The sequence below is a fragment of the Siphateles boraxobius genome, unplaced genomic scaffold (genome assembly GCF_051911475.1).
Source record: "Siphateles boraxobius isolate OS27281-9 unplaced genomic scaffold, OSU_SipBor_1 18, whole genome shotgun sequence".
Classification (NCBI taxonomy): domain Eukaryota; kingdom Metazoa; phylum Chordata; class Actinopteri; order Cypriniformes; family Leuciscidae; genus Siphateles; species Siphateles boraxobius.
In genome coordinates this window covers 2399852-2688209 of record NW_027508788.1, presented here as the reverse complement: position 1 = coordinate 2688209, position 288358 = coordinate 2399852, and the positions used below count along the sequence as shown (strand labels likewise).

Here is a 288358-nt window from a genome sequence, read left to right as displayed (position 1 = left end):
ACACTGTCCAAGTTGACACTTGCTGGCTTTCAAGTCAACATCAGGCTAATACAGTCAATTAGCAGGCCTTAGCAAATGCTTTGAGGTGTGGGAACAAGTTCTCATAAACTTGAACAGTCATGAGGAAAAACAGTATCCTGGTTGGCAGCACAATTGGCCATATTTGTTTGGTTGGGGGGGGGGGGGGGGGGGGGGTAGCTATTTCAAGCCTTTTAAACCCTTAACAAAGTGAGACAAACAAATCCAAACAGCAGCAAATGCACAGAGCAAAACACACTCATTAATACAGAAAGCGAGAGCAATGAGCCAAACAAAGAGGCCCTGATAAAAGTGAATACATGCATCCAGATTGACTGTACTCTAACTCTGGCAAACATACTTTTTCACAGGCTAAGAATTTGAAATTATGGCATTGCTAATGTGCTCCCAAAATGATTTGATCAGTGGTGCTTTCAAAAGAGAAAGATTAGATGTCAGTTATCAATGTTAAAAAAAACTTATTTTGAAATAAAAACGTATTATTTTGTCTGACATGTTGCTTCTTAAGCAACTAAGAAGCATAGTACTATAAATGAATAAAAATGTTACAAACCTATTATTTAAAAAATACAAGATTATTATTGCTAAATTGTGAAGTGTTTGTCTCTCTGTGAAACTGATCATGTCATAACAACATTAAGCCACTTCTTCTTTTTGTTGGCTTAATGCAAGGACTGTTCCACATACACTTCTGTTCAAAAGTTTGGTTCAATAAGATTTTTTTTTTTTAATTTAAAAATATTTTTACCTTTAAAAATGACCAATTGTAAATTTTAAATTGTAATTTTGGCCACCACTGAAATGGGTCATACTATTAACATTACCTGAGCAGTTTAATTAAATACACTATAAAACCTCATCATCAACAACAACAACAACACTGTAATAAGAGTGCAGTTTATCTGTCAATCAATGCATGTGTTCATCACTAGAATAGTTTTAAATATATATACAGTGCCTAGCATAAGTGAACACACACATGCTAAAGTTGACTAAAAAGAGGAATAAAAAATCATCTTTTGGAAATTGCACTTAATCCCTTATTTTAAAAATTTTGGAAAAATCCAACCTTTAAGGACACCAATTTTCTTTGTGAATGAATAATGTATCGTAAATAAATAAATGTTCTTCCTTAAAATACAGGGTGCATAAGTCAGGACACCTCATGTAAAATTCCCAATGAGGCAGGCAGATTTTTAGTTTTAAAAGGCCAGTTGTTTCATGGATCCAGGATACTATGCATCCTGATAAAGTTCCCTTGGCCTTTGGAATTAAAATATCCCCAATTCATCACACACCCTTCACCATATCTAGAGATTGGCATGGGGCACTTTCCATAAGATCATCTCTCAATGCAAATCAAACCAGCTATTAGCCTAACTGAAATAACACCATTAATAACATTCATTTCCAAAATACAAACTGAGTAATCGAATGTGACACAAGTAAGCAGGAAGTCCCATAAAATGTCACATTCTTTAACATTATTGTTAATTAAGAATTAACTTATGTTCCAAGCCTTAATATACCTGAACAAATTATTACTCATTCAAAAAAACATAATTTGTTTTATTCTTCCTAATCATGTCAGTGTTTCACGTGTTTACTACAACAATCTTATCTCATTATCCATGAAACAGTGGGTAGCCCTGCCCACAATGAAATCTCATTGGTCCACATTTCCACTCCACATTACCACATTAAACATAAAATATCTCCTGATTGGCTGTGATTGTTTCATGTCATTCAGCACCATCATCTTCAGTGTGGAAAGAAAAATCGTTTGTAATTCAGAGAGACCGGTGTATAACAAAAAACTTCTCTAATGATCCAACTTACATCTTTTTTATGACAAAGTAAATCTATAATATAAACTGCGTGTAAACAACTTGACTTCAAACACTGTTGGATAAATGCAGTCTTGTGATAAAGCTTGCTGACTTATCCAGAGCCGTGAAGAGAGTAGCGACTAATCTCTGTCTACTAAAGGGCACAGCTCTGGGGAAAAGTTTCCCCTTTTCCAGTTTACCATTTTGGACTTTTTACAGCAGCTTCTGCATCTTCTCAAAGACTTTGAAGTTAGTGCACTTATTTAAATTTTTGGTCTTTTGCTACTTTTATTGGCAGCGACAGCACAAATGACCATGCCACGGCTCCAACTAACACATATTTTATCATTTAACATTAGTTCAACAGTATTGTAGTATCTTAGAATTGATTAAGCAGTTATTAGAGACAGTTTACCCAAAAATTAAAATTTGGATGTTTTGGACCCCACTGTCTTTCATTGTATGGATAAAAACAGTTTAAACATTCTTCCAAAAATGTTGTTTGTGTTCCACAGAAGAAAGTAAGTCCCACAGGTTTGGAATGGCATGGAAACTATCCATTTAAGAATTAATTTAGAGATTGACATTAAGTTGTGAAATGAGAGTTTAAAAATTATGATATAATTTTTTTACAAATGACAAGTTTCTGTTGATATGAAAAATCGGGATTAGAACAATTAGCAACATAGCAGGTGAATTATGTATATTACGATGAATATTTCTTTCTCCACTGATGTACTAAGTTTCTAATGCTTATTGTTAAAAGGTAGCTTTGTGACTCAGAGTGATGGCGAACGGGAACATGGTTTGTGTAACATAAGCAACACATTATTAGCTGTTTGAAAACATAGTCATGCAAAAGGCTGCTAATCATATTAATTACCGTTATGTGTCCGACGTTGTAGAGAGCGATACATAAAACGCATTACCATTCTGATACATCGACTTGTAGACGAGCCTGAATAATTCACTCTTCCACTTCTTCTGAATCAGTTTACCAGTATTTCCACTTGCCATTGTGCAGCATTTACTAAAGTAAAGTTAAGTGAGTGGATCTGTGAGCTGGTGTGAGTGAGTGGAGATGGGGCTAATTTGCATATTCATAGGTCCACATATACTAAATGAAGCAAAGTAACAGGGTTTCATTTTTCTGAGTGTAAATATTTGATAAAGCTTTGCACAGGCATGGTCGGTAAGCAATTCTTTCACTCAGTCTAATGCTAACACTTGTAATGTGCTAAAGTACTTTGGTTACTTTCAAAACAGTATTATAGTTGCATATTTTATTTATTCGCAGTGCTGCACACTTGCCCGCTAGGCATCCATATTAAGTATTAGTGTAAACATGTTATTTGTTTGTTTGTTTTTGTCAAAATGTTCAGGGTCAATCAACAGTATGCTCCTGTCAATAGATTCTAAATTGTATGACCTAGAATAATCTGGGAAAAACAACAGTAGATTTCGGTTACCTTTTTCTCTGGCTCTCACAACCTTTGGAAAAAATTCAACAGTTTTCCTTCTTTTACCATAATGTCCTTTGCCTTTGGTGCGCATCTTAATGACAAATAATGAGTGCCTTGTTAAGCTTTCCTCTGCATTTGATAGCTCAAACCGCAAGCAGAGACAACTTTAAGCAGGCGAAAATATTGAGGAGGTTGAGAGACTGTCGACTTCCTTATCAGAATTAATTTTTAATCAGCAATAATCAATATTCAAGGAGATGGCTATTTGCCGTTAATAGTTCTATCAAGGATCATAAATACTTAACAGTTTTTTATGTCTTTGCAGATATAGTTAATCCCTTACTGCTAAAATGCAATCAGGCAAATCAGATACTATTAATTATGAATTGGACTATTTCTGCCATTCAAGCAACTCTCGAAACTCGCATTAGCAAAGTGCATGCACAACACGCTATACACAGAGATTTGCTCTCTCCTGATATTTCTACTGGGCAAACGATACAGGGGCTTGTTTCATATGCAGTGTCCGTCCCGCTCTCCGGGTTTCATTTCATCAAAAAGACTCAAATAGGCAGAAAGTCAGAGAGCTTCCAGAATACCATATTGTTTCCTCCTCACCTTTCCTTTGTGAATCCGGCCAGTTGAAGAACGTCTCATTAATGTTGATAGTCAAGACTAAGACACAAAGACAGAGGGGAAAAAAACACAAGAAATGTAGTGGGGTGGATGGTGGTAAAGCGGCAGTCTGGTATACGTGTCTTGCAGTTAACTAAAGGTACATCCCCCCACTCCCCGTCATACCTCCCTTAGAAAGCCCAGCAGTCACAGTGCATTAGTGCAGTGAGCGGAAAGTCACATAGTTGAGATTTGCACTCCAAAAATAGTCATTTAACGTTGTGGCAGTGGCACAGGGTGGCATCTGAAAACCTGGATGCCTGAGGACACCCCTAAATAAATCTTCTCTATACCTTCTACAAGCAGACGGTGGGAAGGAGAGAGGGGTGCTGCAATGGGCTATGTGAGGTATGGAGGATCCTGAAGGAGGCCCACAGGAGAGATGCGTCGCCTGTGGTCTTGCCTTGGGCAGGCCATGCACAGCACTCAGGTGGGCTGTCAACACAGGGTTGAGAGGAGGGGCTCCCAAAACCCTAAACCTTCACAAAGCAACTTCACACTCCTAAAGATGCAGCCTGGATCTGGTAAACAATCATTGAAGCTTTGAACCTTGAAGACAATGACCTAAGAGTTATTAGGCTGAAGCAATTATCTCAATAGTCTATAAATAATTATCGGTTAAATGTGTTATGTTGACGACCAGTGCCACTGTGAAATGGCTACCAAACTTTGCAATGGTTTACATACAGAAAATGTGATGCTTTTGATGACAGCTGGGCTGTCAATGTAGATTCAAAAAGACATCTTTGTTTTCAATCTCCTCTTACCAGCCAAGGGCAATCATAGTAGATGAGTTGAGACTTCCTATACTTGACCGGGCTGAAGATGGGAGCCTCTGGCAAGTCTAAAAAATGGAAAAAACATACCATCTGTTCACCCTACGATATTCAAGCATTCAGCATGCTTAGGGCCTGTATAAGACTCTTCAAAAAACCGACAACAACAGCGTTCCATCTCTCAATAAAGTACATATTTACAAGGAGAGTTGCATCTAGCAATCATCAAAGTCTCTGAGCACAGCTCAGCGGGCGATCTGGGGAACGCTGCTCCGGATTCAGCAGGGAGGTCATTATCAGCCCACGTTCACAGAGTTGTCTTCATGCGTGAGTCTTTTTAACGTTTGAAAGTTAACGCTGAAACAACAGTTTGACTGTATTGTTTTGAGTGGACTCCGGTCACCGCCAAACTTCTCAGAAAGCAGATATTACTAGGACGATGCTCAACTACTCAGATGACATGAGGTCACTGTGTGCCTGTAAAACTCAAAAACATCACGATTCAACAAGTGGAATTTCTTTTCAACATCATACTAGAAACGGGTTGAATTTCTATATGATTTAGTAGTTTGCAGTATTTGTAAACCGGAATTTTTAAATGAAATATTTCAATAGCATTTACAAATAACAATTTAGTAACCACAAAAGTTAGAATGCATAATTTCACCTGGTGCAAAAAAACATGAAGTGGTGTTCACCTGAGGAGGTAACCATACGCAACAGTATAGGGCACTTACCATTAGGATAAGTATCGAAAAACTTTCGGTTAATTAAGAACTTTCATTGTTTATCACTATATACATTTTTATTAGGTACACTTTATTAGGTATACCTTGCTAGTACTGTGTTGGACCCCTTTTGCCATCAGAACTGTCTTAACACCAATGTGCTGGAAACATTCCTCAGATTTTGGTCCATATTGACATGATAGCATCACGCGGTTGCTGCAGATTTGCCAGCTGCACATCCATTATGCGAATCTCCCGTTCCACCACATCCCAAAGGTGCTCTATTGGATTGAGATCTGGTGACTGTGTAGGTCATTTGCATATAGTGAACTTACTGTCATATTCAAGAAACCAATTTAAGATGATTTGAGCTTTGTGACATGACGCGTTATCCTGCTGGAATTAGCCATCAGAAGATGGGTACAGTGAGGTCATAGGAATGGACATGGTCAGTAACAATACTCAGGTAGGCTTTGGCATTTTTAAACGATGCTCAATTGGTACTAAGGGGCCCAAAGTGTGCCATTACACCAGAAGCAGCCTGAACCATTGATACAAGGCAGAAAAAATCCATGCTTTCATGTTGTTTACACCAAATTCTGACCCTAACTGAATGTCACAGAAGAAATTGAGACTCATCAGACCTTCATAATAGAAAATTCTATTATCCAATTTTGGTGAGCCTGTGCGAATTGAATGCTCAGTTTCCTGTTCTCAGCTGACAGGATTGGCGACCACTGTGTCTTCTGCTGCTGTAACCCATCTGCTTCCAGGTTCGACATGTTGTGCGTTCAGAGATTCTCTTCTGTAGACCTCGTTTGTAATAAATGGTTATTTGAGTTACTGTGTCCTTTCTATCAGCTTGAACCAGTCTGGCCATTCTCCTCTGACCCACAGAACTGACTCTCACTGGATATTCTCACTTTTTCATACCATTCAGAAAGTTGTGCATGAAAATCCCAGTAGATCAGCAGGTTCTGAAATACACAGACCAGCCCATCTGACACCAACAACCAGGCCATGTTCAAAGTCACTTAGATCACCTTTCTTCCCTATTCTGATGCTCAGTTTGAACTTTAGCAGATTGTCTTAATCATGTCTACATGCATAAATAATTTAAGTTGCTGCCATGTGATTGGCTGATGTGTGTGTGTAATCACATAATATAAACATATTTATAATATATAAATCAGAAGAACCTTGAATTTCTTGGCCTGTAAATTCTGACACTACATTCAATCTGTAGTTACAACAACCAAATATACAAAAAGAGCAAAAAATAGAATGCATAGCGTTCATTAGCTACAAATAAAAAAAAATCTCTCTAATAGTTCCCTAAATCCCACAGCTCCCTGCACTATAGCGCAGTGAAAGAAAGATGCGAAAGAAAGCCGTCTCCCACAAGTGCTTGTTAGGCCCAAGTTATTATTGCAATGAATAATTTTAAAAATAAACAAGTACATAAATAAATAAATAAATAAAGGAAACATTTATAGATCTAAGTATTATCAGAGGACCGAAAAGTTTCTTGCTGAGCTCCAGAGGCTTGTTTGAAATTTGCTTTTGTTTTTCACTTTGATCTTTAACAGTTTACCTCTCCTCCAGCACTTCACCTAACCTCCCAACTAATGCGGCATCCCATATTTCATACTGAAAACCTTAGCAGGTTGGACACTTATACAGGACACATCTTTAATAACAGTAATAATAAATTTCTGTATTCTTAAATCTTACCATGAGTAGAACATGCATACAAATTGTCATATTTTGGCATCTACTTTTGCTTACAAATGAGCACATATATATGTAAATATATATATATATATATATATATATATATATATATATATATATATATATATATATATGTGTGTGTGTGTGTGTGTGTGTGTGTGTGTGTTGTATGTACTGTATTTGTATGAATGTGTCACAGTATAAATACCAAATTTGTATAGTAATATAAAGTGCTTTTGCAGTGTTCGCAATGAATAATGTTGTAATGCTGATTCTGCACAATTTATTTTTTACTATACAATTGGTTCTTTCTGTAATAAAAAAAAAATACAGTGCATTTAGTGGTAATTGTTATTTAGTGGTTATCAATGTTACTATTGCTCATACTTTAAGGTGTAAACAAACTTTTGCATCGTTTGTGCAACAAAATTAAATGATATCTCAGGTCAAAAAAAAATAAAGCCCAGAAAGAAAATAAACTCTAAAGAAAATGGGGCAGATGACAAGACAGACATTGAGAGCAAAATTGGGAGAGACAGACAGAGAAAGCAACACTCGTAGTCGGCTCCAGACAACTCTCCATCCCGTCCCGTGGGTACGTGCAACAGCAGAGGGGGAACAACTCAACCCTCGGCTCTGGTTCTGAGTGATATTGTAATGAGCCAGTTTCACTGGCCCTTCAACAAACCCCCCCCCCCCCCAAAAAACACACCTCAACCAGCTCCCAAGGCCCCCGAGCGGCTCGCTCCATTCCGTTTCATCACACTTCAAACGGGCCTGGTGCGCTCTGCAAGCTTGCACCAGACCAGGGGACTGTAACATCTGCATGAGGTGGGAGGAGGGGAGGCGTGTCTCACGGGGGGACACGCAGCGTCTCGGAGCAGATGTCACACGAACCTGAACAGCAGGACGGGGGAGGGATGCCGTGAGGCACATTGCAACAGGTTGAGAGAGAGCGAGACCGTTCTTGCTGCATGGGGACCCTGTGATCCAAACTCTTCCCTGTGGTTGCCCCCTTCTTCCCCCTTTGACAATAAAATTAGGTAATTAGTTACCCTTGCTCTAATAAGCTAATCATGGACCATGTGCTTTTTCTATTATTAAAGTCGTGTCGTCCCGGGGTGCTCCCCGAGGGCTTCATGTGTAGTGCAGGAGATGGTTAGGAATGGGTCCGGCTGGGAGAAGACACGCTCCAAACCTTTGTTTCAACAGTCCCTCAGGCACAGAAAGCTATGAGTCACGGACCCGCCACAAAAGATCCCTTAAATAAAACTAATAGACCTCTTAAGGGAGAATCAAGCTGTCTGTCACATCACTTAACATTAGCACCCTTTCATCTCACCCTTGTTAGAAAGGCCTAGTACTTTTATTCCGGAGATTAACTTTTATCATCGTTTTATATCATCATGTCACCCAGCCCAAAAACTTGCTCTTTATGGTAAAACACTAAAGCATTATTGACATTACAGTACGACAAACGATTGCTTTGAAATGAAGTGATATACAAATAAATCTAATCTTTATTTTATGACAGGACTAAATAAATTTTAAAATGTGACGACAAAAAAAAAAAAACTAACAAGCTAAAACTATATAATAACCTTTGAAGACTTTCATTAATAACCTTTGAATAACCTCAGCCTACAATTGTTGTAACGTTTACCATTGCTCTGTGAAATTATGTGGGCGAAATCAAGTAATCTGCGAGAATGGGAGTTTCCCGTGAGGGAAAAAAAGTTTCCATGAGGGCAAAAAAGTTTCCCACGTGGATTTTGCTCATGTTCAAGTTAGTCACATAAATTCATTGCACTGGCTAACAGAAAGATGCTTGAACAAGATAACTTTTGACTTTTCTGCCCACAAAATTTGGCTGAAATTTTACTAATGTGACCACAGCTTAAAGTCCTAGTGCTATGGTAGTACCTTCAATCACTGTAGTAGCAAGATTTTTTTTTGGTAGCACTTTAGTTTAGGGTCCAATTTTCACTATTGAGAAGTAACAACTACCTTACTAACTATTAATAAGCAGTAATTAGGAGTTTACTGAGGCAAAAGTTGCAGTTAATTGTTAGTTAATAGTGAGAATTGGACCCTAATCTAAAGTGTGACCTATATTTTTAATATATATATAAAAAAATATGACCTTAACAATGTATAGATTTTATTTTGAACATGTTCAAAGTAAAAAAATAAACAAAGACGACATTACAAAGAGGAAAATGACTGACAGATCCTCTAAAATCAGAGTGATCCCAATGTGATCCACACAGTGTAATCAGGCAGCGCTTGCACTAATTAATGCAGCGGACCAGTTGCACTCCCAATTACCAGCAGATACGCCAAAGCCTGCGTAGAACAATCAAGCACAGCATACGCTCGACTAAACTGATTCCCCATGCTGTTGTCGGATATCTTCTGCTGCAGTGGGCCTTGATTGGAAACAAATACCTTTCGCTGACCTCCAACGCCGAATGTGGCGGCAAGCGAACAACCGCTGATTCACCCCCAACCCTTTAGCTCTGCGTCCATGTACTCAATCTGCTACTGTGGCTAAATGTAATTAGAGAGCACATTAAACTTTGCCACAGCACTTTCCAACATCGTTTCCGTTCGTTTTGTTGCCTTTATTTGTTTTGCAGAGCGAGGCGTCCTGCAGAGCGTGGAGACAAGCTGCCGTGTTCTTCTCATTACACATTCAGACTGTTTTTGTCACCCAGTCGACTGGTGCCTCCAAACAGCTGTTTTCCCAGGCAGTATAAATAAGCATTTGTTCTGACATGAAGGGAAAAAGAGGGAGAGAGATAGATGGGGTAGAAAAGCCAAGCTCTGAACAGGCAACATCGGGAAAAGGAGAGAGGATACCACGGAGGCTTTGTAGTGGGTAAAATATTCTTATTATAACCTCAATAGCCAAGCAACAGATAACATATTATGCTGTTGACTATTCAGTCAGGATGTTTAGAAGAGATTTGAATACTAACACTGAGCATAAGTGTGGTTTTAGCTATTTTCAGCTGTGATGGGTCCTTCCAACTTATTGCTTGAAGTTGAAGTTGAGCTTGGCAGCTGAAATGTCTCTACGCTTCATTTATTTATTTATTTATATGTTTTTGGATAAGAAGGAGTCAAGAGCTTCACTGAGGGGTAACAGACCTTCATCAAAGCATTGTAGGTACCAGTGGTATGGGCGTATAAATGCAATAGCACTTTTATCACATGCCAGTAATTATGGATAAACACCAAAGTAATGGCAATCCCAACAACTCCCATTCATTTTTTTATCTGCTGCAATTCATTTCTGTTGATATTTCTAATCCATTTCTGCCCTTTAACACTAAGTAATGCAACTAAAACTACGATGTACTAAAAATCTAAACGTTTTTTCCTTTTTTGCTATCCCCGTTCAAAAGGATCTGTGAAAACGACAAAGATTCTGTATTATTCATTCCAGGCCAGTAGTTGCCAATGTCCCTTTTTAAAGAAACATTACGCGCCTTGACTGAACACGTAATACACATGCACATGACGTCACTGTTTTCACAAATTCTCATTTTTGTGTTGAGACGATAACGGTAAGAGTTTTCAAAAAGTTGCACTTTGAAACTTGTTTTCAAAAGTTTCCCTTTACAAGCCCCTAAAATGCCATTGTGTAAATGAACGGCCAAAACACTTTTTTTCCCTCACGTTTCTTATTGAAAATCCTGTCATATAAACGGCCCTTAAGTGTGGGAAAGTGGTGCTTCAGTGTATTTCTAGATGGTTGTAAACGGTGATAGGTGACCGTGATTAGAAGGAGTTAAGGGATCTGTTGAGCTCGTGACAAATTTAAGAACTTTAGAAGAAAACCAATACATCTTCTTATGGTAAAGTGAAGCTGTACTTCAGTTGTGTTCATTTTTTTTCCGGAAACTTGTGTACTCGTCTGTCATTGAGCTTTGGGACTTAAAAACAGCTCTAAATAAAAAAAAAACATATTATTCATTTTGTGTGTGTGTGTGTGGGGGGGGGGGGGGGTATTATTGGTTGATGTTTTTTAAAATTGAGTTTTTACGTAAAAAGTTAAAGGAATAGTTCAAAATAAAGATTCTGTTATCATTCACTCACCTGTGTGCTATCTGCATGAATTCTTTCTAATGCAGAACACAAAAGAAGATATTTGAATAATATTTCAACAGTTTTTGTCGATATGTTGAAACCCAATGGGGTCCGAAATGATTTATTTATTTTTGGGGGGTGGTGAAATTTTTTAAATATCTCTTTTTGTGTTATGCAAAAAAGGAAAAATAAATACAAATCATGCAGATTTAGAACGGCATGAGGGTGAGTAAATGATGAATTATACTTTTAGGTGAACTATCTCAGGTAACATACAATCCCAAAGTCTAATGAAATTGTGGAGGGGGTGTTCAGAAATATCTTTTGTGATTCAACAGCAAAGTAATAGCTCTCTAATTAAACATATTCTCCACTCAGTAGCTCTGAAGTGATCTGCCAATCATCCTGCAGGAACGCATCACATCGTGTTATCTGCCAATCACTCGATGCTGAGTTCATGACAGGTGCCTGCAAAACCGCTGTATTAAAATATGGACCTGCATGCTTTGCTTAAAACCCACAGCTGGAAACGGAACAGAAAGAGCACACATGAACGTCCTGGTGGAGTTACATGCCGTTTATGTAGATTAACTGCATAATAAATAAGTAAAACTGATAGCTACTTTCAGACATTAGCCTGAGGGGATAAACATCTATTAGCAGATTAAACAAAAATAATAACCGCAAGTCACTCATCTTAAAATTCAGGAAGTTAAAAGACACCAAGCTAACCATGGGGGGGGGGGGGGAGGGGGGGGGGGTCATTTCATGTATCCTTTCAAAACAATTTGACAGAATATTCAGTCGCTGCTATTTTTTTGCAAAGAAATAATTCTTAACACTTAAAGAGAGACTTCTAACCACCCTTGATAATCTGCAGAGCACCCTTAATTGAGAGTAATTATTACATATTTATTGTAAGGACAGTCTCAGAAAAGATAACTATTAAGGAGTCCTAGCAAGCACGACAAACAGGGAGTTTAAGTGCGGTGAGCAGCTAGAAGCTGAAAGTGACAGCTGATCCTCTGGGAGCCATAACTCCGGAGAATGAGAGCCATAGAGAATACAGGTGTTCACACACAACTGGGTTGAAGCATAGCTTACTGGTGGTGAGGAACATATAATGGATTCAGGGGTCTGACAGTGCAAGTAGACATAGCGTTCACTTCTGCTTTGAAATCTAGACCAGTTGCCATCAAAGAGATGAGTCACATGCCAAGAATGAAAGTGGAGATGACCTAAAGATTTTACTGTGTAGTCCTTAGTACAGCAGCTACAACACGATACTCAGCAGCTGATGTCCAACCTCCATCCAGCAGCCAAAAATATTTGGAATCTGAGTGCAACACACATCACAAAAGTCAGTATGGTTTTTTTTTTTAACAAAGGAAAGTCTCTTATGCTCAATTTTTTTTTTTTTTTTTTTATACAACAGGTGCTCAAGAAACATTTCTTATCATCAATGTTGTAAGCAGTTGTATTGATCCCAAACTTCTGAACGGTATAGTGTATACACGCATCTAAATCAGCAACACTGTAAACAATACTGTAGTGAAATCTGCTATAAGTACCAACTCAAGGACAACAAACAGTGTTCTTCTTTTTTGTAATTATTGACAGTCTAAGTCTGGGTTGTCAGAGCTTAAACTCGACTTTCCTGATTCAATTTTACAGTATATGCATTTAAAGGCCAGCTCCCCATGAGCCATAACATCTAGCCAAGCCCCAAACATGGCGTATTGATTTTTCTAATCTGTTTACTCCTCTTCTGCACTTTTGAGTAGACTGCTGGAGAGCCTGGTTTGCCCTGGGGCCATCAGAGGGGCCCAGCATGTTTCAGCTTTGATCATCGTTCAGCCAGTGGATTAACATATGCAGACTCTCTTCCTCCCTTTGTCGTCAAGCCTACTAATAAATCTATGGCTTCCCTCTGATCAACTACAGGCCGTGAATCAATCAACCCACCTCACGTCCTAGCCGTCTCCACAAAGATGGGATCTCTTTGTCTGCTAAAAATGAAAAGAAATCCAAGATGCTGTATTCATGTAAAAAGTAAGGAACTAATATTAAGTTATGATTGTGCAGGTCTATTCTTGCATGGCTAGACATTTGACTAAACGTCATAAAGTCTGGTTTCATTTCACTGATTGGCAAGGAAATGCCATTATAACGTATATTGTATCATATTTGATAAACAAGATTCTAAGGCTTTTTAACATGATTAAAACATTGCTGAAAAACCTGTTGTACACAATCTTCTACATGCTTTCTGTCATTGGATTGACAGTTCATACTTTGTTAGTAAATAAAAGGCAAAATTCTAAAAACATCCCCTTATGGTTGTGGTACACGTCTTTTTTTTGTGAAATCTTTAATGAGTTTTCTAAACTAAAGATAAAAATAACTTTTATATTGTTAGAAATATTACAGAGCTAAGGCAGCTTAGGTTTAATTCATTATCCATACATCATGTTTTTGTGGAAAATCATGTGAAAATATAAGTATCACATAGAAAACATCAGGCTTTTAAGGAAAGTTTATTTGTACATCTCTTAATCATCATTGTACTGCATTGCATTACATGTTTTGCTCCCATAATAAAAACTTAAACGCTTTGATCATAAAACTCGGCATTTAAAGCTGCAGTCTGTAGTTTTTCCTCTTTGTCGCCATCTCTGTTCGAAATCTGCAATTCCAGTTATTTCGTGGAATTATCAACTTTACGTGGGTTGTGCCTCGGCACGGCACAGCGAGGATGAATCCAATGCTTTGAGGAGAATGTGCGGCTGTCAGTCACCGCGCCGGTGTGGATACTGTTATTCGGGTGATACATCATATCACGCCAAACCGTGCAAATTGTACTTTGTTCTCAAATTGTTAATGTTAACAACATCAGCATTGCGTGACTACATTTATCCTTGTTTTTGCATGGGCTCGGTTGCAGTCTCTTTTTTTCTGTAGCCACTCCGAAGTCTTTTGTGTTTTACACCAGGTGTATCTGCAGTTGTCACTGGTGATTGTCGTTTGAACCTTTTTGGATCCGCCATCAAATTGATACGTTTAATGATATAAAGTGCTGTGAGAAAAGGCTATAAATCTCCACCTCCAACATCCTCACACGCAATATAGCTTACTTGCCGAGACACCTTCTTTATGCGTACAGATGTGACGTAATGACGCAAAGTCATGCTCGAATTTCCCGTGGAAATCCACCAGTACCACTGGAATTAAAAACATTATTATAAGCTTACTGTTTTGAATCGAGCTAGGGCAAGTAGATAGTTTTGAACACTGGCTGGTACTATACTTGCTCAAAATTTTATTTGAATAATTTTTAACCTAAAAAAGTTACGGACTGCAGCTTAAAATTTCATCTAACCAAGACTAATATTTATATGCATTATGTAAGTAGTAAACTATGTAAGTAGTCTGCTCTACTATTAGAAATATGTCATTGATTTACATAATCTGTCAGGATTGAATCTACTTTTTTTGTTTATAAATATCAGCAACACTAAACTGCAAGTGTTTGTTCATTTTGGGCCTCTGAATAAAATGAAGTGTTTTTTCTCCTCGGGTGCGAGTTTCATATTCTTCTATCATACTATGAGCCATAGAAGCCTGATGTATGAAATATGATACTTAAAGGAATAGTTCACTTAAAAATGAAAGTTCTGTCATCATTTACTCTCCCTCAAGTAGTTTCAATGAATTTCTATCTTCTGCTGAACACAAAAGAAGACATTTTGAAGAATGTCGGTAACCAAACAGTTGATGTACCCCATTGACTTCCAAAGTATTATTTTTCTTATGGAAGTCAATAGGGTCAATCAACTGTTTGTTTTTTCTTCAAAATATCGGCATTATTCAAACTATCTTCCTTTGTGTTCAGCAGAAGAAAGAAATTCATACATGTTTGAAATACCTTAAGGTTGAGTAAATAATGACAGAATTTTTTTTATTTTTAAGTGAACTATTCCTTTAACAAAAACACATGTGCTAACTTTTTTAGATGTTATATATTTTGTCTATTTCGTAAAAAATGATATGTCAGGATTTAAAGGGTTAAACAGGAAGAGACTGTTTTACTGACATATGCAACGCAAAAAGGCAAGTCCTGACAGTACAGTGCCTTAGACTAGCTTCATTTGTCTTGAGAATGAAATAGAACAGAGCACCATTTTCTGTTTCACCAGTGGTTGTTGTGCACTACACCCTTTAAATAAAAACACAAGATTCTATGAACTCCAATATTAGTCTGCGCTGGCCAAAAACAGCATTCAGTTTAACAAAAGCAAAAGCTCATCAGGGACTGTAAAGGATGGCCTCATTGGCAGCTGATGGAAGTAGGGCACTAATGTTTCCACTGCGCATTAGCTCTGCTAAATATTTTCTGCCCTCAAAAACCCTGGTACACCTACTATTGAATTAAGTTGTCTTAATAATTACTAAGCCAATATAAACTATTACTATGATCCAAAGAGAGGTGAAAATCAAAGTAATTATCCACGTACAATACTAGATGTTAAGCTTTATTGACAGCATTGGTCGCATAAAATAATTTCAACCCATCTCTGTTTGTTAAAAATAAATCACTCATTACAAATTAACCCATATTCAGAAGCTCATCCACCTAAACAACTATTCTGACCTCAAAAAAGGATGATTTAGATTTTTTTTTTTAATAATTAATTACTGAAAACTCTAAAACAAAAATATGCAATTAATACTTTTGAATCCTTTGCCACACTGGTATGGTTTGTAAGTGCCTTACTGCAACTGGATTTATGCTTTTTAAAAACTTTTTTAAACAAATCGAAAATATTGTCTGGTAATCAGCATTATCCCAGGTGCTTTTGAAACTGCTCCATTTAATTTGTATCCAGAGTATTTGCTTTAAATTTCTGGTTCAATATTAAAACTACATCATGCGACTGTTAGATGAGACAACAGAGAAACACATCTTCCGTGAGGCTAAATAAGCAGAGATGCTACAGATTGCACATCTAATGGGCAGAAAACTGCAGTGAACTAAGTCCATAAACAATCCTGTGTGAGCAGCAAGGAGTACAGCGACCTTTGAGTTAGGAGTTGAGGCCCTATTAAAACAGAGCCCAGCTTACTGGCAGGACGTGCATCCCCTAACAGTGGAAAAGCAATCTCGCAGCAACTGCTAGGCAATCAGCGGTGCACTGCGCGGGGTTGAGACAGCAATGACCTGCTGATTCCACAACAGCAGAGGTGAACCAGCCTCAACACACTGATGAGTGCTGCACAAACATCAAACAGGCACAGAGGACCTCCCTACGACCTGGTTCGGCAGCCCCGTCTGACGCCCGTGCCTTTTATTTGGGCTGATAGTGGAGGATGGATTGGCAAATATCGACCACGGCAGTGTTCGTAAAACTCTCCCTTCAGATTTGAGAGGTGATTATGGTTGGACCCAGCTGATGCCGCTGTGTGACTGTCTGGGTGAGTGTGTGTGGTGGGTGATTGTGATCAAACTAAGAATCCAAACATAGCACAATCTCATCATTTGTGAACTGCTCTTACCCTTTAAATCAGTGTTTTCCAGTGTTTTTTGCCTTACATCCCCTCCACAGCCCCTAGGGCTCAAGTACTCACACAAAACGCTAACATTTTTAAAAGGGATAGTTCATCCAGAATTAAAATTCTGCCATCGTTTATTCTTCCCCTCATGTTGTTCCAAACCTGCTTGGCTTGCTTTCTTCAACGGAACACAAATAAATATAATACATCGAGTTTTTTTGTCCATACAACTTAAGTCAATGAGATCCAGTGTTGTTGTAGACACCAGATGACTTAAATTGTATCAACATTCTTCAAAACACCTTCTTTTGGGTTCTGCAATAGAACAAAAGTCATACAGGTTTGAAACAACATGAGGGTGAGTAAATAATATTAATCGTTTTAATTCTATGACAATATAGGAAACTCCACATCACAAATACAACAATAATGACATAGAGGAACAATTGCGTTGGAATCCCTTTTCCAGCTGATAAACAATAAACACTAACAGCCAATTAAAATCCATCCTGCTTCAAAGAGCTTGACCATTTAAAGTGCCAGATGACAAAGCTGCAATTCCCACTTATTGTATAATAAAAAGAATGTTATTATGTGTTGGTGTGAATGTTATATAGTTATCAGTTATTGTTAAATAGGCTTTACTTTAAGACAGAATTTTACATTTTTGGGGGGTGAAACTTATTTGAATTTAATTATCATAGAAGTTTAACAAGTATTAAAGATCCCCTACATGTGATACACTGCAATTTGAGTTAAACTCAAAACTTTTGAGTCTTTTAATTCTGTCCACCAACCATCAAACCCTAACAAACAGGATTCTGGAATATAATAGACAGCAAAGGCTTGTTGCAGCTGAATGAGAACATTGGATTCGGACGCATCTTGATGCCTACCTCCGTTTGCTGCATTTTTCAGCTCTCAAATTGAAAGCAACCCCTTGAACTTTCACAAATGCACGTTCCTCTGGTTGAGTCTCGATGATGGGCATACTGAGTATAAACAAAGATAAAAAAGGTGAGAAAAACACTGACATTACAGGACCACAAATGCAATGAAACACATTCTCTAAAGTCCAACAGATATTGGTGTAACAGATAACATCGCCTCCATTTCCAGCACGTCTCTTTGTCGGAATGGAGAATTCAGTAAGGAACAGTGCCAGTGGACTCCAGACGGGCACTCTCTCCCCCCTTGTGTTTGCAATAGGAAAGGAGTGTTATTAATTAAGGATACGAAGCAGATTTTGACAAGGGTTCCCGAGTGGCAAGTGGTGTGGATTCTTGGCGTTGACCTGGCCCAGCGGGGGTAGCAGGCGCGTTTGAGGAAGGGGGTTGGAGGAGGGTTGTGCTGGCTCCATGCTGGCAGCCAGGCCTTCCACGTCTGCGTTGGTGCTTTGAAGTGTCACCTTGAGAGAAGAGCCAGTGGCCGGGTAGTGAAGAGAGCAGGAGCAATGAAAGGAGTGGCACCGCTTGCGTTGCCAGACACGGCGCTTTTAATATTACATGGGCTCCCGTCCATCTCTCTACACGTGCTGGATATTGCTTCTACTTGATTTATTCAGAAAGTGGATCTTTCTCTGCTCCTTTTCATGCTGTGGTTCAAGTTAACACCTGTGCAGGTTTTAGCCAGGCTTCTGCACTTGAGTATGGTGTGTCAGATTCTCTCTAACTTTCAATGAAAAGACATAAAACGTCTGTCACAGCAATGCTTTAACAGCAAATTGAATGGTTCAATTAAGATAGGTTGGCGGGTCACAACAAGCAGTGACATATCCATATCCTACTTAAAAAATGTCACTGTATGTAAAGGATAATGCTTATTACGCAGCTACTCATCCAATACATAAACACGTGGACATTAATAATTTGAATTTGAGTTATATTATTGGCTAATCTTACCTTGATTACCTATTAAGCTTTCGTAGTACTAAAAAAAAGTCAGTGACATGTAGCCTACAAAACAGTAAGCCTAGCAACAAAATAAACACTGCTGATATTAATACTGAAGTCCTCTGAATTAATGTTCACTTAAATCGATAACAGACACAAGATTACGCCGGGAGTGTTTTTATAAACCAAGTGAGAGCGAGTAGAGTGGGGTGTAAAAGTAGCTCTGGTTACTCCATTGCAACGCTAAATGCCGCGATTGGCCAATCAAATTCGAGTATTCCAGAAAGCCGCGTAAAGGTGCACCGTCAAAAAGAGATAGAGAGAAAAAACAACAACTCCCATATACTTAATTCACAGCAGCGCCATTTTGGTTTTTAACGTGAATGAAAGCGAGGCTGGGAGGGATACACATCTCTTTAGTGGGTTAGCTGCTGTTTGATGTGTTTTTGGATTGTTTTTCTCACCAAATACTACAAAAATAGCCATATCTTTAAAAGAAATTTCAGTGGACCAAAAAAACAAAAACAAAAACAGACAATAAGCTGTGGAATATTATAAGTCATCTAGGAGCTTTATACCTATAGCTTTTTTACAACGGATGCCATTGAAAACACAGCAAGTCTATCCCTCAGCCTCTGTCATAAATGGCGCTGGTCTGAATAAGGTCTATTGTCAATAGTGTAGGCCTATGTGAAGCACCAATACATTCCAAGCAGATGTGTGTTGGTCCGCTTGAGGAAATCTTTCGCGTAGGCTAGCCTATTTGTGATTCTTATGAAAAGATATAGGATTTCGCCTACAACAAAATAACAGCCTACTTAAAATATAAAAAGTCATCTTAGAAAATCATGTCCACATTTGACATTAAAAACGGTGATTGTGGACAGTGGCTGCAAAAAAAGTATAGAATTGCTGGTGTATCTGAAACAGTTAGAACCTATATAGGCTATAATTTTTTACAGCGGTCCCAGGTCATAAATAGCAGTTTTAACTCCCCTGATTAGTTATGACATCCGCAGCCTTTTATCTCTCCCTCCATCTTGCTTTTTAAACCAGATTAACCCAAATGGGCATCCTTTAATGGCCCCTTTTTTTAGAAAACCCGAAAGAGGATGATAATTAAAATAATTAAACCACTGGGATTGGCTCGCGCATCCCTTGTTCTCTCTCTCTCTCTCTCTCTCTCTCTCTCTCTCTCTCTCTCTCTCTCTCTCTCTCTCTCTCTCCCCTTTTGCTCTTTTCCTTTCTTCTCCCCTTTTTAAGTTTTGAGTCTACTTGGCTAATAGCTTTCAGTGAGGAAAGCACAAACCACCCTCAGTTAATTGAATTTACTCTCATCTCAAGGGTCTAACTGGCAAGCTCCCCCCTCCTCCTGTGAAACCGGATGTAGAGGTGTGTGTTTGTGTGTGTCAGCTGTATAAATCTGATTGCAGGGGTTGGCTCAGGGATAAACGCTCATATTCATTCTATTTCTGTGCACTTTGCGTTTAGCTAAACAAAAAGCAAAAAGTATCCTCTTTAACGATTATTTATTCATGGACTTTAAGCTATTAATGAGGATAAATGAAGTCGTTTTTAGGAGTGTCAGTACGAAATATGCTTACCAAAATGATCTTGTTTTGCATTTCTGCTTCAGCATGTCTCCATGTGGAATAAACAAAGACATTTAAATATAACCGGGATTTTAGGATGCATGATAGGCTACAGCATTTAAATTATATATTATGATTTTTTTAATCACACGACGCATCACTTGCTGGAAAGATAACTGGGGTCGGGGGTTGCTAATATTATGCTGCAAAAATGTTAATTAATCGTGTTAATTGTAGTTAGATTTGCCTTAACTGGGCTTCTTTAGCCAAGACCTAGATACAATGCTGAAAGTATTTCACACATTTTCACAGTTGGATACCGTTATACTTTAATTAGGGTATAACTTTCAAATGCATGAAAAAAAATTAAGATGAGCCCTTGATACCAGGAATCTACATCACTTTCAAGAGAAAACGGAGAAATAATGAAATAAAAATAAGACTCTTTATAGCCCAATCATGACTGCATGGAACTGCTTTAACTCCACGGCTTTGCCTCCTCCTGTGTCCTGACAATTTCACTGGGTTGCATTTCAAGTTGGCAAAGAGCGAAGAGAAAAATCCCTTTGCTGTGAATACTTAAGATTTATACTTAAAATTTCATACAATCTTTGAAAACATTGAGGAGCAATTTCATATTTGCACTGACATCTAATTTCTCAAGTAGATTCTGAAATCACAAATTGGTATGGATTCCCTCTGCGTCCAATTATTCTGCATCAGTTTCCCTGACCCCTCAGAGTACTGCTAAATTAAACATAAGATTTTTTTTTGACTCAGTCATAAAATAGTCCTACATATGCACACGTTTGATAAACTAATATCACTTTCTCAGTTGTAGTGCTCTCGTCGTATTTCGCTCTGCCACTGAATTTAAAAAAAAGACGCCAGAGGGAATAATTGTACCATATGTTTAGGTCACTATCTACATAAAATATAAGCTGTTTGAACTCCATTTGGTTCACAAATTTGCTATTTGGACATCTGGCTTAATGGATGAAAATTACTGTTTTTGTAAGTAAAAAGGCCTAACTTAAATAATAATTAACTGGTGGGGAAAAGTGGTGGTCTCCCAGCCAGGCCAAAACTAGATTACTAAACTGGATGTTATCTAGACCTAGCCTACTCAAAAACCAGCCAACTGACGAGACAAGGACGACCAGCTAAGACCAGCAAGCTAAAGACCAGGACATCTACTTAATCTTACAGAACTGCATGTTTTTCACAGGGAAGGGCAAAAAGTTGCATGCTATCTATCGTCTGACCTCAAATGAACATGCATGCTAATCTGCAGATATGCTTGCCTTGAGCCATAACGCTCAATAGCGTTTCGACTGCACCTGTTGATTGTTGATTGATAGTTGATATTATCAAGAGCAACAGTGCCCTCTAGCCGTCGATCACGTGAAGAACTACTTTGTGGATGAATATTGCTGATGATTATCTGCTTACTTTTAAGAAATATTTCATTAGTCATAGCCTATGGTCATATCACGTAAAAAAATAAATAGGCCTTCAATGAATAAAATGTTGGAAAATTGTTTTTTAAACGAAACAAAAAAAAAATTGTACATTTTTTCATTTTGCCAAACTGTTTTATCATCGTTTTTGGCAATGATAATAATAGCAACAATGAAAAAAATATATATATAGTTCAAATGTATATATTTTTTTAAAAATACTATGATCCTAAAAAATATTTGGAACTGAAATATAGTTCCATGCAGAGATGACTCAATTCACGTAAATCAAAACAAATGTCTTTTACCTGTGGAACACAAAAGGAGAAATTTGAATAAAATGTCTTTCAATACAAACTAAATCAATAATGACTAAAGATGTCAAACCTAAAGACAAACACAAAAAGACACCTGTGGTTCAACTCCTGTATGGTGTTCCAAGTCTTCTAAAGCCGGTTAGAAAAACTGAGTATTGTTTATTAGGTTTTAAATTATAATGCATTCGAATATAGCTAATTAAACATTAATTTAAAGTAAAGTAATTCAGCAGGTGCTCGATCAAAAGAAAACTGTGTTGAAATTAAAGTCTCTTTCTTCCAGTTGCAAACATTGTAATTTATTAAACTATATTCTGCTCTCTTGCATTTTAACTAATTAAACATTACAATTAAATAAAATATAAAGTGAATTTGAAACTGAAATGCAATGAAATCCATACATTACATGTGACTTAAATGTGCTCAAATGCATTTTGTACACCTAAAAAACCAAATGTCAATTGTCTGTTGTAACATTTCTGAAACAAGCATTGCCCATTTAAATCAGATCCAAATCCTTACAGGCAACAGCCAAGGAAGTGATGTTTTATTTCCAGCATAGCCATTTATAGGCCTAAAATTACATTACATTTCCATTTCAGACATCAAAGCGAAATTAATCAAGGAGGAAAATAATCAAGACAACCCCAAATTTGTAGTGCAAAACATTGAAGACGATTTTATTTTTGTCATTCACAGTTAACACAAGCAACTGCTTTAAGAACCTTTTCCAACTGACCCTTCCTTCCCTCCCACAACAAACCGCCAAAACCTTCATCTCCAGCAAAGGAGCTAATATTCAAACGTTCCTTTCATTTCACGCTGATTGTACCTTGTATCTTAAGTCATAGTTCCTGCTGTTGGCATTAAAAGAGGATTGTTGTACATGCTCTAGATAGCAAGGCAGAAGGAACAGCAGAGACTTCAAGGGGACAACAGGATTTGGGAACAATTTGAGTGTGACTTACCACATCTGCAATTCGTATATGACACTTGACTAGCAACGTAGCCATTTTAGCCAAAGTAGATATTATACACTGTTTTCTTGGCATCATATAGCTCTCATCGCTACGGTCCACATACTTCCAGCTCGACAAAACTTGAGTCTTGTATTTACCCTCTCAAACTGATATGTGGTAGTATAAGAAATTATGTGCTCAAATAATACAACAAAAACCAGTACATTTAAGCTCTACAAAATACTGTATTTGTCTAATTCAGTATTTGGCACTCAGGAAGCAAAATTAGAAATATACTTGAACATCTGCAGTGCGCTAAAGTGAGAGGGAAAAAGACAGATCATCCGTACTATTTTCAGTTATAGAAGTTCTGAGCGAACATGATGACTGAGCTTGTGACTGAAGGTTAGTATCGTCAAAGCCAATTACTTTTATTTAATAGTGGGATAAGGCTTCAAAATGGCCATCTAGATTTTAATTATGATGTTTTATAGAGATTAAAGAAGGATAAGATTCCTAGGTTTGACTAGTAATCTATGGCTGTTGTTCAATGCTATAAAACTTTTAAAAGCACTGGTGCCTGACTGGTAATACTTAAAAAAGCTAAAAGGAGGACAGGACAAAAATAAATAATTTAAAAAAATATTAAAACATTTCCAACCTTCCTCTCATTTGGCTGTATCATATTTTGTATCCAGATTTGTTCTGTAATGAATAACAACTGACAGTGCAATTTAACCCAGAATCAAGTCTGGGATACAGGCCATCATGTTCCACATACACACACACAGACAACGCACATACACAGAAACATAGTAAAGATCAACATGACTTGAGCTTGACGTGTCTAAAAGGTAAAAACCTGATGGTTTTAAAGAAAAGCTGACTCCTGCTTGGCACAAGACGACCGTCCAACCGACTGACGCCTCGCCACCTGGCATCCAAACACACACTTCAGCTCTGTGCGGGTGAGCTGTGAGGGTGTAAGCATTGTACCATTACTACAGATGTATCAACTTATATTGCTTCTCACAGCATAAATGCAAAGCTTCCACATGCTGCAAGAATTACTTGGATAAAGGGAGCGGATAAATTAGCAAAAAAAGAAAAAATAAGAGAAGCAGCGGTGACATTTCTGGTGAACAACGCAGTGGGGTAACTAAAAGACATTGTGTGACCACCTCTATACACGCTGTTTAAGTCCATGCTTTCCAATTATCTAATCTTGGTGAGGGTTTTACTGATTTATTGGCTCCAAATCCTGTTGTCGGCTTGTGGAAATGTGACAGATAACACTGAAAATTGAAAGAGTCTAGCCTTATGCTCTAATAATCTAAATTCGCACATCTCTACCTCCCTCTTTTTCACCATTTCCCCATAACTTTAGCTGTGCTCCTGATGACTTTCGTTATAGTCCATGATCCTTATGGGTTGCTGCCTGGGCCTCTCTGGGCATCGTGAGCCATAGGTGTTTCGGTTTTTGGCTCTCTGAGTATCAGGTTGGGTTTCTTTAGCAGATGCGAGGAGCGTGAAGCTCTGCGCAGCAGTGGAGATGGGCGTACTCTTTGTTGTCGGCTCCACGCAGAGCTCAGTCTTCAGGCCCTGCGATAGGCCAGTGAGACGCGGAGGCGGGTCTTCATCCTCGTCACACTGGCTCTCGCTTTTGTTTCGGAACAGCTCTCTTGCCCGCATACCCAGAAAACTCTTGGCGCTGGGGTAGGAGCCTACGGTGACCGGGGTGTCAGAAGGGACCACGGGTCCTGGGGGTCCCAGCGGGGAATGAGGATGGTGAGGGGGCGGTTCCACTAGGACAGGTGGGGGAGTGTCTCGATTGCCATTTACAGAGTTGGTCGGGGAAGGGCTGGCCTTGGCCTGCCCTGGAGATAAAGTGCTGCCATTGCCACGCGGAGACTGAGATGACTTGCCGTCCTCTTTGGTGGCTGTTTTTACTGCGCCGTCCAACACTATGACACTGTGACACCGGAAACAACCAGAAAAAAATTTCACAATCTTAAGAATTTTATGCAACAATGACATTGAGGTTTTGGGGGAGGGGCTCCAAAATGCCAGAAAATGCACAATAATCAAGTAACCCACAAACAGACCCCTTAATAAACATGACACGAAAACTGGAAAGAAATTGGTGTCCTATTATCTTTTCGTACAGTAATAAAGGCAAGTACTTTGGAAAGATAATTATTAGATATGCAAGATATAACTATAACATAAAAATAAAATGAATATAGGATGAAAAATAGCCTAATTTTAGCCTAAAATTACCTAGCCATTCACGATATATATCGGGCGACGCGCATATGATTTTGATTTGCCAGTCTACACATTCAAGCAATTTTAAACCATTTAAGCGCAAGAGGCGGCCTATATTCGGGAAATGCGCACTTTTATCGTGATCCGATTTGATTCCGGCTAGTGAATTGATTCCTCTTTCGTGTCTTCTTGTGCTTGAACGGACATACACACAAAATTATGTCAAAATACTCTCAGCAAGAATTCTCGAAAGCCTGGGACACACCAAGCCAACAATCGCTGTCGGGTAACGTCAGGCCATTTTTGAGCGTTGGACGATGTAGTTTTTTTATTTTGTTCCGCACCTTTGGCTCTAGTTGGACGTCGTCTGGCTTATTTGGGACGATTCATCATGTAGAATCGCGTTGTGCCGTCGGTGAGAGAGAGAACTCTGGCTTTTCAGCTTAGTGAACGAGTCAGTGCATGAGAATAACAGCAAAACAGCAAGCAAAGAAGTCAAAACGGTACAGATAGAAGGCTGTTCTAATGTTACGTCATCTTACGTGTTCCTTGGCGAATATTTTAACATTAACATGAGCGGAGTGAAATAAAGAAAGTGATCAGCAGGATCGATATTCAAAACGGTAAGCACGCACTGCTTTGTTTACGGTTTGTGTATCTTCAGCGTCGGTTTCCCTTTTTTAATGACGAATATAGATGAATATATCTGCAGAAATAGACAGTTGTCTCATTTACACACAGGTGCAGAACGCGCATGCTATCTGACAGTCGGCTGTAGTTCTCTCGGTGTGTTCAAGTGCAGCTTTTTTCCCCGATGCAGGCGACGTGAGGCGACAACACAATCGGCTTTCATCGGCGCTATAGTTTTTTGGCGTCGGTTTGGTGTGTGCCTACCTTTAAACAGTTGTTTGTGTCTCAAGTGAATGCAAACAGTTGAGAGGTCATGTGTGGAAAGTCATGTGTGGAAAGAAATCTGATATGTCTCATTATTGTATACATTTATTAGGTTTTAAAGTGTCAGCAACCTATTAACACCTACTGTGGTCTATGTCATTTATATAAATCAAACAACAAAACAAAGCTTTAACAAAGATTAATCTGTATTTATAAGACTATAGTGTTATTTTACATTTCTGTACATGGATATTCCTATTCCTTTATTTGTAACTTTATTCTTTTGCATTTATCTATGCTTGTAATTAGAGTATTTGTTCTTATTTTATTACTGACTGTTAACTTGTCTTTTATTAGTTAGGCTAGTAGTTTTAGCCGTGGTATCGAAGTACTTAAGTGTGCTTTTAATAAAGAATAGAAAGCAGTTACGTTTGCCAACAATTTTTTGCCAATGGCATATCATAAAATCATACAAACACAGAAGTAGTAGTAGGTTGGGCCGGACAAAATGCAACATACCTGCTTATATTTGATGTATATTTGAATGACACTATAGTTTTCACGTTTTTCCAGTCCTACCTGGGCTCGGTGGAACTGCGGGGCTCGGTGACGCCCTCTGCCGGTAAGGCTAAAGCAGTGGCAGAGGAGTCTTCTGTTTCCAGCCTGCTGTAAAGCTGCAAAAGCTCAGTCTGCAGAGCCAGAGTTACCCGCCTCTGTGCCTGATATCTGCTCTCAGAGGCCTGCAGTTCCCCTCTAAGCCAAGGCGAATAAGAGCAGTTGTCAGACATTGTAAAATGATAGAATTAAACAAGAAAGCATATCATATAGAACACGGAGTGGGAGTTTTCAAGAGTTAATAATGTAAAGATAAGTTGTTTGTATGATATACACAGCCTTCAGATCATACTTGGCCTGAGCCTTGACATCTTCAAGAAACTTCTTTTGTTCTGCGATCAGGTGCTCTTTCTTCGAGATTTGAGTCTCCAGCTCCGCCACTCTCTGCTGAGCAGCATCCAGCTTTTGGCTCTGAAGTAACAGATTCTGCTTAAGGTGCTCTGTCTCCTTCCCCCAGGACATCTGGAGCATCTGCACCTCCTACAGGAGAGAAGTGGAGGAAGACAGAGAATATAATGTGGTGGTGGTGATGGCGCAGGGTGGTGATGGCGCAGTGGATAAGACACATGCCTTTGGTGTGAGAGACCTGGGTTCGAATACACTGTGAGACACCAATGTGTCCCTGAGCAAGACACTTAACCCCTAATTGCTCCAGAGGCGTGCGACCTCTGACATATATAGCAATTGTAAGTCGCTTTGGATAAAAGCGTCAGCTAAATGAATAAATGTTAAAATGTTAAATAATGTAAATCTGATTTATGGCAAAGATGAAAGAGATGCTGGGTAATTTGTTATTTTGACTTGTACCTTGCTAGTATCCGGTCCAGCCTGATGCAGCTCCTGAACACACAGTTTATGAGCTTCTCCCAACAGCAACAGCTGCTTATTCAGAAAACTCAACTGCTGTTGAATACTTTCACTCGACGACAACTAAAAAAAAAACGATGATGGGGAAAATAATGATGATAATGACATCATACTCAAAAAATTAAAGGAACAGTTCACTCCAAAACCAAAAATCATCATTTACTACAGGAAACTGTCTCTTTTTGGAACTCAAGAGACAAGGGGTGATTATTTTTACCTTGACAGTGAGCTGGTTCAGCAGGTGTCCCGTGTGGCACACCTTGTTATTCGCCTTCTGAAGCTCCGCCTCCATCTCACCTATTCGCTTCTGGCATTCTTGTAGCTTACTCTGAGTGGAGCATCACAGATACATAGTAAATAATCATACTGTTTCTGAATGTTGTGGCCATCTCATTTGCTACCATCAAATTAAATACACTACCATTCAAAAGTTTCGGGCTCAGTAAGTGTTTTTTTATACAACTTATTTTTTTATTATTAAGGTAGGATACATTAAATTGTTCAAAAGTGACAAATCTTTTTTATTAAATATCTTTGCCATTTCAAATAAATGCATCAAATAGGGTTGGGGGGGGGGGGGGGGTATAGTAAGCAGCAAATTAGTATATTTGCATGATTTCTGAAGGATCATGGGAGACTGAAGCTGGAGAAATGGCTTCTGAAAATCCAGCTTTGCCATGACAAGAATAAAAATTCTTACTATGTGTGAGTCAAGAAGACAGAAGTGTTTAAAGCACCTGTAACTCTTGGTTTTTGGTGTAGTAGTCATCCTTGGCCTGCTGTAGTTGGCGAATCTGGCTGTGCAGACGTGTAACTACAGTCTCTCGGTCGTCCCAGAGCTGCCGGTATCTCTGCTGCTCCACCTGCAGACTTTCTCTCAGAGACAAGATATCCACACTCTGCAGGTTCAGCTGGTCCTTCTGTTGAAACAAATACAGATTTACAAATCAACTGCATTAGTCTCTGTCCCCCTCTAGTGGTCAACAAAGGTGAATGTTTGGTACCACAAAACTAGCCTTTTGAAGAACTATTCACTATTTTAAATCTTGTGGCATTAAATCTAACCGATGACTTAAACCGAACGCTTTTCGAAAGGTCGAAAATGTTTTTCGAAATTGTGTTCAAGGTACCATGGCGTTGTTCTGCTCCTCGAGCGCGGTAGCATTGATGATGCGCCGAAGCAGACGTCGGTTACGTACAGCATGCTGCTCTCGCTTGTAGCGCTCGTACAGGAGCTGGTTGTGGAGCAACAGAAGCTGACTGCGCAGTGTCTGCAGCTCATCCAGAGGAGCAGAACCTGTGCATGAGAGAGAAATTTAAGCATTAAAGTAATTAAGACATTTTTTTATTCTGCTTGCAAAAGGCATCTTTGTCCATTGAATGCCATTTAAAAGTAGCTCTTTTCAAACATCATATAAATCAAAAATATTGAATTTAAACAATAAATATTAAAATAGATGTTTTACCAGTGCCCTTTTTTGGGGCAGGGTTCTTGTATACTCAAAAACATCATTCCAAAAATAAAAATTCTCCAGTTACTAACACCATTAAATATAGGTATAGGATAGGTTAAAGATGTGTATATTTGTCACCCATTACTAATTTATTACACAACTAAAAGTGTCTGATAATAGGGGTGTTACTGAAATAAAGTGTGCATTAATCAGCTTGTCACATGATAATAAAGATGGCCGCCACCATACGGGGTCCACCCTGAGGAGATGAAAATAGTATTTTCTATGGCACATTTAAGTATAAGTGTACATGCATGTGTACATTTTAAATATATATGTCTAAAGCATGATTCGTAACTTTAGGTATAAATTGTTATTTTAAATGTACAAATTACTTAGTTTACTCAAAAATTAAAAAGTTGCCATTTAGTCAAGTCTTTCTTTCTTTTGTGGAACATAAAATATATTTTTTTCAATGCAATTTCATTGGGTCCAAAACTGTTGAATTACCATTGTTCTTCAAAATATCATACTTCTAACTTTGGAAGCCATAAGGGTGAGTAAATGATGGCAGAATGTTCATTTTCGGTTGTACTATACCTTTAATACTCATTTAAATGTTTATCCCCGGCTGAAAACACAAGAATTATTTCTCTGTACTCTGAAAGAACCACTTTTCCCCAAGTAGCTGCATGTGTGCTCATGCAATGTTGTTTACCTCCAAAGTGTGTCCAGTCAGCTGACTTGCTTGGCAGGGGCAATCTGAGAGTGATTGCGGAAATGTTGAAAAAAGAGGGAATCAACAAGGTCAGTGGCAATGTGAAAATAATTTCGGACACACTGCTTTTCTGGCAGAGCAAGCCTTTTCTCACAGAACCCTCTCTGACCAGAGCCAAAACACCTCAATTATGTGTTTTCAGATATGGCCTGTATAGGCCAAGAGGAGCGAGAGACAGAAAGAGCTCTGATTGTTTTTGGTTAACACAGGCTCTGCTGTTGCGCTGTGGACTGATTTGCGTGGCAGTGGATGTGACACGAGACAAAGCAGACAGTTGTTTCAGTGTGATAGCGAGTTAGTGGGCAAATCTGTAACTAGTCTGATCCAGTTCTTCTTAAAGAGCCTCAGAGCAACACCAGCAGCCCTTTAGCAAGTCTTATAGATTGGAAACTAAACTAGAATGTTTTACATTTTCTAAAGAAAACGAGTTATTCATCATAAGGAGGGTGTTTAAAAGATTGTTAGCATGTTATACAAATGTTAGGGTGTTCTGGGATGTTGCTACATGGCTGTTAAGATGTTCAGGGTGGATGTTTACGTGGAGTCGAAAATATCGTAATTCCAAGAGTTCCAAGCATATGAAGACCAAGCAAACTCTGAAATCTGAATCAGTGTTACTCAACTCCAGAATTTTACAGTCAATTTGAAACATTGTAAAAATACATCTATAATATAGAAATGGCAGATGAGAACAAAACTTGAACTGAATTGAGTTGGATGATGACACTCTTGTCTCTGTAGAGCTTCTTTATAGGTGAACTGAACTCGTTTCATAATTATTGAATTTTCCAAAATTAACAGTTATCAGGGCTCCAGACTGCGCCTAAACCGGTCGGTAAAAATTATTCATTTGAGAGTGATATTATTGTTGAGATCAAATATGTGAGAGAGCGACAGATAGAGACAATAAAAGTTACTCAGCCAATAGTAGCCTAATAAAAATAATTTAGTTCAGTTAGAGAACAGACACTACAATTAAAAGCTGTTGGCTTCTATAGAGTTGCTTATGGCTGAATTGAACTTGTTTCATAATTGATGAACTTTACAGTTATTGAACTGACTCAACACTTAACTGACTTGAACTGCTAAATGACGAAACGATTGCCTTTTTTTGGAGCTGCTTTACTGAAGAATTTGAATGTGTCTTATATTTGAAATTTGCATCATTGATTCTATTATTTTCCTGTTTATTACTGTGAAGCTGCTTTGAAACAATCTTTATTGTATAAAACATATATAAATATAGCTAATTAGACTCGACTTAATAACAAATGCCAATGACTTGGAGGTACGAGCTTGCCAGGACCACTTGAAAGTCTTTCTCCAAATAGGCCTTGATTGGCCTTGATTTTGTCATTTCACATGTTTTGGTGGAATCATGGAAAGTCTGGTTAGGGTTTACAATATGCGGTTAAGTGTCTCAGGGACACAACAGAGACAACCCATTGATCATATTTTGAACTTGCAAACTTTTGGTTACAAGGCAAGATCTTTAACCACACATGACCACAAGCTTGAATTATTGCAAACCGTAAAAGCAAAAGGGCTTACCTCTTTAGCACTTTATCATGGGCGTCACCGCCCTGCTGCACGAGGCGATCCAGCACCTCCAGGGGGGAGGCAGACACAACGCCCTCCACACCCTCCTCCTCCCCTTGCTTGCTCACATCACCTCTCTGGAACCTCTCAAAGGCTACTCGCTGCACAATCTCTGTGGTCTTCCTCCCTACGAAGAGAGAGGCCGCCCGAGGCAGGGCCATGTCAAACAGAGCCTCGTACGGCAGGGGTGGCGGTTTGCACGGGCTAGGGGAGCAGAGGCCGTATTTCAAGGCCTCGTCCTCCGGTGCGGAAGAGCTCCGATGGAGTTGGCTGTGGGTTGAGTGTTCGATGGGCATGAACACTGGCTGGAAAGACCATGGCTGCTCCTGGGACGGGCCTCTACTCGCTCTGCCTCTGTCCCCGGGTGTGATCTCAGTCTTGTCAGGTGTGGAGATGGCGTTGTGTGGGTCTCTAATCAAGCCGCAGAGAATAGAAGAGGGCAGGTGTTTCTCTTGTGTGCCGGTCAGGGTCTCCGTGGTGTTGTAGAACGGAGAGTCAAAGCCACGAAGGCCGGTTAAATCTTTCTTCTCCTCGGTTAACTTTAGAAGCTCCTCTGTGATGGCAGCTGACAGGATGGGAGACAGAAAATGATTGTTGTTTAATGAATTAGTTTGTCTGTTGGGAAAGGACACAACTGAGGAAGTGTGAGTGTGAAAGAAACTCTAGTTCATACCATCCTCCCGCTCTTTCTCGATCCTCATTTGTTCTTGCTCCTTCATGTACACGGAGAGCTCGGTCAGGGTCATTGGCGTGTTCTCACCTCTGCCATCTGGGTCAGATAAAAGACTCGGTCTTAATAATGACACATCTAAAGGCCCATTAACAACAAGAATGATAACTACAACAATAACTATATTAGCATCCACACCAACACACGATAGCCACACAACGACGCTTTAAATGCTCAATCTCCTTAAAGTTGGCTGGATTTTGATTGGCTGTCAAAAAAAATTCTGAAAGTGTTTTCAACGATATCATGTTTCTGTTGTGGTGTGGTTGTGGACTCATAAAATTCCAATGATTGTTAAAAAGTTATAGTTATCGTATACCGTCCTTGATGTGAACGACCCATAACACTTGCCTTTTCCGCTCAGCACTTTAAAAGGTTATCCATGCCAAAGGTTAAAGAAATAGTTCTACTAACTCTATAAAGAAAATCAAACCTTTACTTCAATCAGGCTATGTTAGTTACGATAAAACAATTCTTACTCGTAACATACCTCTGTGATTGATCGTTTCAGGTCCAATTTTCTCAAGCTCTCTGACTGGCTCCTGTCTGACCAAGACGGGTTTGGTGTGGTCTAAAGGTCTACTGTCCTATGGAGCACATAAAAGTTAAAAGAGCTTGTAGTGAAACTATACACAAGCAAAATGATCTCAGAGCAGACTTGAAGTAGTTTTAACAAGAGAAGGTATAGGAAGTCTTAAAGGGAACGGTTCACTCAAAAATTTAAATTCGGTCTTCAATGAAGAACGTTTCAACTATTTTTGACAAAACCAATTTTCAAAATATCTTTAAGTATTCTGCAGAAGATCTCATTAAGGAAATCCTACAGATTTGCACAAAGGTTCATCCTCTACAAAATACCTTGCATGGCGGGCTAGCGGTACTGCGTGGCAGAGACACAGGGGGAAACTCATCGGAGAAGCTGGGAGGAGGTGAGGCGGCCGCAGGGGTGCTGGATGACGGGGTGACTTTGCCACCCGCTGCAGGAAAGGTGACAAGACCAAATTCATACTAGTGCTTGAGGAAATGAACACCCTGATGTGCCTTCCTGTGCCAACATGCTAATTATCAAAGTTGTTTGCGGACAAACATAGACAGTATAGTCACCAGGTGTGCTGTAGAGGCGGCTCGATAGGTAAGAGGCACTCTGGGACAGTTCCGGGTTCGGTGACATCCCACGGGAGGAAGGGGGTGTGGCCATTCCACAGTGGGAGGAGGGGCTCCAGAGGGAATCCTTAACACCATATGCTGCATTAAATTCACAGCTGGAGTTCTATAAATAAACAAGCACACACAAAATAAGTCCCTTGACTGCTTCTTCAGAGGGTAAAGAGGGTTTAGAAATTAATATTTTATTCAGCAAAGACTTTTTACATTGTTACAACAGATTACTATTTTAAAGTAAATATAGTTCTTTTGAACTTTTTTATTCATCAAAGAACCCAGAAAAAAATGTATCCCACTTTCCACAAAAATACTTAGCGGCACAACTGTTTTCAAATTAATAATAAGGAAAGTTTCTTGAGCAACATATCAGCAAATTAGAATGATTTCTAAAGGACTCTGTGGCACTGAAGACTGGAGTAACGGCTGTTGAAAATTCAGCTGTCATCAGAGGAATACATTTATTTAAATTGTAATAATATTTCACAATCTGACTGTTTCCACAGTAGTTTGTGTCACCTTTGTAAGCACTCTTTCAAAAACATAAAAAACAAAAACTTACCAACCCAAAACTTTTTAACAGTACTGTATACACACTGACATTTCACCAAATGTAAACTTTTGCCAGCAGTTTCATAATGTATTTGCATATTGTGCGAACGTATGCCATAATGCTTGTAAAAGTGTAGTAAAGTAAAAAGGGAAGCACATATTGGTTATGGCCAATTTTTATCACCCAATATTGTATATTTAAATGTTCCTGCCTATTTTAAGATTTAGATCAAGATTTAGCACATTAATTTAAAGTAATATATTATTGCATTTAACTCAGCAAAAGAACTATATTTTAAAAGGCACCTTCCCCATCCCACCTTCCCTCAGTGTTAAAATAGCCATTATCTGCATCCCCTATCAGTGCCCCACTAATAGAAAATATCAAATCACAACATAATTGAAATCACATAGCCTAATCTTGAATTGTGAGAAATTTAAACCATAATCACACCAAAAAAACATTAATATTTGACCAAATGTCAATAGCTATTAAGCCTCACTAGAACACAAACACAATGCTGTTTGTTTTCCATCAGCAGAGCAGTCAGAATAAAAGTCCTGATAGTGGGAGGTGACAAGGAGAAAGAGCTCTTGCGTCATTCACATTGTCAAGACAACCGTTTCTGCGTCAGCTAAGAGATGGCATGTTTCTCTCTTTTTAAAGCCCTGAACACCCACCGGAATGACTCAACACCTCTCCCCTCCTTTCCTCTCAGCTCCTCAGACTGCCTGGAGAACAAGGAGATGATTCATGGTGGGAGAGGGAGGGGAAGCTCTGGTGTGCAACAGGAAGGGAGGGGTTCAGGGATGGGTGATTTATGGACAACAGCTGACAAGCTGACAAACAACAAGAGGGAGGAGAGAAGCAGATGCCAATTCCTGCACTGGATAAGGTTATTTACACATTTTATATGCAGCGCACTGATTTCTTGGATTCAAACAGGTAGTTCCACTTCACACCATTGGTTGTGCTCTTACCTGCCGACGGGTTCCAGTGGGGCTGCGATAGGGGGGCTGACTCCCTGAGAAAGAGGACAGGGCCAAGGGAGGGACGACAGGCTGACGAGGGGTGGAGTAATGAGCTGAGGAAGAACTTCCTGGAAAGGGACGGAAAAATTATGTCCACAAAAAACATCCAGTCGCTACTAGAAAAGCAGAGTTTGCCTGGAAATAGACTGTGACTGAATTAGAATGCTGGATAAGTTGTCTAACTTCATTTCCAAATACATTTATGCGTTTGGCCGATGCTTTTATTTAGTCGTGTATTAAAGATATACATTTTATCACTTCAAACATTCCCTGGGAACTGAACTCATGACCCTTCATCTATTTATATAGTCACAACACCATGTCTAGGATAAAAAAAAACACATGATGCTTTTTAATGTTTTCCTTTTCCTTTAGTGTGTAATGTATCTGTTTGTGTATGTATACGATCTGCAAAGTTACAAAGCTTAAAGTTTCCCACAAAGGGATTAATTTATGTTAAAGACTAAATGTTAAAGATGTTGCTCCCGCCAACGTCTACGTCACAATGTGAAATATTAGCATAATGCCCACCTAAAGGCAAAAGCAAAACCCCTTTCTTTGGCCTTCCGAAAATGGATGAAATTAGGAATCAGTGGTTTAGATTAATTTGTAACACTGTTCCTGAGCAGAACAACCCAAAAGTTAGCTTGTGTACAGCGCATTTTACGGAGGACAGCTTCCTGAACCTGGATGAATACAAAGCCGGCTCTACACACTTTGAAGTGTATAAATACAGAAGTGTATAAATTAGAAATATACACTTCTGTATATGGACAAAGTTTATTTCAGGACATAAAGTTGTTAGTGAAGAAGGCAAATTAAACCATTATAACATTGTATCGCTGAAAGGTAAGAGTTACAAAACAAAAACTTACCACTGTGAAACGTTCTGTTCAAGTCGTCCTTGCTAAATTGGTTCAGATCGATCGGCTTGAAACCGACTTAGGCTAGAACTGATATGGTAATACCGACAACATTATTAACTGTGTGTTTTCAATTGCTTTAGATGCCTTGGAAGCTGAAACTCACAATTATGGTAAGGAGCTTTGATTTTCTCACAGTTTTAGAGCAAAACAATATGTTTTGGATAATATACATTTCATATAAAACTTAAAAATAGTATTTTTATGCAGTTTTTATAATAATAAACTTAAGCTTCTATAACTTTTCTTTAGTTTCACTTTTTAACTTCAGCAATAATCTGCCAAGTGTCTTCTTTGAAAAGATAGCAAACTTAAGTATGTGCTACAAAGCATTCAAGGTTTATTACAGTTTGAGTTGGAAATTTCTTTTTCAGGTCAATGCTCAAAAAGTGATTAAATGGATCATAACTATTCCATAAATATAATTTAGTACCATAAAATCCCAAAAAAATACAAACTATTACATAAAAAAATATATTTAGTATATATAGTACATTCATTTCATTGTAATAAGAAAATAAATAAAGTTCTGTCATTTTCGACCGCCACGCGAGCAGCAACAGAGGGATAATGAACTTTTAAAATAGCATCATATGATCCTCTTTAAGTGCTGTATTCCAGTATGCAAAGTTTGAGTAAGTAATTCAGACAGGACGAGGGTGTTACCGTAGCTACTGTGGAAGTCACCGTAAGGGCTGGCAGTGCAATCAGCCGGACGTTGTTGTAGATGAGCACAGAAATGCTCAGGCATGCTGGCATAGCCCTCTTCACAGTACGCCTCCTTCGGATCCAGAGAGACTTTGGCACACTCTATAACAATATCGTGGATCTCGAATCTTTTCCACCTGTACAGAAAAAAAGAGAGCAAATGAAGGATAAACATTGACTGTGACATTTGTGGTTTATGCGATTAAATAAGTGACATGATTCAGTATTGCCTCACCGGCTGGGGTCTAGTTCATGGTCCTTGGTTCCAGTCACTAACTCAGGGTGTATTCTGACATGTTCAAGCATGGGCTGAAACACATACAAAAGTATAAATACAAAATAAACATAACTAGTTATATTTGACTGAAATGACACAATCCCTATTAGCAATCATGGCATAAGTCAATTTAAGGTACAATTTAAGGTGTCATTTTTGGACATTTACTGGTTATTGACGCAGCATATTAAAATTCAGACACAAACTAAAATTCAAAGGTTTTCTTAATAAATGAATACTCCTTAATGCTGTCATGAATGCATTAAACTAATTGAAAATCACAGTAAAGGCATTTATAATGTTTCAAAATATTTCTATTTCAAATCAATGCTGTTCTTTTAAACTTTCTATTCATCAAAGATGAATACAAAAATATTCCACAAAAATATTTAGCAGCACAATTGTTTTCAACATTGATAATACAAAAATATTTCTTTAGCATTAGATTTCTGAAGGATCCTGTGACACTGTAATAACATTTTTCAATATTACTGTTTTTACTATATTTTTGATCTAATAAACGCAGTTCTGGTTAGCATAAGAGACTTCTTTCAAAACCATTTAAAAAACGTACCACTCCAAACTTTTGAATGATAGTGTATACCAATAATTATTTTCATGTTTTGGCTAATAATTGATAAATGGTAGATCAAATTCTATACTATTTTGTCTATATAAATTAAAAATAAAACAGCAAACACTAAATCAATACTTTTAAATCCTAAAAGTGAATTTAGGCAGCACAATATTATAGTATACAGTGTAAAACATGGATATTCATTTTGAGATTTGCTGAGGATTATTTTTAACAGTAATTATTGTGATTAACAGTTATTTATTATATAGATTTATAATCTATATATTTTATATATATATATATATATATATATATATATGCAAATTATCAACTGATAATATTAACTGATAACCAATATATTACTAGGGCATCTTACTATCCTAGATCCTAACTCATATCATACTAGGCACTTTGTCACTTCTACTTTTATTGTACTGAACTAAAAAGTAAGGGAAAACGAGGATGAGCAAATTGGAATTTCCTTACATCTTATGTATTTGGAAAACTGTATGACTAACAGCTCACCTTGACCACCTCCTCAAAAGTGTCCATGTTTTCCTTCATGCTGTAATGGGAGCGCAGGTACGACACAAAATTGCAGGGGTACATCCCATACAGCCGGTGGAAGAGCGAGTAGACACTTGCGTGCAGGTGGATGAGATAAACCTCTGGTACGTGTCCTGTCAACAGAGATTGATCATACAGCTAGTTAACCATCATTTCGTCTGTTACTTTAAAGAGGCCTCATCATATTTTCTGGATTTCAGTGGGACACTAAACTGATCCAGAGACTTTTAATGAACTATAATACATACCTCAGAGGTAAAAGAATATTGCATAACAGAGTCATACAGTATTTGAATGTTAGTAACTCTTACCTGGGTTTCTCAGATTCCAGGAAGCCAGACGGCCAAAGATATCAAAAAACTCATAGAGATGGTGCTTGCCAGCTTGGGGAATCATGGGTAATAGTGTGATGAGCACCAGGACTCCTGTTATTAGAACCACAACATCTGTGTCTGTCTGTAACACACAAATTATCGTATATATACTGCATGTTACAAAACAACCAGGCACTTGAGACCAAGATCAAGAAGCATATCTGAAAGATTTTTAACATTATGAGCTTACCTTGAGGCATTTGAGGAGAGATAGCAGCAGCGGATAGCGAGCGATCTTGTGGATCCAAGACGGCTGCTTACGGACAACATGACCCAGTAGAGTGAGAGTGGGCAGGCGACAGGGGGCTTTAGCCATGCATTCATTCATTTTATCAAAAAGGTGCTGAGAAACAGACAACACAGCCAAGTCACATTACAGGCCAGACGTAACAGCTAATAATGTTGTTCTCTGCCCTAGACATTTATTATTATTATTAAATATAAATTAAATAAAATACAAATACTCAGAGGAGTTTAAATGATGCTGGTTAGATGAAAAGCTCCTTTCATTTGTGAAAAAAGCTCCTTGTTTATTTACCTGAAGGATATGGGTTGTTCGTAAATTATATAATAATTTATATATATATATTTATATTTAAATTTATGTAGCCCCGCCCCTTTTCAGCGCTGCGCTCATTTGGCGCTTTTCCACTGCATGGTACGGCTCGGTACGGCTCAGTACGGTTCGGCTCGGCTCGCTTCGCTTTTCCACTGCGTGGTACGACTTGGCTCGGCGTGGCACGGCTCGGTTCGCTTTAGCTCGGTTGCTTTTCCACTGCAGTTGGTACCGCTTCAAAGTGGGTGGGATTATGACTGTTTTTTTTTTTTTTTTTTTTTTTTTTTTTTTTTTTTTTTAGTTTAGAATATTTTTTTTTTTTTTTTATTAAACAAAAAGCACAGGGGATACAAGTATCAAGCACAAAAAGTAAAAATAAAAACAAGTTATAAAACTCAAAGTAAAGCAAGGCAGTAGATAAGGGATAGTTTATACGTGATAAAAAATAATAAAAATAAATATATCTATATATCTATATCTATATATATATATATATATATATACATATATATATATACATAAAATTATAATTCACAAACCAATCATAGAAACTACACAACCAAAAAATTATACAAGTATAAGAAAAAAAAAAAAAAAAAAAAAAAAAAAAAAGTAATCTTCCGAAAAACAGGAGATAATTTATAATGAAACCACAATTTCTTTAAGCAACAAAGAAGTTTTAGCAGCTTTCTTATTAGCTGATAAACAAAGAGAGTCATAAAATAATTTTAAATCAACACAAAAAAGTCTAAAATTGGGCTTAGAATCAGTTACCTTACACTTGTGAAGATGAAACTCGCCACATAAAGTAAGCAGTTTTAATCTGTCATCCATCTCCTTTGACCCGGAGTCCCAAATCAAAAACAACACATTTGTAACTTCAAAAGTAAAGAGTTTGTAATAAGCAGAAAAAATAAGCCAAGCTACCTTCCTCCAAAACTCCCTTGAATAATCACATTCAAAAAACAAATGTGGTATTGTTTCAAGATTAGAGTAACAGAATGTGCAGTGTGAAGAGATGTCCAACTTAAATTTAGAAAGAAGAGAGTTACAGGGATAGTAATTATGCAGAATTTTAAAGTGAAGCTCTTTCCACTTGTTAGGTAACAGAAACTTATTAATGCCAGTCCATATATTAATAATAGAAAGAGAAGGATAATTTAATTTCCATTTGAAAAAAGCTTTGGGATGACAGCTGATCTTCCTAATAAGAGATCTTCTAATCCAGAAATTGTTACATTTGACATTGGAAAGCTCCAAACCTCCAATAGACAACTGGGGCATTTCACAAACGGATACTCTGTAGCTACAGTATGACCTAACCAAGTGCAAAAGTTTAGGTGAAATAGAATTAATAACCCAGTTATAAACTTTAGGTGTGGAATCCACTCCAAAAAGGTTGATAAATTCATTGTAGGAATAAAAGCTGCCATCCTCCTTTAATAAATCCAAAACAAAAATAACACCTTTGTCAACCCAATCCTTAATAAAGATAGATTTTTTTCCACGCAGCACATTCTGATTGTTCCATAAAATACTCCTATGAGGGGAAAAATTGTGGCAAAAGGCAAGCTTACAGGCCTCCAAGGCTTGCTTATGAAAATTAGCAAGCTTGAACGGAAGTTTGTTGCATTTAAAATCGCAGGATAATATAAAATGTAACCCCCCACATTTTTCAAAGATAAATTTAGGTATGTGAAACCATAACAGATTAGAATCAGCATTTAGGCAGCGTTTAATCCAACCGATCTTAAAAACCTGATTGAGAGTACTAAAGTCCAAAGCATTCACACCTCCCTCCAAAGTATTTCTTATCAGAGTCATCCTTTTAACACACTCAGTTTTATTTTTCCACAAGAATTTAAATAATACAGAGTCGATAGATGAGCAAGTCTTCGGGGTTGACATATAAGGACAAGGCTGGGTAAACAATCCTAGAAATACCTTCAGCTTTAGAAATCAAGACACGACCATAGATAGTTAAATTTCTTTGTAGCCAGCAATTGAAGATATTCTTTAATTTTTTTGTCCGTTGTGAAAAATTATCTAAAATTCTATCTTTGGGTGATTTACTTATTAAAATGCCTAAATATCTTACATTATTTTTTACCTCAATACCTTCTATATGATCTTTTTCAAGACTGTGAATAGGTAGAATTTCACTTTTATTTCGATTAACAGTGAGACCAGAAGCCTTAGAAAATGTTTTTAAAGCTTCCAAAATAACAGGAACCTGTTTCTCATCATTTAAAAACAGACAGGTGTCATCCGCCAGTTGACTAATTAGAAAAGTGTGTTCAGCTACAACAATACCCTGAACATCTACACAGCGAGTCATAAAAATATTAAGAAACTCTGTGACTAATAAAAACAAAAAAGGTGAAAAAGGACAGCCTTGTCTGATGCCCCTGCTAATCGTAAACCGGGGAGAAACACCATTCACCAAAGATACATTGCTGTTAATATTTTTGTAAAAAGTCTGAACTATTCTAATAAAGGAAGAGCCAAAACCAAATTTGCGCAAAGATTCAAACATAAACTCATGCTCAACCGTGTCAAAGGCCTTATAAAAGTCTAAAAATAAAATGATTGCACTATCCTTGATCAATTCATTATAATCTAACATATCTAAAACAAGTCGAATGTTATTTGCTATATGCCTGCCTTTCATGAAGCCAGATTGGGAAACTGAGACAAGTTCTTCTAAGCATGGTTTCAGTCTATTTGCATAAATGGAAGCTAACAGTTTATAATCCGAATTAAGTAAAGTAATTGGGCGCCAATTATCTAAATATGAAGAATCTTTGTTAGGCTTTGGGATTAAAGTGATCAAGCCCTGCTTCATGGACTCAGTTAATTCACCTTTCTTTATACAATCTTTAAAAACTTCCAAAACAAGATTTTTTATGTCTTGCCAAAAGGTCCTATAAAATTCAAAAGGCAATCCATCTGGACCAGGGCTTTTATTGAGGGGGGCTTTCTGGATAATCATATCCAACTCTTCCATAGTCAAATCCATCTCACACGACGACCGATTTCCATCACTTATAATAGGTGTGAATGCTTGAACCCTCTCAAAAAAACTATCAGCACACTGAGGATTAAATGAAGAAGAATAAAGCTGTGAATAAAAATTGGAAACAAAATTAGAAACTCTAGCTTCATCTGTAACCAAATTGCCCTCAATATTTAGAGAAAGTATTTTCTTAGAATTCCCTCTTTTCTTTTCTAAATTAAAAAAATATGCTGAATTTTTTTCTCCGAATTCTAGCCACTTTACTCTGGCTCTAATAAAGGCACCCTTAGCCTTTTCAGCAAACAAGTTATTTAATTCTTCTTTAAGGTTGTGCAGTTTTACTTTATCATCTTCACTTGTCTGTTGATTGCCTAAAATTATATTCATTTCGTTTAATATAGAGGTATATTTTAAAGATTTTGCCTTTGCTAACTGTTTACTAAACCGAATAGAGAATTTCCTACACTCGTATTTAAACATTTCCCAATTAGAAGTTAGTGAGACACCAGGTTTTGTTTTAAAATCTTCAATGATGCTCTTAATACCTAAACAATAAGAGGGGATATGTAGTAGAGAACAATTTAGTTTCCAATATCCAGGGTTTCTGTGACAACTAGTACCAGAATCAGATAAAATAAGATCGATAAAAGAATGATCTGTGAGGGGAGCAGGACAGATACTACTGGACCTAATAGAAGAAGACATAAAGTCTGATGTAAGCCAGTAATCTATACGCGATTTTCTCGAGAGATCTTTACTAAACCAAGTATATGAACAGTTTTTATCATGCATAAACCTGTAAGCATCCAAAAGAGAAAGGTTTCTACAAAAATCATTAATAATAGTGTTACATCTGCATGACTCTCGTTTTGGCGGAAATCTATCCAGACATAGGTCAGGAGCTTCATTAAAATCTCCTCCAACTATTACTGCAGCAGATGGATATTTACATTTTAAATCAAGAATTTTAGAAGACAGATCCTGAAAAAATAAGCTATTTTGTGTATGATTATTAAAACCATAAACATTAACCAAGATAAAGAAAAAATCCCCTAGAAGAATGACAGCAATTATCCATCTACCCTTGTCAGATGAAAAGGACTGCAGAATCGAGCCACTAAAATTACGGTCAAATAAAATCAAAACTCCAGCGGAGTGATTAGTACCATGACAAAATAAAGCCTTGCTAGCACTACCCCACTGATTGCGCCAAAAGGTTTCATCTTCAGAACAAGAATGTGTTTCTTGAAAAAAATAAACATCCCTTTTCTGTGACGTACAAAATAAAAATAAAGCCTTGCGTTTAGATAAATCACGAATCCCCCTTACATTAAGAGAAAAACAAGACAATTTAACCGGCATATGAACAGTAGCCTAACAGAAAAATACAAATAAAAATAAAAAGTACTATACAACTATTGTAACAAAGTTATGAAATATACAGAATACAAATAAAGTGCAAAACTTGAAAATTATCCATACCCCTCAATAACGGTTTAGGCTTCTGTTATGACCCTTTACTTACCTTAACATATTAATGTTCTTACATATTTGTCAGCTTTTGCGAATGTCAATAATTATTTCGCCAAACAAAAGTTCTTCAGACAAAAACGGCATTGAGCATCCCTGCATATCCTCTCGACCTCCAACGTTCTAAAACAATCAGACATCGTCCGCAGAAATCCTCCTTCCATCCACGATAGCAGTTGGGCCCCTAAAGCCAGCACGGCGACCCTCCTTTCGAGCTTTCTCCACCAAAGGCCACAGCTTGTTCCGTGCTTCCTTCGTCCTCTGCGTCAGGTCCTCTGAGATCCTAATCTTCTTCTGTTTGAGCACTTCTGATCTTCTTGCATCAGCCCAGATACGATCTCGGTGAGACCGAGAGAGAAATTGTACAATTATCGTGCGAGGGCGTGCATTGCCCAATTTAGGGCCAAGCCTGTGCGCAACATCAATCGAAGACTGCAGAACATCTGCTAAGCCTGGTGACACCTGAAGAAAAATGTCCATTATTACCATCTTGACATTCTCCCCATCTTCCTCCAGCACACCCGAAATCCTCAGATTCCAACGCCTTTTGTAGGCATCCAGCTCATCCACTTTGTCCCATAAGTGTTTGTTTTCTGCAGCCAGCGAAGACAGCTGGGAGTCCATTTTACCAGATTTAACAGCTGTAGTCTCTGATTTTTTCTCAACGGCGTCAACCCGTGTTGTGAGATCGGAGATGAGGGTGGAATTGGATGCAACCGATCTCTCGATCTCCAGAAGTCTCTTCATAAAATCATCCTGCTTCTTACCCAGTCTCTCTATTGCTTCCAGCAGAACGGCATTTGACGGATCTGAGGCCGGGCGTCGCATTTTCGGTAAAGGGCTTGCCGCTGGAGACTCGGGAAAACACTCATCCAATGAATCCAGATCATGGGTAGATTTGGAATATTTATGCATACGTTTAACACTTTCAGATTTCGGGATGTCGTCCACCTCCATCATCACGCCACACAGGAGAGCTCAAATCCACGTGTAGTACAGCCGTTAATTGTCGTTGAGGGGGAAAAAAAGCGAATTCGCAAAACTGAGTATCTCTGATGTATGGAGAGCGTGAACAAAATTTAAATCAACGCATAAGGGAACAAAATAGTATTTAAAGGGGAGGAAAAATCAAGTTTTGCACAAATTTCAAGAAGAGCCCAGAAAATGTGACCTACACCGACGCCATCTTGATGACGACCCCGGGATTATGACTGATCGTTATAGTTTATCCGCTCCTCGGCAACCAACAAGAGGAACGTCTGCGCTTCTCGTCCACTGACCACGATTCAGCCATTTCTTTTTTGGAAGTTTTTTTTCTTCAAGCAAGTCAAACAAGTAGTTTTAAAACAGGTGCTACAGCGGTGGCTGTTACTGGCTATTTAAATCTAGCGGGTTTGATGTCTCGCAAAAACAATGACGCTGGTAGTGACGATTCTGTCTGTCTGACCAATCAGTGATCTACAGTGCTTCCACGTCACATTTGGTACCAACCTCAACAGAGGTGGTACCATTTAAAGCGAGCCGAAGCGAGCCGTACCGTACCATGCAGTGGAAAAGCGCCACAAGTGAGCCGTACCGAACCGAAGCATACCGTACAATGCAGTGGAAAAGCGCCAATAGTCTTTTGTCTTCCGGTCTGTATTTTCACAGCGATCTTGCCTATTTATAAATGAACGGCTCATTTTAAAATCTTCCCGGCATACTGACATTTGTTAAGACATATGCTTTAAACATTACAATCCTCATGATAACTTTTGTTAACTTTACATCAAGTAAATCCACTTTAAAAGCTAATAGAGCCTATTACTCCTGGACAGCAATGCCATTTTTTGGTTTCAAAGATCTGGGGCATGTAGCATGATGGTAGTTGAACAAACTCAGGGTTAAGGAATTAGTTGACAAAACCAAACCAATCAGGCTTTGTTGGTACCATGACGCTGATCATCAACTTTCTCTGTCAACTCAGGCTTGGATCCTGAGACCATGTAGCGTGTGCACAAGAAAGTGTGACATCAGCAAAAAGCCAATCACATGCCTTAAAACATGCGATTCACTTCAGAGTCAGCGAGATTCAATTTACTCTTCTGCTGAAGATTAAGATATTGAAGAATATAAAGTATACAAATGCATTTATACAGCAAGAAAATATCTTGCTATATCAGTGCAAGTGGAAGTTGTGAGGTTAGTAGTTGAACATTATATGTATACAGAGACTAAAACATGTAAGCTCACATGTAGTATTTTTTAAAGCTTTATCTATTTATTTCAAATCTTATTTATTTTACATATTATCAGTATATTTTTTACAACCCCAAATCAGAAAACTTTGGGACATTTTTTAAAATGCAATAAAATCAAGAATCTGTGATTTGTTCATTCTATTTAACCTTTTATTAACTGACAAAAGTACAAAGAAACGTTTTCCAATGTTTTCACTGACCAACATAATTGTATTTTGTAAATATGAACAAATTTTGATTTTGATGGCTGCAACACACCCCAAAAAAGTTGGGACAGATAATCAAAGTAAACCAAATAAAATTGGTTTATAAACCAAATAAAAGTGAAAAGATTATCCAACTCTTTTGGTCTAAAAGTGCTTCTCTGTCTTTTTAAGCAAAGATGGGTCATGGCTCATCACTTTGTGCCAAATATCATGAGAGAATTGTCAAACAATTAAAAAAGAAAATAACATCTCTCAATGAAAGATTGCAAAGAATTTATGTCTTTTATCATCTTCCATACATAATATTGTCACAATATTCAGGGAATTCAGAGAAATCTCAGTCTGTGTAGGGCAAGGCAGTAGACCTCTGTTGAATGTGCGTGACCTTTGAGCCCTCAGATAGAATTGCACAAAATACCATCATGCTAATCCGTTAAATACAGTCACACCCACACATGTGCTCAGGAGTAATTTGGAAAACCGTTTTCACTGAACACAGTCTGACGCTGCATCAAGAAATGCCACTTGAATCTCTGTTACGCAAGGAGAAAGCTTTACATCAGTTCTATATGGAGATGCCGGCGAGTTCTCTGGGCCTGAGCTCATCTCAGATGGTCTAGAAGACAGTGGAAATGTGTGCTGTGGTCAGATGAGTCAATGTTTCAGCTTGTTTTTGGAGAAAATGGACATCGAGTTTTCAGTCCCAAAGACGAAAGGGACCAACCAGACTTCACCAGCGACAGGTGCAAAAGCAAACATCTGTGCTGGTATTGAGGTGCATCATTGCAAATGGTATGGGTAACTTGCATTATTGTGAAGGTACCATTGACATGGAGGCATGTATTTGGATTGTACAGAGACATAAACTGCCATCAAGATGACATCTTTCCTGGGAAGCAAGACAATGCCAGGCCTCATTCTGCACGTGCTAAAACTGAGTGGTTTCTAGACACTCTGCACCATAGAAAGGATGTGCCTGATGTTTACTGCAGTCCAGATATGTCTCTTATGGAAAATGTATGACCCATCATGAAAAGGAGAATCAGGCAATGATGACCACAGACTTTTGAGCAGCTGTCTTGTATCAGACAAGATTGGGCAAATATTCCACTAGCAAAACTCCAACAATTAGTATCCTCAACTCCCAAATGATTAAAAAGTGTAATTAAAAGGAAAGGTGAAGTGACACAGTGGTAAACATGCCTCTGTCCCAACTTTTTTGGGGTGTGTTGCAGCCATCAAAATCAAAATTTGTTCAAATTTACAAAATACAATTATGTTGGTCAGTGAAAACATTAGAAACTTTTCTTTGTACTTTTGTCAGTTAATAAAAGGTTAAATAGAATGAACAAATCACAGATTCTTGATTTTATTGCATTTTTACAAAATGTCCCAACTTTTTCTGATTTGGGGTTGTATATTCATTTAGACTAAATGCTTAATAATTGTTAAACTTAAATTGCTCATATGTAATGGATTAGGGTTATTATAATAATATATAAATCATATAAAATAATTATAATAAATAATCATCACTAAAAGCCAGACATTTTTGTCTTTAAAAATCTTTTACTATGTAGTTACCTGTAGTTACTATGTAGTTTGCGGCAAGAGAAACTGGGGTAATGACTTGATTTTTGTAGCGATTTTTTAAGCCTTTTTAATAAAAAAATATAGTACTTACTGTAAAATTACAATACTAAAATTGATGATGAAATGTTTACATTTTCAAAGTTTGAACCATGGAGCTTTTATTTAGCAGAAAGCACAGGGAACATGGATTTAAATTGAGAGTGAAACATTAAAAAGAACCAGAAAAAAAAAAAAAAAGATATCAGTGAGCAGTCATTCACCTTATCGTGTGGCTCCCTCACTGAGGACAGGATGTGCACTGCCTGGGCGGAGTTGGTCTCCAGGAAATAATCCACCAAGCCGTTCAGCAGCACGGACCCTCGATCTGCAAAACATGAATCCACACTGACTGTCAGTCATGCAATAAAACACTGCAGGCAGGGAATTAGAATATGAATCATGCAGAAAATATCAAGAAGTTTGAAAATTCAACTTTCAAACTTGGCTGGACCTGTGCTGAGGTGTTCGTTGATAAGGCCCTTGATCTCATCCAGCTGGCGGAGGTCAGAGGTCTCCAGCAGAGGAAGCAGGTCCCCTACGCTGAGCTGTTCCCTGGACATGATGGTGTGGAGGGTTCGGAGGCGGGTGTCTCTGAAACAGTCAAGGGAGAGGGGAAGGACTTTCAGACGTCACTCTCAAAGCGTCCCTGTGTCCTGTCCAGCCTGGAAGGGTTCCAGGGCCGCCCGTCGATACAGTCTTCAGGCACACCTGCAAGAGACATTTGATGGCTTACATCACTTCACTTGTCTAGAAGTGCCGCTCTCAATGAAATATTCATGAGAATATTTTGTAGTTTCTGCCTTTAAGTAAAGGGGTCATGAATTGAGAAGTCAAGAGATCAATGAAAATCTGATATGTAAGAGGTTATTGCATAGATAAATATATACATATCATTAGAGACTGTTTCTATGGGCTGCTATACTCAAGCCGTCCGACATATTGGAACGGTCAAAGCCGGTCCTTGAACATTCGAGAGCAAGTTGGCTGTCTGCAATTTTGAACTCCAAAGTGCACCAGATTGATAAATTTAACCTTAACATTTACACAATTTTCTTCCAACAAAAGCGAGGGGGACTGAGGTCCTCCCACCAGTTTCACAAAATCCTGTGGGAAACACTAAGAGGGTCAAAAACAGGAAAATAGCTTATTACTTCTAAATTAAGATGTTTTTTAACATTATAAGTGGACCTCAGAGAAAATTATACTTTAAAAAAAAGCAGTTCATGACCCCTTAAAGTAAACTTTTCAATTAAGAGTGAGAAAAAAAACACTGCAACATGTACGAAAGTTCACAGAGAATTATGATGTACCATTATAAAGAGTACTACTTGATCTCATTAACATCAACTGTGATAATGTGGGTTGGAAGTTTCAGGCAAGTAAACAACAGATTATGAATCTGAACCATACAAGATTCACATGTCACAACCTGTTCTTGCACAAACATGACAAAAAGTCAGCAGTTGTCACACCAGTCTGTCAAATTCAAAGAAAATTAATGAGACCAGAGAATTGTGACATACCTCAAAGGCCTGATTAGAATAGACTACATACTACAAGAAAACTGTATCATGTTATACACACGCAACACACTATTTTGAAGTTAAGCAGTGAAGTTTAACTATGACTGGAGTGATAGAGCAGCATATTTAGGACTAATCAATGAGAAATTGCATGCTGTGATGCCAGTGGCTCAAAATATTACATGTACAGCCAACATTTTCACAGGCCCTGGGTAAACACAAATATCACTAACAGCTTTGTAAGCAATACATTTACACATCTCTACACAAAGGAAAAAATAATTATAGAAATTTGTGGATATAGATATTTTAAAAAGCAGATTTTTCGGCATCATTACTGCAGTCTTCAGTGTCACATGATCCTTCAGAAAGTATTCTAATATGCTGATTTGGTCCTCAAGAAACATTTTCTTATATAAATGTTGAAACAGTTATGATGATTATCAATTTTAATAGTTCAAATGAACAGCATTTATTTAAAATGGAAATCATTTGAAACATTACAAATGTCTTTACTGTCACTTTTGATCAATTAAATGCATCCTTAATAAGTAAAAGTATTATTACTAAAAATGTGGAATAGTTTGGAATGGTAAATCAGCACAGTTTACAAGAACGGTGTACAAAACTGAAATGCAAATGAATGTTTGTATGAATGTTAATGATAGAAAAAAATTATAATAGTTGGCAAAGCTACAATGCAAGACTAGTAAAAGTCCAAGTTCTAGTAACAGATCCATTAACTGGCTCGATACACGCTCACACTAGCCCTGATGCTTAAAGGCAGACTATCAGGACATCTTGCCCATATAATTGTGATTTTTATTTGTATTTGACAACAGCAATAACTTTCTTCAGATTTGGGTCTTAACCTACATCTTAACCAGATTAATCTTGAGAATAATGTCACCAAAACCTCAAGTTGACAGCCAAACATGCAACAGGACCAACTGATAAGACGACACTTTCTCCTTGCTGGAGACCATTCCTGTTATCCACCAAACAAACAGCTGTTATAAAACACAAAGAACTGCTCTAAGCTTAACTTTGTGCAAGCTGACAACCATCTAGGGAAGGGTGATGGCAAGCTGACCCCTCAATGGAAATACAAAGAAGTTCATTGATTATTGTCATGATCGTATCCCACAAAATAAGAGCATGCATCACACTAAGGAGGAAAAAAAGACTAATAAGATGAAGTTCTGGACGACCTCATCACGAACTGTGGCTGTGCCTGCCAATTGGAAAACAAGGCTGTTAACAGCACAAAGAAGCTTTATATGCCACGTTTAGGGCCACATAAACAAATTCCTTAAAGAGGTTGTGTGCAAGCTGTCATGAAGACTTCTTGTTTTTCAAAGCCTAACTGAGTTTTGGGTCTCAAATCTCTCTTTCAGTTTATATGTCGTTAACACATCCTTACAGAGGTAGAGAAATGCTTTTTCTGCAAGTGACCAGCCTGCATTCTTTTAAAAATAAAATTTAAAACAAATGAATATATATATATATATATATATATATACATACATATATATAGAAGACATGAGAGTCATAGTGCAAATTATGTCAAAATATGCAGTGATCATAAAATAAAAATAAGGCAATAGCTTGAAACCGCATTTCATGATTCGCCTGCAAAAGGATTTCTGATTAAAAGCAAACGCGCAACAAATCCCACAACATAGCCTATGTCTGTATTTTAACCTACGCATGGTGCAAAATAAAGTGCAAAGATGTGCCGATAGATATTGTGTTTTAGGCTGCATGCACTGACAGCAGCTCTGTGTTGAAATGACCACTGGCGTAAACAACGCGCGAGAACAATGGCCAGAATCTGCGGGACTGTCTCCATAAATGCGCCAGCAAATGTGACATACCCCATGCATGTCAACGTCCCCCTTAAACTCGTGCATATGCATGCGGAAATTTGTTGAGATTCATTTCGAAACTGTAACAATCAATGAGGACTATTATTTCACAGGCAGTCCCAATCAAAGAGAGCCTTAATTTCGATAAGCTTAGTGCAAACCAGAAATAACGCCTGAAAGACTCTCTAATGCACGTAAAATGCTGAGGAGTGAGCAAATATAAAATTTAGACTGTCACTCCGTATGATGTAAAAATATCCCCACAAAAAAAACATCGTTTTACAAGCCTGTTTACCTGTTAGAGCAACTGCACTCCACAGGGCGCCGCCATCTTGAACACCTCACAACCCCTCCCTGCGCGGTCACCATCCGCAACAGTGCAGGAGAAATAATCCCCGAGCGCTCAAAAACACGCCTGTATCTGGAAGCAGAACATTGATATATGACGTGAATATTCTTAGAAATGACCAGCTGTCATACTATATAAATACAGTGAATTGTGGTGGGAATAAGACTCATGTATGAAAGTTTTAGAGAATCCTGCAGCTAGGCCCTGAGTTGTTTTTCTAAAGGGTGGAGCGATGCAGCGCTCTGTAATGCGGTTTTCGCGTGACTCAGGTGGCGAGCGGAGACGCTGAATCGGACCAGCAGTATAAGCTTTACATTTAAAATATACCTTTTAAAAAAAACATACACACATAGGCTACATAGCTTAAAATCTAAATATAGGCTAAATATTATTTTAAAATAGGCCTACTAGGCTACTTTTTTTTCTAAATATAGGCCTAAACATTAAACAATAGCCTAATCACATTAATTTAAGTGTTAGGGAAAATAGGCCTACCTTAAAATCCAAATAGGGCTATAATAATTATTTAAGTTTAAAAAGCACTTTTTACAAAACATAGCCTATAGGCCTACATAAATACATAAATAAATAAGGATGAAAAAAAGAAATTAAACTAGCTTAAAATCCAAATAGAATAAACAAGTGGAGGATTTTTTAGTAGCTAAATAAACAACTGAACGATATAATGAATGAATGAGGGTGAAATAAACAACATAGCTAGCTTAAAATATAAAGGCTAATAAACTATTTACATTTAAAAGGTATTTTCCTATTCATAAATAGCAACAAAAAAAATGTAAGGGAAAAATTAAGTCAACTAGCTTCCAGATATAGGCCTATAATCATAAATCGATTTAAAAAAAACAGTTGACATACATCATGTAGGCTATTCATCCCTCATGTTACAGATCATAGATCACAGAAGTTCTTGTGGTACTGTGATCATTCACTTATCCAATCATTAGACTCATAGTTATCTCATTTTACTGTAATGTTTAATTTCGTACACCCGTCTCTGTCTCTGCTTATCAAAAAGAGCATGAATATAAGAAGTGAAAAATAACTTATATGGAGTTGTCCTATTAATGCAAGTAATGGTTTAAATGTTCTAGATGAGACTGTTTTTTAGTGAAGATGTCCCTCTAGTGGTCACAGACCTCTATTTAATTACATCAAAAATGTCTTCCCTCAAAATAGTAGGCTAACTAGGCTACAAATTGCCTGACTCATCTTCAGTTGATAGTGTTTCCCTCTATGGTTTCCCTGCATGTCATTTTTCTAGTAATATGGCTAATATGCATTTTACTGTTTATATGTCCCCTTTTGTGTAATTCCTAGCTACATTGTTATTTAGGCTATCACTGACTATTAGGCTATAGTTTATATGAATATTTTGGAGTAGTTTTTATTTTTATATTAAAATTTTTAACGTTGTTGTTTGTTTTGTTCTTTTTATTAGTTTTTTTGTTGTTGTTGTTTGTATATAGGCCTAGACCTAGTTTAATTACTTTTTTTCAGTGAAACTAAATACAAATGAAACATGTTTGCAACTAGCCGAAGTAAAATAACATTGTCATACTTTATTTCAGTTTATGTTTATTTTATTTCAAATAACAAAACTGTTTTGTATGGTTTTAGTTTCCTATAATAAACCTGGTTGTATTTTCACCCTTGAGATTTCAAGCTATTATCTTTAAATCGCTAGACACTAAAACAAATAAATACATTTATTTAAAAAAAAAAAAACATAGCAGAGGATGGTTTCGATCCATCGACCTCTGGGTTATGGGCCCAGCACGCTTCCGCTGCGCCACTCTGCTGGTGGGTGTGAGCGGAGAAATAATGAGTCTTAATGGGACTGACTCGTCATGATAATGACACCTTTACAACAGACTACAATAGCCAAAATATATTAAGAAATCCTTGACACGATAGAATTTGCGATTCTGAGTGATCTAGCCAGTCAACAAAATAACTATAGTTTGTAATTTAACTTACTTTAATGCATGTTTGAGCTCTTAGCAAACGTTCACTATTTTTTATAAAAGGTGAAGCATGTTAAAAAAAGAAAAGAAAAGAAAAACTGCAACACACTCTTAAGCGCCACTATAAGAAAGAATTTAGTTATCTTTTGAAGTCACCTGAAAATGAGCTGCAGTTCACCACCAAATCCACACGGGGGCGCATAGATATATTCATCGAAATAAATTAATGCGCGCGCACAAGGGAATATCAAACTGATACCTGTAAATATTTAAATGAAAATTATTAAATGGCCAAAACGCACCAGCATTATAGACACTCAATAAATAAACATTTAATAGTATTACAGCGCTTAGTTTAACAAACAATTAATTATTAGCCTAGTTGTGCTTTTAATAATCAAAGATAAAACACCTAAGGCTGCAACCAAAACACAACTGTGCAAATAAAAGTAAGCAAACATTCTGAGGTAGCCTACCAACATAACAGGTTTGATGTGTTTTTTTGGGGGGGTACGTAAAAGCAAAGTTTGTTGCTGGTTTAATGGTCTTATGTTTAAGCCCGCAAGATGTTTTACAGGAGTCAAGTCAACAGATGTCCAATGACAATGAAGATAAATTACTAAATTGGCAGAAGATAATTTGAGAAAATGTTTTGCAAAATATCACGAACCTTTAACGCATTGCTCTGTTAACAAATTAACCTTTTTTACGCATTTAGCAGTAGAGATGCGGTCTAATACCTAAAGGCTAATAGCCTACCCCTAATAAAATAATATATCGGCCAAAAATGTAAACAAATATTCTAACTATAAATTTCAAATAATAACTAATATTTGTTAAAATATCTTAACTATAGTTTACCATTATGTCAAATAGTGCCTAAACCAGGATGTGTTTGCGTTTTGTAGTCAAATGTCGCACCTGCTCTGCCTGTAATTGGTTGAAAGCTCAGTCAGATTCCACCGCAGAATTATCGGATTGAAAATCAGGGAGGGGAGTTGAAAAAAAACTCAACGCAACCAACTCACAGAGATGCAGTGCTTAAGTTTCTAAACATCACAACGGATTTCCCAGCACTTTTCATCACGAAGTTTGCGAAAACCTTTAAACATAGCCTATTTTTTCCAGGATCTACACCATTTCAGGTAAGCTGTTTTTATATTTATAATACATTTGCAATTAAAATCAGTTATTTAAAAGTTTTTTAATATTTTTTTTCAACCTCAAGTATATTATTATTAAAATATATTTATATACATATTTATATTTAAAGAATTCTTATTTATAATTCAACAATAATTTGGTATATTTAATATAACATATGTTAAAAAAAATTGTCTCAAACCATAACAAAGTTCGACTGAAACTTTCAAAACAACAACACCAACTATTGTAGCTTATAATAGCCTAACTGTATACATTTTCACTCTTTTTTTTGTTGCCCTTTATTTTTATGAAATGACTTTGTCATCATACATGGTAGCTATATTTTTCATTTGTATTTAGATGGATCATTTTAAAGTTTTGTTATAAGTTTTGTAATAGTTATGGACATGTTATCATACAAATATGAAAATTGAAGTATCACAGTAAACAAATCTCATTTTGCAGAATCATGCCACGATCTTTTTTGGTGAAAAGTAAAAAGTCCTACAATGTGCACCGACCCCTCGACACGGAACAAAGTGAACAGAAAGTCCCGGACCCAGCACCCAAAACAAGTAAATGGCATTATTATATTTCAGAAATACTGAATTTATACTGAAATTCTCAGTAGGCTTTATTCTATTTTAACTAGACATTCAAGTTCCCCTGTGTGCATCTGACATAATGATGTTCATGAGACAAACAATCTATATATAATTAAAATGTTGTTTGTTTTTGAAGGTTTTATATTCATTCCTCATAATTACAAATCTGTTAATTCTCTTATTTGGGGGAAATAAATGATTCAGTGAGTGGTGTGTGGTTGTGCTGAGCACCTGTCAGATTGATGTTTGCTGATGCTTCAGCCTCAGGCTGACTGTTATTTGATTCTAGGGCTGTGTCTCAAAACCTTGACAGCTGCTTACTTAAGACAGCATTTTGGACCTCATTTGTGCTCTTTATGGAGGTATAGCTCAATAGGCTGTATTCCATGGAAGTTTGTAAGCTGTCTAGCGGTTAGGGATGTTACGAATATGCAAACTAGGCCTATTCAAACATGAGAGCAGGACTGTCACTGGATTATAACTGTTTTTTAGGGTTCATTTGGAGAAAATGTAGTGTTAGGGAACAATCTCAGATCTGTCAGTCTCATGCTACCATAGGTGTTTTTTTTGTACATACACACCTCTAATACTCTTATTTAAAGTGCCTTTAGAGAGGAGATGCCCTGAGTGAAATATTTGGATGGCTGGATGAATAATATTTGGATAGCTCAGCGAGTATTAAAAATATATGAACGCTTTTGCATAATAATGTCATTGCATTAGGAAACAAAATATAAAACCAAGTGTCATTATATTTTCGCTCACATTTAAAAGCAAAACAAACTGACGTCATGCATCCCAGCGATCATTATTGCAAAAAAAGCCTTGAAAAGTATAGTTAGTTCTGAGATCAAATCTATGATTTATATGTAATATGTATAGCATCAGATACAACTTGGTTTTAATATTGTTTTTTTTTCTAATACACTGACATTCAGACATATTTAAGTGTGACCTAAGTGTTTAAAAACTTTTATCATGTTTTAATATTTTTATTAATTTCACTGTTTTTACAACCTGCAACCTTGTAACACATGCATTTTACGATCATTGTGATTTCTTAGTCCCAGCGCTGGTCCCTTTGGAACCAAAGGAACGTAATTCCCCAGTGCGGCCCCAGGTAGAATCCCTCACTCGACCTTCCCACAGAGACCCGTATGACTTCATCAAGTGTGAGCGAGAGCCCGACTGCCCAGTACCATCTCTACCTGAGCTGTCCGTCACAACCAGGCAGCCCTTTTACTTATCTGGTGAGTGTTTGCGGTGCACTGGCATACATATCTGAGTGTGTAAGGCACACAAAAAACATGTTAAGTATCATGTGATGTAACATCTCCAGGGCAGATTCAGACAATAACAATCTTAATGATTTTACTGTACCTCCAACAGAGCCTCAGTTGGCAGAGTTTCCTTCTTACTACAAGAGCTCTTATGCCTGGGATCATGTTCCCACTACATATGACTTCAGGCAGATGGGCTTCCCTCCATCGCTCCTGCAGCACGCCAGCAGCCTGTACGGAGCTCATCTGAAGCAGAGCTCGGAGACTCCACAACCACTGGATTGCAGCACACACTACTCACCCACGTCTAACACCTACCACTGCATTACCTGTGATAAGGTAAGAGCATTATTTATTGTTTGTTATGCATGTTTATTTTTATTTATCTTTTTTTAGGATTCCTTAAAAAAATATATTATTATTTGAAAATATTTACATTTTCAGTAAATTTTATTTTAAATGTTTTGATTTTTTTATTTCTAAATAAATTATAATACACACCATATCTATATTAAAATTATTTTATATCTATATTTTAAATTATTATATCTAAATAAAAATAAACAAAATTACATTTTAGGCATTATAATTATATATATATATATATATATATATATATATATATATATATATATATATATATATCAGTACTGTCAAATTGAGGAATCGCTATTAATCGCATCTAACAAAAAATGTTTTGTGTGTATATTATTATATTTATATATATATTATATGTCTCTGTATATATATATATATATATATATATATATATTACATATATATACACACACACACACACATACATATAATAAATACAAATAAAATAATATATACATGCACATATATTATGTAAACCTTAACTTTTATGTTAGATTTGATTAATCACAATTAATCGATTTGACAGCACACACGCACACACACACGTGTGTGTGTGTGTGGGGGGGGTTGTATGTATATATATATATATATATACACACAGTATATATCAATGAATCAATGATGACATTTAAATATTTTCTGTATTTAAAATACATGATATAGGCCTATATATAAATATATATATATATATATATATATATATATATATATATATTCATTTATTTATAAATAAAAATAATAAACAAATATTAAAATTAGATTTTAGAAATGTAAATTATAGGAGTAATATATAAAAAATATAATTTTTTATTGAAAGTTATAACTATATATGTGTGTGTATGTATGTGTGTATATATATATATATATATATATATATATATATATATATATATATATTTATTTATTTATTTTAATATCTCAATTTAATTTGTGGTTTCTGTCCTCTTCTCCAGGTGTTTTCTACCCCTCATGGACTAGAGGTTCACGTCAGACGTTCCCACAGTGGCACGCGTCCCTTTGGATGCAGCATCTGCAGAAAAAGCTTTGGCCACGCAGTTAGCTTAGAGCAACACATGAACGTCCACTCTCAGGTAAGAACAAACCATGCTGATCCAGTTAGTCCGGCTGGCATTTGGATAATGGCAATGAAATAATGCATTTTTGTTGTTGTTGCTGCATTTAAAGGAAAGAAGTTTTGAGTGCAAGATGTGCGGAAAGACCTTCAAACGCTCCTCAACGCTGTCCACTCACCTGCTGATCCACTCGGACACACGGCCGTACCCCTGTCAGTTCTGCGGAAAGAGATTCCACCAGAAATCCGATATGAAGAAACACACCTACATCCACACAGGTGAGACGCCACGGTGTGAGACTGCGTGTTTGTTATGTCGTGGTTGAAAAGAGATCTGTGATAAAAAAGCACATGCGGTTTAATGCCCCCTCAATAACAGTTTCCCCAAAACTCTTCCCATATTATTTGGAAATGCATGTTATCTATACACTCATGCCATGTAAAACATTAAAACTGAATATGCTGAACATATATTCACTTCAGATGCTGAAGTTGGCTTGCTTTCTAGGGTGTGTTTCCAAGAGCGGCACAGCTACAGATAAATCAAGAAAAGGAGATTAAACAAATGCTGTCTTGATTTGCATAGCTGGTCTTCCTGTTTTCCTGATGACTCTCGGAAAATTGCCTTTGCGTGTAGCAGACAGCCACTCCTGTGTTGAAAAAAAAAAACGGAACAAATCTGGGTGGCACGCAAATCCATGCTTTTGCAAAAGATTCTTCCAGTGTTTTATATCAATTAAAATGGGTTTCAAATGACATTTTATTAAAAATGGTTGTGTTTGTTTGCAGGTGAGAAACCGCACAAATGCCAGGTGTGTGGCAAGGCCTTCAGCCAGAGCTCCAACCTCATCACACACAGTCGCAAGCACACTGGATTCAAGCCGTTCGGCTGCGAGATCTGTTCCAAAGGCTTCCAGAGGAAGGTAGATCTTCGCCGACACCACGAGAGCCAGCACAGCCTTAAATAACGGAGGTTGTGCATGGCGTGGCGGACAGCGGGGAGGAAATGAAGACCACCAATGGCTGTTGCTTGAAAAAAAAGACTCATGTTAAAGGGATAGTTCACTCAAAAAATGAACTACATTTAAGAATAATAAAAATGACAAAAGCACATAACAAAATGAATTAAGCTAAAAGCACTTGCTCACTCTTATGTTGTTCCAAACCTGGATGAGTTTCTTTGTTCTGTTGGACACAAAAGAAGATATTTTAAAGAATGTTGGTAATCCGACAGTTGACGGTAGCAATTGACTTCCATAGTAGGGAAAAAAATACCAAGGAAGTCAATGGCCGTCTGGTTACCAACATTCTTTAAAATCTCTTCTTTTGTAAAGAAAGAAACTCATGCAGGTTTGGAACAACATGAGGGCGAGTAAATGATGACAACATTTTCATTAAGACCTTTCAATTGATTTCAAAATGACTTTCTTTATTTGATCCAAGAATACATCAGAACTGTAATCTAGCACACAAAACGTCCATAGAATGATTTAAATGTCCATTTAACTATTAAATGAAATCCACATGCCAGGTACTGCCACCATGAAGGAGTCTTTCATTTTTATATCTTTTAGTATAAAAAGTAGTAAGATTGTATGTTAGCGTTTAGGTTGAAAATTGTTTGTCATGTTATTTATAGAAACTCGTCACAAAAATAGTACTAAATAAATACTATTGTTTAAAATCAGATGTAAAGTGCTTGATTAATAATTCATAACAGTGGATTTTTAAATCTAGTTGTGAGATGAAGAGAAGGGGGAGGGGTGCACATACTGTAAATGTGTAAGAAATCAGTCCTGCTACAGTGAAAAATGAGAAGAGTCAGCAAACAAGGCTTTGCAGTGTTTGTCTTCGCGTGTCTCCGCCCTGTCGAGGATCCGGATACACAGTTCCGTTGGCCCTGCCGATGGTTCTGCACACTGCCGGAGGCTGTGTGAAATCTCTGGTGTGACTGGAGATAAAGCTTCATTCAAATAGGTACCTGGAACTCTACATGCAAATCTCCTGCCTGGCAGGTTTGTAAACTTCATGTGTCTGAACGAACGGTCCGTGTGGGCCAAAGCTTGAAAGGAAAAGGCAGTGCAGCTAAACAAAGACATTTTAATTTATGAATGGGATGAAACTTTGACCAACTGGGACTTCTTAGTCTTAGTTGTGCAAACACTTAGACTACAGATTTACTGATGTCTCTTCTCAGGTCTCTCCCCATCAGTGGAGTTCAAGCCGCTTTGCCAAACAAATTCCTATACCGACACAGCTTTACGCACGCCTCCCCTTTCAAACAAAAGAGACAGTTAGGAAAATCCAATCCACTTACACCGTACTGCAACATAAATCACACATTACACATCTCTGTGGTTCCCTCAGAATGCTAAACAGTGGGTATCACCTGATCACAAGAGAAAAACAGGACAGGTATGTGCAGTCATTTAGGAAAGAGGAACTTATTGAGAAAAAAGCTGAAGAAAGTTGATCAGAAATCTCATCACTTCCACTGCTGACCTGTTCCCCATCTGCGCTCTGCACACCTGCTCGCCTGTGTAAAAAGTTAGGAACAGAAATCAGAGTCTGCATCAGGGTGGAAATAGTGCCTCTCTAGTACAGTTGGTAAACAAATCTGTGGTGCCTATGCAAATGATTATTTTCATTACCTCAGCAACGGGGTCTGAGTCAGACTGAGGACAGTTACAGCCACATCCTGGAACAAACAGTAAATCCAATAGCAAATCACAATCTTGCTCAGGGAGCCAATCGGTGTCAGATTTGGATGACAGACAATGTATGAGCAAACAGGATTTTAGGACCAGGACAAGAGGTTGGGGTGTAGCCTTGAAAGGAGAAAAGGGGAAATGAAGGGGAAAGCACACACCTGAGTTCCACTTCCTCTTTTTTTTTCTTTCTGTGTGTGTGTGTGTGTGTGTGTGTGTGTGTGTTGATTTTGCATGATTTTGTAAATCAGAAAACTGTTTGTCCACCATTTAAGCAACAGTGCACTAACAGTAATTTCTGATTATGAAAATTAAACAGGCTTTGGTATAATGCCACGTAGCTTACACCTTAAGTAACAACATACACTTTTCGTCAAAAGTTTGGACACACCTATTCTTTCAATGAGGTATGAGAGGCTGTGTTATATTGGGACAAACAGACAGGCAGAGAGATATAGATAGAAAATGTACATATAATGTTTCTTATTATATATAATGTTAAAAGTTTCTTATGCTTACCAAGGCTGAAATCAGTTCCTACAAACAGTAATATTGTGAAACATCATTTTAATATAATCATCATCCATTTAACATAACTTTTTTTATATGTCATTTATATCTGTGATGCAAAGCTGAATTTTCAGCATCATTACTCCAGTCTTCAGGATCACATGATCCTTCAGAAATCATTCTAATATGCTGCTCAGGAGTGTTTTTTATTATTATTCACAAGAACAGATTTGGAAAATAAATCTTTTGTAACATTACAGAAATGTCTTTACTATCACTTTAATGTATTCTTGCTGAATACAAGTATTCATTTCCTTCAAAATATCACTGACCCTAAACTTTTGAATGTATATAGACCTTAATCACCAGAGGGGAAAAAAAGAGCACAGCCACCTTTACAAATTTTGTATTCGAACTTCCGTTTTTTGCAGTCGCTTTGTATGTTTCTGAAGTGGATTTACTTAAAGGGATAGATCACCCAAAATTGAAAAATTTGTCGTCATTTAGTCACCCTCATGTTATTTCAAATCTGTATGAGTTTCTTTGTTCTGTTGAACCCAAAAGAGCATATTTTAAAGAATGTTATTTACCAGACAGTTAATGGGCACCGTTGACTTCCATATCATTTTATATTCCTAGTCAATGGCTACCATCCACTTTTCGATTCATACAGGTTGGGAACAAAATGAGGGTGAGTAAATGATGACAGAATTTTCATTTTTGGGTGAACTATCCTTTTAACGTAGAGTTAACATGACAAAAAGACAAAAGTTATCACGAGCATTGTAATGTTTGAAGCGGATGTCTTAACAAATGTCATTAGACCAGGAAGATTTTAAAACGAGCGATTCATTCATTAATCCGTAAGATCTTCCCTTTGTGCTGTGGAAATACAAACCGGAAGACAGATCACAAGCGCAGCGCTGAAAAGGGGCGGGGCTATATAAGGTCAAAAAACTTTCCTATGTAGGTCTATATCTTTAACTGCACATTGTCATATGCAAAACCTTTAAGTGCCAAATGTATGGACGATAGTGAACGTTCAGTAAAAGAGATTCAATTAGATGTTGATTCAGTAACCGCTCTGACAGATCCAGGGACTCACAGAACTCAACAGACTTCTTAACCTGTTGACTGACATCCCCCTTTCTGAGTGTAGAACTGAATTTAAATGGTTGTAATTCATGAAGACACTCAGCAGAGTGTCAAAAAAGCACGTCAACAAATGAAAGTGTAAAAAAGGTTATAAAAGTTTAAAGCAAATGTACTGAACTAAACTTTTTTTGGGGAACACAATGTCCAATTTCAAAACAGTTTTACAGGATGAATTTTCAGTTTTTAAGCTTTCAACTGATATATGATGATTACTAAAATATGTGATAGAGAAAAAAGGCAGTAAAAAGATTCCCGTTACCAGGAAAGAGTTTGTTTTAAAACAGTTTTTTAAACAGTCGACAGTGGAGAAAATCAGTCTACAAAAGATTATCCACCACAAAAAAAGCTACCTTTTAGTTATGTGACGAAATTCACATATTATCACAAATTATATTTGTCTACAATACTGATTTCAGGCATTTACACACCTCATCGATGATGAGATAATGAGAAACAAATTCAGTTAAGCATATATAAAGTTTAATTTTAATCTTTTAATATATTCCAAAGAATCATACCCACCATGTTAAATTCACTCAGCTTTTGCAGCTGTTATGTGTTTGTAGAAACAGTTGATTCAGAATTAATTGTCAGGAACAATAAAGAGATGTGCCTTAAGATATTTTGGACTGGCCGACATCATAAAAAAAACAAAAAAAAACTTCAATAGGTCCGCTGCCAAAAGCTGTTAAAGCCTGCAGGCAAAAAGAGAAATTTGACCTAGTGTACATCAGTCCGCTTGTATAAACAATGTAAACACATCCACACTGAACCAATGCATCAACAAAAAATATGACACTTATACTCCCAGACAAATAAATTCATCATATATACATATATATGGACAGAAACATTAACGAAAAGTCACAACATCTTTCAAGATTACAAAAGCAGAGTGGTAGAGCGAAAGGGAGAAAACAAGGAGGGATGAAGAAAAAAAGATAGAAGGAGAGAGATTTGCTTAACAAATGAGCAGATATGCAAATCACTCTGACTGCGCAGCCCCAGGCAAAGCAGCAGTCGACGGTGTGAGCGCAAGCAGAGACCTTATCACAGAAAGGACTATCATAAATGAAAATGATCACATTAGAAAATAAAGACTTGAGCATTTAAACTGTCTGATTGTGTAGCAGAGCATGACAAAATGGCAACAAAAAAACCCCCAGCGTTAGCAAAACATTATCTTTGTTATTTTCAAAAATGAACTTTATATGCTACTTTTTTGTGGATTTTCAGAAATGCATCACCCATTTTATGTTAACAAAAGCAAGACAAGCTCCTAAACAGCACTACAAAGGGTTTTAAAGAATGTAAAAGTAGAAAACATTAAACAAACACAGAAAACGAATCGTGCGGAGAAAGATATTTACTTTAAAACATGTTTGGTTGAGTCTCTCAAATTGTTACAGATGCAAAAAATAATATTTATTTTAAAGTCTTTCTTTTTACATCATATGGAAATCATGTGTTTGAGCATAAGAGTATATTTACAAGTGCATGCATATGCAGTCATGCACAACGAACTTAACATGAACGGTTTGTGTCTAATAAGACCTCAGTCCACATATTAAACAGTGCTACAGGCGCATCTCAAATAAAGGGCCTGTCAGGGAGTTTTATGGGTTTGGAGATGAGGAGAAGACGCAGATAAACAGCTGGCACGTCACACCAAGAGCGGAGCGATGACACAGCAAGGCCCGAACCACACAGATTAGAGTGGGACACTACCAGATAAGGGGCAATCATTATTTAAATCCACTCAGGGGTTTATGCATGTGCCTAACTAAAGATATAGGGAAACTAAATGAATGCTTTTATTGCAAAAGTGTCCTGATGTTAGTTTGTCCTTGTGGATTTGCTTGTGCAATGTTGTGTGTCATATTATCTCATATGATTTTGAGGGGACAGTGCAGTTAAAAATAAACAAATAGGAGTGATCTATTATAAAAATCTTTTCAGTTTTGAAACCTGAGCCAAGTTTTTAGAAATGTGTTGGCTATGTTGGTGTCATGGTTTAGAATGTTTTTTGTACCATTTCCAAGAAAAGTTTAATGATTCTAAAAATGTCAAGTTAAAAGTTATCAATTTCTATTAACATTATACTTTAAGATTTATTGATATTGATATACACTTATTGATATGAGTGTACAATCTTAATTATCAATTTAAATTTAAATATATATATATATATATATTTAATGTATTAAGAATTAATTATTATTATTATCATAATTACTATTTTATATAAAAATTAACTTTTGGGGAGTCGCACCACATGATATTTTACAACCTGAACTAGACTCAAAATATCTCATGTAAAGAATAAAAGGTAATATAGATTTACTATAATTATAATAATTTTATTTTATAATTATTTATTATTTTACAATTATAAAGACTTATTAATTTATATATTACATTTGGGGGAGTCACACCACATGACATTTTACAATCAGAACCAACCTCAGCTTGTCATAACAAAATATCTTATCAATTTAAAATAATTATATATGTATAAATAATTATATATATAATTATATTAAATAATTATATATATATATATATATAATACAATATTAATATAATTAAAATAATTCATATAATTAAATAATAGTTTATATTAATATTTAAAACAATTCATATAAATATAAAATAATTTATATAATTAAATATGCTTATCGTAGAAGAGAAATATTATATTATTATATCATATATATTATACATTTTTTTAAATGTATTTGAATAAATGAGCAGATAAGAAGATGAAACTAAGCATGACAACATTGACCCATAAATCTGTTTTTTCTTTAACTCAATGAGGTTACAACGCATGGCTCAATACAAATTTCCCTCGCAAGATTAAAGGGGGCACATCTGTCTTGCTGTGGATGCAGGAAACGTGTCAGGTCACGTACAAATGGCAAACCAGTGATACTGAGTGATTGACAGATACTGGACATGAGGGGTGAGAGGGTTTGAACCAAGTTCGGTGACCAGCCAGGAGCAAAACTGCCTCAGACACAACAAGGATCATCAAAACAGCCTGGAGAGGAGGCAACAGAACGAAAAAGCAAAAAACACACGTGAGCGAATGTAAAAAGGGGAGACATGGAAGTGAAGTGGGAGACGAGGAACAAACCTAGGGTTGGTGAAATCTAAAGGGAGCAGGCCTCTCAGAGCAGGCAGGGCCGTGATGGGAGCGGGATAGTCTTATCTGACCCCATCCACACTGCAACGGTCACAGCTTTCATGGCCTGCTGAGGGAGGAGCGACAGCCGGAGGAGAGAGATAGAACTGTGGACACGAGTAATCAGACAGAAACAGACGACACAACACTCTCATTCTCACTCGCTCTCATAACAGCTCTATGACAGAATGTCAGTCTGAATTTTAACTCAGTCCATCCCTCCTGTTCCTCAAAGCTCAGAGTCTCATATTCTGAAGAGGAAACAGGGCTTCTTATCGGACACTGGAGGACTGTGCTGCCTCGGCAAAAGCAAAGGACTAGACATAATGCACCAAAAATAAATCTACTAAGCTGCTCTTATAGGAAGTTGCCATCTTTCCTGATGTCATTATGACATACTGAGGAATACTTTTAAATAAGGCTCTATGGAACAAAAACAATGTCATACAGAAACTGACAATATCATTAAAAAACATAATATATATATAAATATATATACAATTCCAATTTTGAAACATTAATCAGAAGCATTTCCTACATTTACATATGGTTTACTGTATTTGCAATGTTATTGGCAATAGTATTACTGTTTTTGAAAAGTCATGGTTTTCATTTAATCTATAATCTATACTGAACTATTGCTATTAACTATGCTATTTTTGTCAACATCTAGCATGCAAACAATGATAAAAACAACAAAGAGTTTTCAATCTTCCATCCACATATATATATGAAGCAATGTACGGCTGTGCTGCCCCAATGTGGACACATATATACATTACATTATATGTAATACAAACTCAAATGAGTTTAAAAACATTTCTGCTAAACATGCAAAATGAACAAATAAATTAAGAATATTAACTCAAATACAAGGCAGGGAAACTACTGTGGCACCCCCGATTAAATATGAAGAATAATATTTGTGTGTGTGTCCGGGGGTGGGGATTGGGGGGGGGGTTTGTGAACACAATGAAGCAGCAGGTATTCATATACAGGAGGTTTTATTCAACATTTTGTGTATAAACATAGGCCGCAAATGCCTTTCAAACGTTTCAGTCTGCAGAATTTATTATCTATTTGTACAGTCCTATTAACCAGAACATTAAGATATTAGCAATAATAAATAGTGACAAAAACCTTAAGAGGAAAAGGGGAGTCTCAGTGGCTGTCCAGCATGTCTTCATGTGTTTAAAGGCAAGATTTCAAAATAAATCATCAGAACATTACAATGGATGACACAGATGGACCCCTTGCAGTGCTTTCATGACCAATCATTTCAAAACTGTTGTACTTCGCGGATACAAATAAATCTGTTTCTTGCATAATGCAATATCAGACTGCAGAGAGTGTGATGTTTGTAGACGTTTCTCACTGTGTGTGATACATTCTCATAACGTTAAGAAGAAATTATCACATTAGTCTTTAAACAATGTGCAGTGCAAAGAAATTGCTTCTCAAATGTCATGCGCTGTATCACTCCCATTGAACTGGAGCATATGTCCAATATTTCTAACCCAGTAACATTCAACAATCTAAATACGCACATTAAATAAGCAATCAACACAACTGGAATGCTTTGAATCACCTAATGCCTTCTGATAGCAACAGATCACAGTTTATGAGTTTAAGAGTTGCATTTTACAAGAAAATCAGGGAAATCTCTTGAAGGAACCACATGTGATGCTGTAAAATTATGATTATTAATAGTTGTGTGCTGAATTCAGTTCGGACAGGTGCAAGATACAGGAAATGTACATTTAGTGCCGACAATCAGAGAATAGAACAGATGAGATAATGGGAACGCACCTTTACTGACACGATAACGGAAAAAGACGGTGGATTAACAGAAATTCCTTTTCAATTGCTAAACCCCTTTTTGTATATATGACACAGACTTCAAAAATCCTTCTACAGTAGCCATAATTTGGTTTAACATTACAACTCAAACACACAAACAAACAACACTTATCATACTTAAAAAACAAACAAATCAAAAATAGAAAAAACACTTTTAAATCAAAAAACATGCCTGCATGTTAAATAATGTAACTAAAGCACCTTTAACTGAAATAATAATTAAGAGCACTCATTTTTGCTGATATAATTAACAGAAATGCTATAAAGACAGAATACCTGTACTGTTCCTGTACTGCATCATTCTTGGTGTCCATTATTAACCATTCCTTCATTAAACCATCTGACAGGACTCAAGGATAACAGTTTGTGCTATATACAGCATTGTGTTCTTACCTTCAAAGGGATAGTTCACCCAAAAATGAAAATTCTGTCAAATTTACTCACCCTCAAGTTGTTTCAAACCTGAATGAGTTTCTTTCTTCTGTTGAAAATGATGATATATTGAGATGAGATATTTTGAAGAATATGTGTAACCAAACAGTGGATAGTCTCCATAGACTTTCATAGTATTTTTATTTTTTTTCATTCTATGGAAGTCAATGATTTAAAAAAAATCCAACTGTTTGGTAACACACATTCATCAAATACACACATTCACTCATTCATTTCTTCTTTTATGTTCAACAGAATAAATAGACTTATACGGGTTTGGAACAACTTGATACTGAGTAAATGATGAAAAGATTTTAATTTTAATTTAATTAAACTATCCCTTTAATGTCTTACGATGAGACAGAGAGGCACAGCTGTATGGTTCTCAGCCACAATAACCACAGTGTGCTGTGAAGCCAAAGCACGCACAAAACCTCCGTGTTTGGTCATCTCTCAACATTAGATATACGGCAGGGGAAACGCTAGTATTGTGTGCTATCCTCAGAGCATCTTCAAATCCTGAACGGATTCAAAAAGAAAGGAAAAATAAGAGGATATGTAAGGAATCTACAGTACTTCATTACACAGATAAGTTAGCGATAAATGTAGACACCCTCTGAAATGACAGTGATGTTGATATCTGTCCCCAAATAAATAATCATAATTATTCTATATGTATTACATAAAAACTTAGAATAAAGAAAAATATATTGACCATTTTGGTTATGTACTTAGTTTATGAAGGTTTATCTCTCTCCCAAAATATGAGGGAAAAGATCTAAAATACAAAAGCATAATGAAACACAATGTTTTTAAACACTCATGAATCCTAAAATATTGCAGATAGAGATGTATGGGTCAAAAAAAAGAAGGGAAAAAAGAGAGGAAAATTAAATAATAACGAGATTTTACTCAGATCAATCTATTTTCCAGATTGTTTCTTGATGTTCTTAAATTAGAATCACATCAACACTGACAAAAACCGAACCAAACACCATCGTCTACACAGAAATCCTATTAAATGAAGTCCTTTAAATGATTGACGAACACTAAGAGAAGCTAGTCATTTGACTTTTAAAGAGTCTGCAATAAGAACTACGTTGAACTCCCATGTAATTATCTATCACATAAAAAGATTTGGAGCTGGATACTGAATTGTAGCAGCACAGAAAGAGCATCAGTGACCAGTGGGGACAGACAAAATGAGGACAAACAAAGCCAGAAGAGACAGAATTCACTGTCACCAGCTGATATGAATGATCGTTAGAGGCCCACATACAGGACACAACAGCGTGCTCAGTGATCTGAGGAGTCACAGAATGCGGAGAGAAGGTGCTGAACGGACACTGATGTTCAGAGAAACATAGGCGGTTTACATGGAGGGTTCAGTAATATTCAAGATGTGCTCCGAGTAAGTAGAGTTCTTCAATGTTTAAAAGGGCTGAGGTGCCCCCTAGTGGCGGCAGCTAGAAAATGCGCGAAAGGCGAAGCACTCCTGCTTTTGCCCAGAAGGACGTAGCTCTTGTGCATTCCAGTGTCCATTACCTAGTGGGTGGACATACTCGCTTGCTCTCCTTCCCACTGGTGTAAAACTTACAATGGGAATAAGCACTCCTTTAGACCTCAGTGGAAAACAGGATACTCTGTCTCTTACTGTCTGGCGTCGGGATGGTCTCCAGCTGAAGGAAATACAACAGAACTTGCACCTACAGAACCAAAAAAGACAGAGCGTGTCAGGAGCTGTGTAACTGATTAAAAACAAGTACATACTGTAAATGTGTTTCCCATTGCTTTCACAAACTGAGACACGTTTAAATCATTTTCTGTGGTACTTGCCAGCATGTTCATAGACCTTAAATTGTAAAGTCAATCATGGTTTTCTATTATGGTTTCACTCTGAGCATACCTGTGACATAACTTCCAGCGACCAGCTGTCCCCCATTGTGATAGGCTGTGTGGGGTTAGTGGGGATCTTGCTGTCCTTCTCAGAGGGTCGGAGCAGGGTCGGGCCAAACACGGTGGCCAGATTGTGAAGAGACATCTTGTTTACACTCTCCTTTTCAGCAATCCTAAAAACAAAAAGAGGAAGAGCAGAAAGTGAAGAAGGAGAGAGGATTCGTGTAAAAAAGCATCTGGATGACCTGTCAAGAACATATTCAAGCCATATTTCACCATAAAATGTGAAAAGATTCTATTCTATTCTATTCTATTAAGGAAAATGGAGCTTACTTTAGACCCATTAAGATTGTGTTGCATTGTGCTATTATTTTCATGACAATCACATTTCTCCTTCCAATTCCAAAAAAATTATTATTTAAAAAATGAATGCATTAATTATTACTATATCATTTTTAATTAAAATATTGTAAAATATTGTATTAAAATATTAATACAGCTTGGTGGCGTGTGTTGTATTGAACTAATAAATATATATATATATATATATATTGTATTGCATAATGGATATGAGAATTTGATGGGGAAATGTGCATAATTATCATGGAAGTATATTACATTTCCTAATGCAAAATACAATATAATTTATTTATGCAAAATATTTATTTATATATATAAATATATTTTCTCTTTTGGAATTGGGATGAAATTGGACCTAAATATGTTCATGGTGAGATTCACCCAACTAAATCTTTTGAATATGAAGCTAGCAGCACTCCAAGAAGGACCATGTGATGTAAACAAGCAAGATGTGCACCGCAAACAATGTTTTTATTAACCAATCCTAGCCTAACCTTAACTCTATCTTCGATCCTACCCCTAGCTTTGATTTTTTTTTTTTCATATGAATGTCCCAGAAACAATTGATTTTGATCCAGGAACCTGTCCTCCTTGTTGTTAAGCCTCTGAAAACATTGAGAAAGCCAATTCAATCTTGTCTACCTCTTAAGATGATCCAGCAGGAAGAGGAAGGTGACCAGGTTGGGCTCTGGTAGAGACAGCAGGAGGTTCAGCATGCAGCTCTCCTTAGCTACGCTGTCTGAGAGAGCTAAGGAGTAACAAGGACATAATCAATATAGTTCTACCTTTAAGAAGCCAAGCCTGCTCAATACTTGGCATTGTGTTTTTGTAAGTAAAAACAAATGACGAACCAATGCCTCCTGCAAAGTTAGGGTACAGCTCGTCGGTGAACAGAGGCTCAGGAAGCTCCCTGAAGTATAGCTTCAGCGTTCCGGCAATGGCATTCACATCCATCTCACTCATCATTACTGACACATCTTTATTATCTGTTACAGAGGGAGAAAAAGAGAGAGATCAGCAACTAAATTGGCTGACAAAATATATATCTGTCATTGCTCCATGTAAACAAACACGGCTGGATGTACCCCGATCTTCAAAGAAAAGGAACTGGATGAAATATTCTGAATGATATTAATCCACAATCTGACTTGTGATCCAGTTTGGAATTAAACCACACTGGTCCCTATCACACCCGGCACAATGCAGTGCCAGGCGCGAAGCAAGTGTTTTTTGCTAGTTTCAGCAATATATATATATATTTTGTTATTTAAAGAGTGCATTAGTAATGTGTGCTTATAGACGGGTCCACAACACGCATACACACTGCTTATTACATACACATTACATTACACACCCAGTGTGGCAGCAGCACACAAACTAGCCAAATATTACAAATAAAAGGATTACAATGTAAAAGATTCATATTGTGTACATAAATATATGGTGGAATCCGGCTTGTCCCGTAGATGGTCTGCTTGCGCCCTTTAACCTCGCGCAAGAGCAGATCCGTTTCCTCTCTGGAGACGCCTTCAGTCTTTACACTTGCAAATTCCGTCATGTAGCCTAAATAGCTAATCCGCCAAGGCGCGAGCGAAAATGGCTTTTAAAGGGAATGGGAGATGAGACTCTGTTTGGTTTATTTCACGTTATGCCCAAAACACACCAATTACTCATTAAGAGAATAGGGACAACACTTTAAGACCATGCGGCGCATGCGCCGGCCATTTTTCCAGTAGTTAAACTAGCAAAAGTGGATTTGGACATGCCCTAAGTGCACTTGTGCCCTACGCATTTGACCATGCACTTTTAGATCGTTAAAATAGGGCCCACTATGTTCGTTCATCTGGCCAGGGGAGAACCGGCCCCCCGACTGAGCCTGGTTTCTCCCAAGGTTTTTTTCCTCCATTTTCTGTCACCAATGGAGTTTGGTTTCCATGCCACTGTCGCCTTTTGGCTTGCTTAGTTGGGGACACTTAATATTCAGCAATTTTACTGACCTGAATGCACTTATACTATTGGATAAGAGCTGAAAAGAGCTGGATGATGAAACCATTGTTTTCCACTCATTCTATAATTGATGAACTTTACAAAGTTGTTGAACCAAACTAAATCAACACTGAATTGATTTTAACTGAATAATGACTGTTTACTAATGTCTTTTTAGAGCTGCTTTTGAGCAGAATTGAATTATGTTTGCATCACTGTATCATTATTTTCCTGTTCACCACTGTAAAGCTGCTTTGAAACAATCTGTATTATATAAAGTGCTATATAAATAAAGATGAAAGGAAATGACAATGGTCACTCACTGGTGTCAAATGCAGTTTTGAGCGCTTGGATGTCAGTGGCCACTCCTGAGACACGGTAGATGCCCACTTCCTCCATTCCTCTTCTTTCGATCTCCTCTAGACACTGTCTGACTATGTAGGGCACTTTAGAGCGCTCCCGTCTGAGACAAGAAATAATACCAACATCACGAGACCAGCCATTTGATTTTAATGATGATGGAGAGAAACAAGGGCAACACTTTTTTTTACATTCAGCAAAAACAAGATATGCAAACAATATCTAACATTTTGACATTACTCTTTGGGTTTGCATATATGCATTTTTTTTGTTGTTGCAGCCATTACTCCAGTCTTGATCCTTCTCATTATTTTATCATTTAATCATTTTAAAATGGTGATTTGGTGCCCAAGATATATTTCTTATTACTATAAATATTGAAAACAGTTGTGCTGCTTAATAGTTGAAAACCTGTGTTCACTGTACATTTTCCTTTGCCTTTTATGTTTGCCTTTTATGTTCATTTGCCTTTTATGTTCGACAAAACAAACAAAGATTTGCAATGACATGAGGGTAAGTAAATGGCAAAATGTATTATTGGATGAATTATCTCTTTAATGCTTTACATTAATCAGCGGTAGGTGCTGTTTATTTAGAGACTTTTAGTGCGCATGTTAGGGTCTAAGTATCTGTACTGGTGTTGTCATGTTGTCTTTAAAGCATTAATTGGTTCTGCCCTTAAACCAATTAGGAAGCTCAGACAATCCTCATTACTGTCAATCAAATCAGACCATAAACACTGCACAGAAAAAGGCAGTTCTATGAAGCCTATAATTTTCTGTATATTTTAATTTCCTTTGCCACAATGAATGCCTAAACAACAAAAATGTGTGCTGACTCACTTTGTCACTGAGGAGATATTTACTCCAAACACACCCATGGGCTTCCGTGAGGGCATTCTCTTCAGGCTGAACTCCCGGCTGGTGAACTTCATGGATATTTTCACCTCAATCTTCAGAAAAAGGTGTATATTTAGTAATTATAGAGATGGATGGTAGGATTACAGCAGAGGAGTAGATGTGGATATACTCACCCCATTCATAGGGATAACTGTTCTCTGCCAGTCTTTACCCTGGAGCATCTGAGGATCCAACTGGATGAGAAACAGAAAAAGTAAAAAATAATGGGATTTCCAATATGAACTCCAACAAAGACATGGAACACTTGTCTTTGCTGTGATCTATAGAGCTTTTGGATTGGCTACACATGTGTCTTTATCCGTTATATACACCACAGATGTTATGAAGGGCCTGAAGTGATGTGAACATTTTTTATAATGCCAGTTCAGCAGTTTTGCACATCACCAGCCAATTTCCATGATCCCTCTAAGCAAACGTGGGGCCATCTGGAGTGGGCCAAATTCAGCATGTTCCTTTCCCTCATCTTGGCCTTATCTCCATATGGTCTCGTGTAAGGCCAGATCTTGCTCTTCTATCTAATCTAATCATCTCAGTCATTACAACCTCACTGTCAACAGGGCAGGGAAAGAGAGTGAGAACTGGGGCTTAGCCCGGCCAAACACCAGTGCCAACTAAGTTCATTAGAGCTCCAATGGCTAACAAAATCCCACCCACACATAATCATTTATATACATATACAAATGTGAGAATGCTGACATGAGTTGCAAAATTTGAAAGTTATTATATTACCTTTTGGCACGTTTTGACTTATGGCTTGAAAAATATTAATATTAATTATAATGGATAGAATAATATTATCATTATTTCGGCTTGAAAAATATTTATAAAAAGTTAAATTTTTTATTATCCAGATTATATAGGAAGCCAGAGTAGAATATGAACCATCTCTTGGGGTTCATATTCTCATTTCTAAGTAAACCGAAATTTCAATAAATTTTAAATAAAATATTGTATTCATGATGAATGAATGGGGGGGGGGGATCATTAAAACTGATTGACAGATAACATGGATTTTTTTCAACATCAGAGTGCAATATATAATACAATATTTAAAAAAAAATATGAACACAAAGTGTATTTTTATTTTTTCTAATTATAATTTTTATTTATTTATTTATTTTAGATGAAGTATACCATGTCACACTGCAGGACACTTCAAATGACGGCTTAAACATTTACCCATATACAACTGTTAAACTGCTTATGATTGAATACAGTTCCCTTTTAACAAACAACAATCTGTAATTTTTCCTCTCTTTACCTTTCTTCTGTGCAGGACATTCTGTACACGGCACCAAAACCCTGTTCCTTTGCCTGCCAGGGCAGTTTGCGTGGAAATGTCTACATCTACACCCTCCACCAGCCCCACATCACAGTCCTTGAAGGGTGGAGAGCAGCTCCGCCCTCCTCAGCCAGCCCTACCACCGCATCTTCACTCATCTCCTTCCCATCTACGACTGTGTAGAAACTGAGCAGAGATCTTCAGCTGGGAACTGGAAATCCCTTAGGATGTGGAGTAATATGGACCTTGAGGATCATCCTTAAGGGTTATATTTGTTCTTAAAAGATCCATTGCTGCAATTTAACAATGAGCCATTGTCGTCAACTCAAATAACTCAGAAGGTCTACAATATCAGAAGTGTTTCAGTAGCTCTTTTAACAACAATAAATCCTCAGTCTGGTGCAAGTGTTGAGCTACAGAGATCCAATTACTCACTGCACAGCAAGTGCATCTAGATTCTTCAAGAGTCCCCAAATCTACTGCTGTTCACTGAAGGATCTATTTTCCTCTTATTTCATTCTTTACCGTCTCGACTCTCGACACCGTTTCCTTGTGTAAATCGGCATAACTGTCTTTTTCTGCACCTCAAGAGTAGATGATCCCTCGACTTACCTCAGTCTGAGTAAGCTGTCCTGCACATAAATCCCTCCATAGCCACTAACATCCAGTGCACCAATCAGAGCAGGTTTATACTGCTGCCATGCAGTGTTGTCATCATTTATGTCAATGAAATAAATTTAGCTAACTAAAATAAAAGCTGACATAAAAAAAAACTCAAGAAAAAGACATTTCATAAAATTAATCTGTTTTTTTTCTTGTCTAAAACAAGTCTGCTTTCAGAACCACGGAGAGATCATAGCACAGCCCTCTAATCCCTCCCTTTCCCCCCATGATACACAAACTGACACTTTCAACTATTTGCTTCTAAACCTAGACTTTACAAGCAATTATTTGTAAGGCAAAGAATTTTGTGCTCTTTGTATGACCCCCACAAAACTCTCTGGAGAGGGGACTGATAGGTCAGCTGAACTGACGTTGTTTTGGATGTGACATTTTCAGACAGGACACATGATTTATGGATGATTTGATGCCTTAAAAGCCAGGGCAAAGTGAATAACACCCTACCTATTAAAAAGAAGATTAAAAGTCTGGAGTATAAAGGCCAGTCCCCATTTGGGACCATGTCTCTCATAAGAGCAGATATACCTTTGACCGGACTCACTGAGTACCCAGATGGAGAATGACACTTAGCTCACAATAGTTTACATAAGAGCCAAGCAAATGTATGCCCGCAACGCACCTGTTTAACCAGTAGGAATTTGCCAATTTGATATATAGATGTAGACAACAATATATAGGCTAAATAACTACAAAATACACACAAACATGTTAGTTGACCTCGCTAACCAAATAGTATTGACAAATGACAAATGACATTGGGGGTGACAAATGACAAGTCGAACATCCATCCAATTTTTGGTTTTAAATATGTATACCAAAGGCCTGGGTACCAACCAGTGTTTTTATTGTTTACTAAAACTATCATTTTTGTTAATTGAAATAAAGCTGAAATAAAATAAAATTAGATGGAAAAAAACATTAGATGAAATATTTAAACAAAAATTAAAGTGTTGCCTTAGCAACTAACTGAAACAAAATAAGTTTAAGTACTAAAATTACTTGAATATGACAAAAAAAGACAAAAGGACATAAAATAATAAATGAAAACAACAATTATAAAAATAAAAGCCATTCAAAATATGATTAAATACTGATCAATGAAATAACAATGGCAAAATGTTTGTTGCAGTGTTCATGCAGTGGACTGTAGATCATACCGCGATTTGTCCTTTGCCCATAATTCTATCCGTGCTGTCTCCATCCTCCCTGTTCATCTTGGCTTTGTTATAGCTCTTTTCATAACACAGTAGACGTAATGTGTGGGAGCCCTCCAACTCAATCTCAAACTCCTGAGGCAGAAACAATACAGAAGAACTACATTATCCAGAACATACATGTATGTATATATATATATATATATATATATATATATACACACACACACACACACACACAATATATAAACTGTAATATATAGGGGGTGGTGATGGCGCAATGGATAAGACACATGCCTTTGGTGTGAGAGACCCGGGATCGAATCCACTATGAGACACCATTGTGTCCCTGAGCAAGACACTTAACCCCTAGTTGCTCCAGAGGTGTGCGACCTCTGACATATATAGCAATTGTAAGTCGCTTTAGATAAAACATCAGCTAAATGAATAAATGTTAAATGTATATAAACTGTAATATATTGTATATATATATATATATATATACAAAACTATATAAACTTATTTTTTTGGAATGCTACTGAATAATAATATAAATATTATTATTAATAATAAAAAATTTTGTTTGAAAAACCAAATACAGTGTCACTTTTGAACTCAATTCACCAAACAGTGTAAGGGTACCTCTGACCAGATTTAACACCTTCTATGCCTCATTTTCCTTTTCTCCCCTTTACTATGGGGGATGGTTATTGCTTTTAATTAAAATATAAAATATAATTTGTCTAGGAGGACTTCATATTCAACATAGCCCAATTTTATGCTGCTCTTAATTAAGACGAGCAGGCAGGTCTTTTCATATCAGTGGTATATAGACAGGGCATGTGGGATTACCTCATTCCACTTGGGCTCTGTGGTGTATCTGTACACTCTTGTTTTGGCTTTATTCACAAAGATACCAAAGGAATCCACCTCTAATGTGCAATACAGATCTGAAGAGAGGAAAAAAAAGAGTTACTGACGCTTTAATGCGGTGCTAGGACATGCTAAGCAAATGTATACATGAACTTTGACGAGCACAGAGAAAGGAAGAAGGACAAATACACGTACTTAAGCTCTGTTTAAGTCCAGAGGCAGAATGGACAATTACATTCAGGAATCCATACAGTCCGGTAGGTTCATCCTCTTTAAATGGAGAAAAAAGTGGAGAGGACTGTTCAATGCATTTTAAATACATAAAAAAAGATAACATAAAAAATAAATATTATTTAAACACAATAGAACAATAATAAACAAGTAAATAATTGTCTCTGGATTTTTTTCCTGTAATTTAATCAAATCGCTTAATATGCTATATAAACAGAAAAAATGTCATTCAAGATGTGAGCAAATTTTATATTTGAAGGGTGTTTTTATTTGATATATTCTTTATATTTATTCATTTATTTACATTTTGCCCTGAAGAATCATGCACAATAAATCCAGGAAGATTTAAAAACAACACAGCTTTGATTTCATGTAGTCTTTAAGACCTGTGCACCTTTCTTACCATCTTTATTGACAGTGAGGGGTAACTGATGGACCGTCTGGAGTTTGACACAAGAGTTGGTGAGCATCTGAAGCTCCATGGATGTCAGGCTGAAGCTCTTAAAGCCTGGAAAATAAGTAAGCATTCAGCTGAGGGGAAAAAAACTATCACCTATTCAAATCCTGATTTCAGTGACAATGCCACTCACATTTTTTCTGCTGTTCTCGAATCACTTCCTTCCACTCCGCACGCTCATAGTCCGATGAGATCAGAAATATGTAGCTCTGAAATGCATAACCGACACGGACTGTGAGCATGAGAAGGAACACTGAGGAGGAGTTTGAGGATGAAAATCAGATACGACAGAAAGGCCGTGAATCACTGGCTCCTACCTTTCCATTGCGGTTGTGCACTCTGAGGGGCATGTTAGGAGAGTTCAGCAGCAGTTGCGATTCCTGTTCTGACAGTTTCTTTTTCAGCCTCTCCATAACCTTTGACCCTTTGTTGGCTCTCTGTTGAGATAGAAGTAAAAGCAATTTTAAAACCTAGCATGCCGTCAATATTTAAATGCATGTATGTGGCCCAAAAAATGTAGTCTAGATAAGCAAGAAAGCTTCAGGTAATATTTTTCTAATGCGTTTAAAAGAACCAATGCTCAATTTATTTGATCAAAAAATACAGTAAAAAACAGTATTGTGAAATTTTACTACAATTAAAAATAATTGTTTTCTGTTTCAATACATTTTAAAATGTAATTTATTCGTGTGATGGCAAAGCTGAATTTTCATCATTATTACTCCGGTCTCCAGTGTCACATGATCATTCAGAAATCTTTGTAATACGCTGGTTTGATTTAAAAAAACAACTAATTAATCAGATCTGTTAAGTCTGAGAAGACTAGCACAAATGTTTATGTTTACTATTTTTCTAATTACTTAAAAACTGATAACAAATTATAAATGACAATATGAGTGAAAAGTTGCCTAAAATATCTTGTACCCTCTCTCTCAGGATCTCACTCCTCAGGGATGAGATCTTGATCTTAATGGCATCCAGCTCTTCATCAGGGGCCTGCGGGATAGGCAGGGGCTCGGACTCTTCCGCTGTTTGGAAGGTGAGATCCGAGAAAGGAACGTACCACTTCGAGTCATACTGCTGGCTCTTCCTGCAGACAGACAGCATGAGGGGAAGAAGGAGTGATGGGGGAAATAATTTAATATTCAGGCAAAAATACATTCTAGAATTTGATTATAGAGTATGGATGATGGTGCAGACTGGGCCACAAATCTGAAGAGTCAGGACATCATATTGAGAAAATAACAAGAGTGTCTGACTCAACAATACCTATATGGTAATTGGGAGCTGAATTTCACAAAAATAGAAAGAGAGCGAGTAAACAGAATTAAGGAAAGATAGAAATGAATAGAGAAGATGAGAGACAATGAGATTTTCCTTACCCTCCAATCTGTTTCTTTAATTTGGCACAGAGGAGGAGGTCAGTAAAGAGAAAAACATGGCGTAGTTTCCGGGCCCCTTCCACAAGCTCCACCATAAAGCTGTCCTTCAACAGCTGACGGTTCTGACATACAGAAAAATAAAATAGGCAAATTTTAATACAAATAAATAAATATAATGAATAAAATAAAATGTGTGTGTGTGTGTGTGTATATATATATATATTAAGTCACATGATCCTTCAGACATCCTTCGAAGATGCTGATTTGGTGCTTAAGAAACAGTTCATATTATTAAAAAACAGTTGTGTTGCTTAATTTTCGTTGTTGTTGTGGAAACTGATCATTTTTATTAGTAATCTTTGATGAACAGGTCAAAAGCACAGCATTTATATGAATATATTTATTTTTGTAACCATGTAAAAGTCTTCACTGTTACTTTTGAATTTAATCCTTGCTGAATAAAAGTATTCATTTTCTTTCTGACTCAACCCAAATGTTTATATTAGTATCTGTCAAATATAACAATAGAACAATTCTGACTTATCTGAAGTGCCACTAGGTGGCAGTCCCACCTTATTTTCAAAAACGACATCAACTCTCAGAAAAGAGCAGTGAGCTGGTGTGTTGATGAGTCTTTGTGTTTATGAAGTGAGAAAATTGGGAGGACATTTTGAAACAGGTGACTCCTGTCCACAGATCATATGTTAAGTGATAGTCCGGCAAACCTAAGCGGTAGTTAATGTGTGAAAACACACAGATACGCATAACACAGCCCCTGGCCACATGTCATGCCTCAGTGCTCCCACAATGACACATCACCTCTGCAGTGGGGAAAAAAAAGATGATATCACAAGCATCTCATCCAATTGGACGCTCTAACCTGGCTTCGCTCACCTCCACATTCCAAGACCACTTATTTTTTGGTGCAACATCACTACTGCCGTTGACTCACCCAAACATATATCACTGGATGCTTGAGTGAATTTCCCAGTGATGTGCTGTTTGCAGCTGGGGACATGGAAGAGACGGAAGAGTCACCACATACTCATTCCAAAACTCCCAGCATGCCAGAAAGGTAGTACGTCATTGCATTTCAAGAACAAAGAGTAATGGCTTGATTTCAGCTTGTGCCACCGCCAAAAACATGGCTCCCTTTTTATGCAGTGGACAAGATAAGCCAGCCTCTTTCCACATCTCTACAAAAAAGGAAGAGCAATTACATTGTTTAAAAAGTTCAATCAGCGGTTAACGGCGCCTCTTTTTCCTAAGCTCAGCCGTTTTGACAGTCAATCATTTGAGGGGTCCTGTGTAAGTAGTTTGGTTACTGTCTTGAAATAGGGTAGATGATTCCAGTGAATTCCGAGACTCAAAGAGCTGATTGTGCCCAGAAGATCGCACTCAGCAATATTGAAACGGGATCCTGGGAAACACAATGTTCCCAAATGCTCCCACACCACCAAGATTATAATGGTCATGTTTCAAAGGAGAATCATGCAGGAAGCGCATACCATTGCAAAAGAGGTTGTCCAAAACGTGTTTGCTAAACTCTTCTTAAGAGAAAAAAAGGGAGGGCCACATGTTTACAGGAAACAATAGTTTCTGGTCACATCAGTGTGAGTGAGGGACCTTTCAAAGTTCTCACTTTGCCACAAGCCTTTAATCATAAGGGAGGATGAGGCACATATTTATGGTTCTTGTCCCAATGGTAATGCACTCAGCCATCCTGGGGATGGTAGTAGGGAGCTTTATTATTGTGGCATTCTGCAGTCAGATATGTTTTGCATTATGACCACTAAATTGTATAATTGACAGTTGACTGGTTATTTGGCAATAATAGTAATAATAATAACAAAAACAACAATAATTATTATTATTATTATAAATCAAACAGCAAAAAATATTATTTTTGTTGATTCTTAATCTTGGTAAAAAAAAAACTATTGTTGTTAATATTATTGTTTATTATTATTTATTTATTAATTAATTTTAGTTAATTAATTAGTTAATCTTAGTCAAATAATTTAATAAAAAATGCTGTTGTGTTATTGTGATAGTAGTACTGTTGATATTATGCTTGATTTTAATTATTGTTCTTATTTATATTATTCATTATTATTATTACGTGCATAGTGGCAGCAAAAAATATTATTTTAACCTTAGACTAAAAGATACATTGTACATAAAAATCACTGTACCCCTAACAGACCAGAGACCAGTCCATTTATTCATTTATCCATTATACTTTCCAACAAACAACAATGTAGTAAAAACATACACCCAACAGTACAGACTAAAACTCTTCTTTCAAGGAGCTCCATATATCAGTTGAATGGCATTTCCAGAACAGTCTCACTGTAGGCGAAATGCAAAGAGACAAAAGCCCCTTTTCCTTTCTCTTTCTTCTTCACTCTGCAAGACACACACACACAGACACTTGTCCAAAAACAGGCCTGGTATCCTCTTAAATTTCATCTGCAAACACTTGTACTGTAATGCACTGCACACTGTGTGCAAATCTATACCAGTATCATATCAGTTTAAAGTTAACATGATGATGTGATTTTTCCCTCTTTGTAAGAGACGACGCTCAAATGAGCTGTCTCAGCACATCAGATGACATTTTCCAACAGGTCGCCTCCAGTTGAAACATGACAATGGCAATATCTCATAATAACCCACTAAAAACGGACTGAAACCACTGAAAATAAAACATTAAAAATAAAAAATTAGCAGTTTGTGGAGCTTAAACAATGTATGTATTTGTAAAGACAAAATCCCTCTGGAGTGCACATTTTTAGCCTTCTTAACATATGCTACTTTTTTTACACTAATATTTCTGTTATTATTAGTATTATGAGCCTATCATTATTAATAGTCTTATAAGGAATAAAGCCCCACATTTGTGTGCTTAAATCACCTCTCAACAGATTGTGCCCTAAAGGTAAGAAGCAAAACACTCTTCACATCAGTCCGTGTGTGGTATGTTGATATGCATACGTTTTTGATAGTCTTTTGAATAGAGCAGGTGGCTATGAAGTGCCCGAGGTCTTCTGCTTGTGTATGCACTTTTGTTTGATGTATCTATTGTACAGGATTTAGCATGTTTGAATTGCTTCTGTGTGATTGCGTTTATGTGTCTTTTGAGCATAGTGCATACACTTCAAATGCATATTTACATTTTGAAAGAGTGTGTGTATGTACACAGTCAGCGATGTCACATGTGTGCAGCTACATATAAAAAGCCCATCACACATCGCTGTGCGTGCTAGTATCGCAGACGCGGAAAGCTGCTTTCTGAAAACGGCAGATTCATTTGCATTTTAATTAAGTGGCTTTGGCCCAGCAAGTGCAGGCCTCTGGGGCCACCCTGAATCTTTTCTCTCTCTCTCACCTGCATACCTCCAGTTTCCAGCACGGGTAACACAAGAAGCACTAGCTAATCAACCCAACCATGACCTGAACAATCATGCTAATGCTTATAGCTGCCCACTGATATCAGTTCTGAAGTTACTCTTAAATAATGAGATCATTGTTCAGTGGCATCAACCAAAGTAGTATGCTTAGGGCACCATAATGTACCTCTCAGCTCAAGCGAGATGCATCTCAAGAATAACTAAATGTAATCAATTATATAAATGAATTAAACAATATAAAGTAATAATGATGTAAAAATTATAGTTGAAACGAATAAGCTAATTATTTTATGTTAGGGCAGGAAACTGATGGCTACACAAACAATAGTATCTAAAATAAAAAAAAACATTAAAAACTAAAATCAATTGTTTAAAATGCTACAAGCAAATGAAGGCATCACAACATTATAGAAAATGGATATTCATTTTGAAATTTTCTAAAGATTTTCAAGCCATTCATTCATAAAAACTCATTTACAGCAATTGAGCATGCATTAAGTTTTTGTGATGATTATCTGGGTCAGTATATATGCGGAAAAAATGATAAAGACACAAAAGCTATGTTTATGTTTAATTCAATAACTTTCCTTGTTACTTTTCCCTGTGTAGCCTACATGTTGTCAGCTTTCTCTACCATGAACGGGATTATAATCGGTTTCCCTCAATACCTCATCATACTCAAAGATATTGTAGCTTAATGGACTAATACAGTGATATAAAAGACCAAACTCGCACCATAATGGAGATGTAGGCTGTACTATAGGCTACAGGCAAGCAGATGGACTCAGAATATGAACTAAACGCACAGAGTTTCATGCTGAGCGTTTCCCAGTGATATACTGGCATAAAATCAACACTTGATCAATTAATACTAACATTTTCTCTTCTCTTCTATTCTATATATATAATATATTTATTTGAATAAATATATAAATATATAAATATATATATATATATATATATATATATATATAAGTATGCCTACATGTACTGCATTAGATTAAACTGGTAAGGGTCATAGCACTGCATTAGATTAAACTGGTAAGGGTCATAGCACTGCATTAGATTAAACTGGTAAGGGTCATAGCACTGCATTAGATTAAACTGGTAAGGGTCATAGCACTTGCATATTGTTCTATTGTTAGTTTAACTGTCGCTTACACATCTGCTAAATGACTAAATGTAAATGTAAAATTGGCTTGACAATTAAGACACATTAAGACAATTAAGACATTAAGATACGTTAAGCGTTTTATATGTCCAGCAGGGGAATCCTGAAGTATTGAGGGAAACCCTAGTAGCCAAATTTAGGGACCGTCTCTAAAGTTGCATACAACATTGGTATACACGTTTCTAACTTCAATAGCAGACTTCAATAACAAACTTCAATTTATTTGAATAAATATTAAAAATCTGAAAGGTGCGCATTACGCCTGACACCTACATGAACACTTTACAGTTGGTTTTATGACTGTAAGTCTTTCTCTTCAAATGCTATTGAAGTTAGAAACATGTATACCAATGTCGTATGTAACTTTAGAGACGGTCCCTAAATGTGCGAAATGCCAATGTCAAGCCAACTTTATGCCAGTATATCACTGGGAAAGTTTGCGCGTTAAGTTCATATTCTGAGTCCATCTGCTTGCTTGGGAGTTTGGTCTTTTATATCACTGTATAAGTCCATTAAGATACGTTAAGCGTTTTATATGTCCAGCAGGGGAATCCTGAAGTATTGAGGGAAACTCTAGTAGCCTACTGCATGCAGCACATTGCTGCAATATAAGGTTCAGGCAACTAAACAACCAAGAGAATTGTATGTCTACCTCAATGTAACATTGGATCTGTAGATCCGCATCGGGGGAATAACATTATAATCTTGTTCACGGTAGAGATAGATGCATGTAGGCTACACAGGAAAAATAACCGTGAAGACACTGAATTTAACATAAAACAGCCATCATATTAATGAGGATAAAATATACACAAATAGGCCTACACTCAAATTGCTGTAAATTAGTTTTTATGAATGAATGGCTGTTGCTCTGGTCTTCGTCAACAACACACGCTTACACCTCCTGCTGGTGAGGTCGACTAACAGCAGATGGAGATTATGCTCGGTAATCTACTGCTTTTCCTGCAGTTCCTGGATGTCAACGTTGAATTTACTGTCGAATTTGAACCACTGAATTTGTGGAGGCGAAGCGAAATAAAATGGACCAAAAATTGCCTGTTGAATATTATAGGTTGTATTTTTAAACAGTTTGGATATTTTGGAAGTGAAATATGAAAGGTGAATATGGATTATTGAATTTTTAATAATGAAAATGTGTTTGAAATGTTTTGAATTGAAATATTCACAGCTTAAATATTCAACCATGCTGAATTTCAGCCCATAGAATTTCAAGCCCTAAAAATACAATGCATTAAAATGCATGCATGCAATGCCTATTTTTTTCAAGTAGTGCAATTCAACAGGCTTTTTTTGTTTCAAAAACATTTGGCATTATTTTACTTCCATACTCCACAACACATGCACACACTATCAATATTTGATCAGCTGGTCTGTCCGCACACGGCCGAGGGAGGAAGGTGGGAGCGTTGTAGAAACTCCTCCTCACCATTTACTCAAAGTGGGTGGTGCCTGCTCCACACAAGATGCCCTGTAATGAATAATCAATGAGTTGCCAGTCAGAGTAAGGTGGCTCATTAAGGCAAATTACAAGCAAGCGTTGCTCGCCATCAATCACACAGCAACAATTAATCTGCCACACTCTTGAGGCCACATTGCTGGAATGAAGGGGCGGCACAGAGAGTCTGTGTCTAAAACCAAACATATCTTTAATTCCCAAGATCCTTTCAAGGATGAGTTTCTCTGCTGGGGTCAGGAAGGGTATGTGCTTCTTACCACCTGTGACATCATCATGACTCAAGAGCATTAGTAAGCAGAAACCGAAGATGTGATTAAAAATAAATCCCACTAGATCTGAGCAAAAACAACTCTAATGCAGCAAAGAGTTCAGTAACAAATAGAGGATGTTTTATTTATAGCGTAAAGTCTCTGTGGAGATTGAGAGTATATGTTAGTGTGAAATAAAGAGAAGGCATTGCGCCCAAGGATAGGTTGTGCAGAGAGCAGACGGTGGGTTGGCTCTGAGATGGATGGAAATGACTAGTCTGTATATCCTGATGGGAGTTCATTGGCTGAATGGCTTCAGGGCACCTGTAACTATATGCGACCTGGAATTTTGACATTTCTTTGCCCTTTAAAAATACGTTTTTGACACAAAACAAGATGGAGGACGTATGAGAGCGAGGGAGAAGGGTAAGATGGAAGGAAGGAGGGGTTTCTAAACTCACCTCTCCCTTCTTCACTGTCATGGACTGCCGGCGAGGTGTGCTTTCTTCGTTAATGCTGGACAGGAAGTTCTGTGAGATGCGGAGGGCGTCCTGAAGGAGGGGGTAATCTGGGTGACTGGAGGGTGTGTGTTTCAGAAGATCCTGTATAAAATACACACAAACATCAAACATAAAAGCAACATTTATTTAATTAATGATTTAATCAATGCTATTTAAAACATTTTTTTTATTTATAAAAAATTATGGCTGTCCATGCAAAACGAAAAATATACCAACACGGTGCACTCTTACTGCTATGAATAGCAGAAATTCCAAATTGCAATATGGCGACTACAGGGCACCTTACAGAGTGTCTACACTAGACACAAGACAAAGTGACTGTTGCAAATCTTATTCGTGTGAGAAGAATGGCAAGCGTTTGAAGTACGTCAGAAATAGAACAGGGCATCAGCATTTTTGGTGTCATGTTATGCCGCATCCAGTGTAGACAGCATCAATGATTATAATGGGTTCTGTCTACTTTTGTTGCGTCGAGGCGCTCGCATCTGGTGTAGACAAGGTGTTAGTCCCACCTTCTAAATAAAAGAGTCAATCACCAATTGGTAAAGTTATTACATCACTGCAGCGGTTGTTAGAAGCTCCATTTTCTTTAGAAACCTGAGACTCGTGCTGAGAACTGCACATCCCCATGCTTTTTTTAACTCTCTTTGAGCGTAAGAAACAATGTTTATGAGACCATTCATGTCAGATTTTATGGCTGATTTAAAATGTTATTTAAATGTGAGTTTGGCCAGCAGTTTTTGAGATTTCAGTATTTCCCCATTCAAATAGATAGGAGTTGGTCTTGCATGCCACAAGTTGGTATTGACACAAATATGGCCGCAGAAGTGTGTTTCTCTCTCCACTTTTGAACTCCACATTTCTATAACTTTTGAAGTGATTAATCAATGTAAACTTGTCTCCTATGTTCTTTGCAGTGCCATTCGGACTTAACATTTACACTCCCTGCGTTTTAGAATCTCACTTAGGATGGCCGAATACCCTGGAGAGTGAACTTCACAAAGCACTATCTGGCAAATGGAACGTTATATGAGCAATAGTAAAAATTATAAATAATACACATTTAAGCAATACTTAAAAAAATATTATGATAAATTAAGGTTGACTCACATGTAAAACAAGCGTGCTCCGTGTCACTCTGTCCACTGGTTTATAGAGCAGAGCTGGCAGAAATGAGACAGAAGAGAACACACACAGTGGGTTATTATTCACAAGAGCCACTTTCATACTGAAGGCTCAAATGCTGATGTTTGAAACCTTATCTAATCCACCCACTCAATGGGTTTTATGCAACTGAATTTAAAAGAAGGAAATATATTACATGCTGGGAGTGAAATGTGTAACACTTAAACTCAATGAAAATACCACAGATAATATAATGATCATTTAAATGTAACGATGTACATGAAAAAAAATGAATGTAATCTTGTAGTATCTTACTTTCCAGTGAGTATTTGGCTGTCAGGTCCTTGCACTCCTTGGTGCTCCTGACCTTGAGACTCTGCAGAGATATCAGAGACAAACTCAGGATCAATAAACCTGTGGAGTGCACACCATCACAGCCCTGGTAACTCTAATCTAAAAAAGAACATCAGTTTACTATTACAGAACCACTATTTCACATATTACAGCAGATATTCTCCTAACAAACAGTGTTCATTGGCTCTCAGCTCATTTCACAGTCATGAACAGTGTAATGGTTAATTTGGCATCGGTAGTCAGCTTCTTTGCTAACCTCAGAGCTTATCAGTGTTGCACACAATAGTCTAAACATTAAATGTAAAAACAAACAAAGCTTGCTGTTACATGCTTGAGAGTGTACTAGTTCTATTACTGTGTATATTCAATAAATGAATAAATTAGCCTGTCACATTTGATCTGCATTTGCTGTAAGTAAATGTTTCCTATTGCAAGCTTTACATTGGCGGCAATACACTCTAGAACCCACTAGAAATTGCCCACCCCCGCAAGTGCGAACAAACAATTATCCTAATGTTTGCTTTCGGTTGTGTTAGAAGGAGGAAAATCCAAAGTATAAAAGTAAGTAGTAGTTGGCATGACAACAGCTAGTAAGGGGAATAAAGTGGGACGAGTTGAGCATCATCATGTAGATTTTATTCTAGACGCCCTCTCTTCATAACATTTAGCAATGCATAAAATCTCCCACTGAACTCTGAGGGTTAAGCACCGCTTTTAGATCTGCTATGCTGGTTAGTAATGGTCTCCCTTTTTAATCATTCACTCTGATTGACCCCATGGAGGAGTGCAGCAGGTAAAGCCCTGCATAAACAATGGCAATTAATTGTTCTTTGATGGCAGGATGCATCAAGTACACAGTCGATCTGATTGGAGGTTGTTGAGGCTACAATTCCACTTTCTTGTTTTCTAACTTGCATATATATATATATATATATATATATATATATATATATATATATATATATATATATATATATATATATGTAAAATTTGTGTCACAATATCAGATCTCAATGCAGCCAAGTAGGCCTGATGCTGTCTAATGTTAATCTACATACATCCGAGTGAAACATTATTATTTAAATCAAATAAATAAATGGGGGGGGGGGGGACTTGGTTCTATTCACCAGATATTGATTGGATTGAGGCAGATCTGAATGCAAGCTTGCATTTGATCGTAAAAAAAGTGATGAGGGTTTAAACAGACTAAATGACTTTTAAGTCACTATGGTGCGTTATCACCTAAAGAGTTATGACATTTAAAATGGTCAAAACATATGTTAAAAATTAAACTTGAATGTATAAATTGTTCACAAAGATATCTGTGGATAATTCGTTGATACAATAATTCGCTCTAGTATCAAAATCATTAAATTTCACTGGTATTGGTAACAACTAATATCTAACAGATCTGCATTTGTAACCAATCAGAAGCTTGTGTTTGTTTGCTTTGGTAAGAAATAAGCTGGGGATTTTGGGTAGAGGTATCTATTCCAGTATTAAAATAAAAAAGACCTTGAGCAATCCAGTAGGCATTACCTCAGAGATCTCTGCGAACTGTGTGTTTGCTTGACAGCACTTCTCCGCGGTCTCCACTGCGAGTTCATAATTATCCACAAAGGCCCTGTACAATCCAAGCTGGCTAGCCTGCAGGAAGAAAAAACAAAGTGAGTCATTCCCACTCATGCATCTTTTTCTCTTTGTTGCCCATGTATAGTGGACTTTAAAACAGTAGGATGTAAACTGTGGAGATTTATGAATACATCCAAGATGGCAGTTCCCGCTCCAGGCTAACAGTGACACTATCATTAATGAGTGAGATGCACGCATGGACTCGCCATGGTGACATGGGGCGGACAGCCGGGACAGTGTCTTCGCTGCAGGAGCAGCTGGGCCGTTGCTGTGCGTGGCTATAGAGCCTACAGTGGTTGCCATGGCAGCAGAGGCCAACTCTTCAGTGAGCAATTAATGCATGTGGCTGGCGCTTGTAAAAAGCACATTTGGAAATCTGATTTAGCCCATCCAAACTCAATAGCCTTCCTGCCAGTGCTGGAAACCTCTTTACAGATCAATCAATCTCTCAGAACACAAATACTGTATACATTAGATGATAAAGAGTTTGTGTTGGTGTATATGCGTGATAAACAAGCTGGAGCAGAGCCAACTAAAACAATATTTGTCTGTCTGTACTGTATATGCGGATTTGGACAGTTTACAAAACGATACTCGGTTACTAACGTAACCTCGGTTCTCTCTAGAGAGGGAACGAGTATTGCGTAAGTTTAGCTTACGCTACGGGAAAGATTCATCTTCTCGAGATACTGAAGCCAAAAAATTATCCTTAATTTTGTATTCCTTGTCAACGCAGTGCAGCAGCTAGCAGACCTAGAGCAGGCCATCTCGCGTGCTCATTGGCTGCCCTGCGGGCAACTGCTGCAGCCTACCAGTGAGCCCGGCGTGACGTCACGCCCAATGAAGGGCGCCCGCGCCTTCATAGCGTCACAGCCCGCCAGAACGTGGCGTGGCTTAGCGTATAACACTAGGGGCTGTAGGCTGAATTCCCTGGTTTTCGTCGACTGAAGTGAAGTCGCTCGTGGCGCGAGCACGGCCGGTTACGCAATACTCGTTCCCTCTTTAGAGAGAACCGAGGTTACGTTAGTAACCGAGTATCGTTCTCTTACGAGAGGTTCTCTCGTATTGCGTAAGTTTAGCTTACGCTACGGGAACACTTTGTCAACGCCGTGCGCGCCAAGCATCCACATGAGACCCCGAGCTTTCAGGGGAACCCCATAAGTGGAAAAAATAAGGTGGCCAGCCACGCGGGCCATCACTTGTACATAAGCACACATAGGGAATACAGAGCAGCGCGCCGGTCTGTATAGGCACATGGCACATACCCTACTTAGTGCAGCTCAACCAGGAGAGCTGAGTCATGTGAGAGTGATCTGAGCAGGAGATCTGGGCAGAATACACCTCTCCTTCAGACTGACAACAGTTTAGCCTGCAAGGCAGGAACTTCTAGGTTATAAAACCTGACAAAGGTAGACGGGGAGCTCCAGCCCGCCGCTACACATATGTCATGGATAGAAATTCCACTGGACCATGCCCACGAAGAGGCCACGCCTCTCGTGGAATGAGCCCTGATGCCCAGAGGGCATTGCAGACCTTTTGACGCGTAAGCGGCCGCTTTAGCGTCCACTATCCATCTGGACAGGCTCTGTTTCGAGGAGGCGAGACCCTTGGTGCGCCCACCAACGAAACAAAAAGCTGTTCCGAACGCCTGAAGGAGGCGGAGCGCGTAATGTAAAACCTCAGCGCTCTGACAGGGCAGAGGAGATTCACATCACCTTCGCTGTCAGATGCTGGGAGAGCTGACAACGAAATAACTTGCGCTCTGAATGGAGTGCCCATCACTTTAGGGACATAGCCATGTCTAGGTCTGAGGATGACTTTAGAGTCATTCGGTCCGAACTCAAGACACGACGCGCTGACAGACAGCACATGCAGGTCCCCTACACGTTTTACTGACGACAGTGCAGTCAGAAAGACGGTTTTCAGTGATAGATATTTCAACCCCACGGTGTCTAGTGGTTCAAATGGAAAAGCTTTCAGGGCCTCGAGGACCAATGAAAGATCCCACATGGGAACCGACGGGGGGCGCGGCAGATTCATCCTTCTAGCTCCTCTAAGGAAGCGGATGGCCAACTCGTGTCTTACCAATGACTGGCCGTGCGTCGATTCTGCGAACGCTGCCACGGCCGCGACGTATACATTGAGCGTGGATGGGGAACTTCCCTTATCCAACAGCTCTTGTAGGAAGGTGAGCAGATGCGCCACCCCGCATGTCCGCGGTTCCAGATCTCTGTCGGTGCACCATCCAGAGAACACCGACCATTTAGACGCGTAGAGCCTTCTCGTGGAAGGGGCTCTAGACTGCGTGATCGTGTTCATCACTCCTTCTGGCAGGGCAACGAGTACCCGTTGATCAACCATAAATGCAGAGACCAGCGCTCTGGATTGGGATGCCAGATCGTGCCGCGAGCCTGAGAGAGGAGATCTGCCCTCACCGGATTCGGCCACGGAGCTGTATGTGACAGCCCTGCTAGTTCCGGGAACCAAATCTGATTCTCCCAACGCGGGGCTATGAGGAGCACCGAGTGGCGCGTTTCCCTGATTCTCTTGATCACCTGTGGCAACAGATAGACCGGAGGGAAAGCATATAGCGGGAGGCTGGGCCAAACCTGGGCCAGCGCATCCTCATCCTTCGAACAGACCGTCGGGCATTGAGCGTTGTCTTTTGACACAAATAGGTCGACTTCCGCTCTGCCGAATAGGCGCCACAGTTTCTGGACCGTTTGGGGTGCAGGGATCATTCCCCTGGGGGAACGTTGTCCCTGGACAGTTTGTCTGGGCCGTCGTTCAAATGGCCAGGCACATGCGCCGCCCTCAGCGAGCGCAGGTGCATCGGAGACCAAATAAGGAGGCGTTCCGTCAGATTGCAGAGATTTCTGGATCTGACACCGCCCTGACGGTTTACATAGGATACCACAGACATGTTGTCCGAGCGGACAAGAACATGCTGGTCCTGTATGAACGGGAGGAAGCACTTCAGCGCGTTCTCGACCGCTATCATTTCCAGACAGTTTATGTGAAAACCCTTCTCCTGGTCTGACCACTGGCCAAAGGCCGGTCTGCCCTCGAACAGTGCGCCCCAACCCGAGTTGGACGCGTCTGACGAGATGACTTTACGATAAGAGATGGTTCCCATCATTACTCCCTGCTGGTACCAGTCGGCCACTAACCAGGGCTGCAGAGCTGCTATGCAGGCCTGAGTCACTCTGATTTTCTGGCCGCCAGACACCCGGCGGGACACGCGAGCATTCAACCAGCGTTGGAGCGGGCGCATGCGCAGTAGGCCCAGCTGGAGCACCGCTGCAGCTGATGCCATACAGCCCAACATCCTTTGAAATGTTTTCAAGGGGAGAAAGCTGCCCTTCTGGAAAGATGCGGCTAGGTGGCGAACACGGCGCGTGCGCTGTGTCGATAAACGAGCCGTCATGGTCACCGAGTCCAGTGCTATTCCTAAAAGGAAATTGACTGGCTGGGCAGTAATGAGCTCTTGGTCCAGTTGATCGTGAGACCCAAGCTTTCCAGATGACTGAGAAGCACTGTTCTGTGAGATAGCAGTTCTGTCTCTGACTGTGCCAATATCAGCCAATCGTCCAGATAGTTCATTATTCGCAGCCCCTGACTTCTCAGGGGGGCGAGCGCCGCGTCCATGCACTTCGTAAATGTACAGGGTGCCAGGGACAGGCCGAACGGCAGGACGGTGTAATGATATACCTGACCGTCGAAGGCGAATCTCAAAAATTGCCTGTGACGGGGTACTATCTGAATCTGAAAATAGGCATCCTTCAGATCTAGAGAAATAAACCAGTCCCTCGGGCGAACGTGCGTGAGGATTTTCCTGGTCGTAAGCATTTTGAACGGTCTTTTCGCAAGCACTTAGTTCAAATATCTCAGATCTAGGATAGGTCTGAAGGCTCCGTCCTTCTTGGGTACGAGAAAATATCGGCTGTAAAAGCCTGACTCGCTCAGAGAAGGCGGTACCTTTTCTATAGCCCCTTTGCACAGCAGCTTTGCTATTTCTGCGTGAAGTAGGTGTGCTACTTACGCATTCACAATCGTCGCGGTCCGGGCTTGAAAGCGCGGGGGACGGCGAATGAATTGAAGTGTATAGCCCTGCTTTATTGTGCTCAACACCCATTCTGAAATCCCTGGGATAGTTTCCCACGCAGCTATGTGAGCCGCTAGGGGGGAAATCGCCATTTGCGGGCTTGTGAAACTGAACCGGAGCCGAAAGCGCGGTGCGCGCGCTCTCGGTTCTGGGCAATGGCTGCTCGCTGAAAAGCCGAAACCGGCTGATTTATGTGAGATGTCCCAATCATAAGGGATGGGGAACAGTCTTTTGTCATTTTTTGACGCACGAGCAGCGCTCCGGGCGGGAAAGCTTCCTGTAAGCGTGAGCGCGTGTGCGCGGGCACGAGACTTACAAGTGTATTTGATGCCCCGATCATAATGGATGGGGAGCGTTTTATTAATGCCCTGCGTTTTGTGATAACACTTAAACGCGCAGGCGCAGCCCGGGGGGTGGTTAGTGTTAGCAAGCGTGAACGCACTCAGGCGGGCACGAGACTTACATTCATAACCTGCTTTCTTTTGTGAAACTGACCCGGAGCCGAAAGCGCGGCGCGCGCGCTCTCGGTTCTGGGCAATGGCTGCTCGCTGAAAGCCGAGACCGTCTGATTTATATGAGATGTCCCAATCATAAGGGATGGGGAACATTCTTTTTTTTTTTTTTTTTACTTTTTGACGCGCGAGCAGCGCTCCGGGCTGAAAAGCTTCCTGTAAGCGTGAGCGCGTGCACGAGACTTACAAGTGTATTTGACGCCCCGATCATAATGGATGGGGAGCGTTTTATTAATGCCCTGCGTTTTGTGATAACACTTAAAACGCGCGGGCGGAGCCCGGGGGGAGGTTTGTGTTAGCAAGCGTGAACGCACTCTGGCGGGCACGAGACTTACATCCATAACCTGCTTTCTTTTGTGAAACTGACCCGGAGCCGAAAGCGCGGCGCGCGCGCTCTCGGTCCTGGGCAATGGCTGCTCGCTGAAAGCCGAGACCGGCTGATTTATGTGAGATGTCCCAATCATAAGGGATGGGGAACATTCTTTTTTCACTCTTTGACGCGCGAGCAGCGCTCCGGGTGGAAAAGCTTCCTGTAAGCGTGAGCGCGGGCACTAGACTTACAAGTGTATTTGACGCCCCGATCATAATGGATGGGGAACGTTTTATTAATGCCTTGCGTTTTGTGATAACGCTTAAACGCGCGGGCGGAGCCCGGGGGGAGGTTTGTGTTAGCAAGCGTGAACGCACTCTGGCGGGCACGAGACTTACATTCATAACCTGCTTTCTTGATCGTGTAACAGAGCGGGCAGATAGTGGGCACAGACTTGTGGACACATTTCTTACATTCAACACTCGAGCGGCTTTTCTGCGCTTCATGAGAGTGTGCTCTGCGAGGTTCGGAGTGCTTATGTGTAGTGGTGAACACTGGGGCGTGGGCACTTTCATTACACTTACAACACCGACGGCATGAGCCGGACCAGACATTTTACTCATTTTGAGATTTTTCTGGGTCGCCGTGAAAACGGCGTTTGAGTGCAGGCGAGAGGGTCAACAGACCGGCTCGTTGGCTGCTAATTGAACCACTGCAGTAGCCTGTTTGAAGGGGACTGACAGGGAATAAACTTAAACACGCACGTCTTTTCGGAGGCGATGTGTCTGTTAGTAAGCGTGAGCTCTCGTGAGCGGGCACTAACTTACATTCTTAATCTGACATTATACTCACTTGAGATTTCTCTGGGTCGCCGCGAGAACGGCGGATGTGTGCAGGCGAGCGGGTTGCATTACCGGCTCGTTGGCAGCCAAATACACCACTGCAGTAGCCTTATCTAAGGGGACTGACATGGCGAGACATTTCGACGGCGGCGCGCAAGCCCGTCCGGGTCATGCAGAGAGCTCGAGAGGGCTCTGCACGACGCGCGAACGGGGACGCGAGGGCGGGGTAGCTCTCTTGTAACGTAAAGAGAGCTAGCCGCGTGCTCGGTGGTCGAGCAGAACTGGAACAGTGTTTGTACGAGGGCGCGCGCACGAGTAGTGGGCACGGGACCTACATGTAACACAGATGATGCCCGTCCGGGTCATGCAGAGAGCTCGAGAGGGCTCTGCATGACGCGCGAACGGGGACACGAGGGCGGGGTAGCTCTCTTGTAACGTAAAGAGAGCTAGCCGCGTGCTCGTACGTGTCCCTCGGCCTCATTCTCAGATGCGACGGCAGTGAGGCTCGTGAGCGGCAGCTGCGCGTCGGTGAGGAGAGGCGGGGGGTGTTGAAGGCTTCGAGTCGAGCCCGCAGGGTCGACAGCGGAAGCGCTTCACAGCCGGAAGTGCGAGGCGTCTTAAAAAAGACACTCGCTGCTCTTTTAGAATAGGTTTTAGAATAGGTTTTAGCAAGGTAAAGGATACGTCGCCGGATAGCGTAGCTCGCACGGATGGCTGAAGGTGGCGAAGACGGCCGGCTTCCTCAGCGCTCTCCTAAGCTGGCTGTCCGCTGTTCGACGGCGGCGGTGGCTTCTCTCAGATCCAGCGATGCGAAGAGCTCGCTGAAGAGACGAAAATCAGGGAATTCAGCCTACAGCCCCTAGTGTTATACGCTAAGCCACGCCCATTCTGGCGGGCTGTGACGCTATGAAGGCGCGGGCGCCCTTCATTGGGCGTGACGTCACGCCGGGCTCACTGGTAGGCTGCAGCAGTTGCCCGCAGGGCAGCCAATGAGCACGCGAGATGGCCTGCTCTAGGTCTGCTAGCTGCTGCACTGCGTTGACAAGGAATACAAAATTAAGGATAATTTTTTGGCTTCAGTATCTCGAGAAGATGAATCTTTCCCGTAGCGTAAGCTAAACTTACGCAATACGAGAGAACCTCTCGTAAGAGAACTTAGAATATGTTTCTGATTCCTTTACACAGCCCCAATCTCTAGTCATTTAGCGTTAAACTTTAATTTTCCACTCTTTTGGGCCCTTGGGTAGTATGTTTTTGTTACTGTACCTTTAATTTAAGGATAGTTAATAATAATAATAATAATAATTTAAATTTATATAGCGCCTTTCCTAAGCTCAAGGACGCTTCACAATAACAGTACAAAAAACAACACTAGGCCTATATACAGACAGGAAGGTGGACAGTTAATTAAAGATGCAAAAGACTAATGGTACCCAATTTAACATTATGACTGTAATACAGATTAAGTTCCATTCAGATTTAGTTCACCTAAAGATGACAATTCTATCATCATTTACTCTAATGTCACTCCATACATGTATCAAGGCCAGTTCACACTGCACTGACAGACGCCGACCAACACTGCCAATCACCAGATTACAATACGTCACTTCTCAGACATGACAAACGAGAGCAGACCAAAAACAGATGATGAGTAACAAACTGATCGGATAAAACCCGGCAAAGTGTCTGTTGCTGTTGCTGGGTGTCTGTCGGAGCAACGTGAATTGGCCTTTACTTTATTTTTTCTGTGAAACATAAAACATGATATTTAATGATAGTTTGTTGGTCAACAAACAGTTCAGGTGACTACTGACTTCCATTGACTTCCACTGACAAAATAAAACAAAAAAAATAAATGAGCCATTTCTAAAAATATCTTCTTTTAAGATCCACAGAATAAATACGTTGTACAGGTTTGGAGCTACATGAGGGTGAGCATTCATTTTTGGGTGACCCATCCCTGAACCATCCAACAACTGTTGGACAGGAACGAAAGATAAATTGGTATGACCCCATTGGTACATGTCCAGACTTGGTGGTACGTCCGGGAATCTTTTATTTTGCACCGGCCAAAGAGTCCATAAGTGAAGTCATTTTCTCAGTGTGTGCAATCCTCTCCATGCTGAGCAGAAACAGCCGCCTTGGGCCAGAATCTATCTGCAGCGTGGAGGACGGGAATTTACTCTGCGACAACCTCATTACAGCGTGGAGAGAGATGATGACCGTAATAAAGCAATGACAACACATGCCGGGCCGAGTCAAACCGTGGCTGAGCGCTGTGAGGAGATGCATTAAGCTGGAGTAAGCAACTGGAAATTTAGCAATGTAAACAGACATGATGAAGCAACTTCAATCAAATGTATTTCAAAGCATACAAAACCAACTTTAATCAAATGTATTTAAAACATACAAAACCAACTAATCTTAGAGACCATATTCAGAGGAGACATCTTTTTTTTTGTTGAGGGATACAGATTGTTCAGGTTGTCAATGTTGTGTACTATCTGTGAACCATTAAGGCAAGAAAACACAGAGAGGAAAAACTTAGCGGAAGAAACTCAATTAGATTTTCAGACAGTAGTATTTTTGTATTTAATAATAAAGATGGGGTGTTAGACACTCCAGTCTGCAGGAAATACCGATCACCAGTACATTCTTTTTGTACGCTGGTTATGGTTTTAAACTCACTCTCCATGTCCCTGCAGTCATTCTGCGTGTGATTCATTGAGCAAAAAAGTTGTATAGATACAACTTGTATGTAGTAGAAATATTGTTATTGTGAATTCTTTTGGCCATGATAATTATGTGAAAATCTGATATCATGACACCCCAATCCACCATCAAAAAGAAAAACTATAGTTTACTCTGCAAATGCTGTCACAGACACCGTGTTGACAGGTTAGGATTCATTATTCAGATAACACATAACCAGCCCATTAAGTGTTGATACAGGAGAGTAGTATGCTAAGGCTGTTTTGAGAAGGTTGAGTTGCATCTAAACATGACAGAAATTTAAAAGTTGATAAGTCAGCTGGTTGAGACAGCTTGTCAGAGGCTTCAGCACAGCAGTGTTCACATCCTCTCAGCCTCGACACACTTCCTCATGATGACATGACCATATGCCAGGCCCAGCTGAAGATGAAAGTATGTTCCTCTGCACTTAACAATGTTTAAGTAGGTCACAGATCTGCATTTAAAAACTTGAATTTCAGAATCTCTCGCTGTTAGGAGAGAATTTACATACGAGTGTCAGTGACAAGCGTAAATCATTAAGTGCAAGTAAAAGCGGGAATATTTAGCATCTTCCTCACAGCTGACCAGGACAAACGTCACCTTTGACATTCTTCATGATTTGCGCTGCGTTTACTTGCTCAACATGAGCTGTCTGGAAGGAAGGAACAACACAAACAGCAGGAGACATTTCTACCACTGACTGACTATATCTTTCTCGTTCCTACATCTTGTTCTCTCTCCTGCTGTGAGCAACTGTCTTTTTAGGGAGCTGCCTCCTCAAGCGCTGCCTCGCCTCCTGCCTCCGGATTCTCGCTAATGGATGTGGGAGAGGGCGAGGGGATCAGTGACAAATAGCCTCCGGTCAAAATGACAGACTAACTGACTGTCTGAGAAAAACCCAACACCTTCTGGGAGAAAACACAACTTGCTGACTATAGCTTTTGATTATTGAATGTGGGACAGTGCAAGTGGGGAACAATGAAGGGGAAAATGGAAAGATAAATATATGTAGAATAAGACTCCCGCGCACACTGTGTGGACAGAGAGAGGGGGGATTTTTCTGCCCCTCCCCCCAACAGCAGAGTCACACGATGAAATAACTTAATGGAAAAGAGCGGGGAGGGGAGGGAAGGGGCATTTGGGGGGGCAAGAGATAGAGAACACAATCTTCGAATGGTACTATTAATAGCCCTCTCCTCCAGAAACAAAGCACACACTGTAGTATCTGCCCAAGTGGCTGGGTGAAAAAAGACAGCATTAAGATGTGTTTTCCAACATAACACAAGCTCCTGCAGTCAAGACATTGTGTGACTGTGCGGTGTTGATCTAGGGCCATAAATGATTCATTTAGGGATTCCTTGATTTGGAAATAAATGTTCATTTTTATTCAGCCTCATGGCACACAAAAGAGACTGGACAGCTGATGCGATTCCACTATGATAAGAATAAAATTTGAGTCTAAATGACTCTTGATTCTAAAATGAACAATTACATCACATGAAGGAAAGCAGATTTTGATAATATATAGATTTAAAAAAGACATGAAATTCTGTTAGGTGTTGACTTAAAATAGTTCAGAGTAAACAGGATATATTCTAGAAAAAAAGGAGGACAAGATTGTATCTATGAAGATCTTATTGGATAAAAAAAATGTTCCAGGTGATTTGATAGTAAGACAAGAATTTGGTGATGTCAGAATGAGAAAAAGTATTACATAAGACGACACAAAATGTCACAATTAGTAAATTGGGTCCTTTTTAATTTAATAGCTGTTTAGAAAATGTTACTCACTTGTTTTTGGAAAAGGTCTCCCACGCGTTGGTGGTGACTCCACTGCTGCACTCTGGGTAAAAGGCTATCATAGAATTCTTTGTGGATCTCATAAAGCTCAGGCACTTTGAAGAAGATGGTTTCGATCTGTTGAACAGTCAGGACAGGCTGAGAGGTGGTGGCTGCTGCTTTCAGGGGCTTCATGGGCTGACAAAGGAGCAGGAATAGACATTTGGACATGTCAACATGTTTTATTAAATCTGCTTATCACTAAAGAAAGACAAGTTATGAACAGTAAGCAGTGCAACTGAGAAAGACCCAATGGTACGTGTGTTTAACAATCTAATCAAGCATAAGCTACTAATAGTTTGTTGTTTTTGAAATAAGTCTCTTATGCTCTCCAAGACTGCATTTATTTGACCAAAACTACAGTAAAAAGAGCAAGATATTTTTAATATGATTTATTTAATTATTATTATTATTTTTATTTTTACAATTTAATAACTCTGTTTAAAAATATTATTTATTCCTGTGATGGCAAAGCTGAATTTTCAGTTGGAAACCGTAATATATGTTTTAAAGACTCTTTGATGAATAGAAAGTTTGAAATATAAATATTTTGTACGTTATAAATGCCTTTACAGTAACTATCAATTTAATGTGTTCTTTTTCAAATAAAATCTTAGTGGTAGTGTAAAAACAAAGTATGTTTAAAGTATGACTATGTACTGAGCCACAGTTTTAGAGTGCATTTAGCTTAAATTAGCACTGCTAATGTACAGCATCACATACACTTGCATTTAAATGCATGACATTCTGGTTGCAGATGATGGTTAGGCCATTTTGTAATGGACTTGAAGCTCTGTGACATAATCACTCAGCCAACCCATACATCTCACTAATAAGACTGCTTACAACACACCTTGTGCAAATTCAATCGCACACTGTTATCAGATTCAAGCTCGAATCTCTCTCACCAGTAACAGCGCCTCCAGATGGCTGAGGTAGGTCTCTTCACTGGACAGGATTCCAGACAACACCCTTTTCCTCATCTCCAATCCCTTCTCTAGGTCCAACTCCGCCTGCGTTAACAGAGAAAGAGCTCACTCACACGCTTCTGAACAACACACTCTTAAATCACATGACATTAAATTACATACTGGCATTGCTGGAATGAGCTATAAAAAAGTGATTTGGCACTGGTTCAATGGAGCTGCTCCCTGGTCTTATAATAACTGTCTTGGCTACAGGAGAATCATGGGCTACATGAGAATCATAACACCTTTGAACTGAATAAAGCCTTTAATTGCTAACCACCAAGCTTTGAGAAAAGCATCAAAGATACTACAGACCACAAATCCATCCAGAAGCGACATATCTATCTTCTTGTCATGCGTGTTGGTCACCGAGTGCTGGTGACAGCTAAATGGGCCTGGAATGTTGGTTTCCATGGCCACAGCACAGGTAGTGGAAACCGCAGATGTTTGTGATAGTCTCATGAGACTTCCTAATCCAGATTTCAGGATAAAACATCCATCTGAATCATGACTGCATTATCATTGCGGACTCTGCTGGCTTGTATCGAGATTTAAAGCTGAAGTGATGCTAACATTTCTACTTAATTCACCAACTGATGACAAAGTAAATCCCGCCATTGAAACCTGCAGCAGGGGGAAGGTGGAAATCAAGGTTTTATTCATGAACTCTTGGGTGCGAGACGTCTCACCCCAGGGGGCACCCCTGTATTTCTAGACCACCATCTTTTATTCATCCACATATTTGTTAATCAAAGCATGTCAGTGACTTAGCGCATGACAATGAGTTGAGCTCATCTCTACTGCTCAAACAATAACACTTGGTTATTGAAAACACAAGGATGAAAAATTATTTATCATTATACACAAAACAGGCGAAAAACTACAAATGGCTTACAAGTAAAAACAAACAAACATATGTTTAAAGAACATAAATAGAACAGTACATCAATAACAACAAGGAAAATGTAGATAAATTATTTCAAGAAAAATAGCCACATGTAATTAGATGACATTTTAAACATAGGGTTATTAGGGTATATAATAATGGAGTTAATTTAACCTTGTAGAGAACTTTTTACATTAACTTTCCCCAATATGTATTTTTTCTGCAAGCTGTTCTCATACATTATATATCCTATTGTACTTTGAAAATGCGACCTAATAAAAACAGAAATGTGACATTATGAGGCCAACATACAGAAAAAAAACTAATGGAAAGGGTATAACTTTCAGTACAGTTATTTTCTTAAACATAACAATTTGTTCATATTTGCTCATCCAAATTCAATATTTTGGAAATGGGGAGTTTGAATAAAGGACACAGGACCCTTTTTTGGTTATTTTCAGCTCAATTTGAATAGAGTGACAACCTAAAACAGCTTTCAGTGACAGCATGATGTAAGTTTTCTTAAATGTGCAGACACAGAGAAATTGCACTCATTGAAATCTTATCTATTTCTGTTGGAGGCTAAACAAGGGTAAGGAAATGTGCATGAAAAAATGGGTGACCATCCCTCTGTAGTGTCATTTGCAAGTTTATTTGCAGCTCAATTTAAGACATTTACATAGCAAATCCCTCTTTGAATTTGAAATGACACCCTGGCTGTGTGTATGTTGGGTAAACACAGAGTACATCAGTACTCTCTGCTACTGGGGAAGGGTGTATGAGTGTGTGCAGGTGAGCATCTACTTAATCTAACAATAAAGATGGGGTGTTAGACACTCCAGTCTGCAGGAAATACTGATCACCAGTATATTCTTTTTGTACGCCGGTTATGGTTTTAAACTCACTCTTCATGTCCCTGCAGTCATTCTGCGTGTGATTGAGCAAAAAAGTTGTATAGATACAACTTGTATGTAGTATAAATATTTTTATTGTGAATTCTTTTGGCCATGATAATTATGTGAAAATCTGATATCATGACACCCCAATCCACCATCAAAAAGAAAAACTATAGTTTACTCTGCAAATGCTGTCACAGACACCGTGTTGACAGGTTAGGATTCATTATTCAGATAACACATAACCAGCCCATTAAGTGTTGATACAGGAGAGAAGTATGCTAAGGCTATTTTGAGAAAGTTGAGTTGCATCTAAACATGAAAGAAATTTAAAAGTTGATACGTCAGCTGGTTGAGACAGCTTGGGTATACTCTGTATTGATTAAAACCCATGTGGGAGCTAAACACTGAGGTCATAAGGATCCAAATAAACTGCTCGCCTCTGGGCATGGAATTGGCAGGGAGGGATTTCAATCAATTTGACAGCCAATAGCTGTATCAATGAAGCAAGTAAGCTCTGTTTTACCATAAGTTATTTAATTTGATGGCATGACCCCTAAGCATGATGAAGACAGTTTCCTGAGGCTCTGAAATGTAAGCTATGATAACTTTAAACCTTGGTTGATATAACATTTAGAAAGAATTCCTTTAGACCACGCATGGCTGCATGAAATGAATGATGTGAGATTCTTTACCACAGTGCCGAGCTATTTAATATTTACTAAGCTAAGATAAGCCGTAAATGTTTAATTAGAATAGTACTATATGCAGACTCAGCACTTCAGAATCTGCACGCTTTGAAAACTGGCAAATTTCACAGCTCACTGGATTTGTTGCGTACCATTACCATTGAGGCTACAAATACATGCGGGTTTACTGGTACATTTATTTATAATGGACTGCTTCACAGATGGCTTACTGGGTGGATTCTTATCATGGAACAATGCATGCTTAAAGAAATCTCTAATGCAAACTCTTTACCTTCGCATTCCACTAAGAAAGCATTCATCTCTCTATGACCAAAGAAATAATTAGCTACTATTATTACATGGGCATCTGATAAGACTGACTGGTCTTTTGTGATCTGCAGTCAAATATTTTGTATTGTCCATGGGAAGCAATTTCATACATAGCTGTGCTAGCTTTATTGCCCTCATAGCAGTCTGTAATTTTAAATAAGTAAATAATGTAGTTATTCAAATGGCAAAAAATCTAAATGTCAGATTTCTCTCTGAAGCGGTTTACGGGAAGTGACTTACAGACTTTGAGGACTCAATCGAGCCGGAGGAGAGGGTGTCTCGACTGCTGCGGCTCTTGGAGCTGAGGTGAGGGGAGGAGGAGGGGGAGTCGTCGATATAGGGCAGGATGTCATGGTGTCGGCGCTGCTCCTCCGCTCGGTCTGCGTCGTAACCGTAGGTGGGCGGAGTGCCTGTAAATGGAACATCTATGTCAAAACAGAAGGAAAAAAAGAGGGATATAGTTCACAAAACCATGTACAAGAGCAGCATCCTATTATTTATGGTAAGTAAAATATCTTTTGAACACTTCTTACTAGCATGCACTGCACAGAAATAAAGCAACTGATTGGTAAACAACTGTAAATAATGTTAAAGTTTATGCCCCATCTCTTAATGTCATCAACTAAGAGAGTCAGTTTCATATTCTCACTGTTCAATTGATTCAATTTCAGTGGCAGTCTAATATTAGCCTAGAGCTCTTAAAGAGCAATGAGATTATGTCTGGAGTGGGTTTTAAGTTTTTGAATTAATGCAGACAGGCCAGAACTTTCTATATACTTTAAGATCACACATAACTTTTTGGCTTGAAGAGTTTCTCCCATCGGAGGACGAGACAAAGAAAGACAAACGCATATGTAGTTCTCTCTTCCCAGACTGCTTTGGCCATTAAGCTGCAGGCAGCCACACTGGAGGATCTCATATTTATTACAACACAAAGCTCTCAGTTAAAACTAACTGGTTTGCCCTTGTATAAGACAAGCACATCTGCTACCCCCTGAGAGAAATATGCAGGACATTAAGACCTTCAGAAAGGTGACACCCAAAAACGCTTGACTCATTGCCAGCTTTAAAGGACTGACAGACACAATGAACTGTCAATTTAAAGTCATTGCAGATGAATCTACCTTTTTTGGGGGGAGTTTTCTGTTGGCAGGTGGGAAAACTCCTGCAATTCTCAAACCAAAGAAAAGGCCATGGCAACATACTGATTTTTCCACCACATGGGAGAGAGGATGGGCAATGTGAGTATTTACTTGATGTGGAAAACAGGTTTTCATAGTGTTTCATGAGGTTTACTAATTGCACAGCCAACAGAGATGTTGACTTTAACATAGTATATATGACTAGCGTGAAAAATTCATGGATCATTTTGGTTGCTCTGAAATAAAACTTACTGTAGAGTCACTTAGTTATTTAAAAAAATCTTATCATCAATGATGAAACCAATTGTGCTGGTTAATATTTTTGTGGAAAGATACTTTTTTTTCAGGATTGAATAATGAGTAGATAAATACTTCAAAAGAATAGCATTTATTTAGAATATGATTAAATATCAAATTATCGATGAATCATAATGTGTGTGAAAATGTTCACAATGACAGGTTTTAATCATAAATATGGCAGTATGAGACCCTTTGCATAAAGCCGGATGAGCATAAAACAGCTTTAGCTGACTGAGTCACGCAGCCTTGTCATTGCCTTAGCGTTCATCCTCGCACTCTTGCCTCTGTCATCTCTCTTTCTCTTTCCTTCACTCTTTTTCTCATCCTTTCCTATAGCTTCCCACAGATGTCTGCTGCTCTTTAGCCGAAGGAGCAGCATGCCATGCACATCTGGAAACATCATCAACATTATAAACAATTCTTAAAATAAGACGGCACTTCCAACTCTCTGTGAAGTCTAGACACATGCTTGTACAGTAACAACAAACACAAATTCCATATAAATTCTGGACGGTCCCAGACGTAACCTGCAGATGCATTTTTTTTTTTTTTTTGAGGAAAAATCTGCTAGATTTAAACATGGTAAAATGTGTTAAGAAATGTACAACAGTACTGCAATAATATTGCTAGCTGAAAGCATAATAAAATTAACCAAAAAAAAAAAAAAAAAAAAAGCATGGACATTTAAATTCTGCCAGAATCAGTGGGCCTGCTCATGGGGAATTAATCCCAGGATTTCTCAGTGCTTGACCTTCTCCGGTGTGTTAACTCAGGGTTATTCCCTGCAGAAATGAAGGGCAGATTGAAACCTACAGCATGATGTCCCTTAGCGGCCAACGGGTTTATGGGAAGTGGGGAAGCCTGGGAGATGAACTGCTGCAAACCTGCCAAAATCTCATCATCTGTGCCAAAGAGCATAAGATAATCCTATCATTTGGGCTCAGAAAAAAATAACGAATTTGTAGAAGGAATTGGGGTACTAATGTTTCTGTGAGTGCTGACATCTCCTTCAGGGGTCTTTGGATGGAGAGGTGTGGGTAGTGACGGGGGCTGCATCTGCCAGATAAATTAAAGACACGCCTTTCTCCTCCCATGTGTCACATGTTCCATTAAAGTCTGGAAATAAGAGTGCAGAAGAACGTGTATGTGTGGTAAATGAGTGCCCAGCCTCTAGGGAGGGACAAAAACTGGGAAAAGAGATGGAAAATGAGACATCAGGGATAAAGAAGTCAGTCCATTTTCTTCCACACAGTCGGTTTTCCTAAATATCCAATTTTCTGGCAATTTAATATCCCCTCCCCACCCCCTAACCATCCTACACACAGAAAATAAATGAATATGAAGAATGGAAAAGGGGAGGTGAAAATTAAACAGAGATGAGTAAAGCACCACCTCAGGCCACGGCTGAATCAAATTGGGATTGCACAAAGAAGCTAATTTGATGAGAGGTGTTATTTTAAGGGCATAAAAATAAAATAATACAGTCTGTGTTGGCTGATATTGGTTTTGCAGTCTTGTCCACAGAGAGAGAAAAAATCAATTAAAAAATATAAAACCAAAAAGAAAATGTAGAAACCAATAAAATTACATGTGCATTTGTGAAGTGTTTGGTATTTCAATGTATCAACAACAAAAAAATATATAGATTTGAGGTCAACGAATTCATTACTGTTTTTTTAAGTAATGATTAAAATCCGAGTATGAATTTAGAGACGTGATTTAACAGAAAGGGTTTTAGCATGCTGACAGTCTACACAGTCAGCCCTCTCCTAGGAGTTTCTAAATTTGTCCCTAAAGCGCCATTGCCACAACCATCTAAGCACTACTTTGAAATTTTTTTTTTTTTTAAAGTCACCACCTTGAACAATAAATGTTAAGAAAATTACTGTCAGACTAACCCTAACCCTTGAATTTGAGGGTCTACATGTCCAATGAAGCCCATTACAGATTATTCCAAATACGTGCCTTGAGTAAAACAAGGCAATTAGATTATCCGTGTGGTTATCTCTAATCTAAGTGGCATGTTTATCTTCAAAGAAATAAACACAGGAAGTGATTGGGTTGAATCCAGGAAAGCAGCCAAGTCTGGCGTGTTGCGATCGCACAGGGAAGCGTCCTAGTGTGAGTAAATTAGCCTTTGTCCCAGCAAGAGGAAGAGTGAATCACAACACACCAACACAGAGGCATCCTGCAATCAACATCAAGCTGCTATCTACTACTAAAACCTATCTTTCTGTTTACCCTGACCATGTTTAAAAGCATGACAGCAGAATCAGATTAAAATGTGTCCATGATGCTGCCACAAATCAGGGTATCTGCACACTTTTTAAAGCCAAATTTAAGGCTTTTTAAGACCTTTTTAAGACCTGAAGAAATCAAAATTAATACCTTACATTAGGGGTGGGCAATATTGACAAAGATATGTCTCAATATTTTCGAAGTTTTGTTGATAATTAGATGATATATATATATATATATTGTGTTTGTGTACTGGTACCATGGCTGGTTTAGGCCTGTTGTTGACAGCTGACTCACGAAGATATTCATATTTTTCATATTCTATGCAGTGGTCAGTTCACAGCAGTGAAAGAAATTAACATTTTTTATTAAAGGGCAATATTTGCAACCTTAAATTGAGTTCCAGGGGCATTTTCACCCAGATATGGACTTTTTTTTTTTACTTAGAGGTATGCATCACCTTTTATGTCAAATTCTACCATTCAAATTAAATTATATTAGAATAATAGCACAATACCACTGTTACCAGTTAAATTAAATCATTAAATCAAAATCCATCTTTGCAGTGCAGAGGAGACACAGAAGCAGCATCAGAACTGGCATTAATATATTTACACTCCATTTACAATTGCATAAATAAAGCTATGATAGATTCAATTCTTAATTCAATATTTAAATATGAACTGATTTCTAATTGTAACATTTTAATTACAGGGTACTTTAAATGTGAAACTAAACCAAGTCTCAGGGAGTCATTCATTCAACCGATTTGTTCAAACGGCTGATTCATTCAGGAAGTCCGTGATTGTTCATTGAATCGTTAAAATGATTCGTTCAAAACGCGGATTTCAGTCAAGAAATCATCGCTGTCTTTTGCATTGAGACTCTGCTACGTTTCATTTTGAAATTCTCGTCAGCGAAATAAAGGGAAAACAAACAATATTGACAATATTGTTTATAAAATGTAACAATGTTAATTTAACTATTATATAAAATAAATATCATATTTGCTATTGTGCACTGGAAAACAGCCCTCTTGCTGATGTAATTTTGTTTGTTTTCCCTTTATTTCGCTGACGAGAATTTCATAAAACTTTATACGTCTATTAGGGAACATGCCTCTAACTGCACTGACACACCACGCAGTGAAAGCAAGCATGAGAGACAAATGCGATGTCAGCTCACAGTGCGCCCTCGTACATAGTTAACGTTAAAGTAAAACAATGATTACAATATCATAATAGACAATACACATCGCACACCACTACGCACATAAAGAATGAACTTACAATTGAACTGAAATTAACCAGCTTTCTTCTCCTCTCCTGCTGTTTCGCGTGCAGGAGACAGATGTAGGCTAATGCTGGCGCGAATGTGACGCGAAATGTCACGTGAACGATCAAATCCACAAAGAACGAATAATAAATAAAAAAAGTACGCTAATTAGATTGTTTTAATTTGGAAAACATTTAGATATGTCTAAGTCAAATTGCCATCGAAAATTTAAGACCTTTCATAAGTAAAAATAAGACTTTTTAAGACTTAAGGCCTTACATTTTTAAAATCTAATTTAAGACTTTTTAAGACTTTTTAAGGACCTGCGGACACCCTGACAAATTCTCCCCTGAGTCCTTCCTCTGCAACAGGTTTATGTGAATTAATGATTTAAACACGGATTTATCGCACTCAAATCAATGTCTTAATGCATGTTTATGTTAGTATGCACTTTTGTCAATTTTTCCGACAAGCTGAGATCCATTAAACTTCAATTTCCAAACATTCAAGTCTTTAAAAGTGATCTGAAAAATAAAGTATTAAATGACAAAAAAAAAAAAGAAAAGTAGTCCTGCCTGACTGAATTGAGGTCTATATTATTGCTAAATTCTAGCAACTATGTCATCCTGTCATGTAAACTAAGAAAAATGTGTGCTATGTGTGCTAGGAGAAGAGAGGTGCTGTTGCAGAACAGACTGAGAAAGACTAAAATCTTCATAAATAGTTCCCTGTGATTAAATCATGACTAATTCAGTTAAGTCAGAGGAAATTCCCAGAAGTGTCTAAAAAGCAAGAAAAACAGGCACCGTCTTATCTAGCACCCTTCCAAATGGGAACTCTGTTTACCAATCCGCTTTCATGACAACATTTCATGCAGAAAAAGAGTTGAAGAGAAAAGGAAAGTGCTAAACATGAAAAACTAGCATCCGTTTCAAGGAGATGGCTGGCTCGGCAGGGAACCTGGACGATAACTGTGATTATGTCAAAATTGATTTCAGCTTTACACAATTTGCACTGATGTCAGTCTCACCAACTCCACATGGTTTATATCCCCCCAGAACCGCATGGCAGAAAGCCGGAGCATACTTGTCTCAGCACTCTTCTAATGACACCATTAATAATCAAGTCATGTCATTTGCATCACTGATATTTTGCAATTTGTCACGAATTCGACAACCAAATCTTCGAGTTAAGTGGGCAATTATGCAGTCAGGCCTAATTGAAGAGCATGTCCAAAAAGGGCTGGTATATATTACATAAATGATCTAATGACAATATTTGTTCAGAGTGCTACCAAATCAGACATAACATACTAGATTTGTACATTTTCTGATTGATTCAGGTGAAAGAACCAGTTTAAAAGACACTAGTCACACTGTATGTCATTGATTCACTAAACAGAAACAGTTCATTAGAGTTAATTGTTTGTGAATTTAATTACCTGTTACGCTGTATGTTATTGAAACACTAAAAAGTGCAGGTTCACAAGAGTCATTTGTCTTCGTTGGTTGCACTGTACGTTTCTGATTTATTAAACAGAACTGGTTCAGAAGAGTCATTAGTTCATGATTCGGATTACAGTGGTTTTGCTGTATGTTTTTGAGTCAAAGAGAACAGGTTAAGAGACATTTGTCTGACAGTGATTACGCTTTATTGCTGATTATCACTGATTACGTGTGACTGATTCACAAAAAAAAAAAAACGTATTCACAGTCATTGTTCGAGACTTGGGTTACACTGGTTGTGCTGTAAGTTTTTAAATCATTAAAAGGAACCACTTCACAACAATCATTTGTTCATGAATCTGACTGCACTTGTTCGGCTGTATGTTTTTTAATCATGAGAGTCATTTGTTTCTTTAATCGGACTACACTGTAATAGTGATGCCTCTCTAATTAGGTAACAGTATTCTTTATCTTCAGTTGTCCTGTTTGCTCAACCAAAAGAAATTGTGCATTTAAAAATACAATGTGCTAGGGCTGGATGATTAATCGGAAAATAATCGAAACCGAAATTCAGAGCCTAGAACTGACGTAATTTTACCATGTCGGTTATTTCGGTTTTTTAATCCTATTAATATTTCCGCCCACTGTGTGTTAATGTACTTTCCCCTTAAAACATATTATCGCGTGTGTAGTCACGTAACTCCGCCCCATCCAGTCTGCGACATTGAAGCAACATGAGCCCCTTTCACACAGCGCGTTGATCCCGGGAAATTGCCAGAACAAACACCTTCTGTGATGCCAGGTTGGGGACATAGTAACATTGCCGTGTTCAGTCCCGGAACGCGCGCTGTGTGAACAAAAGCCATAATCAATGCCGTGTCGTAATAATGGCGCTAAGCCGGGATCGTTCGCCAGCGTGAAACGGTTCGTAATGCGCTAGTTTATAATCGAATCAGAGAAAAAAAATGCACAAGCGTGGCTTCTCGAGAGAAATCGCAGCTCATAAGCAAACTGTAGACGCCGCTGGGACATGTCACGTGTCTTTGCGGGTTGTGCGTGTCTGTGTGAACGCACTCTGTTGATTCCGGAAAATCACTGGCAGTGTGAATGAAGCAAAGTCAAACGAACCCGGGTCAAATCCCGGGCCACTTTATGCGTGTATTTTCCGGAATCTCTGTGTGAAAGGGAACTCAAACACTGAGTCAACTCAGCAACAGGAGCCGCTTGTACCAAAGAAACACGCGAAAAAAGAGAGAGACTGACAAACGCCCAGTAACAAGTGCCTCTTCTCCACAAAGCAGGTTTCGATAACAAAAGCATTTACAAATGCTACACAATATGAAAAGGATTAGTTTTTTTAGTTTTATACAAGTTATATTTTACTTTTAAGATGGCAATATTTACAATAATTTATTTTGTTTACAAAAAGAACTATTTTCTACATTTTTAGGAAACTTTCTTTTTATATTAAAACTTAATTACTTTTTTATAAGACGTTTTTATTTCAAGCATTGTATGCTTTGTTTGATTCAATTGTTTGAAATATTTAATAAGTAAGTATTTAAAGCTATCTGTGTTTCCTTATTTTAGAATCACAAAGATAGGATTATGCATTCTTTCATTAAAAAAAATAACCGTGTATATTTACAGTATAAGCCTGTGCCAGTGACACATGAGAAATAATTTATTATAAATAATCGTTCAATAATCGTAATCGAGGTAACTTGTTCGATTAATCGCGATTATGATTTTAGCCAAAATTGTCCAGCCCTACAATGTGCCAAGGAGGACCATTAATTTCCCAGCAGGCTTTGCAATCCAGGTTACAGAGGCAGGCTGAGAATGCACTGAAGCTCTAAATCTTTAGGATCCTCTTAAACACATGACTGCTTCCCCCTAATGCACCATCAGTATGTGATATCCTGGATCTGAAGCGGGAGGTCATTAATTTATCTATGCATTACCTGGTGTTTTACAGTCATCCTCAAGCTTTCAAGAGATGTTCCTTCCTCATAAAATGCAGAGAACGCAGAAGAGCATGTTATAGATCAAAACAGGCAGCGATCTGATAATCTGAGATCAGCGTCCGTTCATGGTGTTAAAACTATAAAGCTTTCACAGGTTCTTTCATCCACCACTTTTCTCACAAAACAAGTGTGTCTCAGTCAAAAATAGTTCCTAAAAAGATTGTACAGGGGGTGTGTGGGGTCACCAGAAAGGTTAAAGGTGGCCTGTTGTTTGCTCGCGTATCTCAGGTTTCAAATGGCATATGGCTCTCGGTGCTGGTCACCAAGGAGATGCCTGAAAAAGCTGAGTCAGCCTTGAACATTAATGCTGGAAAACCACACTCCCCTTTCTAACTCTATGCCCTATCTCTGTACTCTTTCTGAAGTAGATGAGTAGCAGGGTCAAGAATCTGTCCTGTCGATCATGAGTGGTGTATCTAGCTAAAAACCAACCATCACCTTGTTAGGAAAAACAACAGGCCCAAGCCCAGACTGAAGCAGAACACGGCACCCATAACAGATTTTCGATAACGTATCCATGACATCCGAAACCAGCTGTTATCACTGACACAACCTTTCTGAGCAAACAGGAAGTTTGAAGTGAAAAGAGACCCATTTTAATACTGGCCTTTACACTTTTTTTCCCACTAGCTTAAAAAGCTTTTCCCTGTGTTTCAGCTTTTTTCACTAGCTTAAATGTCCACATGCACACTACATACTGAGCCCAGCAGGACCAAAATTGGCAGTGGCATACAGAACAGCAGCAGCAGAGTTCGCTCTTATCATTAACAAACAGAAGCCTCTGACAAAGGAGCAAATCTTGCTTAATCTGCTGTTAAACAGATGCCCAATATCACAGCCCTGGCATTGTGGAATTAGCTCTTTTAAGAATTCGAGCTGAAAGATTTGTGAGCTAACGTGGAAATGTAGCCCAGGTAATGGCAAAGCAAACTGAAAGGTTGATTCATTTTGTTTTGATTTGTTGGCAAATGACAAAGGGGGTCGGATTTGTGAGTTTTTAAGTTTACTTGCTCTAAACTGCAAATAACACCATTCTTTTTTTTCCCATCCAGTCTTATGACCAGCCCTTCAGAATGAAAATTCATTAGAAATCACCTACACTACTACCGTTCAAAAGTTTGGGGTCAGTGAGAATTTTTTTCTTGAAAGAAATGAATACTTTCATTCAGCAAAGATGCATTAAATTGATCAAAAGTGAAGACATTCCTATAGCTTCAAAATATTTTGTGTCAAATAAATGCTGTTCTTTTTAACAGATTTTATATTTTAAAATATATTAAAAAAATAAATTGTTCACAATATCACAGTTTTCACTGTATTTTTTATCAAATAAATGTCTGCTTAGTGAGCATTTAGAGACTTTCAAACATATTTAAAAAAATGTTACTACTGGTGGTGTAATTATGGGCTCTTGGTTTTTTTTTAATTGATGAGGATAACAAAATGTACTTTTACAGTAGGTGACAATACAGGCCTACACATTTATCTACAAACCATGTACATAATAGAGTTGTCTATTTTCCATCTCTTTTGCTGAATTTTTTTGAGCAACACCCGGTTCATTCATCTTCCATCACTCATGTCACATCAATATGATTTTTCACTTTGTCAAAACAACAGAGCACAGGGAGATCTGAAGATACGTTGGGACCTATAAAATCTGTTCTATTTTTTCCCAAATTCCGTTTTTTTCCATTTTAATTTTGGGGAATTTAGTTTTTTTCACTCTTTACTGTTATTTTAGTCGTAAAAAGAGTGTGCTTTTAATGTTAATGATTAAAATGTACACAAATAAAATAGGAATGACTTTAAATTTATTGAGGTAACAGACATTTACTCTTACTTTTCAGCACAAATACTACATGATGCAACATCACACTTCACTCTAAGTACTTCAAGTAACAACAAAATATGGTTATGAGCTTTAAACTGTCCAGTGAAATAAATTATATTAGTTTATATAAGTTTAAATAAAAGTCACACTCTGTCTCTCTCTCGCGCACTGTCGAGTGCGCTCTCGGACACACTCGGACGGTCTCTCTCGCGCTGTGTCGCTTCGCTTTTGTCCAGTCCGGCGCCTCATAGACAGATGCGGTGTGCACGGAGGGTGTGTGTATGTGTATGTGTGTGTCTGTGTGTGTGTGTGAGTGAGAGAGAGATAGATGCGTGAGTGACAGAGAGACGGAGGGAGAGCAGGGAAAGGAAATGCAACTGAAAGCGTTAAAAAAATGAACACAACGCAATATGTGGCGGCCAGTGTTCATTCTTCGCCACGAATTATGTGTTGGAAACACTTCATAAAAGTCACGTGCGAACTGCTCGAACCGGGGAGAGCCGCTTCGCCTTGCTTTCATTGTTTTGATGCCGTCATTGGAGCAGAAATGACGGGAGGGGTAGTGTCGCCCAGATTTTCTTCCCCCGGTTTACATTTTTCCCAGACATACGTTCTTCTCCCACACAAAAACAAAATTTCATTAAAAATATGTAAAATTCCGCGAAATTCCGCGTTAACACTAGATTCCGCGTTAATTGGCCAATTCCGAGATTCCGTCCGTGATTCCGTGATCGCGGAAATTATAGGGCCCCAGATACGTCCCACTGTAACACATCATTACATCCTCCAGCTGCTGTAGAGACCAGATCTATCCTTCCTCTGCTCCTTTGGAAAGGAGTTAATATATTCAGTTTGGGTTAAAAGAGTACGTTTAAAACAAAAACTCTTGGCTGGCCTGTGAGTAATGTGTGGGGATCGTAGGATTAATGCAGGATTCTTTGTTTCACTCTCATTTATGATTGAGAGTTTCAGACTCCTTAAAATGGCATAGCCTATTTCATATAAACTTAGCAATTAAACAAAGATCTATCTCTTGCTCTTACTCTTTTTTTTTTTTTTATCCAATGAAAGTGAATGCTGACCAGGAGCTGTCAAACTTCAAAAATTAAAAAAAAAAACATTCTGAAGCCATAAAATAGGTTTGTGTGAAGAAACATCTTTTGTATTTCATGGAGAAAAAAAAGAAATTTATATTGAAAAACATGAAGGTCAGTAAAATGTTTTTTTTTAATGATTTTATTTTTTCTCTTTCTTAAACATCTTACTAATGTTTTAGATAAATTCTTCAGTGAATTTTCACTTTCTCCATGCTGCACAAAACTGTTAGGCCCATGTTAAGTTATTGTATCTGTGCATGTTTGTGTGTATGAATGTGTATAAATGAACACCCCTTTCCACAATAGAAACAGAGAAGAGAAAACTAGTTAAAACAGATGCCTTGACCACACTTCAGAGATGGCCTCCACCATGAGACTCAACCAGTGGAGTCAGCAGATCTGACCCAGACTCTGAAACATCAGGACCCCTCAGTGCACATATATCTAGAGAATTTTCAAGGACAACACCAAGTTACTAGAAACCTCTTATTCCCATGAATATTATTCAACAATACAAATTCTGTTATGACAATGAATTCACTTTTTATTCATGTAATTCATTTACATAAACTACTAGGGCTAGGTATTGACACAAATTTCACAATTCGATTCACAAGCTTGCATTTCGATTCGATTTAATATTGATTAATTTGGATATCAGGTACAATACATGGCAAATTTTCTCAAGGAAAACAAATCTCTTAACTAATGCTGTAAACTATGGGAGTCAGTTGTAGTCTACTAGGCTTCATTAACTATAATGTTGAAGGTAAAAATGAACTGATTTGTATAGAAACACTTAAATTATACTTTTATTTATTTTATAATAATAAAGTTATATGAAATATAAACATTAAATGGTGGCTGTCATAAAAACTTGCCTGATTTATTCAAACATGCATTCAAAATGCTCCTCTCTAGATTTAATTTTTCTAGCCGACTAAGGGTTCGTGGTCACCGGATATGTTTTTTCTGAGGTAAATGTGGCGTTACGTGACATTGTTTGCAAGCGGTTTTACTGACGTCTTTCCACGGTTGAAACACTGATGGAGCGATTCCATGTGACATGATACGGATTTCTATAAGTTGTACTCTATCTTTTAAGACAGAGTTTTTTAAGCATCTTTCAGATGCTCATGTTTATTTCGCTGTAACTGTTATTATTAAGGCGGAAGAGGAGATCATGTGCACTCCTTGTGCTGCTTCTCTTGAGCTGAGCTGCGCCAGAGTGATCTCACGCCACAGCGCCAAAAAGGTATTTTTGTTTTTGAATTTCGTAAGAAAATGGACGTAATTTGAAGTCTGAGACTTTGTTTCATATCAATAGTAACAAAGCACAAATATTATTGCGATTTATTGGATGGGATGCGCGCTACAATGTTCCATTAATTCATCAACTGAAAACAGGATGACTAGCCAAATCGATTCTTGGGATTTAAGAATCGATATCGGTTCGTAAAAATGAGAATTGATTAAAATCGAGAAATTAATATTTTTTACCCAGCCCTCTAGAATACCTTTCAAAATATATTTTTTTTTTAAAGAAATGAATACTTTTATTTAACGATTTTGTATTAGATTGATCAAAAGTTAAAGTAAAGACGTTTAATGTTACAAAATATTTCTAGTTCAAAAGGCTGCTCTTTTAAACTTTCTATTAATACAAGAATTCTGAAAAAAATGTGTCATGGTTTCCACAAAAATATTAATCAGCACAACTGTTTTCAACATTGATAATGATCAGAAGTTTCTTGAGGACCAAATCAGCATATTAGAATAATTTTTGGTGGATCATTTGACACTGAAGACTAGAGTAATGACTAGTGACAATTCGGCTTTGCCATCACAGGAATAAATTACATTTTTAAAATAAATTACAATACTTTTATTTTATTGTAATACTTATATACAAATATTATGGTTTTTACTTTATTTTTGATCAAGTAAATGTAGCCTTGAGCATAAGCAGCTTTTTTTTAAGATCTTAAGATTTTCTTACTCGTCTTAGTTTCTTACAATATCGTAAATTCTATTCTTCTAATCCAGATTTAGTTAATAAAACTACTAATTATAATTACAAAAAAATCTATTCTGCCAACTCTTCCATTCCAAATGTCCCAATACCCCCCCACCCCCACCCCACCCAACCCCACCCAACCCAAAGCTTTCTTTAAAATTGAATGTCTTTCCATCAAAACGAGGAGAATGCTTCCGTCAGCAGAGGCAGCCCTCTGTCAAACAAAGGAGATTTCCCTGTGGAGCACGTGTCCTAAAACAATGTGGAAAAGACCTCCGTGTGCATGCTAGGGGGTCTAGGACTGAGATGGAGTTGAAGGCGGGTTGGGGGAGGGGCAAAAATAAGAAAGGGATAATGGGGAGGTGGTACTACAAAACCTCTGCAGTGCTGCACCACCATTAACTACACCAACCAGATGTGCACATGGCTCCCACACACAATACAGCATATCAAGGGCACTGGGAGTGAGTACACACAAACATAATCATTAATAACATGCATCAAGGTCAAAGTGATGGATGTAAGGTATTCGCAAATGTACAAAAACACATGGCTAATGATGGCAGAGAGGTGGATATGATCCTGCCAGACCGGAGAAAACAAAACCAGTGCTTAAATCCAAAACACAGATCAAAGGTGCTGAAGAGCAAGAAAGACCAGTAGAAATGGACAGAGAGATAGAGCGATAACAAGCAGGAGGGGCAAAATTCGGCATGTGCTAAACAACCAACCAAAAAGAACAAAAGAACGCTGCATTCGGTCATCATTGTGACATGAGACACTGAGAAAAATCAATAAATTTGGGGTGGATTCACAGAAACTGCCATTCAATAGCACAAATTGAATGTGGCCGATTCCCCTGAGACTTCAAAAACAACCCTCAGGCCACGATCTGCTTTTCCAGATCAATTCAACACACACACACAAACATTAACACAGAACATTACAGTTGGACAAATATACAAAAAAATCCAATATACACTATAAAATAGTAAAAAAAAAAAAAAAAATATTCAAATGATCCCAAAATCATTGTTCACCCTTCAAAAATGATCCTAGTACAGAGAGCAAAATGGGAATAGCTAATACACATCTAAAACCACTATAAACCACTGATTCCTGATGTTACCACAAACAGATGGTTTTTAGGCACATATAGTGTAGACACTGAGGATGGATGTGTCACAGCCATCATGCTGTCAATAGCTTCTTCACACAACCAATATCATTTCAGGTTGACGTGCAGTTTTCTTTCCCTGACTTATAAAAGGATTACACATAAAAGCTCCATAAAAAGACTGAAGACAACTTGAGGCTGGATTGATTCACTGACTTCCCTTTCTCTTATCTGTCTGTTCCTCTGAACACAGTAAGAACACAGACTAGATTGTCAAGAGCATTCGATGCATGCCCGTCATTTTGCCAGGCAATTTGATTGCCCGTCATTCATTATTTTTTGCTTATGCTTCATGTTAAAATTCATTCCGAAGATTTTCCCGGTGTTATTTTAGAATTATTTATAGGCAGATTTTCCCTGTGTTATTTTAGCATTATTTATATTATAATGTATTATATCATTTATTTATCTATTGTATTTATTAATATTTTTGAATTAGCTATTATTTTTATATTTGCAGTTTTCATTCAATTTGTTTTACATTTTTGTGATTTTGTTAAGTGCTTTTGTCATTTTTATGATTTTTTTAAAATAAGGTTCTTCATATAATATTTATTTTATTTTAGATTTATTTCAATTAACTTGTGGGCTTAACTAATGGACTCTAATATCTTAATGTAAATTCGTCCTTGTATCCACACAGAGAGAGAACTTGATGGAAAGCCAACAGCACTGCGACAAGTACTAACTGGCCAAGAGGAAGTACTATAGGTCAGCCGCCCACGCAGCAAACCACTCAACAGGAGCTGTCATCTAAACAGGGAAACAGCCAGGGTTCTAATTCAACACAAAAGAATATAATACAAGGAGACGCCAAAGAGAATTAATTAAATGTTCCTCAAGTCATCCTGTTCTCGTACTACATAATCAAGTGAGATACAGTGATCACAGGCAGAAATTCCCAACATTTACAGGGCTCGAATTTCAGTGCGGGATTGCGGGTATTTCGCATCATTTTAATCATTCCCGCAGGTCTTGCCTTTATAATGCGGGAAATTCCCGCAAACATTCATTCAATCTAGCATGTAGGCCTATGAGTGAATTTAACCTAACAGATTATAAGATCAAATCAGTCATTTTAAAACATTCTGCGAGACGCAATTTCACAAACAGCGTGAGTGATTCTGCCAATGCCGCGTCTTCTCTGTCTCTCAAAATCGGTTACACAAGGCAAGCCAATCGCGCTGCAGCTGTAGGCGGCGACTCTAGACTCTCGCGTTTCAGGAGTCGGGACATTTGATGGAAATGTCACTTGCACAATCGGGCCATTGCATCGTCACTGTTGTTTATAATTTGTGCGTCTTTTTAAGTCTTACCTATTTAAACATTCAAGCGATTTTAAACCGCATAACAAACAGCTCATGAGTAACAAAACTTTTTGCGAATTATAGCGCTATAACGGTCAAAAGCACACAACATTGTCTTAATTCCGGTCTTGGGGAGTATCCTCTCAAACACAATCGGTTATGTCTTAAAAAAAAAATTACATAAAGAAAATGCATGTGACACTATAATGAAAACAGTATGGGCCGTTCACGTTACGTCTTTTGCGCGTTCATCCTTTGCTGAAACGTCTTCGTCTTCATGGAGAACATGGCTCATGATTGCTTAGCAACAGGGAGCCCTTTTTAAAAGAGGAGAAAGTGGCGGGGACTGCGCTTTACACGCAACATGTGAACGGCCCCTTAATGGATCCGTGCACTAGCTCTTAACGGTTGTATGAGCGATTGTGGGTGAAGTCACTTCTGTTTGTGTTTGAATCGAGATCCCAAACAAACCAAGTTAGCTCGCAAGTTAGCTAAGATTCAAATCTTTGAATTCTCTCCACCGTTCAAAAGCCTTCCTGATTATTATTCGTTTCTTTGACGAAAAACAAGGGTATTCCCTCGCCCTTATCCTCCTTCTCTTCTTGGGGATTGCCTCTTCCATGTTAAATGTATCTGGTCCGCTGATAGCATAGGGTTGATAGACGCTGCCTTATTCTTCAGCTCCGACTTCGCGTGCAGGCGCCGTGCACGAGCGCAAAAACAACAACACCCGCCCCTGTCGGTGATTGGTTAGAACACTGTTTATTTAGATTTTGAGTGGTGGTTGTACCCATTTGTTTTTGTGTGCAGATCTCAGAGCCTAGGCTGCCTACAGAGACGCGTTTTTTTGACAGCCTGCTTATGGGGCGGGCAGCTAGCGGATCGTTAGGAAAGATTAGATGAATGTGATAATTTTTGTTTGGGCCTGAAATCGCTGATGCAACCTTTAAAGTGAGAGTAGCCTAAAATGTGTCTTTCATTATTGTATATTAAACAACAAAAGATAGCATTAATTGTAAGGAATCAGGATTAATAGCCTATGTATTCAAATTATACAGGACTAAAAGACTATTCCGTGTTATTTTTTACGTTTCTAGCATTTCTGAATCTAGTATTCAGAACTAGTATGTTAGACCTAAACTTTTCTCTTTATTTCATGTATTTTTTTGTGCAACTTTTTTCAATTTAATTCAAAAATTGAAATCAAGCTTCCTTTTGTAAACTAAAAAAAAATTACCCCATTGTAAAAACACAAATACAATGAGTGAGCAAACATTTAGCTAAACGTATTTTTTTAAAACTCCCCCCTCAAATTAAAAAATCCCCCCCATAAGAATGACCTAAAGGGGGATTTCCCCCCTATTTTCCAAAACGAAATTCAGGCCCTGATTTAAGAGTAGTGTTTATCTAGAATCTAGAGAGTTTATCTTGTCATGTGTGCTGGTGAGAGAGCAAATGTTCTAATGGTGTAGGTTGAATGGCCTCTCAATCGATGTCAAAAGACCAACCAGCACAGGTGCATTTTAACTCTTCGGGGTCGCCGATCACGCCGGCATGATCAAGTTACATGACCAGTTTAAGACGTCGAAGCATAAAAACAAAGTCACGTTGAGCGCTGCCGTCCACTTCTGTTGAAAGTGCTGGCTTGAAATTCTATTTTACTTTTTGTTTTGTGTTGATAGACCAAGTAAAAACGGAGATATGATCAAAAAAGAACGCCAGATGTGATGCGACAGGCGTTGCATTTATTTTTCGGTTTTTGTCATAAAACAAAACGGAGAAAAATGTGCGAATCTGCTGACTCTGCTCATCAGGCTGCACGTTTTAGGGAATGGAGGAGGAGCCAACTGAGCAAAGAAGCGAAATTGAAAGGCAGAGGATTTACGGAGTTGACAAAGAGAGCCATATATACGTTATATATATCATATATAGAGAGATATTATTGCTAGTTTTTGGAAGAGTTTGAGTAGATTTTGATAGTAGTTTAGGACTAGTGTAGATAGTTTAGGTAGTTTAGGAGTAGTTTAGGTAGTTTAGGAGTAAATTTAGATAAACTGTTTTGAGGAGTGGCACAGATAAAAAAAAAAAAAAACACCTGATATTTGTTGTAAATAGTTGTTTGTATAGTTTGATTTTGTGTTAATTTTACCTTTTGTATGGTATATTTGCACTATTGGGGAACCCCTCTGACTCAAGGAATGAAAGCCCTGTAATGTAGCTATCTGTGTAATTGTACATGATGTGTTTTGTAGAGTTTCTAAGCAAAAAAGAAAAGAAAAAACGCCTATTGCCACACCTGCCTTTTGCTGTATATAGTTTAATTTTATCTCAATTTTAAATTTTTTATGTTTATTTGCACTATTTGGTAACCCTCATACTCTGGGTATACAAGGGCTTAAATATAGCTCTCTGAATAATTGTGTGCACAACATTTTTTAAAGAAAAGAAGAAAGAAAAAAAGCCTATGGCTACACCCGCTTTTTTTGTAAATCATATTTTTTTTGTATATAGCTTGATTATATCGGAATTGTGCCTGTATATGTTGACATTTACAACTTGTGCTTACATTTTAAACCTTTTAAAATGCTTCATTGAGCATGTTTGTGTTTTTGTAGTAGAAAAGCTATAATTTTTCTATTTGGATTATGTGTTTTTTGTGTGATTTTGGGTCCAGTATGTTGATACAGTACATCAAAGTGAAAAACTAATTGTCTGGTCATTTAGGTGATGTTGTGCTGAAAGATTTTATACCAAACATTGGTATGGTAAACGTTTGTTTATGTCGCAAAATTAAAAAAAAAAAAAAGTACTCAAAAACGGCCAAAATAGCCCAAGACTCCAAAGGGTTAAAAGAAGATTGTTATTGGTGAAACTGCATTGTAAAAAGCTTGTCCTGGATGCTGATCATTACAACATTGCAACAATACACGTTAAACAGGACTATGGGTGCATCCGGGTGTTGAGCCAACCAATCAGATCAAGAGGTCGGTGCGGTGTCATGGCAACACAATCTTGGCTCCTTCCATGAAGTGAACGGATTCACCTCCAGTAGCTCACAAAAAAATGCAGTTCACCAGCATCCACCCGCAATCTTCTAAGATCTTATTTTGACACACTCCTTATAAAGCTATAGATCCACATTTAAAGTAGGATATGACCAGAAACATTCCATCGACAACCCTGTTTGTTCTAGTAATCTTTCAGTGGGGAGGCTTTTGCTGGGGTAATTGGGAATTTTGTGGAGGAGAATGTGTGGAGAAGAAAATCCTGATGTGTGTTACTGAAAATAAAAAGAATATGTGATATTACCAAGGGCTGCAGAACAACCTCAGGGCAGAGGCGGCACACTCACATATCAGTGGGTGGTGATGTAATGTGAAGATGTTTTTCAAGCAGGTTGTGTGGGACTGAAGTGAGCTGTACAGCCCATTTACTCAATGAGAGCCGACCCAATGCACTGTATGTGCACATCATTTCCTCTAATCTGTCCGTGCAAAATACAACAGTACTTCTAGATCACCCACAAATTTAAATTATGTCATTTACTCACCCTCATGTCGTTCCTGTTTGACTTTCTTTATGTTGATCACAAAAGGATAAATACTGAATAAAGTACGCAATTACAATAAATTGGGACTGTTTTCAATCTTTAAAAGTAACTTTCTAAAGTTATTTTTATTTATTTATGATATTAAAACTCTGGTCTTAAATGATAAGTTGATATTTAATAAAAAAAATTATATAAAGTATATAATATGCATTTTTCCATATTATGGTCAATAATAACTATTAAAATATGAAATTTAAATATTAAAATTCTGAATAACATCTATAATATTTTGAAACAACAATTGGTTATTTGAAATGTTACCAGTGAATTTAGAAATCACAACATTATAATGCACAAAAAAAAAGTAAATAAATGCTTAAAATATCATTTAATTATTAGTGTTAAAGATAAACTTTAAATGAGTGTTACATTATTCCCAAAGTAGTCTAAAATAAATGACCAAAAAAGGGGCAGTTGTCAATATTTGTCAGTGAATGACAACTTAATTTTACACAAAGCTATTCTATGACTTCAGAAGACTTTGAATATAATGCACAAGTTGTACCACTTTTCCCCCCTAATTCTTGACATACTCTATCCTCATTCCCTTCATTACATCGAATAGTGTAAACAGGATATTCTTCAATTTTTTTCTTTGTGTTTCACAAAACAAAGTCATACTGACACCAGTGCACATGGCGCTAATAAAGAAAATAAATAAATTGCCATCTGAAAAAAGCTAATACACTAGGGCTTACTGAAACTTGCAAATTATCGATAATGATTTTCAGTTTTGGAATTTCAGCTGCCGCATTACTTTTTTATGAGTTTCTGAGTATGTCTGAATAATGAGGCCCTTGAGCAGTTTGCTTATCTACAACTTGTGAGCTCAGTGTGTGTGCGTGTCTGTGTAAGACGGACAGACAACCCTAACCTACACCCATTAATGATTAATGAACAGCCTCTACATCAGACACCAAAAACCCACCCTGATACATGAGCCTAAAGCCATACCGTATGCATCCATCTACGACACAACAAAGACGACTAATGGGTCGCTCAGCAGCCGCTAATGAGACAGCAGGGCATTGGCTCATGCTACTGCATTATCAATCAGCATCATAATATTCCAAAACAAATCAATACACCTTCAGTGCTGCTCAGTGCTCTCACAAAGTATCCATTACAAACTGCATCTGATTGAAGCATACAGTGCTTACAATATAGTCAAAAGTATTATGCTCCATTGTCCAACATATCAACGCCATTAGTGCTATAACTTCCATTTCCAGGAAATAAAACTACTCACAGCATTAAAGAATTGAAAGAAGCTCTGAAAGGTGAGTGAGTAGGGCCTATGTGACAGAAAGGCTAAAAACACACAACAAAACATATCGAAGGGGAATTTTTTTTACAAAAAATTAACTGAGCCAATAACGTTTGGCTTGGTTAGCCAATAAGACAGATTTAGCCACATCAAATCATTTCAGTTGTCTTCATTTCTTTTTCTTGTAAGACATGCACTGGATATACCCAAAAATGCATCAGAGAGGCTTTTCTAAATATCCGCTGTCAAATACTTGACAAAACAAATAAAAGTCAGTGCAGGAACTCATTAAAAAATACTGAGGATGTCACACTCTAATGTACTCAAACAAAAGCTCTAGAGGGATTCAGGTTGTCCATGTGACCTCATGCTCTGTTTGGTTGACCAATCAGATGTGACAGGGCGGTGTGGCCATAGTAGGTTTCCAAAGCACACGATACCCAGTCATGCCAGAATTTATTGTAAGCGTGTGTGTGGAGGGGACTTCACAATTCTTGATCGCTGACCCCAAGAAAAATGAGCATTTAGAAAAGTGGAGGAAGAGAGTGTGGGAACCCAGCACGTGTTCACACTCCTTTTCTCCTCCTCTCCCAAAACAAGTTCAGTCTTCCATGTCTTTACATTCCTAGCGATGCCCTCCCATTTTTGTCCCCCTGGGCTCCGGTTGTCTGTGGGGACGTCCAGACTCCAGACACATGGCTGCCCATTAAAACAAGATAACCCAGGACCTTATTCTGCCCTGCCCCTTAACTAGCCATGAAGGCGACGGTGGTCTGAGTGTCAAGGATCATAGAGTTTATCTAAACAAGCAGTTTTGGACAGCAAGTCGCCATCTGTTTTACTGATTCAAATGACAGAAACTCTTATTTCATGCCTCAATATCTCACTGCTGACCTATTTTCTTTCTCTCTCTTCCATTCCCTTCCGCCCATATCACTAGCTCTTTCACGCCTCTTGAAACAACACAATCCATCAACATGTTCCCAGCTAAACCTGGTCTCCTCATCAGCGTTTCAACACCTTCTAATGAGAGTGTGTGAGCTGACCTAGAGACGATAGGAAAAGGGTAAATGTGTATGTGCGTTTTAAGGGGCGTTATAGCCGATTTTTTTTTTTGTCCAAATCAAAAACCCAGTTCAATAGGCAGAGAATACAGCAAGTAAATTAGAAGATTGATATCCCCCCATGAAAGTACATGGGTCAATGATGTGCTGCTCTTTTGTTCGTCCTATTCAAGAAAAATACAATCAAAATGCAATTCATCCATACAATCAATAGAATCCGCCTCTTATATTGATGAGCATGTTTTTAATATTTTGATTTTCGGGTTACAACAAGAATATCAATGTGTGTATATATATATATATATATATATATATATATATATATATATTATATATGTATATATAGTATATTCGGGTAAGAAATACTACATAAATTAAAGTAATCAAATATATAAGAACATTGGATAGTCTTCACTACAAAAATCTGTCTTTTGTTCTATTATTAACATTACAGACATCAGCATGTTTCTAAGGTTGCTGTCACTTTAGAGTTTATGCACTGATCCAATTAACTGTTACTGAACACCCATTTTCTCTCAACTATTTACAATCCAAAACTGACTGTGTTTAACTGAATACTCGCCAAGACAGGCATTTTGACGTAATTTTGTGTGTATTTGACCGTTTAAGCGCAGTAATCCACTGATTTTGGTACTTGCGACTCACAAGCTGTTTGAGAATAAGCTGTTTTTATAAGCTTCCACTTATATAGATCAGTGGTGAATGCGCTTTTGGAGTGAGCACGAACCCTGTGGGAATTACTGTAGTAAAGTTATGCGCAATACAAGCCCTATTTAACCAGAGTGAATGAGACTAGTGAGTGAGAGGCGTTGGGTGTGTGTCAATTCGTCGTCGGAGAGAAGAGAGCGAGAACGCACAGCTGCTGGCAACAAAACAGACCGGCTCGGAAAAGGAAAGATGTCAGACTGAACGGCCAGTCACCGGTCCGAGCCAATCATGCAGAAAATCAGCCGTTAACGGTCCCTGGCCGGTCGATCGATCGGTGCATCTCTAATGATACTTTTAAACTTGAAAAGTACAGTAAAAATAAGAGCTTAAACTTAAAAATAATCTATAAGTTATGTAAAAACTTTACATATATGTCACTGACCTTGGACCAACCTGACACAATTGACCGTTTACAAAGACCCGCCCCCTTTAGTTACTGTTGCTATGTCAGACAGGCCATGCCGCTCTCAAGCCACACCATGTTCTCACGCAGTGAAAAATACATCACGGAGCAAAGAGGACACTGACAACGTGCTGACAGACAGGACAGACCAGGTTACTTTTGATAATGAAACAAAGTCTCAACTTTCAAATTTGGTAATTTTTTTAAGAAATTGAAACAATAAATACCGTTTTGTGGCTCTTTAATGTGTAGTGATAGATCGCTGTGGTACCTCAGTTAAAGCTTCTCGTGAACCGATCATCTCTTCCTTCTAGTTATTTTATAGCATCAAATAAACATAAATGAACGTTGTTTTAACCACGGAAAGATGTCAGTACACTCCGTTTTTCAAGTTCAAATCTTCCAACGTTAATCTACTTACTCTCCTGACTGCTTTGTCAGACAAAAATTGAGGATTCGGCGGATTATGATTGGTCAGATCGCCTGTCAATCAAACTCCCTGCGAAGGATCAATTGACTCAACCAAAGGCTCAACCAATTTAGGACGGGACTATCTATCTCGCTGACCAATGTGAGATAGGGGGAATGTTCAGGAAACCTGTTGGAAAACAATTAATGTCTAATGCCGCAATTCTGTTAGATGACGTTACTATAGTAGCAAAAAAGGACACACTTTACCTTTAAATCACCCAGAATGACAATTTTGGGTAGAATGGAGTCCTGAGAGGACCGTGTGGCACACAATATCAGCTGTACCGCTGCTGTGATTGGTCACCTCCAATAGAACAGTTTATCAAGGTGAGTAGAGCGCTGTCATATGGCATCAACACACTAACACACAAACTCTCATTCAGTATGTACTACACACCCTCTCATGTGCCATAAAGCACACCTACAAACACACACTACACTATGGTTGCAACACAAACACTCCCACCACCAATAGGTTTATAATTGAATTCTTTAATAACCATCATAAATCCTGTATGTTCTGACAGGCTGTATGTAGCTCTCGCATTCCTTAGGGCACCGTGCCACTCCTGAAGCTTATTACTTTTCTGAGCCCCAGAGAGACAGAGAGACAGAGAGACAGAGAGAGAGAGAGAGAGAGAGAGATTGAGACAGGAAAGGCTCCAGCAGTCTGACCCCAGCAGAGCGGGTGTCTGTGTCTCCAATCCTCGTCATCCTTGTCTACATCTTTGTCTTTCCCTTATTTTTGAAGTTTTCGATTTTTTTTGCCCCTTGCGCACACACATACATTACCAAAAGTTCAAAAGTTTGGGGTCAGTGAGATTTTTTCATGTCTTTGAAAGAAGTCTCTTATGCTCACCAAGGCTGCATATATTTCATAAAAAAAAAGTAAAAACCGTAATATTGTGAAATATTATTATAATTTACATTTTTTATTATTACTGTGATGGCAATAGGGATGGGACGATTACCGGTTTCACTATTAACGACAATAAAATGTACTGACGGGTAGTAATATTCTTTAAAATTCAATTATCATTAAAACCGTGTTTGATTATCGTGATTTTAATAACTCACTATAAATCCTGTCAAGCCAGCAACAGTCTGACACATGCGCGCAATGTTGGGGTTTTTCTTTTTCGAGAAGGAATGGCGGAAGGCAGTGACCGTGTTCGGGAGATTTTTCAGCCTTTTAAGAGGACCAAATCTGAGGTGTGGTCATATTTTGGCATTTACAAAAATCCTGGGGGAAACTTAATCGAGGATGGTCACTCTGTCTGCAGAACATGCACAAAAAAAGTCGCAGTTATAGGGGTAAACACTTCAAATCTGCCGAGTCGTCCTGTGTGACCATCATCCACTGTTGTATAGCGAACGGAAGGCAAGTTAACTTTGATCTCAATACTAAAACTACGTCTGGGAAATAATTGGGCACAAAATGTTGTTTTGTGATGAAATATTTTATCTCACTCACATGACATAAATGTGAAGCTTGCGCGAAGAAAAGATCGCAGCAAGTGGCTTTGAGCCAAAGATGAATGAACAAGTTCAAACAAGACTATTAAGAGTGACATTTAAGAGATAATAATGTATATTCCTTGTAAACTTATAACACAGATTTTATTTTTACCACATAATTACGGGACATATTGAATAGAGATTAATGTCTCTATTGTTAAATCCATTTTGTACAGCGTACAAAACTCGTCCAGACAAGATGATCACAACAATATTATCAAACTCTGTAAACAATAAATCAACTCTGATTTAATTTTCAATACAATCAAAAAAGGAGACGCAAGATGACAAGTTGTATTTGAATGAAATGAGAGAGCGCGTCTGTTGTGATACATGGATGTGCGCGCTGTTATATTGTATGTTGCTATTGACGACAGTCATAAATGTCACAGAATAGAATCTTACTTTAAAAAGTGTATAGAGCTGCTTGTTTTATTTGTTGTTTGTTGATTCTCAAATATAAAACTTGTTGAAATGTTTTCAGTGTGAGCATCAGTTCTTTTTGAACACTTTCATCTTGTTTTAACAAAACCGTGATAATATTGATAATCACGATAATTTCGGTCACTATAATCGTGACATGAATTTTTCATACCGTCCCATCCCTAGATGGCAAAGCTGAATTTTCAGCAGCCACTACTCCAGTCTCACATGATCCTTCAGAAAACATTATAATATTCTGATTTAATAAGATATAATAATAAGAACAAGAAACATGTCTTATTATTATCAATGTTGAAAACAAGTTGTGCTGCTTAATATTTTTAAGGAAATTCTTTTCACAATTTCTTTCAGGATTTTTTTTTTTCAAGATTCTTTGATGAATATAAGGCCTCAAAGAACAGCATTTATTTGAAATAGAAATATTTTGTATAATAAATGTCTTTACTGTTTTTTTTTTTCAATGTAGACAAATGCATAATTTCTGTTAAAATATAAAATTATATTATATGAACAGTAGTTTACATGTACACTAAATGGCCACAAGTGTGGATAAAAATTGTAAATGTGACCAAAATGTAAAAACTGATAGCTATATTCAGTTGTCACATTTGTCATTATCCTCTTTACTTTTGCAATCTCAAGTAAAAAACTGAGTCATTTGAAGCTCATATAGCAACCAAAGACAAGAACAGAAATCTGCATGCATTAAAAATTCAGATAATGAATTTATCTGACAGCTCAGGCGTCTGGCTATGGATATAAAAACCTCCATGTCAATATCAATTCAATAAACTACACAAAAAGCAAGGAGTGCGTTTCGATATTAGCACTAACTCTGTAAAGAAACTTTTAAAATGTCACTCTGAAAATAAAAATAATACCTGAAAAATGATAACGGTGGTTAAATGTTCAAGCACGAATGACGGTTTTAGGGCATCTGAGCTTGTAATATAACTGCAGCACTAAGTACAAATAAAGTGCATTAGCCATGAAAGTTCCGCAAGTTATTTTCATAAGCCATCTTAAATGTATTATCCTTTTGAAAAGACTGGAAGAGCTATTTAAAACTTGCTGAGCTCATGGAAAATGTAGAATGTCTGAAGGTATCTAGTCCCAACTGACAATGTGTTGTCTTTGTGATTTTAATCCAGCGTTTTATTCAAGTTGCACATGTCTGTGTGAGAGTTCTGATGTGCATGGCTGATATAGTTCCTAACCAAACTGCAATGCAGACTAATACATAACTTGGCTCTCAGGGGAAAAAAAACTCAGTCAGGAACACACAAATACAGTACTGTTAGCACTCCAGCAAATCAATATCTACAAATGTTCAACAGTGTGCCAAGCATGACAATTTATCATAAACACAATAATTCGTTTTTTTGTCATTTTTGCCTGTTAAAAATCCGGGTCGAGTGGAACATGACATACATAATGACTCGTGTGAGGGCAGTGAATAAATTCAAATGACCTTATTCAAAAAACGTGCTCTAAAAAAAAGCCAAAGAGAGAGAAGACAATTTCAGAATTCTCTGGCAAACAATTATTCCAAGATAATGGATGGATGTATTTCATTTAATACCAAAAAGTATCAATAAAAGCAATGCAATTCAGTCTAATTAAAACAGACTATTTAAAACCCCAATATTATGTTGCTAGTTTGGCCACATGCTAACAGCAAACTCTATGGGAATATTCTGTGTTTCACATGTGTTATTGCCCAAGTAAAGCATTTCAAAACACTTATAACAGGCACCATTTCAGTTAGTATGCTGCCTAACGTAGCCAGTAGACAGCAAGGCACTATTTCTTTAACTGTGGAGCCACAATGTGCCATGCATCATTCTAATGTATAACACAGTTACCACAATCACGTCAAAATGGTGTCTGATGACCCAAAATTAGCACCAATAATTAGAGCTCTCTTGGGTCAGTAATCTGCCTTATAATTAGGAAGTTTAAATAGCTCTGGGTGGCCACATTGGGACACCGTAAGTGGTGAAGTGTGTAGCAGTGTGTGTGTGAGATGGGAGGCCACGTCTTGGTAATTGCTCCAATCTGGAGTCAAAGCACACATAAAACCCAAAGATTTGTGATGCTGGTGTGTGAGCAAGGTAGAATGGAGAGACAAATGTAAAATAGGTCTCCCGTTCAGGCATTGTACTTAAGGAGAACACAGACATCACACACTATATAACCACAACCCAACATGTTAGCCCTGTGCCAATAAAATTAGTTATCTAGACTTCTTTTTATAGTCTAGCGTGGCACTGGATCAGTAAATGACACCAGATTCGAACTTGTGTTGTCAACCTGAGTTAACCGGTAAGCTCTGAGCTCTATTACTGAAATATATAAACTGAATAAAATCACTTTTAAAGGGAAAGATACTGCTATAAAGTATTAACTCAATTAAGAATGAAAAATAACAGTGGAATGTTTTATTTTGTGTGGGTAAAATAAAGCCTTTCCCATCCATTAAATCCCTTATTTCCAATGAGAATGTCATTGCTTCATAGGAAACCATGCAAATATACACACAGAAGGTCACAGTAAAAGGTGAGTGACTTGACTGACAGTCAGCCAGTAGGCTGGAACAGCCCTGAAGGGAAATGCTAATGAGTGTCAACAGGGAGGAAACAGAAACAGATGAAGAAGTGAAGGTTCAAAGCCTGGCCAAATCTATCTGAGAGAACACCACACAGCCGCTGTCTCACAACTTGGGGGTGTCAAGAAAAGAAAATATTTCCTACCTCAATAAATTTTTTGGTGATTTAGGTCAGATTTTTTATTTTTTTGGTCTATATCTAAAATTTCTTCGACCACTTAAATATCCAAAAGAGAAGCCATTTTGATGTTACCCATTGTCAACATCTGGAGAGGCTATTCAAGGTTGGAGTGACAAAAACCATACACAGCAAAACCAAGTAACTGGCCCTTCCCCCGAGCCAATATCAGATTATTATATTTCTACGGTGCTGGCTGCTGTTCAAGATGCTCTGAATTTAAGCCGCATCGAATTGTATTCGATTATGTTTATTGTACTCTCAGCTGAAGCCATTTTACTTCAGAGCGTAATTCAAATCATTGTATGTAATCACGGTACTTTACTGAAAGTTTTTGTGTTGTCCTTACTGCCACAAGACTTAAAATTTGTAACTTTAGTGTGGAGTTGTGTGTCCCTCTATGACTGTTGGTGCCATTTTCAATAGGTTGAGCTTCCTGGATACAGAAACAACATCAGACGTCATCTCTTGTTCTGTGTCTACACGCAAGGTCACCTTGAACGCCATTCCCCTCCACCATTTCACCCTCCCTCGCTCACTCCTTCTCTTTTTCCATATCAGCAAGAATATTTCACGCCTCGCTAAGGGGGATCCTTCCTATCGGATAACACGTCTGCAAGGTGGAAGCCAGGAGGAATGCACAGCATTTTAGCAGAGGTGTGTGGGGGTCTGGTATTTTGTATTGAAGAAGGAATCGAGTCAAAAACTGATGACACAGACTAGAGTTGAACTAAGGACACAAAAAAATAACCAGACAAATCTGGTTTATCTGCATTCATATCAAGGCTTTACATTAAATGAATTGCAAGGCTGTCCGTTTAAACCCTTAATTTCATTCAAGGGAGTCCAGAGTAAAAACATTTATTCCACCTCCACCTAAAGAGCTTAAATGTAGAGCCCTGAATATTTGGGTACAGAAAGTGATACAAGGCCTGCCTCCTCAATGATACACTACATCTCGTACAACATGTAACATCAAACCGTTGTGTAGTGTGAGGACACAGCATGACTACATATACACTTTCCCTCAAGGGACACCACTCCTGTCACAGTGTCACTGTTTACATATCAGCCAGGAAACGTATAACACTGAAACCAGTCAATCAAACAAAGGTTTAATAACTATCGATAATAACTATACATAATATTGGCCAAGGGGCTGCAAAAGTGTTTACAGAAAATTGAGAATTTATTACTTTTAAAACAAATATTTCTATTATTAAACATTTGTTATTTAATATTTTTTATTATAATATGAATATAACAAATGGCTTGATGGTTTCAATATATTTGATTTCACACACACAAACATTACAAATGGATTCTTATACATACAATTATAAAGCTGCCTTTATATTTTAGAAACGGGATCATCATATTTCGGGGTCTTTGATACAAAAAACATTGAAAACATGAAAACTCCCTCATAGCAGTCGCTGGTGTGGCAGGAAAAGAGTCCCAGCATCAATAATAGTCACCTACACATGCCTTTCCCCTTAGGAATAGAAATTACGAAGTATGATAGTAGAGTGTAAGTGAAAGACAACAGAACTAAAGATAAACTTTGCCATTTAGGCCAGAGTGTGTTTGTTCAGAGGGACACTGTGGCGTGGTCAGCGTTGTCATGTGGCTTTGTTCGTAATGGTGACCAATAAACTATTTTCTATTGGAACCTAACTGCGTAACAGCTGCTCTGTCTGGTTGTGGCCATAATATTTGGGCTAATATGTGGTGTGGATGACCATGAATAATAACAATAAAATATCCAAAGCATTCGAATATTTATTGTACATTGCATCCCAAACAATAATACAAAAATAAAAATAAAATAGAAAAGGAAAGAGTAAAGAAACAAAAGAAAAAGGTGAAGTAGCAGGGCCAAAACTCAGCTTGAGTTTTATTGGATATCTAAACTGCACTGGAGCCAAAGCATTAAAATCCAAAGCACATTTTCCCTTGGAGATCACAGGAGGAGAGACCAGGGGCCTCATGTATCAATATTGCGTACGCACAAAATCTTTGCTTACGCCAGCATTCACGCTCACGGTCTGATGTACTAACAATGTGCGTTCCTCCACGCCAATTTCATGTCTGGCGTACGTACATTTCTCATCGTTTTTGTCCGTTGGCGACTCTTACATGCAATGAAGTTAAGTTGCAAACATTACACAACGAATTGTTCTACAAGTCTATCGCACTACCACCTGTGGGAAGCATTGCTATTAATTAGCAATTTATAAAATAATTTACATATATTGTCACACAAGCCTTATGGGAATATTCTATCAATTATGCAATTAAGTAAGAACATTTAAAAGCATATGCAAATTGATACAACCCTTAGTCTATGGTAGGGATGCTCCGATTGATCGGAAGCCGATCATGATCGGCCGATATTGGCTAAAAATAGATTGATCGGCGAACCCCAAAAGCGCCGATAAAAAAGCCGATCACGTGACGTAAATTACTCGCGCGACTTTTTCCCACCTGCATGCGTGGCGCAAGGGCAAACAAGTTGAGTTCCCCTTCACCGGAACGAATAGGGAGTCTCCCAACGGATTGAAGCGTGCGTCTGAGTGAAGACCGTGCACCGCGCAAGCCACAACAGAACGCGGTATCTGCGCCACGGATCGCTGCGGCAACGAGCACTTTGATCACTTGATAAAAAAAAAACATTTCAGCGCTAGATCGCCTATTATTTAACAAATGAACAAAATGAATGCTCTGAGTTAACTGGAGATGTTTTTATTTATTTGTATTGGTACATTCGTGCCGCCAGATGTTTCAAAAGTGGTGGTGGTATTTTTTTTTTTTTGATCTGACGTAGTTGGTTCCTCAACTACATCAGATTCAGATTCAGATTATTTTATTTAATGCCATGTCAGCATTCAAATTTATTTTCATGGCAAGAATTCAATTATAAAAATACAAATATCATATAAATACAATAAAACAAAACAAAACAAGAAGTAATTTTATACAATATATATTTTTAAATGAACATATGATAAAAAATCCAAAACCTTTTCAGGCATAATCTCATTAAATATGTCCTTTAATGAAGTAACTTCATAAAAGAGCATTCTGCTCAACTACATCAGACGTTCATAATAATAACAGAAAAAAACTTGCCATAGTTTTGTCCTTTTATCAGTAGCCAGTTTTGGTGTAACAAGTTGTACATTTGGTTGCCAATTAGTAAATGCAGTGGGGGTATTAAGAGGCTACAATTTCCAAATATGCCTAAGTGTAACTTGATCCCCTCCCATTAGACTGATCTGATGTGTGTTGGTCTGCCTGACCCCTCTTTGTTTGGAATACTTTAATGTTACTCTGCCTTATTTGGGAAAGCTGGCCTACAGTAGCCTTAAGACATCTCATTTTCTAAATACAATTAAATAAACACATTTCGACAAATGGTGCAAACTCTGCTAGATTAAAGATAAAAGATTCCCATTCCCCTGCCATTCTGTGATCGGCAATCGGCAGATCATGATTTTGGTGATCGGTAATCGGTGATCGGCCCCAAAAATGCTGATCGGAGCATCTCTAGTCTATGGCAATGGCAGCTTTGGCCTTATTAGAGGACATTGCTATGGCAGAATCCGAAGAGAACGAGTTTTTAGGGACCACAAAGATTTTCTGGCCCAGGATGATGACTGGCTTTTCAGCCGTTTCAGATTTCCAAGGGCTATCCTCTTGGAGCTCTGTGCTGAGTTGGGTCCGAATCTAGAGAGAGAGAGACAGCGAGGAGCCACGCAATACCCGTTCCATTGCAGGTGCTGACAACACTTGTTCCTGGCTACTGGTTCTTTCCAAAGGGAACTGGCAGACCGCTCAGGAATAAGCCAGTCGTCTTTGAGCCGCGCAATGCCAGCGGTATGGGTCGGGATCATCCGCATGTCTACCATGTATATAAGGTTCCCATGTGATGCAGTTGACCAGCCAAACATTAAAACGCAATTTTGCAGCGATAGCCGGTTTTCCTAATGTAATCGGAGTGATCGACTGCACACACAATGCTATAAAGGCGCCATCTGAAGAAGAATTTGCATATGTGAATCGGAAACATTTCCATTCAATAAATGTGCAGATAATATTGGTTACCTTCGTGGCAGTCCTGTAGTAAATCCGAGTCTCCCACAGCAGCAGATACTACTCCAGAGAGTAATGTGTCACCCATAATTGAGGCAACTCTCTGCTCAAAGGGTGTAAGTTCATCGACCCCTTTACCACTGCCTGTTCTGCCCACACTTTGTCGGTGCGCAGCAGTTCTCCATTTAACGTCCACCTTTATATCAGACCAATTCTTTTTAAGGTCATTTACAGTGCGACTTTCAGATCCCACCGCATTGACGGCATCAGCCAAACTCTCCCACTCATATTTTTTCCTTTTGTTATAAATTCCGGAGGACAAAGTTCCAAATATTTTTTTTTCTCGTTTCTACCTCCGATAGTAGCAACTCCGATTCACTTTCTGTAAAGTTTCGCTTCTTGCCGCTTGCTTTAGCCATTTTCTTACTCCTTTCTTTTGCCAAAGTGGACTCATTACCATATTTAAATGTATTTAATTAAGGGAGGAGACTGGGTGGGGTGTTGTGCTCGTGCATGTGCGCTCATTTTTACGTTAATTGGGATGTACAAAGAGAATATGCGTGGGATCCTTCGTACGCAGAGATTCATACATCTGTTTTTTTTTTTGTGCGTACGCACATTTACAGCTTTGTCCGTTCACAATGTTTTAGTATGAATTCAACGCAAGTCTTTGTACATGAGGCCCCAGGAGCTGGGCACACCCTGATCCACTACCGCCTGGAGAACAAAAGGACAGACACATACAAGCACAGATGGATGAGACACCACAGCTTCCTCCAACTCAATACAACCCCAGAGTTTAAGACATCCTGTACTCAAACGCCTCTTTTTTCCCTAAATATTCAGTCCTCTTCTGTCAAACGCTTGTGTTCCTCAGCTGTGTTCTTGGCTGATTTGTATTCTGGCTGACGAAGTCAAGGAGACATCGCGGCTCAGAGTTGTAGCCAGCTGCACTGTGGCACTCCGCCCGTCCTCTGAGCCTTAAATCAGAACCGGCCCACCTGCCTTCAAAAGATGGGTGGAGGCAGCGAGGAACAAGCGGGCCAGGACTGCTAGATATGATTGCAGCTGGCCACTGAACATCAGTCTCGCTCATTAATCTGATAATGTGTTATTATTATAACCAAAATTCCCCTCTGACCCGACAGCAGTTTATTCTGAAAACTCTCCCTGATGAGCATCACTAATATAAATCCTACTACAAAGAGCCAGAAGGGATGAAAAAAGAGAAAGAGCCAAGACATTGAGGAAAAAAGAGAGAGACAGAAAACAAAAATGGGACGAGAATGCCTAAGGGACTAATGCATAGTTGAAACAACATGAAACGGCATCTGGAACATTTAATTTTCGTCATTTGAAGTATTTCAGAGTAAAATAATATGCAAAAATAATTTATAATTTGGTTTTATCTGTAAAAAGTAGGTCATGATATTCATTAATATATTTATCCACCCTCGCAAACTTAGTGACGTCATCAGAAAAGAAAAGTAATTTCAGATACTCACTAAAGAAAGTTACACTTTTGCATTGTGATGAAAACAGACATTTTTCTTTAGAATAACAAAATTTAACAGGGACATATAAAATAAATGTCAATGAGATTAAAATGTAAAAATACTTACAATTAAAATACTTGCTGATAGCATAAGGATGCATGCTATTATGTCCAATAATTGCAATGGATTTCTGGTCAAAAAATGGCTAATAATAAAACTGTATGATTTTGTGTAAAAATACAAATAAAATCAACAGTTTTGAAATGATTTAAAAGGGTATTAAATTATTTAAATTAAACCATTAAACAATTATTTAACCATTTTAAACCCATTTAAAAGGGCATTAAACCATCACATTATATTTGAAAGTATGCAGACAGATAGGCCTAGGCCTATTCATCTTGTGATCTTATAAAGATTAATAATTTAACACAGCTTTTAAAACGATTAGTGATTTTAAAGAATAACTTTCACTGAGTTTATAAAGTTAATAAAAATGCAGCATAAAAATAGCCGTAAATGAGCATGCACAATTAAATATCCAATATTAGCCAATATATCCGATACAGATCGCTAAAGTCATCAGACAATGGTCAATATGGTCCCTACTCCCTATATGTATGATTGAGTATCTTTTGTATGCATTAGTTTGTAACTAGTATCACTCAAATGCATTAGTCATTGGTAAAATATGAAAGAAAATCCTTATTTTGCTATATACCGTATAACTGCAAGCTGTATAAGAGAGAGATTAATCCTGAAGCCACTGTACAGAATTCTCATATCACAGCACTGAGAGAAAATGAGAGCAGATACAAATATATTCCCTAGTGTCCTGCCAAACTCAGTTCAGCCTCTCTCCTATGAACACACGTCCTCCCTCCAATCTATTAAAGACAATCCACCATTCAATCACGTACCAATAACCGCAGCTAACTACAATTACAACTTTAAAAGAAACAAATTTCACAATCACGGTCTATATTTAAAGGATTGCAATAATTGTACAGTTGAATTAGCCTAGTTGTCACTTGCTGCCGTTAGTAGTATTCAGTGACTTTAGAGACTTGCCATAATGGCACGTAGACCAAGCTAAATATCAAACATTATTTGCATAAACCATGCCTTTACTCTGGCATAACCTGAGTATTTACCCTTTCCTCTAAAAGCCACTTTTAGCCCTATTAAAGGTGCCTTGTGTCATGTCCGCCAAAAAATCAATTCATACTCCAAATTCCATACCAGATGGGGGCAGTATAGGGGAGCCTCGGGCACAACCTAACGCGGGGTTAAATGTAACGCGGACCTTTTACATAGCTAGTCAGGATCAAGCGGGGTGTGTTTCCGCTCTTTTTCTCCTGCTGCCAGAAGACGCTCTCCTGCAAATTTGTGGAAAGTTTTGATAAGATTTCGTGAAGATTCTGGACAAAGAGTGTTTTGACACCATGCAAGTACATTTTTTCATCATAGGTTTTTTTCGGTTTTCTGAGTGTGGTGTGTACGTCACCAAATCTAACTTTATCTGACATTAATCACTGTCTTGTTGGCTAAAACATAGCACCGTTTTGAAACATGTCAGCAACTCCTAGCAACTGTTAGCTAGGCTTAAAATATTTTTTACACAACGGGGTTAGTTGTAGCACAGTGTTACAACTAAGCCGCCAAGTGTACAATGATAATCAAATGAAAACGGGAGCCACACAACATTTCAGGTTTGAGTATTTATTTATACATTTAACTTTGTTGGACTTTCACAAACAATGTTGGAATTACATATTTTTTTAGTTTACTATGCATTGATCACTTGTTTAGCCTGTTTTTAATGCAATAAACCATTTAAAATTTTATTTTAAGCTCGTTTTTATTATTTTTACTGTTATTATTATTAATAATAATAATTTTACATGCAACTGCCACACACAAATGTAATTCAATTGCAATTACAATATTTGATGATTTTATTTATTTATTGCAAAACTGTGCAGCCCTTTCCTATTTCTCTATCCATGATATTGATCCATAACAGAATGATGATTGGATTAGGGATGGATGTATGGATATCTATCTATACAGATGCACAAACAATATCAAACTATACAGATACAATAGTACTGAATGATGTGTGTTTCACACAAGTGTTACAATTAACCCCTCTGTCTGTTACAATTAACCCCGCATGTGGGGTAAGTTGTAACATTTAGACTTCTGTCACTTTCAGTGCAACTGTACGAAAATGGTAGGTTCTAGAAAAAAACTTTAAGTGTTCATTTGTAGCAGAGATGTGCAATTAATCTAACTTAATTCTTTTTTTAATAATTGAGCCAAAACCAAAATGTGTTAGGTTGTGCCCCGCTCTCCCCTACCTCCAGAAAGTGAGTTGGTCTACTCTAGAGTAACAAACGAGAAACGGCATAGTCTCTATGCTCCGCTCAGCTCTCAGATTCTGTCAATTTTATCACGCAATTCAAACAATAAATACCGTTTTGGCGCTTGTAAATGTTACACGACAGATACCTAGCGCACGTGAACCGATCAGCTCTACTAGCTAATAGTAAAAAAACACGAACATTGTTGGAAGATACAGTAGGCTACAACTTACCCAAATGTATTCCTCATACATAATATCGACCAATAATTTTTTTTAATCAGCGTGCAGAGGTCAATAACATAGCTGGAGAACAAATATGTCAGATTTACCTCAGGAAAGCAATTTAATAAACATAATATAATTAGCTAATGTTACATTTTATCATCAGCTTGGTAGAGACTGGCTCTGGTAGATAACAGGTGAAAACCGGATCGGATCTGTGGGTAGAGCTAACTATCAAACACATCAGGTTCGAGTACGCCCACAAGCCGTGCGAGTTATTCGTGTATTGCAGTTTGGCTGGTGTTGCCCGATAACCGCCTCCCATGGCCGAAACTGGTTTTATGACACCTGCTCGGGCCGTGGCTAGTTATTTAGCATGCTAATTCAGGTTGATATCTCTGCAGCACAACAACTTGTCATTTTTTTAATGACATCGCCCTTATTTCTTCTCATTCTTTTGATGCCTGTAGCTCATTTTTTGGATATTTTTAACTCAATTCTTACACGTCACCTTTAAGGGTGCTATAGTCATAAGACGCTTTGCCACATCACTGACCTAATCCTTTACAGTCGTGTGGTGATGGGAACCAGATTTATTGTTTCTGACATAATCCTCAATGGACCAGTGTTTTGATCTGTCATGATACACAATCCATTTCTTGCTTAGAGTACAGACCACACTGTTGTTAGTTTTTTTTTGTCCTCTCTTGAATAGTCTGACGGTTGAGTTTGACAGCTGGGGAATGGAAGAGAGAGTATCTTGAAGCCCAGAGAAAATAGAAAATCTTGATTCTGAGCATGGAAGGAGGGTGCGTGTGGCTGGTGAAGGTGACAGATCCTATTAAAGTCAGACAGGCTAATAGAACACTGTAGTGCCTCTTAAACAAAGAGTTCAAACTAAGCATGGTGGAGCACATGTATGGATCAGTTTAAACTAGGGATGGGCATTCGATTAAATTTTCTTAGTCGATCGTCGGGAGAATTAACGATCGACTATCGATTAATCATTAATATTTTTTTATTCAAATTCATTATTTATTTAACTTTTTATAAATTAAAAAGGCAATGAAAATACAAAAATACAGCGTGTTTTTCCTCGATTAGATCTTTATTACAAGATGATCAACTTGTGGCAGTAAAACTGGACGTTCGGTTAGGCTAAACTTGAAGATATATATGCGCTGCGGTGCTCGAAAGCAACGGAACCTGCAGCTGTGAGTTGGCGTTCTTAAACAGAGACCCTTGTTTGTTCCAAAATAATAAATAATAATAAAAAATCATGTTAAACAATAACTTAACCAAAAACATAATAATACTTAGATCTGACAGGTTTTGTCAAAATGTAACTCAAAACTATCCAAGAACGAAGTCGAGAAAGAGGGTGAGAGAGATTACTGTAACAATCAATTAGGCTAGGCTACTTAACAAAGCCTCATATAAAATAACTAGTAACTCACATACAACTTCTACACCAGTCTACTGATTTTTGTTGAGAAAGATAAGCATGTTAATGACATGATCTGGGGTCAGACGCGACCGCAACTTGACCGTCAAGCCTCGTTTACACTTTCGCCTGGCTCTGCAGCGCGAGTCTCCGCAGACTGCGGTCGCACCTACCCAAACAGACGAGGCGTTTATACTCGACGCGCTCGCCTGTGAAACACCGAATACCGCAATGACGTCATTTTTGCCGCGCTAACCTTCGCGCTCGTGCGGACGCCTCGAGTGTAAACAAGGCTTCAGTCCAGCCGCTGAAAACACCTGCTCTGAGGAGACTGACGTTGCCGGGATGCCTAGGTACCTCCGCGCTAACTTGACCAGCCCGGGGAACACGTTCACTTTCCGCAGCAGCATTAGTTTAATGATAATCGATAACAAATTAACGTGATCGACGAAATTCTTAATGATCAATAATCGATCGTCGATTAAACATGCCCATCCCTAGTTTAAACTGATGAAAAATAAAGCTAAAACAAACTATTAAAAAGACAAAATTTTGTGAATTGAAATAAAGATGAAATAAAATAAAATTAAATAGGCTAAACAAACTAAACAAATTCAAAATTTTGCCTTAGTATTTTTAAACTAACATAAGTTTAAATTCTAAAATTAATAACTGAAATACAACTAAAATAAAAACAAAAAATATCAAAAAAGCAAATATTACTAAAAATGAAAAGAACAACACAATTGACCCTTCGCAGGTAGCTTGATTGACAGGTGATCTGACCAATCATACTTCGCCATCCGCCATTTTGTCCGACAAAGCAGTTAGTAGATTAACATGGGAGGATTTGAACTTGAAAAACTGAATATACTGACGCCTATAATACAGGGCTCTCAAGTTTTATCAAAAGTTTAGAGTGAGATTTAGGGGAGGAGCCACCCAAATATTTGCAGCAGCGGTCCCTCGACCCAACCAAATTCGCTTCAATTTTTGCTAGCAGTTCAATTTTGCCTATTGTTCATAATTGACCAGCACAAATGGAAATTATAACAATTGTTAAATCTGATAAAAAGACAAATTCATCCAAATAAAAGAAAATAGTTATATTTAAAAAATAAAAATTTATTGAAAAATTAAAATAAATTTGACCCCAAACAATGTACTTAACATTGTGTCATAACAACTTGCCCTGAGCATGTTAGTCAAGACCCAAACCAGTCACCTTTACAGGGGTCATCAGATGCCCATTTTCCACAAGTTGGTATGATTCTTTTGGGTCTTCATGTAAAATTTGTAACATACTTTGGTTAAAATTTCTCGATGGTTGTGTAAAACAACACCCTTTTTACCTCTTCAAAAACAGCTCTGTTCACAGTGACCCGTTTCAGTGCATGTCTCTTTAAATGATAATGAGCAACAACTTTTTGGCTTTTTGAGGATTAAAAAAAAGTGAATGGATTTTTTTCATTGCATGGTGATTGTGTCCACACACTGCAAAGACACATTTATTTGCAAATACCATATAAAAGTGTATTTTGCATCCGATGACCCCTTTAAAAGCAGTTTTTAAAAGAGTTTTTGAATGCATCAAAAATAATTAAGCACGAATTTGGCTATACTCCTCAACATCAGCTCTCACTGTCTTTGATCACAGGCAAGAGATATCGTCCAGGAATCGTAAAATCAAAATGCAAAAAAAATAAAAAAAATAAATGAAGATGTCCGCAAACCGCATTCAGATCGTGCTCTTTCAACTTCCACTCCGTGTGTGCGCGTGTTGTCTAGTAACGAACGTGCTTGTAGCGGGAACAAATAATTTACCCGGAAACAACTAATTCTAATTTCTGATTGGCTGGTAGCTGGCATTTAATTCTGTATAACTCGAGACAGATGCTATGAACTCGGCAGAGAACTTCCCTCCGTTTGCCTGCGCCTCGTCCATTTATTGTATAGCGGGACAAGTTCCCTTACTCCTCAGCGTGAGAAATACAAGGTGTGGCATGTGAGCGGGTTGAAATGCGTGTGTCTCACGCCCAATGCGTGAGACTTGAGAGCCCTGTATAATACATAACTATTATAGTATTTCAAAGGGCAAAAACATGAACTTTAACTATTGGCTAAAGGTCTACGTTACTTCTTTAAGTCAGCTGTCACTTTAGCGCGAGGCCAGTAGCACATTAGCTCCTTTTAGCCTGCTGAGCAAACTCGATCACGTTGAGCTAGGCGGGCGTAGTTTCACCCAGTGCCATAGAGAGAAAGAGTTGCGACACTCCCATAGACCGCCATAGGAACATTGGAATGCGGAAGTAAAGCATGTCGTGGAGCAGCCAATAGTTCCAAACACTGATAGTTCCAGCATTGAACCCCATTCATTTTCAGTGTTTCCGAAGTACGCTCGCTGGTAAATTAATGAAATCACTGTATTGTTTTACTTTTAAACACATTAGCCGACCTCTCGTGAATTTAGTCAGTAGTTATATTTTATGTAGCCAGTTTTAGTTAATGTTTATTGGAAGATAATAGGTTAATTGCAGCTATAGCGTACGTGACACTAACGTTAGCTAACTTACGGTAACCTGATGTATATAATAGGGCTGCACGATATTGAAGAAAAATGCGATATGCGATTAAATAACTCATTAAATAATGCGGTATTCGATATGGGATACGATAATGTCAAATTCTGTACTGACTCGGTTGGACTGTCGCGAGGTGCAGCCTCGTCAGGGCTCACGTGAAAGGCATGCTCGTCGGGGCTAACGTGAAGCTCGGGTTCTTCGAGGCTGACGTGAAGCACCGGCTAGTCGAGGCTGACGAGGAGCTCGGGTTCGTCAGGGCTGCAGTGAAGAGTGAGTTTGTCGGCGCTGCAGTGAAGAGCGGGCTCGGCAGGGCTGGACCGGACCAGCGGCGAAGACGACGACGAGGGCGTCGCGGGTAATGTGAACTCGGGAGGTGTCGAGTAGAACAAGCCTGTAATGGAGAAGAGGTCTTCCAAGGAACAAGCCTGAGCGATATACCGGTCAAGAGTCCATTTGGTAAGGTCCCGCGGCATCCATCGGGCGATCTCATAATCCAGCCCGTTCCAAAACAAGCCCATGAGCTGGATATCATCTAGCGCTCCCAGATGGCAAATGGACAGAAAATCCTTCGCGTACCTTTGGACGGACTGGCCCTCTTGCAATAACGTCGACAGGTATTCTCCCAGAGCCCGGTTGCTGACAACTGCTGGATCCATTTCGTGGTGAGTTGTTCTGTGACGCTGGTAATGTGGTGCGGTAGAAGCACGGGAAGGAGGCTGGATCCAAACGCAGTGTAAAGGCTTTATTTAGACAAACTACAAACTTAGACAAAGACTCAGACTGGAATACAGGACTCAGGATCAGAAGCGACCAACGTTGACATCAAACATACAACAACTCACAAAGACAGGGCAGGAACACAGGGCTTAAATAATCAAGGACAAACGAGCTAACAAGGGGGCGTCGGGAATAACGAGAAACACCTGGGAGAAGTAAAAGACAGGTCAGGGAATCACTGAACATGAAAAGACAAGACACAAAACCCACATCATGACAACAGTACATCGTATATATGTATTTCTGTGTGTTTTCTGATGAATGGTTTAGTCTATGATTAGGGTAGGATGAAGGGGTACATTAGCCATACTGAAATGAATCCCGTTAACAGTTATTTAGCTACCTATTTAGGAACATAGTTAATTCACTCATTAACTATCTCTCCGGTTTCATTTTATGAAGTTAATATTTACCGAACATTGCTGCAAATATAGTCGTTGCTTTCTACGTTATGGGATCAGTCCATTTCCCTCCTTAATCATTCATTTGTACATGCACAGCATAATTATTTATATTTTATGTTGGTTGGAATTCTGAACGGACCGCCACTGCAGACCTCTTTGCGTGACCACGAAGGTAGGCTAATGGCTGAATCGGAATTTATAAGCAAGATCACGGATCAATAGCCTAATACAGCCCAGTTGTGCTAAAATAAATATCATGAGACGTCCATCATCAGATGAGCCGCTAAAGCCAGTGCTACTACCCATGCGAACATGAACACTACGCTTTTCCCTCCATAAAAACCCTAAAACTTATCTAAGTAATATACAGTATTTCGTTGTCACCAGTGGTGGAAAGAGTACTGAAAAAACATACTCAAGTAAAAGTACCATTACATTCCAAAAAATGTAGTGTGAGTAGAGTACTTGACAAGTTGTCTGAGTAGAGACAAGTACTTGTCCAAAAAACTACTTGAGTAAGAGTAAAAAAGTAGCTTATTTAAAAGTACTCATGAGTAGTGAGTAGTGAGTACTGAGCTGCGGATTCTACCCCTTATAATAAACACTGTGCACTACAATTTATAAATTTAAAAAAATTGCACATACTGTAATTCACATTATATGTTGTTCTTTGTCAGAAAGATTAAAGAATATCTATCATCCATCTTTTTAAAATGCATCAAATCAGTACACTCATCACATTATTTGGGGGAAAAAGCATTTAAAATTAGGCGAAAGGCCACTGGGCCTGAGCATGCTATTGTTGCACATAAAATATCAATATTCATAACTGTGCAAAGAATTCAAAAACCTTTAGAAACTCATATGATAGTTCAGCATCACACACCATGAGATGGGTTAAATAGAGAGATTAAAAAATACCCAATTTCTCTCCAAAATGGTACCAATGTTAGTGTTTTGATAAATGAGAATCACTAATATTATCAGATTACCTCACCTAATGCACTGAAAAAGGCTAAGATATTGAGCTAACACTAATTACACACTTTAATTCCATGCTATTAAATATGTTACAATTTAAACGTTATGCACATTGTTCTAGAAGGGTGGCATCATCCATTACAGTTTACACGGCTACATTAACATTTACTCACATTGTAATACTGATAATATAATTTGTAAGGAAAATTGTGCATTAAATAGGGAAGTTATATACAGGAAACTTTTACAAAAGAAACAAACAAACACACACACACACACACACACACAAATGCATGTCTCTTTGTAGTCTCGCGAAGCTGTTTTATCAGCAGCATCCACACACAAAAAAACAAAAGTTGAACATGAAAAATGTTTTTGCGCAAGTGCACTTGCCAAATGAAGATGGATTGTATAATGGATCAATCAAAAAACGTTGTTTATTAACGAGCTGTAGTCACGCACTGACAGAAATGCAGTTCAAGTTAACGCCATGTTCATAGAGTGCACTGATTCTGAATCTGGCGGCATGGCGAGCGCGAGACGCGGCAGTGCACAGATCGTGACGCGCGTCTCTCGATAATGTGATTGTGAAGTAAATGGCAGCGGGAATTCACCGCATTATGAGCTCGTCACGCAATACCCCCAACCTCAGACCAAATGATATAGGATGTTAAAGCTACAGATATCGCGCAACATGTGATGACAAAATGTAATCAGATATTAAAGCAAGTTCAACAAAAAAAGAAAATAAGAAAAATGTTTAGTTGTTTTGTCCATATAACGAAAGTCGCAGAAGAAAAAAAATCATACAGGTTTGGAAACGACACATGGGTGAGCAAATTATGACAGATTTTACATTTTCTGATCAACTATCCATTTTAATACCTTACTTTAAGGGAGGAAGGAAATAAGAAAGAAACAAAAAAACATGAACAACATAAAGCCTGCATTTTTTTGCAGGGATTGCTTGACAAAAGCAACCTTTGGCGTGGGTTTCCCCTTTGCTCTTTAAAATAATTCAGTTATGAGGGGACCCCCGGCGTTCTTGGGGGCCATTGCTTTGATCTCTTCCTGGTTTTCCCCCTTGTTTGGTTGAAAACCCACAGGCACATCACAAAGGTGCAAGTGTAATAATTGGCTGCAAGCAGTCTAGATTCAAAGCAGCTGCCCAGACTACATGAGGGAGCAGTTCTGGCTGAAATAAACAAATGCTTCATTAAACCACAAGAAAGAACAATCTGGAATGTCTTAGTTTTATCAGCAGAGATGGGATTAGGGTTGATTTATATCTTGCCACAAAATGCACTTTCAGGAAGGCCAAAAAATAAAGACACTGACCATGCAAACAAGCCCATTTTTATAAATTGACTTTAAGCCAAGAAGCATTTGCTTGTTTTTGTAAAGGCCATTTGGTGTCTTATGAAAGAGATGAGGCATTCAACATGATGAATAAAGCACAAATTAAGATGACTGTTCCTCAACGTGATTTAAACAGGATTTGAGATTATGAGCTATGTTTGTATGACAACATTGCGTCGTAATCTTTAGTGTGTCAGAAGTCAACTCCTACGCTAATCTAAACACCCTTCTCTTGTCTGACTCGCATATATGCGATAGATAGGCTATATCTTGGACGTAAACTGTGATTGCCACAATGGCCCTGCTGTCAAAAAGGCCAGCAAACAGAACAGCCGTAGTTTACATAGGCAGTAAATCTGTGCAGGGTGGGCCTCAGCTTTTCCTTGTATTTTTTTCTCTCCATGTGCTGTCCGTTGGAATGGCTGCATCTGTGCGGGGACAAAAACTCCTGTGTTCGAGCCCTTGGCACATGCAGCGACACAGACGCACGCTCAAAGCCCACACGCGTACTTGCGCATGCTCTGGAAAAAGGTGACGAAGCCGAGGTCTGGGTGGAGTGTGCAAGAGTGATGGGGTGATGTTGGGCAACTCTTCCTTAGAGGGTGGGGTCACTGTCTACTCCACGTTCCCAGGCCTGTACAGAGCTCATGCCAGCCAGAGCAGTGCCCTGCACCAGGAAACACTCTGCAGGGGTTTGGCCATCTGTGCCTGGCCTAGCGCATCAACTTGGCCAACTGCCGTACACCTCTCACATCGTCTGTTATGCCCTGATCTACAACTACAAAACCAGCCATAAATCAACAACTTGAGTGGGCGGTAATGCCATGTTATATTTGTGTTCATAGTATGTCTAATGAAACTCAAGTGTATCTCAAAATTAAGCTTTGCTGCAAAATTCTGAGTGCCTTAATTTAATGTACAGTCACTAAGCCCGGGCTATTCAATTGGCGGCCCGAGGGCCGGGTCGGCCCCTGAGGGATTTTGTACTGGCCCTTTAGCCGCAATTTGCGGGTGCGAAATTTTTTGCGAAGGTCGATATTGTCCCCATCACTTTTGAAACATCTCGCGGCACGAATGTACCAATACAAAAAATCTCCAGTTAACAAGCAGAGCATTCATTTCGTTCGTTTGTTAAATAAGCGGCGATCTAGCGCTGAAATGTGTTTTTTTAAATCAAGTGATCAAAGTAGGCTACTTGTTGCCGCTCCTATCATCAGTGGCGCGGATACAGTGGTCTCTTGTGTCTTCACTCGGACGCGTGCTTCAATCCGTTGTGGAGACTCTCAATTCGTTCCGGTGAAATTACAAAACAAAATGCACACAAACGTGTCCCTGCCTGATATTCAACCACTGATAAACAATCGGGCATACATTTTTTTTTTTTTGGTTCCGGTTTCCGACCGACCCTGTCAATTTATGCGCGACCCAAATTTATTTTATGAGCTTGGGGAAGAAATAATACAAATTAAATAAAAACACAAATAAAAACTTTGAGGCGAACTATAATTTATGTTTTTTACAGCACCGTATTTGTATAGCCTGTTGTCCTCCAGCAATGCTAACAAACGAGGCAGCCACGGGCGTTCACACATCCTTGTTGTCATGTAGATGCATTGCTGCACTTGTGACAGGGCGCATGAACTGAACGAGAAGAGAGAGAGAGAGAGCCCCGGTCGCGCGCGCGCACTCCTCTGCGGAGCCAGGCGAAAGTATAGGCTTCACCGTCTCAAAACTAAGAACAGTCTTGCTCTCTCTCCCTCGCACATATTAATCAAAATAAATCGACACGATGGCAAGGTCGGAAGACTAAAGTTTCATGTGGAGCATTCGGAGATTTCTTTTTTCCCGAATTACCGCTGGGTGGGAATTTTGCTAAAATACCAGGGCTCCAGACTAACTTTTTTCAACTCCGTCCTGGAACCGTCCTGAAAAACGATTTGAACCGTCCTAAAGTGAATGTCAACCGTCCCAAAATAAACGTTGATGTTTCTGTACTTTGTTATTATCATCTATAGTTGTTAGTCACATAATAAAAACACCATTAAAATGTTTATGATATATATTATTATATTTATTAAGCTCCATTCAAAGTAGTTATCAGTCAATGGGTAAAAAAGCAGATTTAATAAAAAATAACACGAGTTAAAACTTTTTTGTATGCACGCAGAACAAATCTCTCTTTTTTCTTTTTTTTACATATACGAAAATTAAGATAAAAACACATACAGCTCAAAATATTTTTGAGTTGGTTGGATTAAAAAATAACAAATAAATACTGGTGACTACATATCACAAAAATATCATCATTCTTTATTCTTTCCAGCAGCAGACATATTTATTTGTATGAATTAAATATAATGAATCATTATTAAAGCTATTAACGAGCAGTGAATGCTTTTCTCTTTTTCTTTTGTTGCTTGATCAATATTAAGGACACAGACCGCATTAGGTTTATTAGCCACTGTCACTTTAAGACATCAGATCATGTCCAATGACATGCGGATCCAATCGAACTGATGCACAAGCACATCCGATATACTCAAAACTGTTTAAGACATAACCAACATAGTTTACGTGAATACTCTCCAAAACGGAAATTTCAACATAATGTTGTGTGTATTTGTCCATTCAGACACGAAAGAGAGCTCAATTCAGTAGGCTACTCGCGCGCTGTATAGGTGTCTATGTGCATGGCTGCACGCTTCGGGTCGGCTGTGTGCGCACAGAAAACCGTACCAAATAAAGCTCTTTTTTTTTGTTGAGAATCTATATATTTTTTTCTTCTTTTAGAGATTTAGGCTATATATCTGCTCTACTCATTCTCCCAGACGTTTAAATTTTTTAACGTTTTATGAGACATGCAGCGCATGTCAACCCTTGTGTGCCGCTGGGTAGATCAGCACGTTACAGTAAATGTGCACATCTACCACAAACGCAGGACATCAGTTCTGACTGGATCACTTCCCAAATCGTCACTATCTTACATTTTTTTAGTTTTTATTCGTTGACGAAAATGTCAATAGATTTTCGTCATGTTTTTTGTCATTCAAATTTAGTTTTTATTTAGTTTTCGTCTCGTTTTTGTCTGTGAAAATAAGCCACGTGATAGATGTAGGCCTACCGCGAAACAAGTCTCCGGGTGAGTAGCCGGCCAGTGATACTATCTATAGTAAGTTAACAGCATGAGAAGAGCACTCCGTTGTAGTCAGCGCTTGGTCGGTTAATTTTGGCATTTTCTAAGTAAGTTACCCTAATAGGCTAGTAATAAATGAATACGCATACAAAAATGTCTTTCGTCCTGTAGGCGATATGTATATATATATATTTCTGTTCGTCCTAAACACATTTTATATCGTCCCCAGGACAATAGGACGCCGTTAGTCTCGAGCCCCTTTAAAATACGTTGCCTTATCTTCTCTGAAAAGCGTTCCACACATTCAGCTGACATAAAACCACACTTTAAATAAACGAAAAAACTATCTAGTGATGAAATGTTTTCTGTGATGACACAAATCTTGTGGGATGTCCTAACCACCGGGATAATCACACAACGCGCACACGTCCGATAATGACACTCCAATTCGCGAACTAATGACTCATTTGAACCGATTCGTTTTAATTTGTTTAATTCCATTCGTTTAATGGTTAAAACAACTGATCTTTCCAACACTGAACTCACGAGACATCTGAATCGGTGTATAACTAATCGGTAACACTTTACCCACTTTTTAAAACAAAATTACGCCACTGAGTGTAGTTATTACATATGGGTAATCTCATACAGCGCATGACTATAGTTAATTGTAAATTCTTTCATGCAGTTAGAGGCGGTATGCACCCCTTTAAGCCATGGTGGCAAAACAGATACATGACCAATCAAAATCGCCCATTCGTGGCGCGCTCTAAACGCTCTGACATTCTTTCAAGACAAGCACTTAGTAATTTCGATATAAATTTCGATATAAACACGAAGTTTGAAATGTCTCTCTCTACCTTAAAAAAAAGAAAAGTTGACTTAGAGAACAGGCAGTTCAACAATGAATGTACAGAGAAATAGGCGTTTATTGCCGTTGATGCGAATCCTGTGTGCTTAATCTGCAATGAGTGCCTGGCCCTGTGCAAGGAGTATAATTTGAGAAGGCATTTCAAGACAAAGCATGCTAACTTTGATGATACTTTCCCACCGGGCTCTGGTGCTCGGAGGCAAAAGTTAACAGGGCTTATATCTTGTTATGAGCAAAGACGTCGCATTTTGTTTCGGGCCTGTACGGATCAAGAGAGAGCAACTGCGGCATCGTTACGAGTGGCATGGATATTAGGCAAAAAGAAAAAGCTGTTTACAGACTCAGAGACAGTCAAGGAGTGTATGCTGGCATCCATTGAGGAGATGGTAACCGATGAGAAAACCCGAAAAAACATTACTGATTCGATCAAGCAAATTCCAATTTCTGACACATCAAATATGAGGAGAGTCGAGTCCCTTGCATCGGACGTTTTTGTGACGCTTTTGGACAAGCTGAGGAAGGCTGAGGTGATGTCTTTGGCCGTGGATGAGTCGACTGGAACAGTGATATTGCACAGCTGTGCCTCTATGTGCGATTTTTTGATGGGGAATGTTTTCGTGAGGATCTGCTTGGACTAATCACCATGGAGGGTCACACTACCGGTGAGATTTTCTTCACCAAAATTGCTTCATTCTTTGAGGAGAACAACTTGGATTTGGCACGCATCAACATGTTGGTAACGGATGGTGCGCCCTCGATGGCGGGCAGGGATCAGGGGCTCGCCGGGAGGATGGAAGCTGCGGCTCCGCAGGTGAGATCTCTGCATTCCCTCATCCACCAAAGCCTCCTGTGTGCCAAGCTCAGTGGTGAGTTAAAAGAGACAATGGACTCTGTCATGGCAATTATAAACTTCATCCGTTGTACCTCCAGTTTACAGCACCGCCTTTTCCGCAAGCTGTTGACTGACTGGTCTGCTGAATATAAAGATTTGCTCATTCACAATGACATTAGATGGCTTAGCAAAGGAAACGCTTTGAAACGTTTTTGTGAACTAAGAGAAGAGATTCTGGTGTTTCTCCGGTCTTCAAAATTGAAAAAAGCTGGCAAGTTTCTGTCTCTGATGGAAAATTATGAGTTTAATGCCGCCGTTTGCTTTTTGAGTGACGTTTTCCAACATTTGAACCAACTCAACATGGAGTTGCAGGGCAGGGATAAAACAGTCGCAGAACTTGTGGAGAAACTTCATGCTTTTCAAAGAAAGCTCTCACTCTTCTCTGTTGATCTTTGTCCTGGCAAGATGCTCCACTTTCCCACATTAAGGAAATCTGGCCTGCTAATTACCGAGGTGATGTCAGGGTTTATTGACTCATTGAAAAACAACTTTTCCACTAGTTTTGAGGATTTCAGCATCTCCAGTGACGTGATGAGATTTGTGAAGGAACCTTTCTGTGTGAATGTTGAGGCAGATTTTGCATTGAGAGGGAAGGAGCTTGTATTGTCATTGGATGAGGGGTCTTTACAACTGGAACTCATTGACATTCAGTCGTCAGATGACTTGCGACAGTCATTGCTGCAGGCAGGTTTTGAGAAATTCTGGACCCATGAAGTCAGCCAAGAGAAATTTCCACATTCAATGGGTCTTGCACTTTTTCTTCTGACAATGTTTGGCTCAACGTACACTTGTGAGTCATGATCTTCACACATGAATACCATTAAAACTCACAATTGCATATCCCTCACTGACCAGCATCTGCAACACTGCTTGCGCATTGCCCTGACAACATATACACCTGACTTCACTGCTCTTGCCAAGTCAAAAAAATGCCATTTCTCTCATTAGATGGCAAATGTTGGCAAACTATTTTGAACAGTATGAGTTAACAGTTATTCACACCATATTATGCACTTAATGTTTATCTTGATGTGGTATTATTGTTGAATGCAGTTTGAAATGTTTTGCCTTGATAAAGTGCCATGCACTGTTATGTTGTTATAATTCTATTCTGTACCATACTATGCACTTTGGTTTTATTTTTGTTGGCGCACTTGGAATTAAAGTTGTTTGTTAGTTAAATTAATGAAATTCAAAACAACTGATATGGCTCACCTAAAGTCTTAGTGTCTTAGTGCATCACAATGTGCATATGTTGTTCTGCATTTACAAAATAGAATATATTGATTCCTTCAATATGTTGTTGTAATTTCTTTATTTGTTACCATAATTACTCATATTCTCCGGCCCCTTATTTTGCCTCAGTTTCATGAACTGGCCCCCATTCCAAATCAATTGAATAGCCCTGCACTAAGCAAATCCAACTGCTGCCTGAAGTGTAAAGTCTTAGGTCAGACACTTGCCAGCCATTCAACATTTCAGCAGTTTATCTAACTTCAACTACAGGCTGGAATACACTACACGAAAAACAGATTTTAAAACATCTTACACTTTCATCAGATTTTAGGCATCATACACTTTCCGACTTGGTAACAACTACAGAGAAAAGCTGGGCATCACACATTCAACTTTCAAGTCACCATCTTAGTGGAATGGTTCATGATGCGCTAGTTTTTGATTGAATCAGAAAATAAAATTCAATTCACGTCGGACATCAAGGAGACATTACACGTCACATCCTAATATCACGTGTCTTTGTGGGATTTTTTAGGGATACCAGAAAATCACTGGTAGTGTAAATGAACCAAAATCAAACAATCCTGGGACACATTATCAGTGTATTTTCTAGAATCTCTGTGTGACAGGGGCTTTAGAGTGTTAACACCACCAATCACTAGCTGAGTAAAGTGCCCCCCTTCTCTTTCCCCAATTCATTCCTCACCAGGAGAGAAGGGAGCTAAAAGAGTGTTGTGAAAATTTTGTATATGCTTCTATTTGGAAGAAGTCCTCAGACAACAAGCTCTCACTCTCGGAGCCTTGCTGTTGGCATTAATCCATTTTCCTCGGCATGTCCTATACATGTGATATTCTTTCTCACAACACAACTTCTTTTTTTCGCACATATATCACCCACTAATACTTTGCCATTCTTTGACAGTTTCTATTTAGAAAACACAACAAACAGCTATCTTTAGAGTAGACATCTTGTTTTCTGTAATACTGTGGATTCACAAAATCTGGCAAAGATTACAAAATTTACCAGGAGAGACACGTGGATTAGCCAAATATTCGAAGTTGCCCAAATCGCCTGAAATAAAAAACAAACAACAACCTGTTTTCAGAGTGAAGACCACAGTCATCGTTTCCACATACTCAGTATGAGTTCTGTTCTTAATTTTTTCTTGCCACCAGAAAGCACACTTCTTTGGATCTGGAGTGTCTGTCTAAAAATAAGCGACTGGAAAGCCTGACCTCAATGTGGTGCTGCTGGACAATTCAAGCATTGAGCTGAACCCACACCTCCATTCCTGTCCACACCTCTCTCTCAATCTCACTCTTTTAAAAGGCATTCAAATGTGACACGGGTAACACTTTCATGGAACCTCATGACTAATTTTATATAATATAGGAAATATTTTCTATGAAGAGGCAGCAGAAAAGGCCCCTTTAAGATTATCAAAACCATGCAGCCCCATGAGTGTATAATTCCCATATAAAACAAATGACCTAAGTTATGACCCTGTTCATTTACAGAACAATGGCTGATCCAAATATGCATGCTTACCTACAATATAGTGGGTGAAAAGGTATGTCCGCATCACAGTATTCATTAAACACTATAGGTAAAATGTACCTGAAATTACCTACTACTTTCGGCAAGTTTTTGAAGGTCTGGATCACTTTACTATCCCATGAGGCAACGGATGAAGAGTTGTGAATGGGAGTGAAGCAACACAACTGACGCTGACAGGTCACATGACAAAGGTAAAATGTAGTACATTTATTCAAAGAAATACCTACTAAGAGAATATGTGATTTTTAAATGCAGGCAGGAATGTAGTCTGATTCTCTGAACTAATAATTTTAATGAAATAGGCCTAGTTTATTTTAGTCAATCAAAATCATATAGTGAAACAATCAAGTTTAGTAAATCAAAGATTTCTGAAACAATGACTCATATACCAACATATCTACTCACAATAAATTTTACATTTTATTTTGTTAGCATATCCTCCGACTTCCACACATTTAAAATGCTGTGTGTTAATCAAAAGTCACAATTTTCCCCTGTGCACTAAAAGAGTTTCCAGACAACCGTCCGTCAGTCCATTAATTCCAACTACCTGAAATGCCAACTTCACTGTAAACTGGATAAACTTCATGACTTATGCAACTCACAGCACAGCAGCTGTCTTAAGCCTCGTCCTGAATGACTGATGTTTTCTTGGGTATTTGTCTGAGAACTTTCTGTTTTCAGGCATCCCCTGCCTCTTGTTCTCTCTGTGACTCACTCGCTCTTCACCCCAAAGGACACTGCTGCTACTGATCTGTAAACCACAGAAAGACATTTCTTCCTGAATGCCTGCTTCAAAACGCCAAAGGACCATAGGGAAACAATTACAATTCTTGTTTACAAGGGGGACATTGACTGTGGGAACAGTCCCCTGGGGAAGACGAGGAAAAAAGAGATGCATAAACCTCAGATGATTCTGTGTGCTGAAATAATGCTTTTTATTAAAATACTTCTAAATTGCAAAAGTAAAAGGATGACAGGGTTAGGTTGGGTGAGTGCCTATAAGAAGTAGGCTATCTACTTCAGGGATATTCTTTTATTGTAAAGGCTTGAAGATCTAATAAATGCGTGCAAACATAAGATCACACGTGCGTACGCACACATGCGTGAGTTGGACTGTTCACACCATTATGCAATGAGAGCCTCTCCTATCTGAGTCTCAGCATCCCCCACATCTCCACTGAGGCGAGAGACAGCAGTTCAGTTCAGCACACCACACTACGTCCTCCTGCCTCCCTTTTCTCTTACAGCACTATGTATTGGGCCACTGGTTTTCATTCCTCTCCTTGGCAGTGTCCTTTAAAAATATCACATTTCTAAGTAGCAAGTCAAACTAATCAAAAAGACCAACAGGATCATATAAGATAGCATCTCTTTTTTGGCAAGATAAGTTGCATACTGTCATGCTAATAGTAACCTGTGAGGCCTGCGAGGGCTTTCTTCATTAGATGAATGGCCGCTGTATTGATTTTGTTCGGACCAGCTTGATTCACTGTTTAAGAGGAACGAACCTGCAAATCATCTCAAGCCGAAATGTAAATTGATCCGAAGATAACTGATTGCATATTAAAGTAGGGAAGCATTTGCCATTTCATCAGGTTAAAGACCTACAGCTTTTTACTTCAACGCTCTCTGGTAACACTAAGCCATGCTTGCTAACTGTTTAAAATATGTGAGGTGGCTTTCAAAGTTATTCACATCGATTTTCAAGTCAGTATGTGGACAAAAGAACCTGGAGCATACTGGACTGTGCTCAGCTGGTGTCTATCCATCTTTATCCGCACTCTGTGTTATCTCATTTTTGCACAAAGAGAATCTTCCTGGCATTTGAAATGGACGGGCCGTGACGACGCCTTCCGGGTCTGTCTGCCTCACACCAAAGTGCAATTCACCTCATCAGCTCAAAGCCTTTGGATTTCGAGCCAAATGTAACGTATGACAGAGCCTCCCCTGTAGTCATATTGATAGCTGATGTCATTCTGCTTCTTAGTCAGAAACAGGTTAAAAGATACTGGATAACACACGCAAAACAATGCAGATCAAAGTTTCTAACGCTTAATAAGACAGTCTAACATTGTAAATAGCATCCAGGTGAGTCACGCTCATGGATACCCTTGTCTCCGGCTGAATCTTCCAGACACCTGTTTGTTAGGTAACAGTATACTGTACTGCTAGTCTGTAGTAAGAGTTCCTACCTCTGCGGGACTCGACAATAAAAACTGCCCGCTAGTCTGGTGCCAGTGTGATACAACTTCAGGATACACTGTAAAACCAAACAGTTGTTCTAACTAACACTTTTTAGTTAACTTTACTTAATATCAAAGAATTAGTTGAACTTACTTAAAACAATTTAGTAATCTGTACTGTTTGCATGCTATGCCTTATTTACTCAGAAAACCCAAGTACACATTACTTGACTGGTTTGAGTACCATTTTGCAAAAGCAAAAAAAAAAAAAAATGCAGGCGGGGCAAAGGGTTTTTGAGGCGGGGTAAATCTTAATAGACTTTTCACTGATTTCTTCGACTAACAATTTTGGGAGAACGTCACATAAGTTGACTTCGTAAATTCATGTTGATTTCCTAAAATTTCTCACCATTATTGTGATAAGTGTTTCCTTTGGTTGGGCACTGGGAACTTAATTTATATTATTGTAATTTTCTTCCAATTGATGCAGTGATGCAACATGAAATCAGTTATATGATTTCAAAGGAAGTGAAGTAATAAATATTACATATATTTATACTTAAATTATTTCCATGTTATGAATGAATTTATTAATGATATCTATCATAACTATTTCATGTATAATAATGATGTTTTAACATTTTATTGCTAACACTTATGGCTTAAACTTTTAATTGGTTTGATATAATCCCTCTATATTTGGGACAATTTCTTGCAATTTTGCTTGAGTCACACACAGACTTCAACATTCAGCATGCAAACCACAACAATGGTAACACATTTTTTTTATTATTAATTTAATTAATTAGATCATTACAATTGTATTTGATGTCTCTTGTCAGTATAACCCCAATAACGATAGCAAATACAATTGTAATGGTAAAATAAAGCCAAAAATAGTAAAACAAAGCAAATAATTTATTCATGCCGCAATGCACTCTGGGAGTACACTTCCTCAGATCTCAGATAGAATTAAGTTGACAAAACTTAAATAGATTAAGTAAGAAAAACTTGATGCAATTAAGTTATGATTACTTAATTAAATTAAGGCAACGAGTTACCTTAGTTTGTTTAAGTAGATTCTACTTATCCAGGTTTACAGTGTAGTTGACAGAACTGTCACTGTGTTGCTGCTACTAAAAATACTGTATTCATTTTGTGCATTCATTTTTATGACTTCAAAAATGTGTTTTTTTATAAAATGCAATTTGGTGAAATACAAAACATTAGTGATTGGTTCTTTAGTTTTCGGGACACAATTTTTGCCAATTGTAAAAATGCCAAAAATTGTGCCGAAAACGAAAGAACCAATCACTAATGTTTTGTATCGTAAAATTACACTACTGTTCAAATGTTAGGGAAAAAAAAAATACTTTTATTCTGCATTATAGGACACGTTGAAATTATCAATTTTTATTTAAAATAAAATGCTGTTCTTTTGAACTTTCCAGAATCTTTTTTTGTTCACTAAAATAATTTTTTCTTTACAAAAAAAAATCTGCAATGAGATGAAAATTATACTGCTAGAAACATTACCTTTTAACACATTCTTACACAGTAAAAAACGCAGTGTCAAATTAACACTTAAAGTGTTAATTTTAACACTACTCCGGATCATATATGGTCCCACTCTATCTAGAGTAAAAAGTACACTGTTCATAGTGTTGAATTTACAGTGTTAATATAGCACCGTACAGTGTAGAAAAATTACACTGCGAGTGTCAAGTGTTACACTTACAATTTTTACACCATGGGGTTTTAACACCCCTGGTGTTGATTTAAATCCATTGGATTACACTATAAGTGTCATTTATAAAGTATTCTGTTCAGTGCAAAAACAATTTACATTATTATAGTGTTAATGTACAAGATCAGACATAAAATCAAGAGTCTTCAGACAGATGTACAAATCCAAAGTTTATTCAACAAATGGGCAAAGTGGCTCCTTTAAAACATATGCCAGATGTGAAAAGGTCAAATTATCACATTCATGAGGAGTTGCAAAGAAAAAGCAAAAAAATAAAAATAAATTAAAAAAGCATAACATCATCTAATTTGCCAAGACATGAACAAATATGACAGGTAGATTTGAACAAGATTGCAGAAAACTACTTGTCGACAGTTGTGTACCATCCATGAATGCAGTAGTAGTATTTGAGTTTATTGCCACCGGCAGCGAGCAGGTATGCTGTGTGGTCGGTTCAATGCAATCAAGGTGTTTTTGTATGCTGGTCTCTGCCAAAGACAAAAATAACAAATCAAAGTCAGCTCTCCAATTGGCCGTCTTTATAGTTTTCCACAATACAGTCAACCCAAATGGCAATATTTTGAGGCAGACAATAAATTCTCTTCTCTTCTATTATATATAAAAAAAAATTAAAAAAAACTGCACTAAAATTAAACTGAGAGGGGTTATAGCACTTACGTATAGAGGGAATGCGCATGACGTCACAGTAAGCGGAAGTCGCTGCTGTTCCGCTCACTGAGTGGCAGAAAGACTGAGCGGCAGCATTGGTTTTCAGTGTGAATGCTGCGGAAAAACACACAAAACACGTCTAAAACGGGAAAGAGCTTTGAGACTGACTGTACAACTAGATTTGACAAGAAATATGTGGTATATTTTTACAGACTACCTAAAGCTACAGAACAGAGAAGCAAATAGATCGCTGCAATTCATAGAAACAACTGGACTCCAGGCAGCGAAAGGTGGATTTGCAGTTATCATTTTTGTGTCAATATGCTGGATTTAGTGGTAAAATCATTCTCTATATATTGTATTGTTATATATTGCAGTGACAACTCATCAATCAAATATTTACCACTGTATATTCTGTATAATTTGACATTTTTAAATAAACACTGACAAAAAACTATACAAGTTTTAAGTCTAGACGATATGATGATATATATAACATTGATATAAGTGATCACCTGGATTTAGACCTGCCTATATTGTATTTATATAAAGCGTTCACAGGCAAATTTGCTGTATGTATTTCCCCGGTGTCAAAATCAGGCACATATAAATGTCAGGAAACACGATTCCTGGCTGCATGTTAATATCCATGGATCACTGGATCTTTAGTAAGTTGTAAGGGACACTATATTGAGTCCAATCTTTAGTTTAAACTGATAATCGTTTGTTTTACTTGCGTTTTCGCAGTTTCCCCTATTAAATCCAGTCACGCAGCTGCTCTTCTGCCACTCAGTCCGGCTGAGGGGGCGTGTTCCGGCGGGAAAGTGACGTTAATGCATTCCCTCTATTGTTGTCCTACTGTTAGTTTAACTGCTTCTGTATTGTTCTCATTTGTAAGTCGCTTTGGATAAAAGCGTCTGCTAAATGAATAAATGTAATGTAAATAGTGACAGAAATGCCCAAATTTACCTTTTTGAAGACAACCAGGTGTTTTTCAGCTTGATATGAGCACATCTTTCCAGGTCTCTTGCAGCCTTGTGGTGATGGTGGAATCAAATCAAGGAGGAGACAAATTGATGCAAGATCGCTTCCCCATTCTAAATTACAGATGTGACAACTTCAGCAAAAAATGCATGTGCGCATATAGATAATCTTATTCTGAATTATAGTCTAACCTGAATCATCAGTTTCATCATCTTTCACAACAGATTCTGCTGAGTCAATCAGGTCCTTGAAGCTCTTGGGAGAAGCCTTTCCAGGAACTTAGTTGAGGTCTTCTAACCAAAAATCAAAAAACAAAAAAACATCAACAGTTACATAGCATAATGACAACCCAATCTCTCTCAGTGCCGGGCAGAGTAGTGCCGTTCACACCTGGCATTAACATTCATCTTGGGTGACGCACAAGTGAACAACTCGAAGTACAGGTGTAAACGCCCCCAAGACGCATTGAGATTCGATTGTTCTGATGAGGTCTAGGCCACATTCTTTTAATAGAGGGTTAGTTCACCCAAAAATTTTAATTCTGTAATTTACTCACCCTCATGTCGTTCCAAACCCGCAAGACTTTCTTTTGTCTTTGAAACACAAATGAAGATCTTTTGGATGAAATCTGAGAGCTTTCTGTCCCTCCACTGACAGCTACGCAACTACCACTTTGACGCTTTTAAAAGTTCATAAAGACATCTTAAAACTAATCCATATGAACCAAGCAGTTTAGTCCAAATTTTATTTTTCTTCTGTTTATGTTTTTTGATTAATGTTTATATGTGAATAAAAGTCTAAATTCAATCTATTTATCACAAAGCGATCGAGTCTCTTCAGAAAAATTGGACTAAACCGCTCAATTCATATAGTTTAGTTTTATGAACCATTTATGACCTTTTTGAAGCGTCAAAATGGTAGTTGCGTGTACTGTCAATGGAGGGACAGAAGTCACTCAGATTTAAAATACATTCATTTGAGTTTCGAAGATGAACGAAAGTCTTTCCGGGTTTGGAATGACATGAGGGTGAGAAAAGACAATTTTACACTTTTGGGTCAACTAACCCTTTAACTTTTTGCAGTTTAATATCTTGAATTTACACAATTCATGATGACACATCAATCACTATGCCATTTTGACAATCAAGACAAATCAATCACCAACGACACATGTAAATTCCAGGTCTGAACAAAGGCATTGTGTGGTTGCCCAGTTAGGTTTAGATTTTTCATGTTCATTTGTCATGTATTAAAATTTGTACTGCACATAGAATAAAATATAGGCTAATGATACTCACAATTATGGATTAATCTTAAGCATTCTGTTGCTTTCTTCACTTCTGTTGCAATCTCATAAGAGGAGTTTCCTTCATTTGATTTAAAGACATGTTGTTTAGAATTTATTTGACCCATAATTTGTTAATGTTATTTATAATGTGAACAGAAAATACAGATTCATATTAATAAAATACAGACAGATAAATAGTTAGTACATCATTTATAATAAAATGCAGTATGAATTGATAAAGACTGATTTCAAGCTAAAGTACCTGTATGCTCTGCCAGTGCTCACGCAAATACCTGTAAACTGAACTGGAAGACAGACGGATTTATAGATTAGCTCACTTTTACAATGTTTGAATTTAACTGTCATAAAAAAAAACTTGATGGTAGGAAGTTTGTGTCTTGACGCAGATATGACGACATGATATTCAGTGCTGCTAAGAACAAGTAACATAGAGATTAAGTTATGTCATTCACACTTAACGTTAAACATTGACTGCGTTAATAATGCGCATGCGTCACGAAAACGGAATGGTTAACGTTTTAATGTATAACACAGCTACTTTTATACACACAAAACAAATATATAAAATGTATTACCATTTTAAGAATTCTCTCATCTGCGCAGAAAAAAAGCCCAAATAGTGCTGCTTCAGACCTCCTCATCAGCTTCAGTGCCAGGCTCGTCGTAAACCCAGGCCTCGGCGCGACTGGAGGCGGGAATGCTTACTTTCATGAAGGCTGTCAACAAACCAAAATGAAAGAAGCTAAATATATATACATAACAAATTGTAAGCACATTCCAACAAATGTATTTTAAAAGTTTGAATTAAATCGGCATGAGAAATGTTTTCTTCTTTTTTCTTCTGTACATCTCTGCATCTCATGAACTTGACGAGCTTCCTTAATCCATACAAAAACGCGCAATTACTCATTTCTAAATGTGTTCACCACCATAGTTTACTAAAAATGTTAATAAATGCATTTACTATTTAATTTTAGAAAGAGAAAAGCAATTCAACCTACCGTCTCGGTCGCATGAAGATAAAATGGCGTTGTCGTCTTGCGAGGCAGCAGCAGCAGTCATCGAGGGGCGGAGTCAATATAATTCGGCGCGGTTTTTTGCACTTTCAGTGTAAAAATGAAATTACACTACGTAGCACCCTGTAATTACACTGAAGAGGAGTACTTTTTAACATTGTAGATTGTTAATTTAACTCTTTAGGAATTTATAACTTTTAACACTGGAATTTTTACACTGCCGATTTTACTGTGTATTGATGCTTTCGAGACTATTGAAAGCATTTTTGTGCATTCAACAATACCTAATCTATCTTAGCCAGCTAGAGTCAAACTCTCTTACATCAGAAACAATTTCTGACACATTTTTTTAATCATATTGCTTTATGCGGGCAGACACAAATCACACAGAACAGTGAAATTGCTCACTTTTCCTTCTTTTGCCTACACTCGACTACAGAATTTCACAAGAGATCTATCATGTGAGCTCCACTGACTTCATGCCTCATTGAAACTCAAAAAAATCAAATGATTTCTTACTATTTTTTCTTACAAACACCAAAGTCTGTTAAAATCGCTGCATTAACATACAGTACCATAAAAATAAAAGCAAGGTATTTACATATGACCATTTTTATTCATCAAATAGGTCTTTGTCCTGATTGGGAGATTTCCACTGCAGCATGTGACATGAGTGAAAGCTACTAAGCTCATGTCCTGTACAAAGAAACAAAGTCTGACACACGTCATAAGTCACACACATGTCATTCTGACATCATGATCATAAATTAGCTTATTTACTTAATTACCTCTTTATATGAGTCTCACCAGGCCGGATTAACTAACCGCAGCAAGTGGCCGTCACAGTGTCTGACCAATACAGGCAGAGCGTGAAACAAAAGTAGACAATAGCTTGGGAAGGGAAGTGCAGAAACTGACAGATGAGGGATTTAATGGAAGAGCAAGCAAAATGTAAAGGGATATAAAACAGAAACGCTGACCAGTCAAGAATGCAGAAAAACACAAGATGCCCACTCATTTGCCTGGCATGTGTCTGGCCAAAAGAATTGATATGGAATTATTCAGAAATGCTACAAATTGCTACCCAGTGTATCAGATTAACAATGATGTCATCTCTCATTTACAGTCTTACAGTAAAAAACAATTTTGCTAATCTAAAACCATTCATTTTTGTTACATTTGATATTTGTTAGGAACCGCTTCACCTGTGGGAAAAAAAAAGGAAGAACAACAACAACAACATGAAAAAGTAATAATCATGACTTACCAAGATCTCCATGGTAACTGTTGTCATGGGAAGCCCGACTGGAGGCTATAGACTCTCCATCATGGGGCCAGATTTGTCCTGTTTTCCTTACGCCTACAATGGTGGCCTCGGACACCACGACATGTTGCTGCCGGTGCCGTTTCTGTGTCTGCGGTGTAGGGGGGCTGCTGCTGTCAAACGAGTGCTGAGAATTCTGGGAGTTCTGAGAAGGCGAGCGACTCTTCTCTCGGAGTGGGCGGCGGTACGCTGTCGTAGGGCTGGGCGACACATGACTGGACTGTCCCGAGGAGAAGTCTTCCTCACTAGACGTCAGGTTCTCATTGGAGCTGCAGTCTGGCGTGTAGCCGCCTCCTCCGCCTCCCACGTCCTCGAAACTTCCGGGAGAGTAAGACCTCCTGGGCCAGGTGAGAAGATGGTCGTCGCTTCCTCCATGGTCCCTCATAGTGACCCTACCGTCACCACCATCTCCTGACATCATTCCTCCGACGTAAACACTAGTATATGGCTGGAAATCTGATGGCTGCCATGGCGGCGGTGGTGGTTTGGCCCCGTTCGGTCTCGCAGTGCTGTAGCGAGGACTGGGTTCGCCGTCTTCATACTCTGCATCATATCCGCAGGTGCTTTCAGTAGAGCGCCCCCTATAGACAGGCCTGGTGCGTAGATCACCTGCGACTGTAGCAAGGTTGCCCGGAAGTGAATGGAGTGACCTTTTGCGCTCCATCTGCATGGCTTGGTTCCCAAGAGAGCTGATTTTGTCCGAGACCTCACGGTCATTGACTTTTACTAGGCCTCTGTCATGATGGAACTCAACGTTGGTGTAAAACGGTTTCTCCTGGCCAGACTTTCCTTCGCTGGCTGAGTGCGAGTTGGCTCGTTTGATCCTCTCAAAGTTTGAACGTAATGCAGCCACCCCAAGCCCCATGCCCGGCTTGTCTTTCGAGGATGGATCCAAGGGCAGCTCCTTGTCAGGGGGTGGATGGGGCCTGCGAGGGGAGACTCCGCCCCTCTGTGTGGACGGTGAGAGCCCATCGGTCTCACTGACTGGCCCTGCTTGGTGTGCCTCAAACGACGATTGGAGCTCCAATCCATCGCCATGGGAGGATGACTTTCTGGCAGGGGGTGGTCGTGGTTTCACTCTGGTCTCCCCCACAGGCTGAAACCTAATGCGCTCTGACTGTCCGTGCTCCTGTGCATGGAGATGCTGGGAATCGGCCCCAACAGCCTGTGGGTCCCCTTCTGTCATGTGAGGTGGCTTCCTGAAACCCCATCTCTGTCGGTCATAGCTCTTTCTCTCCTTGGCCAGCAGCGTCTGAAGGTAGATCATCCGGAAGCGCTCTTTGTTCACTTCCATTTCCAAACGTCTTATGGATGCTTTGCACTTCTCTAGTTCTTGTTCGATTCCCCCAACAGATCTTAGCTCCATCTTTGGAGGCTCAGACTCTGGAAACTGTGCTTTCCAGGCTTCAATGAAACCCACAGGCTCCACCATTGTGTTTTTTCAGGTTGAAAATATCAAATTGGTCAGAAACACACGGTCAAGTAGCTCCAACTAAGTGGAATTTAGCCGAAGAAAAGCAAATCTGATGAAAGTATGAAAAGTCGGCAGTGCCCGTTCATAATAAAGGATATTTCTTTAATAACACTTACAAATGTTTACAAAACACATTGTTCATGATTTCCCTGGAATTGTCACTTGAAGTCTCAATCTTTCTGTACCAAAATTGTCGTCGTTGTCGAGTAGTTCAACGACAGAAGAACGACCGTTATCGAGCATATCGCGCAGAAACAATAAAGGCACGCGCATTCTCATCTCGCGCACCATTCCGACGAGACCACTTGCAGAATATCACGCGCACAAATCTCGGTCCCCAGCACAATGACAGCATCTGTTCTCCAGAGCGCACGGAATAAAGAAAATACTCCTTAAAAAGCTTTTCAAATTAAGCTGTTCGCCATAAACAAATTATACGGTCCGGTCGTGTATGTGTCGATGTAGGCTATTCCAGTTGTCCTGCGTTGATAATGTGATATATCTTTTATCACCATTATGGCCAAAACCCTTTGTGCTTACGTCTGTAATTGAAGGTTAAAAAAAATCACTCTCCTCGATTGTTCTTTTAGTTCCCGTTGATGAAATTCTCTGAAGACGCTCACGATTATCCCATTTTGTCGCGGATAATTAGACTGTGCATATTTGGTGAGTCTGCTGTACGCAATGCCTCCGTGTGAACGAGACACCGTTGCTGCTGCTGCTGCTGCAGGAAGGGGCGGGACTACTGCATATGATTGACAGCTCTCCCAGCATGGGTTCGATTTAAAGAGACAGGCTGCTTCACCGCATAGGTCAGAGAGATTGTATTATGTGTGTGGCGTGGTTTAAAATATCAGAATTTTTACATGAGTTAGGAAGAATGCAGTCTGAATCTGAAACTGAGTCGCGTTTACATACACGTAGGCTACAGCCTTTTTAACTGTGTGAGAGAAGGAAAACGCACAATAGCCTACTGCAAATATTATTTGCTTTGAAATGCTGTCACTTTTTGTAATGTCCTTATTGCACTAAATATTCAATTCATGCTTTCTTTCAGTTGTTGTTTTTTTACATATAGATCGATAAAAAAAAATAGATGGAGATTTCACGAGCTGTGGTTCAAGCAGCACATAATGCAACAATAGCCTGCATGTGTCATTTGCAAAAATAAAACCTTTCGTGTCTCTTCTTTTTTGAAATATTGCTATTGTCAAGTCGTCACCTTTATTTATATAGCGCTTTGTAGGCTACAATAGACCAATAGATAGTTTCAAAACAGCTTTACAGTGATAACAGGAAAATTATGCATTTCGGCTGTTGTTCAGCCGAAGTCAGTTCAATGCTATTGTCAATTAAACAGATTTTGGTCACTGGTTACATAAAAGATGCAGCTGTGTTTACATGAGAAATAAGATGATGTCATTGTAATTGGACCATATTCTATCGCCAAATTTTGTCTCTGACGCCTCCAAGTGTTCAATCTTAGACATTACAGCCGTAAGGGACTGCTTAGGATATCTCAAAATTGCCTGCTTTCAACAAACACATATTTATTTATATATTTTACGGCAACTCATATGAATGAATGGCTTATTTGTTTATTTTAGGGCCAAGAACAAATGGCACATAGCCTACTGGCCACATTGGAATCTGTTTTTTCTGCTGGCCAATGGCACTGATTCAGGTAATTTGCATAATAGACTGAGTAATAAAAGAAAATTCTACTCCATAATTTAATATATATATATATTTTAATTTATTCAATGGCTTTTCCTAACAGATACACATGAAGAAACAAAGCATGGACATCAGCATTGGTCAAATTAACTGCAGAGTTTATTTGTAAAATGATGTGTTTAATCATATTTAGCAGCGATGTACACAGCAAGTTGCTATATAAATATAGATCAAATGATTTGGCTAATTACAACTGAAGGCATGCATTATACTATATAATACATGTATATAAAACTATGACAATTTACACAGAAAAGAATGCAGCAAACTCTCCTTGCATCAGCAATAGGCAATGGTAGACATTGTCATGCATGGTAGAAGACTTATGATGCTGCTGCTTGCTTCCATACACACTTATTATTCTCATCTCTGTCATTTATTCATTATTATTAAGTTTTATAATTGAGTCCTCTCTTACATATCATGATCTGCAGCGTAATGGTGGCTATTTTCTCTGAACTGCACATTCAACATGCAGGTTCTGATATTCAGCTAAATGAAGACACTCAAAAAAGACATGCACAACACAGAAGCCTGAGGTTTCCCAACACAAGCAGAGGCAGATTCTACTAAGCGTTAACTGCCAAAAATTACAGATTTTTTTTTTGTTTTAGAATAAAATAAAACTACAATAAAAGTTTAGCATATAACCAAGTATAAGTTATAAATAATTGTCAGTATGATTACTTGATACAAAAGGCAACATTTACAAACAAAAAAAAAGGCAATAATGTTATCATTTGACTTTTATTTATGCCAACATCCAAGTTCATTTCCTGAGCAAGTCAGACCACAGTGTACGGACCATTCTAATAAAAACTAATGGTGAAGTCTATTTATTTCATTCAGAGACGAGACTGAAATTATATGGGGGAAAGGAAACAATCATGCTTAAAATTTAATTTGACCATCAAGTCTTTACAATATATATATTTCTTAAAAACATAATATATTGCAGTGGAATGTACTCAAGCTGATATGGCCATGTGTTAAGTTCAGCTATAAACAGCTGCAGTAGTCGTAGTAGGAATTTAGCAGTTACATAGCAGGGTTGGTCCATTGTCAGAAAACTTGAGGCTTCGGATTGTTGTAACGTGTGGTGAAAAGAATGGAGGAATGTGTAACGTTAGTGGCAACATCAGTGACACTTTCTTAAAGGGTCAGTTCATCCAAAAATAATTTACCCACCCTCAAGTCACCCTAGGTGAAAATAACTTTAGTCTTTCCTCCAAACACAATCAGAGTTATATTAAAAAATATCTTGTTTCTTCCAAGCTTTATAATGGGAGTGAATGGTACCTGAGATTTGAAGCCCAAAAAAGCACATTCATCCATCATAAAAGTAATCCATACAGCAGTTTTTGTAAGAAAAATATCCATATTTATAACTTTATAAACTATAATCACTGGCTTCTGGTAACAGTCGTTCGCAAGTCGAGTTCCGGCAGAAAAGTGACCTCCGACCTGACGCATTATGTAGTAGCGTAAGCTTAGTTGCGAGTAGATGCCTCTTGCGGTTCAAAGAAATAAGGCTGGGCAACAAACTCAAGCTCTTCTTCTCTTATGTCAAAATTCTCCGACATTTCTCTTTAAAAATTCTCGTTTACACTTCTAATTCATGACCAGTTTTGTTTTGCTCTATCCTCTACGCTTCCATAATTGTCAATGCGTCATGTATCGGGTCAGTTTTCACTCTTCTGCCGGATCTAGATTTGTGTATTGCTGTTACCGGAAGCCAATGATTATAGTTTATAAAGTTATAAATATGGATATTTTTCTTATAAAAACACATCGCTTCAGAAGGCCTTAATATTGCCCCTTGCGCCATATGGATTACTTTTATGATGGCTTTTTTGGGCTTCAAAATCTAGGGTTCTATTTACTCGCATTATAAATCTTGGAAGAGCCATGGATATTTTTTAATATAACTCCAATTGTGTTTGGCAGAAAGAAGAAAGTCATATAGGATGTTTTGAGGGTGAGTAAACTATGGGATGATTTTCATTTTTGGGTGAACTAAACTTTTAAATGAAAGACCACTGAATGCAATAAAGGCCCGTTCACACGAAGGAAAATAACATATATAGAAATATAGTTCTAAAAATAAAAGAATAGCAGAGTCCACACCACAACGGCACCGAAAAACTATATAGTTGGAATCACTTTGTGACAACCAATCAGAAACCGTCCTGGATTAAAGAGGTCGAGCATTTGAAGTATCAGCTCGCTTGAATAAAACAGAATATCATCCGCTGGTGTGGACGCTACAATTATCGTTATAGTTATCGTTCTTGGTGTGAACAGGCCTTAAGTGAATGTGCATGGTTGTTTATTAAAATACTGACACCAGAATACCACACCAAGGGCATAGCCAGAGACATGCATCCATTTCAGCAAGCAATTAGTGTGAGGCAATGGGCAACTAAATGCCAGAAAGCCGTTTAATGAAAAGGAATTTTTTTTTACTTTGTACCGTTCGGGTATGTGTGCAAATATACAGGCCGTCTTACCAGACTGGCTGGTGAGGGCCGAGCAAGAGGCTGCTTCACAAGGAAACCCCTCTCAGCTGTCAATCTTGTGCTCAGCTATGTAACAATCTCTGTACATTAATTTCATTTGTTCAAGTATAATTGCTCGTAAAACTTGCGGTGCTGCATTGCAGGAAGGAACAGACCAGCTAGTAAAATAAAGACGCACATTTTAATTCAAATGGTTCATGAGTGCATTTTCTTAAAAGTAGAAAAAAAAGGTAGCATGAAACATTTTGGTTTTGCATTGTAAAATTCATGTTTTGAATGCAACACCTAAACCTTTGCTCGTTTAATTTTCTACTTGTTCATCTATGACCCAAATAAACGGTAACATTTACATCTTTTGTCCAACCCACCCCACAAAAAAAGTAAACCTCTAAATTAAGTTAATGCAAGTTCATTCAATTATAAAATACAGTGAAAACAAACACGCACAAAAAAGAACTTAAAATAGATTGGTTAGGGCCAAAAGAATCAGAGTTATCAAACAGAGGCACACCTCATGCAATAATGTGTACAGGCGGTGTAAAGCTAAGTGTGTGTGTGTGTGTGTGTGTGTGTGTGTGTGTGTGTGTGTGTGTGTGTGTGTGTGTGTGTGTGTGTGTGTGTGTGTGTGTGTGAAGTAACCGGAGAGAGTCTGATCTGACAGTCCTGAGGTAGCTGTACTCTGCCTAGTGCAGAAAAACTGGCTTTACTAATCCGACGTGTCAGGTAATAGTGGAAACAAAATGTATCACCATAAAAATGGAAGGTAATACACGTAGGGAAAGACATACAGGCACAAATCATAAATGAAAAAACCACACAAAATGCATACGAAATACAGAACATGCAGCTTTCATCTAAGGATTTGACCGTGAACCATTCAAACGTTCAGACCCATACTCTTTCCCATGCTGCTTTGCAACACCATGCTTGTCCATTGGCTCTGAGCAATGTTCACGCCGAAGACACAAAGGTAAACATTAGTAAACAGTTCTTCTGTCTTGTTCTCTTTCTTTCTCTTTTCTACCCACCCAACTCTACTCTACTCTCTGTTAGCAAAATGAACAAATAATAACAAATGAACCATTGCATAAAATAGTGTTAAATGTGTGTACACAAGTACTTTTCTCAATTCAGCAATTTGAACATGATATGGGGGAAAACAAAGTGGATATTACCATTATTATTACTGGTTTGAAATGAGACGAGACAAATGATTAATTTAAAACGCAATAACAAAAGAAACCAACAAGATGTCCAAAAAGAATATTAATGGTCACTAATACTTGTAGACTTCAGGTCTGTATGGTCTCCTCAATCAGTAATGGACAGTTTAAAAAAAAGAGAAAGGAAAAAGAAAGAAAAAGTTATATTTCTATCTTAAGGTTATTTTTGTGTTAATCCTGTCCTTCTCGTACACATTCTCTGTTTGCGGAGGCACACTTTAAATGCACAACCACACATACAGACACACGTACACACCATCTACACACATCAGTGCTCATTTCAGTCAAGACCAGAACATTTCGGCCAAGTTAGTGTCAATACTGTAGAGCCACAGCACCAGGGGGAGTGAGAGAGCCACGAAGGGCCAGGAAATGCCCTCCGTGCAGGTGCTGAGTGAGCAGGCCATGCCCTTGGGGTTGTCCAGGTCTTTGGGCTTGTCCAGGTAGTTTCTGGCTGCAAACTTGAGCAATTCATCCAGCAAGATGACGGGCAAGGAAATCTTCAATACCATAAGCCACTGGGTCACGTTCAGTGGAGTGATCTGGAAGATTATCTGTAGAGAAAGCCCAGGGTAGAGTCACTACACAAACATTAGGGATGGGCCGAGAGCCCAATTTTGAATTTGGAAAGGCATGGAAAACGAATAACGCATTCTACGGAGCATTCTAAAGGAACATGGTTAGGGTTGCTGTGGTAGTCGGACATTTTACATTACAGTACATTAGATTTTACTTAATATGAGAAGATGGCAATTAGAGATGACTATCAGGATGATGGCAGAGGATTTGATGCGCAACTGATCCTGAGCATCCTCGACAAATATCTTATCTTGTATATGCTTACCATGCATATTGATAGTGGCTCCTTGATGCCCATAAATTGCATACAATATAATTACTAAGCTATATAATAGAGTTGAAAAAGCATTGAAATATATATTTTTGCTTATGATATCAAACTATTTAAAGATAGAAATACATGCATAATCGCTGAAATTAAATTAATATTTATTTTACATATTTACTAAATTGGAAATAAATGTGAAAATATGAAAAAAAGTTAACTTGGTGAATTATAAAGATTTATTCTTTAGATTGCTTGATTCTGTAATCCTATTATAGTATTTTTCACAAAGAAATGTTAAAAATATGAATAAAAATAAAGTACACAGTAACCAACCATAGAATAAAAAAAAGTTAATTGCAACTTTCTCTCCTACAATTCTATCCCCCCCCCCCCTCTCAATTCCAAGTTTATATCACACAATTCTGAAAAAAAAAAGAGCCAGAATTGTGAGTTATAAACTTCTCCACATGTTTTATTATACAGACAAATAAAAACAGCACAACAACATTGTCTGCACTTTCTTTTTACGAGTTATAATCTTGGAAATGCAATTAAGTCAGAATTGTGTGATAAAGTCAGAATTGTAAGAGAAAATATCACAATTGCATAATTGTATTGCATAATGATTTTATTTGTAATTTTAGTTGTGTAAGAGTTTATACAGGTCAAAATATTTATAAAAAAAAAAAGGTATGCAGTCTTTGTAGATTCTACAAAGACTGCAAAAAACAACAACAACAAAAAAACAAAAGAACCAATATACTGAAACTGATGATCTTATTGATCATAATTGATCTTACCGGCAGGGGCTCCACATAAAGGATAAAGAAGTGGAGGGACATGGAGAGGCAGATGGCTCCTAGCAGCCACACATTATCCCAGGGGGGCATGCGAAGCAGAGACTGGTTCTCTGAAACACTACGACAGGACATCAAGAAAATAACATTGTGAAATTGATTGACTGGTTGCATATTTATATAATCCACCACTGATCCCATTAAAACCTGTCAAGTTGTTCCAAACCTGTATGAATTTATTTCTTCTGCTGAACAAAAAAGATGATATTTTGAAAAATATGGATAACCAAACAGTTACCCATCAACTTCTTTTGTGTTCAGTAGAAGAAAGAAATTCATACAGGTTTGGAACAACTTGACGGTGAGATGACAGAATTTAAAATTTTGGGTGAACTATCCCTTTAAGATTTGTGGTCCCCTCAAAATGTCAAATTATTCAGAACTCATCGAATTGCACAACTCCATTCAAACAGTAAGATCATGTCAGCAAAGTTTTATTTAATGACAGCATCTATGGATATCCATCTTCATTACAAAATCTAAATTACAAAAATATAATTTTTATATACAATAAAAATAAAAACCATGTAAACAAAGAAAAAGATGCATCAAATTCATATTATACAATATTTTTAACATTAACACATGATAACATTTCTAAAACCTTTTCTGGAAAAATTATACTGAACAAGTACAAAGATGAACTTACTTCATAAAAATGTTCTCTATTTACATTAAAAGTGGAACAGTCCAATAAAATATCGGTAAGATCACATTGTTACAAGTAAATGGCTTCCAGGTGTACACAGCAATTTCTCGTCTTACTGCTTGTGATTGGATGAATCTTAATAGCAGATGTAAATTATTGTGACATTTTCAGGGACAAGATGTGCCTTTATTGTAGTGAACTTCCAATACTGACCTGTTGAGGGCGTTGCACATCTCAATGGTCACTAGTACGGAGAGAGCCATGGTCATTGGATAGGGAGACTCAAACACATCACACTTCAGGCCCTCAAACTCAGGGTTGTCTGGTGCACACTGAAGGAAGTGGCTCTGCAGAGATGAAAATGATAGAAGCGAATTAAGACATTGGAATGCATGTGATTGAGAAACTATGTATTCAAATGTAAGGGGAGTTTCTAACCAGTTGATAGAGGGTGACTCTAGGCCCATCTTCAGCAGCAATGAACCACCATGCAGCAGCACCTACAGTACCAGCACCTACATAACCTTTAGGATGACATGGAGAACATAACATGTCATATCTTTCTTTACCCACAAAAAAATAAAAAATAAATATTATGTAGCAAACAAAGCCAGTGGTGCACTCACAGCCAATTATCAGGTATCTAAAGAAGAGCCAGCCAGAGATAAGTGGCTCTCTGGCATTGCGAGGGGGTTTGCTCATGATGTCCAGGTCGGGTGGGTTGAAGCCCAGAGCGGTCGCAGGCAGACCGTCCGTCACCAGATTCACCCACAGCAGCTGAACTGGAATCAGAGCTTCAGGGAAGCCCAGAGCTGCCGTTAAGAAAATACTGCCAGAGAGAATACACATAGTGAGTTAAGCGATTAGATAACTGGAAGAATTTCAAAAGGACTTTGTGAAATTTATGATCACTGTGAAACTCAGATCACTGCCAATGTCGTCATTTATATTGTATCGCTTTTAGGATGGAGACTAAATTGTGCCAAAACAAGATTGAAAAGAAGCTTGACTTGCTCCGTTTTGGCACACAGGATGAATAGTAAACCTTGATTAAACAATTAAAAAAAAAGAATAAAATACAAATACAACATAATATATATATAATTTATTATAAAACGGATAGTTCAGGTCCTTGATTCCGCGTTCGAAGCCGTTGTAAATTACTCAAACATACACCTGTGACCGCATTACATTAGTATTACTGCGCAACTGCAGTTTGTGATTCTTTGTTGCTACATGTGTTGCTTGGCAACCTCTTTGAAACGACATTGCTTGGCGGAGGAATAAATGTGTTATTTTTGTTGCTGGCGTTTATTTTATGAATAAAATAAATTAAAATGAATATTTTTATGGAGTAACCGTTTTATAAAAGCAATAAGCCCCTTGAAGCAGTGTTTTACAGTGAATTTAGAACAGCTAAGGAGATTTTAGGCACTCCGCAGACAATGCCCCTTAGCGGTTCTAAATTCACTGTAAATCATACCTTTGCGGGACTTATTGCTTTAATAAAAATTCTGGTATCCAACACCCATTGATTGATAAAAATAATAATAATTTTCTTTTACTGGAAACCGTTTCACTTAGAAATAGACTAATACTCAAAAGTTTGATTTATAGTATTAAATACTTTTATAGTAATCAAATCGTTTTACATCAAGAACTATAACTAAAGATGACTAACTTTAACGCCCTGCAGTTTTGTTATCCGCTGCTCTTAATGATTTTATTGTTCATCAGCTGGATGATTTTTAGAACCATATCTTCATCGTTATAGTTATCGTCCTGTGTGTGAATGGACCTTTATTCGGAAAGGGTGCATTAAATTGTTACAAAAAATGTCTGTCAATTTTGATCATTGTAAAAGTCTCTACTATTTCAAGTAATGGCTGCTGAAAATTCAGCTTTACCATCACAGGATTAAATTACATTTTCAAAATGTATTTAAAAAAAAACGGTAATTTTAAATTGTAATAATGTTTCATAACATTACTGTTTTTACTGCATTTTGATCAAATAAATGTAGCCTTGGTGAGCATAACTGACTTCTTTCAAAAACATTTGAAAAAATCATCTCAAAATATTTAATGGTACATAAGATTTCACAAGTTAAATAGATTGCAATGGCCATTTTATGTTGACTTGAAATGGTTTAATGTGGACGGGCCAGTAAAAAGATATGAAGAATGAATTCCTAAAAATGTTAGCAAAAGGTTAGGATCCTTACCAGACCACCTCGCCGACATTTGAGGAGATGAGGTAGCGGATGAATTGTTTCATGTTATTGTAAATGGCTCGACCCTCTTCCACAGCGGCCACGATAGTAGAAAAGTTATCATCAGCAAGGACCATCTCTGAAGCAGTCTTAGCCACTGCTGTTCCTGACCCCATAGCAATGCCAATTTCAGCCTTCTTCAGAGCAGGTGCATCGTTCACACCATCTCCAGTCTGCAGGAATGAACAGCATGTCAAGTCAGTCGAGGGAGAAAGATTGTCAATATAAACATCTAGAAGAAATCCTTCCTCCATCTTTATAGTCATTTAATAAAGAATTATATTAATGCATACATATACACAACTGTTGAAACGTTTGAGGTCAATGAGTTATTTTTTAAAGAAATACTTTTATTCAGAATGGAAGCTTTAAATTGATCAAAAATGACAGTAAAGACACTAATAATGTTAAAAAGACTTCAATTTCAAGTAAACACTGTTCTTTTGCACTTTCTATTAATCTAAAAATCCTGAAAAAAAATGCATCACTGTTTTAACAAAGATATTAAGCAGCAACTGTTTTCAACATTGATGAGAAATTTTTCTTGAGCAGCAAATAAGTATATTAGAATGATTTCTGAAGGATCATGATTTGACACTGAATACTCAAGTGACTATAGTAAAAATTAATCTTTGCCATCAAAGGAATAAATTATATTTCAACATATATTATTAACCCGTCATTTTAAACTGTAATAATTTCACAATACTGTATTTTGACCAAATAAATGCAGCCTTGGTATGAGACTTCTTTTTAAAAACATTTTAAAATCTTACTGACCCCCAAACTTCAGATTGAAAGTGTACATAAAATCATTCAGTTAGTATTTGTTACGATTTCACAATCTAATTTACCATGGCAGTGATCTCATCGAAGGACTGCAGGAACTCCACAATCTTGGATTTGTGAGATGGCTCGACACGGGCAAAGCAACGGGCAGTGATCACTGCCTCACGCTGGGCGGCAGCAGACAGGTCGTCAAACTCTCGGCCAGTGTAGGCCATGCACGAGACATCGTCATCCTCACCAAAGATGCCGATGCGCCTGCAGATGGCCACAGCTGTGCCCTTGTTGTCGCCAGTGATCATGATGACTCGAATGCCCGCTTGACGACAAAGTTTGATGGAAGCTGCCACCTCAGCTCTGGGTGGGTCCAGCATGCCCACGCATCCCACAAAGGTCAGGTCCGTCTAAAGGAAAAACAACTATTATTATAAACTTCTTAATTCATAATAGTTAATTCATATTCTCATATATATACACACATACACACACACATTATTGTGATTGTCTTAACACAAAAATGCTCTTCTCACCTCATACTCAATGAACCGGTTTGAGTCCTCCAGTACAAGGCTCTCTTTGCTCAATGGGTTGTCTCGGGTGGCCAGAGCCAGACAGCGCAGTGTGTCACGTCCTGTGCCGTACTCACGGATTACAGACAGGATCTTCTCTTTAATACCTGCTGTCAGTGGGACTTTATTCCCACCCACACGGATGTGCGTGCATCTGTCAATCACTCCCTCTGGAGCACCCTGCACCCAGAAATAATGAGTTTAAGGAAGCTTCAGGTACACTGGTGTACCACAACAGGTAAATGAAATACTGAAGTGCTAAAGTCTCCCTGGAAAAGGTGGCGTTACCTTAACAAACATCTTGCCAATGGATGAGCGAGCTTTGTTGGGAGTACAGTACACTGACATGGACTTTCTGTCTCGGGAGAACTCCAGAGTGAACTCCTTCTTCATCAGCTGCTTGATGACCTGAGACAAAGAAAGAAAGAATACAACAAATTACTCAGAGATGAAAGCTGCCATTACATCAAACACAGAAAACCAATTTGGAAATTAATGTGGGCTTCCACAACCACACGACCCACTAGGGTTGCAACCAACTCATAATCTGCGGTTGGAAATGTTTGACGTACCGAGTTGCAAGCGTTCGCCAACTCAACCTTGGAAAGGCCTTTTAGTTCTGTGTCGAACACGTTCATTTTCTCCACCAGACATGTAAGAGCGGTCTCTGTGGCTTCTCCCACCTTCTCGTACACACCTTTGGCCTGACATAGAAAGAAACTGTTTAGAACCTCTTCAGAACTGCTGTTTGATGCACTAGGGATCCACTGATATAAATATTCTGGTTAATATTGATAAGCAGACATTTGTTTTCATGTTATATAATACAAATGACCAATGTTAAAATTCTATACTATTTTGTAGTATACTTTGTAAATTTATGAAATATTTATTTTAGGGCTGGGAAAAGATTAATCGCGATTAATCGGATCCAAAATAAAAGTTTGTGTTTACATTATATATGTGTGTGCACTGTGTATAATTATTTTGTATATATATATATAAATACACAAACATGCATGTATATATTTAAGACATATTTTCATGTATATACTGTATATATTTATTTATAATTTATATTATATATAAATATAAATATTTTATATATAAATAAAAAAGAATTATTATATGTATACATGCATGTGTGTGTATTTATATATACAAAATGATAATACACAGTGCACACACATATATTATGTAAACACAAACTTTTATTTTGGATGCGATTAATCGCGATTGATCTTTTCCCAGCACTAATTTATTTACAAGAATACTAAAATTAAGGGACAAAATGTAACATTAAAATGATATTTAAGCAAATTCATTCACTAAGTGACATCTGTATGCTAGACAATATAGTTCCACACATTAGTTGGCTACGTTTTTTGGATGAACAGAGGATGCTGCATATACCAGAAGAAGTTAATAACTAACCTCGTTGAAATCTAGAGAGGAGTCGTTACACAGAGCACAGATGCTGGCCAGTTCAACCAGAGCATCATACTGGGAGCATCGCACTGGTTTACCCTCATGAAACCTGGAGTAAAAAAATAAATAAAAAAGTGGTTGCTAAACAGAGGTGTCTCATGCACTTTGAAATATCAGTGTGCACGTTGGCAGCAAAACTCACACTTGTCCATCAGGGGCGTATGTGGAGCCAGAAATGGTGAACTCTTTTAGAGAGCAGCTGTTTCCATTTGCCTGATCGACAATGAACATCTGAAACAAAAAAGACATAAAACAAAAAAATCAAACAAAATCTCAACCAGCAGGTGGCAGGCCCTCCCACCCCAGATGATCTCTTATGTTTGAAAGCACCTCATGAAAAGATCCCTACTCCACATGACCTGGATATACCAGCACTACAGATGTAAACACTTCACATGACACTCACTTAAGAGTTCAGAGGGCCTTTAAAACCCAGCCCAAACCCCCCAAACATAAGCAACTGAGCATTAAGGATATTTTTAAGCACAAAAGACAATCAGATCCCCCAATATGTCAAGGAAGAGAAGAGCATAAAAGAGATGAGAGCGAGTGGGATGGTAAAGTGGAACAGCGTTCCTGCTGTAATGATAAAACCCAGTGGACAAAAGTCGAACCACAGAGACAGAAGAGTGTGGGGGAGAGAGAGACAGGCACTCATTTCGAAGGCACTAGTGCTACGCACTATGGAGAAAGACATGATTAGCAGAAAAATTAAGGGTAAGTTCACCCAAAATCGCTTACCCTCATGTTGTTCCAAACCGTAAGACTTTTGTTCAACTTAAGAACACAAATGACGATATTTATGATGAAATCTGAGAACTTTCTGTCCCTCCATTGACAGCTATGCAACTACCACTTTAAGCCCCAGAAAGTTAGTAAAGACATCATTAAAATACCGTGAGTGCTTTGTGCAAAAAGTGCTTTTTTTTTACCATTTTATTTAGAAAATATTAGTCTCGATCACGCAACAACGTCAGCTCTCGTGTCAACACGCATGCATTGTGGTGCTCTCTTGAACGTGAATTGGAGATTAATATTTTGTAAACAAACTGGTAAATAATGTTTTTTGGTACAAACAAAGCGATCGAGTCACTTCATAAAATTGAGATTAAACAACTGGAGCCACATGGATTACTTTGATTATGTCTTTACTACCTTTCTAGGGCTTGATAGTGGTAGTTGCGTAGGCTGTCAATGGAGGGACATAAAGCGCTTACATTCCAAAATCCAAAACATCCTCCGGATCGGTACTATATGAGGGTGAGTAATTAATGACAGAATTTTTGGATGAACTAACCCTTTAAACATGAAATGTATATGATTAGCTTTTTTTTAAAAAAATATATATGGAAAAACCATATCAAACTTAACACTTCCTAAAGAAAAAGCAATTGGTGAATGAAGGGGCAAAACATGCTGATATGATGCTTGTGTGTCTTTACCATTGTGTTGCTATGTGGTTTTCTGCATGTTTCCATGCACTTTTAATTAGTGAATTGCCATGACTTTAACATGACTCAAACATTTGTAGAAATGCAATTTCACTAGTTAAGGATTTCCAAAAACATTTTAATTTAGAATGAGTCACTAAATGAATAATTCATATTTTAAACCCAGAATTAGATAAAAACTCAAAAGAACAATTCGCTAACAAATCACAAGTTTCTGCGGCTTTCAAACAAAGGTTACTTAACTAGGGCAACAACGGGCAAGAAATGCATATTCAAGTCTGAGGAAATTTACTTGTTTTGACACCCTCCAAGTAAATTTTTTTGCATCAGGATGTTTTATATATAATGTAATTCTATAATAAAAATACATATGTGACAATCTCACCTTACAAGAAATATGAAAGCAAAAAAAAAAAAAAATGCTCCATACTCCAGGTTGACTGAACTTGCGCAGCTTTGGGACCTGCATACCTCGAGTATGCAAGGTTTGGGTTAAACAACTGTTCAGGGTGTTTGTGAGGCTAAATTAACCTTGCTTTCTGAAATACCGCCTGGATTACTAAGTGCACTGTTGGTTACAGCGTTTACCTCCTTTTTATTCATGTTTTTAACTATTTCTTTATTTGTGAAAACCCTGAATTTGTGGAAAAAACAGAATCAAGAAGTTGCTTAAGTATAAATGTTTATTTTAAGTTTTTATTTTTTCAAGTTATGATTTCCACCCCCATTTAGATTCACTTTCAAAGTTCTAATTTAGTAAACTATTTAAAATAAATATACTTTTCATTGCATTATTTGTTATTCACCTTTTTAAAAAAGAAAAGGCCTAATATAATATAATATAATATAATATAATATAATATAATATAATATATCTACACAGTTCTCAGTATCGATATCAAAAATCCATATTGGTCCACCACTAAATATGAACTCTTAAAAAATTAACTGCACCTCACTAAGGCACAAGATAGAGGTATCATTCGTGTCTATAGCGGAAACGATGCAAGACGGGTTAACCGTTTAACATGAGTACAAGCTTAATGGTTAGGGTTGACCAGATTACATTCCTCCAGTTGAAACGCAGCTAATTTTAGAAGCACCCTTCCCATATAGTATTATTTTAGACAGTCGAGGCAAATGGGACATTTAGGGTAAAAATTATTTTGGTTTAACCACATCCTGAGCATTTCACAGAATAAATCAAGCATAAGATTTAAAATAATTTATTTAAAAAAGAAAAGCAAGCCTGCCACTAAATTCAACCTTTAGACACGCAAAACTTATTAAAATCAGAACCGCTTCACATTGGGCATGCATGCTTGACTGTACAGCCCACAGCAAAGGCACTGCTGTGGATCAAAGGCAGATCTCTCTCACACACACGGTCAGTTATATAACACTACCGCAAGTAAGTGACTACCGCATACTGATCAGCTCTCGCAGTCAAGCTGGAGAAGAGCAGATGAGGAGGGTGACAAAAGATGAGAGGAGATAAGTATACAGGGACACTATGAAGGGCAATAAACCATGTCAATGGGAAAGCAACATAAAAGGAAATACAGAGGCAACCTGGGGTGGTCTAACACAAGGTCATGAGAAACTAAGATAAAACTAAATAAAATTATTAATCATGGCAATATCAAAGCGGCAGATTAACAGCTTTCCCACGACATTCGTTTTCGTCTAGTGCTAAATCAATACCATCATGAATGTCATTCTTATTCATGAGCCAATTGTCTATGCAGTAATATAACTCTCGGTTCTTGGCTGAACCCCAGCCTGCAAATTTCTAAACAATCACAGACTCTATTGCCAAGGAATAAAATAATGGGCTAAACAGAATTCATAATAGCAGACGTTGCAAGTTATTTTTAATGAGCCCTGAAGCTGCAAGCCCACTTCAATTGTGTATAATATTCCCAGCATTCTCACCCTGCAAACGGACATCTGGTTGGTGGTAAGTGTGCCGGTCTTATCTGAGCAGATGACGGAGGTGCAGCCCAGGGTCTCCACCGAGGGCAGAGAGCGTACGATGGCGTTCTTCTTGGCCATGCGACGGGTACCCAGAGCCAGGCAGGTGGTGATGACAGCGGGCAGGCCTTCGGGGATGGCGGCCACAGCCAGTGCGACGGCGATCTTGAAGTAGTACACGGCCCCGCGGATCCATGAGCCACCGTGAACGGGATCGTTGAAGTGTCCAATGTTGATGATCCACACGGCGATGCAGATGAGCGAGATGACCTTGGACAGCTGCTGGCCGAACTCATCCAGTTTCTGCTGGAGTGGCGTGCGCTCCTGCTCCGTGGACACCATCTCATCACGGATTTTGCCAATTTCGGTGTTCACACCGGTGGCAATCACTACACCCACCGCTTTGCCTGCGGCAATGTTGGTACCCTGTAAACATTTTGTAAAAAAAGGCGAGTTTTAAATCATGATCATATTCAATCATAAACCATCTAAAACCCCCTTTAAATTTACTAGTGATATCAAAGCTTTCTAGAAACAACATTGGTTCTAAATCATGCAAATTAGGATGCATGAAGTATCAGCACCATATTGGTTATCGAAAAGAAAAAACATTTTTTTAGGCTAATAGATCAGAATCAACAAATATTGGATATTTCAACGTGCCATGCTCATTTCCTCTATTTTTACTTTTAGATTTCCTTTGCCTTCATCTAATGCTCACTTAAAGTTAATCTTAAAAATACTAATAATTTAATAACATTGTTAAATGTAATTTAACATTAAAATAAATGTAGCATCCAAAAATAAATATTTTATACTGTATTATAATGTTGTATTGCCTAAATGAACTTGCGGCATTTTAAAGCATTTGATTTATTTTTAATTTCATTTTTTTTAAAGTTTTTAGAAAAAAACAATATATTTTAATATTGGCTGTTCTCATTAAATACTCAATATTCAACAAGGATGCATTTTGTTCTTTTGAACTTTCTATTCATTAAAGAATCCTGAAAAAGTGTATCATGTTTTCCACAAATTAAGCAGTTTTCAACATTAATACGCATTAATACGTAAATAAATAAGTTTGAGCACCAAATCAGCATATTAGAATGACATGAAGGATGTGACATGTGACATTAAAGACTGAAATTAATTTTAAAACATACTAAAATACAAAACAGTTATTTTGAATTGTAATCCAATTGTAAAATATTACTGTTTTTAATTGTATTTGCGTCTAACCCTAAATATGAGCAAGAGTAATAAGGCCTGCATAATCAGGCATCACAAATAATATGCTGACAGCATTCATTAGAGGTCTGACTTACAGAGAAGAGCATGTTCTTCTTGTCCTGGTTCACAGCACGAGGGTCAGGGACAGGGTCTGTATGCTTAATTACTGAGACAGATTCTCCTGTGAAGAGAAGATACACGTGACAGGTTGGTGAAATCAAAGTTCTAATACTACTAGACTGCCATCGAAGACTAACACAATGAGGATTGGGTTTCCAGTTCATCACGCAGGTGTCCCAATTCAAGTCCTTGATGTGCATTTGCACAATTGCTTTAACGGTTGATTTCTGATAAGGATGGCAAAGAATCCCCCAAAAAAAATAGCCATGGATGGAGCAGCTAAAAGATGTGGAAATGTCAAACAGGCCGTTACCAATTAAGGCCTACCTTTAAAATAAGCAGCACTGAACCTTCTCAGAAAAAAAAGCCTTATTTTTCCACCTCATATCAACTACTGAAGTGACTTTATAAGGTGGCTTACTGCAGCAGTGTTTCCTGCACTGCTGTTCACCCTGCTACGCTAAATCTTAATTGCATCTGCAATAGAAACTATATTTAACCGTGGTTTTGTGATGAGATAAAAGGGTACTGTGACATTTTTCAAGCACAAAAATAAAATAGTCAAAACGTCTTAGATTGTGATATCTTTGCTAAGAAAATACAGCATTAGGAAGGCTAAAAAAAAATAAACATTAAAAAATTTAAAAAAAAATTCTGACCTGCGTATAAAAATAATGAACTGTGGATATTCAATGCATAGGGGCTTTCGCACTGGATGAACCTTTTTTTATAGTTTCTAGAACTATTGGCGGAAGTACTCGCTTTTTGGTGTGTTCGCACCACAGGAACTAGGAACGATTTCAGTTCTAGGAACTCAATTAGCTCCTACTTCAGAGTAGGGTCTAACCCAGAGCAATAGGAACTACCAGGGACGTAATTGTACGCGGATTGGCCGAACGCACGCAAAACACCAGCACCCAACATTTAAAAAAAAAAAGCTGTGTACACAGAGTAGCCTACTCCACAAATTAACTCTACGAACATGGAAAATGGTGATAGATGGACCTCTTAACCTTTATGCTAAGGAGAAAATCAAATCCAACACGACTTTGGACCAAGCAAAAAATGATTATGTACTTCTGCTCAGCTAGAGACATTGGGCATCAACCACACGGCAAACACTAATACTTTTTCATATACCGTCTAATTTATAACACTATATAACATCTATTTTTGTACAACATTCTAATAATGTCAGACAGGACTGTTAAACAGATAATAAACTAATGGAAAATAGGAGCGCTGTGCATTCAGGCTCTGGCGTTCTCAGCGCCGTCTAAATAAAAGTCAGCCACTCCGTCAAAATAAAAGTCGCAACAAGCAGGGCTTACGTCACTTCAGAATTCCTACTGGCGGTGCGTATGCAACCAGGAAAAGGGCCCTTAGGGAACCACCCTGGTGGCTAGTTCCTAGAACTACCCGGTGCGAAAGCCGAAGTCAAATTTTCTTCCTGTATTTAGATTAAAAAGTAAAAAAAAAAGGACACAAAGAACAACAAATACAATTTGGACTCCCATTCATGTGCACATGAACCCAGGAGAGCAGAAACACAAACACACATGAAGTAATTTTGTCTATTCTTGTGTAACAAAGTTCAAGTTCGGTGAACTGTAGCCAGCAAATTAGCATAAAGATGTTTGACCACATCATCATAAATTAACCTCTTTGCTCATTACAAACTAAGAATAAAAATTTCGAAGTATTAGATTCTGAATTGATTTTGTTACGTGGGATTCATTATTTCCAGATTGTGACGATATATCGTGTTGCTGATAAAACACTGTAATGTCCATAGTAATTTTACCTACTCAAAGCCTATGACTACATTTAAAAAGACAATTCGAGGCAAAGCCATTGTTCTCACCTGTTAGAATGGACTGGTCCACCCTCAGGGTCGTTGACTTGATTGAAGTCAAGCGAATGTCAGCAGGAACTTTATCACCCACTGAAAGGAAACAAAAACATGCTGTTAGATAGAGATTAATCCAGTGCTCAAAGCAAACCAAAACAACAGTGTCATGCCATTCCAAATTTATAAGAACATAATCAAGCAGCAATAAAAGAGCAAGAACAATTCAGGAGAAAGGACTTGGATCCCTATAAGCAAAGCAAGTCAGGCTCTAAGGATCCAAGAAAAGCTTTACCATTGATTACAACAAAGGTGCCATTACAGTGATTACACTTTCAAATGATGTTTGTAAGGCACAGTGCAAATTTAAAACCATGAACCCCCAAGTAAGCACCTTTTGAATCTCAAGTATCAGCTCAACAGTTAATGGCTTGGCAATTGACAATAACGGATTGTGCTTTCAAGGGATGAAATGAAGGCCAAAAATACATCACTCATCTAAAAAGAAAACAGTACAAACCATGTTATCATGGGTTGGTTGGGTTTAAATTTCAACCGTTTTCTCAGAAACCCTTTAAGGTGCAGTTGCTTAAGCTTTACAGTGCAAGTCCTTAAGCTTTACAAAACCAAATATCACAAGAATTATGGCAATGCTTCATCTCATCCAGTCCTTTTTAAGACACGTAGGAGGACAATCACAACATCTTCATTAACCTCTTCAATGCAGGTTTTATCTGAACAGCATCAGCAGCTTTGAAACATTTTGGTTCGACTTTGACGTAGACAAAAATAGACTCGGCTTCATTCTTTCCACAAACAGAGGGGGGTTTAGTAATTGCTAGTAGGAAAAGAGCAAATGTAAATACCGTAATCTTTTCTAAACAAATCTCTTAATGAATAAGCCGTTGGATACTTGAGCATACTAAAACACTTGATGTTTATTAGTCATTTGAGATGGCGTCTGTTTAAATCCGCCTGATGTGTAAATCAAGTTTATGAAAGAGTGGGCAATGACGAAGAATCTATTCACAGGATGTTCTGGGTGGAAAGAACTTCAAATAACCTGAGGATGCTGTCCTAGATGCTTTGCCTTTTCTGGACTAAGTTTTTACCAACATGCAACAGCACCAATAGGCCTCTATGCACTTTTTAATGGAGTGGGGCACATGACGGGTGGTATCAGACCAACAACCAAAACAGCTCCTAAAATGGAAAAGTTATTTTGATATGAACTATGGTGCATGGTCAAGCTAACACCCAACGTAAACAGATTTTGTTTGAGATGAGATTGTTAGTCCATAGAATGTATATAGAGAAGTTCCTTCATTCTTATGGGTTTCTATATATAGTTTAAAGATCCTTCAAACTATATAGTTTACATATACATCACATACTGTATATTACATGCATTGCCATTGAACATGCTTTATTAGATTTATCAAGCACACTTAGTGAAGTGCACTTAAGGAAGCTCTAGGGGTTCTCTGGACATTTTAATAAAAAAAGTTGATTAGATCCAATTTACAATAATGCACCTTTAAAATAACCCTAAACTAAGGAATGTGGTACATAATACCGATATGTAGCTCAAGTTAGAAAAAGCTCATATAACAGGGTAACCTACTTTAAGTAGACAAGGAGAGAAAGTCTTATAAGAATAGATCAGAGAAAAATAATTTTTGGACCACCTAATATTATTCTAACACCACTTAAAACCAGTTACCCTAACCAGTTAAAAAGTTAAAAATTGCATAAGCCGCAGGCATTTTAATTAAAAGAATGCTCAAAAAACACCTTCAAAGGCCCGCTATGCTATAAAGCTTGAGTTTCATTATCGATCCCCTGATTTCATCCAAAACACAAAAATCAAGGTCACTTTCACCAGCTCAAAACAGGGAAGTTAAAAAGCAAGTGGTTGTGTCATATTGGCTGCTAATGGGTGGTTGGAAACAAACTGTCAAACACTCATTGACTTAAAAAAAGGCTATTTCCTCTCCCTGAGAAACAGTATAGGGCCTCATTTAGGTTGTGATAACTTTGCAGCAATTCCAACTGAGGGTTATATATACACGCACACCAGTCAAACATAATGCCGTTTTTACTCAACAGTTTGTGCTAGAGATATTCACCTTTGGATGATCAAGCCAAAAGAACAGAAATAGAGCAGAGTAGTATGAAATACTTAAAAGCAGCCAAGATGGTAGCTAGCTACATTTATAGCACATTGCTATGCAGTTGCAGGTGGTTAAGATATAGTTGATTTAAGAACATTAAACATTAAAAACTAGGGATGGCCCGATACCATTTTTTTTTCAAACCGATACGAGTACGAGTATTTACATTTGTGTACTTGCCGATATCGAGTACCGATACCGATATTTCTACCGCAAAAGTAACTATAGGCTCCCAGAAAAGAAGACAGAAGACTATTTTAGAACACAGGTTAGAAGACTGTTTTTATTTTCTTCTCTGCTTGTTTTAACAAGTCTAAAAATAAATAATAATGAGTAAAATAATAAATGTATTAACACACAAACCACTGTTAATTTAACATAAAAGCAAGCAGTTACTGCGTGCATGGTCTGACATGACTGAAAGCGCCCAAAGTGCGCTCCCTTAATAGTCTAATTCCTAAAAAGCTGACAGTTCATCGCGATCTCACACATCTGTTATTATCAATGAAGCTGACTGCACAATGAATCTTTCATAATATCCACACTTTGTTTGTTATAATTAGAGGATTTGCCAGCATACAGAATTCAGCACTGAACAAAAAAGTTTTGAGCAGTGAGGGGAGTCTATCTTAAATGCTTCTGATTAGCCATTGCGTTCAAGAAATCAACACACATGTCTGTGATTGGCTACATCGCTCAACGCTGCTAACATGTTATGAATAGAAACTCTGGCCTGTAAATCGTTTCTATTTTGTTTTAGTTGTTCTTCTTGCTTTTCTGCAACAGATGAATGAAAATCTATTAGTTTTAATATGTTGTATTCATAGATATTTCTAGTTTGTGGGAGTCGGCGAATCGTTTTATTCTCCCGGAACCCGCACACACAGAGTGAGTGCATTACCGCCCGCGCTCGGCCATCATATCTAGTGCCGCGCCGCACTCTTTTGCATTGGGAGTGCACGTCCCTATGCCTCAGTTCACCTCGACAAAGCACTCGCGGCGGCCAGTTTCTTTTCGCAAAATGTACGTGGTATCGGGGCGTGGTATCGGCGAATTTTTATGAGTACGAGTACGAGTATATGAGGACAGTATCGACCCGATCGCCAATTCCAGTATCGGTATCGGGCCATCCCTATTAAAAACTGCTAGATCTGCTTATTTTTCAACACTTTTAGAAGAAAACAAATACAACCCTAGGTATTTATTCAAAACAGTGGCTAAATTAACAAAAAATAAAGCTCAAACACCGGACATTTCCAAACAGCACAGCAGTAATGACTTTATGAACTTCTTTACTTACAAGATTGATAATATTAGAGAAAATTATAACTATGCAACCGTCTACTACAGCAGTGGTTTTCAAACCCTGTGTCGCGACCCTCGGGTGGGTCGCGAGAATTAGAAAAAAAAGGGTCGCCAGTGATTTAAATTTTAAAAAAAAATCCATTTTCTAATAATATTAATAATAATAGCTTTGATTAGAAGTACACTAAAAAAACATTCAAATTCATGCAAAATAAATAATCCACATCACCTGACCAAAATGAAGACGAAACAACGAAACAAACTGAATACTTCTCCTGACATGCGTGTTGCCCTCTCGTCCTGCGAACCGGCTTGGGACCAGATTATGCAGAATAAGCAGGCCCACCCTTCTCATTAATATATATACACAAAACACGCATTCGTTCGCTCCATCCGCAACACACACACGTTCGCTCCATCGGCAGCAACACACAAACACTCGTCGTTCCTTGCGGCTTCCGCAACACACTCTCGTTCGCTCCATTGGCAGCAACACACACATTTCAGATCAATATATTTGTTTTCCTTAAAATTGTAATTAACACTAACTTGATTCTCATTTGAATTATAAATATGTTTGCTTTCAAACTGTGTGTGATTTTGGTTGGGTGACAGTTGTAGGTTAAGTTTGACAAGAGTTTACATTTTGACAAAAGCACAATGTGTTTTAAAATAATAAAATTTAATGGACTACCTTATATAAAAATCACACTGCTCTGTTTAAATAGCAGTAGTAGGCTACAATTCGTACCATTCAGCGTAAGCACCGCTCAACTGTGATGTTTCCATGCACATTTTTGCGCATGTGAAAAGGATGATTTTTTCCTGTCGATATTGCAACGTGAGTGAAGTTGCTAGAAAGCCAATGCTCGAAGTGGGGCGGTACTCACCGGTACGCAGTGGCGGCACTTCTACATTTTACTCTTAAGCGTACCTGCACTTTTTCTTGCCTACCGCTACTTCTCACATGTAGCCGGTACTCGACCACTGACAGAAAAAGCGCCAGTGTCACGCCCGTTGATATACTTCGTTTGCAGTGCGCATGCAGTGCGTATTTTTTACGCACCCATGTTAACAGGTTCGAGCTTTCACACTGCACGCGCATGCGACCTGTCAATGCGCTCCTGGTGCTGTGCGTATAGGCCTACAGCAGTGCAGTGATCGTTCCGAGTCTACTTTTGCTGTGCTGCACGCGCTGAATTAAAGTGACAGAATTAAAATACATCTAAATGTATTTTTGGACTTGCAGACTTCGAGGAGTTCCGTTTTCGCACGCACGTGCACACACGACTTGTTTTAATACATTTATGTTGTTAATAAATAACAATAAGTTTTGTTTTTCACTGTAGAAATCTCAAATGTCATGATTTGCCAATGCAAGAGAGTACCGGCACCTTTCTTTTCCCACTTCAAGCACTGTACAAAGTAACTGTATAAAGAATAGTTTACCATCAAATACATCGCGATTCGCAAATGTTGAAACATTTTGATTCTAATGAGAGAGTTACGTGAGCATAATGCCCCTTACTTTTACTTTCGCTTTAAATTATTTTGTTTTGGCTTGTTTATAGTTATTTTTTTTAAAATTCTTGTTCCGTTCTGAATATAACATTTAAAGAGTTTGTTGTGGAATATGTTTTTTGTATTTTTTAAGCATGCAGCAAACGATAGGGTATTAATTGGTTAAAATTCCTGCATGTATGCCTATAGCTTGATCAAATTAGTTCAGAATCGACTTTGCGTTTTTTTAAGGCTCAGCAAGGATCAGCAAGTGCACGTGCATCATCAAAAGTGGTTAAAAAAAGTGCTGAGCTGATTTTTTTATGAGCAAAAGCCTAGGGTCCCTCTTGAAAAAGTTAGAAAACCACTGTAGGCCTACTACAGTATCGCATCAGACAGTGCATTGTAGTCTCCCTGAGGAAAAATGTCATTCATCATTGATAAAGGAGAGGAAGAATTGTCTAAACTCGTTAAATAATCTAAATCAACAACATGTTAGACCCAATACCGACTAAGCTATTGAAAGAGATGCTTCCAGAGGTCATAGATCCTCTTCTTAATAGGAGTGTAAATATGAATCGATTCGTATCGATGCATCGATTGTACAGCCGACGATTCGATGCATCGATCCGTCCGCAAGAGTATCGATTAATGTGTTTGTTTTGCCGCCTGTCTATTTTCAGCATCCGCTCATATGCGTACAAACGATTGTTGTTATGCACTGGGCTAACGTTAGTTAGTCACCGAACTAAACTGCCAGTGTGAATGCACCCTCAGTCACTTAGTCGGCGAATTCCAAGCTAGCAGTTACTAACGTAAACAAACAGGCGCTAACGTGTACAAAAGGCTACTTCAACAGCTTACTTGAAAAGTCTAGGGTGCTTTCACACCAACTCGGAATGGAACGGGCACAGTTCGCATGAAAAATTGCCAATTATGTAAACGCTGTCTGTCATGCGAACCCGGGTGCGCACTGGGGTACCAAACCTGAGACTGCCTGGAAGAGGTGCGCTGAGTTCGGTTGCACTCGAACCGTGCCGCGGCTCGCGTGAATGTGAAAGCATCACGGACTCGGGTGCGCACTTGTTCAGGAAGTAAGTGACCTGCGCATGCTTTTTAGCTGATCATGATGTATTTAGTTAAATAAAACACATGTAAGGGATGATAGTGTTGATAATTTACCTTGGATAAGAGCGAGTGAGTCTGCAGTGTATTCGCACACACATAGCGCGTGGACTCAGGGCAACAGATTAATGGAAATCCACTGTCTCCTGCGTTTGCAATCAGCAAAAAGCCACACAGTAAACCGGTGTTGTTCACTCAGCTGTGCATAATAGCACAAAAAAACCCAAAAATATATTGACCCACGTTCTGTTTTTTATCATGCGTCGGTCACATTTGCGATGACGTAAAGATGCACGGAAACGCACCACGATTCGATAAAATCAAGTTTTGAACTGTATGCAGTAGCTAACTGTTATATTTGCTGTTCTATTTGCAGTGCATTGAGCACAACATACACATTATGTGAATAGAATAGGTTACTGTTCCTGTGTTCTCAATAAAAGGCAAATTATAAACATTTTTTTTGATTTATTTGAAACTTAATAGATATCATGTAAAAATATCGATTATTGAATCAATCGTATCGCGGGGAATTCTGAATTATCGAAAATAATCGAATCGTTGGCTCAAGAAATCGGTATCATATCGAATCATCATGTAGGCTCTGATTTACACCCCTACTTCTTAACATCATTAATTCATCTTTATCACTAGGATATGTACCGAAAACTTTTAAGCTGGCTATTATTAAACCTCTTATTTAAAAAAACGCAACTTGATCCTAGAGAATTGGTCAATTACAGGCCGATCTCGAATCTACCTTTCCTGTCCAAATTAATAGAAAAGGCTGTATACTCACAACTATGTTCCTTTTTAGAAAGAAATGGTATCTGCGAGGATTTCCAGTCAGGATTTAGACCATATCATAGGAATGAGACAGCTCTCAGAGTAACAAATTATTTGCTCTTATCATCCGATCGTGGTTGTATCTCACTATTAGTGTTACTGGATCTAAGTGCTGCATTTGATACCATTGACCACATTCTTTTGAATAGACTCGAAAAATGATGTTGGCATAGTGGAATTGCACTAGCATGGTTCAAATTAGGGTTGGGCGGTATTACGGTAATATCGTATACCGCAGGGTCTTAAAATAGCAACGGTATCAGTTTCAATACCGTCATTACCGGCACTTATATATAATATATAAATATAATTTATTCAATGCCTAAAATACTTATGTAGTTGTCATCAAGTGACAGTGTGGAGGAGAAAGAGAGAGAGAGAAGGGAGAGGCAGTAAATACTGACGAGGCAATTTTTAAATGTTGCAATAAAAAAGGTTACCGCGAGAGATGGAAACACCTCTAACCTAATGACGCATCTCCGAAACAACCACCCACTCACTGCTGCGAGGATGCATTTTGCCCCGAGTTAATTAAATAAGCCAATAGTTTATATTTGATAAAATATTATAATGTTATTTTTTTTTACATTGATAATGAAAACTGAACAGCACGAGTAAGATGGGATGCATCGGGAGTCAGACATTGACCACTTAAGTTTCATTTTGTAAAAGGCCTTTCTTTAAAGTGAATTTCGTTTTGTATAAATTGTATCTTAATTTTAATCATTTTTTTATCAACCAATTACCTGGATTTAATAAATAATCAAATATAGCAGACAACATAATCATGACATGATCGTGCGCTGGCGCGCCGCGGTCACTTGCATTGAAATCTCATCATAAATTAACCGAAACTCAGTGTATGTCTCACAGACATGACAGATAGGCCTATATCTAAATAAAGCTTGAAATTTCATTAAACGAAACAATTCAAAACGAAAAGAAATGGGCCACATGCTGATTATTTAATCCATGATGTGCATTTCTCTCTATGCGCTTTCATACGGAAATGGCGATCATCAAATTCATTAAACGAAACTATTCAAAACGAAAAGAAATAGGCTAGCCTACTCTCTGATTATGTAATCCATGATGTGCATTTCTCTCTATCGTTCACTATGGAGATGGCGATTCGTCAATTTCTCTAAACGAAACGATTCAAAAGGAAAAGAAATATAGGCAGCATACTCCCTGATTAATCCATGATGTGCATTTCTCTCTATAGGCGCGTTCACTACGGAGATATCAATCGTCAATTTCTTTAAACGAAACAATTCAAAAGGAAAAGAAATATAGGCAGCATACTCTCTGATTAATCCATGATGTGCATTTCTCTCTATAGGCACGTTCACTACGGAGATATCAATCGTCAATTTCTTTAAACGAAACAATTCAAAACGAAAAGAAAAAGGCTAGCCTATACCTTCTGATTATGTAATCCATGGTTTGCATTTCTCTCTATATATGCGCGTTCACTAGGATATGGCGATCGTCAACTTAATCTTTGTAGCACTGACAGAAAAGTTGTATTAATAAAAATCAGTGGACCCGTCACCGGATTTACAAATGCACTTCTTGCTTGTTAATTTAATTTAAATTAATTAATAAAATGAATACTTTGTCATAATTAAAATAATTAAATATTATTAAGTGTCCCATTTTTGCTCATTTATAAATAGAATTTATATCTACCACCCCCTCAGCACCTGGGGTAAAAATTATTTGGCGCCACCATATTATAACGGCCCACGTATTAAAAATAGTCGAGTCTAAATAGGGCTCCGGCTCATATTACATTTAATGCCGTCAGCTAGGATCAGACACAACGTGCACGGGTTGGTCTTGATTTTTTGTTTGTTTTATTTTTGCCCGATCTGGTATTCAGTTTCTGAACGGTGTAGGCACAAGCCAACAGTTTGGTGACGCTGTCTGAGCCTTATGTCATAACTTTTAATTAGTCACGGTAATACCGTATACCCCGGTAAAATAGGGAGGAGGTTTGACTGTATCAAAATTTGGATACCGCCCAAGCCTAGTTCAAATCATACTTATCTGACCATTACCAGTTTGTAGCAGTAAATGAAGAGATGTTATATCGATCAAAAGTTCAGTATGGAGTACCACAAGGCTCATTACTAAGACTGTTGCTGTTCATCCTGTACATGCTACCCTTGGGAGATATCATTAGGAAGCATGGAATTAGTTTTCACTGTTATGCTGATAATACTCAGCTCTATATTTCTTTGCACCCCAACGAAACGCACCAATTCACAAAATGAACGGAACGCATAGCTGATATAAAAATTTGGATGACAAGTAATTTCCTACTAAATTCTGAAAAAACAGTTTTTAATTATTGGCCAAAAAACCTCTGCATCTATTAACCCAGAATACGGTCTAGCAATTGATGGTTGCTCTGTCAAGTCTTCATCGTCGGTTAGGAACCTGGGTGTGCTCTTTGATACCAAGCTTTCATTTGAAAGCCACGTTTCTAGCATCTGTAAAAAAGCATTCTTCCATCTTAAAAATAGATCTAAACTACGACATATGCTTTCAATGAAAAAAGTGGAACAGTTAGTTCATGCGTTCATGACCTCAAGGCTAGATTATTGTAATGCTCTACCGAGTGGTTGCCCTGCACACTTAATAAAGTCCAGTTGGTCCAAAACGCACCAGCTAGAGTTCTCACTAGAACCAGAAAGTATGACCGTATTAGCCCCGTTCTGTCAACACTGCATTGGCTCCCTGTTAAACATCGTATAACTTTTAAAATATTGCTGACTACTTACAAAGCACTATAAATGGTTTAGCTCACCAGTACTTGAGCGAGCTCTTAACGCATTATAGTCCTTCACGTCTACTGCGATCTCAAAATCCTGGCCAGTTGATAATACCTAGAATATCAAAATCAACTGTAGGCAGTAGATCCTTCTATTTAGCACCTAAACTTTGGAACAGTCTTCCTAACATTGTCCGGGAAGCAGACACACTCTGTCAGTTTAAATCTAGACTAAAAACGCATCTCTTTTACCTGCCATTCATATAGAACATTATTCATTTCCGTTATTCAAATCAGTTAAATGGTTATTAGGCTGCACAGATTAGGTCAGCCAGAACCAGGGACACTTTTTGTTTATTCCAAGGTTTACTGAAGTCAGCCGGATCTGGGCCGTATCCAGATCAGATTGTGGACCTGCGCCTGCACCCATCCACAACACATCCCTGAAGTACTAACCTCATCAGCCATGTGTAGGCCTCATCGACACGACAGCCATCGGCACTGATCCTCAACAAACTCGTCTCCATACCAGCGTGATGTATCCGACTTCCAACCAGATGGAACTGGATAAATATTCTGATCCAATCTGATCTAGTCTGCCTTCTGACCTGTAATGCTGCCTGAATCATAATCATACATTGTTTGTTCGTTGGCCAGAGGAGAACTGGCCCCCGACTGAGCCTGGTTCCGCTCATATTTGCGCACGCACAAAGCTTGCCGCAAAGCACTGGCAAAAGTAGCCTAATCATTTTGAATGTGTAGGGAAAAAAAGCAGGGAGACATTTTAATTGTTTATTCATAATCTAGTGTTTTCTGAGTCAGTGTTAGCAGCAAAGATGAAAATGACATTGCTGATTCGTCATCTCCGCAGTATAGTGAACGCACGCGCCTTATAGAGAGCTATAAGCACCTTTCATTTGGATTACGTAATCAGAGTATTTGTTATTTATTTAAATTGGTTAGTTTAAGAGTGCCCCGAGTTAATTAAATAAGCCAATAGTTTATATTTGATAAAATATTATAATGTTATTTTTTTTTACATTGATAATGAAAACTGAACAGCACGAGTAAGATGGGATGCATCGGGAGTCAGACATTGACCACTTAAGTTTCATTTTGTAAAAGGCCTTTCTTTAAAGTGAATTTCGTTTTGTATAAATTGTATCTTAATTTTAATCATTTTTTTATCAACCAATTACCTGGATTTAATAAATAATCAAATATAGCAGACAACATAATCATGACATGATCGTGCGCTGGCGCGCCGCGGTCACTTGCATTGAAATCTCATCATAAATTAACCGAAACTCAGTGTATGTCTCACAGACATGACAGATAGGCCTATATCTAAATAAAGCTTGAAATTTCATTAAACGAAACAATTCAAAACGAAAAGAAATGGGCCACATGCTGATTATTTAATCCATGATGTGCATTTCTCTCTATGCGCTTTCATACGGAAATGGCGATCATCAAATTCATTAAACGAAACTATTCAAAACGAAAAGAAATAGGCTAGCCTACTCTCTGATTATGTAATCCATGATGTGCATTTCTCTCTATCGTTCACTATGGAGATGGCGATTCGTCAATTTCTCTAAACGAAACGATTCAAAAGGAAAAGAAATATAGGCAGCATACTCCCTGATTAATCCATGATGTGCATTTCTCTCTATAGGCGCGTTCACTACGGAGATATCAATCGTCAATTTCTTTAAACGAAACAATTCAAAAGGAAAAGAAATATAGGCAGCATACTCTCTGATTAATCCATGATGTGCATTTCTCTCTATAGGCACGTTCACTACGGAGATATCAATCGTCAATTTCTTTAAACGAAACAATTCAAAACGAAAAGAAAAAGGCTAGCCTATACCTTCTGATTATGTAATCCATGGTTTGCATTTCTCTCTATATATGCGCGTTCACTAGGATATGGCGATCGTCAACTTAATCTTTGTAGCACTGACAGAAAAGTTGTATTAATAAAAATCAGTGGACCCGTCACCGGATTTACAAATGCACTTCTTGCTTGTTAATTTAATTTAAATTAATTAATAAAATGAATACTTTGTCATAATTAAAATAATTAAATATTATTAAGTGTCCCATTTTTGCTCATTTATAAATAGAATTTATATCTACCACCCCCTCAGCACCTGGGTTAAAAAATTATTTGGCGCCACCATATTATAACGGCCCACGTATTAAAAATAGTCGAGTCTAAATAGGGCTCCGGCTCATATTACATTTAATGCCGTCAGCTAGGATCAGACACAACGTGCACGGGTTGGTCTTGATTTTTTGTTTGTTTTATTTTTGCCCGATCTGGTATTCAGTTTCTGAACGGTGTAGGCACAAGCCAACAGTTTGGTGACGCTGTCTGAGCCTTATGTCATAACTTTTAATTAGTCACGGTAATACCGTATACCCCGGTAAAATAGGGAGGAGGTTTGACTGTATCAAAATTTGGATACCGCCCAAGCCTAGTTCAAATCATACTTATCTGACCATTACCAGTTTGTAGCAGTAAATGAAGAGATGTTATATCGATCAAAAGTTCAGTATGGAGTACCACAAGGCTCATTACTAAGACTGTTGCTGTTCATCCTGTACATGCTACCCTTGGGAGATATCATTAGGAAGCATGGAATTAGTTTTCACTGTTATGCTGATAATACTCAGCTCTATATTTCTTTGCACCCCAACGAAACGCACCAATTCACAAAATGAACGGAACGCATAGCTGATATAAAAATTTGGATGACAAGTAATTTCCTACTAAATTCTGAAAAAACAGTTTTTAATTATTGGCCAAAAAACCTCTGCATCTATTAACCCAGAATACGGTCTAGCAATTGATGGTTGCTCTGTCAAGTCTTCATCGTCGGTTAGGAACCTGGGTGTGCTCTTTGATACCAAGCTTTCATTTGAAAGCCACGTTTCTAGCATCTGTAAAAAAGCATTCTTCCATCTTAAAAATAGATCTAAACTACGACATATGCTTTCAATGAAAAAAGTGGAACAGTTAGTTCATGCGTTCATGACCTCAAGGCTAGATTATTGTAATGCTCTACCGAGTGGTTGCCCTGCACACTTAATAAAGTCCAGTTGGTCCAAAACGCACCAGCTAGAGTTCTCACTAGAACCAGAAAGTATGACCGTATTAGCCCCGTTCTGTCAACACTGCATTGGCTCCCTGTTAAACATCGTATAACTTTTAAAATATTGCTGACTACTTACAAAGCACTATAAATGGTTTAGCTCACCAGTACTTGAGCGAGCTCTTAACGCATTATAGTCCTTCACGTCTACTGCGATCTCAAAATCCTGGCCAGTTGATAATACCTAGAATATCAAAATCAACTGTAGGCAGTAGATCCTTCTATTTAGCACCTAAACTTTGGAACAGTCTTCCTAACATTGTCCGGGAAGCAGACACACTCTGTCAGTTTAAATCTAGACTAAAAACGCATCTCTTTTACCTGCCATTCATATAGAACATTATTCATTTCCGTTATTCAAATCAGTTAAATGGTTATTAGGCTGCACAGATTAGGTCAGCCAGAACCAGGGACACTTTTTGTTTATTCCAAGGTTTACTGAAGTCAGCCGGATCTGGGCCGTATCCAGATCAGATTGTGGACCTGCGCCTGCACCCATCCACAACACATCCCTGAAGTACTAACCTCATCAGCCATGTGTAGGCCTCATCGACACGACAGCCATCGGCACTGATCCTCAACAAACTCGTCTCCATACCAGCGTGATGTATCCGACTTCCAACCAGATGGAACTGGATAAATATTCTGATCCAATCTGATCTAGTCTGCCTTCTGACCTGTAATGCTGCCTGAATCATAATCATACATTGTTTGTTCGTTGGCCAGAGGAGAACTGGCCCCCGACTGAGCCTGGTTCCGCTCATATTTGCGCACGCACAAAGCTTGCCGCAAAGCACTGGCAAAAGTAGCCTAATCATTTTGAATGTGTAGGGAAAAAAAGCAGGGAGACATTTTAATTGTTTATTCATAATCTAGTGTTTTCTGAGTCAGTGTTAGCAGCAAAGATGAAAATGACATTGCTGATTCGTCATCTCCGCAGTATAGTGAACGCACGCGCCTTATAGAGAGCTATAAGCACCTTTCATTTGGATTACGTAATCAGAGTATTTGTTATTTATTTAAATTGGTTAGTTTAAGAGTAGACATTTCAAGCTTTCTATATGCCCATTTCTCATGTATGTGAGGCAAGTAGCCTGTACGATGAGTTTCATTTTAATTTGTGATGCTCTCCAGTTCTTCTTGCAGTCGAAGACGAAGCAAGTTTCTGCTCTTAAATTTATTCTGTGCACCGTCAAGTGCTTCATCAGATTTGTCATGTTTCTGGTCTTGGCAGCAATTATCTTGTCTTAAACATTGCATGGCGCGCAGTTGGCATCGAGCCTGGTGAAATGTAGCCACACGTTTGATCTTTTTCACATCTTTTACATTTATGGGGTTTGGGACACTTACACACTACAGCCTCACGTGTAAGTCACGTCTCTGGACGTAACCGGTGTTCATAGCATGTACCACAATAAATGAAAAATACAAAAATACAAATGCACCATTGGTTCACATTAGCTCATATTTTCTTGGGAAAACATAAGGGACATATTGACCGCTAACAAATATGTTAGTAAGCAAACTTTAGGGAGGTCTAATCCCTTTTTCAAAGAGAAGCATTAACAGTTCCTTGCGTTGTCCCTGATTGTCTTTGGCTGGTTTGAGAAAAGAACACTCCCTTCCAAGCAGTGATTGGCTGGGGCTCCCCGGGGAGCGCTTCCTGAGGGAACTGACAGCGAGAGGCCGCAAGTGCAGCGACGACCTGAGCACGTAAACACACAAGGCCGGATATGCTCTCTGTCATGCAGACAACTTGTCCTCCAAGAGCCTGTTCCCACTGCTGCTGATGGGACTGAGGCGATGCCTGCTGAGGACAGCAAGAGAGGACAAAGAGCAGAACACCTCCCCTTCAAACACGAGAGAAGAGAAAGCAGCCATCTGGCTCACTGATTATTTATCTCGTCAACTCTTAACTGCACATCCTGTCTCTGTTCCTACTTTCACCCTCTCGCTCAGTCTCTACTGGGACAGGGTGGTCATTTAGACTACAGGCTTGCTGATAGGTCATGTTATAGAGTTTTACGTACAATGAAGCCCCACCTGAGCAATCGCAGAGCAGCCTTGATTTAATACTTCTGAGGACATGAGTCCGAGCCATTACCATAGCAAAGGAAACGATCTTGGTTCATTAGCAGTGAGGCACAGTAAATTTAGAGGCTGGAGGATTGCAAAAAAGTGTGTCACTTGGAGGAAGACATTAACTTGTGAACAGGAAGTCACAATACATTTAAAACCACAAAAGCCAAGAGTCTACACTGGCTGCTTGTCACTTTTTCCCAGACGTGATCAGCATTCACACTCCCGCGGTTAGCATGTGGCAACGGCAGTTAGCTAATGTTTCTAATACTTTCTATTCCCTTTTTTTAAGGTGGCTTGCATCAGCAATGTGCTTCATCATATTCCTTTTGGGTCAATAGGGACTCGTCTACACTTGTCTGTCTCCATCCCCCAGCATCCTCCTGCAAATATTGTCCTTGACTAATGTCTCACTACACTGACATTTGTCCCTTAAGGAGAGTCTTCGCTCAAGAGAAGAGTAATTTACAAGACACCATTTTCAAGTAAAAACAGAAAACTATATGCGTTTTGACTGTTCATTTACACGACAACAGTATTTTGGGGGCCTGAAAACAAACTTTTGAAAACAGGTTTCATAGTGCAAGTTTTTGAAAAAACAATACCGCTATGACCATGCGTATTATGCGTTTAGTGTATAGGCACGTAGTTTTTCTTTACAAAGTGATATGGCCAACTACTGGCATTGCATGCATAATAATGTTTTTTATAACAACACATAATACAGTACTTTGAGGATCCATTTGAACGGGGATCGTTTTGACAACATTGTCATCTGCATGTGAAAAACTTTTCCATTTTTAGCACATCTTTGTCATGTAAATGTACCATCAGAGAAAAAGTGATAAGGCATCACCTCAATGTGATTAATTCAGGAGTTGGTACTGTCAATGTGCAAACTATATTAAATTTCATACATTTTAGCTCTAACTGAACCATCTCGTTAAAAACAAGAAATTCTGCCAGTGCAGTAAAACATTTATATTCAAGAGAGGGTTGCCATATCTGTGAAAAAAAAGACAGCCAAAATTCACAATCAAATATAGACCAAATACCAAAACGCAAAATACCCCACTCCCATACCTAAAATACATAATTTACAGTCACTGTTATGATTTACACACAATTTCAAATACGAAATCACTGTACAGTAGTAATAAACAGTCCATTTTTATAAAAAAATAAAATAAATGCTGTAGTCACGGCCAAAATCTTTGGACATTCTGTTTGAAGACTGTATGAATACTTCACACATTTCTGTCACTGGTTTTGACGTTATCACTTTGTCTCGCATTAAGAGTGATGAAAAAGACAATTTGAGAGTCCAGACTGAGACGCATCTGTAAAAATCTGATTGGAATCGCATTTCCAACCACCTCGAAATGTGGTTAGAATCAGATTTGAAAATCCATTTGCATGTTTTTTTTTTGCTGTCCAGAATTTCAAAAACTCATCTGGATAAAATCTGTATATGGAAAAATCTTATGTTACAAAACATAACCTCAGATATATTTTCATTCGAAATCAAGTCAAAAATAACTACGGCAAATTAGAAGTCATTAAAACAAAGACTTTCAAAATCCACATTATTCAGCGTTAGCAGCGCTCAGAAACAAAGAGCTTTTTCTGCATTTTTAAAGAGGAGAAGCGCACGGCTGAGCGGTCAATTACCACCGCTGGTCTGCAGATGACAGGAGATGGACCAACGGCCCAACAGATCAGATGCTTCATGATCGTATCAGTTTACATGCTATCAGACGGCAGATGTATGAAAGACGAGAGGCAATAACAGATGTGAGAGGCTGTCATCTTCAGCAAAGCCCTGCAAGGTCATTCTTCAATGAGAGCAAAGTGAAATAAAGCAGCTACAGGGACTAGAGTTTATGACTCGCTGAGGTAGGCGGAAAAAATCCAGAGATAAATGTACAAGCAATCTATTGCCATTTAACCAATTTAGCAAGATGACGCAGCCAATGACAAGGTAACAGGACCAAGGGATGGGGGCTTACTGCTGCTATGCAAGGAGTTACATCAGCGGTCAGTGTTCTCAGATTGCTGGAGGATTTGAGGTATAATTAATGCCTTTAGCATAAAAAAATGTGATGAGTTACATTTTAAAATGTAATACTTAAGACTGTTAAAATTCCTAATCTTAAGTATGAGAGAAATATGTATACATGCACAGTTATAGACGGCACTATTCAAAAGTCTGTATTTTTTTGTTTTTGACAGGTCTCATGCTCATCAAGGCTGAATTTATTTGATCACACATACTGTTAACATACTGTGAAATATTATAACTTTACGTAACTTCCAAAAATTTAAGTTATTCCAGTGATGACAAAGCAGAATTTTCAGCATCATTACTCCAATTTCAGAGTTACATGATCCTTCAGGAATCATTCAATATTTTTATGGAAACACGATAAAAAAATTCAGGATTCTTGCTGAATAAAAGTATTAACTAAAATAAAATTGTACTGACTCCAAACATTTGAAAGGCAGTATACAGTATGAGCCACAATTGCATTATTGAGGTAGTTCAATTTCTCAAAATTGATCTGTCGGTGGAAACTAAAGCATTTCAATGACATTTTAAAAAGACAAATCATCTCTGTCTGATTGAAAGGTAAATTTTAAAAGCGTTTTTAAGCATTTTTATTTCCCTGCGTCATGTGGTTGTGTCACATTCCAAATCCTGCGGGTTTGATTAAAGATACGTCATGCAGACCTCATCAGGAAGGGGACCAACGCTTTTCAAACATCACTGCACCATCTGCTGAAGGCAGTTCGTCGACCTCCCAGCAGAGGCTGAATGATGCACGTGGATGCTGAAGATTCATACGAGATCAGCTGTGAGCTCTGGTGTCGACGGCGAGGTTGCACAGCTGCTGCCACTAGACGGACACTTAGCATTCCACTCACGAGACTCTCTTTCCCCCTGCAGTCACCTCCCTCTTTGTTTTCCTTCACTCCCTTCACCACCACCACCATGCAAGAAGGGTTAACCTAAATCCATTTACCCAGCTTTATTCCTATATAGAAATTTAAGAATCAGACCCCTCTATGGCCTCCCTCTGTCCTTCACAAGACAAAAAGACAAATGCAAATTTTCTTTTCTCCATCTCTGATGCAGCAACAAATTAAACATGGTTGTCCTGCGTCACTCTACAGCACTATCTAAACCAATCAACATCATCCCTCCCCTCTCCAAGTAAAACGGGGAAAGGACTTTTTCCCCCTATTTAGATTAAGTCCCTGGTTTGAACTAAAATGGATGCAAGTGAGGCTCCAGACTGTGGACTAAACTGATTGTGAATGGTTGCTTTTTTGTTGCAAGTAATGATTTAAAATATAGGCTAGCCACCACAGGAAAACCTGTATATGGAAGCACAAAGTTTTGTCAAACAGTCTTAAGAGACGCAACAGTGCTTTCTGCATGTAACTATCAACACTCTGAGCTGTGGTGTCTGATCTGAGGGGGAAAAAAAATAATATTTTGATTCTGTTTGAATCAGACTTTCTCAGTGAACCGTTCAGAGCCATTATTCTGTCAGCAACTTAATCTTGAGTCACATGTCCAATTCGAAATGAACCATGAACTGTTACAGTGATGTACACTTTAATTAAATGATTAACTTCAAGTAAAAACTAAGGTACACACATTCTTGGAGTTGTGTTATTACAAATAAAAAATAAATACATTTGGCTGCTAAAGGGTTCATTTTAGCAGCCTAGTCATTCTTGTTCCAGCTTCTGCAAAAGAATCTTCTTTATTCACATCCCATAATATCATCCCTTAAATGTATCCTTAGCAACTCCACCACCCACACAGTGGCATTGTAAGTGGAACGTTAATTTTCTAATTTTCAGAACCCGTCTGTTTAGGCACCCCTCACAGGTTGTGTAACAGGTACACTCACCTGGTCACATTACCACAAGGTATTATTAGTCAGAGCCGCAAAAACACCGGCTCCTCCAATCGCCATCCTGCTGATGGACGGTTTACTGCACCATGTGGCTCACCTCTCAGCACTGCCCGTTTCATCTCATTATGACTAAGCATTTATCTAACTCCACTTGAAGCTGGCGAGCACACCTCTTCAAGCCCAGCACGGACACACAAGGGAATAAAAAGGTTACACATGCATACAATCCAAATTGTGTGTGCTGCCGCCGCCACATTAATGTGTTAGGGGCACTTATGATAAAGTGTTTTGGTTAATATAGTCACAAGTGAACTGCCACTTTCAAACTAGCTGAAAGAGTCAAGCAACCTTAACAGCCATTGTATGTCTAAAACACTGAAGCAATAAGGAAGCGCCTAGTGATCTATTCCAGTGAGCACGTGAGATGTGGCGTTACGTGACAATATAGAGCAAGGGGCACTCCTGATAATCCCTATTCAGATGAACTCACGTGGGAATTTTAACTTTAAAAGTTAACCAAATTAAAAAGTACATGCTTTTTACAGTCATTCTCTTCCATGAAAATGGATTTAAAAAAAAAAAAATGACATCTTGCATTACACAAATAAAATACCCTCTGGAATGAGAATGTTCCCCCCACTAAATTATACCACCTTTGAATTAAAAAAAAGTAGCAAATAATCTCATACTAGATTTCCTTGCCAAACAAATAATGGTTGCAAATTATTTTATTTTGAAAGTGTCTTCAAATATATAGCCAAAATTGGGGTTTTTTTCAGCAGTTTTTTTTTGTAAGAATTTTTTTTTATGAGTCCGCAAGGATGCATTAAATTGATCTAAAGTGATAGTAAAAACATTTATAATATTATTAAAAAAAATCAATTTCAAATAAATGTTTTTTTTAAACTTTCTATTCATCAAATCCTAAAAAAAATATTTTCCACAAAAATATTACACCGCACAACTATTACTGTATTTTTTTAATCAAATAAATGCAGCCTTGAGAAGAGACTTTTTAAAAACAAAACAAAAATCTTACCACTCTCAAAACTTCTGAATGGTAGTGTGTATATATTATTTAAAGCCTTTCAAAATGAATAAATTCTATCAATACCAAAAAAAAGTGATAAGCCTAATATGTACCACTTCAACTTCCTGCTTCAATAGGAAATACATCAATAGTACAGAAAATTGTGACTCATGCTGTATTTGAGTTTCACAAAGACAAAAAGCACAGGAAACATACACAAATGTAACATTAGCTCTCATTTCTCAAGCAATAAAAAGATGACATTAAAAAAAAAAGAATGTGGCAAACTTGACAAAGCAATTAGTTAATTTTCTGTTTTCTTGAAGTACCAGCAGAGCTCTAATTTGTATTCTTTAGTAAGTCTTTCCTGCGAAACGCATGAAACACGATCTCTCCCGAGGCAACCGTGTGATCACACACAAAGGTTCAGAGAGAGTTTGTCACTGTAAGTCTAAACCACTGGGAAACCAACCTGTTCACACAGCAGCCATCTGGATAATGGCACTTGCTTTTTTACACCTGTTCCTGATAAGTTTCCTTCCTACTTCTGGTAAGAATTCAATATTCACACTGGCTGAATTTGAATAGTCACTTAAATTCTTACCGGCAACTTCCACAATGTCCCCAGGTACAATGTCTCTGGCTTTGATCCTCTGTACAGTCTTCCTGTCCTGGCGATAGACCTTGCCCATCTCGGGCTCGTACTCCTTGAGGGCCTCAATGGCATTTTCAGCGTTTCTCTCCTGCAAGCAGAACATGAATAGTAATGAGACATTTTCATATTCCTGGGACATCGTACTAATAGGCATTCAAAGTATAAGAACTGGGGCTTCAAGGGGTCCACAGAAAAGTTTAGTAAAAAAAATAATATATATATATATATATATATACACACAATACAAATATATATGTGTGTGTGTGTGTGTGTGTGTGTGTGTGTGTGTGTGTGTGTGTGTGTAAATATTTTAATTAAAATGATTTATAATAGAACACTGATGGGGGTTTTTCGCAATTGGACCATCGTATTTAAAGGTCCGTCAAATTAAAACTTTTGTACAAAAACCTTGTCAATAAATGTCTGAAAAAATAGGGATTTAAGAGCATAATTATGCTATAGAGAATCTCCAAAATGTTTATGATGATCTTGAAAGGATCTAAATACTGTGAAGATGTGTTAAATGGAGCTAAGAACTAAGACTACATTATTATTATTATTATTTACAAAAACAAAAATTCAAACTACCCAAACTATTTCACATGTGAACTAAATATTCAACGGCACATCCTAGAGAAGGTATGACAATCCAGGGCTAAATTGGCTGACCGCACTATGATAATTTTGTCTTGGATGGCTGAGGTACCATCAGATACGACTGAAGGAAAACTGCCTTTGACGCTAACCTTCTTATTTTAATGTTAAACGTTGTGTTAAAGTGACCTTTTGCTTTCAGCATGATTAATCCCAAGGGACACACTTCCTAATAGTGGTAGCCTGCTTGGCAGAAGGCTTCCTGTGGTTTCTCTTGCATGATGGGAACAAAAAGTCTTATGTCAAACAAACAAAACTGACGTGCCTAAGGGCGAAAAAACAGTTTCATGTCCGGACCCAGACAAACGAAGGGGGGTGGGTTATGGTCGCTGAGACATTTAAGGCAATAAGCTATAAATACACATGCCACATTATCAACTGCTGCTAGAGTTCAAGGTATATCTCACTAAGATCAGTTTGGCATTGCAAAATGCTTGTTCCAACCACAGTGCTGTACATCAGTGATAACGTTTCAGATAACTAAACAAGTTGACAGAAATTACTCCTGTGCATTACGGTTATGATGAGAAATAAACCAGAGAGGGTGGAAAGTCAGATAGTGTCACACGATTAGGCCCAAGACTGAGGCCTTGCGATTCATTTCACAGTTAATCTGAGCAGAACTGAAAGGAGGAAGGCCAATCTATCTCTCTTTTGATTCAGACGTCATTGAAGAAGCAGAGCATACTGCCCCAAAAACACACTCGTTTCAAGCATGGAGTCTTTCCAACAGATTGTGTTCTGCTAAAACCTGGATTTAGATTAAAACAATTGCCAAAACAATTAAATGCATTTCATTCATATAGCAAGTGCTCAAACAAGTCTATGTGGCAGAGAAATGCTGTCTAAAACAAATTTCTTTTTGGTTGATTTTAACCCAATGCCAACTTCCGTGGCTATTTTCATTGCGAGTAAAAAGTTGAAAACTATAAAAGAACTAATTAAAAACTTATATAAGGTTTCTAAAACTTGCTTTAGATAAAAACTCAAATGGATTCAGGGTTGACTGTTTGCGGAGTAAAATAATTCCCTAATGCCGAGTTCAGACTGCACGATTTTCAAAATAATCGGGTCACTGTTGTTTTCACACTGCATGACTATCTGGGGTAACATTCAGTTGCTGCTGTGTTCACACTGCACGATGGATCGGCGACAGGAGGTTTCACAGTGCATGACTTTACAAAAGAAAGAATCGCCGACAACTTCTTCCGGTCCGCAAACTACGTTTCACAACCAAACAAACGCGAGAAGTGATAAGGAAATAACGGAAGATCACGGGTGCGTGAGACCGTAGTTCACGCGCGACACTGAATTTGTTGATAGCCTACAAGAAGATTGCGATCCAAATTGTCTGTGAACTGATTTGTAGCGAAAATGAAAAAAAACTAAAAACAGTGAGTTTATGCAGGAAATGGTTGGGATGACGAGGGGAGCAAGGACTGTGTTTTGCAAAGAGAGTTGGGGGTAAATAAATCATTTTGCAAATGTCCTGCTGTTGCTGCTGGTCATGCAAATGTTTGTGGTTCGTTTCTGTTTGATATAATTGTAATTATAGGCCGATCTATTAAAATACTGATATTCTGGTCTATAACTCCTCCCCGAACAGCCTGCTGTCCGGTATCTTGCTCTCTCATTGGCTGATATTCTGGTCTATAACTCCTCCCCGAACAGCCTGCTGTTCTGTATCTTGCTCTCTCATTGGCTGTTGGTCATCGCCGATGTAGTTTTCAGTCAGAACACATTCACACAGCAGGATTGTGAATCGCCGACAGGTCCAGATATTTAGCATGCCAAATATCTCACGGGCGTCATCGACTCGTCGGCGATTCTCTCAGATGGCGTCTTTGCTCATTCACACTGCGTGATTGTCACTCGTGTGAACGATCACCGGTTTGCCTGTGATTTTGGGCATTTGTCGGCAATTTCTCAAAACCTGTCGGCGAGCCAAAATCGGGGCTAAAATCGTGCAGTCTGAACTCGGCATTAAAAGAACTTAAATCAGAGCAATTTAATTAAACATTTAGCTCTTTCCTCCCAGTGTTTTTGAAAAAAAAAGATCATTTTCACAAAAGTTTCTGGGCCCACGGAATATTTTGTTGGATGAAAATCTGAACATGCAATTAATCAAAAGAAAAAACAGAGCCTCTGCTTTAAAAAAAACAAAAAAAAACACCTTTATTCTAGCTTCATGCATTCCTTTTTTTTATCAACACTTGAATGTGGGTAAAGCCCTATTTGCACGGGATTAGTACTATCTGGGGACCTCGTGTGATTTACAAATTACCCAGATCTAAATTTCATGTGGCGCATTCGCACGGGATAACCGAAGCCTGTGATTTTACTCAAATTTACCGACTTATCTCCCGGATATGACGTCAATAGGCTATTGCTTGGAAATGTCTTTTCATTATAGGTCTAGCTGATATATTATGACATAAACAGAATAAAGTTCCTTACCGCATGCTGCTATATATGTCATTCATCTCCATCTAATCATTCTTTTTGCTCTTCTGATGATTTTCAGCTTCCACTTTCTGCATATTGTGTAGTTGTGTATAGCGATATGACCCAGCAACCAAAATACTATACTATCAAAATACTCCAACACAGCCTCCATTCTTCGCGAAATATGGATAAAAAGGCGCACATGAAACAAAAACCTTGAAAACATGATATACGATCCGGCCAAATCACAGAGATGCCGATTCGCACGGGACCAATATTATCACAGGACCTCGGTGTTCGGCGAAATATAGTAGGGAATTTGTGAGGGAATTTTTACTTTACAAATTACAGACATGGCCGATTCGCACGGGATTAAGATCACAGACAACCTCCCCAATTATTACAAATGACTAGAGGTCACCAGGTAATACTTATCCCGTGCGAATAGGGCTTAAGTCTCATAAAAAAGGCAATATTGAGCAAAAATCTATTTTTTTCCAAAGACTACATCCAGATAGGATTCAGAACGATGAACAAAACATAGATGGAGAAGATTAAGTTCATTTATATGCGGTTTAATGTTGATGATCACGTTATTTTGCATATGCATCTGCTTACATATGATATCGCTTCTTTCTGCTGCTTCTTTGCCTGTGTTTTGATCAGGAGATTCAGTACTCTTTTAGAAGATGCCTAATATTGTCCCCTACCAAATAACAGAAAAAACACAGAAAGCTGGAAATTTCCATCAATGGCTGGTAAAGTTAAAAAGACAAAAAACATGTGACTGACTCCAATCATTTAAATTGTAGTGTATACTCAACAGATAATACTACCTTTGTACCACCATACTTCAGTATACATTGGTTGCTGAGAAACAGACTCCGTTCTTTCTCTTGGATGTTTAATGGGCCTGTAAATCTTCTAGGGCTGATGCATGGACCGGTGCTCCCTGAAATGAAGTTTGCCCTGGGCTAGCAACTGCTACTCTACGCTCTGATTGAAAAAGCGGCTGTATGAACCAAAGGATAATTAGTCCTCTCGCCTCTTACATCACACCTGCCACTAGGGATGCAATTCACCAAAAAAGTGGGTATGAGCCATAAGGAATTGTAATGGGAACATTTGTAGGCCACCTGTGAGACAAAACTATACAAGTTTTCTTTTTTTTTTTTGCAGTTTTCATTTCTTTGTCAACACAATTGCTCAAGAAACATTATTTTATTAGTGTTGAAAACAGTTATGATGATTAATATTATTGTGGAAACCGTGCTAAATTTTTTTAGGATTCTATGATGATTAGAAAGATCAAAAGAACAGTTTTTTTAGAAATTGTTTGTAACATTATACATGTTTACTGTCACTTCCTGATCAATTTAATGCACTCTCGCTTAATAAATGTATTAATTTATTTCAAAAACAAAAAACCTACTGACCCAAAACTTTTGAACAGTAACGTAGCAATGTATTAATGATTAACTAATGTATCTGCAAATGATAATACATTATTGTATAGATAACTCAGAGCTACCAAAGGCTCTAAAGCCTGGACTCAGTTGTAATTTCATAGGGTCTTTAAAAATTTTTTTTCCATTTATATACACTAATATTATCTGCAAAACTATAGCCCAAGGCATTCAATACTGTGCTGCAGCTGTGCCCTTTAAGAAGACCATTTGAAGAAGTAGAAAACTGATAGGAGGAGACAAGGCTGAAGATTCTCAGGCAGTCTGGGTAATGAATGGTGACCAAAATAAAACGATAGAGAGAAATCTGGGACATGGGTTTCAGGGCCGCTGAGAGGTGCCGGAGAAAATAGGGTCTTGGCTCTATTCTAGATTCCACTGGGAGAGCAGGACTATCTTTAGAAAAGGGCAGCGGGAAAAAAAACGGCCACGTTTTCATTTTCATAACAAGGCTAACTACACTTTACGAGAAAGACTTCATTCGTTACAAGGCACAAGCAAACTCTATCAATGGAAAACGGCTGTCAGAAACAGCTGGTACTGGAGGACAGTAGAAGTAAAGATTTAACGCTCATTATGAACACCTCTCACAAATTATACCACGGTTACAAAGGCTGCATTCATTCGATCAAACTACTACTAAACAGACTGTAAAATGTTACAACAATTTTAAAAAATAGTTTTCCATTCTAAAATCTAATTAATTCATGTAATGACAAAGCTGAATAAATATTTTTTTGTGGAAACAGTGAAACATTTTTCTAGGATTATTTGATGAATATAAATAAAAATAGCATTAATTTGACAGATTTTTTTTCGGAATATATAAATGTCTTATAAAAGTATTCATTTCTTTCTAAACAAAAAAGAAATCTGATTGACCAAACGTATGAACAGTAGAATAGCAGTTTTGCTCTAATACAACGTTGTGAGAGTATGGCCTCAAAGATTGCCGTTCATTAACATCTGTCAGAGCACGCCCATATGCAAAAATCTATTGGATTTCCACTTGGTGTTCATGTTGTTCAGAAATACAGTATAAAATAAGGCAAAGCTTAAAACAAAAGGAGTCCAAACTTACCTGCCAGACACCTACAATGGCGTTGGCTATAAGAATTAGCAATATTACAAAAGGCTCCACAAACGCTGTAATGGTCTCCTCTCCCTCTTCAAACCAGGCCAGTACCTATAAAAGAAAGACAGGAAAAACAAATACTTCTTAATTTAGGATTTCAGGTTGACCAAATAGCCTCTCTCAAATGACTGAACACCACCAAAGCGAAGAGTGTTCCAAGACAACACTTAAACACTTCAGTGCATCATGTTTTTACACTGTACCAGAGCATGTTTCTATATCTTGGCACTTGGCAGGAGTTGTGGCTGGGAGCCAGGGGTCAAAACAGTGTGTCGTCAGCAAATGCACAAGAATGACTATTTAATGCATGCCTCTTCTAAGGCGTCACAAACGACCGAGAAGAAAAGTACTTAACAAGCCAGCCATGTGAATTTACAGGGATGCTGACTCGGTCCATACAAGGTCTAGTGAACGCTGAAGCACTGAGTCCTTTATGTAATATGATCCAATTAAAAAAGAGCAGCTTTCATCAATCCAGACTATATGGGCTTAAGCTTGCCTGGACCACACAAGAGGTCTCACTGGCCTATTCGAGAACATCATAACACCCGTCCAAAAATGTAATAGTAAAGCTCATCTTTGCAAACATCACGAACAAGCCAACAAAAGCAATGTACAGTCAGTGCATAAAACCAAAGCAAGAATTTTAACACCAACCCACATATTCTAGTGAGGCAAGAAGCTTTCTATTCCCTATGCAACATTCTGAATATTTTGTTTCAGTAACATCCTGTATTTTTTCCCCCAGAGGGTACTCTTGGAAAAGCTTGAATTTTGTTCGATTAAAGCCCTGACCTCGTATAACAGATTTCCTTTGCAGCCTTGTCATCATTCTGGTGATTCATTGCGTACTAAGCTAGTTCACAGAGACAAAGTGTTTTCTTATCAATTAGGCTAAATCACAGATATGCGTCTGGTAACATCCTTTACCCAATTTAGTTCAACGACCAGCACGTTTTATATGAAGAATTATACAGAAACTTGTAGAATTAATACATTGTATTACAGATAAATATAGAATAGACCATCATTAAAAAGTTTGACATGTGGTTTTTGTTCAGCAAGGCGGCACTAAATTGATCAAAACTGACAGCAAAAACATTTATGTTACAAAAGATTTCCATTTCTGTTCTTATGACCTTTCTATTCAAATCTAGACGAATCCTGAAATGTACACTAAGCACAAAAACATTACGCAGCACTACTACTGCAGGATTAAATAGCATTTTAAAAAACATTTAAGTAAAAAAAATTTTATTGTAATAATATTTCATAAAAGTAGCTTTGATAAAACAAATGCAGCTCTGTTGAGTATAAAAGATTTCTTTCCAAACATTTTTTTTAAAGAATCTTACCAATCGCAAACTTTTGAATTACAGCGCACATTATTTAAATAACAATTAAAAAATAAATGTATTTTGTATAATCCATTTATTGTAATGTTTCAAAAGATATAATTCCCCAATTTTAGTTTTTTTAATGAAGTCTGAGTTGTGGCATACACACGTTTTTGTCTTTATAGAACAACCGTAGGTCATACTACAAATGTCCTACTTTAATAGCAACTTAATTAAAATTATAACAGAATACACAAATGAAATGTTTCTGGCAAAATGACAACTTCTGAATGTTAAAGGGTGCAAAGCACAATGGCTTCATCTTGCCCGAAATTCAGTCCATTAAATGAGATGCCACTCAAAATCATTCTGACTTCAATTATAAAAGGCTCTTGTGGAAAGAGCTGTGGTTGTAAATTCCAGTTGCTGTGCTTAGTCCTGATGGGATAAACTGTTCTGATTGAATAACACCCTTGCCTTGTGGGAATAACAAAGGTGAGTAAGAGCAAGTTAATGCATCTCTATGAGAGGTTAGGGAGGGCATTCAAGCATAAGCTTTTGGACCTTGTTTAACACCAAGGTGTAAATGGGGCCTAAGACAGATCTTAAAACAATACACAGGACCAATTCAGGGGCAACAAACTTCCCCGTTGCTAGTAGGACAATGTCACAATACTACTCGCCAGATAACAAGATGTGGAACGAGCATTCAATAGAAGTGAACTCAGCATTTGAGAAACGTACTTTCCCCCCCTCTTTTTATATATTTGTCATGTAAAGAAGCTTGCTGTATTAATAATAATAATCCTCAATGTTGATCCAACAAACAACGATTTTTTAGCAAACCCAGAAATCCAAACAGAGGAAGTGGATGACTAAGTTGGTTCAACGTAGTAACCTAACCTCTGGACCATGTTCTCAGTTGAGAGCTCTCTAAGCCCTCTCAGACTTGCACCATGCCTGCCATTCCAGCGGTGAAACATTATCCAAACAGACATGTGTTAAAGACTCCAGACAGCATAAATGAACCACCGAGTGAACCACGGTACATCATCGCCTTGTAGCCTGATGACAGCATATTGTAACATGATCAAAATATCACGCAGAGCATTAATAAAGCTCTCCGACACCTTCAGCATGGTACTCATAACACACTGCATGTCATGCAGAGATTAACATTTAACACTAAAATGTAATGATTAATGAACAGAAATCAGAAAATCTAAATTGCTATTCTATAAGGCCATAAATCAACAATTACATTAAAACAAAACGACAAAAATGTACATCTACACAGTACTCACATTTTTTAAATATATAAAAAACAGTTACGATTAGCTTGCAGAATTACCATTTGTACTTCACAATTTTTTTATATGCTATATTATTATATTTGAGTGAGGACCCAGTAGAAAACCAGGAGTGGAACTGGAGCGGGAAACTTTGGGTAAGTGGTGAGGGGAATTCTGTTGCTCCAATCCACTAACGTATGTGTTCCAGACCAGTTTAGATTACATGTCGCTTGCTGGCAGACAGCCAAAGCCATGTAGTTCCAAACCCATAAGACTTTGGTTCATCTTCCAAACACAAAAGATCATCTTTTTAATGAAATCTCAGAGCTTTCTGTCCCTCCATTGACATCTACGCAACTACCACGTTTAAGCTTTAAATAGTTCATAAAAAGATTGTAAAACTATTCCACTTGAATTGAGCAGTTTAGTCCAAATTTTTTGAAGAGGCATGATTTTGACGAAAATTTGGACTAATCCGCTCAATTCAAATGGATTAGTTTACAGTTCTCTTTATGGAGTTTTTGAAGCGACAAAGTGGCAGTTGTGTGGACAGTCGATGGAGGAACAGAAATTTAGAGATTTAATTAAAATATCTTAAATTGTGTTTTGAAAGTCTTACAGGTTTGGAACTGTATGAGGAAGAGTACTAACTGATGACAACATTGTCATTTTTGGGTGAACTATTCCTTTAATATTAATTGCAAGATTTGCCTAATTGCTCTTCTAGTTAGACGCTAACTTCATTGTACTCTGCACAATGATAAAGCTGAATCTGATCTAACCTTATTTGATCTGATCCAGAAAAAAACTGGGGAAAATTATAATAAGGAAAGCTAAACAAGTACCGTATTCAACTTAATATTGATTTGAGTTACTTACAAAAGATATGCATGCTGCCAATAGAAGAATCCTCACTAAAAGATCTTCAAATTGCTCCACCACCAACTCCCACAGTGATTTTCCTGAACAAATAAGCATGTGAAAACATTATAACAAAGACCAAGGTGTGAAATGCATAAAAAGAGAATACATAAATAACAGAATACATGACAAAGGATTACCCTCTTCCGCAGGCAATTCTGTGGTACAGCCAAAGATTCACAGCATGGTGAGAGAAATGAGAGAAAAAAAGATAACATTAGATCCTGAAAGTTCATGTACAGTAATAAATAAATAAAAATCATCTGCATCATTTAAGCTTTACAGCAAAAGTCAATATTGGTATTAACTAAATTATATATATATATATATATATATATATATATATATATATATATATATATACACATACATATATATATAAATAAATAAATACAACTATGTTTGCATTTACAACACTGGTTACTGGCCAAATGTGTAAAACATGACAAATTTTTTTTTTATTGAAGGTAAAACATGACTATACTCGCTGGTGGCGAGCAGCAGTGACGTCACGCGCCTTCATTTCGGACACATGCCGGCTGATGAAATGAATATCGCCGCATGTGCGCCAGCTCTTGTACGGGCCTTACAACCCTCTAGCACACGATCGACATTGCGAAATCACCTTCACCTATTTGCTTACTAGTAAACTGCCAATCCCAGTCTCCTCTGTTAGCATTAGCCGAGCCACGTTCGCTCACTCACCGTTCGGTCCCCATTTCTCCCGCTGCCGCTTCGCTTGCTCCAGGCCGAGCCCAGTGCTCTCGTTCACGGAGAAAAAGCTGTAAACTTCCTCCACGGTTTTTGTGTGTGCGTTCTCCATCATGGACGGACGGACACGCTGTTAATAAAAGGACTCGCAACCCCCCAAACACGGGCTTCTTCAAAGCCTTCAGTCCTGACTGCCAAGACCTTCGGATCCACGAAAAACTTGATCCAAAAAAACCGTAGTGACTTTAGATAACAAGTACGCGATGATAGCCAATTTTAACTTTTTAGTTAGGGCGTTTAATTAGAAGAAAAGTTACTAACCCGAGCTAATTCAACCAAAAAATTACGCAACAGACATCGTAAACTCGCTGGATGTTCTTGATTTTGAAAATTGTCGATGCCTGGGGGAGTCTTAGTGTCCTTATGATGTGATAAATAACCTCTAAATTGTATTTCGGATCTATCATCGGCTCGTTCCCTTAAACCGCAGCCGGTGTTCGCAGCTCTAGCACCATCAGCACCAATCGCGTGTCTCTGCTCCGCCGCTCTCCTGATCCGCATGCAAAGCTCTCGCTGTCCGCATGTGGAATGCGTTCATTGGCTGCGCGGACTCCGGAAATCCCGTTCCTTCCTTTGACTTTTCTTCGTCACGTCAGTGTGTGGATCAGCTGACCCTCCTCGTTTTGGCCGACGTCATTCCAGATGAAGAAGGGTGTAGTAGCACTAGCAAAGAAATTTCCCTAGAATGAACAGTCTAGAAACGGTAGGGGTTGTGGTTCATGCCAGGCAGGGACTCACCAAAAAGATTTATTCACTGACTCGTTCAGTGCCGCTCTCTCTAGATTACGCCGGTAGGTGGCGAGAGTGAATGTTGATGAGTCATTCGCGAATTCGCTAAATACGATTAGTTGACAACCAAATGTTTTTTTTATTAATAGCCTACTTTTAATAATTTTTTTTATTTTTATATGATTTGTTTTCATTTTTTATAGTAGAAGGTTTTGTAAGTTTGTTGTGTGTTTTTTTTCAATTTTTTTTTGTTATGTTTTTTTTAAATGTCTGTATTGTTTTTAGGCCTAATATTTTTTATTTTGTTTTAGTACTTTTTTATTTTGTTTCAGTAATTTTAGTACATTACATTAATGAAAATGAGAAACGTTGCCTGAATGTCACATGTGATGTAGGCCTAATTTTAATTATTTCATTAAAATATTTGTTGATTTAAAAATAAAAAAATCTTTTACATGTTTGTTGTTTCATGAACCATTTTGTGTCCCATAATTGTTTTAATGAACTTATCTATTTTAAAATTTTAATGATTTTAATGGAAATTTTGTATGGCCAAGCTTTCACAAATACAAGTAGGCCTACCTTGAGAAAAATTTGAGTGAAAGTACGACAATTTCTAACACAACTTTTATTCAGACAATAGGTAATAAAGGTTATTCCTGAATTTGAATCTTCAGTATATTCCCACATTGGTAAAATCAAAATCACGAATGATATCAAATTATTTTACACACACAAACCTTTCATGTAAAGAATAACAGATGAATGGGTAAATTACAATTACTACAAGTGCAGTTCCTTGTATTCTGGTTCAAATGTTGGTGACTGACACACTTCTTTTCTCAGGATGGCTAAACCCATTTCATATTAAAACAGATAATTTTTATAATAATTCTGAATAATTAAACAGTTAAACAGCTGGTCATGTGGCCAAACATTTAAATATTTCTGTTATCCTTCTTATTTCTGTAAGAGACAATGTAGAAAGCAGGCTTGTGAGGACTCATTTTCTTCATATAGGGATTTGTACTGTTCTTCACCATTACCCAGTCGTCATTTGGAGAAAAAGCTTATATTTGAACACAACACAAGATAAGGCCACTCACTGCACACTGTCTCACTGATGAAAAGGAGGAATGAAACGACGTCATAAGATTAACTTGGACCCTGGATCTGCAGCCATTTTGCAACTCTATTGGCTCAGATAAAAAGATATGTAACATCTAAATTAGTTTTGTCAAAGCTGGGTTGCCATGGAGATATGACATGGTGCGTTCCATGTTTGCTTGTTTATAAGTCGATCTCATAGTCAGATGTCTGTCTGGAATATAAAGTTGCAATAAACATTCACTAATTGTTTCCAGCTCTGAAAGTTCTTTTGATCGCTTGTGTACACTGATGTCCTATATGGTACCATAAAAGTCAATTTGGCTCATGGAAACAGAAATGTAAAAAAGAAAAAGAAAAAAAAGCATCTTACAGCTCAGATTCACAGCCCAATCTGTCGAGGTCTCTGACAGTTGCAATGGAAGGTGAATCTCCTTGAATGACACTATTATGAAACTTAACCTCAAATCAGTACTGATTTATTCTTTATTATTCTGCATTTAAATGTAAAATTAATCACATCTAACATAATTTTTTTGTTTATATCATAAACACATGTGTGTGTGTGTGTGTGTGTGTGTGTGTGTGTGTGTGTGTGTGTGTGTGTGTGTGTGTGTGTGTGTGTGTGTGTGTCACACACACACATTGTATAAACAAAAACTTGTATGTTAGATGCGATTAATTGCGAATAATCAATTTGACAGCACTAATTATATTAGATTAAAATATACATTTTATTATCTGTATTAAATTGTGATTTTCAATCTTAAAAAAAAAATCACAATTTCTTTTTTCTTTTATTTTTGTAGTTATGTTCATAATTTCATGGCATGGAATGTTATCTGAAATGATTAAAAAATTCTTTATGCAGAAATCATAAACGACCAGAAAAATAATGGTAATCAAAAGGTTGTGGAAACCAGGATGCTCAGGTTTTGATTCCCTTACAGTTATAATGCAACCCCTGAATTTAAACTGTTAACACATAAGGCATTAACTGCAATAACATCAACAGTAAGCTTTATAAAGGATAAAATAAAAGATGTTTCATTTTGTATCATAATTCCATTCACTGAAAGGTCATCTGAGCCAGTAATAGCTCATTTATCACTCACCTCTTGACTGACAAATTAATTGCAGCAGGCTTGAGAGAGAAAGAACAACTCAGTCAGCAATCCAATGCTGTGCAATGAATGCCAAGCTGTTTGGCCCAACCTGTAGATGCACTTTATGGATTTATTTCTGACTGTAACAGGTTCCAATTAGCTACATGTATCTTAAAATGATAACTATTAGTAATTTTCTATCTAAGTGGCTTCAATTGTTGGGTGTGAAAGATGAGTTGCTTGAATCAGTAATAAGGCAATCCACAGTTCATGAGAAGAGTCAGATGTTTCCGTATAGATTAGCCTACACTGTTCAGTGTACCGTCTTTTCTCTGTGTAATACAGTGGGGTGACATTTGCATGCTAAACAACAAAAGATAAAGCACATGACACATCTTTAGTGAAGTGCGACACAGATCTGAGGCAAACCGTTCCTCAAAGTGTGTGTCATCTGAGAAGACACGACAGGAAGAATACACAAAGTCGCCTTTTGTCACCAGAGCATGGTTGTTTATTCAGAAAACCATCCCCTTGTTTGAGTTTCACGGATGTGGAATGTACTGTATATTTGCTAACAACTCTTTCCCATATTCAGTCTATGTTTGGTATCAGTCCCTGGGCTGGAAGCCAAATGTTTGCCTTTTACGGTTCTGTAAAAAGGCAAATGTAAGATTCTGGCATGTCAGGAGGATTGTAAAGCTCTCAAGATACAGGGTGGGCAGGCTTTGTGAATCCACTCAGATTTACTGGATTCAGGCTAATCTGAAGTTATCGCTTAGTTTTGACATTTTATTAATTTGATCAAATGATTAAGCACATATTATAACTTTATTATTTATTAGTAACTACATTCAAGACAAACTAAACCAAACCACACAATGTCTTTTACTAAGTGTTTCTTACATAAAGGAACGTTTTAGGAGAAATTTCATGTAAGCGGACACTGCCATCTAGCGTATTTTATTTGTAATTGCACTACACATCAGGTCTGTACCTGGTCTGTACATAGTCTATAGACTCTACACTCTAAAATCTGTAAAATAAAAACAAAAAACAAATCCTTCATTGCATTGCGTTGTGATTGAGGAAATGTTCGTAAACAGATAATGTAGGCCTTTACTTGCAGAAAATTACCAGTATCTTTTCCCTTTTTCTAAGCATCTTTTCTTACAATAAATAAATGAAAAAACATTTGATAATAATATAATATGATATAATACAATATAAAAATAACATTGCACAACGTTTATAATTCTAATAATTCTAGTACTTTTTAACGTTTTTCACAGGTATTCTATTTTTCAAAGACTGTATTTATTTTATTTCAGATTTATTGTAATTACCGAAACGATTTTTAATAGTTTTAGTTAACAATAAGAACACTGCTCACTTTAGCCTCGTCGATATCTTAAAAGGAAATCAAAAACATTTTAAAGTTAAGAAATTAAAAACGTTTAAAATTATTTAGAGAAGCATTTTATTTGAGTGAAATGCATTTCATTAACAGAGATTTTTATTCTGTATAATGTTTAAAATCGTAAAGAAAACTACTTTAAAATAATCTTTTCAAAATGGAAAATGCACTGAGGATGTACACCATATGGACTGCCACTACAACAAAATATTAATAAATAAGAAAATAAATCAATAAATCAATTTATTGTTAAAATAAAAAATTTGATATATTCGTGATAGATCGGTTACTGTTTATTAGAAAATATATCACATATTTTCAGCAGAATAATCAACAAAAGTATGTCTGTCAGGACCCTTTTGCTTTGGCTGTATTTCAAAACCTATTGAGCTACCTATTTAGACAGCGATTTGGGGCGTCATGGGTGCGTGCAGCATTTTTTGCCATGATAATACTGCCTAATACTGCTGTAGTAAGCAGCTACCTTACCTAGTGACACACATCCTTGAGGTCAGTGCCAGTATAACATGTAGCCTATCAGTTCACTTCCCGGCGCATGTGAAGTAGATCTCTAATACACACACACTGTCCAAGAGCTGCGTGTCGAACAACTTTGACCAGCATTGATTTCGCCGACTGTACCTCGTTTTTTTTCGTTGGAGAAACTATTTATTTAGTTAACATTAGTTGAAATAAAATGACTGAGCAATCGGCCCTGCTTCTGCGAAAACAGCTAGCAGGTAGGTGGCTAACTGTTAGCGTGAATAGTACAAGTCATCTTCATTGTGTCATTTTAACTATTTCTTATCCACATTAGCTGTACTTTTTAACATAATTGCACAGTGTTTACCGGAAACCACTGTGACCGTGTTTGTGTAAGAGCTTATGGGCTTCGTATTTCTACTTGTGAATAAGGTCAGAACTCAGAAGGTTTGGCTAGCATGCTAGCTGAATAAGTTGGTGAGGTTCATAACAAAGCTTATACCCTGCCTGTATTTCAGAAAATAATCTAGTTATAAACATGGAATTTTATATATTTTAAAAGAATAGTAATGGATGGTAAAAAATTAAGTTGTAGCATGTCATAGTATCAGTTGACACGTGTTAGTATGCAGTATACAAATTATTGGCCTGCCAAGTAGGAAACCATACCAACATATTTAGGTTTTGGTCTTAATAAATACAATTACATGTATTTTACGATATTTAGATCAATCTTTACATCTTTATTCCTACATATTAAAATCAATCGTTTTTAATGCTTCAAGTGATCACAACATTACTAAGGTACAGTATGAAAACTAGACATGATATTTGCAAGATTATTAGTGTTCTTAAAGCATTAGATGACTGAAATGTAATCTAATATCCAATATTGGCTAATATCTTACAGAGCTCAACAAAAATCCAGTGGAAGGTTTTTCTGCTGGTCTGATTGATGATGATGATATCTATCAGTGGGAGGTTGTCGTGATCGGCCCTCAAGACACATTATTGTAAGTAACCAATCCTTTTACCAGCCATGTGGTGCTTGGGTTTAGCTGTGAGAGTGGCCAGTTGACTAATCTAGTCTCCTGTTAAGATTAAATCTCTTCTAACAAAACCGTATACTCACTTTTTCTGTTTTTGATTTATAGCGAAGGTGGATTTTTTAAGGCGCATCTCAATTTCCCTCACGATTACCCACATCGACCACCGAAGATGAAGTTTATTACGGAGATTTGGCATCCTAATGGTGAGTGCATGTCAGTTTTGGTGAAAACAACTGTAGCGGCTGACACTGATATTATTCTTCATCTCTAATCAGTTGCGAAGAACGGAGATGTGTGCATTTCAATCCTACATGAGCCAGGAGAGGACAAATTTGGCTATGAGAAACCCGAGGAGCGTTGGCTGCCCATCCACACCGTAGAGACCATCATGATTAGTGTGATCTCCATGTTAGCTGACCCTAATGGAGACTCGCCAGCCAATGTGGACGCAGCTGTAAGTTTAGTGATTGTTGATGATAAAAGAATCACGTTTTATAATAGCAGTCACCATGAAATCAAGATTTACCCTTTTTACTTCCTTAATATTATAAACATTACTGGTATTATTATGCAATTAATCACAGCACATTATTCTAGAGGGAAAATGGTTTGTCTTTCACATTTCATGGAAATGTATTAACTTGCTCAGCCTATCATGCATAAAATTGTGAAATGACTTGCTTTTTTAAACTGATAAAAAGAAATAAATAGCAGAAATAGCTGAAAATAGCAGTTAAAACAGCTCAAACATGAATTTTAGTCCGGGACTAGGCTTAAAGGTCCTTGCAGACATGAGTCTGAAATTTTCGGATGTATTTTTTTGTATTCGTCATTTGGTGGCTCTGAATTGTCAAAAAAACATTCATAATGCTTGATATGGATGCTAAAAACGCCGAAAATCGAACCCGATCCAAATTTTTTTATGACGGACGTAAGTTTGAGAGTGTGTAAATGTGATTGACAAAACATGATATCGTATTTATTCTTTAACGTGCAAACATTTCGGACGCTAATTTTGGACTCGGTGTGCAAAGTCTTTTCTGTGAAACCAGGGGTAAAATCAATTAGTAACTTCCTTTTCGCACCATCATTTGCATGCACATTTCCAGCATGGCTCTTTTTTTTCTGGATAATTGAATCAGTGATTTGTTGGCTCAAGAACAGCCATTGGATCAGTCCGATTCACAAATGAATTTTTCAGTGTTATTTGTGAAGCAATTCAGCAGGATCATTGGAAAGAATTATCTCGTTCATGAATCTGACATTGTTCTTGTGTCTTAGAGGAGGTGGTAATTTCTTCAGTTCGTAATAATGAGGAACTGCGTGTTTTTATGGAACCTAGTCGAGTACAAATACTCTGATTAAGTAGAGATACTTGAAAAATGAACTTAAGTACAGTAACAATACAGGAATACAAAACAGTACAGGAATACTTTGTTACTGTCCACCACTGCATGAAACATAAATTATGATGATATTTTATATATATAAAAAAGGACAATTTTGAATTCTGGTCATTTTAAACTTTTTATCAACAATAATAAATGATGGAGAAGCAGTGTTCATGGTTAGTTTATGTTAATTAATGTAGTTAATGTTAACAAATTAAACCTTATTGTAAAGTGTTAACATGACTTTCTTTATCAGATTTTTTGTAGGTTTCTATAACGGGAAATAGATAATATATTAACACAAATTTGTCACAAATGTAATCATGGATACAGCATTAAAGGGATAATTCACCCAAAAAGGAACGTTTCGTCATTTACTCACCCTTAAGTTGTTCCAAACTTGTATCAGATTCTTCTGTTGAACATAAAAGCAGATATTTGAAATAATGTGGCAACAAGACAGTTGACGCCACCCATTGACTTCCTTAGTATTTTTTTTCCTACTATAGAAGTCAATGGCCACCGTCAACTGTTTGATTTCCAATATTCTTTAAAATATCTTCTTTTGTGTTCAACAGAAGAAACTCATACAGGTTTGAAACAACTTGAGGGTATGTGATGACACAATTTCCATTTTGAACTATCCGTTTAATAGCACAAAAGGATGGATTTGAAAAAGAGGCATTCCCATTTAAGATTCCTCGTCCTGACTGAAAAAAACCTCCTCAAAAAAATGCCAGTGGATACATTCAATACATTCTATCTAGTCTTCACTCTGAAATGTCACTCTAAATAAAATGGGCGGTGAATGTCGATTTATGTTTTTGTTCTTCTGAAACAATAATTAAAACCTTCACATTTGTGTTCGGCTTGCAGAAAGAATGGAGAGAGGATCCCAACGGTGAGTTCAAGAGGAAAGTCGCCCGCTGCGTGAGGAAAAGCCAAGAGATGGCATTCGACTAGATGCCCCATCACGGTTACTTTTGTTAGTACATATATTATTATCAGTTTCCATCTCCATATCTTGAGGTCAGAGACAGATGTTTCAGGATGTATTTCTGCATTGATTTTATAACCCCATTACAAGCTCATGTCAATTTAATAGGTTTAACTAATGTGTTGAATCACATTTTTCATCACAATGCTATATTCACATAAATTGAATTCTAACCAGCCCCCCTAGATATGGCAATTACAAACCTTAATAGGGGATCACCTTTATTTTATTCACCAGTTATTTGGGGTAGCACCAGTTAGGGACATCAGAGCAAAGCCACCGTTGGATAATTTGTTTTTTATTTTTATCTGAATGTGAGAGTTATAGCACGTTTTGTTGATGTCGATTTTTTCTTCTTCTTTTTTTCCCCACCCTCTAGTGTGTCTGAATTATTTATTATCTTAATTATGATGAAATGTACTGCATGACACTTGTGTTTTGACTCGCTTTTTTATCTGCCACTGAGCCATCAATTTTGAACAGTCTTTTATGCAATTCTGGCGTGTTTTGTGCATTTATGGTACTAGTAGAGGCTGATGGTCAGAATCGATGCTGATTTCCCTCCTCACTGACATGTCGGGACAGCCCTGTTCCCTTAAAAAAACAATACCGCAGATGTCTCTCAAAGGGCCATCTCTTTATCTGCTGCCTTAAGTTGTTCTCCTATCAAAAAGGAAAATTGTGTTCAGTGATGTCAAGTCCGTCTCAATGTCTATTCAGTATTTGAGCTGGAAACCTCTTTTGGACAAACCAAAAAGTTACATATCTGCATGAGACAGAGAATATTTTTTGTATAAATGGTGAGCTCAAAAGCTGTATTTTTTGTGTATGTAAATATGATGTATTGTACCATAGCTCTATCAGTCATTTGTTGCGCCCAACCCCCACCCCCACATGTAGTTTTGTAACCTCATTTATGACTGTATCCTGTTCACTCTTCTGTTCCCGAAGGCCCCATCATGTAATTGCTCATTAAAATGTAGCATTTGTCTTACATATCTACTGTTTGTCCTTACGTTTTATTCTCAGTCTTACCTTTGTCCTGTTGTTTGTCTTATGTCAGTTGTGTAAAAAGCAGTTACCTCAATAATTTCTAAGGGGCATAAGATTATTGGTAACACATCTTATCAGAGTGAGATTTGTTTGGTGTGTACTAATGCAAATGTAATTTTATTATTCAAAAGACAGAAAACAATATTAAGCAATAAGTGCTACAATTTCAGTTGATTTTGATTTGAGTCTGTGGTGTGAAACGCCACAGCTTTACTCCAGTTTGTATGGTCCTTGGTGACATTGATTTTTGAGCACTATATGAATGCCATTTCTTTCTGCAGCAATCTTTTTTTTTTTTAAGTTCAGAATATAAAACCATTATTATGAATCACTACACACCAAGCAGCATTGTTTTTGTCATCTAAAACTATTAAAAGTAGTTTTCATTAATATAAAATAAAATCTATATATTATATAGAAAAACTTGAGCATAAATTAGAAATTTATCTTGACAACTACAATACATTTGTTGTACTGAAATTAACAACAAATAGAAAAATTAAAAAACTAAATAGAAATATTAAAATTAAGAAAAATGACAATTACTAAATGAAAACTGAAAAAAAGCTATTTCAATATATGAAAATACTAAAATTAATGTTTTTTGTTAATTGAAATAAAATAAATATTAGATAAACTTGAACAGAAATTAGAAATGTTGCCTTTGCAATTTGAAGTACTATAATGATTAAAACTGAATTGAAAAGTTAAAACTAGAAATATATAAAAATGACAAGCACATAACAAAAGTGCTAAAAACAGATGACAACTCAAAAATAAGGTAATTTGAAATATTAATAAATTCTTTAATAAGTTAAGTCATTCATTAGACTGATTCATTCAAAAACACAAATTCATTAAAACATTCCTATGGGCATGCAATGGCTATGGAAGTATTTGGAACTATATATATATATATATATATATATATATATATATATATATATATAAAATGTGTGTATGTAAGTATATATATATATATTCATAAACTTTTGTTGGATGCGATTAGAGGATTTGACAGGACTAATATAATATATAATATTATAGGAACTAATACAATGTAAATATTACTAAAAAAATAACACTGGCACCAAGTGTATCAGTAGTACGTCCTCATTCAATGACGAGAGATGCTGTTTCTCTTTAATATATTTTTATTTGATCGGCTCCTGCTTTACATGACAGGCAGGAATCACAAGTAAAAAAATCTCCAACAGAATCAGAGTAAACGCTCGCATACACATTAAAGAAAAAAAAAATCCATCCACATCACACGCAGAAGTACCCAGAGAGATCCTGAGTGGTTTGTTACTGGCCAGGTGCAGACAGACTTTTGTTCATGAACTGTTTCTTCACAAAGCACACCCACCACTGAACACCAAAGACATTTGAATGATTATCATCATCATCACTTGATAAGAAATTAGTTAAATAACATGAATTTCAAACATCCAAGAAAATGGACAAATTAATATATAAAGTATTATATATATATATATATATATATATATATATATATATATATATAATACTTTATATATTAATTTGTCCATTTTTTGTCCATATATATATATATATATATATGTGTGTAAGTGTGTAAATATATACAATATTGTATATAATATACACTTTTCTTTATTTTTGCATTACAGTAACAAGAAAAATGTGCTTAATTATAATGCAAATAATTGTCAATGCAGAGAGAATTTTTTTTTTTTGTCAAGAACTTGGTTTGACTGATAATATTAAATATAGTCTTACCTTGCTTGGTTTGTCTGTCTGAGGGTCGAACACACGGTCACACAATCTCAGTCCCGTCTCCTGTCGGATTTGCTGCAGGTAAGCCCTCATCGTTTCTGTCCAGGGGGAAAAGATGGTATCTAGATCAATTCGGCGATAACACTTGTAATAAACTTATCATAGAGAAGGTCTTAGTGGATGTGCACATTAAGCTGACTCAGTAAAGTTTTGAATTCGTTGTGCCATACCTTCCTCCTGTTTGTTGGAAGGTTTAGCATACATTGCATTCAGAGGGAAGCCAGGTTCTCCAGGGATGGGAAAGTTGGTAATTCCCAGTGTGTACATCTCCTTTTCTCCTTGGCCCCTTGAACTGCACTAGAAATCATTTATAAGATAGTAATTAAATAGTTATGAAGCATTAGCTATGAGGAAAACCAACAACAACAGACAAACGATTAATCACTGAACATTTGGATTATACCATGAAATAGTAGGTATATATATATATATTTTTTTTCAATAGTTACCTTTTGGAGCTTCTTGAGGCACTCAGAGATGTAAAGAGTGATGTAGATTAAAGTCCGATCAGCCTCATTCTATCAAAATGAAATTAATACATATTTTATTTATTTATATAGGCTACTGCATATCTTCAATCAAAATAACTTCCCCTCCTCTTTTCTCTGATGACGTATTTACAGGCGCGAGGACGGGACAACCTGTCACTCACATGACATCACCAATAACAAACCCATAAATCCCGCCCCAAATTCTTGCTCGAGAATCAGTTTCACTCAGATATACGTCACAACAGGGAAGTAAAGACTATTGCAACTTCCATTTCATGCCGATTTTAAAGTGCATATAAGAGTCTGAAATAAAACAAAACGAATTAAATTCATAATTATTAAACGAGTGTTTGAGGTAAAGACTCAAAAAATGTGTGCATACAAGGAGGACTTTTATTCTTCTCTCAGGACAGAACCACGAATTCGTGTTAAGGCACGCCAAGTACATTTTTTAGACTCCTGTACAGACATTCACTCCTTACCTTAATTTCATAGTTCTTGAAGAAAACATTGGCTTTGAAGTAGTAGATGGCCTCGTCGATAGTATCTGTGTCTTTAGCTAAATATGGAAAGAGGAAGGAACAGCGGATTTGTCAAATAAATACGCTTTACTAATGATGGCCATTTAAGGAAAAATCTCACAGTACTGCCTAGAATCAAGCAAACTTTCTTACTTTCTTTAGGAGCAGGACCCTTAAACTGTGTTTTAAGGGGCAATAACGCCATATTCCCCACCAGTTTGGTGTCTGTGTCCATCAGGCTTGAGTGGTAAGCCTGAAGAAAGGGAGAAAATGCAAGCTTAAGTCAAAGACAAACATAATTATTTTTGTAATATAGCAAATTATATATATATATATATATATATATATATATATATATATATATATATAACTTTTTTTTAAATAACTGATATTTGAAGAGAGTCAGTCAGTTTTCATAGCACTGAATGCAAATGAGGAAATCCAGTTGTTTGCATCATGAACAAATCTGTTTCCGCAACATATTTCTGATACTTCCACATGTATAATGGGCAATAAAGCATAAAGACCAAAACATAATTTCTTTGTAAACTTGTTACATTTGTAGAAAATGGCCAGAGTAAGATGATGTATAGGTTAGCGCTGTGGCTAATAATGCTAAAATAGCTTTCTTGTTCGCTCCAGCTCTAAAACGTGGCACAGTAGCTGCTCACAAAGCAGACAATTACGCACATCTTTAAATTATAACGTTTTAAAAATTTCTTACCGGCATTTTGGTACGATATGTCCCAAACCTAGCAGGCAAAAATGAAAATGTCAGAGCTGCAAACCCGCCGCTTCCGCTGTCCCACCCTACACAGATACAGGAAGCTTCCAGTACAGTATCCCGTCATAACCACTAGGGTGCGCCAAAGAACAGCAGCTTTGCTGCTTCAATTTTTTCCACCACAATTTCTTTGAAAATCTTAAATAGCCATGTGTGCCCATTTTGACGTCATGGCAGTCAAAACCAAGAGGGCGAGCTGCTTATCTAGACAACATAAATGCATTAGGTTTAACAAGGATGTTATCAAGACTGGAGGGCCAAATATAAAAGGCTAACATCCCACTATTGAAAAATGACAAATCACTCTTCTGCATAGGGTATGTCTCCCTTAACGTTTCACTAAGGTTGTAACGTTTTGAGACAAATTAACGACTGAATAAAACAAAATTAAAACCACATTGTCATTTCCATATCTTTTATTGTAAAAATAAATAGACAATTTTAAAAAACTGATTAGATTTTATAAAACTCTGCTAAGAAGATTGAGACAAAGCACAGGTTTTTCACAACATGACAGAATATAGTTTAAATAAATGAAACTCTTATTTAGTGGAACACATATAAATGTAGTCTGGCTTCATGTGGGATTTCTTTAAGAATCCGCTGTGCCTTGGAAGAACTCATCAAAATTCGTGTTACTGGGTTCCTCATTAAATTCCTAGAGAAAAAAGAGAAAAAAAAGGATCATTTTAATGTTTAAATTTATAATTTTGTTGTAATTTGATCTAAAACAACTTAATTTTTTTTTTTTTAAATAAACAAGTTTTTATAAATGTATACAGTAGTTGAAAGTAGCCTTATGCGGAAACCTTGGGCTCTTTAAACTCCAGGTCTTCACCATACTGTATGGAGAAATCAATGTGCTGCAGGACAATGTTGATGCCCTCCTCATCAGTGCGATCAAAGGGCAGGAATCGAACCATACTGTAATCATCAATCTAAAGAAAACAGTGCAATTTTGACAATTTACTAAAGAATGTTTGTAAAAGTTTTACCACCAGATAATTACAGTGTGAAGATGCTAAGGCTGAACGATTAATCTAAATAAAATCAAAACCGTAATAGGGTCATGCAATTATCAAACTGCAAATGCTGTGATTTATTTAAACAAAATTAGAGTGTGAGACTTCATTAAAGAGCTTCAACAGATTTGTAATAAGAATAGTTTATGAACCTGTAGCCAACAAAGTATTTTTTGTTTAGTTTGGGTTTTCGGCAAAAAAATAAAAAATAAAAATAAAGAAATTAAGACAAATATTACAGTTGTAATTATTGTAATATTATTTACAATATGTGAATTTGTCCACAGTGAAGTAGTATTAAATAGTAATATTAAACATATTTATTTTTTAATGATAATAATGATCTTTTTAGTCATACTGAAAAGGAAAAAGAAATTGAAGAAATTAAGACAAATATTAGTATTGTTTTTACAATTGTACTGAAAATAAAAGTGTTATCATTGAATAATCAATGTGTAGAATTAAGTAATATTATTACAATAGAAATAAAGATCTTATTTTGGTTAATAAAATTTAATTAATTAATAGTAATTATTATTATCCTCATCATTTGATAGTCATATTTATATATAATCAACAATGAATTTTGGTCAAATTTTGCAGCCCAACAAACAAGTACAGCAAACCTGAAGGTTTTTTTTTTAAAATCACATTTTTAATAAGGAATTTTTCCTCAAAACTGTTCAGCCCTAGATGATGCACTTGAATTGTACATATACCAGTATTTATCAATTCCTCGACTCAAGGAAGAATTATTGTAACTGTAACTTACCAAACCACAAATGGCCTTGGTTAATTTTCTGAATTTCTTGCTTCTCAAAGCAACGGAGTTGTCCTCCATCACGGAGTACATATCCGGGTCTAGATACCTGCAAATAAAACAGAACAACAAAAAAACACAGTTATGACACTTAAATGTAGGTTTAAAAAGTGAATTATAAATGGATCTAATTTCAAGATCTCTCAAAACATACTTCTCTATTTCCTTCTTAGCCTTTGGATTAAGTAGATCCATTTTAGTCATTATGTTGACTTGTGGAATTTCTAGCAACACCATAGCACTCAAGGCAGCCATAACTCCAGAGATAAACTAGAAAATGAATTACAACAAATATACAATTTAAGTTTTTACAATTTCAATAAAAAAATACTAAAAAAATCCAGCCCGCAGTTGCTGAAACAGACTTCACTTCCACTTCACAGAACTGTAACACTGTTTTTACATTATTTGTCATTGCAGTGTGACAAGCATTACCTTGAAGGTCTCGACCATGAACTGAGAGTCAACCAGGAAGACGCCGCACACGCGGAACTCCCACTGCTGTAGCTGTTCCACAAGATGCTTCATAACAGGCAGATGCGTGTACAGCTCGATCTGACCTACAGTCAAGAGGACACAGTGCTCTTTACTGTTCCATGCCAGTCCTCAACAGCACCATACCATCTACCACATCAGCTCTTACCAGGGCAATCAAACAGTATATAGTCATCCTCCACATGACCAAGACTCTCTTCCAGCCAGTCAAAGTTGTTGGCGAAATACTCCATACAGAAGATCAGTCCTCCATTGGGGCCAAATCTCAGGGAGTCATCCTCCATGACGTCATCTACTTGGATCAGTTCTCGAATATCTGCATACAAGTGCAATTGTATAAGAACACATAAGCTGTTTTTAAACACAAACTACTTACAGAAACAACACTAATGAGCACAAGCTCCATAGAGTTCTTTCTCTGCCTAAAAAAACACGCAAAAAAACAAGCTTTTGAATGTAGACCTATATGCAGTTTTTTTCTAGGATGGTGCAAGTAGTTATCATAAATGACAAATGATAAATGCTAAAACAAGGGCAGTTGCAACACTAGTTATAAAATACAAATTGGGTAACACTTTCTCAGTTGCTAACATTAGTTAATACATTAACTAACAATGAGGAATACATTTGTTTAAGTATTTATTTATCTTTGTTAATATTAGTTAATAAAAATACAGTCGTTCATTGTTTGTTTGTTTTAGCTCACAGTGAATTAGCTAACGTTAACAAATACTGATTGATGTTAGCAAAATTTGATTTTAATAATATATTAGTAAATGCTGAAATTCGCATGAACTAAAAATGCTGTAGAAGTATTGTTCATTCTTAGTTCTTGTTAACTAAATTAGCAAACTAATGAAACCTTATTGTAAAGTGTTTCCACAAATTGTACGTATTTTTTACAATTTGAATAACGTGTTAATCAAATCACTGTATAAAAATGACAGTATTTGCAGGTTTTTTTTGTCATTTGCACCACTAATTCTGAAATACATACTGTATTTCATGTTCGATTGATAATAGTTCTTTACCTAGATGTTTTCTTTTGAATGTTTTAAAATATGCAATATTATTACATCACTCAAATATCTACTTTAAGACTGATTGAGACTATTCAATCTATTTGAGTAAAAAGAAGTTAACTCATTTAACTTTAAATTTGAATAATCATAATGAAAGAAAATTCATCATATCGGTTTAATAAATTAATTTTAATCGATCTCACTGTAGAACGCTTCCATGTAATGTCATATAATGTATTATATAATTTGCTTTTTTGTGGCATTTATCATTTGTAAGTAATAGTTTCCTTATTATTCAATTTTTAAAAATATATTTATTTACTTTTTTCTCTTTCAGTGTGTGCTGCTTGGATTTATTTTGGGTGTGTTAAACAATGACGCCTGTTTGTTTTAGAGACATTATCATTAAAGGCTTTAAGTTGTTTTTCTCAAAGTAAATAATGTAATGATACTACTGTCTGCACATTACTGTCTACCAGTGAAAAGCTTGAAAACATTTGACAGAATTTGTTTCTCATGAACCGTAAAACCTTTTTGAAATGAACATATGTTCAAAATAAAAACAAAAAAGATCTGCGAGTAATTAATGTGTATCTATGTACCGGTTCCTCACCTGCCATGACAGGATACTCAAAATGTTCTGCAGCTGGATCCAGATTCACCACCTGTACAGATCGGTTGAGGGCCTGGCAATGCTCTATCATTGTGGCACAGTAAGTACTCTGAAAAAAGGAGAAATTAACTCTGATTTATTATTAATATCACTACACCATTTTGAAAGCAACAATATAGGCTACTGGTTCATGCATTGTACTTATAATCACGCGCAATGCAGACCAGTCTAGTGTTTAGGATTTTACTTCAGCACAGATATACGCACAATAAAACAACAAAATCATAATTATTTGGAATCATATAGTATGTTAGCCCAACTTATCATACTGGTGCTTAATTACCTTTCCACTTCCGGCAGGACCCATTACTAGTTGCGCGTATCGAGGCATTGTCAATTCTCCAGCTCCAAAAGCACGAGATGTTATGTCGTTTTCTCTTAACGCACAGAAAAACGTTATTTGTGTCCGCGATATGTTCCACTTGCAATTCCTACAGTTGCCATGCTGTTTTTTCGTCACCTAGTACGGAAGCCCGTTAGAGTCAAAACACTGGAAACGCACACACGCGCATTATCAGATGGGATCACTTGTAGCTTATGCTACAGATCTCACAGTTCAGGTAACACTCCGGCATGAAAAAGCACGTGAAATTCCTTGAAAACAACACTGATAAAAGTCGTCTGCATCACAAAAAGTCTTTTTTGCCTTTAAGGTAAGCCAGAGAATATGATTACATAGCTATGAAGATTACTTTTATTGTGTTGTTGTCACATACACATTATGTGTTTCCTATGATATACTGTTTTGACAGGCCATCTGGTCTTAACCATGTGCAAACTGGTAAGTTTGTTCCATAAATAATTATTAATTGGCCAGATTAGCAATTACTGACTTTGGGTGAATTCATGTTAAATGGGACAATTTTCCTAGTCATCTCAAAACCAATGTGCCAAGTTAAAAGTTAGAATCATAATAATGTCAGATAATTTTCTGTTTACAATTATTTTATTGTCCCATGTAAGAACGTGTTGCTTTAATTTTGTGTAATTTACATAACTTTAGTGCATTATTTTGCATGTTTTACTATCCTAAAGTAGTTCCTGAATCACATTACTTAATTTTTTATAGCACCTCTTTTCCTGCACATCTGTAAATGCAGTATACATCTGCAAGCATGTAGCATCTAGCATGTATAGTAAATTTGATCTAAAAACACAACCATTTTATCTCCCCAGCAGCCTGACAGGTTTTTTCCATACAGCTACAGAGTAGCAAGCGTAATTTGTGTAAATTACAGAAACGTTACACCTGTATAATTTGGACAGAGTAACCAGAGTCTCTGACCCAATTGAGTAAAAAAAAAGAAAAGAAAAAATTCCTGAAGACAAACAGCTGTCACATGTGTAGTAAACCATGATCTTGGGGCTATTACTTTAATAACTTTGTGAATTGTAATTGTAAATAATTTGAATATTTATTTAAAGTAAACTAAAATTCTCTCCTTATCCAGGAAAAACAAACTCAGTATTTGGACATAAAATACAACCTGCAACTGTACAAGTGGCAGAACAGAATCGGGACATTAAAACTATTCATATCCCTAACACCATGACTGCTGCTCCATTTTTACAGGTATTTCATGAAAATGTATCTTCTGCGTCAATTTTAAAAAAGTTACTCTGAGGTCCGTAGAGGACAAACATGTCCTTATTTTAACTTTTCTGTTACTTTACATCTCTTTACTCAGACACTTAGTCTCATTTCAATTAAATCAATTAAAAAAACTTCCTTAAGGTCAGCAGCCGTAAGAACCTTCTGCCAGGTAACTCGAAATTCACATTTTAATAACCTCTGGTTTTCAGCATCCAGGCCTGACACCAGGACAGAAGCGTTTTCTGTACAGTATCGCAGAGGCTTACAGCAAAGAGCACATGCGGAAGCTAATATGTCAACATTATATGAACGTATTACACCGGTGTATCCGGACAGGTGAAACATCACATCATATAATATGAGCATGGGAGTTATGCCTGTATTAGCAAGAACTTTTAATACAATTAAATATTTGACGTATTATAACTTATAATACTCCATATTTAGTGCCGGATGCGCATCATGAGAATGTAAATGTGAAACTGCAGATGTCAACATACACCCCAGAAGTAGATCACTTGGCAAACTCTCAGAGTACATATATAAACAAGAGAAAAAAAAGTGGAAAGACATCTTCGACTTCAGAGAAAGTCAAGAAAACAACTTTACCTAAAATCGTCAATCATCAAAGGCAAGTATATGATGCCATCTGCAAAACTTTTGAGAGCCTTAGCTGTAAACTCAAAATTAAACTACGACACTGTTTCTTATTTATTTTGATCATTTTAATTCCTTCTATGTAAAGCACTTTGAATTACCATTGTGTATGAAATGTGCTATATAAATAAACTTGCCTTGCCTACACACAGAGTGTCTTCTGGATTTGCAAAATCGAATATGGGACAGCCAAGAAAAAGGAGGGCTACCATTGCAAAACATGCTTCTTCACAAGGTAGGTTTGTTCTACTAGACTAAAAATAGTGCAATATACAGGGTGAGGGTCCTTTGAACACTTTAGGTTCCAGTTTTTAACATTATTCAAAATGGAGTTAATGGACCTAACATTTCCAGGATCACGGCCATGGGAAGCTGACTTTGAATGGAAGGCGACTGAAACAGACTCTTATCTTGCTGGACACATGAGTGGCCTGTCTTTTAATGAATCGGAAGATGATGAAGAGGACTTTATATTTCTTACCTAACGCATCAATCTAGGTTTTTGTCATTTATGAAAACTACCTAACAAAATCATATCCTAGACATAAACAATCCAGATGTCCAAGACATTTAAAAATATTTTAATAATTCTAATGTGTCAAATCTGTTCTGTTTTCTTAAAAAAAATTATTACACTGCTCATGTGATGTGGGGTTTTATTTTATGAAAGATGACTTAACATAGGCCTCGAAAAATTAATAGGGGACATAACATATTTATAAGACTAATTCACACTAAAATTATGCAAATAATGCAGCATTATTGCATTTTCAACAACCATCTGCTGAAACCACAAATGATGACATTCTGGTGACATATAAACAATATTATATATTACATTGAAATATAGTGTAATGTTATGATACAGCATTTGTACGATGGTGACGTTCAGGTGAGAGGGAATGACAAGATTAGCATCCTGAAAGAAGGCAGCTGACAGCATCGTCATTCTTTACGACTTTTTGTACTCGATTCTCTCGACTTTGACATCATCTCCAATGAGCTGATAGACATACGTTACCACTGTGGATGCCTGAATGTCCATCAAAACAAATGATGGTGTGATGTTGCTGTAAAGATACAGTTCAATCACAAATCATCCACGTAACATAGCGTATAACGTTTGATTAAACATGATCTGAAGAAGATAAAAGTAAATGTTGTACCTTTCCAGTGCACTATAGGCCCCTGTGGCAGATCCGGGGTTTATATAAAATTTGTTCTCATTCTCAAAAGCCTCAAATTTGTGTGTGTGGCCAGATATGAGAATATCCACATCCAGCTGCCTTTGAAGGAGCGCCAAGCTCGCCATGTCGCCCCATGGGATCACTTGGTGTCCGTGGATCAGACCGATTTTAAACTGCCCCACCGTCACCACCTTCTGCTCCGGGTAATTCAAGTTCTGTCATTTAGAAACAAGAAATGTGGATGGTTAAAAAGTGCATAAACAACTTCGAAAAACAGAAATAAGTAATAAAAGTCAACCTCATCAAAGTCTCCTCTGACAATGTGCACGTCTCCAGCGAGTGTTTTCAGGTAATCATAGCTCTCCTTTGTACAGAGGTTTCCTGTGCAGAGGATGTGCTGAATCTTGCCAGGCACCAGTAACTTTTTGAATTTGGGAGGCAGGGTGTTGCATCGGTGGGGAATGTGCAGATCACCTAACACAAGCACCAGCTAATGGCAAAAGACATCTTGTTAGCGTTCTTCAAACATTAGTTGTTGGACACTCAAGAGTGAAGGAAAAGTAGGGTCGCAAGCAACGCATTGCTGTCTGAATAAAATATTAATGAAATAATTTCGGAAAGAATGTTTTGCCTTTGGAAGAATTAGCATTATGTAATCATTTAAAATGAGAGCAAATTTTCTTCAGACAACAATCAAGTCAAAGCTGAGCAAGAGTGCGGCTTCTAAGACTGTTAGCTTTGTTGAACCTAAAACAGGCTGAGATCAAACCGTTCACACACAAGCCTAAATAAAAATCTTACTTGACAAAACTTTGAAATAGTATACTGACATCCTACACTGTGGGTGCATCCAAATGGCATATTTCCAAACTATATAGTAGGGAAAAAACAGTGTGTGAAAATGTCAGAATTCAAAGTATTAATTATATGGATGACTTCTACCTTCCAGCAAGGTTCTGAAATGCACACTTTACTATGAGGCTATGGGAGAGGATTTGTGAAAGGAAGAGAAGTGATGCAACTGTCACTGGTAGGTCACATGACAATAAAAACATGGTGAATGTAGTCCGTTCGGATTAAAATCATATTACATGCATTCATTCTATATAGAAAATACTTTTAATTTAAGTTCTTACTCAAAATAAGTACCTACTCAAGAGAGTATGCGATTTTGGATGCAGCCTTACTATTTCTGCAGTATGTAGCTTTATGATGTGTAGAATGTAACATTACCTATAACGTATGCAATCCTTCATTATTTGACCAAATGTTAAGACATCTGAACATCAAACTTTATGATTATAATGCAAACTAAATTTTTTATTTCTAATATGACAACTAAATAAAACACTGAATAAATGTGAAGAGAATAAATGACACATACAGCAATAGTATACTTCTGATTGAAATGTTCATAGTTGCATACTGTTTCATGTGCTTGAAATAAAAAATAAGGCAGTATTCGGTACTCAAGTAAGTATCCCATTCCAAACATAACTTATTACTCCCATGAGACTGGTATGTCAGACCCAGTCTCACTGATACTCTAATTAGCCTGTGTTTAAAATCTACACCACAATGTTCATAAAATATGCAAACCACAAAATGTGTTGCTGTAATGCTTAGAAACAGGATGATATATGTTCAACGTGCCTAGATTGATAAGTATTCTGCTATTTTCAACCATTCTGCAAGCTGACAATTAGATTACTAGCTATTTTATGATCACAGACAAATACATTTCAATTACAAGCTTTCTAGAAAAAAGAACATCATAAACCCAGAGCAGTCTAAACAGAAAAAAGTCTGAAGGTGAGAGGAATGGTGCGAGATCCAGCAGCCCAGAGGAAGCAGCAGCACTACTCTAAAATTCAGAAAATCAGGAGCACGAGGGGTCTGGAGATGCACTTACTCTGTGACCAGCCTGAATACGATGCAGATGTCAGGAAGGGGAACAGTGGGTGAGGAAGGGTTTGAGGAAGAGGATGTGGATGTGGATGCATGATCATGACAAAAAACAACATACAAAAGATTAAAGGTGATGTAAGACAGAAGGAAAACTGAAACTAAGTGGATAAATAAAACATAAATTAGATTGAACGTTAGCTGATTGTGGTTGATGAATGGAGGACACTTGCAGAAGTGTTAGTGTGTTAGTGTTAAAATTGGGGTAAAAGCTGCTGACGCTTCCCATACTAACACAGACTCTAAAAGAATTTCAATGACAACGGTTCGATTTGAAAGCACTCATTTCTAGAAAACTGCTTTGGAACGATATTTACTGCTGCGCAAATATATATTTTTAAAATGTTTCTCATCAGTTTTATACGTCTAACAAAAATACAATGTAAGCTGAAAACAAAGTAAACGTTTTGCTTTGTTTACATTGACTTTAATTTAGTAAAAAACATGTCAACCTCACAATAATATCAAAGAGTATAGAAGAAATATACGTTCTTTGATAATATAGCCTACTAGAAGAACAGTTTTATGTTAACGTTAGCCACTGTAGGCTAGCATTCTGTTACTGGACTCAGCATTCACCATTAACACACTATACTAAGTATTGCTACAATCAAACGCATAATTAGTTTATATAGCTACGAATATACTTCGAGTGTAAGTGATTTAATCTATTTTGAAGAGACTGAATACATTCTGACTCGATACTGTTGGGTTGAATCACTCAAGAAGCGCTAGCTCGCTGCTGTCATGTGACCCTTCAGCGCTAAAATACCAGCTTTTTGGGAACACAGCCTAAATATCTACTCGGACGTATGGTTTACCATCTACTCGGACGTAAAAGGAAACCAACAAGTACGAGTATCTTCTGATAAAGAAACCTACTCTGATAAATATACACGTACCATTTTGTCCAGCTGCGTGTTTGAAACAGAGCTCAGGAAGCTGATGTTGACTGGTAAGGCCAGAAACTCAATGTTGCCAGATCGCGCAAGATAAATAAGCAAATGGTAAAAAAAAGCCCAAATTCGCTTATAAAACTGGCACCTGGCAACACACTTCAACAAGACTAAGCACCACAGCGCCATCTGGCGCACATATATAAATATATGTATTTATATTTAACTCAAGATGTACAGAAGTTATTTATGGGCCATATTCTACAGAATTGGTTCAAAGTCAGAGTTGGAAACGTCCTGAAAAAAATGTGTATTTTCCCACAAATTTTGTAAATTGTATAATATCCAAGGTACACATTTAAGTAATTGTGCAGTTAATTATCATATTGTATTTTCAGAAAGTTTCGGAATATTTTTCCTATCCACAAATTTTTCACTATACCGAAACACAATAATAAATAATTTAAGAAGGCTTATATTGAACTATTAATATTTTGTTTACATCTACCGTGTAAATATATTTTTACATGTATATGTTCACAGGTAAATCAATAACTACTACAATTTGAACAATATTTCAAGTGTAATTTATACGATTTGTTGTATTTTGAATCCAATCTTTCTTTGTAAAAGGCATTAAGTTAACCATAATGATTTCAAAGTTAAGGATTCATTAGTTTGAATATACATTGAACGGTTGAACCAAACACTATAATAACATCTTAGTTGATAATTCAATATACTTTATTTTAGACAAAACATCCATGTTTCCGTCGTGTTGGCACATTTTCTGTAGTGACAGTAATGTTTTGGTAGCGACCATATCACATTACAGAATTTTAACTTTCATACTAAACACTAATAAAACATACTAAGATGCTAATGATTTGCATAACTGTACTAAAATTTTGTTTATTTCCCCCAAATAAATGATGTGTTCCCTTTTGTCACTACCAAAACAATGATGACATGTTTCGGTCAGGACTGTTTCGGTAGTGACAATTTTAAGATACTTTTGAGCCTAATTGTTCAAAGATGATAGCCAGCACATGGTTATCTAGCACAGTATAAAGTCAGAATTGCGAGATATAAAGTCGCAATTGCGTGATATAAAGTCAGAATTGTGAGATATAAAGTCGCAATTGCGTGTTATAAAGTCAGAATTGCGAGATATAAACTCGCAATTGCGTGATATAAAGTCAGAATTATGAGATATAAAGTCAGAATTGCGTGATATAAAGTCAGAATTGCGAGATATAAAGTTGCAATTGCGTGTTATAAAGTCAGAATTGCGAAATATAAAGTTGCAATTGCGTGATATAAAGTCAGAATTGTGATATAAAGTCGCAATTGCGTGATATAAAGTCAGAATTGCGAGATATAAAGTCGCAATTGCGTGATATAAAGTCAGAATTGTGAGATATAAAGTCGCAATTGCGTGATATAAAGTCAGAATTGTGAGATATAGAGTCGCAATTGCGTGTTATAAAGTCAGAATTGTGAGATATAAAGTCGCAATTGCGTGATATAAAGTCAGAATTGTGAGATATAAAGTCGCAATTGCGTGATATAAAGTCAGAATTGTGTGATATAAAGTCGCAATTGCGTGTTATAAAGTCAGAATTGCGAGATATAAACTCGCAATTGCGTGATATAAAGTCAGAATTATGAGATATAAAGTCAGAATTGCGTGATATAAAGTCAGAATTGCGAGATATAAAGTTGCAATTGCGTGTTATAAAGTCAGAATTGCGAGATATAAAGTTGCAATTGCGTGATATAAAGTCAGAATTGTGATATAAAGTCGCAATTGCGTGATATAAAGTCAGAATTGCGAGATATAAAGTCGCAATTGCGTGATATAAAGTCAGAATTGTGAGATAGAGTCGCAATTGCGTGTTATAAAGTCAGAATTGTGAGATATAGAGTCGCAATTGCGTGTTATAAAGTCAGAATTGCGAGATATAAAGTTGCAATTGCGTGATATAAAGTCAGAATTGTGATATAAAGTCGCAATTGCGTGATATAAAGTCAGAATTGTGAGATATAAAGTCGCAATTGCGTGATATAAAGTCAGAATTGTGAGATAGAGTCGCAATTGCGTGTTATAAAGTCAGAATTGTGAGATATAAACTATTCTGAGAGGAAAAAAGTCCGTCTTTTCCCCCCCATAGAATTGGACTTTATAACCAGAGCCGGCGCCAGCCGAGAACTGATGAGGGGGCGTCTGGAATACCGAGAGGGGGCGTTCACATTAACGCACGTCACCACTTTTTTGCCAGGGTCGATATTCTCCCCACCACTTTTTAAAACATCTTTGCGGCATGTACCAATTTGTACCAATACAAATAATAAAACATCTCCAGTTAACTAGCAGAGCATTCATTTTGTTCGTTTATCAAATTAGAGTCATTATAGCGCTGAAATGTGTAGTTTTTTTAAATCAAGTGATCAAAGTGCTCGTTGCCGCTTCGATCAGTGAAATTTTAAAACACACTAAGGTCTATGGAAGCGGCAATAAATGATAATCCTTTCCATAACAATAAGACGACACGTTTTACATGTTGGATACACACTCTGTAAGTAGCTTTACATTTTGCTCTTTTCTTCTTCAGTTCATCGGCCACTTATGTATTTCATGATTACTGGAGAAATTACGTGTTGTAAATCCAACAGATCTGATTCTCTGAACTGTGGCAGTGGCACAAACCACATGGCGCCGCCCATCGCACAAACAACAAAACACATCCACTTGCACATATTTGACAATCGGAATATCAGTGTTTCATGCTATAGCTAATACATTTGTGAATATTTTGAATAAAAAAGGAAAAATGACATAAAAGCAGATCATCATTCATTCAGCGCTGTGTTGCGGTTGCGCTCTGTCACGTGACAAGCAATGACGCGTCACCATGGAAACATTAAAGCGACAGGTTCTAAATAACGGTCGCCTTGAAAAACTCACGCTGGGTGGTCAGTTAGAATATTTTAAACGTACGAGTGAAAGGGCTAACTAAAATATAAATTTAGGTTAATATTCACGAAAATGTGAAAATGTAATTGGCAAAATGTGATTTTTAAATAGCATATGTTATCAGTAAAATCCCGTTTACATTCATGGTGATCTGAGGGGGCGGGAGAGTCCCGTTGAGGGGGCGTCGCCCCCTCACGCCCCCCCGTGGCGCCGGCCCTGTTTATAACTCGCAATTGCGAGTTTATAACACGCAATTCTGAATTTATAACACGCAATTGCGACTTTATATCTCGCAATTGCGACTTTATATCTAGCAATTCTGAGAAATAAAGTGAGAATTGCGAGATGTAAACTCGCAATTGTGAGAAAAAAAGTCAGAATTGTGAGATAAAAAGTCGCAATTATTATTATTATTTATTTATTTAGTGGCGGAAACAAGCTTCCATACAGTTCTGAACAGTACACGCAAAACTAATTTTTCCCCCCAAAAAAGTCTACTTAATTGCAGACAAAAGGGGTTTGGTAGTGACGTTCCTTGAAGTTACACACATATTTTCAGACTTTTGAACACATTGATTTCTCTCAAAATGATGGTACCCATCGACAATGAAAGAGAGGCTTTGAGAGAGAGGGACACAGGAATATTTCCTGATCAAAAATGTAGGGGTGTGGTTAAAGTCAGTCTCAGCCAATGGACTAAAACATACACTGTTTTTGTAGTGACATAAAAATGCGGGACACATTTTTTTTTTTTACATAATGCTTGATTTAAAAATAAAATATAAAATAGATGTTTTTTTTTTAACTTCACTTTTGAAAAGTAATTTTTAAAACAACAATGAAAAAAACAAACAAACATTTCAATATCATTTTTATAAGTTCAGGGCTCTCAAGTTTAGCAAAAGTTTAGAGTGAGATCTTTTAGGGGAGGAGCCACCCAAATATTTGCAGCAGCGGTCCCTCGACCCAACCAAATTCGCTTCAATTTTTGCTAGCAGTTCAATTTTGCCTATGTTCATAATTGACCAGCACAAATGGATATCATAACAATTGGTAAATCTGATAAAAGACAAATTCATCCAAATAAAATAAAGTTATATTTAAAAAATAAAAATGTATTGAAAAATAAAAATAAATTTGACCCCAAACAAGCCAACTGAACATCAGTGCTCAATGTACATAAATGTGTCATAACTTGCCCTGAGCATGTATGTCAAGACCCAAACCGGTCACCTTTACAGGGGTCATCGGATGCCCATTTTCCACAAGTTGGTATCATTCTTTTGGGTCTTTATGTAAAGTTTGTAACATACTTTGGTTAAAATTTCTCAATGGTAGTGTAAAACAACACCCTTTTTACCTCCTCAAAAACAGCTCTGTTCACAGTGACCCGTTTCGGTGCATATGTCTCTTTAAATTACAATGAGCAACAACTTTTTGGCTTTTTGAGGATTAAAAAAAAGTAAATGGATTTTTTCCATTGCATGGTGGTTGTGTCTACACACTACAAAGACACATTTATATGCAAACACCATATAAAAGTGTATTTTGCATTCGATGACCCCTTTAAAAGCAGTTGGAGAGTTTTTGAATGCATAGAAAATAATTTAGCACGAATTTGGCTATACTCCTCAACATCAGCTCTCACTGTCTTTGAAACAGGCAAGAGATTTCGTCCAGGAATCGTAAAATCAAAATGCTAAAAAAATTAAAATAAATTTATGCCGCAAACCGCATTCATTCATCAGATCTTGCTCGTTCAACTTCCACTCCGTGTGTGCGCGTGTTGTCTAGTAACGAACGTGCTTGCAGCCGGAACACATAATTTACCCGGAAACAACTAATTCTAATTTCTGATTGGCTGGTAGCTGGCATTAAACTCTGTATAACTCGAGACAGATGCTATGAACTCGGCAGAGAATTTCCCTCCGTTTGCCTGCGCCTCGTCCATGAATTGTATAGCGGGACAAGTTCCCTTACTCCTCAGCGTGAGAAATACAAGGTGTGGCGTGTGAGCGTGTGAACGGGTTGAAATGCGTGTGTCTCACGCCCAATGCGTGAGACTTGAGAGCCCTGTAAGTTGAAATTTAGGGGTTAGGTTTTGGGACCGCCACCTCCCAGCCCAATAAATGATGATTTTATATATTAAGCTTACTGATATTTTAAATGTTATTGTGGGATTCAATAGATGATAGAAGGATATTTGTAAACATCTATTTGAATACTTAAATGCTTTTTAAATGTGTTTTTTGGTTGTGGGGCAGCAGTCTGCACCAATTCCGTAGAATGGCTCTTATATGCTTTTTTTGTGTGTAAAACTGGCATTACTCATTTATGTTGTTATTCACTTGCCTTTTAAAAGCTAGCTTAACAGCCATGGTCTCCATTCACTTTGTTGAACACGAACAGTTCGGGCATTCTGCTATATCCTCTAACTCTTTTTGTGTTCCATAGAAAAAAGGGATTCAAAAGACAAGGGTGAGGAAAGTGTGACAGAATGTTTATTTTTGAGCGAACACTGACCTTTTTAAATATACTACAGACTTTGAACTATAGTAATTTGTTTTTACAACCCTAAAGTTAAATGAGTCATAAATTCTGATAAAATTCACAATCTGGCATTTGTTCATTCTCTTGAACCCTTTTTTTTAACTGACAAAAGTACAAAGAGCTTTTCCAATGTTTTCACTGAATAACATAATTGTTATGCTGCAGCACACTAGAAAAAGTTGGGACAGAGGAAAAAGAAAAAAGAAAAAAAGTGAAAAGATTATCCAAATTAGATTAGCCAACTCTTTTGAAACAGTCCACAATGAGCAGGTGAATTGGCAATAGGTGAGGGTATCGTGATAGAGTGTAAAAGAGCTTCTCAGACTTTTTTAAGCAAAGATGGGCCATGGCTTACCACTTTGTGCCAAACATCATGAGAATTGTCAAACAATTCAAAAATCACATGTCTCAATGCAAGATTGCAAAGAATTGATGTATTTCACCATCTTCCGTACATAATATTGGGAAAAGATTCAGGGAATCCAGAGTCTGTGTGGGGCAAGGCAGGCGACTTCTGTTGAATGTGCATGACCTTTGAGCCCTCAGATGGCATTGCATGAGAAACCATCATGCTGTTAAATACTGTCACGTTTGTGTCTGTTTTGATCTTCTGTTTTCATTCTTAGTCACATGTCTTTTGGTTTCTCGCCACTCATCTGTTACCATGCCAACCGTCATTAGTCCATCTTCATCACCTGTGTCTTGTTAATTACCTTCATCTGTGTCACCTGGTTTATGTTCATCAGTGTCTGTATTTAGTTCCCTCTGTTCAGTCAGTCTTTGGCCGTTCTTGTCTATGTTATGTTGTTGTGCTACCTGCCTGCTTGGATTTCTGTAGTTTATTGTTAATAAATAGTTTGGACTTGAACCTACAGCCTTCCTTGTCATTATCTATCTGCACAAATCCTGACAGAAGAACGGACCTAAAAAGAAGAAATTATGGATTTTGCAGCAGTACAAATCCTTATCTTTACCCAGGAGGATCACTCCCTCGAGGCCCACATAAGAGGTATTTGAACTTGGTACCTCTTGTTCACTATGATGATACCAACCTCTGTATTCTTCCAGGCAGGCCTAAACGCTGAAACCAAAGCACGCCTCAGGGGAACTTCGCGACCTATGTAGAGGGTTTTGGCCAGCTGTAACTCTCCCTTCACTATCGGTCCAGCAGAAGAGGAGCTTGCCAGCCCAGAGCATTTGCCGCTGGTCCCGCCCAGCCCAGAGCCTTCGCCGCTGGCGCCGCCCAGCCCCGAGCCTGCTCAGCTCCGAGCCTGCCCAGCCGGAGCCTGAATTCCCACCCAGCCTCCCCCTCCCACCTCCTCCTAACCATCACGTTTGGGCCTTTCCTCCACCACTGCCTGGCAGGCCCACTGCTCCCCCGGAGGGCTTCGAGGAGGTGGAGTCGCCGTGGGTCTGCCTGTCACCCCCTCCCTCAGGGTTGGGGGATCCCCGGTCTCCTCCTCGGACCTCCTCTACCTGTACTCTGCCTCAGCCTTCCGGTCCATTACCTCCACCGTGGCTCTTACCTCCCTCACCTCTGCCGTGGCCCTTCAGCCCACCAGCTCCTCCGGGCTTCCTCCGGGCTTCCTCGCCCCCCCCCCCCCCCCCCCCCCCGCCACTCATCTGTTACCATGCCAACCGTCATTAGTCCATCACCTGTGTCTTGTTAATTACCTTCATCTGTGTCACCTGGTTTATGTTCATCAGTGTCTGTATTTAGTTCCCTCTGTTCAGTCAGTCTTTGTCCGTTCTCGTCTGTTACGTTGTTGTGCTACCTGCCTGCTTGGATTTCTGTAGTTTATTGTGAATAAATAGTTTGAACTTGAAGCTTCAGCCTTCCTTGTCATCTATCTGCACAAACCCTGACAAATACAGCCACATGAATTCAGGAGTACTTTTGAAAAAAAAAACGTTTTCAATGAACAGTCTGACGCTGCATCAAAAAATGCCACTTGAATCTGTTACGCAAGGAGAAAGCTATACAGTTCTAAGCAGAGATGCTGGCGAGTTCTCTGGGTCCGCAATCATCTCAGATGGTCTATAAGACAGTGGAAATGTGTGCTGTGGTCAGATGAATCCATGTTTCAGTTTGTTTTTGGGAAAAACAGATATTGAGTTCTCAGTAGATGAAAGGAACCATCCAGATTTTAATCAGCGACAGGTGCAAAAGCAAACATCTGTGCTGGTATTCAAACCACTGTAAAATCATCTGCTACTAATTTTAGCTGAAAATATTCAGGTAACAGGTTGGGTAAATTGTCTGCAGTAATGTAAACATGTAATTAAACAGCTTGATAGGCACAATTTAAATTAGCAAAAACATCTTGAAACAAAAGTTTTGTAATTAATATATTGCATACAATTACAACATATAAAACATACTCCAATAACAATGTGGTAACTTACATTGACCTGATATTTATAATATGTGTTCAGTTTATGTCAGTCTGTTTTCATTGTGTTAATTTGTTTACCCAATAGGTAGGCCTAATACAAAATACGATGGTATTCATTTTAACTAGGAGGTCATTTGGATAAAGACTTGTGATTTTTTTATTGTGCCACTAGGTGTCAGTGCAACATCAGAAAAAAACAATTACTGCGCGAAAACCAGTGACTGAACCTTTGAAAATTTGTGTTAAAGGGGACCTTTTATGCCTCTTTTTTACAAGATGCAATATAAGTCTCAGGTGTCCCCAGAATGTGTCTGTGACGTTTCAGCTCAAAATACCACACAGATAATTTATTATACCATCTTTTTATTATACATCACCATTTTTGAGTCGATGGAAAAACATGCTTGCTGCATCCTAAATCACATAGCCTACTTACCTACTATAGTAGGCGAAAAACAGTATGTGACAAAAGAAGTATGTCCTAATTCACACAGTAGGTAAAAAGTACCTGGATGAACTACTTCTTCCTGCGAGATTGTGAAGTGTGCATATGATGGATAGTTGGACACTCATGAGACAGGAGAGGACTTATGAGAGGACGGAAGCGACGTACCTGCTGGTAGGTCACGTGATAATGACAACATGGTGAATGTAGTACATCCAAATCACATTCATACTACATACATTCATACTAGATGTGGGATGATACTGCATTTGTATTTTAGATCTGTTTATTAAAGTTAAAGCAGTGTAATATATAGTGCCTACTGATATATGCTGTTAATATGAATCAAAGGACAAAGGAAAAAAAGAAAATCACTCACTGTTCTTGATTGAATAACTTTAGTAGCTTTAATAAGAATCTATTCCTTTATTGCTGCTGTTAAATGCTCTGTTGAGGAGATAAACATGGTGGACCAGCTCACTCAGGGCGGGGTCTATGCTAATAGGCTCACCAGCAGTCGTGGGAGGGGCCTGTGCAATGTGATGTCAAATTGCATAGAATCTGCAAATGCTTGTTCTGAGACACTGCTTATGATTTAAGGGTATTAAAAAAAGGAGTGTGTGGATTTTTAACATTATTGGGTGGTTGTGTACACATTGAGAATTTTGCATTATAGGTCCCCTTTAATATGTCTATCCATAAAGGATTTTCTTTACAAAAATTCACTTATATACTTCACTGCTGCCTTTTATATTTCATGGTTAGTTTTGGGTCTTTTATTTATCCATATGCAACATATAAGTTATAGGGTAAAGAATAATCATCCATTCCAGACAAAAGGCTTATATGAATAACTAAGAGTGATTCTGCCAAATTATTTGAACCAAAGAAAGTCTGACTTCTTCAAAACTCCACACATAAGCAAAGGAACTCAAAGAAATCAAAACTCTCATCCTCTCAGGGCATAATTGCCTCCATTGCTTGCCAAGCCCCTTTAGCCCTAATTCCCTTAAGAGGTGAAGAAAGAGATTCATTTGGGTCTCGGCATCAAAACACTGACTCATCAACTATAGTTCGGGCCTGTGGTGAGGAGCAGGGACCCCATGAGAGCCAATAACTCTTGGATTGATGTTGTAGCCTGAAGACCACAGGTGGTAAAAGACTAGAACAGAACAGTGTGAACCAAGGTTGGCATACAAAATAACAAAATATAAATTAGTTTGGAGAGTAACAAAATCTCTGTTAAAAAAACAACAACAAACATGTATGCAATAATATATTATTCGTATGTACAATTTATATGCAAGCTTTTATTATCAATATTATTTTTTGATTAAAAACTTTATTAAGAAATATTTGGATGTGTCTGACACTTTCTAGTTATTCACTCTTTTGACCTCAAAGTGTCACTGTTTGCTCAAGGAAAAAAAGGAGAAGAAGGCAGATTTGTCTCACTCCTTTATACCCTCTCTTAAATGTCTTGGTAATAAAACATTTTTATTTAACTCCTGTTTAGCTCTGATTTCTAAATGGATTTATTGTGTGTGGCGCTGTTTGTTTCAGGCTTCATGACAAAAACATCACAAAGCTTCTGTTTTTTAATCAAGATAATCTTTTAAACGGGACAGCCGTTTTGAGATATGAATATGATGTTGCCTTTTTTATCTGAAGTTCTTAGATTTAGTTTGAGCTCACCATGTCTTTGACGTTGACTGACATGTGACCCCCTATTTGCCTCAGCATACATATTTATTAATATTTATGTCTCTTTACAGATCACTGTCAACCTCCTGCTGTATTTTTTTGCAGGGGAAAAGTCTATTTTTGCAGTCTCTAGAATGTATTCCTCTGAAAAGTTGTTTTTTTTTTGCCCCCAAGCACAAATAATTGTTAGAAAAAGTTTTGACAAATGAATGGAGACTGGCACTTTAAATGATGAAACATACCATAAAAGGGGACTATAGGACTTGTGAGCTATACATTTAAATTCTCCACAATTCATACAACATCTTTGTGTGACCAAAATACCATATTATTCAATAAAAATGTTCCACTTCAGTGGTCTGTTAATGCTGATCATTCATACAGTGAGTTGCACCAGATCATGAACAAATCATTTAAACCATATCAACTGGATTAATTTGGGTTTGTAATGACATGATGATAAGTAAATAATGACAAAGTGTTCATTTTTGGGTAAACTTCTCCATTCAATGTATTATATTTATATTATAGGCTACACAATGTAGGCCTACCTATTTTTGTTCAAAATTTACAAAATGTAAATAATGAGTCAATAAATCCTTAGGTAAGTTGTCACAACAAGTGAGAAAGGTTGAATGAGAAAGGAGCATGCTAATGACCGGTTACACGAAGGGAAGACGCAGATATTTCCCTGCGGTTTGGCCTCTCATTTACACAAACCCCCATTTTTATCACAGAAAACGATTATTTCTAAAAATTCCGGCCAAAGTGGAGATTTCTGATAACGCCGGTTATGTGTTTTAGGTTTTCAAACATCACATTAAGCGCCAGAAAATGCTTAACGTCATGTGAACGCCCAGTTTGGCATAATTATGATGGGGCTCGACGGCGTATGGTATTCATGCGTGTTTCGTTTATATTTATTATATTATTTATATTTCGTTTGTATTCGTATATATTCGTTTCTACGTGTAAAATGGGCATAAATATCGAACCTTCAGGGAATCACACATAAAAAATAAAATAAAAAGCCAAACAGAGAAGTGTCGAGTTGGCGTTTGTATTACTCAAAAGGTGAGTAAGGTATTTTATTGAACAGATTTCATTATAAAACATTATCTGTTGTGAAGGGTCATTTCATTATGGTTTGTTGTAGAGCTGTGCTGGAATTTATTTTCAAGAAAGTACCATGTGGGTATCAGTATACAGTATATATCAGTATACAGTATATATATCAGTGAACAGTATCATCTTCAGCTATTCAGCTTGAGATACTTTACATCTAAACTCTCTTAAGCCTACTAATGAATGTTTTATGAGCAGAAGGATAACCATATTCATCCGCACAGACAGTCATGCAGAGTCGAAGCACAACCAAAACAACGTTCTTTCGCAAAATGCATGCAGTTTTGTTTTTTAACTGCTAGAGGGACAAAAGTTACATAGTGTATGAAAAGGAACTGAAAAAACATCAAATTAATCACGATTGGTTATTTTAATCTGTTGTCTTATTCATTAAGTTATAATTTTTGCCGTGTATGTTTAATCATGCAAAATCTAAATTTAAGTACCCCCTGTGGTACAAGTAGAGGTAGTCACTGCATGCTTTACAGGTCACATTTCCGCATGAATAAGTTTACAAGGATTGATACACAAGGATTGATTTGCAATTATTTTTTAATATCTGCCTTATTGACAGCTACATCCATGCCTCATATACCCTTTCAGAATGCCATTGTTGGGGGTCTAGGATGCTGGGAGTTTGATTGACATTAGATCTGTTTGGGAATCCACATTGCTGAAAGGCCATGTCGTTTAGGAATTCCAAATGTCAAGCGCCTCTCTGTAGTTTGAGCAGTGGGTGGGGACCAGAAAAGCAGTTTCTCAGTGACAATTTATGTCACCATCGACATTTAGTTCAAATCTCTGAGACTTTTTTCTTCACCACAGCTGTTTGTGGTGAAAGAATAGAAACGATTCTGACAAATGGTGGTCGTGAAGGATTTACAATATGGATGAAATAGTAGATAGATATATTTTAAAATTTATGGTTACAATTCCCCCCCCCCCCCTCCCCCAAAATCTATCGTCAGAGCTAAGCACCAACAAGTAGTTTCCTGATTGCTTAAGTGGATGACATAAAACTGTTAGTTAAAACCAAGAACTTCTGAAACACTGTGCATGAGATATTTTCTAACATGATCAGAATGTTCCTGGATTTTACACCTCAAACTATCATTGTGTCTGAAATTGCTGTTAATGTTCCTTCAGAACATTCCTTATATCCACAACGTGGGGTAATTTTTGCAAAAAAACAAAATTCTGTCATGACCACTCTCCGAGTGTTTGGCATGGAAATGGATATGACAATGTTGATAAGTTTGGTCCTGGAGGAATAGTTCTGCTATGCTGCTGCTGTTGGTTATTGCTGCTACTGCCAATACTTTATGCAACATGCTGCTGTAAGAAAGTAAGACAAAAAAGGGTATTCATGAATTACCCGTAGCATATCTATACAGGTGGAGCTGGGGAATGGAAGGTTTCTGAAAGCACGCTGCAACTGCTACATCAAATGCTGACTAAGGATTTGAAGGTTGAACAGTGTGCTCATTGGCCACTATACTGTGGTAGTAATTATTGAAGCAACATAAAATGTATACATTTGCGGCTTTAAATCAAAGGTTTCTTATATAGTTAATATTATATACATAAACAAAATATAACAAATAATATCAACAAAAATATTAAAGTGTTGTTAGTAAACATGCAGTATATAAGACAAATTATGTTCCACAAGCCTTTCTGGACCTGTATACCTGTAATTACTTATTTTTTTCATTTCTTCCATTGACTTCTCGTGTGATATATGCTGTACTTCTCCAATCATTTAGTCTGCTTAAACACCACCCCTTTCTCACAATTGACTGCAAGCTTATAATCAGACCTGCCTCCATCCAATCAACAGACCCGTCGCAATGGGCGGGCCATAGGGGGCCGGGCCCGCCCCAAAAAATGCATGTTGCCCCCCCCCCCCCCCCCCCGCACTTGAGGCACAGATAATTTAATTTTAATACTATCATAGTTGCTAATTTTGTGTTGCATTCTTTATCATTAAAACGTTAAAAATATAAAGAAACAATGGTTTAATGACTGATGGGATTAATTGATTGATGGGAATCTACACTGCCTTACTAAAAATAACGTTAGGCTACGCACGTGAAATACAACTAAGCCGCTCAACAGTTACCGCGCATTTTTGAAAGCTGTTTCAAAACGAGGTTTCCCCGGCTTACTCGCTTCAGTTCCTTCCGAGTGCAATGATACTTCGATGAGGAGGTTCTGCTCGGAGAAACGCCGCAACACGCTGTACTGACAGGTGGTGGTCTGAGCTGTCGACACGACAGATCTCGTCACAGTTGTTGTTGTTGGTGTGTCCTACGATGCGAATAGAGGCCGATCCTTGACACACATGGCTGGCCACAGGCGTCGCACACAAACTGGCTAGATGTTGTTATGGCATTGTGCTTTCTGCATCTTCGTTTATGTACTGCATTAGTGATGCGGCTGAACTCAAAGGGGTGTATAGCAGTATGGCACTGTGCTCGCCATGATGTCCTGTCTGCAGCCATCTCTTCAAGGGCATTTGGGTCCATGTTGCATAGTTTTAAATTGGCTTTGAGGCCGTCCTTGTAGCGTTTTAGTTGCCCTTCATGGGAGCGCATGCCGCTCTGGAGCTGGCCATAAAAAACCTGTTTTGGCAGGAGTGAATCTGCCATGCGTACAACATGTCCAGACCAGTGAAACTGTGCAGCAAGCATGAAGGCCTCAATACCAGTGATGCCACAGGTCTGAAGTACCTCAGTATTTGGGACTTTGTCCTGAGATTTGACATGTGCAATACGACGGAGACAACGCATATGGAACTGATCAAGTTTGGTAATATGCCGGTGACACATGCTCCAGGACTCAGATCCATACAACAGCACAGTGAAGATGGCTGCCTTATATACACTGCCACTTTTGTGTCCAGCCGAATGCCGTGCTCATCCCATATTCTCTTGGACAGTCGACCGAAGGCAAAACTAGCCTTTGCGATGCGGGCACTAATGTCGGAGTCCGCTGTCGTATCAGTTGCGAGAATGCTACCGAGATAGCAGAATTTGTCAACGGCCGTCAGCACTGTTTCCCTGCAGTGATTACCTGTGGATTGGAATTTAACTTGTTCACCGCTTGAAACATGACTTCTGTCTTCTTTAGACTGACAGTGAGCCCAAACCTAGACGCTGCAGTTCGAAAACGATCGAATAGTGACTGAGCTTCGGTAAGGGTGTGCACCATCAGCAATACGCAATCACCTGCATACAGGAGGTCACGCAGAATTGCAGATTGTGTCTTTTTACGAGCCTGAAGCCTGCGTAGATTGAAGACACAGCCATCTGTATGGAACTATTTTGGAATACATACCATCATGAAATAAACAGATGATGTTAATGAATTTCTCTGGGCATCCAATCTAATGAAGAATGAGCCAGAGGCCGGTGCGGGGAACTGAGTTGAAGGCTTCCGTGAGGTCGATAAAGATCATATAAAGATCAAGGTGTTGATCTCTGCACTTCTCCTGAATCTGCCTAGCAGTAAACACCATGTCCGTAGTACCGCGGCCTGCACGAAATCCACACTGACTTTCCGGGATGATGTCACTGTCATAAACAAGTTGTTGGAGGCGGTTCAGCAAAATTCGTGTCAAAACTTTGCCTGCAGTGGAGAGCAACGAGATGCCACGATGATTGTCACTGCAGGCTCTGTCTCCCTTGCGCTTGTAGATGTGAACAATCAATGAGGAACTTTAAAATCTTGAGGCACAGCTTCCTCGCTCCATATTTTGCTGAATAATGCGTTGAGTGCGGAGGGAAGAGATAGTCTACCTTCCTTCAGCACCTCACTTGGAATACCATCAGAACCTGAAGCTTTACCAGAGGGCATCTGCTTAATGGAACATTTGACTTCCTCCGGGGACGGGATTTATCATTGACCCACGCCAGGTGAGCTGTGTGCATTGTTTTCAACAAGGCTTGAACTTCAACATCCTGATCATCAAACCAGTCCTTATGTTTGGATGCGGTGAAGCCGAGGACTTCAGCAGCTGTGTTTTACGTGATATCCCTGATTTTGGACCATGTCTCCTCAACATTAATGGTAGCTTGATTGTCCAAAGTGCTGAGCCTGTCTAGAAGGGTCTGACAGAAGTTAGTATGGCAAGAATCAACACGAAGCTTAGAAACATCCAGTCGCTTCCGCCTTTTGGCTTTATGTCGAGGAGATGGAGCTAGGTCCAGAGACAACACACTACACAGCAGTCGGTGGTCAGACCAACAGCTTGTGCCTCGCATGGCTTGAGTTATATAGGGGTGGGAATCTCTAGGCACCTCACGATTCGATTCGATTACGATTCAGAGGCCTGCGATTCGATTCAAAAGCGATTATCGATTATCTGAATCTTTTGTGTGTGTGTGTGTGAATATAAATACTTTGCTTTAAAAGTACAAAGTAATGACCCATAAAGAATTAACGTACAATATATTTTATTAACATTGCAAAGAACCAACAGGAAAATAAATGTGTGCCTGAACTAGCAGCATACTTGTAGTAAATTAATAATATAACAACAACAGGTGTTCTGACGATTCATGCTACCCATCGAGATGTGCTACTTACTGGTGCATGTGCAGACTAATTTTTCTTCTGCTTACCACGCCCATAAATCTATGCATCCTTGCTGTGGATACTTGTAGGAAACTTTGACAGGTCAAAGATGAATATTTGATGATAATTTTTACTTTTCACACCGTTTTAAAAATAAAAACAGTAGGCCTACATTATACTGTACTCTTAACTTCGAATTTTATTATAATTTTATTTCATATAATAATATCATTTTTACTTGTTATATCAAATGTGATAATTGCTAGTTCATTTAAAATATCCAAATATGCTCCCCATACACTTACCCTGATTAAAATGAAATAATGATGTTATAATATTGTGAGATTTACACCATTATGGAAACAATAGAGAATGAATCAACATTATCTATGATCGATTTGCGTTTGGGTAGCATTTTTCGACAAGGCAGCAGAAATCGTCTGAACACCGGTACAGCCCAGAGCCATAGAGAGAAACGGCTCTGGTACAGCCGAGTGTTTTTCCTCCTCTGGGTGGAAACGTGTCATATGGCTTCTCATATTTGTCGTGTTGCCGAAATATTTTAGTTTTATTCTACAAAGCTTACAACTAGTGTGGCTCTTGTCCAGCTCCTTTCCCCCTTCAACTTCATAGAAGCCAAAATATTTCCACACGTCAGCTTTTAACGAGGAGGGTGTTTGGATTTCGCGCTCAGCCATCGCGTCTCTGTTATGTGCGCACGCCACAGACAGACGGTCCGGGCACTGCACTTCCGCGCTTCAGAGTTTTGCGTTCCGTCAATATTACGTCATTATAAATAGGCTACATATCTAAAAAAAAAATTTTTTTTTTTGAAAATCGATTTTTGACATTTGTGAATCGATTCAGAATCGTCCACGTCCGCATCGCGATGCATCTAAGAATCGATTTTTTCCCCCACCCCTAGAGTTATATGGACTTCCCTGAGATGTTCCTGCCCAGTGATGATGTAGTCCAACGCATGCCAGTGCTTTGATCGAGGATGTTGCCACGTGGTCTTGTACTTTTTTGCCTGCTGATAGAAGGAGTTTGAGATCGCCAGCTCATGTTGCGCACATATCTCCAACAGCAGCGTGCCATTTGTGTTCTCGTTTCCCAGCAGTGTGCCATTTGTGTTCTCGTTTCCCACTGAGTGTTGCCCCAAGACTTTTGGCCATGCAATGACATCACGTGCCACACGCGCATTAAAGTCTCCCATAAGGAAGAGCCGGTGTATGTGTGGCACTGAACGTAAGGCAGTGTTAAGGTGTTCATAGAAGGACTCCTTTTGGTCATCACTGGCAGTCATTGTGGGTGCATAGGCACTAATCAAGACAGCACTGTTGCCATTCTTAAGCATCAGCTGTAAGGTCATCAGCCTTGGCGACAGGCCACGAGGTTGCACTTCTAGGAGTGGTAGCAATGATGTCTTCACTGCAAATCCAACTCCAGCCTGCCTTGGCTGACCTTCGGACTGCCCAATGCAGAAGAATGTGTAGCCGGCGTTGACTTCTGTGAGTTTGGTTTCTCCAGGAATTCTTGTCTCACTGAGAGCAGCAATGTCTATTCTGTATCTCGCCAGTTTACGGGAAATGATTGCAGTTCTTACTTTTAAGTAGGATTCAGCCCTACTTTTTTCGTTAATCCGTTTCACTCAGATGTACATCACAACGGACACCCACAGACTGTAAAGACGTGTTTTCACAGTTATTAACATCATAAATCCAACAAAGTATTTTAAATGTTCATTTAAAAAAACAAACTTAATGTACATTTTTAATGCTATGCTTTGTGGTTTCTTACCTTTGCATTTAAATCAGTGTTTCTCAACCCTGCTCCTGAAGGACCGCCAACACTTCTAACTTTTCGTTTGATTGGACTTTATTTTCGTTTAACTGTTGTAAACTACTGATGTTTTTCGTTTGATTGGACTTTATTTTCGTTTAACTGTTGTAAACTACTGATGTTTTTCGTTTGATTGGACTTTATTTTCGTTTAACTGTTAAACTATTGGAAAAAAGAATGGCCATGTTCTGTGGTGAATTTTTGAGGTAAGATAACCTGCGAGTTTGTTTTTAATTAATTTAATTTAGTTTGTTTAGATTGTAGGCTATGCTCATTTCGTTTGCGATGTTGCGAGCAGCCTGAGCTTGCCTCAGTAGGCTATTTAAAAAAGGTGTTTTACTCACTGTGGTTTAATAAATAAACATTTATTAAACTAACTGTCTGTGTGATATGCTTGAAGTGTTTTATATCTATGGTTTTTATTGTAGCCAAGTAAAGTAGCCTATTAGCGTTGATTTGAGAGGCTAAATTAATCATGTTTTACTCGCTGTCGGCGCGGCTGCTTGGTCGTCATTTAAAAAAAAAATGCTCCAAACATTTGTCTTAACTTAATAAAGAAATAAAAAGAAACATAACTAACAAAACTGACCTATTTTAATGGCTGCAAATAGGGCAGGCTGCCGCTGTGTCATAAAAAAAATAAAATACGGGCTCGGGTCGGACTCGGGCTGATAATTCTGATGAGCTGTCGGACACGGGTCGGGCTAGGGCCTGAGCGTTTCGGGCCAGGGCCGGGCTCGGGCCTAGATTTGAGGCCCGTGCAGGGCTCTACACTGCATGTTTTCTTTGTCTCCCTTGCAATCACACCTGATTCAACTCATCAGCTCAGTATAACATATATCCCCATGTGATAATGAGCTGACGAGTTGAATCAGGTGTGTTTGATTAGGGAGACAAAGAAAACGTCTCAGGTTATGACTGTAACCTATGTTCCCTGAGAACAGGGAACGAGACAGTGCGTCAAGCGCTATGGGGAACGCCTCAGCGTGACTGATGACTGAAACACTGTAGAATCACGACAATCCTATTGGACGGCGTCAGCCATGACGTCATGCTCTAGCGCGACCAGGAAGTATAAGAGGAGCGCCTAGAGAACATGTCATCCACTTCTTCGTCTGAAAGGACTGTAAAAGCAGACCGGAGGCATAGCGACGAGACGCAGTGTCTCATTCCCTGTTCTCAGGGAACATAGGTTACAGTCGTAACCTGAGACGTTCCCTTTCGAAGGGAACTCGAACTGCGTCAAGCGCAATGGGGAACAAGATACCCACGCTGCCAGGCTGAGGGATGCTTTAGCAACTATGGCTACAAGCAAAAACACATTTACTCAAAGTTAAAGTACCTTACTGCTTAGACTTCAGGCTAACTGTAGCACTACTCCCTACGGCCACTGCCCGAGCTCCATGCTAAGCGAGGGGGACTCTGTGAATCACACAGAAGGCTTGCCAGCTCGAGGGCATGGGAACCACAGCCCGACTTTCAGAGGGGGGTTCCTTTAAGGGAGTATAGCCCGGAGCCTATGGGCCCTAGCCTACTACTTTCGGGGGGACAGTGTCAACCCCCATACCAGGGAGGCTATCATGCTTAACGCTGAAGCCAACAACCTGTTTGGGTTTGCATTTCATCACACAGTCTCTAGCCAGAGACGATAGCTCCTTCACAGTGCTATGGGAAGCGGAGGCCTCAGCAGGATGACTCTGACACTAGAGGAGGCCTTCCACACTTACACCACTGTTGTCTAGAGCTTTCCCTCATAGGGTGAATAAGGTTCATGATGCAGAACTCAGGCAGTGTGGAGCCTAAACAACTCACTGTTAGTGAGATGGCCCCTTTTCCTACTACCTGCCAGGCTTGTTTGCATGGAGGCCTCAGCATGATGACTCTCGAAGGAGAGGAGGCCTGACACATGCTATAAACAGATAACACAGCCTAACTGAATATATGGAGGCCTCAGCAGGATGACTCTCAAAGGAGAGGAGGCCTGACACATAGTTAGGAGAGCTAGCTGGACTATCACCAAAGCTCAGGGAGCGAATGGCGTGAAGCACCTCCTCAGAAATGGAGGGGCCACTTCTCAAGCTCCCCCTGCAACGTCTGTTCGCATGGACACCTCAGCAGGATGACTCTCGAAGGAGAGGAGGCCTGACACATGCTATAAAACAGATCAATCACAGCAAAATGTATATATGGAGGCCTCAGCAGGATGACTCTCAAAGGAGAGGAGGCCTGACACAAATTTAGGAGAGCTAGCTCGACGATCATCAGAGCTCAGGGAGCGAGGGACCTCTTCTCAAGCTCTACCTGGAGGGCTGTTTGCATGGAGGCCTCAGCAGGATGACTCTCGAAGGAGAGGAGGCCTGACACATGCTAGAATACAGCTACAGGCTTGCCTGGAGGCCTCAGCAGTATAACTTTATTAGGAAGAGGGGCCTGCCAGACTCACACCGGCATCGAGTTTCTTATAACATCAACTCAGGGAGTGACGGGTATAATATATACTCAAGATATGAGGAATTACCCTCTCCACGCTCTACCACGCCACATATATGGGGGTCTCAGCAGGATGACTCTCGAAGGAGAGGAGGCCTGACAAATGTAGCTCACAAGCTGTGTATATGGAGGCCCAGCAGGATGACCCTCGAAGGAGAGGAGGCCTGACACACATAGATAGGACAGCAGGCTTGCTACCACCAGAGCCTAGGGAGCGAGGGTCCTAAAACACTTCCTCAGAGAGGAAGGGACCACTTCTCAAGCTCCACCTGGAGGGCTGTTTGCTTGGAAGCCTCAGAAGGATGACTCTCGAAGGAGAGGAGGCCTGACACATGCTATAAACAGATAACACAGCCTATCTGAATATATGGAGGCCTCAGCAGGATGACTCTCAAAGGAGAGGAGGCTTGACACATAGTTAGGAGAGCTATCATCAAAGCTCCGGGAGCGAAGGGCCTGAAGCACCTCCTCAGAAATGGAGGGGCCACTTCTCAAGCTCCATCTGCAACGTCTGTTCGCATGGAGACCTCAGCAGGATGACTCTCGAAGGAGAGGAGGCCTGACACATGCTATAAAACTGATCAATTACAGCAAAATGTATATATGGAGGCCTCAGCAGGATGACTCTCAAAGGAGAGGAGGCCTGACACAAATTTAGGAGAGCTAGCTCCAAGATCATCAGAGCTCAGGGAGCGAGGGACCTCTTCTCATGCTCTACATGGAGGGCTGTTTGCATGGAGGCCTCAGCAGGATGACTCTCGAAGTAGAGGAGGCCTTACACATGTTAGAATACAGCTACAGGCTTGCCTGGAGGCCTCAGCAGGATAACTCTATTAGGAAGAGGGGCCTGCCAGACTCACACCGGCATCGAGTTTCTTAGAACATCAGCTCAGGGAGCGACGGGTATAATATATACTCAAGATATGAGGAAGTACCCTCTCCACGCTCTACCACGCCACATATATGGGGGCTCAGCAGGATGACTCTCGAAGGAGAGGAGGCCTGACAAATGTAGCTCACAAGCTGCGTATATGGAGGCCTCAGCAGGATGAATCTCGAAGGAGAGGAGGCCTGACACACATAGATAGGACAGCAGGCTTGCTACCACCAGAGCCTAGGGAGTGAGGGTCCTAAAACACCTCCTCAGAGAGGGAGGGACCACTTCTCAAGCTCCACCTGGAGGACTGTTTGCATGGAAGCCTCAGCAGGATGACTCTCGAAGGAGAGGAGGCCTGACACATGCTACAAACAGATAACACAGCCTAACTATATATATGGAGGCCGCAGCAGGATGACTCTCAAAGGAGAGGAGGCCTGACACATATTTAGGGGAGCTAGCTTGACGACCATCAGAGCTCAGGGAGCGAAGGGCCTAAAGTACCTCCTCAGAGAGAGAGGGGCCACTTCTCAAGCTCCACCTGAAATGCTGTTTGCATGGAAGCCTCAGCAGATTGACTCTCGAAGGAGAGGAGGCCTGACACATGCTATAAACAGATAGCACAGTCTAACTGAATATATGGAGGCCTCAGCAGGATGACTCTCAAAGGAAAGGAGGCCTGACTCATAGTTAGGAGAGCTAGCTCGACTATCACCAAAGCTCCGGGAGCGAAGGGCCTGAAGCACCTCCTCAGAAAGGGAGGGGCCACTTCTTAAGCTCCACCTGCAACGTCTGTTTGCATGGAGACCTCAGCAGGATGACTCTCGAAGGAGAGGAGGCCTGACACATGCTGTAAAACAGATCAATCACAGCAAAATTTATATATGGAGGCCTCAGCAGGATGACTCTCAAAGGAGAGGAGGCCTGACACATATTTAGGAGAGATAGCTCGACGATCATCAGAGCCCAGGGAGCGAAGGGCCTAAAGCAACCCCTCAGAGAGAGAGGGGCAACTTCTCAAGCTCCACCTGAAATGCTGTTATCATAGAGGCCTCAGCAGGAAGAATCACGAAGGAGAGGAGGCCTGACACATGCTATACACAGATAACAGTCTAACTGAACATATGGAGACCTTATCAGGATGACTCTGATACATATAGTCAGGAGAGCTAGCTCGTTACTAAGCACTCTATAGAAACACCCTGCTAACTAGGGGAGTAGCCTACTACGTCATCCTACTCTAGAGGAGTGACTTGACCACTGTCTCAAATTCAGAGACGCAAACTGCCTCCACAGGGTTATAGGGAGCAGGGGCCTAGCAGAAAGACTCTAAGAAGAGGAGGCCTGCCATACTCGCACCCAAGTGGTCTTAAACTAGTCTTTTTATTAGTGGAAACAACTATATTAATTAAATCCAGGAAAACCTCTCTGTGCTTTTTTATTTATTTCAAATTTTTTTAAGAGAGTGATCCCTAGACTACCTCTATCTGCAGCAGCCGTGCTGCCTGCATGGGGCTCCAGGGCCAGAGGTCTCAGTATGATGACTCTCGCATGAGAGGAGACCTAGATCTGGGCTACCCGAATCTCAGTGAAAAGGAAGCGACAGAGTCCCTATAGCAATCTCACCACAGCGTAAGGGAAACCCATCCTATCCAGGAGGGGAACGGAGCCCGTTAATTACAGCCTTTCTACGTTCGTTTTAACCGGAGGAGGCATGTAGTGCCAACTATTCTGTTAATGGTGTCTGGTAGGGTGTGGCCAGAGAGAAAGCGCTCATCAAGAGTTTTCCTCTGTTTTTTTCTTTTTTTTTCGAGCGCTTCCACTCTGACGCGCTGCCATGGCATTACTCAAGCCTGGCGGGCGCGTTCAGTAGAGCACTGACTGACCAGAGGGTGCGTCAGAGTGCGCATTCCCGCCCAACAGTTCGTTCTCGTCACCCGCCGAAGAGTCCGAGAGATTCACTCCTCTCTCAAACTCGTCAATGAGCTCCCTCTGAGATCCCAGCGATCTTAGTCTCCTCTCAGCCTCGACATGAGCGAGACCCGAGGCAAAGATGACTGTCAAACCTCCCTTGAGAAAAAAGACAGACGAGAATGGAGCGTTCTCATTGAGAAAAACGCTCACGGTCGGCACACTCTATCCCCTTGTTACGTTCCTGTATTGTGTGTGTGTTCTTTTGTGTTTCTCTTCCCGCTCTCTCGGTTACTTTCGCTTTGGCAGGTACCCGTGATTGGCCAAGTGACCTGTCAATCATTGTTAGCACTGACGTCATCACTTCTCGCTGTCGCCAATGGGAACAGGCCACCTGGGGAATAAGAGGGCACGCCAAATATCTCCATCCAGGCTCAGCTCGCTGAGACTCAGGCCACGCAGCTTTCTGTTTTGCGATTTCGTATACTCTGTTAAGACTACTGTCCCTGTTCGATCTGTGTGATATTGAATTAATGTATGATTGAACTCTTCCTGTGTTCGTTCCTCTGGTTTTATGTAACTGTACAGCAGACCGCTGAAAGTTACTAGTGCGGAGATAGAGATAGATAGGTAAGCATGTCACGTGACATACACTACAAAATGCAGGGGTTTTCATTCTGTCTAAATACATTAGGTTAGGGGCGAGTGCCACTCCCTGTATTTTTGTTTTCTGATAGTTAGTGGAGATTAGGTAGGGCGTCTTGGACGCTGAAGATTATTGTTTTCTTCTTTATTTTCTCAGTTAGGATTAGAGGTTATTTAACAGCTAGACTTCGTTTGGTTTTGTTACTTTCTTTTCTTTGGCGCCGTCTACGTCTATCTTTTTCTCTTTTTGATGATCCACTTATCTTACAGAAATTCTGTATCCCTTATGTATCTATTAATCTATGTTTGTCATAGATTGGTTCACTTCACTTTTGCCATTTACCTTGTTATACTGAATAAAGGTGTTGGCTTTTTGCACGGTAAGTTGGATGCTTGGGTCTTTTGTACAAACCATGCCTTATATATGTCCCTCTTTAATGTCGCATTTAAATGTTGGACTCCCGAGCCCCTAGGCTAATTCGGGGGTCGGAAGAATCGAGAACAGAGCGCGTGTGGTCTTCACCCAGACAAAGCCCACAAAGGTAGTGAGTGCCACCAGGTGTGAGAAACCTCTCACACGGGTCGGCACACTTCTCTTGTTTGCCATAGTTTCGATTTACTCACAGTGTCAGTGAAACAGTCCCTGAAGACGAAAAGAGGATGACATGTTCTCTACGCGCTCCTCTTATACTTCGTGGTCGCGCTAGAGCATGACGTCATGGCTGACGCCGGCCAATAGGATTGTCGTGATTCTACAGTGTTTCAGTCATCAGTCACGCTGAGGCGATCCCCATAGCGCTTGATGCAGTTCCAGTTCCCTTCGAAAGGGAACGTGCTGTGTTGGGGGTCCTTCAGGAGCAGGGTTGAGAAACACTGATTTAAATAATAGAAAACTGGTTAACGCTGTTGCGTAAGTGTACCTTTCCATCTTTCCATCTTCCCAACATAATCAATCTCTCCATATTTTTTCTTACTTTTTTGGAAAGTTTGGAAACCCCATTCCATTTTTTTCTTCTTTTGCTATTGGTTAAAGTGGGATCTAAAATATATACATTGTAATACTAGAATTGTACCCAACTATGACGACTTCCTCTTCTTAGAACCCTGTAAATGTGAAAAGGGTCCATATGGATGAAAACATCTGTCATTTATCACGTTTATATCATCGTGACTTTAAAAAGCTGTTTTTGTCTGACTATAAATGAATCAAGAACCAGGCATAATATGATCCCCAGAGTTTGAGTTTTAATAATAATTCACAATAATTCCAGACTAAGCTCATATTAGACGCCTCTCTTTAAATTATTATTTTAAGCAGAAAGATGGGGTACATCAAATAGCAAAAAGCACTGTTCCATTTTAAGTGCAGATCTGAGAAACAGTTTGAGATATTTCAGTTTATACTGTCAGTCATTTTCCATTTCGGGCTTGAGGGGATAACAAGCAATTTTTTATCCGTTTTCTTTCATGATTCTGACTCTTGTCTAGTGTACTTGACATGGACGAGTAATGCAATCAGCAGCAACAACAGTTGTCATGGGAACCTCACTTGATCTCAAGAAATATAATAGTAGAGAGGTTTCATGTGTTTTGATATACATACTATAATGGACAGATAAAAACAAAAATCAGCAGGGCCCGACAAATGTTAGTCTAAACATATCATATTTATTAAATTCCCACACGGTGGACATTATACTATTTAAGAAGTGTGGTCAAATGTATATGTGTGGTATGAGAAAAAATGACTTACATTTTATGTTGTGCTTTAAAACATCTAAATAAACCTCAAGAATTTGGTACATCTGTGGATGGAACCTATTGCTGTTCTGAACCATGCTGAAATCCAAAGACGACAAGAAAATTGGTTTATTGGTTTCAAAAGCCTCGATTAGCTTGCCTCAAATCTCATCCCAAACTCCCAAACCCAATTCCACAAACATTCTTCTTAACGACTGCATTCATTTTCTACAAACCTACGAAACGACTATGTGAGTGCTCATTGATTTAAGATTCATGGTCTGGGTTATCTCCGTCCATCTCATGCCAATAAACACGTCTCTTATTTTCATTCTCTATTTTCCCCTTCACTGAGCTAAACAGACACTGCAATCTTTCCTTTCCATTTGGAAGATTTACATGAGAGTGAGTTGTGATCAATGCATATAAGATTTTACAATTTGCATTCTTTTACGTGATATACCTAAGAATGTATAGGCCTAACTTTTATTTGTGTCAGAACATCCACTGCAGTTTACATCAGTGAGGTCGGCAGATATCAAAAACGCTTAAATCACTCACATTGAATGCTTAAATTAAGTTTTGATCAAATTAGTATTCGTTCAGTTAAATTTAATTTAGAGATGGCAGATCCCCTCTGCAGGCTTAAAAACAGATTTGATTCAGTGTGCATTAAGAAATTATATATTTCTATTCTTTCCCCAATAGGGGAAACTTGAATCTTATTTATTTGAAAGAGCTTTATAAGCTTCATAAGTTCCCTTTCGAGAGGTCTCTCCTATTGCGTAAGTAGCTTACGCTATGGGAAAACTCCTTTTCTCGAGAATATTGAAGTCTTTATGTAAAACGCATTGCAGCTGCACAGCTGACAGCAATGAACGAAGGCAGCTCGGTCATTGGCTGTGCTGCGGCAACTTGCTCGAACCAATGACGGGGCGACTCTGAATGCGCGACCAATGAGCGCGCTTCGCGCCCGCGCGCGTCAGAGCCCGCCAAGATGGGCGTGGCCAAGAGCTATATATTGGGCGCCCCGTCATGAGAGCTCTTTAGATTTAATCTCCTTCAGCGAACACCTTCTTCGCTGGATCCTCCGGATTATTGAAGCTTCGCCGTCGAAAAGCATACCAGCGGGATTTGCTACGAGGACGTCGGCACCTTCAGCCGCCTTCTAACGCGATCCTACTGAGCCATCCGGCGTACTGCTCACGCAAGTATTTACATCTGTTCGCTCTGCGACACTTGTAAAAGAGCAAATTTTCCAAGGCGTTGTTTCAAATGCCTTCCTGCGCGTCGTGCAGAGACCTTCTCCCGGACGGGGATCGTCACATCATCTGCGCTCGCTGCCTGGGCCGGGACCACGCAGAAGCTGCTTTGACCAAGGGCGGATGCCCCGAATGTGACGACCTGGGTCTCTCCGCACTGCGGGCTCGCCTCGCCGCTTTCGCCGTGAGCGAGCCCATCGCCGCCATCCCTCTGTTCGAGCCGCGCACTAAGAAAAAGCGCCGCTCACAGAGGCTTCCTGAACCTGAGCTCAGTGACGTCACGCCGAGCCAGTCTCCGCGTGCTTCACCGCCGCTCTTGCCTTCCCCACCGCCGGTTCAGTTCACCCAGCCGGACCCACACCCCTCTAGCAGAGCGGTGGGCCTTGTGACTTTCGGCGCGTCCGAGGACGACGGGGGAATGGATGACAGCTTGTCAATCGACGCTGCATCGGACGACTGGCCGGGCTCCACTCTCGACCCCGCCCCGTCGACGCTAGCTAGCGCGAGCGGGGGCTCCACCATGGATAGCGAGATTATCCGCGTTCTCTCTAAGGCCGTGGAAGACCTCGGGCTCGATTGGTCTTCTCCCGAAGAACCAACCCGGAGCCGACTGGATGAGTGGTTTCTGCAGGGGCGCCAGCAGGCCCCTCGGCAAAGGCCTTCTCCCTTCTTCCCGGAAGTTCACGACGAACTCACCAAGTCGTGGAAAGCCCCCCACTCTGCGCGCCTAAAGCCTTCTTTTTCTTCCTCGCTCTCCTCTGTGGACGGCGCAAAGGAAAGAGGCTACGAGGGAACACCGCCCCTCGAGGAGGCCGTGGCCAATCATCTCTGCCCGCCCTCCACCACCGGATGGAAAGCCAAAGCTTCCCACCCCTCGAAGCCCTGCCGCACTACTTCAGCTCTCGCCGGTCGCGCCTACGCCGCCGCCGGCCAAGCTGCATCAGCGCTTCACTCTATGGCGGTACTTCAAGTGTTCCAAGCCAAGCTTCTCCGCTCTATGGACGAGTCTGGCCCCGAACCCGAAGCCTTTAAGGACCTACGCAGCGCGACTGACATAGCCCTGCGAGCCACGAAGGCCACCGCCCAGTCTATCGGCCGTGCCATGGCTAATTTGACTGTTCTCGAGCGCCATCTGTGGTTGACTCTGACTGAGATGAAGGACGCGGATAAGGCGCCATTTCTCGACGCGCCTATCTCCACCAGCGGGCTGTTTGGACCGGCGGTTAAGGGTTTCGCCGAACGCTTCACTGAGGCCCAGAATGCTTCACAAGCTATGCGGCATTTCCTGCCCAAGCGCTCCAGCTCATCGCAGAGCAGACAGAGGCCGCCGCAGCCGCAGCGGGCTAGAACAGCCCCCACCGCCTCTCAGCCCGCGCCTCAGGCTGACGCTCGACGCCGCTCGCGCTCTCACAACCGCAAGCCGCCTTCTGAGCGACGGGGTCCTCGGCCCAAGATTGTGCTGAACCCCGAGCCTCGAAAGCCGTCCTAGCCACAAGAATGAAAAGAGAGAGTGCGTGTCTCGCAAAAGCCGGACCACTCTCTCTGCAAAAGCTCAAGCATTACCCAGTCCCCTTACAGGCGGCTGGATATGTTCATACAGCAGTCAATGGGCCAGTCACAGAGCTCGCTCACCTGCAAACAAACGCCGTTTTTACGGCGACGCACAGAAAACACAAAAAGAGTCTTTTTCTGCCTGTGTCACTAAGGGTTCACATGTCCACAAGGTGTGCATTCCCAGATACTGTCAAAACAGTGCCAAATTCATTCCCAGCTCAAGCTGCGCACCCCATGAATGTAGATCACGTGCCTACGGTCATGTACGCACCACTACACACAAGCACTGTTCACACAGTTATAAATTCATCCCCAGTAAAAGCGGGAAACATTATAAAAGTGACGCGTGTGCCTACCACTGTTTATGCACCCCCACTTATAAACACTGTCCTTACAGTGTCAAACACAACCCCAGCCCAGGCTGCGAGTTTTACAGACACAGCGCGCGCTGCTGTAATCACACACGCGCCCATTCACTCAGCTGCTCAGCGCGCGCCCGCGCCTCTGAGAGCTATGAGCTCAGGCGATTCGCTGGCCGGGTCCCTGCGTCACAGCGGCCCGCCCCTAGCCTGTATTCAGCCCATATCTGTACACGCAGCGGCATGGGAAAATATTCCAGATATGCCGAAATGGGTATTGAATATAGTAAAGCACGGATACTCGCTCCAGATCGCTCGCAGACCACCACGTTTTACGACTGTGGTCGAGACGAAAGTGAGAAAAGAGTGCTCACATGTTCTACGCACCGAGGTGCGCAAACTAATAGAAAAGGGCGCTGTGGAAACTGTTCCCCCCTCTCTGAGCGAGGCAGGTTTTTACAGCCGCTATTTTCTCGTCCCGAAAAAGGATGGCGGTCTCCGCCCCATCCTAGATCTCAGACACCTGAACAAAGCACTAATGATTCGCTCGTTCAGAATGTTAACAACCAAGCATATCCTCGCGCAAGTACGCCCAGGAGATTGGTTTCTCTCAGTGGATCTGAAAGATGCTTACTTTCACATTCCAATAGCGCCTCATCACAGGCCGTTTCTGAGATTCGCTTTCGAGGGACAGTCGTACCGGTACACAGTACTTCCGTTCGGCCTGTCCCTGGCTCCCCGTACATTCACGAAATGTATGGATGCAGCACTTTCCCCCCTAAGGCGAAGGGGAGTGCGAATACTGAATTATCTCGACGATTGGCTGATTCTAGCACAATCAGAGAGTCAGTTAACAACACACAGATCTTGGATTATCAGCCATTTAGAATGCCTGGGTCTAAGAATCAATTTTGCAAAAAGCATACTATCTCCCAGCCAGAGGATTTCTTTCCTGGGAATAGTTCTAGACTCGATGCAAATGACAGCGCGTCTCTCATCAGAGCGCGCGCTCACCATCCGGCGCCTTGCAACATCATTCAGGGCGGGCGCGCTCGCCCCCGTCAAGCGGTTTCAGAGGATGCTCGGTCTCATGGCCTCAGCATCGGCCGTACTCCAGCTAGGATTGTTGCATATGCGCCCTCTCCAACGCTGGCTCAAGAGCCGCGTCCCTACTCACGCGTGGCGTTCGGGCCACCTTTTAATCAGAGCGAACCACGGCTGTATAAAAGCCCTGACGCACTGGAAAGCCGCCGACTGGTACCAGTCAGGCGTGAGTCTGGGTGTGAACACAAGGAGAAAGATGATAACGACAGATGCCTCCAAAATAGGTTGGGGGGCCCTTTACGAGGGCAGGCCTGTCTCCGGCTTTTGGTCAAACCCGGAGAAGCGCCTACACATAAACTGTCTGGAAATGAAAGCGGTCGCTTTGGCTCTCAGAGCCCTGCTCCCACAGCTGAGAAACGAACACGTCTTGGTCCGAACGGACAACATGACGGTAGTATCGTACATAAATCGCCAGGGTGGACTCAGGTCGAGCTCCATGCATTCAATGGCCAGGAGACTCATTTTATGGTCCCAGCACAACTTGCGCTCGCTGAGAGCAGCGCATGTGCCAGGTGCCCTGAACCAGGGGGCGGACATGCTATCCAGAGACAAAATTCTCCCAGGAGAATGGGCTCTCAACCCGCTGACGATTCACTGGTTATGGAAAACCTTTGGCAAAGCGGAGATCGACCTCTTCGCCTCCAAGGAGAACGCGCACTGCCCTCTTTTCTTCACGAAAAGCATGGATGCGCTCGCCCAGAGCTGGCCGAGCCGTCCCTTATATGCCTTTCCCCCGATCGCGATGCTACCGCAGGTCATCAGTCGGGTCAGAGAGGAGAAAGACGCAGTGCTGCTGATAGCCCCACTCTGGAAGAACCAAACATGGTTTCCAGATCTGATGCAAATGCAATCTGCACCACGGCCGATTCCACTGAGGCCAGACCTCCTCAGTCAGGCCAACGGGATGATATTTCATCCCCGCCCCGATCTGTGGGCCCTTCATGCATGGCCCCTCAACGGGTTCCCAGGAACCTCACGAGCGGAGCACTAAAAACCATCGCTGAGGCGCGGGCGCCCTCCACGAGACGCTTATATGCCCAGAAATGGAAAGTGTTCAGTGTCTGGTGTAATGCCAAGGGCCTGAACCCTGAAACATGCGAGATTACGAACGTACTCGCTTTTCTACAAGGGCTTCTGGAGGCGGGCCGCGCCCCCTCCACGCTCAAAGTATATGTGGCGGCCATCACAGCATCACACGACCCTGTAATGGAACGTCCATTGGGAAGAAACGACCTAATTATTCGTTTCCTAAGGGGCGCTAGGAGGATGAACCCTTCACGCCCCCCCTCAGTGCCGATCTGGGACCTAGCTACTGTCCTAGACGCTCTTAAAGGGCCTCCGTTCGAACCACTCCGAACCGTGCACCTTAAACAGCTCTCGCTCAAGACTGCGCTCTTGCTGGCACTCGCCTCGGTCAAGAGAGTGGGCGACCTGCATGCGCTTTCGACAAGCGCTGCCTGCCTAGAATTCGGACCTAACGACTGCAGGGTCGTCCTTAGACCGAAACATGGGTATATTCCTAAAGTGCTCACCACTCCCTTCAGAGCACAGGTTATCTCCCTAACTGCGCTATCGTCCCCAGCAGACGAACACGACGCTAATCTACTCTGCCCCGTTAGGGCTCTCAGAGTGTATTTGGAGCGTTCTGCCCTATTCAGACAGACAGAACAACTGTTTGTATGCTTTGGCGGCCGTACGAAAGGTTCCGCCGTTTCAAAGCAGAGAATCTCTCACTGGATAGTTGAAGCTATAGCGCTGGCTTATGAAGCTAAGGGACTTCAATGCCCCTGGGGAGTCAAAGCACACTCCACCAGGAGTGTGGCTTCTTCCTGGGCATGGTCGAGCGGGATACCGATCGAGGATATTTGTGCGGCGGCAGGCTGGGCCTCACCGTCCACATTTATCAGGTTCTACAACCTACAGGTCCCGACACTGCATTCCAATGTACTATCAGCATGATGCTAGTTGAACTACGAGTTCGTATCTAGATTATGTATGTGCTTGTGTCACACTGAGCGCCTTCTAGCCGCTCTGTATTCTTTCCCACATATAAAGCTCGCCTCTGCCGGCTAGTTGGATGATAACTTTGCTTTTTTAGCTCAGGCACCTGCCTCTGGCTATCATAAGGCGAAGTTCAGCACGCACGGCGTTTTGCATGGTGTTCCCATAGCGTAAGCTACTTACGCAATAGGAGAGACCTCTCGAAAGGGAACGACTCGGTTACTAACGTAACCTCGGTTCCCTGAGAGGAGGGAACGAGTATTGCGTAAGCTGCCGTGCTTGTGCTTGGTTAGTTCGCTTCAGTCGTTTTAACCTAAAGAACTCTCATGACGGGGCGCCCAATATATAGCTCTTGGCCACGCCCATCTTGGCGGGCTCTGACGCGCGCTCATTGGTCGCGCATTCAGTCGCCCCGTCATTGGTTCGAGCAAGTTGCCGCAGCACAGCCAATGACCGAGCTGCCTTCGTTCATTGCTGTCAGCTGTGCAGCTGCAATGCGTTTTACATAAAGACTTCAATATTCTCGAGAAAAGGAGTTTTCCCATAGCGTAAGCTACTTACGCAATACTCGTTCCCTCCTCTCAGGGAACCGAGGTTACGTTAGTAACCGAGTCGTTTTATGTGCTGCAATGCCAGTAAGTCATATTTAAAGTTTGTTGGTTTGTTTACAGTGTGATCATTTTATTTCAAGCAAGTATAAACCGTGTCTGCAGTTTTGAATTAAATTACAGCTCTTTTGTTTTACTCGTATTGTGTTGATTGCCATAAGCAGTGGTTTGTGACAATTGACTTCAACCTGCCCACTGGAGACCATGAAGAAAACAGAACAGGTTTAACCCAGGTTTAACAGACACTTCTCGATTTGTTACAAAATGTCACATCAGACATGAATTTGTACTGTATATATCCATACACATATTTGCATTATTCTGCAATGTTATTCAATGACAAAGGAACCTTGATTCTCCTTTAGAAATCCTGATGTTTTACTGGAATGAATAATGCTAATACTGATACTGAGAAACTACATGAATGGACATCAAAGGCATCGCTTGTTCTTAAATGGCCAGATCATTTAAAAAAAAATATATTTTTGCGTGATGTTTCTCATTTTAAAAATAATACAGATCCATTGGAACCTTAATTCCTTACCAAAATGCAGTTTATTTTTAAAGAGCACAATATAAATGAGCACAAAATATTGTATGCATATAGTCCAAGTAAACTCGTTGTCATTTTCCCAGAATAGAGACAGGCACATAATGCAACAAAATATAAACTTGCAAAACAAATACATTCCCAACAATGTAAACAGAACTGATTTTCTCACTGCATTATTAATATTCACTGATAATAAAATTGGAATGGTAATGAAACAGGTATTTTCATGATTTTGATGCAGTATTTATAAGGGTGAAGATTTTCATAAATCATACCCCTTATTCATAATTATTCATTATACAGATAGAAGCATTAGAGATTAAATAAACGGGTGACATCAAATTATGACTAATTAGTTTGAGTATATATATATATATTTTTATTTTTTCGTTCTTTTTTTCCTCAAAGCTTGCACGTTGGAACCTATTTCAAGGTTTGCGTTCTCGAGCCACCAGGCACTGTTGTTGTGCGGATGAGCGGCCAGAGCACCCGAAAATGAAAATTCTGTCAGTATTTCCTCACCCTCATGTTGTTCCAACCCCGTAAGACCTTCGTTCATCTTTGGAACACGAATTAAGATATTTTTGATTAAATCTGAGAGCTGGATCACTCCTTTATAGGCTTCTTAAGGGATTGAAACTTGTTCCCCGATAAGTTATTAAGACATTGTTAAAATAGTCCAAGTGAATACAGTGGCTCAATCCTAAGTTTATCAAATGACGAGATTACTTTTTGTGCGCAAAAAACAAACAAAAATAACGACTTTATTTCAACTATTAGTTTCCTTCTCTGTGGGCCTCGAGTCAGTTCACTAGTGTAATAGAGTAAGCTTCTGTTGTTGTACATCACACACATCACCCACATGACCAGTGAGCCTACGTGTGACGTAGCTCAACGCCATCACACTACATTAACTGACTAGAGGCCCACAGAGAAGGAAATGAATATTTGAAATAAAGTTGTTATTTTTGTTTGTTTTTGCGCACAAAAAGTATTCTCGTCGCTTGATAAACTCCAGATTGAGCCACTGTAGTCACTTGGACTATTTTAACGATGTCTTTAATAATTTTTCGGGGCTGGCAATTGTCAGTCCCTTAGAAGCCTGGAGGAGTGATCCAGCTCTCAGATTTAATCAAAAATATCTTAATTCGTGTTCTGAAGATGAACGAAGGTCTATGGGGTTGGAACAACATGAGGGTCAGTAAATACTGACAGAATTTTCATTTTTGGGTGAACTATCCCTTTATGGGTTTTCTGTTAGAACGGTGTCACGTAAGCAACCCCTAAGTTAATAACTAATGATCTTTGCAACAGAAGTGAATCGATCAAAACTAACTTTAGCTGGACAATAACTTTATTATAAAGCTGCTGTAAAGCCAAAACAATCTCTGTTACTTTAATTTCCTATTATCACTGTAAAGCTGCTTTGAAACAGTCCATATTGTTAAAAGCGCTATATAAACGAAGGTGACTTGACTTGACTTGAGTCTGATCATGATGTCAAGACACATCCGTCTAGTAGATGTCCAAAGTTATGATTTAATGTGGATCTTGCCAGTCGGAAATGTGCAAAAATACACAATTTTGCTACTATATTGTCATGAAAGCTATTTTTAGAGGCTAAACTATAAAAAATACTCCATTTGACCCCAGACTTATGCTGTCTCATTCACAAAAACAGCAGTGAGTTTGAGTCTGTCCTTCTGTTCCCTTTCCACTGCTTCTCTTTTGTCTCTTTCTTCTCCTTCCACATGGCATCCCACCATCAGCTGATACACCATCACACCGAACACGGCACCAATGAATGGGGCAAAGATTGGCACAAAGGACCAGTAAGAGTTTGCACTGTGGTGAATGAAACATATATCAGTGTTAGATATGATTTCAATAGTGAAATGGATGGAAAGAAATGTATATAGTAAACCATATGTGACTTACGAGAACACCTCTGAACCCCATCCAGCAATTGCAGTGAAGATCCGAGGTCCCAAGTCTCTTGCTGGGTTTACAGCATAACCCGAGTTAAAACCCATGGACTGACCAATCACCAGAACCACAAAGCCCACAGTAAAGGCCTCCAGTCCTCGTGGGATGGGGTTATTGTAAGGGTCAACAATTGCAAGGATACACACAATCAGAGCTGCCGTGCCAATTATCTGTGTTGAAAGCAAGGGATAGTTCACTCAATGAAAATTCTGACATCATTTACTCACACTCATGTTGTTCCAAGAGTGATTTTATTTCTTCTGTGTGACACAAAAGATAACATTCTGAAGATTGTTTCAACTGTTTTTGTCCATATACAATGAAAGTCAAGGTGGTCCAAAACAACATTGGAACCCATTCACTTTCATTGTATGGACAAAAACTGACACATTCTTCAAAATATTTTCAACGCATGCTGATTTCTGGGTCTTACCTGATCGAAGAAGCCGTTGAGCAAAGTAAGGTGTTTAGAAGGGTATGTAGCAAAGATTCCAGCTGTTGCATTGTCCCCTTCAACGCTTAGAGAACCTTGTCCAAAGTCCCAAATTGCATCTGCAAATCATCAAATGAGCATAAATTATAGAAACATCTTCATCAACTGAGCATTTTTGCATTGTTGGCTGCAACAGACTGACAACGGATGTGGACTGACAAAAATGTGGATCATTGACTACCAAAGTATTTTAACAGTCCTAAAACCCACCAATATACATGCCAAATATTATTCCTGAGCCAAGAAAAGCCCCCAGAGTCTGGGCCAGGAAGTACACGGGAAATTTCCTCCAGGGCTCTCTCCCCAACAAACAGAGGGCAAAGGTCACAGTGGGGTTTATGTGACCTCCTGTAAAATACAGAGTTTCAACATGTCGATCTTACGATACATTTGAAATGAGATCTTCACAGAACACAATGACAATGACACAATGCTATAGACTCTCACTTTACACTTTTATGGCTGGTTTGGAACATGCTTATTAAGCCTAAACCATGCAGGATTAAACTTCAAAAATTCAACTTAAACATTTTCATAACCTTTTTAGCCATGGGTTTATAGGCTTAATCTATGTCTGGGAACTTTGTTTTTCAACTGTCTGTCACTTCCTTCATTCAAGACTTCACTTACAGTACAAATACTCATTTATTTTCATTTTTCTTGTGTGTAAAATGTTAAAGTCAAAACTGCCAGTTGATGTTGTCTGATATTGTCTTGGGTTTTTCATCAAAAACGGAACTGGATGTTTCAGGTAGTTCATCCTTCTGAGTGAACTTTAACCATGAGTCAACCCTTGATTCCACCCAATAATATCTGAAAATAAAATGTTATAAATGTAGAAAAGAATGTAGTATAATTTTGCCAGTTTAAATCCATCTGGTGAATGTTTGGCTGAAAGACGTTTTAATATGTGGTTCTGAGCTATATGTGACTCACTGCTTTGAAATGTCACTTCTGAATTGTGAAATTTCCTGTGTTCTCACAGAAAAAAAAATATCTGACAGTTCTAAGAAGCTTATGACCAACTTTACCTGAGACTTGCCCACAAACTAGAATTCCCAACATAGCAGCAAACCCAAATGCAAAATTCACTGTCAGAAACATTCCATGAGAGCCTCCGCTTAAAACCAACTGGGCGACAGCACCACATCCAAACATCTGTAAATAGAGACATTGAGAATGGAAATCCAATTAACCATTTGCTTGTTTTTTTCTTTTGTGTGTGACTGCACATCAAACATATGATTGCGAAACTAAGCTAGATACCTAACAAAGTTTATTAAGCTATAGATTAGAAAAGAATTTCAGCAAATAAACCTCAATTTAATTGAAATGACCTGCAAGGTCTGAGACATCACTGAATGATTGCAAGTTTTAGTTTGACGTATTCCGTTTCCCAGAGCTAGACATCCTTGGCCTCACATACCAGTTTTTCTTCGAGGACTGCTATGGAAGAATGCAAAACATAATGTGCATCATGTGGATTTGATAGATAATGTGTGTATGAGTATGTGTACTTGCCCTCTCTTCCATTGTGTAATGCCCTCTAGCCTGTCTGTGTTTGCCAGCCGTTATTGAGTCGCATGATCAGCCTCTGAATGGGGGGTTTTCAGACCGCACAGTCCCATCAGAAAACAACAGATGGGCTTGGGGAGCTCTATTTTTCTACAGATATTGCTGCTCTGGAGTCTTAGTTTTCAAATGAAAACAGATGATGAGATATGGTTTAACCTGTGATCCCCCTGTGGTGTGTCAAATTTATTCCGGATATGGGCTGTCTTGAATTCTAAATTGTCGACACTGTTGTGCAACTCTTGTTGCTTTTGCTTACCTATTAATTACATAGTAGTTGCACAAAGTACAACAATACGAGATTGTGGCGAACAGGACGGCCGAGGGACGTGAGAGAACGGCGCGAGGCCGGTGGTGCGATTGATAATGAGCAACACCTGTGAGCACAACGGTTCGCACAGAGATGTTTTACCAGGTGATGATATGACATGTATAATATTATATTGTTCTGTTGAAGTGAAAATTAGTCTCAGTAGCAACAATTTTTCTTTTGAGCTTTAGCAAAGAGCAACAAATGAATAGCTACAATCGGAGATGTCTGATACTAACAAAACACAATATTTTCTAGTTATTGTTTTGTGTTGTGTTCAGTGGTTTAATTAGATTGGGTATTTAAAGTAAAATGCTATTAATTGTCATGGCCCTGACAATGTGTTGTGATCGACCTGGGTTATTTTTCTCTCTGAAAAATAAGAAGCTGCAAAAAGTGATCTGTTGACTTTACTTAAAAAAAGGGAGGAAACCAGTTGCCTTAAAATCAAGTAACAAACTTCATGTGTAATTGAAAAAATTAAGTTATGTGAACTTGATTCCACATAACTTAATTTTTCAATTACGCATGAAGTTTATTTACTTAAATGGGGAATTTTCTCCCATTTCATAATTTTTACTATGTCCCTTTACCTCCACAGTGGTCTAATTTTTTAAAGGAAATTGAAAATGGAAGGGGAAATGGAAAATGTTTGTTTGTTTGTTGTTCCCTTTCGAAGGGAACTCAACAATACGTCAACGACGTTATGGGGAACGCCTCAGGCGTGACAGGTGTCTGAAATCACTATCAAATCACGTCAATCATATTGACCGGCGACAGCCCGTGAATCATTAGCGTGAATGATTAACGTGCAGTGTTGGGAGTAACGCGTTACAAAAGTAATGCATTACAGTAACATATTACGTTTTGCTGTAACGCAGTAGTGTAAGGCATTACTAATAAATTTTCAGTAATATTTTACTCGGTACATTTTCGGTAAGGCTTGCGTTACAACAGACTTTTAGTTTTAATTGTAAAACAAACAAACAAAACAAAAAACAGCAAGACCGCCAGACATTAACGAATGAAAGATGCAAGTAGGCTAAATTACCTGTTCGTGGTCAGTCAATAGCCACGTGTGGTGTCCAAGTCTGTAATTAAAGACTAAATGGCAGCGTCTGATATATTTGTATAGCGATTTATTTTTTACAGGAGTGCCGTGAGGTATGATTTCGGCCTATGTGCTTGCGCTGGCCAGAGGAAAAGCGGCTGGTGAAGATGGCATGAAGAAGCTACATTCGCGAGATGGACGTATGCGCATTAGGCTATTCCTTCTGTGTTTTCTTTCTAAACAGTTAGGCTATGTTTATGTGGTATTTTTCATGTTTTCATCACGCAATCATGTTTTTGATGCCGTGGTGACGCGTTCATGTAAGGGCGGCGGCGCTGCCGATAAAGCACCTAAAAGCTATCACAAAGAACCGGCAAAAGCAATGATTATGAATATGTCAAATATAGCAAGGAGACATGTTGATTGTTTATTAATAAAGTCAAGATGAAGTTGACGATGCTGACTCGCGATCTTCGCAGTAGGCTAGTGAATGCACCAGAGAGAAATGCACATTTCATTTCATAAGCAGAGAGCAGTCTGTTTTCTTTCGTTTTGAATTGTTCTGTTTACAAGTAGACATTTCAATACAGCTATATTTTTTAGGTCCGTACAATTAATACAAAACGAAATTCACTTTAAAGAAAGGCTTCGTGTCTTCTGTGTAAGGTGTCTGTGAAAGTTTTAAAGCAGTCTTTTAGTGCCGCTTCAGAGCGGTCGCGTCCGTAACGGAGAACTGTCACGTCTGTAACAACAAAAAATTCGTTGCCTCCTAAAAGTTAAAAAAAAAAATTGTCACACATGGCTGTCGATTTCCCTAATATTAAATATAAACAGATAAACAGACGTTTCAATATTTTGGTATTAATGCATTTTCTGAGAATTTATATAATTATATAAGTTTTGACTGCAAGTCTGCAAATGTCATGTCCATAACGCTGGAATTCCCAAATTTTAAATAATTCATCCTCAACTATTTTTTTGGTGTAGGTCTACATATTTTATAATGTTAAGTTAACTTCAAATAATACTAATAGTAATTTAAAGATGTGGTAGCATTGGATCTGGACGGTATGGATAACGCTGGGAGTTGGAAGGTGTGTGTCGCCATTCTGCAGGTTCGTGGATCTGAGTGTCGCGATTTCGGTTTCATATGATATCGCATATCCTTACAGCCCTAGTCATTTTAGAATGTTAAGTTCTACTTCTGTATAGTTATTTTGGTGAAAGTAACTCAAAAGTAATACAGGAGTAATGTAACGCATTACAATTCTGAGACAGTAATATTGTAAGGTAATGAATTACTTTTAAATAACAGTAACAAGTAATATATAATGTATTACAGTTTGGAAGTAACTTGCACAACACTGTTAACGTGCGACCTGGAAGTATAAAGGGGCGCCTTGCACACATGACAAAGCATCTCATCGTCTTCAGGGACTGTTTGTTTGAAAACGCTATTCAAGTTACGAGGTAAGAGAAAGATGAAACGCACAGCTAAGGCAGATTGTTTTCGTAAGTGTGCCGACCCGTGTCCGAGGTTTCTGACACCGGCCGACACACACGAGCTGTGCGTTTTTTGCTTGGGTGAAGAGCTACCACGGGAGGTTCTCGAGGGAACCCTCTGTGCGAACTGCGAGCGTTTTTCCCTTAAAACGCTCCGCTCTCGTCTGGCCCTCTTCTCAAGTGAAGGGGGTCCGGCGTCTGGACCTCGTGGTGCGGGTCCCGCTCGTGCTGAGGCCGATCGGCGACTTACATCATGGGGCTCCCAGATGGAGCTTGTCGATCGTCTCGAGAGGGCTGTTAACCTCTCAGATGATTCTACGGCTGACGAGGGCGAACTGCAGGTCAATGGGGAAGGTTACTCACCGATTGTACCTGCAGTTGATGCTCTTCAGGACGCGCAGGAGATGGCTGAGGAGGTTTATGATCAGGTAGATCCTGAACCTCCTCAGCCATCCTGCCCCGTGTATGCAGAGCTGGTGGATGTGATGGAGCGCGCTGCCAACAGGCTGCAGCTGCCAACAGGCTGCAGCTGCCTTGGCAGCGCGCTAGAGGAGAGATCGCTCGCGGTAGGCTCGACGATCGGTTTCTCCCCGGCCATACACCACCAGCTCAGGTGAGACTTCCATTTCTTCCTCCATACGGAGATCGAGAGGGCATGGAAGAGCCAATACTCTGCCCGTATTCACCTACATCAGCGGGCCAGTTTCGCTGATGTGGAGGGGATCGGAGAGTATGGGTACGTGTCAATGCCGCCCATTGACGAGACGTTCGCGAACTATCTCGTGTCTGGGCGGGCAGCGACACTGAAAGCTCCAATCCTGCCATCCAAACCGCTGAAAACAACGGCTCGTTTGAATGGCAGAGCATACACGGTAGCAGGTCAGGCCGGTGCTGCACTGCACACCATGGCAGTATTACAGGCGTACCAGGCCGACCTGCTGGGGGATCTTGACCAATGGGGCAGGGATGTCCCCTGAGGCGGTGGCTGAGCTGCGCTGCACCACAGATCTGGCTCTCCGGGCTACCAAGCAAACCGCTGCCGCGATCGGACGTACGATGGCGGCGATGGTGGCCACGGAGAGGCATCTGTGGTTAAATCTAGCCGACATCGGGGAGAAAGAAAAAGCCTTTCTCCTCGATTCGCCGGTTTCGCCTTCCGAACTCTTCGGCACCTCCGTAGAGGCGGTGGTGGGGAAGTTCAGGGAGGCGAAGGCGCGCTCAGCAGCATTTAAAACTTGTATACCGCTGACATCCGCGTCCGTACCCCGGCAAGCGGGAGGGCCTGGCCCTTCACGGTCTGAGGACCGTAGGCAGGGCCAGCGAGCCAGTGTCGCCTCTCGTGCGCCCCCTCCCTTGAGGAGCAGGTCGCAGAGAAGGCGTGACTCCTGCAACAGAAGAGATTTGAGGGAGGTTATCCAGCGCAAACGCACACAGCGTCGGTAATGGATAACCTCCCCGGAGGGTCATGAAATCTGCCCTCTCTCTTCTGACCCCCAGGCGTTCATAACATCAGGCCTGGGGATGGGCCTGTGATGAGAACTATGTTCTGATGGCCCACCTAGGCTTGGTTAGTGGAAACGCCCCTTTCAGGCATGTAAAGTTGCGGAATCCAGGTTTGTAAAGAACTATCTGGCGAGTCTTCACTTTGCACGCCGCAGGGGAGCTGCTGGTCTTTTCAAAGAGTATTTTTTGTGATAAAAAAAAAAAAAAACATTTCTCTTTACAGACCTCGTTCCCTGTATAGAGTCATGGGGTCATGTCAAGGTAATAAGGTAAGAGAACTTTATTGGATTATCAGGGCCCTGAAGTTCCCCGTTAGGTGGCCAGAACGGTAACTGTGTTAGCCTTCGGGCTGCTAGCCACCTCAGAGTAGAGTGGTTGGTCTCTCTCTTAAAATTGTTTTACTTAGAGTGTTGACTGACGCTAGAGCTTCAGATAGATCTTATGTCCGGCCCACGGGTCCGTTTGACTTCTTCCTGAGTATGTCCCCCCTTGAGCTCTGTTTGGGTTTTCATTAGGCTGAGCGATTCTGCAGCCCTTTGTATGGAATAATACAGACTATATTCTTTAGTAAGGCTGTGGCTCCTCCGAGCCCTCAGATAGATCTATACTTGCAGGCTGGCCCTCACCAGGGCCGCCTCTGTAGCTGGCCTAGGCTGTGCCAGGGATAATAGAGGAGCTCTGCTAAAAATTTTAGCATTTCTTCCTCTGACCCTTCACTTTGTGAATGTAGGTTTCTAGCATCCCTGTATAAACAGCCTCCTCCCATGGGAGTCGTTTGGCCAAGGCCCGCCCCCTTCTCTGCATTCTGGGGTGACTAGAGTAATGCAGCGTGGTGCAGAGGATGGTTTATAAGGACATGGTAGGCCTCAAATAGGCCTCCGTGGTATATATGTCTTTACTGAGCAGGGTTAGGCCATCTTTCGCTTCACGAAGAAGACTGGGTTTCCTGCCCGACCCTGCCGTGCAGAACTGGCCTACGGATTTAGGCCACCAGTTTAGGCTTCACTCACCTCGCTGAGCTACTGCTCGAGCGCTAGGTTGTAGATGGTTGGCTTTCATTCAAGCCCCACTCCCCTAGGTTGGGCACAGATACATTTCTGTCACCCCTAGAGCCGCTGGCAGGCCCGCACCCTGGTAACCTCAGGGTGAGGTGTGAGTATTCCCCTGTGATACAGGTAGGTCTGAGCACTTCACTCCCAGTTCTGTTTTATCCTACCTCCCACCACTATGGCACGGGTCGAGTATGAAGTAAGCTTCACTTCTTCTTTGGTCGAAGTACGCTCCCCTGAAGCCAGAGCATTGCCCTGAGCTGACGCCCATGCATAGATGGTAGGCCCCTGACTAACTGGGGCCTCCGTTGAGGCAGAGTGGCGTATGTTGTACTCCCCTTGTTTTAAGGGTGCTAGCTTTCTTGCGGAGTACACTGCCATGGGCAATGTGATTAGGCACCAGGATGCTGTAGGCGCTGTGTAAACAGTTTTTCTGCCAACGAAGGCCATTAGGTAGTAGGCCTCAGCAGGCCTCCTTGATTGGACAGCCCCCTAGAGGGCACTGTAGGCCAGCTCACTTTACGTGGTTGGCCTTGGTGGTTCGGGCAGTTGACTCACTGATGGGTAGTAGGCCTTAAACAGGCCTCCTCAGAGGTGAGTCCCAACATTGTGGGACATACCTTATAGCGCTACTGGAAGCCCATTAGTAAATTATGCTTGTGTAGTATGGTTCCCAACAGTGTACTTTATGGCAGAATATGACTTGGTATTAGCTAGTAGGCCCGACCAGGCCTCCCTGATAGGCGAGTCCCCAGCTGGCTGGCCTTAGCAGGCCACCTTATTCTATCACCCGGACTGAGGGCTCAAACCTACCAGTGGTTATCAGGTGGTAGGCCACTCAGGCCTCCCTGAAGGTGAATTCCCACTTAAGATGGTTATCAGGTAGTAGGCCTCAACCGGCCGCCCTGAAGGCGAATTCCCACTTACGTTGGCTATCAGGTAGTAGGCATCTCTGGGCCTCCCTGAATGTGAGCTTCCAAATATTGTGGCTGTCAGGTAGTAGGCCGCTCTGGGCCTCCCTAGGATGTGGGCTCCCAAATATTTTGGCTGTCAAAGGTAGTAGGCCTCACCAGGCCTCCCTGAAGGTGAGTTCCCAAATACTGTGATTATCAGGTAGTAGGCTCCTCCAGGCCTCCTTGAATGAGAACGGTCAGGTAGTAGGCCTCACCAGGCCTCCCTGAAGGTGAGTTCCCACAGTTTGTGGTTACCAGGTAGTAGGCCTCTCCAGGCCTCCCTGAAGGTGAGCTCCCCACATACTGTGGTTGTAGGGTAGCAGGCCTCACCGGGCCTCCCTGAAGGTGAGTTCCCACGTACTGTGGTTATCAGGTAGTAGTGGTTTTCAGGTAGTAGGCCTCTCTGGGCCTCCCCGAAGGTGAGCACCCCACATACTGTGGCTATCAGGTAGTAGGCCTCACGTGCCTCCCTGAAGATGAATTCCCACTTACTTTGGCTATCAGGTAGTAGGCCTCTCCGGGCCTCCCTGTAACGTTCCCTAGTGGTGCTGGGTTTATGAAGCTAGTGGTCTCTTGCTATCAGTTTCAGCTAGCCTTAACCTGTTAACCTTCAAGGCCACTTTTGAAAAATCCCCAGAAATGGCATACCCAAACTTAAACAGATACAGTTCATGAACCCTTTGCACTAAAAGCACAAGTATGATCTCATTTGAAAGCTGACACCTAGTAGTTTATTGTAAATGTAGAAATAATTATTGTCATAATGAAAAAAAAAATGTTTAAATAGCTTCAAAGTTTTGTAAAGTTATTAGAAATTTACTTTCATGAAACATCTTCATAAAAATAAAATTGAAGTTGGCCCTGGAGCAATCTAGAAATGCACTGCAGCTAAAGCCATATGTGTGACCATTTTATATTTAAAATCTGAAAATGATAAGTCTAAAACTCTGTATTTAGTTAAATGTTTTTCAAGATCATGTCAAATTACTTTATTTTGATTAGACTCTAAAATGCAAACTGATGTTTAGTCATCTTCTGAGTCATCTAATCAGTCTATTGTCTCTATTATTTTGTGGTGCAAACGAGCCCCATTCAGAGTCAGTCTCTCCTTGCACACATTTACACCTCTCCAGACTGGTTATGGCTCTAAATATGCATTTCTTTTGTCTGCATTATAGCTACTAACGACTGGCTATTCACAGGCTATTCATAGGGTTTCAAACCCTAATTTCTTTTATCAAAGTTCTCACTAAATATTTGAAACTGGTATCAAATGCACTGAAACATTTCAGTAAGCATTCCTATTTAGAAAAAAATCATAAAACAATAACTGCTGGTGGCAGGTGCACCTGGGCTAGCTAGCATGTTAGCTTAGCACACCATCAATACACGACCATTTATGAGATTGAAACCATGTTTGTGCTCCAAACTTACTTTATAACGCAAGTCGAGTGTTTTAAATAATCTTCTGTGATCTAATTTGGCTTCAGATAAAAAAAAATCCGACGGAAAATTTATTATTTATAGTGTTCTGCACGATGATGAAATCTATATCGATTAGCATTGCATTATAAATATAATCTATTATTATGAAATACCTGGCATGGCTTGAAGAACACAGGTAACTCAAATATCATTGCAATCATGTTTATTGTCTTCAAAACATCTTTATCTGCATGTTACAGCGATCTCTGTCAGCTACTTTCTGTATCAGTGACGTCCTGGAATGTCACATGACTATGGGTCTTCTTCGTGATCCATATATGGACTGTTATTGTGCATATAGCGCCCTCAGGCTATTGGTATGAATTGAAAACACAGCACATCTCAGTAAGAAGCGATCATAATGATTACATCGACGCATTTGGGTATAAATTCAACAAATATTATTCCTGTCTATAGAAATATGATGTGAATCTATGAGAATATATCAATATTTCTCCAAGTCTGCACATTTTTGAGCTAAAGCCCTGAGGGACGATGTTTTGCGAATCGCTGTCATGACGACAGCTTGGAGTGTTTTTTTTATGAATGGACCAGCTGACGCTCATAATTCATATTAAAGGTATCGACTCATTTTTCCATTTCATAACTCCTGACACAAATTAAGACATAACTGTCACTATAAGTTTCTCAGAATACAATAGTGGTCAAATACTGAATCTTGAGTATTATATCTTTTTAATGATGTATAGTTTTTCAAGGTATAACATTAAATCTGATAGTAAATTTGAACTAAATAAAAAAAAAAACCGCTTCAGTGCGCCGACGCTCTGGAAACGGTTAACAGGTTAAAAGGCAGCTGGTGAAGGCGAGCTTGCGCCCTGGCTCGCTAAAGTGTTCATTCTCTGCTATTGGTTCCCTCCCGGAACCTTTTCTGCCTACAGCCTGGTTTGCCTACCAGGCAGACCTTGTGCTCCCCTCACCGAGGGTCTCTATGGGCATGCGGCTTCCTGAGTCTGGTCAGACGGTCGTAGGCCTCTCGTGAGGCCTCCCAGTTAGATCAGCCCTTAGGCCTTCACAGGCCTCCTCAGTGTTTTGAAACACAGACACTGGGTTGATCCGTGGATCGAGTAGAGAAACTCCCCTCGCTAGCAAGGGTCGGAAAGCACTATGCTGAGTCATACTCTCCGGGATATCCCGTCTCTGAGATCCGGGCCGAGTGGTTCACTGCCAGCTTCGCAGTCCCTCGGGTTGGATGCCTTTCTTAAGGCTTTGTTGTCCAGAGGCTCTGTCTTCAGACAGACAGGATTTGGCCAGACTAAGTGTCTATGTACTGACGCCAGGTCAGGCCGTCCTGGTGGTATTTCGGGGTGAGTACGTTCCCCTGAATAGTGACTGGCTGGGGTTCCTTCGGGTTCCCTAGCCACATTCCCTAGAAGGGACCCCTTCTAATTGGAAGCTTTGGTCCCAGGCCCGGAGCCGGCCCAGGTAGACCTTTTATTTAACCATATTTATGAAGGTTTTTCTGTGAGGCTGTAGCTTGGGCTATGACCGTAGGGAATGCTGTCACTGACAGCCCAGTGTGACCTGAGGGTGAGTGGTTCTAGCGTTTCATTTGAAGTTGCTGGTTCTGACAGTTGTCACTGCCACTTGGCATGCACTCCCCTTAGCATGGCGGAGTTGGTATATCGTTCCCCATAACGTCGTTGACGTATTGTTGAGTTCCCTTCGAAAGGGAACGTCTCAGGTTACGACTGTAACCTATGTTCCCTGAGAACAGGGAACGAGACAATACGTCTCCCTGCCATGCCTCGGGGCTTGCCTACCGTACAGTCCCTTCAGACGATAAGGTGATTTGTCATGTGTGCAAGGCGCCCCTTTATACTTCCAGGTCGCACGTTAATCATTCACGCTAATGATTCACGGGCTGTCGCCGGTCAATATGATTGACGTGATTTGATAGTGATCACCTGTCACGCCTGAGGCGTTCCCCATAACTTCGTTGACGTATTGTCTCGTTCCCTGTTCTCAGGGAACATAGGTTACAGTCGTAACCTGAGACGTTTTCTTTCTCTCACATATAAAACACTTAAAGTGATTTAAGAAAAATTCTGATCCAGATTAAACTTTTTGAACAACTGGTCCCAGGACATGATATGGCCCATTGTAAAGTGTCTGAAACTTGTGTAAAGCATCTAACTGGCTATGAGCAGGACTTGGAATTCAACTCATAATGTCATCTCACAGTCAGTTCTGCAATGGAGACATTTTAATACAAATTGTTACAACATTCAAACTAATTTTAGCTAATTTTTTTAATTCCATGGTTTAATAACCATTATTGGCCAAAGCTGAGAAAAAAAAAAACAGTAGGAGAATAAAAAAGTAGGATAAAGTATAAGTACATATACATAATCTATAACAAATACTTATTATTATTATAGTATTATAAAAGGGTGGGCAAAAGAGAACATAAAACATCTCTCTGCAAATCATTTGCAAAATGAGGAACTCAGCTGGCAAGTGTTAAAGAAGTAAAACTCCCTTCAGGTGTAGCTAAATTGAAATATCAGGCTTATTTTTGATGTCTTACATGTATGTATCCCTTCCAAATTCTCATCAAAGATAGACAATAAATCAATTTTTGCATCATTAGTGATTGATTTATCGTCCATCTATCAAGCTTTAGTGCTTTTTAAATACATAATACACATTTAATACATATATTTTGAAGTACAATAAAAAACAGAAAACTATAGAAAATGTGCTTCTATAGAGTATAAACACATAAATGTGTCCAAACCTCAACACCTGCAAATCATATATAGTCACATTCCTGGATGGTAACACTTTTTAATCGTTTACAATCGTTCCTCTCAAAACTAATAAACTGCTTTACAATAAGGATCCAAAACGGACACATGGATTTTTCATCATAGCTGAAATCGATATGTCTCATCACTAACACATAAATGACAAAAACAACAAAAGTGTCTCACCACTAGAATGAGGGTGCCAAGACATTCTGCCAGTGCCTGTCGCATCAGCATGTTCCGCACCTGCAAGGTCCGAGCCATCTTTTCCAGAAACACCTTCTGTCTTCCCATAATGCCTTAGGATAATTTAAAGATGATGATGGGGTTTAATGATGAGGATGAAGGGCACCGTGTAAGTGGTCCTGTACAACTTTTCCTACCGAGTGTGGGCCCTATATTTGCTTCTAAACGTCCCGCCCTCAGTCAATAAAAAAACAAAAGCAGCATTCCTACAACTTTTTTCCTTCCCTCCCTCCCTCCCTCCCTCCCTCCATCCCTGCCTCTTCCCATCTCACACACATATTTTTATTTTATTTTTTTTCATGTCAGACTATTTAAAAAAAAAATGTTATAAATGTGTGTGAGGACTGGGATAGAGGGGGTTCTTCTGCGTCAAATATATAATATATGTCTAAATATATGTTTCTTAAATCTGGTTCTGAACGGCCTTCTAGGGTTTGGTGCACAAAAACCTATATTGTTTCCACCAGTGTTTTTTCTTCACTGTGTGGATTTTAGCTCCAGCAGGCAACGGCTGGAACTATGATCAGAGTGGTTATGATTACCTTACATTTTTTTAAATGCATATTTTAGGTTTGTGGAAATGTATGGGCATTTAACCAGCGGTGAAGTTTGGCAAGTGTTTAAAACACAGGGCAGATGTTTTTTATTCTGGAAAGTATTTGTGCCACATGATGGTCACAAGCCTGGAGTGTCTGAAATTCTATTTTCATAATAAAGTTAAATAGACTATGTTTTTATTCTCCCAGAAACACAATGACTTGTAGCACCAGTCTTATGCAGCTCACACTGAATCCAGCATTATGACATTGTGGATTTTGCCCAAAACACAAGCTCTTATTTTCCTTCCCTATGGTATTTAACTCACTATTTCATATGCTTAATACATGTTGCTTTATCTGTCTTTCCATAAATGGTGAATAGAACAAGAACCAATGCTCAATGCCCTTCTACGAAGGCCTAATATGTCTCATGACAGATAATTACTACTACAAATATCTTCTTTATTGATCTATGCAAGGGGTCAAGGTTTGTCTAGTAACCCCTGCTGGTAGATGTTATAATTATACCTTTCTGAGGCATTGATGGTCATTCAAAAGTAGCTGTGTTTTCTAAAGAATCTTTTCATAAGCAACTTAATAACCACAAATATTCCATTATAGCATAGTAGATCTGTGCCCAGTGGTGACAAAAGCAACTGTAATTTGACATGAGTTTCACCTTCATCTGACTCCTAACTCAGAAGAGACCAATAAAATACACCCTTGCTTTATGTGTATTTTTATAATAATTATAGAAAAAATTATGTTTTGACAGTTTTTTGTAAACATACTACAGTAATGAGAATGATTTTTTAAAATTAGTGTACATTTATTATTATAAACATATTTCTGTATATAGCCCAAACATACACTTGTACTGTTCAAAAGTTGGAAAAAATTATTATAATTTTTTTTATTTAGCAAGGATGCATTAAATTGATCAGAAGTGACAGTAAAGACATGATGTTACAATGACAAAATATTTCTTATTTTGAATATATTATATTCTTCTGAATTTCCTATGCATCAAAGAATCCTGAAAACAATCATTAAAATTTCCACAAAAATATTAAGCAGCAATTTT

At 38.7% G+C, this 288358-nt stretch overlaps 10 protein-coding genes and 2 long non-coding RNA genes across 20 annotated transcripts; 4 read left to right on the top strand and 8 right to left on the bottom strand.

Moving 5' to 3' along the window:
• Positions 1–22802: 22802 nt before the first annotated feature.
• On the bottom strand, positions 22803–51435 carry tsc1b (TSC complex subunit 1b). 3 transcript variants are annotated; one of them, XM_077232830.1, is made up of 22 exons: positions 51352–51435; positions 48117–48373; positions 47887–47990; positions 38676–38828; positions 38423–38567; positions 38070–38224; positions 36926–36999; positions 36649–36827; positions 35009–35127; positions 33419–33584; positions 33173–33291; positions 32805–32901; positions 32258–32353; positions 31537–32149; positions 29926–29969; positions 28884–29050; positions 28491–28673; positions 27971–28081; positions 27694–27816; positions 27179–27366; positions 26851–27024; positions 22803–25081 (listed from the first exon to the last, which is right to left on the bottom strand). In XM_077232830.1, exons 2-22 carry the CDS (start codon positions 48223–48225, stop codon positions 24493–24495), a joined length of 3708 nt encoding a protein of 1235 aa, XP_077088945.1. In that variant the 5' UTR covers positions 48226–48373; positions 51352–51435; the 3' UTR covers positions 22803–24492. The 3 variants fall into 3 exon arrangements, with proteins under 3 accessions (XP_077088945.1, XP_077088946.1, XP_077088947.1); XM_077232831.1 differs by having other exon boundaries at positions 36670–36827; positions 51352–51415; XM_077232832.1 differs by lacking the exon at positions 38676–38828 and having other exon boundaries at positions 51352–51415.
• A 2978-nt stretch (positions 51436–54413) lies between these two features.
• Positions 54414–59558, top strand: gfi1b (growth factor independent 1B transcription repressor). The gene is made up of 7 exons (XM_077232829.1): positions 54414–54535; positions 55002–55111; positions 56206–56391; positions 56531–56760; positions 57753–57890; positions 57985–58150; positions 58661–59558. Exons 2-7 carry the CDS (start codon positions 55006–55008, stop codon positions 58837–58839), a joined length of 1005 nt encoding a protein of 334 aa, XP_077088944.1. The 5' UTR covers positions 54414–54535; positions 55002–55005; the 3' UTR covers positions 58840–59558.
• Positions 59559–66418: 6860 nt separating this feature from the next.
• On the bottom strand, positions 66419–166360 carry bcr (BCR activator of RhoGEF and GTPase). 3 transcript variants are annotated; one of them, XM_077232803.1, is made up of 23 exons: positions 164107–166360; positions 103600–103769; positions 100499–100603; positions 99543–99728; positions 89154–89261; positions 87576–87636; positions 87246–87298; positions 86076–86216; positions 79306–79427; positions 78848–79013; positions 78241–78360; positions 78057–78132; positions 77870–77974; positions 77431–77505; positions 77215–77312; positions 76366–76497; positions 73359–73418; positions 73168–73277; positions 72289–72428; positions 70831–70965; positions 70622–70727; positions 69630–69792; positions 66419–69429 (listed from the first exon to the last, which is right to left on the bottom strand). In XM_077232803.1, exons 1-23 carry the CDS (start codon positions 165593–165595, stop codon positions 69340–69342), a joined length of 4011 nt encoding a protein of 1336 aa, XP_077088918.1. In that variant the 5' UTR covers positions 165596–166360; the 3' UTR covers positions 66419–69339. The 3 variants fall into 3 exon arrangements, with proteins under 3 accessions (XP_077088918.1, XP_077088917.1, XP_077088919.1); XM_077232802.1 differs by having other exon boundaries at positions 103600–103784; positions 164107–166331; XM_077232804.1 differs by lacking the exons at positions 66419–69429; positions 69630–69792; positions 70622–70727; ... (2 more) ...; positions 73168–73277; positions 73359–73418 and adding an exon at positions 74632–74748 and having other exon boundaries at positions 103600–103784; positions 164107–166320.
• On the top strand, positions 103728–105257 carry LOC143740796 (uncharacterized). Its single transcript, XR_013204901.1, has 3 exons — positions 103728–103861; positions 104513–104600; positions 105138–105257. It is a non-coding gene; the product is annotated as an uncharacterized LOC143740796 (long non-coding RNA).
• On the bottom strand, positions 161813–162973 carry LOC143740795 (uncharacterized). The gene is made up of 4 exons (XR_013204900.1): positions 162825–162973; positions 162399–162539; positions 162065–162107; positions 161813–161881 (listed from the first exon to the last, which is right to left on the bottom strand). It is a non-coding gene; the product is annotated as an uncharacterized LOC143740795 (long non-coding RNA).
• A 3695-nt stretch (positions 166361–170055) lies between the features above and the next one.
• On the bottom strand, positions 170056–216598 carry atp2a2b (ATPase sarcoplasmic/endoplasmic reticulum Ca2+ transporting 2b). Of its 3 annotated transcripts, none has more exons than XM_077232808.1 (20): positions 216080–216381; positions 215739–215977; positions 215006–215088; positions 211444–211548; positions 205747–205885; positions 185227–185307; positions 183338–183423; positions 181971–182435; positions 178727–178815; positions 178531–178633; positions 177669–177800; positions 177385–177504; positions 177058–177276; positions 176596–176931; positions 175694–175914; positions 174096–174298; positions 173908–173993; positions 173683–173816; positions 172764–172881; positions 170056–171670 (listed from the first exon to the last, which is right to left on the bottom strand). In XM_077232808.1, exons 5-20 carry the CDS (start codon positions 205832–205834, stop codon positions 171401–171403), a joined length of 2751 nt encoding a protein of 916 aa, XP_077088923.1. In that variant the 5' UTR covers positions 205835–205885; positions 211444–211548; positions 215006–215088; positions 215739–215977; positions 216080–216381; the 3' UTR covers positions 170056–171400. The 3 variants fall into 3 exon arrangements, with proteins under 3 accessions (XP_077088923.1, XP_077088920.1, XP_077088921.1); XM_077232805.1 differs by lacking the exon at positions 216080–216381 and adding an exon at positions 215188–215205 and having other exon boundaries at positions 215753–216009; XM_077232806.1 differs by having other exon boundaries at positions 215739–216598.
• A 4045-nt stretch (positions 216599–220643) lies between these two features.
• Positions 220644–225090, top strand: ube2g1b (ubiquitin-conjugating enzyme E2G 1b (UBC7 homolog, yeast)). The gene is made up of 5 exons (XM_077232801.1): positions 220644–220914; positions 221568–221670; positions 221812–221909; positions 221982–222160; positions 223974–225090. The coding sequence occupies exons 1-5, from the start codon at positions 220872–220874 to the stop codon at positions 224058–224060; spliced, it is 510 nt and encodes a 169-aa protein (XP_077088916.1). The 5' UTR covers positions 220644–220871; the 3' UTR covers positions 224061–225090.
• Positions 225091–226283: 1193 nt separating this feature from the next.
• Positions 226284–228820, bottom strand: arpc3 (actin related protein 2/3 complex, subunit 3). The gene is made up of 7 exons (XM_077232800.1): positions 228702–228820; positions 228131–228230; positions 227939–228015; positions 227415–227483; positions 227136–227262; positions 226909–227003; positions 226284–226518 (listed from the first exon to the last, which is right to left on the bottom strand). Exons 1-7 carry the CDS (start codon positions 228705–228707, stop codon positions 226456–226458), a joined length of 537 nt encoding a protein of 178 aa, XP_077088915.1. The 5' UTR covers positions 228708–228820; the 3' UTR covers positions 226284–226455.
• Positions 228821–229159: 339 nt separating this feature from the next.
• On the bottom strand, positions 229160–233256 carry gpn3 (GPN-loop GTPase 3). Its single transcript, XM_077232825.1, has 8 exons — positions 233077–233256; positions 232734–232842; positions 231247–231414; positions 231039–231163; positions 230758–230873; positions 230556–230652; positions 229571–229699; positions 229160–229419 (listed from the first exon to the last, which is right to left on the bottom strand). Exons 1-8 carry the CDS (start codon positions 233122–233124, stop codon positions 229354–229356), a joined length of 858 nt encoding a protein of 285 aa, XP_077088940.1. The 5' UTR covers positions 233125–233256; the 3' UTR covers positions 229160–229353.
• A 68-nt stretch (positions 233257–233324) lies between these two features.
• fam216a (family with sequence similarity 216 member A) lies at positions 233325–235529 on the top strand. Its single transcript, XM_077232826.1, has 7 exons — positions 233325–233446; positions 233546–233574; positions 234245–234366; positions 234597–234723; positions 234835–235018; positions 235197–235279; positions 235399–235529. The coding sequence occupies exons 1-7, from the start codon at positions 233367–233369 to the stop codon at positions 235527–235529; spliced, it is 756 nt and encodes a 251-aa protein (XP_077088941.1). The 5' UTR covers positions 233325–233366.
• Positions 235091–239189, bottom strand: vps29 (VPS29 retromer complex component). Its single transcript, XM_077232828.1, has 4 exons — positions 239099–239189; positions 236530–236721; positions 236211–236446; positions 235091–236114 (listed from the first exon to the last, which is right to left on the bottom strand). Exons 1-4 carry the CDS (start codon positions 239099–239101, stop codon positions 235997–235999), a joined length of 549 nt encoding a protein of 182 aa, XP_077088943.1. The 5' UTR covers positions 239102–239189; the 3' UTR covers positions 235091–235996.
• Positions 239190–271796: 32607 nt separating this feature from the next.
• On the bottom strand, positions 271797–286861 carry aqp3b (aquaporin 3b). Of its 3 annotated transcripts, none has more exons than XR_013204871.1 (7): positions 286676–286861; positions 275324–275450; positions 274503–274640; positions 274233–274351; positions 273752–273969; positions 273002–273658; positions 271797–272422 (listed from the first exon to the last, which is right to left on the bottom strand). XR_013204871.1 is itself a non-coding variant. In XM_077232685.1 (6 exons), the coding sequence occupies exons 1-6, from the start codon at positions 286781–286783 to the stop codon at positions 273469–273471; spliced, it is 900 nt and encodes a 299-aa protein (XP_077088800.1). In that variant the 5' UTR covers positions 286784–286861; the 3' UTR covers positions 271797–273468. The 3 variants fall into 3 exon arrangements, 1 of the variants encoding a protein (XP_077088800.1); XR_013204872.1 differs by having other exon boundaries at positions 271797–272414; positions 273156–273658; XM_077232685.1 differs by having other exon boundaries at positions 271797–273658.
• Between the last annotated feature and the right edge of the window lie 1497 nt (positions 286862–288358).

What these genes read in the sequence shown, in the direction of transcription:
- vps29 (XM_077232828.1), bottom strand. An exon ending in TCAGAGGAGACTTTGATGAG is followed by an intron (nt 236,447 to 236,529) that starts GTTGACTTTTAT and finishes TCTAAATGACAG; the next exon opens with AACTTGAATTACCCGGAGCA. An exon ending in GCCTATAGTGCACTGGAAAG is followed by an intron (nt 236,115 to 236,210) that starts GTACAACATTTA and finishes GTATCTTTACAG; the next exon opens with CAACATCACACCATCATTTG.
- gfi1b (XM_077232829.1), top strand. Translation starts at nt 55,006, where the DNA reads ATGCCACGATCTTTTTTGGTGAAAAGTAAAAAGTCCTACAATGTGCAC. An exon ending in ACTGCATTACCTGTGATAAG is followed by an intron (nt 56,761 to 57,752) that starts GTAAGAGCATTA and finishes CCTCTTCTCCAG; the next exon opens with GTGTTTTCTACCCCTCATGG. An exon ending in ACATGAACGTCCACTCTCAG is followed by an intron (nt 57,891 to 57,984) that starts GTAAGAACAAAC and finishes CTGCATTTAAAG; the next exon opens with GAAAGAAGTTTTGAGTGCAA.
- ube2g1b (XM_077232801.1), top strand. Translation starts at nt 220,872, where the DNA reads ATGACTGAGCAATCGGCCCTGCTTCTGCGAAAACAGCTAGCAG. An exon ending in GGAGATTTGGCATCCTAATG is followed by an intron (nt 221,910 to 221,981) that starts GTGAGTGCATGT and finishes ATCTCTAATCAG; the next exon opens with TTGCGAAGAACGGAGATGTG. An exon ending in CAGCCAATGTGGACGCAGCT is followed by an intron (nt 222,161 to 223,973) that starts GTAAGTTTAGTG and finishes TTCGGCTTGCAG; the next exon opens with AAAGAATGGAGAGAGGATCC.
- gpn3 (XM_077232825.1), bottom strand. Translation starts at nt 233,124, where the DNA reads ATGCCTCGATACGCGCAACTAGTAATGGGTCCTGCCGGAAGTGGAAAG. An exon ending in TGAGTATCCTGTCATGGCAG is followed by an intron (nt 231,415 to 232,733) that starts GTGAGGAACCGG and finishes ACTTGTATGCAG; the next exon opens with ATATTCGAGAACTGATCCAA. An exon ending in CCAAGGCCATTTGTGGTTTG is followed by an intron (nt 229,700 to 230,555) that starts GTAAGTTACAGT and finishes TGTTTTCTTTAG; the next exon opens with ATTGATGATTACAGTATGGT.
- fam216a (XM_077232826.1), top strand. Translation starts at nt 233,367, where the DNA reads ATGAAAAAGCACGTGAAATTCCTTGAAAACAACACTGATAAAAGTCGT. An exon ending in TCTTAACCATGTGCAAACTG is followed by an intron (nt 233,575 to 234,244) that starts GTAAGTTTGTTC and finishes CTCCTTATCCAG; the next exon opens with GAAAAACAAACTCAGTATTT. An exon ending in AAAACATGCTTCTTCACAAG is followed by an intron (nt 235,280 to 235,398) that starts GTAGGTTTGTTC and finishes TAACATTTCCAG; the next exon opens with GATCACGGCCATGGGAAGCT.
- tsc1b (XM_077232830.1), bottom strand. Translation starts at nt 48,225, where the DNA reads ATGTCCAGGGAACAGCTCAGCGTAGGGGACCTGCTTCCTCTGCTGGAG. An exon ending in TGACTGGACACACTTTGGAG is followed by an intron (nt 29,051 to 29,925) that starts GTAAACAACATT and finishes TCTCATGCACAG; the next exon opens with GTTCTGCTCCTCTGGATGAG. An exon ending in CGCAGTTCCACCGAGCCCAG is followed by an intron (nt 25,082 to 26,850) that starts GTAGGACTGGAA and finishes CCGGTGTCACAG; the next exon opens with TGTCATAGTGTTGGACGGCG.
- atp2a2b (XM_077232805.1), bottom strand. Translation starts at nt 215,873, where the DNA reads ATGATGGAGAACGCACACACAAAAACCGTGGAGGAAGTTTACAGCTTT. An exon ending in CCTCTCTAGATTTCAACGAG is followed by an intron (nt 177,801 to 178,530) that starts GTTAGTTATTAA and finishes TTTCTATGTCAG; the next exon opens with GCCAAAGGTGTGTACGAGAA. An exon ending in TTGGCAAGATGTTTGTTAAG is followed by an intron (nt 177,277 to 177,384) that starts GTAACGCCACCT and finishes TTCTGGGTGCAG; the next exon opens with GGTGCTCCAGAGGGAGTGAT.
- aqp3b (XM_077232685.1), bottom strand. Translation starts at nt 286,783, where the DNA reads ATGGGAAGACAGAAGGTGTTTCTGGAAAAGATGGCTCGGACCTTGCAG. An exon ending in TTGGCACCCTCATTCTAGTG is followed by an intron (nt 275,451 to 286,675) that starts GTGAGACACTTT and finishes CTCTATTTACAG; the next exon opens with ATGTTTGGATGTGGTGCTGT. An exon ending in AATATTTGGCATGTATATTG is followed by an intron (nt 274,352 to 274,502) that starts GTGGGTTTTAGG and finishes GATGATTTGCAG; the next exon opens with ATGCAATTTGGGACTTTGGA.
- bcr (XM_077232802.1), bottom strand. Translation starts at nt 165,595, where the DNA reads ATGGTGGAGCCTGTGGGTTTCATTGAAGCCTGGAAAGCACAGTTTCCA. An exon ending in GTGAGATCCTGAGAGAGAGG is followed by an intron (nt 78,361 to 78,847) that starts GTACAAGATATT and finishes CTATCTCAACAG; the next exon opens with AGAGCCAACAAAGGGTCAAA. An exon ending in CAGTTATCCCTATGAATGGG is followed by an intron (nt 73,278 to 73,358) that starts GTGAGTATATCC and finishes CTTTTTCTGAAG; the next exon opens with ATTGAGGTGAAAATATCCAT.
- arpc3 (XM_077232800.1), bottom strand. An exon ending in GCCTCAAGAAGCTCCAAAAG is followed by an intron (nt 227,263 to 227,414) that starts GTAACTATTGAA and finishes AATGATTTCTAG; the next exon opens with TGCAGTTCAAGGGGCCAAGG. An exon ending in TTCCAACAAACAGGAGGAAG is followed by an intron (nt 227,004 to 227,135) that starts GTATGGCACAAC and finishes CCCCCTGGACAG; the next exon opens with AAACGATGAGGGCTTACCTG.